General features: G+C 57.3%; 4 protein-coding genes and 2 long non-coding RNA genes across 13 annotated transcripts; 4 read left to right on the top strand and 2 right to left on the bottom strand.

Moving 5' to 3' along the window:
• The first annotated feature begins 25,898 nt into the window (after positions 1-25,898).
• Positions 25,899-158,402, top strand: MICAL3 (microtubule associated monooxygenase, calponin and LIM domain containing 3). The gene is given in 42 exon segments (XM_045839199.1): positions 25,899-26,167; positions 68,476-68,775; positions 77,313-77,646; positions 79,193-79,400; positions 81,061-81,177; positions 81,517-81,618; positions 82,069-82,224; positions 83,024-83,124; positions 84,906-85,163; positions 85,503-85,618; positions 86,549-86,675; positions 88,083-88,179; positions 89,052-89,199; positions 91,211-91,407; positions 92,740-92,852; positions 92,940-93,002; positions 93,340-93,513; positions 94,603-94,686; positions 96,944-97,042; positions 98,530-98,586; positions 100,401-100,508; positions 102,650-102,757; positions 103,289-103,475; positions 110,700-110,788; positions 111,256-111,343; positions 123,474-123,669; positions 125,524-125,798; positions 128,882-129,025; positions 129,949-130,011; positions 132,816-132,929; positions 133,596-133,742; positions 134,127-134,209; positions 135,270-136,636; positions 136,638-137,044; positions 137,340-137,434; positions 140,804-140,854; positions 142,014-142,124; positions 143,054-143,147; positions 146,080-146,130; positions 154,900-154,999; positions 155,158-155,231; positions 155,330-158,402. Coding segments are annotated over 40 exon segments (6,618 nt in total). The 5' UTR covers positions 25,899-26,167; positions 68,476-68,775; positions 77,313-77,382; the 3' UTR covers positions 155,515-158,402.
• On the bottom strand, positions 25,969-37,628 carry LOC123818791 (translation initiation factor IF-2-like). Its single transcript, XM_045839052.1, has 4 exons — positions 37,603-37,628; positions 36,159-36,279; positions 33,065-33,881; positions 25,969-26,564 (listed from the first exon to the last, which is right to left on the bottom strand). Exons 1-4 carry the CDS (start codon positions 37,626-37,628, stop codon positions 25,969-25,971), a joined length of 1,560 nt encoding a protein of 519 aa, XP_045695008.1.
• A 10,280-nt stretch (positions 158,403-168,682) lies between the features above and the next one.
• On the top strand, positions 168,683-191,287 carry BID (BH3 interacting domain death agonist). 3 transcript variants are annotated; one of them, XM_045839031.1, is made up of 6 exons: positions 168,683-168,942; positions 182,242-182,304; positions 183,952-184,162; positions 186,627-186,766; positions 187,794-188,006; positions 190,135-191,287. In XM_045839031.1, the coding sequence occupies exons 1-6, from the start codon at positions 168,712-168,714 to the stop codon at positions 190,144-190,146; spliced, it is 870 nt and encodes a 289-aa protein (XP_045694987.1). In that variant the 5' UTR covers positions 168,683-168,711; the 3' UTR covers positions 190,147-191,287. The 3 variants fall into 3 exon arrangements, with proteins under 3 accessions (XP_045694987.1, XP_045694988.1, XP_045694989.1); XM_045839032.1 differs by lacking the exon at positions 168,683-168,942 and adding an exon at positions 169,080-169,220; XM_045839033.1 differs by lacking the exon at positions 168,683-168,942 and adding an exon at positions 182,039-182,057.
• An 80-nt stretch (positions 191,288-191,367) lies between these two features.
• LOC123818776 lies at positions 191,368-196,919 on the top strand. The gene is made up of 2 exons (XR_006785699.1): positions 191,368-192,251; positions 196,792-196,919. It is a non-coding gene; the product is annotated as an uncharacterized LOC123818776 (long non-coding RNA).
• Positions 194,693-240,932, bottom strand: BCL2L13 (BCL2 like 13). 5 transcript variants are annotated; one of them, XM_045839026.1, is made up of 7 exons: positions 240,782-240,930; positions 233,121-233,289; positions 218,143-218,250; positions 214,733-214,889; positions 210,741-210,810; positions 206,703-206,846; positions 194,693-198,261 (listed from the first exon to the last, which is right to left on the bottom strand). In XM_045839026.1, the coding sequence occupies exons 2-7, from the start codon at positions 233,239-233,241 to the stop codon at positions 197,494-197,496; spliced, it is 1,368 nt and encodes a 455-aa protein (XP_045694982.1). In that variant the 5' UTR covers positions 233,242-233,289; positions 240,782-240,930; the 3' UTR covers positions 194,693-197,493. The 5 variants fall into 5 exon arrangements, 4 of the variants coding, with proteins under 4 accessions (XP_045694982.1, XP_045694983.1, XP_045694984.1 ...); XM_045839027.1 differs by lacking the exon at positions 240,782-240,930 and adding an exon at positions 238,085-238,186; XM_045839028.1 differs by lacking the exon at positions 240,782-240,930 and adding an exon at positions 234,731-234,749.
• A 97-nt stretch (positions 240,933-241,029) lies between these two features.
• Positions 241,030-241,716, top strand: LOC123818777. Of its 2 annotated transcripts, none has more exons than XR_006785700.1 (2): positions 241,030-241,151; positions 241,441-241,716. It is a non-coding gene; the product is annotated as an uncharacterized LOC123818777 (long non-coding RNA). The 2 variants fall into 2 exon arrangements; XR_006785701.1 differs by having other exon boundaries at positions 241,136-241,290.
• Positions 241,717-242,413: the final 697 nt, after the last annotated feature.

The raw sequence follows: 242,413 nt of genomic DNA, 5'->3' as shown, positions 1-242,413 counted from the left end.
GCCAGGGGGTGCGGGTGAGATTTTGGGAGCCCGTGAGGCCTTCGTACGTGCCGTTGGCACCGGGTTTCAGGCAACGTTCCCTCTGCTTCTCACTCACGCCGCCGCCGCCTCCAAGCAGCCCTCTGGGTCTTCCGGGCGTTCCTTTGGATCCCACCCGCGGTGGTGCTGCGCGTCTCACCCCGGCCGGGCAGCACTCTGAGGGTGGACAGAGGCGTGGGGGCCCCACCGAGGACCCCGGGTCCCTGCGTGGCTGGCGAGGGGGACCCGCAGAGACGTGACTTGTGAAGACAGGCCTCCCTCTGAACTCGGCCCATCGCCCTTCAGGTCGATCTGTCTGCCACGTTCTCCTCCTGCGGGCGGTTTCACGACGGCGCCCGGCCGAAGCTCTCCCGCCCGCCACCCACCCGACAGACACACCCGCAGTCCCGCCGGGGAGGGCAGGCGTCACCTCGCCGCAAGAGGGCCGTGGGCAGAGAGAGGGTCCGGGGGCACGACTCCGTCTTCATCCTCGGATTCGCCCGGTCTCCGGCTCTCCCACTCCCGTGAGGGCCACCGAGTGGAGCGGACGAAGACCCCCATCACTGGCCCGGGGGCACAGCCCGGGGGCACAGCCCGGCTTCTCCTCGGCCCCGCGGCGCTGCGGGTTTGCGTGTAGGTTCCGGGTGACCCCCGAGTGAGAGAGAGTGACTGACTGCGTGCGACACGGCAGGGGAGCGCGAACGACGGCTTCGGTGTCGGTTCAGCTTGATGTCTGGACGGGGGTGACGGCCGAGGGCAGCCCGTCGAGGCCACTCCGACTCTCTCACGGGCGTCGGCGACTCCTACAAGCCGCGGAGGCCAGAGGACGGTGTCTGGGGAGCAAGCAGAGCTAACTTAGTCCGGGCGTTAGAAAGGACCCACTGGACGCCGCTCGCGCTGGTCGAGGCTGCCCGCCGTCCCCCCCACACCGGTCAGCGGCGGAGGGACACCGCCCCCCCCACCAGAGACACGTGCGCAGGGCCGGCGGTGGCTGCCGTGAGCCACTTCCAACCCCACGGCGTCCTCGAGAGGAGGCGGGGGTGGGAGTGTTTTTAAGCATCAAGCCCCAGAGAGGTAGAAAGGTCTGGTTTTGGTGGTCCCCCGTGGTCCTCCGCGACATTCCCGAAGTCCCACTGCGCGCTGGCAGAGCCTCCGTGCAGCCCTCTGCCGGCCAGAACCCTAGGGAAACGAGAAGGGCACAGCCACAGCTTTGTTTTCAACTCTCCAGTGTATTTCATCGCACTAAATCTTACGTTGGACTTACCTGTAATGAAAACAGACTAGACCGCAGGTGTGTTGTGGGTCTGGGATACCCTGACCAGAGTGTCCCTGTCCAGGGCCTGCGGCAGAGCCAAGGCCTCAGAGCCCAATGGGGCGGGGGGGTGGGGACGGAGTCTGGAGAGGAGAAGGGGGGGCAGGGAATGAGGAGGGAGGCTGGCGGGACCGTCGCCCCAGAGCAGCACCGGCCTGGACCAGACAAACGGGGCCACTGCCAGGCCGAGTGTGTGTGGCCTTGAGCCCACCGGGCAGGTCCCAGGGCTCTGGTCCTGCAGCACCCATGACCCTCCTCTCCCGCCCCGCACTCCCAACCCCTGAGGCCTCCAGGAACTCAGTGGCCCCCAGCTGCTTCCCTCCGGGGAGTGGGGAGGGCAGAGGACAGGGGGCAGTGAGAAGAGGAGGGGAGAGAGCCGGCTCTGGGAAGGACAGTGGGACAGTGGCCGGACTGGAGCCTCGCTGCCCTTTCTCTGAGCTCCGGACAAAGGAGCCCCCCCACCAGGACCACTGCAGCGGGCGCCGGCCCGGCCTCTGCTGCACTTTCCTGCCCCCCACCCTCCCCCACTCTTGGCACAGGGCTGCGCTCTCAGGGTCACATGGTCAAACCTTTGCTCAGCTGCCTCGGAGGGGAGACAGTGTGGGGTGGGGGTGTGGGGGGGGCGCCCGTTCTGTTCTCACCGTCCGTGAGGCTAAGCAGTCGGCACACTAAACGCCTGTCAAAGCACCTTTCCCCTGACCCTGACCCTGACCCTGACCCTGACCCTCGTTACCCAACACGCAGCCGCCCACCCTGCTCCTGCCCTGTTCACACCGACACCGGCCTCTGTCCTCCCACGTGCGTGTGCACACACACAGCTGGCCTTCTTCACACGACTCTGCAGGTTTCCGCTCCTGCCCCCAGCGCCCTCTCTTCAGTGTAAACTCACTTCCCTTCTGACGGGTCCCCCGCTGTGACCAGACTCCAGTGTGGGCTTCACAAGCCAGCCCCGCCTCCGCTCCGCCCCCCCGCCGCCCCTGCGGGAAGCTCTCTCCGCAGCTTCCCCACAAAACCGCCCGCAGCTCCGCTCTGTCCACGTGGCCCCGCCGCCGCCCATGGCACCCCAGCCACCCCGGCAGCTGACATGGGTGAGGCCCTGGCCATGCCCTAGTTGCACCGGCTTGGCTGCTCGCGTGGTCAGCAGGAAGCGTGGTCTGACGAAGTGTGGTTGTTGATCTTTTTAACAAACAGACCACGTCTTAAGTATTCGCAGACATTTTCACGTAAGGTGTGATCGCCCCCCCTCCCCCCCACCCGGTTGGCCTCTCCCTTGTGAGGCCGCCGCTGTGGGGGCGGCAGCCACTGGAGCTGTGATTCGTGGTGTGTCGTTTAAAATCTACTCTCGTCGTTTTACAGGTTCGAGTCTGCCAGTTCCAGCGAGGTTTCCAGACGCCCGGGAACACGAAGGAGACGAGCAAGCCCACGGCACGGGGGACAGTGCGCATTCCTGGGCTCCCGCGCTGCTGGCGTGTCCTGCACGCCCGGGCGGCCGTCTCGGCTTCGGGGCCACGTCCTGCTCTCGTGCGGCCCGTCAGCTGAGGACGGCTTCTGTGGTTTTTCAGGCGGTTGAAAAATCAAAAGCAGACTAGTGTTTTATGACATGTGAAATTACATGAAATATGGATGTCACCGTCCATAAATAAAGTTTTATTGGCACGCAGCCACGCCCACTTATTTACCTGCCCTATGGACGTTTTCTCTCCGCAGCGGAGATGAGTTATTGCGACAGAACGCTCGGCTGGCCCAGCCTGGAATATTTATCGTCTGGTCTCTTACCAGAGACGTTGGCCGGCTCCTGCTCTAGGGCATTGCTTCCCGGCCCTCGGGTGCCTCTGGGAAAGGGGCCGCACCCTTCTTCATCTTGCCATGGGTGTTCCGGTTGTTTCCACGAGTTGGCTGTCGTGGGTTAATGCTGCCAGGAGCCCGAGGGGCACACATGTCTCTTTGAGATCCCTCTGTTAATATTGTGTTGAGGGTTTTAGCATCTATGTTCATCAGGGGTGTTGGCCCATGACTTTCTTTCTCTGGAGTGTCTTTACCTGTATTTTGAACTCTGTCCCAGGAGCATTAGGAAGCAGCATAAGGTACAGCAGAATAGTGTGATTAGTATTTATAGAATATCACTCTCGTCCATCAGCAGATGGACGGATACACGAGATGCGGGGCATGCCCACAGTGGACTAATATTCAGCCGACGAAAGGGGGGGGGAATTCTGCTGAGTGAGTAAATGCTGAAAACTCTGGGAAGTGAAGTAAGCCAGCACGTAAGGACAAGCACTACGTGATCCTGCCTCTGTGAGGTGCCTAAAATAGGCAAAGTTGCAGAGGGAAAATAGGAGAGCAGTTACCAGGGGTGGGGGTGGGGCGTATGGGCAGGTGTGTCTGTTTCTAGTGGGTGCAGAGCTGCAGTCTGGAACGACGGGAAATCTCTGAGCCTGGTGGTGGGGGTGGCTGCCCGCCCAGCACGATGCACGTGCCTGGTGATCCCGAGTCAGTCGCTCAGACACAGTGTAGATGGTCTCCAAGGGTCCTGAGTAGTCAGAACGATCTTGAGGGAAAAAGCACTTTCCAACTTCAAAGTATATTCCCAACACATTCTCCTGTTGGTTCATTTCCGAGATTAATTTCTACCACAGCAGCCATAGAAGTGGGCTGTGAAGGGGAAAGGAGGCACGGGGAGAAGGCAAGGGTGATCTGAAGTGGGAAGTGGTGGCTCTGGAGGGGGAGGGTGGGGAGGGGTGGGCGCAGGAGCCCTGCAGGGTTTTTCTAGACCAAGTAATAAATACTAGGGGAGACCACAGATTTACTTAAAAACTGCATCTTCCATCCTGGCTGGTGTGGCTCATTGGACTGAGTGCTGGCCTGTGAACCAAAGGGTCACCAGTTCGATTCCCAGCCAGGGCACATGCCTGCGTTGTGGGCCAGGTCCCCAGCAGGGGGGTGCACAAGGGGCAACCACACATTGATGTTTCTCTCCCTCTCTTTCTCCCTCCCTTCCCCCTCTAAAAATAAACAAATGAGTCCACTCTTGCTGGCAGTGCTCCAACCGCCTCACCCCCACATCCTGCCCCTGGGGGGGGACGGTCCCTGCTGGCTGCCATCCAGTCAGCAGGGCTAAACAGGTCTCTGCCTCCCCGGGAGGAAGTGGACCGTCCCCGGAGGGCTGTGCTCGGGAGAGGAGAAAGGGCGACCAGGCGCCATGGACTCTGACCCCCGAAGGCCCATCTGTCAATCAGGAGGCATTTGCTTCAACAGGTTTCAGACTCAGAGACCGGATTCCCGCTCATCACCGTTCACGGCCTCCCATCCCCCCGCCCCAGAACGCACCTCTCCACCACCAGGTCCAGACACAGCACCAGCCCCCTTCCTCCCAGAAGCCCTCCCTCCCTGCCCAGTGGAGGGCACGCCCTCCGCAAACCTGTTTCAACCAGATCGCCCCCAGTTTGCCTTTAAACAACTGCACAGGCCTGACAAAGGGGCGTCGTGGAACCACCTGCTGACCACCTGTGGCCCGTGGCCAACCTGTGACCCTGGACGGATGGCCCACCTGGGAGTGGCTCTCGGCCTCCGAGTTGCTCTCCTCTGAGTTCCCGGGTTTTCTTTGCCTTAAGCTCCGTCTCGGAGGGTGGCCCGGGGAGCAGCAGCATTCCTGCTGCCAGGACGCCTGCCCAGACACAGAAGGCAGCAGTGACTCACTCAGCGTGAGGCTTCCCAGACCAAACATGTAAGCCCTCTTTTCAGTGAGCTAATGCTGCCCGCTTAAAGCTTAGCACGGGAACCTTCAGGGGCTGCAGATGCACAAGCCTACTCCAAGCTCGCCAGGGGACGTAGCTCTTCCTCTGGACCGTGAAGGCTGCTGGCGAGACAGGCAGGCATTTCAGTCAAGGGCAGGGGCAGGCGACCAGGGTTTTCTGAGCATCCGGCCTAGGAAGCCCACTCCATAGGGAGACCCCGTCAAAGGGCTCATGTCCCCCATTTTCTACCTGTCTTGGCTCCAAACGCTGCCTGAGACCACCTTTTGCTTCACACGAACACATTGCCGGACGGTCACCCCTGCCGTTGTGACCCACGCTGACCTCCCCGAGTCACCCCGTGTGGCCCTGTGCCCCGCCACATTCTGTCCCCTCTCTAGGACGGGCAGGCGTGTGCCTGCCTCCTCCCTGCGTCCCTGCTCTCCCCACCTTGGCATCGGCCCCACCTGCCACCTGGGGCGGAACGAGGAGCAGAGAGGAGAGGAGATCCAAGTTCTCCCGTCACCACCGACACAGTTCTGGTCCCAAATGGGTGGAGCCACAAGCTGACCAAACTACTGCTATTTTTTCGTAACTTCCTTCCTCTAAGCCTCACCTGAGGACTCAGGGGGCCGAAAGGGAGGAGAGGGGCCGACTCCCGGCTGTGTGGGAAGACAAAGGGTTGCGAGGTTCCCATGGGCGCACCTCTGCCTCTTCCTGCCCTTGGGCTCGGCTGTGTCCACCAGGGACGGAACCCGGAGACGCCAGGCGCAGGCCTGCCCCCCGCCCACCTGGCGACTGGTCCTCGCCCTGTCTCCACCCGGCCTGAGATGTCATCATCGGAAAGTTCCCATCAAGTGTCTACCTGCAGGTCGTAGGCAAAGAGTGGCTTCTGTGACCTTCGTCGTCAAGCAGCGCCCCCGGCCCCTGGCTTTGCAGTCTCCTGGGGTGGCTCTAACTGCCCCCTAGCTAGGGGGTGGGGTGGGGGGGCAGAGGAACAGGAGACACATGGATGAATCCAATAATCTAAGTGTGTTAAAGTCCACACTGACTTAAAAATGTGTATACACCACAGGCATGTTTAGGAAAACGGAGACGGGCTGAATCTGAGGGGAAGGACTGCTGAGCAGCGCACAGACAGGCTGTCACCGCTCCCAACAGGCTGTGCCCTCCGTCCATTTCAAAGCCTCGCTGGAGGGGGCCAACCCCAGGACGCTGGGGTGAGGAAGGAAGACAAATGACAGCTCCTGAGCGGGTTTCCGGGGAACGGGGGGGAGCTCAGCAAGAGGGGGGACGGAGGAAGCCCATTACCGCCTGGTGTCAAAGTCAAACTCTGGGAACTGCAGTCTCTCAGTAACTTGATGGTGTCTCCTGCAGACATTTCTTGTGCATGAGGGGAAAAGAGGGGGAGGGGCACAGGTGTGTGTGTGTGTGTGTGTGTGTGAGAGAGAGAGAGAGAGAGGGAGAGAGAGGGGAGAGGGAACACACTGTGGGTCGTCCACCGGAGCTTTCATCCGAAGGTCCCAGGGGAGGATTTAATAGACTATTCACCAGCTTCCCAGGTGTGTCCTTTCGGGGTCCTGGTCTCCAGGGATTGGTTGGCACCAGGGGCCAGGGCAGGGGGTCATTAGTCATTGAAGCTGGTCCTGAGGGCAGCCAGCGTCTCTCTTTGCCTGGTGTTGCTTCTTTTCTGGGCCTGGAGCAGAAACAATGGAGGCCCAGGTGCCATCCATCCCTAGTTCGACCAAAATTTGTCTCTGTGGTCAGCAGACCGAAGGCTTCGTTCCTCAGATTACCTGACGCGGGTAGAACCTCATCGTCCTGAGCGCTTAGTGCTCCAAGGGAGAGTTGTGCGAGGGCCTGTGTGGGGTCGTCTGGGGCTGCTCTCCGGCTGCCTTGCTCCTCCTCTAAGGGGGTCTCAGCTGTGTGGCCAGTGACATGGAAGGTCAGGCGGTCTAAACCTCACATAGTGCATGCTGGGGAGGACAGGTCACCGTGGGGCTGCAGTCCTCACCTACGCGACCTGTTCTCCCAGTTTTCCCGTGGCTGGGCCCCTGGGGCATCTGGCCCACGGTTCCGGTCCGGCTCCGGTCTGCCCGCCTGCCCACTCGCACTGCTCCTCCGCTGGGCCGTCCCTGAACACAGCCAGAAGGCAGGCCGGGGCCGAATCTGAGTCTCCATCCAGCCAGTGAACTGCGCCGGCCCCACCCCAATCACACAGAGACCTGAACTCCATTCAGCGACAGCTCCTCACAAGTGGCTGGCTGAGCCCGTGCCTTGGACTTCCCTGAAATCTCTAGAAGGTGTACAAACGCCACACAAGCAGTGGCCACCTTCAGTATGCCCTTGTACCAGGCCACCTGAGCTCTGCAGGAGCAGTGGCCGGCCACAGTCTATAGCATGGCCCCTCCCAGGGCCCCAGGCCCAGCACAGGCAGCCACTAGCCACAGAGCAGTTTGTGGCTCTACCAGGTGGCCCCAGGCTGGTCACTGCAGTGGTTGACCTTGGCCTGCCAAGGCTACTCTACCCAGCAAAGCTATCACTTAAAATCAAAACAACAATAAAAAGCTTCCCAAATAAAAAAAAAGCCAAAGGAGTTCATCACCCCTCAAACCAGTACTACAAGAAATGTTAGAGGGACTATTTTAAGAAGGAGGGGGAAAGAGTTTATAAAAACATGAATAATAAAATGACAATAACTATATACCTATCAATAATTACTTTAAATGTAAATGGATTAAATGTTCTAATCAAAAGATATAGGGGGTCTGAATGGATAAAAAAACAAGACCCTTACACTGGCCGCCTACAAGACACTCTCTTCAGATGGAAGGACACACGCAGATGAAAGCAAAAGGATGGGAAAGACAGTTCATGCAAATGGAGATGGAAAAGGATCTGGGGTAGCAATACTCACACCAGACAAAAGCGTAACGAGAGACAGAGAAGGACACGCCGTATACAACAGCGAGCCGTGCAAGCGCCCTAAGTGTGCACAGCAGACGGCGCGGCAGAGGGCGTGTGGTGCAGGTACACAGAGGAGGGTGACTCAGCTGTCACAGAGGATGAAATCGTTCCATCTGCAGCAACATGAACGGCCCCAGAGGGCATGATGCTCAGTGAAAGAAGCGAGAGAGACAGACAAACACCATGTGATTTCATTCATGTGTGGAGTCTAGAGAACAGAATAAATGAGCAAGCAGAACAGAAACAGACTCGCAGACACAGAGAACAGACGGAACGCGCCCAGAGGGGAGGGAGGTTGGGGGCAGGCTGGGTAGAAAAGGTGAAGGGATTAAGGAGTACAATTTCGCAGTTACAGAACCGTCACGGGGTACAAAGCACAGCTCAGGGAACACAGTCAGCACTATCGTCGTAACTGGGTGCGGGGCCGGGAGGGTGTGAGGCTCACTGGGGGTCATTTCCTAAGTGATATACACGTCTACCCACTGCACCTGAGACCAATGTAATATTGAATGCCAACTGCATTTGAAACTCTTCAATTTTTAAAAAATTGTGTTGCTGGGAGAGGCTGAAGCTGCGATTACATCAGGTATTGAATCCAGGTCTGGGGCCACAGGCTTTCAGTGCCAGTGACGCCAGGTTGGGCCGCGGTTTTCTCTCTGCCTACAGGTGTCCTCCCTGCAAGGCCCCGGGGTGCACACCCTAGCACCGCCCTGAGCCCTCTCCCAGGCCGCCTGGTCGTGAGTCGGCGGTGCTGGAACACTCTTGGACTGAGCGGAGATGGGACTTCGTTAGCCTTCAGCCCCGGTGGTCCCATCCTGCCCTGTGAGTGGCAGAACAATCCACGTGCTTCTCTCACTCGATAGCTTGTCAGATTTGAAGGCGGTAGTCTCGTCCTTCTGACGTCTCCCAGCTGTGCACGCCGGCCGCTGTGGCTCTTCGTCCTGTGAGGCAGAGCCCAGGCCCCTGCCCGTGTCCAGTGGACGGGCTCCGGTCTGTCACGATCCCTCTCAGGACGTTGTGCCCTGCGGCACACGCAGCGCTCCAGAAAGGACCCGGCCGGCACCACCTTCCCCGGGCCGGTCACTCCCTGCCGCTCCAGATCACCCTCTGCCCACTGATGTGGCTGTTTGGCGGCTGCTTCCCAGTCGGGGCTTTTACTGGACCCACGGTGACTTTACTCCCCACGTTTCATTTCGCATGAACTTCAGCCAAGTCAGGCTGTATTGTGCAACAGACTTTTCAACCGAAAGTGGGGCCAGTAGAGTTTTTCGCGCTGAATCTCTTCGTACCGGTTTTAGCCTCTCATGTCAGGCAGGCCGGTTGCGATGCTAACCCCTCCTCTCGAAGTAAGGCGTAGATTTCAGTCTAGTTCCATTAGCGATCTTTCCCAGTTTTGTGTCATCGGCAAATGTAATTCAGTGTGACCTTGAACTAGTCATTTAACCTCTTTTACTGTTTGTACAAAATGACGGGGGCAGGGTAATGGCTTCCTGGGTTTTAAGGAATTTCGATGGATCTCGTACCAACTCAGAAGGCCTCCTGGTGAAAGACTGGGAAGGGGAAATAGAAACCATGGCGTGATCCCTTCCTCGCCGGGGTACTTTGCTCAGGTAAATTGTGGTGGTCACTTCCACGGTCAACCTGACTGGGCCAGCGGAGGCCCAGATGGCCAGTAAAATACTGTTTGGGGTATGTCTGCGGGGTATTTCCAGATGGGATTAGCACTCGAATCAGCAGACTGAGGACGGAAGCTCTGCTCTCACGTGGGTGGACAGGCGTCACCCAACAGCCGGAGCCCCCAAAGAACAAAAAGGCTGAGGGAGAACAAATTATCTCTCGCTCTCCTCGAGCTGGGACACCTGTGCTCTCCCGTCCTCAGACAAGGGCGACCCTGCTTCTCAGGCCTCCAGACTCAGACTGAATTCTATGGTGGGCTTCCCTGGTCAGCAGCTTGCAGGTGTGGCTGAGTTGAGCAAGGGAACCTGGGCCTGCCACGCGCTACAAGACCAAATTCTGAGGCACCGCCTTTTGTAGGGGAAAGGAGTTTGTTGTCGGGCTGCTTGACAAGGAGACAGGAGGCAAAGTTCAAATCTGTCTGCTCAAAGCCTTGGGATAAATGTGTTTTTTTTTTTTAATGCTCACTGAATGACATGTTTCCACTGATTTGAGAGAGACAGGAAGGGGAAGAGAGAGAGAGAGAGAGAGAGAGGGAGAGGGAGAGGGAGAGGGAGAAACATTGATTGGTTGTCTCCCCAAGCAGGGAAGGAACCCACAGCTGAGACATGTGCCCTGACCTGAATCGACCGGAGCTCTTCAGTGCCCAGAAGGACACTCCAGCCAACAGTCGGGGGGACACGCCACCCCGAGCCACGTGACCAGGGCCTGAGACAAGTTTTAAGAGGGGAGGGTAAGAAGAGGTTGCACAGAGTCATAAATTCCAGTAGAGGAGGGACTGATCGGGTGGTTCTGGTACTCAGCCAGTTCAGGGAAGCGATGGGGAGAGCAAGTGAAAACACAAGGGAATTCCAGCTACGGTGCAGGCGGTGCTGGTGGAAGCCACGCTCCTTGTGGTGTTTGGTGTTCTTTCACGAGGCCACAGGTGCAGGCACTGCTCACTTCAGACACGGGTTCACAGGCACTGCGTCTTCACAGGCTTGTCCCCCGTCCTGGGAATTTTGGTTCTGCTGGGCTCTCAGGGCCGAGCTGTTGTGGCTCAGTTGCTGACCACACAGGTTCAGGTTGGCTGGACCCCGTTCAGGGGACGCTGGTGGTCACAGTTGACAGTCATAGCTGGCGGTCACACGTGGCTCTGCAGAAGGGCTGGGAAACGGCCTCCTGCCATGTTCTGCAAGATACTTGGAAAAACTTGTCACCAGGGAAAAGAAACGTGGTTAGTGTCTGGTTGGCGTCCCGTTCCACAGGTGGCAGATCATGGGACTGCTCGGCCTCCAGGACTGTGGGAGCCAATTCCTACAATAAATAGATAAACGGATTTGTTCATTTATTTTTCTGGAGAACCCTCATGCAGGGTGGGGCAAACGTAGGGTTGTGGTTGTTCATGTGGAGAATAATAGTATAACAAATAGTAATATGCCCTGGACAGTGTGGCTCAGTGAATTGAACACCGGACTGCAAAGCAAGGGATCGTTGGTTCAGTTCCCAGTCAGGGCACATGCCTGGGCTGCAGGCCCAGTCCCCAGTAGAGGACATTCGAGAGGCAACCACACATTGATGTTTCTCTCCCTCTCTCCCTCCCTTTCCCTCTCTCTAAAAATAAATAAATAAATAAATAAATAAATAATACAAGAATAAACTCTGTTTTGCATAATGACAACTGCAAACCTACTTTTGCCCCACCCTGTACATAAATGTTCTGTGTTCAAATACATGGATTTCAACTTTAAACCTCAGGCATTCCCTTATAGAAATCAAACTCTGACAATGACATGGTAGATACCTTCACCATAATTAGGCATTCTACTTTTGCATGGCTCTAGTCTGTGGGGGGGAAGGGCTGCAAAAACATATAAGGATTTTTTGTCAACTGAATTGCTACAAATGCAGTTCCATGATTCCATGTGTTATCTACAACTACCTGGTGAAATATTCATCTTACACTCCCTGTAGTGAAATCAGTGCTCCACGCTGTGTTTATGTTCAGAAATTCACTCTAACAGAGCTCAGTAAGAGAACTTAGGAAGACCTGCTACCAGAGTGTGCCTACGCCTGTTGATTTGGCAGCAGCCTTTAGCCCTCTAGTCCGGAGCAGAAACCCGTCAGCCTGGCCCGGATTCGCAAAGCGCACTTCCCTTCTTCAGTGGGGACGGCAGGTGTCTGAAAGGTGTGAAGACACTCCAGAGCCAGAGCTGCACCCGCCTCCGCCCTCCGCTGCACGTCCTTCCTGTTTCCACTTCTCCCAGGAAGACGGACTCAGCACCTTGGCCACCCATTACTGACGTCACAGCAACCTTAGCCCCAACCTTTGGAAGGTCTATCACTCCGGTTGCTTTTCCTCAGAAGTCCTCCCCGCCCAAGCCCCACCCTCCGTGACAATGCAATTAAGTGCACCTAATCGTCTCGTCAACGCTAAACACTGAAATGAAGGGCGGGGGTCAGACGGAGATCAAGGGCGGCTTTGCTACGTGACAGGGTGGAGCCGAGGCCACCACCAGGGTCGTGGTGAATAAGCTCCCGGGTCCGGCATCCCTGACTTACCACTGGGCCTCGAAAGCTCACCGCTGGTCTTATATCTTTCTTCCCTGAAGCCGAGTGTCTACCACTTCTTGTTTATAATGCTTTTCAAAATAATAGAGACACTGAGTGTTTCTGAATGAAACAAACAAAAACTACAAAGAACGAACTCTAATTTACCAAGGGGAAATTAGAAATTGTGATACATTCATATGATGAAATATTGTGTAACATTTAAAATATCGTTAGCTCTTCCTGGTAGGTCAGTTGGTTTGAACATCGTCCTGATGCACCGAGGTTGTGGGGTTGATCTCCGGTCAGGGCACACACAAGAAGCAACCAATGAATGCATCAGTAAGCGGAACAACAAATCACTATTTCCTTCTCTCTCTCTCTCCCGCCTTCATCCCTCTCTCTAAAAATCAATAAATTAAAAAGAATTTTAAAATAAAACCATGTTTTTAAAGAACCTCGAAAGCCAGTGGAAACAGGTAAAAATCAGTACATATGAGGTACGAGAAATGATCGGTGATTCTGCACATTCTGGGACGTTTTCCCTGAGGTCCCTTCGGCCGTCCCCAGATGGCCCAGATGGCCGAGGGCCTCCTGCTTTCACGTAGAGCAGAGCCCGGTGGGAATTCCACTTGACCACTTGGCCGCACAGCCTTACACAACAAGCAAGTAACTTAACTCTGTGTCCCTCTGCTCTTAATGTATAAACCAGTGATGCAAAACCTCGAGGTTGACGGGGGTGGGGGGTGTTACATGAAATAACCCAGGAAAAGCGCGGGCAAGTTGTCTGAGCTCAGTAAAAATGCATCCTTTCCTTTTCCTAGAGCTGGAGCGCAGCGCCTGCAGACCTGAGCGGGGTGGGGGGTGGGAGGGGAGCAGGCCGGACTCAGAGGGCCCTGAGGGAGGAAGCCCTGATCTGTCCTTGCGTGCTGGTGGCTATGGAATGAGAGGGGCACTGATTAAAGGGGGAGGTGATGACAAGGTCAAGGCGACACCAGCGGGGAGAGCAGAGGTCAGCCCTCTCCGGAGCTGCTGGCAGGAGTCGGCCTGCTCTCTCCCCGCCGCAGGGTTTCAGCGGCCCGATCCTGCTGAGGCCAGTGACCCCTGGAAGCCAGACAGACACCCTCTGGGGCTTCCTTCCGTTCTGACCTCCTTCTGCTCTGACCTCCTTCTGCTCCGACCTTCACGCCCTGGTCACAGTGAGCACGTGGTGGGGATTCACCCAAACCCGCCCCTCCCCCAGTCTTCCATCTGACTTCCTCCGGCAACTGCTGGATTCCTCCGCTGGTCCTCGAGAGCTTGGCCTTGCGCGGGGGGAGGGAGGTCAGACCTGTGAAGAAGACCACGCAGGCTCCCGCAGCAGGGCCTTTCCCGGAGCCGGGAGAGCGCTGCGGGGTCGCGGAGTCCGGAGAGGCCCCTGCAGCAGCACCGCCCTCAGGCGCGCACGGCATTCCACGCGTGGTTCCACACGGGGTTCCCAGGCATGGGCTGGGGGAGCGCCGGGATAAATGGTCCTCCGAGGGCTGAGGTAGGACTTAAGGAGAGGGAAATTGGAAGAAAGTGAGAGAGGCCCGGAACGAGGGGGCTCGGCGTGGGTTTGAGGCTGAAGAACAAGCCGTCTCGGCTGCTGGGCTCCTCCAGACGCGCCTCCGGACACGCCCCGTCCGTCGTGGCTCCGCAGACTCCGGGAAACGGAGAGGACCCAGTGCAGCCCCGGTTTCCTTTGACCTTCTGTCGGCCCAGCGGGGCTCCCGCTCCGGTTCCCACGGCAACCGCGCGGAGCCCGCAGCTGCCTGCGCGCGCGCCGCAACCCGGGCTCCGCGCGAGGACCGGCGGGGTCTCCGCCTGGGACCTCCAGACCCCACAGGGAATCGGGGGAAGGACAAGGCAGGCAGGTGGCTGCGTGCGGCCACCACGGCGGCCCCTGCATCCCGGGGACCCACAGCCGCGGGAACCGCGCGGACCGCGCGCGCAGGAGAAGCCGTCGGAAGCCCTCACCGGTGAGTCCCATCGAGGCTCCCTCTAGGTGAACAGGTCTCCTAGGCGGCAAGGCGGCGTGTCTTGGTGGGAGCCTTCGTAAAAACGACCTTTTAAAATGGTTAACGATTGGGAGGCATTTCCCTGTCCGACACCTTCGGGTTTACTGGCCTTATCATTTCGTCTCTGTTTAAACGCACTGCTCCCCGGGCCCGTGGGGCAGCTGCACCCAGGCCCGGCGCTGGCGTTAGCGCGCGGCCCCCCACCCGCGAGGACACCGCACCTGCGCGGACGCCGGCGTCGCAAACGCGCGCCCGGAGCCCACCGCAGGAGCAGCAGGGACCCCACTCAGACGCTTGCATTCAGTTTGCTCGCGTTCCTACCCGCAACCAAAGCAGGTGCGTCCGCGGGCAAACCAGGGCCAGCCCGATGTCCGAGGGATGCCGGGACTCCTCGGCGAAGCTGCGTGTTTTCTGGCGAGGTCACGGCAACGAGCCCACGAGCTCCGCCAGAAGAAACAATCGCCGCCAGGGGAGGAGTCCCCTTCCCTCCAGCGGGGAGCGCCGGGTGCACCGCGCGCTCAGCTGCCCGGACCACCGGCTTCCAAAGGACGCGCGTGACCCAGCTGCAGTGCGCGCGGGGCAGGGACCTCTGCTGCAGATCCCGAGCCAAAAGGACTCTCAGTTCGAGCCTTCCTGGGAGCGAAGGGAGAGGCTGCTGCGGGGTGGGGGCGGGGGGGGACTGCTAGGGGACCGCGTCTTGTTTTCAAGTCAAATGATAGTTCTCATGACAAAATACTCTCTGGGTCTCAAGTGCTCTCCCTGCCCGTCTACCCCACCCTCCAGCCCTGACCCCCCCAGATCTTCCCTGTTGGTGTAGCACTGTGACCAGCTAAGGTTTTCATGGTTATGAAGACTCCTTCTTTAAGGGAGGGGGAAATCTTGCTGAAATGAAAGGTAAACAGAAAGCGGAATGCTGGGCCCCTGCAGGGCTGGTGGTCTGGGTGGCCCTGCACCTTGGCTGCTGGTTGGAACACCTGGGTGGATGGTTATAGAATGCCGGGGCCTCGGTCCCATGCCCAGACACTCTGAATTAATCCGTCTGCGACACAGTCTAAATACTGGCGGGGGGTGGGGGTGGTTAAAAAGCTGTCAGGTGAATGACCTAAATTTGTCAACCACTCTTCTAATCAATCAGGGTGACATTCTTGCAGGTGAACTTGGCGATAGCTTCGCCTCTTAAGTAGTTGGCTGCTGTGGGGAGGGTATATGAGCATCACCAGTGCCTAGAAGCTGCAGGCTGAGAGCTGGCAGGAGTGGGGCTGTTCCAAGAGGTTTAGGGTGCAGGTCAGGGAGCGCCTCTCTCAGAACAGGTCCCCTCAGAAAATTCTGATTACAGTCCAGGGCAAGGGGGAAAGGAGGTGGGTGCTTTTGCAAGTGAGTAGCATGAAAGACGTGGCCACCGGTGGACTGTGGACCTCAGACCTGCTAGCACTGACCAGAGTCCCGTGTGTGAGTCTCCTACCCACTGAACGCAGACACGCAGGGTCCGGAAGGCTGTGGCCACACCAGCGAAGGGAGAGGCAGCGAGCTCTCCGAGATCGCAAAGCATTCTCCTTCTCAGGCCTGCAGCCCTTCAAAAGGGCTTGAACTGCTTCTCGGCTGGAGGGTAAACCCTAAAATCTTGGTTTTCCTGAAAGTTAAGCTGCATGGTAAGCTCCTCCCTACAGGCACTGGTCCCGACTGGAGGCAAACCTGTGCTGAGAGGTTCTTCCACATGGAATTCTAAGGTCATCTCATGAATATCCATTGTGCTGTGGAGCTGGTGGGAGGCAGAAACTGCAAGGTAGGTAGGAGTTCCAAATGCCTAAGGTGCTCAAGGAAATTAGGTAAGCCCTTAAAACTCTGGGCGTGAGAGTCAGAACCTGAACTACACTGGAAAGGGTGAGCCACCCTCTTGGAGCCAGAACTTCACCTGCTGCTGTACAGAGAGCATTCTGGGAAAGACAAAACCCAGGAAAGAAAACAGATTATTGATTGGCAGCAGCTGCAGGTCTAGGGGAGAGGCTGGCTACAAAGGGGCACCAGGGAATTTGTGGGGGTGGTGGTAGAACTGTTCTGTAACTGCATATATCTGTTACAAGTCAGAACTGAACACTAACGAGGGTAAATGGCCATGTAAACCAGGCTGGGAGAGAAAAATAGCTCCACGGATACATGCACAGTCCATCAGGAGACGTTCACTGGGCAGGAGAAAATGAAGGCGCAAACAAACACAGAGACAGGAGTTGGTCACCGGCAGCAATCAAAGCTGTGAACCACAGCAGTGCTGATGCCGTGTTGTTGTGGATGATTAGCAAAGAGCACAGGGCTGTTGAAGGTGCAAAATTTCATTGTTTATTGGTGGTTGCAGTGTAAAGTGGTAGAATTTGAGGGGAAGGCAACATGATAATACATAGGAAAAGCTATAAAAATGCTCTACCCAGGAACTTTTCCCAATAAAGTTACTTAATAACAATTTTTTAAAAATTCCAAATGCATGAACTGTATATTCTATTGTGTTAGTTATAATACAGAGATGGAAATGACTGAAATGTCCAACATTGGAGGAACAGTTTAAAATTTTCTGGTTCATCAATACAATGGAATATTTTGCATGTGTAACATGAGAAAGTTTCATGACAACGAAGAGTAAAGGACAAACAGCAAGTGCAGCCTGTTTGTGGTCTGCGTGCCCGGGGAAGACAGTGTGGGCATGCACGTGGCTTCGCTGAAGTGACGGACTGCAGATCACCGTTAAGCTCTAACCTTCGTTTGCTGCTGTGTACCACCTTTTCAGTCACAAAGAGCCCTCCATAAAACCTTCAAGACTGGGAGAAATAAATGTGGAAAATTGAAGAATTTCCAGAAGTTATTATAGTATATTGTCGATTATCATTTTCTCAGGCCTAGAAACCAGAAAAATCAGGAGAATCACAATCATGTTGAACAGCTTCACCCTATGGGGTTTTCTTTCCCTCTCGCTCTGAGCTGTCAGCTCTGGTGCAGTCTTCCCTTACAGCAGGGAGTCTGTGGATATCTGCTCATGGACTGACTAAACAGCTAGGCCTTTTAGTTGTAGGAAACCTGAACTTGTCTCTGAAGAAGCTTCAGAAATTTTAATGCAAATAACATCTTTCTTTAATGATCTATTATGAGGGAACCTAATTTTTCCAGCATAGGGAACACACCTTTGGGGGTTTTACCCTCACTAAAAGATTTATAAGAACATTTTGCCCTGGCTTGTGTGGCTCAGTGGATTGAGCACTGACCTGCGAACCAAAAGGTTGCTGGTTCAATTCCTAGTCAGGGCACATGTTGGGGTTGTGGGCCAGGTCCCCAGTTGGGGGCATGCGAGAGGCAGCTGATTGATATTTCTCTTGTACATGGATGTTTCTCTCCCTTCCTTCCCCCCTTCCTCATCTCTAAAAATAAATAAATAAATATAATTTAAAAAAAGAATTAAAAGAGTATTTTAAGTAGGCCACAGCTGTGAAGGGAAAGATAAGCTATGTAATGGGCAAGCTCCGGGGAAGCTTTCTTAGAAACTGGGCTAATGTGGATGTTGAAATGATGGGAAGAGAGTGGGGAAGAAACAAAAGCAGCAGTTCTGAGGACGTGTTCGCTTGCTCTCAGACCAGCTGGCCTTGGTTCCTCAGCCTTGAGAGGCGTGGAAACTCTTGCCCTCTTCCTTCTCCAAAGGCATGTGGGACAGAAGATTGCATGCATGTGTGTGTGTGTGTGTGTGTGTGTGTGTGTGCCCCTGCATGTCCACCTTCAGGGCGCTCCTGACTGAGTGAGTCAGCTCCAGTCACGTTCAGTTTTTGCATCTCTCTGCTTCACCCACCTTCCAGGAAGAGAAGTCCGCCTGCCCTCGGCGGGGCCTGTGCTGCCTGCCTCACTCAGACTGACGCGGAGCAGGGGGCATTGGTTGACATGATGGGGGGAGGGGGCAGAGACAGTTGCCCCTAAAGAAGATGTACTGCTGTTGCCCAGCAGGAGGGCCTGGGTGCTGGGCAGGCAAAAGCCGCAGATGCCCCCCACGGAGCAAAGGCCCCATCACGCCAGCCCAGGGCCAGGCGCCGAGGAGCAGCCAGCTCCGTGGACGTCTGCTGCTGCCAGCGTTTTCATGTCACCTCCTGCAAGGCAGCCAGTTGTGTGTGACAGTTCACCTTGAAATCCCCCCAGGGGCTCTCCGTACAGGTGTCCTGTTCTGACCCAAGCAGAAGATAATGTTTGAACAGGACCCGGGGGACTGACAAGGACGTCCTGCAGGAGAGGCTAGCGGGAGGCTCTTGGCCACCACTGGCCACGTCCTGCAGCCGAGGACATGAACCAAATTTAATGAGCCTCTGAGCTAGCAGCAGGCAGGGGCAGGGGTGGGGGGTGGGGGAGGACGCCGCCAGCTATTTCTGCCCCCAGGGCTTTCATTGTCAGGAATTCACAGTCTTCAGGAGATACAAGGAACTTCTCTTCTCCATAAGGTTAGGGACTTGGGCCCATTTTCTCTGCACCTGCGGTGCCCCTGTGCTGCTGTGAGGCACCTGGAGCAGCTCTGAGGGACAGAGACCTCTGGCTGACACGCACAGGATGTTTCTGAGCAGAGATGTGTGGGCAACACCGAGGACCTGTGTCCATCGTCCATTCTTCTCGCAGAAGAAGAAGCACGAAGAAGCAAAAAGAGGATCGTTTCAAGCCCCACCACCTGTCTGTTCACCTAGACGTGAACACGTTAGTGTCTGTACTTTCAGATCCTGGTCTTTCTAACCCTCCACCTGCCACCGCCTGGGCAGTGAGACTGCTGAAAAGTCCTGGTGTGGGGAGGAGGCTCGGGCTCTGCTTCTCTGCTTGTGGGCACTGGGTCCAGGGAGAAGGAGGCTCGCTTCAGGGAACACTTTCCCTGTGTTTCGAGGGGCCACTCACACGACCATCCTCTAAGACGTTAGCCTTTTCTTCTACGTGCAAGCTTCCTCCTCTCCCAAGACAGCACTTTCCACCTGGCAAAGGCCCTTTTTCATCCAAGTCTCACTTTCCAGCTGTACTGTCAGCCCCTTGAGGTCACATCCGAGGTCTGTCTAGTCGACCGTGAAATGCTCCCAGCACCCAGAGCACCTTGCCCATCACAGACACTCACGATGCATGACTGAGGCACAATCAGAGGCTTAGCTCAAACAGAAGTTTGATGGTTCGAAGTGAGAGCAGGGAGGACTGGGGATCCTATACAGGCCTTTGCTTGGCACCAGACAAAGGGAGACTTGAGATCTCCTTCCTTAAAACAAGGCCAATCCACTTGGATGTGTCCTCTTGAATTCAAGAGCGCGGTTTGGATGCCAGTGGTTGCCAGCTTGTTAGTTCCCCTCCGAGGCCCTATCAGGACACCTGCTGTCCTTCCTCCACTTCCTACATGTGTGGTGTCACTTGCACTCTCCCCTTTTCTCTTTCACGAGTGAAAACAGCTGTGTAGCATGTAATTTTCAAACATAATGCAATCGGGCTGACTTGACGTTTGCCTCATGCAGCATTGAAGCTGATGCTTTCATTTTTAGAACAATGTGTCTGAATAGCAGAGGAAGGCAGGATCAGAAGGCAGGACTGAAATTTCTTCCACAGACTCCCGTCTTGGTCTTGCTTGCTTACACTTAGAATTTGCAGCTGCTCCAGAACGTACATACCAGTGAGTTGGGGGGAGCACCTCCCAATTTTTTTTTCTGTTGTGTTATAAAAATGGGTGCAGAAGTAGATTTGCAATTTTGTCATGTTGCATTTAAATTTCCTTTTTTTCTGGCAGAGTGGAACTTGCAAGTCAACCAAAAATTAGTTAGAAAGATTCATTGAGTTAAAAGATTTCGATTTGTTTAAAACCTCACTTGGCGATGTTAGCCCAGGGAAAAGCTCAGGACCTAGGGTGTCCACCAGCTCGGGGATGTCCCAAACCATGATCCCTAAGCTTTTCTCCCAAAGACTGGGTGGGCTTCAAATCAGTCTTCCGTGTAGAAGAGGAGCAAGAGCGTCAGCTTTTCATATCCTCAGGTCTTCGGTAGGTCCACGTGACAACAGATGCAGCCCCAGGGATCAAATTTGTGCCAAACCATTCACTTCCTCCCTCTTGACGATCTCATCCCACAGACAGAGGACGGGCTTCTGAGCCTGCCCGTGGCATCCTGGGAGCCTTCCGGCTTTAGGCTCCAGATTTCCCTGGAGGAACCTTAAAGCGGAACACCCCTAGTGGCAGTGATGGGTGTGATATTTGGGATGCTTGGAAGGAATGTACTGAGATCCTTCTGGACCACTGAATCCATCCACAGCCAGTGTTTCTGTCAGTCAGTATTTTTTTTTTTTGCTTTGCTAGTGACAGAAAGTTGACCAAACTTGTTTAAGATAAAAATAAATGAATAAATAAATGCCCTGGCTGGATAGCTCAGTTGGTTAGAGCATCGTCCTGATACGCCAAGGTTGTGGGTTTGATTCCTGGTCAAGGCACATACAAGAATCAACCAATGAGTGCACAGATGGGTGAAACAACAAGCTGATGTTCCTCTCTCTCTCTAAAAAAAAAAAATAAATAAAGAAAAAAACATTTAAAACTTTTTAAAAGAGGGAATTTCTTGTCTCATGGCTTCCCATGAGGCTTGATTCAGGGCTCACACATGTGACCAGACCCAACTTTCCCTCTCTGTGTTTCCCAACACCCTTCTTTCAGGCAGGCTGTGCCTGATGGCCCAACACGGCTGCTTGTAGCTCCCAGAGCTACCTGCATCCCACTTCCAGTCCCAAGAGGGGTTGTGAGCAGTCCCAACCAAACTACACTGAGAATGGGGAGGCTACTGATGGCTGGAGAGGAGGAGACCCCGTGAGAGCGATCGTAAAACAAAGACAGAGCTGAGGGACGAGAAAGCCTGGCGGGGGCACAGAGAGATGTTGAGCGGATGAGCTACTTGCTACGGAGGATGCACTGCCAGCTCCATTCACCTTGGACTCGTCCGCATCAGAGACTTGGGTGCCGTTGAGGAAGTGCAACTGATTCTAATATCAGCCAGTGCTCAGTATAACTCGGATGACCGATACCCGTTCACAGCTGAAACGCTTTGCACGTGTGGATTTGTTACCCGTCTCAAAGGTGTATAGATCGTGCGTTGTCTGAGCCATCTGGTCCACTGACTCGTTTGGGTTCGGGTGAAATGACAGAGTTTGTCTGGCCACTGATCATTTCAGCAGATTCTACTCTGAGTTCTGTATCATTTTTTTCCGGGACTTGGGAGAAGAGTGGTTGAGTGGAGGAAAAGGGAAACATACACTATAATTACTAAAACAACAAGATGCTTTTCATCTGTCAAATTGGCAAGGGTTACAAAAGCAGGGAATGCCCAAGACTGCTGAGACTTCAGAGAAATAGCCCCATCATGCATTGCTGGAGGGAGGGTGGGGGCGTAACCCTCCTGAAAGACAGTTTGGAAATATATAGGAGACATCTAAAAATGTGTGTGCCCTTTGATCAAGCCAGTCTCTCTCTAGAAATATTAAGAAATAATCATAAACATACACAGTATATGGATACTCCTTAAAGTTACATATAATAATGAAAAATTAGAAATCATCTTAATGACTAAAAATATAACCTTGTTTAAATAACTTAGGGTTTAGCCGTATGATGCAGTCATTTAAAATCATGTTTTAGAAAATTTAGAAAATTTTCGTGCGTTGAACGAAATTTTAGAAAATTTATTTTTAAGCCACCTCTTTGGTTCCCATCAAAGTAATGGTATGGCCACTACATTAGTGGACTCTTTTTCACTTTTAATTGAGTTTTGACAATGTCTACAAGTTTGTGGAGTTTGACTTACATTTTTGTGAGTATTTTGGGATAATTCTTAAGGGTTATGAGGTTTCCTTTGGGGGTAATAGTAATATTACAAAATTGGTCAGGGTGATGGATAACTCTGTTAAAAAAATGCCACTTAATTGTACACTTAAAAATTAGTGAGTTATATAACATTTGAATTATATCTCAATAAAGCTATTAAATTATATGAAAAATTAAAAATAAGTAAACTCTGGTTTTAGAACAATATCCTATGTTGGCATGGGAAAATACCTAGTCTATTGTTAAGGGGTGCAAAGCAGTTTGATCAAATTTCATTAAAAAGGTAAATCCAAAAAAAATACATACACAAAGAAAATACAGGAAAAAATGCATCAAAATGGTAATAGTGATATGCTGGGAAGGGTAACAGGTAATTTTTATTTACTTTTTGGTATGTTTTTCTATTAACAAATTTTTAACAATGAACATGTATTACTTTTGAAATCAGATTTTTTTCTTAAAAAATAAGACAGAACGCACCAGAAGTCTTCTAATGGCCACATTAAGGATTGACTTTTCTCCACTGTTTGCTACCTGTCCAGCTATTTCTAGGTCTCCTCCAAGTCTCCTCCTTTCTCCCCAGAACACATGCACGAACCCCCGCCCTCTCCTAGAACTCAGCTCCTTCTCTCCAGGTAGCAGCTGGGGCACAGGCTTGCATGTTACCTGGGGGTGGGATCCTGCCCCACATCTTCTGAGGGGCAGGCTGCTCTTCTCTCACCAGGTGGATCTCAGTCTGTCACCCTCATCCACGTAGCAAGTGTGGGCTGTGCGTGAGATCCATCAGGATAAACCCAGGCGACCTGACAGCTCTTTGTTCATAATAGGTGCCCAGCAGATGTGTGGATGCATAAATAAAGCACTCAAATCAGCAGAGACGTTTTAGGGCTCTCTGGGGACAAGAAGACAAGGGAGCTATGGGCCAGCCAGGTCAAGAGCAACTCAGAAGTATTGGCTTTAGATACGGTGCTCAGGCCTCTTAATCAATACTAAAAGCTTACTGGCTCCCACATTTTGTATTATGCTAGGGTGTCTACCCCTGAGAGGATTTCAACAGTTTTTTAAAAATGAAATCATTAGCCCAGCTTATATTTCAGGGCTGTGTTACACTGGTCAGTGGAGCAGGATGTTTTACTAAACAGCAAGTTGGACACTTACCCAAATTGGTGAGCCACATCGCCCCACAGAGAAGTCCCCTCCTCACCAGCATGGGGCTTATCATGTGTCTAGACAGCAGGAACAGTTCTCATTGCCCTTTGCCATTGAACTTGCCAGATGTGTCAAAGGCCTAAGGTCACTGACAGAACATAACACACCAATAAAAAGAAACACACAGTCCTCGTCCCTTTGCAGAAGCCTTTCTTGACTCGGGTTCCACCCTCTGGATGCCAAGCGCGGGGTTCACTGTGCTGCGTTTGTTCCCGTGTTGCTATCTCTGTTCTCTATTTGATACATAGACAAAGTTGTGCTTGCTCAGGGTGCAGAGATTTCAGTGGGGAAAATGTGCAGCTTGGAAAACCAGACCCCATTGTGCGCCCTTGTTACCATCGCCCAACCGGTCAGCCTTGTGGAGCTGTAGCTCTCTCCCTCACCTGCAAAGAGACGGCTCCCAACCCTCCTCACATGATTATTTTGAAGCTGGAATGCTATTATAGGTATAGAAATGAGTGTAAAACATGTTATACCTATATGACATTATCTTTTATATGGAATGCAGTAGGTCTTAAGAAATAAGAGATAGAATTGCATTGTGGGGTTATGAAGGCGGGTACAGAGTTAGACCCTCACTGTGTGCACTTGGACAAATCAGCCTCTGTGTGCCTGGTTTTCCTTCCGTAAACGGGAAGAATAACAACACTTCATAGAGTTGACATGAAGGTGAAATGAAATAACACATGCAAAGTACTTCTAAATAATACCTAGCACCTATGAAGGGGGTAACCTAAACGGAATTATCTTCTGGAGGGCGGGCTGATTGAAGTACAGGCTTCCCCGGCTAGGCAAGTGTTCTAGGAATACATCTGTATCAGGGTAGCAGCTGGCATTGTTGTGAGAGGCTGCGTTCAACTTCAGTGAATTTTGTTTGAAAACTCTTTCAATGTGTTTGCCCATTTCATGATGGGTGGTTTACGAGCGCACCTGCCCACACTACATGCTGAGTGTTCAACAGCTTTTGACCCAAAGCAGCATGCCTCCTGTGTTCCCCTCTCCCTAGTCACCTGATCTTGCCCCAGAGGCCTTTTTTTTTCCAGGATGAAGAAAGTCCTCAAAGGGAAATGTATTGCTGATGTGGAAGAGGTGAAACAGAAAACAGCAGAAGCACTAAAAGACATCAACATTGACAAGTTCAAAACTGTTTTGAGCAGTGGGAAAAACATCGTGATAGATGTATTGCATTTGAAGGTGGCTGGGATTTAAACATGTAAGAATAAATACACAATTTTTTAGAAATACATTCCGTTTTTGGGGGTCCCTCCTTCATAGTAAGCATTCAATAAATGTAAGCTGCTGCTGTAAATGAATGAGAAAGGTCAATATGTCTGTAAAAAAAATTGCATATTGGGGCCCAAAAGCAGAGTGATGGTAGCACAGAGTACAAATGGGAGCTCTGTAACCGAGCATCTTCTGTGATCAATCCGGGAAGGCTTCATGAAGGAGCTGGACTTGCAGGAGCTCTTTGAATAAGTCAGAAGATTAATTGTCTGTCTGGGGAGGAGAAACTGTATCCAAACTCCTGATAAAATTTGGAAGAAGTTTCAGAGGGTGTAGGGTTACCAGATTGATGGGAGGTTGAAAAGCTCTGAAAAAAAGAAGCTCGGTAGCCAAAATGTAAGCTTGACCGCCTGTAGAAAGCTCTAAAATAGAGCAGACTAGGCCCCTAAGAGCTGCTTTCAAAATCTTGAACTTGACAATTGTGCTGCAGCAGCATCCTCAGCTGTGCCCGCAGACGGCGCTCCCCAGACCTCAGATAGACGGGTGGCTCAACAGGCAAATGCATATTAATTGCAGTTTTGTCTAATCGTGTGGCAGAATTGAGAGGAGAAAGAGGTGACTGTTGGAAGAGCACAAATTCTGGGATATTCGGGGACTGGGGAGCTCTCCACATCTGAGAATAAGAAGAAAAAGGCTCTGTTCTAAAAGAGCAGGGATGCAGAAATAATATATAATTCGTTTTGATAAAAGGAGTGGTTGATATTGCCTGTGTAAAGGATTTGGTGTCAGAAAGTCTACCAACTTCCAGTTATTTAGGATGGCGTCACATGCCCCAAGTCGGAGGAATACTGGAGAGTAAATACTGTTAATCACATACAAAGGACCATGGGGTCAAGAAACAGAAGGGCCGTCAGGGATCAGTTCTTGTCTGACGTCCTCCCTGTATTAGAGGAGGAAACTGAGGCTGAGAGAATGGGGTAACCCACCCAAAGTCTCTAACCCAAGCATTTCAGGATTCCGCTAGTCTCTTTGTTTCCCGTTTGGATACGATCAGGAAGAAAATTCCCGTTTTGTTGTGCGGCTGCGGGGAGCCACGAGCGAGTCCCCTTTAAGCGCATCCTCTGGACTCCCCGGCTGGCAGGCTTTGATGCGCCCACCGTGCCTTCCCATTGGCTATTTTGTGTGGCTCCTCGCCCCCTTCTAAGATTCTAAACCAATACACTGCTCCCTCTGGCGCCGGGGCGGGCTTTGAGGAATGTACCATGCGGACCGTGCGGGGGGGGCTGGAGGGGACGGGCCTGGCGACGTCGCCTTTCTTTACCTTTGCCTGTCACCGTGACATTCCCGCACCGCCGGAGCCCATAGGTAGCAACAGCTACCTGGAGTGAGGAGCCACGCGGCAGCGGCCCGGGCGTGCACTTAGAGCTGCTACCCCCAGGCTGCGGCCCAGTGGTGGGGCTGGAGGGCCGCAGCCCCCGCCCTTCCATGTGTCCGCCCAGCCGGCGGCCGCAAGGCGCACTCGGCTGCGCGCTGGGTGCAGTCGCCCGCGCCAGGGGCTGCGGAGCGCGGGCCGGCGGCCGGGCGGCGGGGGACTCCGCGCCGGGGGACACAGCAATATGAGGCGCAGGTGAGGACCGCTGCCCCGGAGCTCGGGTTTCCGCGGATGCTGACGGACGCTTGGGCCAGGTGACCCGCGGCTTCCGACGGGTGGCCGCGGCGCTGCGCCCGGGCCGCCCGGGGGCGCGAGGCTCGCCGCGTGGATGGCGCCGCCTTCTGGCGGCCCTTCCAGCCCTTCTTCGGCGGGCGCGGCCCCCGGCCCCTGCCCTTGACCCCCAGAGGTGGCGGCCGGGTGGGCCCCGAGTCCGGGGAGCTCTCGGCACCTGGTAGGAGTGGAGCGGGCTGCGGATGGAGGGTCTGGGAGGCGTTGGGTGCGGGGGCTGGAGGCCGGGGGCGGGTGGGGCCTGCCCGCTGCCGGCTGCCGGCTGCCGGCCGCCCGCTGCCCGACCTCCGGGCGTTGCTGAGTCCTGCCCAGAGAGCCCTGGTCTGCGGTTTGGCCGGGCTACGTGCGCTCAGGGGTCTGTGTGGCAGGTGGCCAGGGCAGCACCCTCCAGTCCCATTTCCCGTTCTTTTGTTGTGATAGTGGCGCACAGGGTGAGGCGATGGCAGCCACACGCAATGCTATCTAGGAGCCTCCCCTCCTCCTCTCCACCCTAACCACCTCCGAGGTATGCGCAGCCCACTGGGAATTCCTGCCGGTACTGTCACCTGGAGGAGTAACGTACCGAGTCAGAGGCCCCGGGGCGCGCGGGGAGCTAACGAAGGGGCTGCCGAGCTGCGAATCGCCGGACAGGGCCCCAACCTCCCTCTGGTGGGGCAGGGACTGGCCCACCGTCTCGGCTGTGCATCTGCACAGCCCAAACTCAGGAAGCGTTTCCACGAATACAAACCAAGTTTACGCCCTTTCACGTTGGTGTTTAACGCAAACGTTAATTGCGGTGTATGCCAAGTGCGTTCATGCAGAGGAATGCAGGTGAATTGTAAACAGCGTCATTTTTTTTTAAGGCTTGTGACTTTTTTTTTAGTGGCATGTGGATGAAGAGAATGGCGTTTAAACAGCAGTACACCAATGTGTATTCGGTCCCATCTGATCGCGTACAACGTAGAGGGTCCTTAGGTTGACAGCGTGTCCCCCAGGGCTGAGGAGCTGGGTTTTGTAGGAGGAGAGGCTTCTCACATGGATCCGTCGCTGGCCCCAGGAAGGCTTTGCCCTCTCATTACCTGGGCGCACAGGTGCCAGGTCACGACTGGGGTTGCCTTCTCCTCTGAGCACGTCTGTAAAGGACCTTCAGCAGGATCTTAAAAATTCCATGTTGTGTTGTCACGTGTACTTGTGTCAAAAGTCCGGCTCAGGTTGTTTTAGCCCTGCACTGAATTCTTCATGTGCATCAGGGTTTAAAATTTTAAAAACTTTGATAGTGTATTAAATAGCATGAGCTAATTCCACAATTATAGGGAAAACATAGTTTGGAGTTCCTCTTGCAAAGGATCTTGAGGAACTTGAACTCAGTTCCTAGCCAAGACTCCTTGTGTTCGCAGCACTAACCTTTGAAATGCCTAGGGCATGAGGACCAGATTGTGATTCCCCCCCCCCCCCACCTGCTGTGCTTCCCACCCAGTGAGGCTGTTTCTAAGTGCGGGAGTGAAAACAGGCCTTGGGATAATGTATGTAAAGTACTCAGGGCAATGCCTAGAGTTGGTGGACATTTAGTAGACGTGAGTGCCTTCTTTTCTTTCCTCTCTGGAGGCCTGTGGGCCATGAAATTGGATGCTGTGGGATTTCACACTCCCTTCCGAATTGGGGGAGGTGGGCAGCCTTCTTCCCACCCCAACCTGTAGCTCTCACTTGGAAACTTTTATGGTAGGGTTATAAATGAAACTCAAACCTCTGGACCCAGACATAAAGATCCAACAAGAGGACTTGAGCTTTTCCTCCTGCCTTGCATGTCACGTGGTTCGAGAGGATGGTGCTCACCTAGGGCAGGAGGTCTACACCGCTCCGCAGGAAGCTATGTGGTTAGAATTGACCCTGACCTGGGTCTCTTGAGTAGTCTTGTGGGTGAGGAATTTGGTGGTGGTTGTTTGACATGTCCAAGTGGCACCCTAAGCCTTCCCGAATTTCTCCTACACTGGTGTCTGGAGGGTGGCCCTGGGTGGGGGAGGCCCAAGCAGCAGGCGGGGTAGTCTCAGGTTCACTGGGCCCCCTGCCTCTGGCCATGTTATTCCCAGTCTCTAGAAGTGGAGGTGACGTGGTTTGCTCTAAGTTGCCAGTGACTTGATGTCTGAGTTGGACTTGAGTTCGGTTTTTCTTCTTACCTTACATTTCATTGATACTCTTACAGGAGAAGATAAAACCCTCTTTCTTGAGAATATGAAGGACTAAAGACACCAGACCATTGTGTTTTTCTGATGACGAGAGAGCTAAGAATAGTTGCCGTTTGTATCGCGCGCCGGTGGTGTGTGGGAGCTGGGCTGGTGCTTTCTGCACCTAGCCTGGTTCTCCCTCACAGCCACATGCAAGGCAGGACTCCTTATTGGCTCTGTCCTGCAGGTGATGAACTAGGGTTTGATGAGAGCCCAGGACAAGGGAGTGACAGAAAGCAGGCAGGCCCTTAGATCAGGGCTGTGTGGGTCCAGGAGGTGGCCCGCGGACCCCCATCCACTGGTGGCTGAGGAGCCCAGCAGAGTCCTTATACTGTTGTGTTGGCTCCCTGGTGTGAGGGGCTCTTGGTTGTGCTTGGCTCTATTTTTTATTTTTGTTAATTCTTTTTCAATTTACTGATTTTTACAGAGGAAGAGAGAGAGAAACATCCACCTGTTGCTCACCCATCCATACATGCATTCATTGGTTGATTCTTGCATGTGCCTTGACCAAGGATCGAACCCACAACCTTGGCATATCAGGAAGATGCTCTGACCAACTGGGCCAAATGGCCAGAGCTGGGCTTTATTTTTCCCTGAAGTGGAGTTTTGACACCCTGGACTTTTCTTGTGCCAGAAGCATTCCTCTAGCCAGGTGGAGGGTTATTACTTTAGAAACAATAACCACAGTTGAAAAAAAATCTGTATTTGGAGACTTGAAGTATTTAACAGGACCAGATAGGGAGAATAGGGGCGAGAGAGTGGAGGTGGGTTGTGGACAGAGAACGTTTGTGCTGTTCTAACCCAGGGGACGTATCGAGAATCCAGGCTTTTTAACTTAAGCTGCGGATTGAAATTGTAAACCTGGAGGCACGGCACTTGAGCTAGAATCTGTGCAGTAAATGAGGCTCTCGGTTTCTTTAGGTGGCAGGCTTGAAAATCCGACTCCACTGTGGTCTTTAGCTTCACAAAATTGTGGTAATGGTGAAGTTAGTGTTTGGAAATTTACCTAAAATCTTTGTGGACTTCCCCTTCCCTCTGGACCCTCGTGCCCTTCGGTTCTGCTTTTTGGAATTCAGCGCCAACCCTGTGCCGTTGGGCGGGGTGGTAGAGGGCGCCTGGCCCCAGCCTGGGATGCATCCACGGACAGAACAGCACGCGCCTGCCCGCTGTGGCTCAGCTGCTCGAGGCCTGCTGTTTTCTCGGCTTGGGGTTTAGCTGTCTTATCATTATCATGTTATCACCGTCCAGACACTGGGGGGTGGGGGACAGGCCAACCGTCGTCCTGCACCCTGCAGTTCTTGACTTTCTGTCATTGGCAAGTCAGGGTCCCAGAGAGGAGAAGAGGTCTTGGTAACTTAGAACCACAGCAGAAATGGTGGTGGTAATCAGATGGAAGGATGGAGAAGCAGGACTGTGCCTTGTGAGGTGGATGTGGAGGGTGGAGCCCCTGCTGAGCAGCCAGTTTGCTCCTCGGTGAGGAAGCCGAGGAAGCCTGCATCCCTCAGCAGCGCCGGCTCTGCGTCTGTCCCATGGAAGGAAGAGCCAGCGTGTGTCAGTGTGTGAATAAAAAGGAAAAAAAGGAGTCTCTTCACTCAGATGGGCTTGCAGAGGTCTGTTCACTGTGTATTTGGTGAAGGATCTGGTCTGGTTAGCTCAGCCAGGAGAGAGACGTTGCGGGAACTTGGGTAACTAGTAGCTTTTATTGAGTTGTCCTTGCTGCCTTAAAATAAGGAATAACCACGTGGAAGGCAGAGAGAAACTTTGGTTGGTCCCAGCCTTGTCTTCTCTCCTGCCCGCCTCTCTCCTGTTGCTGATTTGCCTTGCCCGTGTGGGTGCCCTGGCTTCAGGAGAGAGGAGGGCCCTGCCGTGCAGAAGGGGAGATGCAGAGGGGGCAGGACCTGCTCCCAGCACCCACCTGCAGCCCCTGGTTCCAACAGCAGACCGGTCACACAGGCTGTCCCCGGCCCACAGAAAGCTGACCAACAAGATCTGGCCAGTGCCACCCATGCTGCCTTGTTCTGAGTGAGAATTGTGGGGTTTGTTGGGGGAGAGGAAAGGCAGAGGGGCTGCATCGGGATGCTAGTGGCCTCAGTAGGGGATTGTCCACGCAGGCCAGCAGCACACAGAGACCAGTGAGGCACCCTAGGCCTCCCCTCTGCCCTTTCTCGTTTCCTTCCCTTTGCTCCGGGTTTTCTCTCTGGAAGCCTCAGGAGAGATGCATGTAGGTTAAGCAGCATGTCCTTGAAAACTGGGGCAGAGTTGGGAGGTGATTTTGATGCATTTAGAGGAGAGCACAGGCGTGGACTTCCAAGCAGGACCACTTGGGATGTGTGAGGGTCTCGGGACCTCAGGGCCGGGACCCCGGACCTGAGAGGAGGGTGAGGGACAGCTCTGCTCCCAGAGAAGGGGAGAAGGCCCTTCCCCTCCCATCCCAGTCTTCCACAGACCCTGGGACTGCCCCAGCCCAGCCCTTTGGGGGAGGTTTTTATTTTACATCTTCAGTGTTTTTACCCAAGCTCCTCTGGGATCCTAACCACTGCTGGCAACAGAATCTTTCACTCAGTCTGGTCATGACTGGTCAGTCACTTATTTACCTGTGGAAAAGGGAAGTATTCTAACTAGTGAGAGATAGGGGGGGAAAATCAGTCTGCCTTTAGCATTTTAAGCACTTTTAGGTAAGTGGTTCCTATGGACAATTCTGTAGTAATAGCTGTCACTCACTGGGCGTTGCTGTGAGCCACGCACCACGCCAAGTGCTTTGTGTGCGCCCAGTGTGTCTAGCGTTCAGGTAGGCGTTACCATGCTATCCTACAGGAGAACTCTTCCAGAGAGCAGCAGGTCCTACACCCAGTCAGTTGCAGAGGCTGGACAACTCCCAAGTCCTGCGTTTGGTCACCTTGCTGAAAAGGTAAACTGTGGAGGCAGTGATGGAAGAGGAAATGGGAAGAAACATGTGAGACCACACCTCGCACAGGCCGCAGCATGCGCTGCACAAGGCGTGCACAGCCTGTCTGGGCAAAGTGGGGCGCAGGAACCCGGGAACGTGGGAGCTTCAGGTCCCACGCTGGGACCTTCTCCCGGCACATTCACTGAGCAGCTGCTGTGTGCGGATAAGGCAGGTGCCCAGTGAACGGTGATGTTCACCTGTGAGAGGTCTCCATGCCGGGGGCGGAGGGGGTGGGCGTGGACACATGCATAGAACAGAGTTGTGATGAGGGACTTAAATGGCCAGGGAGCCCTGAACATGAAGTGGTAAGAAAGTTTATACTAACTGGCAAAGTAATTCTTGGTTAGGTTTTGTTAATTTTGAGCATGTGAGATGGAGAATTCCTAGACTTCGCCTAACCCTGTGGCTGTTCTTTCTGGCACGTTTGCATCTTTGCAGATTCCTCTCTGAGGACCAGCCCTGTACCTGCGTGGCAGGAAAGGCTGGGGCCACATCCCCTGCCCTGTGTCCTGCCCCCACTGAGGGCCTGGGGCTCAGCAGGCTGTCCTTGCAGTCCCTGTGTGCCTGGAGGTGGGGGTGGGGGAGGGGGTGTGGTGTGGGCAGTGCATTGGCAAGGCAGCTAGAGGAGCCTGCTCTCTGGGGGGCCCTTTCCCAGGCATTTCCACAGGGTGGGAGTCGTCTGGGCACGGAGGTCCTTAATTGGTGCTTAGAGAATAGTGGTGACCCTGTTACCGCCAAGGCTCTTCTCACTCAGGGACCTGGAGCCGGGGGTGGCCTTGGGGTGGCGTCTGCCGGGCTCCCACTCCTCCTGCTTCCTTGAACGTCTCTTCTTCGTCATGCGCCAATTTTAGCAGCTGATACATTGCGGGGAAAGGCCTGACGGGATTCTAACTGCTGGAGGTTCTTAGTCAGAGACAGCCTTTGCATGTGTTTTAATCTCTTGGGGGACCTCTGGGTCACTTTGATCAGCCTGTTCAAATAGAAATTACTCATGTCTCCTGGAAGCGAGGTGCTCATCCCTGCTGCGTTGACTGAGTTGGCTCAGTTTGGTAATAACTCACAGGACGCAGGTGGCGAACACAAGGCCCACGGGCCGAGCCCGGCCCTCCCCCTTGTCCTATCCGGCCCAGCACCGTGGTTCTCACAGCAGCAGCGCCGAGCCCTCCCTAACTGCTCAGGGGCAGTTACATTTGCACAGTCTTCAAGCTACATTCGGCCCTTTGAAGGCGACCGTGAAGCTGATGTGGCCCGGGGGAAATGGTTTGACACCCTGCTGTAGGATCTTTTACGTGCTGCTCAAATGGAGAGTTCTCTCTGTCCATGACCGTGAGCCCCGGGAAGGTTCGTCAGCTTCCAGCTGTCCCTCACTGTAAGAAACCTTGATGTGTGGACATGTGGGTTGACTCCCCAAATATAACGCTGTGTCTGTACTTCTTGGCTTTAAATTTAATTCTTCACATAAAGCAATTTTGCAACAGAATTTGTTCTCTAGGAATTTAAAATTTTAAATTAAAAATTTTAAAGTTAAAGAAGGGCACATGAGAGGGAGAGCAATGAAGCCGGGGATGTCGGAGGGCCGTTGTCGTGCCCCGGGCGCTGGTCTGCACTCCCCGTGCGCTGTCTCCCCGCAGGTGAGGGGCGGCCGCCACATCGCACCTGCCTGAGGAGGCCCCACAGGTGTGCGCATCTGGTCCGCGCGCGCCCGCTCGGCCTGGAGCGGAGGAGCCTGGGCTTGGACCCTGGTCTCGTGACTGCAGTGTCCCCGCACCCCCCCCCCCACACACACAACGTGTCCTGTGTCCCAGGCCGCAGGCGGGCCTGCCCGGGTGAGCGGCGGGGGAGCCGGGCCCAGGGCTGCCAGTGCGCCCGACGCCTCCGGAGCAGCGAGGGGCCGGCTCGGCTGGCGGGCCCGGGGCAGCGTCTGCGGAGCCGAGCCAGGTTCCCCTGGGTGCTGGGAGGCGGGGGAGGCGTGCTCCTTGCCTCCTGGGGTCTCCCTGGGGCTGGGGAGACAGACGCACACGCACACGGTTTTTGTTGTGTGGTGAGAGCTGGGGCGAGGGCAGGACTGGGTGCCCAGGGGGCCCCGGTGGGTGAGCGCGGGGTGGGCACAGCCGCGCAGCCGCGAGAGCGCCCCGCCGGGCGGAGCCCGGGGCCTGCGGGCTTCTCGAGCGGGGAGCAGGTTGTTCTCCCGGCCGAGGGGCGCTGTGGTGGCCGCGGGAGCGGCTCGTCGGGTGGAGGCTCGGCTCGTCGGGTGGAGGCGGGAGCGGCTCGTCGGTGGAGGCGGGAGCGTCCAGGCCGCCCCGCGGTGGGAGGAGCCGCCGTGTTTCACGGTGAAGGTCGGAGAGTGAGGCCTCGGGCGTTCAGTGGCCACGTGGCCTCCGGCCACAGACAGCTGCTCAGCGACTGGTGCGGAGCACTGCACCTCCCGGCCCTGCGTTTGAACTTCGTATAGTTCCCGCGCGTCAGAAACAGCCTTTTAACGCCGCACCCCCGCCATTTAAAAGTGTAAAGGCCTCCTTCACTTGCAGGTTGGTTTTGGCCCCCAGCTCAAGGTTTGCTCACCCCGAGCCGCGGGAGGTGACGGGTGGTGTTCAGGCGTGACCTGACCGGGAACCGGGGCCAGGTGCTGGGGGTGGAGACGGAGAGGAGGGGGCCCTGCCGAGGCCTTTGGGAGGGACAGCGCTCAGGAGACCCAGGGGCGAGGAGGGGAGGAGCCCGCGCTGAGGAGGCTCTGGCGTCGAGAAGGGGAGGAGCTGGCTGAGCCGGAGGAGCCCCGGGCTTGGAGCGGGACGAGGGGGAGGAGCCCCTGCTGAGGAGACTGAGGCTTGCAGGAGGGGGAGGAGCTGGAGGAGTGGGAGGAGCTCCAGGCCGGGAGCACGAGGAAGGGGAGGGGCCCCTGCTGAGGAGACTCGGGCGTCAAGAAGGGGAGGAGCCCCAGCTGAGGAGACTCAGGCTTGGAGGAGGGGGAGGAGCGGAAGGAAGGGGAGGAGCCCCTGCTGAGGAGACTCAGGCTTGGAGGAGGGGGAGGAGCGGAAGGAAGGGGAGGAGCCCCAGCTGAGGAGACTCCGGCGCCGAGAAGGGGAGGAGCTGGAGGAGTGGGAGGAGCTCCAGGCCGGGAGCACGAGGAAGGGGAGGGGCCCCTGCTGAGGAGACTCGGGCGTCAAGAAGGGGAGGAGCCCCAGCTGAGGAGACTCCCGCGCCGAGAAGGGGAGGAGCTGGAGGAGTGGGAGGAGCTCCAGGCCGCGAGCAGGAGGAGGGGGCGGGGCCCCAGACAGCCCTGTGCCTCCAAGGCTGCTGCCCACCCAGCCCCTGGGCTGGTCTTGTTTTCCCTGTGCCAGGAATGTGACTTGATTCTGGAGGAAAATCCAGAAAGAGCGGAGGTCTCAGGTGCTCCTGGACTCTGTCAGCACGGTTACTCGTTCCGATCGACTCCCTGTGAGTGTCACTAGGCTGCCACCTTGCATCTGGGCCTCCAGGTGCCTTAGCAAGAGGTGGCCTGCTTGTCAGGCCATAGGTAAAGTTCATTTTTTGAATAATTCTTTCTTTTGATAAGATTTTAAATTTACAGAGAAGTTGCAAGAGCAGTACGAGGAGCTCTTTGTACCTATTATCTGCATTTATCAATAATTTTATCAATTATTTTCATTTTGCCCTGATTGCTTTATCTGCCTCCACCCATATATTGTACATGCATTTACCCTGACCCATTTGAAGGTTGGAGACACTGTGTCCTGTTTACCCCGAGACACTTCAGTGCAGGTTTATCAAGAATAAGTGTGTCCTTCCACAACCATAGCAGGGCGATCAGCATCAAGAAACTGAACATTGAGACACTGCTGTTACCTAAGGGTTATTTTGGACCCTAGCACCCCTCCACAGCTGTTACTCTGAGATTACCTGTCATGCAAAAAAGGATGCAGTGTCCCTTTAGCAGTGTGATGGACATAGGTGGGTACCTGCCCGGCTCTGGAGCCACACCCCCAGCAGTGGTGGCTCCCCAGCACCCACTTGGGGCTCTCAGTGGGGTGTGGCAGGGCCAGCGACTGACTGCCAGAAAGGAAAAGGAGTTTGGGGGCTGAAGGCTCCCGTGTTATCTGAGTCTCCCAAGGGCAGAAGCTGTGTGCTTCCGTGGCCCCTGCTCTCCTTGCTGCCTTCGTGAGCAAGTCAGCTTCCCAAATGGAAGGGTACCCACTGCCATTCCCAGAGATGTCAGTGCTGTTGCAGGCCTGCCCTTCCTTCCAGCCTTCCTCTTCTCCCCTGTATCTTGGTCCATGCAGAGTGGGTTTTTTTCCCAGGTTTGCTCTAGAAGTAGGTTAGGTTGGATGAATTTGTTTTGGAAATTACCCTTTCTGACTTAAAGCAAAAGGGATGTTCTTTTTGCTGCTTTAAAAGACTGAAACCATGCCCTGGCTGGTGTGGCTCAGTGGATTGAGCACCTACCTGCGAACCAAAGGGTCCCTGGTTTGATTCAGTCAGGGCACATACCTGGGTTGTGGGCCAGGTCCCCATTGAGGGGCCTGCGAGAGGCAACCACACAATGATATTTCTCTTCCTATCTTTCTCCCTCTCCTCCCTTCTGTCTAAAAGTAAATAAGTAAATAAATAAAATCTTTAAAAAAGTCTGAAGTCAGAAGCAGGGCAGTGTCTGATGCCTGTTGTGTTGTTCCTCATGAGGAGCTGGAGCTTGCTTGGCTCCACAGGCACCTGTGGAAGAAGAGTCTGGAAGTTGTGCATGTGACAGAGGACTCACTGCATTCAGCTGAGCTCTCTGGGGCAGGTCAAGAGGCTTGGTCTTGGCCTTCGGTGTGCTGGCCAGACTGTGACTGCTCCCTGTGCTCAGTTGCTGCTGCCTTGTGATCCGAGCGAGACACCTGAATTATAAGAGTTGAGTCTTTGTGTCTTGAGTCCATAAGGCCCCCGTGCTGGTGTGGGAGGAGTGTCCAGGCTCTGCACTCCCTGAGTCCCTGATTGTCAGGCAGAGAGATATTGGCTGTCACCAGTGTAAGGGGACGTCCTGGAGATACAATCTGAACATGAAGTTGGCCGGTTGCTTGGAAACATACGAACACCATGCACATTCCGATGTTTCCATAGCAGTGCCCTGCTCTGCATGGGCACACGGTGTCTGAAGCTGCCTGGACAGGGTCTGCTGTCCTCGTCAGCTGTGTGTTTTGTGGACTCTGGCAGACCAGGCAGTATTCAATTAACTTCATCTGGAAAGCACCAGGGATATAGGGAGTGAGCTCGAAGTTCACTCTGGGCATCCAGATAAGTGAGAAAAGAGCACCTAGGACAGGGGTGTCAAACTCATTTTTACCGGGGGCCACATCAGCCTCGCAGTTGTCTTCAAAGGGCTGAATGTAATTTTAGGACTGTATGAGTGTAACTAGTCCTTACCTAGGGAGAACTCAGCACTGCCGCTGGGCAGAAACGAGGTGGAGGGCCAGATTTGGCCTGTGGGCCTTGTATTTGCTGCCTGTGAGCTAGGGAGCACTGGGAGGCCCAGAGAAGCGGCCCTGCAAGGCCTTGTGCTGCTCAAAGCCCAGTGTCACTGCCGTACACTCCTGCTCAGCTTCCCGGGCCTCCCTGTACTGCAGCAGTCCAGGTGCACCCCTGCCTGTGGCCTCTGCACAGGCTGTTCCCAGGAGGTCGCATGGTCAGTTCCCTTAGCCCCACACCACTTTCTCCATGGAAGCTTCTCATGACACCCAGTTTAAGTTCTAGCATGTCCCTTTCCACCTCGTCCTCCAAACTTTTTCATCCTGCTTGTAGTTCTCTTTCTCCCAGGGTGTTCCCCACTCTGCAGCGTACACCATTGAAGTTCATGGGTGCTTCACAGTCTGGGTGGCGGGGTCCAGGTGTCTGGGTGTACTTCCCAGCTTCACCTGGGCCAAGACTCAGGTCACCACACCTAGATGTCTTAACCCCTGTAGCTCAGTTTCCTCATTCAAAAGAATGGTCCCTAACTCAGGGTTTTCATGAAGAGTAAATGGATTGATATTTATAAAGTGGAGTAAGTACTGTATGCGTGATTGATAACCAAAGCTTTTACTCTTTCCTCCCACTGAATGGAAGCTTTGTGAAGTCGCAGAGCTTTATCTCTGGTTCTGTAACGTGTCCCTACATTCGGAACAAGGCCTGGCACACGGCGAGCGTGCTGAGCGAGAGCGCAGGTGTTGGGGAGTCAGGCTCACCTGCGGGCAGCAGGGGCCGGCTCCATACGTAGTGGTTCTGCAGTCAGACAGGGTCTTTTTCAATAGCTGTTTCATTTTCAGACGAGATATTTTGCCTCCCGAGTATACATTCATAGCTCGTTTCAAAATCTCCTTGTAACACTACTGAACTTAGATCGTATTAATTTTACCTTGTCAAACATTTACATTCAATTTTATAGCATAAATCCTGTAGGATTCAGTGATTATTTTATTCTGGCTTTTCTGTTTTCGATGACTTTATTTTGATTCATCTCTCAAGGCCCTGACCAGTGCAGAGATGCCCCTCTGCATTGCTCCTCCCCCCGTCTGGGGCTCACTCCTCCCTGGTCTGAGCGGTGAGCGGAGTCAGATAAAATGTGGTGCACTGAGCACCAGGCACGATAGTGGCCTGGCTGGTAGCAGGTGGTGAGTGTTGATGCTTCTCCTTCCTCAGCTCCACGGGGAGGAGTGAGTCATGAAGGAAGCAGGTTGGTTCAGGGGGTGGGGGGTATGGTGAAGGGAGAGGGACAGAACCAACCGCGGTGGTGCATCGAGGTGAGATCCTCACAGGCAAGGCTAGCTGGGGCGGTTAATAAACGAAGCTCTTTATGATCAAACTCGATGCTAAGGTGAGAGGTTGAGATTTTCTTTTTATACTACTTCAGGAAAATGTAAGAATAATGCCAGGAACTTTTGTTTACCCTTGCCTAGAACCACCTGTTGTTTACATTTTCCCTGTGTGCTTCTTCATATATTTCTCCTTCTCTCTGTATGAAATAGGTACTTGTATTTATTCCTAGGAACTGGAATATACTCTAGATCTTGACAGGCAGCCTTTGGTTCTTAAGGAAGTGGTGCAAAAGGAAAAGTGCTTAGGGAGATGGCGGGGCCTGTGGGTGGTAGTTTGGAGTAATTTCTGCTGGCGGGTAATGAGGACATCAGTGATAGAGATGGACAAGAGGGTCAGGCCCAGGAGGGGCTTAGCGGAGCCCTGGGTGTGTCCTGCTGGGGACAGCTGAGGACCAGGAAGGAGGGGCTTTATCTGCCATTAAAAGCAGCCCTGCTCTCTGGGGAGGACAGCGGTGTGCATGGTCTGAAAAAGCAAATTTAACTTTGTTTTGTACATGGGGAAATGAGACACCACTCTGTGCTTTTACTCCTGCAACAGCATACAAAGATAAAAGTATTCTGCATTGTTTTTTTCCCATATATATTTAATCCTCAGCCGAGGATACATCTATTGATTTTGGAGAGAGAGGAAGGACGGAGAGAAGGAGAGGTATAAATGTTAGTCGATTGCCTCCCGTACAAGCCCTGACCAGGTATTGAACCCTCAACCTTCTGGGGTGTGCGACTGGATGCTGCTGCAACCAGCTAAGCCACCTGAAGGGCTCTTGCATTCTTAAGGGAGCAGTGGGGACCTGCTTTCTGGCAGAGGTGTGCAGAGTGTGGAGGGCGTGGGGGGTGAGATGCAGCAAGGTCTGCAGGAGGCACTGCAGTTGCTGCTGGCAGGGGAGCTAGTCTGCAGGGACAGAGTCTGATACAGGTCTTGGGATCATCAGTGTTTCAGCGGAGACCTTTGGGACCGAGGAGGGGTGAGGTGCAGAGGAAGAAGCTGAAAGGGAGGGTGGCAATAGTGATGTAAAAAGAAATAGGGTTGAGAAAGGACCCATACGGAGCCAGAGTAGACCAGACCAAGTGAGTGAGCTCCAGCATTTTGGTGTCAGGCCAGTGCCTGCCGGGCCCAGAGGTCCTGCTTGGGCTCTGTTTTCCCAGAGTTGTGGCCACAGCTAAGGAACACCCTGGGAGTAATGCCACCCAGGGTGCTGAACCCAATTAGACTGTTGAAGGGTTTACAAGTGACCTCCCACTTGTAACAAATTTATCATCAGAGAAGGGGTCTTACATTTGAGCTGATACTAAGCATTGAAAGACCCCTCCCTTCAAAGATAACATGTTAAATGGAAGGTTGGTATTCTCTGTAGCTTTCAGAATTTCCAGCTGTAGGAGAAACTTCCTACAGGAAAGTTGGCTGGCCCCTGGAGCAGCAGCTCTGAGGAGCGGAGTTGCTGCGGGTCCCTCACACGTTGTTCCCACACGTGTGCATCCAGAAACTTTGCGGCCTGAACTCAGGGAATGTGGGGGTGGCATCCAGTCAGACCTCAGGGTCACATTTTCAGGAATTTTGCAAGTTGGTTGTTAAAAGCACATTATTAAAAGTGAATCCTATAAACATATAATTAAGTTATTTAAAAACAAGAGTAATAGAAACGCCCATCTCACCACATCCTAGTTATTTTGGCATTGGCTACGCCCTCCCATCTCCTGAGCCACGTATTAGAAGTTCTGGGGTGGGGGTGGCGCATCTCCTTCCAGCTCTGTGTGTTTGGTCCATTGCCTCAGCAGGTGATGGAGAAAACGTTACCACTTGCAGTTTATACTTAAAATGTTTGTTGTGTCTGTCGCCATTACATTACGAACAGCACCCAAATACTTGAGGAAATACCCTCCTCGTATTTGAAAAGCAGGGTGCAGTTCAGCGACGAAGTGCTCAGATCACATTTGATGTGCATCTTTCTTGTTCCACTTTTGTTTTACCCTTACAGTAAATAAAACTACCTACCAGCATTCATTCATAACTTAATCCAGTACAGCCCTCTGTGAGACCCAGTTAGAGTGTGGAGTTTACAGGAAAGGCATCATGTATTTTATTGCTACATTACTATCATATGCCGGTACATGTTTATCACTGTATTGCATGTTTTATTACTGTTGTATGTTACACATCATTCCTGTCAGTAAAATGTATAATGAATGTTTATGCACATCAAAGCAGGAACATGTTTTTGGAGACCAGGTTAAGCATTGACCAGCGTGCCGCCAGACCTTTGGGAGTCCCCACTGCAGTGGGGGAGAAGTCAGTAAATCTTCACAGACAGCTCAGTGTGACGGGCACGGGGGAAGGACCAGTGAGGGTCCCTGAAAGTGTGTGACCAGGTACTTAGCCCACGGGGAGCTGGGAAGGCCTCAGGGGAGTGATCCAATTTCAATAAAGCAGAGACTGGGGGTGACAGGGTGTCGGGGCACCCAAGGGCACAGCTCTGGGCAAGGTCGGAGTGTAAGACTTAGAGGGAAGGAGGCAGATGTTCTGCAGAGAGAGGTGGGCGTGGAGCAGGCTGTGGGGCTACAGGTCACGTGAAGGGCATGCTAGCTCAGGATTCTGCTTTAGGCAGTTGGCCACGCAGTTGCCACAGACACTCAGGCAGTTCTCCATGTGGCTGATCAGATGTGGCTACAGAAAAGAGGTGTTGATAGGATTTCTTGCGAAGTAAGTAGTTAGATGGGGCAAATAAGAATCCCCCACTTGCTGTTTGCAAGACTTGGTGTGTGTAGGACTTGGTGCTGGTTTCCAAGGAGACAAATGGTAAACATTGTCCTTCAGCCCCGAGGAGTGTGTTTCGTGGTCTCATGGTCGGGGAGCCACGTGGATGCCCAGGGAGCTGTCTACGTGGACAGAATGCTGTGGGGGGAGCAGTAATGCTGACTGTGGGTGCGGGAGGCCACATGGACAGGTGTGGTAGTAGTGTGTAATACTTTACCTGTGGGACCCCGGAAGAGTACCCCACTTTCATTGTGTGTGTTCCAGTAAAGCATTATTTATAGACTAGGTAATTTAAAAGTTAATGTTATTTTCACGTTTTGAAATTTTAAATGTTATTCTTTTGTTTTTTTCCAACCATTTAAAAATGTAGGGACCATTCTTAGCTTGGACCATAATTGCAGACTCCTGCTCTAGACTAGAGGCTACCAAAGGCTGCAGGAATTTTCTTTCATGTGCCCAAGAATGTGGAGAAGGACACTCTAGGAGCCAGATGGAAATCATTAACCCAAAGTCTGGGAGGGAGATGGTCTCCACCAGCCACACTCAAACAGGGAAACCTGGGGACTGACGACCACTAATGACCGCCACTCCCTCTCGAGGGCACAGTCTGGGTGTCCCTCCCACAAGCAACGCTTGAAAATCACAAAGGTTGTAAACTAAAGTTCCTTCGGTCTCACTGTGGTGAGGTGGTTTCTTCTCTCTGTCTGTGGTTGTAAGGCTTCTCTCCAGCAAGTGTTCAGCTGGTGATTCAGGACAGTTTTTCTCCAGTGAGGCTGCAGTTCTTGATTGGTCCTGGGAAGAAGTGGGTGTAGCTCCCACTCCTCTGCCGTCGTGGGTCCCCAAGGATCCCGCTTTTGACCAAAAGCGTTTTGTGTCTCGGTTCCTGATTGATCCCCGGTACTCACTGCCCTGCCGTCTCTGACCAATTCATGAGTGACCAGACTGCCGGGGCGGGACACTTCCTGCCATCTTCCCATCCTTGGGGACGTGCCTTCAGAACACTGTGCTGGTGCTTTATGTCTACCAGGAAGGCTTCTGGTAAGAGACCGAGATGAAACTGACACAGAGCATCCCCTTGACCTGGAGGAGCGGTGCTGGCCTAGAAGGAGGTGTGGAGAGGGGCTCTGTCCCCCCGGGCCAGGATCCCTATGCGGCACAGCGCCCTTCCAGCAAGGTCTTCGGTAAAGAGGCTCGGCATTTGTCTTCTCATTTTACCCCACTCATTGAGTGGCTGCAGCGTGCCAGGCCCTGTGTTACTGAGGGTAATACAGTGACACATAAGAGATGGGTACTGATCTCCGTTTTTTTTAACAGCTTTATTGTATAATGCACATACAGTACCGTTCACTCCCATGGTGTGTGCGCCTCACTGGGCTTTACTATGTTCAGAGTGGTGCCACCATTACCATAAATAGTTGTAGAACATTTTTGCCATCCCCAAAAGAAACCCTGTACACACAGCAGCAAGTTTTCACTTCTCTTCAACCCCTGCCCCCAGCCCTAGGCAACCACCACTCTCCTCTCTGTCTCTGCAGATTTGTTCTTTTGGACGTTTTTCACAAATGGAAGCATACCGTATACGATATATCGGCTTTGTTCACTTAGCACGCTGTTTGTTCCTAGCATGCATCAGGACTTCTTTGCTACGGCCAAATGGTACCCCATTTTATGGGCATGCCATGTTTGCGCGGCACAGGTGATAGACATTCTACTTTTGGCTGTTTTGAATAGTGCTGCTCTGTACACTCATGTGCAAGTTTTGTGGGGACCTGTGTTGTTGCTTCTCTTGTGCACACAGACAACTAGGCGTGGAGTTGCCGGGTCACAGAGTAGCTGTGGGTCTAATACCTTGAGGACATGCCAGAATGTTTCCCACCCCCACCTCCTCAGCCACACTGCTCACAGTCTGTCCTTTTGATGCCAGTGATGTGAGGTGGTGTCTCACCGTGGTTTTGGTGGGCGTTTCCCCAGTGACTGATGATGCTGAGCGACTTCTTGTGTGATTATTGGCCATTTGTGTGTCATCTTTGGAGAAACTCGAATCAAATCTCTAGCTCATTCAAAATTTGGGTTACTTTTTATGATTGAGTTGTAACATTTCTTTGCATGTTCTAGATATAAATTCCTTGTCGGGTACATGATTTGCAACAGTTTTACCCATTTTGTGGTTGTCTTTTCATTTTCCTGATAGTGTCTTTATGCTTTGAAGCATAACAGCTTTTCATTTTGATGAGTCAGATTTTCCCTCAGTTCTTGAATAAACCCAGGTTTCTGAGTTTTCGGGTGTTTCTGTTGCATTGGAAAAGTCTCTAGAGCTGAGTAGTATGTAACCAGTCTCATAACTTTTAATCCTTGGGGCCTCGCATGTTGGTAACGTTGTTTCAAATCCCGTGACAGCAGAGACTAAGGCATGTCAGGTTCTTCACAGCATTCACTCACCACGTCACTGGTGAGAACGACCATAAGCCAAGACCACTGGGCACACTGACTGGGGCCGGACTTCCGCAGGCAGTTGGACACAGCGGGTATCAGGGTGTGCTGACACACAAGCTGCGGTCACATCGACTCCTTGTGTGGCCTCGGGAGGTGGTTCAGCTCTGTTCACTCTAATAGAAGACGTGCACTCAACAACAAGAAGTGCATCTGGGCCACGCAGGTAAGTGATCAGAAGGAGAAGCGTAAACTATCCCCGCGCCAATGCCTACAATTATGTTGGCAGTTCACCTGCCCCCTCTGCTGTTCAAGCAAATCTGGGGAGAAGCGAGACGTTCTGCTGACACCTGACAGACACCCGTGTGACAGGAAGCACTGTCTCGGTCAGCAGGGTGGTGCGAGCTCCGGAGTGGCATGGCAGTGGAGTGGAACCACGTTCCACGGTGGGGTGGGAAGGCTGGGTGCTCTTCCAGAGCCTCCTTTGTCCTGGGTCCCTTTTATCAGGTGTTGCCGCTCCTGAGTTGGGGTGAACGAATGTGTGGGTTTTTTCTTTGCATGTAATGTGAACAAGTGGACATAAATCATGTAGCTGGGGGTGGGTGGCAGGGCACAGCAACATGAATGTGAGAAGGAGAGGAACCTTGCTAAGGAGAAGTGGCGAAGATGAGAAGTGCCTTTTTTCCAAATGCAAGGAAGGTCTGTGAATTTATTAAATAGGAAGTGAATCAAATAGGCACAATACAGTTTAAAAAATTCCCACACTGGCCAGGTAGTTCATTTGGTTAGAGCATTGTCTGACTGCACCAAGGATGTGGGTTCGATCTCCGGTCAGGGCACATACAAGAAGCAACCAATGAATGCATAAATACCGTAAGTGGAACAAGTTGTTGCTTCTCTCTCTCTCTCTCTCCCTTTCTCTCCTTCTCTAAAGTTGTTTTTTAAAAAAGATTTTGCTGGTCGTTAGAGGGCGAGGGAGGGACAAAGAAAGAGAAACATCCATGTGTCGTTGCCTCTCATGCGCCCCCTGCTGGGGACCTGTCCCACAATCCAGGCATGTGCCCTGACTGGGAATGGAACCAGCAATACTTTGGTTCATAGGCCTGCGCTCAATCCACTGAGCCAAGCCAGCCAGGGCCCTAAAATCAATTTAAAAAATTTTTAAAAAGTGTTACTCATAGAGCATCAAAGTGCTTGGACGACTCCTGAGCAGGTACAGTTTTGTGATGGAGCCTGGTCACACAGTCCCATTGTGGGGCAGATTACCTGAGATCAGGTGGGTGCTGGTGGCATCTTGGACGGCTCTGGCCTTTCTCTGCTGCAGAACTCAGGGCCATCGTGTGCGGATTTGTGACCGTAAGCCGACCTGAGACTGGCCGTGCTTCCAGGGCGGCCAGTCACTCATAGACTCTTTCCGGAATCTGTGAGGCTTGGGCGTCTCTGCCTGCGTTCTTCTTGCTGGGGACAGATTTCCATGCTTTGAAGATGGGTGCGATGTGGTTAAATGTGGAGGCTGTGAAGTCATCCTGCCTGGGTTCAGTCTGTCTTCTGCCACTTAAAGCCATGTGGCCTTAGGTACATTAATAAATGTTTTTTCATGTATAAAATGTAGATAATAATACCTCTTTTACACGCTTATTGTGAGGATTAAGTGAATTCTCATGTGGAGTTCAAAGGCCAGCACACAGAACAGTGCTCATCATGTGGTGAGCACACATTAAATGGCGGCTGTGCTGGTGTTGCTCTGAAACAACCGAGCATTAATTTCCACCCAGCTCTTGTAAGTGAAGTAGGTGATCAAATTGGGTAGCAGTGTCTTTAGTGAAACATGAAGTGTGAAAAGAAAAGATGATACTGTTCTTATTTATTACTTCCTGTGTGGTAGGCCCTGCCGTACACTCGAGTGTGGGCACACATGTGTAGTTCTCATTGCACGCACAGCAGTCTGAGTGCCGGGAGGGCCATGCTCAGGGGGGCTGGTCCTCATCACGTATCTCCCAGGAGCTGGGCGTTCTCTTGACTCCCTCACTGCTTTCCTTGTCTGTGTCTATCTTGGGAGCCAGTGCAACAAGAAAGTCCTTCTTTGCCCCGAGCCTGTTGTTTCAGCGACTCATGTAAAACCATGCCCTCAGGGAGCTAGGAATTCTGGGACATACCCCTTTTCTGGGTGAGTCTTTCTGTTGCAGTGATTGAACAGTGATGTGGAAGTCTTCAGGGGACCTGTCTTTCAAAAAGGTCAGCAATCATCTGTCCTACTGATTCGTCTTCCCCCACAGCCTCACCAGTTGCCCCAGACTGGGGCATGAGGGCTTGAGCCTGTGTCTCCTCGCTGTCCCCCTGCTGGCTGCCTCCAGGCAGGGTTGGGGGGACCCTCTTGGGAAGGAATATGTGCCCAGCGACAAGTTCTCTTAAAACACATCCCTGATCAGATAACATGATTTATAGAAATCTCCCATGCTGTGGGTTATCTTTTCACCTTTTGATGGTGTTCTCGAACCCTAACATTCCCACGCCACCCCTCCCGTGCTTCTGCTGCCAGTCCTGTGTCCCACCCGAGGAGGCTTGTGGTGCCACCAGATATCAGAGAAGAGGGGTATAGTGCCTCCACACACACACTCCCCTTGTCCCTCGAAGGTGATCAGCCCACGGGGTTTACGATGAAAGACCTGCAGTTCAGGCAGCCCAGAGCCACGGCGAAGCTCCACCTGAGGTGCGTGGAGATGCAGAGAACGCCAAGGGCCGGGGCCGCCTGAGGTGGGCACCCACTCGAGCGCTGAGTGGGGGGGCTGCTGTGGGTCCAACAGTGCCGGAGACTGCACATGCGGGCGGGTCAGGTTGCGGTTGCTGTGGGAACCGTGACCTTTGAATTTCCTGGCGTGTGCCTGGAATTTTAGTTGCACAATACTACAACAACTTGGAGCTTTGCCCCTTCTGGCCCTCCTTCTTGGCATTTAATTTTTATCTCTGAATTAGGCCCACAGCTCTTGGTCTGTCCTCTTCTTCTGGGGGCCGAGGGCCTCCCTTTCCTTCTCCAGCTCCCCCAGCCCTTGGGCAGGTGGCCAGCCAGGGCACTGGCCTGGGGCTTCTTCCTCTTATCCCCAGGCCAGGCCTGAGGCTGGGTGAGCCCACTCACTGGGAGCTGCCTCAGGGCGGGTGGAGGTGAGGGTCAGGGTGGGCCTCGCCACCCTTCCGGGCCTGCAAGTCGGTTGCTGTGTGTGCAGGGTCCTCTCCAAAAACCTGTGTCCCCCTTCCAGTGAACTCCACGTAACCGGGAAGTTCTATTTGGCATTTCATCCGCTGTTGCCTTGGGATATTTTTCTTGTCTTGAGAATATTTGTCATTTGGGATGGATGGGTGGTCTGGTTTCTTTTTTCTACAAACCAGATTCTAAGATTCTTGAGGGTCAGGAGTTGAAGTTGTTGAGTTGCTTGCTCAGTGGTCACTGGATTTGCTGGATTAAACATGTGTTCTCCTAGTTTCTGCTCTGAGGAAGGCCCCGGGCTGGGGGCTGTGACGGCTGTAGGGCAGACACAGGCCTTCGGTCAAATTCCTTAGGCTGTCTCGCCTGGCCTTGCATGCTGTGAGCTCACTCTCCCTGCCAGCTTCTTCCTCTCCCTGGAAACTACCCCGCCTCTGGATTACCTGGGGGCCTGAGCACGGAGCTTCCTCCTGCCCCCAGGACATCTCCAGTCAGCAGTGTTCCTCTGGTCCCGTTGAGACATTGCTTCCTGGCAGAGGCCTCTTCTGACCAGCGCAGCCAGGGCCACCCTGTGTCCTGCTCTTCTTTTCCCACAGCCCCTCCACAGTCCGTGGGGGCACTCGCTCGTCTGTTTGTGCATCGACATTTTCACAGTAATGGTTATGACCCCAGCTATCTTACCACTCCTGGGATGTCAAGGCAGCATTTTGTACACACTCTGTACTCAGACCCCGGTACCTGGAGTTTAGTAGGGTCACAGTAGATGCCAGATGATTGAGTGTTCTTCTAGAAACGTGTGCACTTTCTTTTTTAAGGGACAAGAAAGAGACACAGAGTGGTGACTTGTCTGTAGTTACACTGCCGTGGCTGTTTGTGGTTGACGGGCATGTGGGGCCACCAGGGTCCTGCTCCTGAGGTGGAAATGGGGACTTCCCTGAGCCAGGCAGAACACACCTGCTTCCGGTCCCCTCTTCCCTCCTCTGTGTGCCTTTGTTGGCTGGTCCTAGAAATAGCCTCAGGCAGCCCAGGCTCTGCCCTGTGCTGGACAGAGGGCAGGGTGAGGCGGGACTGCTGTTCCTGTCTGCGCAATTGGAGGCACTGATTTCAGAACCTTTGGGAGACTCAGTTTTGCCCAGACTCTGAGTCATTTCTGAGAAGTAGCCTGTGAACATCTAGGAGAAGCAGAGGTCTTTGTTTTTCCTCTTTGCTTACTTCCCCAGAGGAAACTGATATGGGTATGTGTGTTCTTCCTAATCTCTGAAAGGGGACTTAGTATCTCCGCTCTGCCTTGGGCTGGAGGCTGCCTGTGACCTACTGTGAAATGTCTAGTAAAGAACCTGCAGTGTTGTCTCCCAGACACTTCCAGCTTGGCGGGAGAAAGCGGTGCTCTACAGACCCAGAGTGTAATTATTAATCAGACTTTCCTTTCCTCTCCTCGGCCCTGGGTCTGCCTTCCCTGCTCCAGCACAGGGAGGCACCGGCCGGCCTCACCCAGCCCTCCTGCCCAGAGACACGGGCTGGAGGGAAGCTCAGCTCACAGAGCCAGCAATTCTCAACCCTTTCATCTGATGGCACATAAAGTAATTACACTCTGCAGCACACCGAAAATGTATTTTTTGCCAGTCTGACCAAAAAAAGGGTATAATTTTGATTCCTTTGCACCAGACAGCTATTGTTGTTGGCTGTTGTCATTTTTTAATTTGACAATCTACAGGAAAAGAGGTCAGTGCCCCTGACTAACGAATCAGGTGTTGGCATGTTTTAAAAATTCTTGTGGCGCACTGGGTGAAAACCGCTGGCCTAAGCCATATAATTTAGCAGGATTCACAAAAATGTAGAAAAATGTTTTATTTTTATCTTGTCCTCTATTTCAGCGCCCCACCCCACTTTGGGGCAGTACTTCCTAAACTATGTTCTATGGACTGTTAAAGGTATTATGGAGAAAATTAAAATGTGTTCTTAATAAAATGATTGAATTTTACTTTTTTTTAAATAAGGGGGAGGATTTGTTTTTAAAGCTTTTAAAAACTGATTATCTTCTGCAACAGTTAATTCATCCAAGAGACCATTTGATTTGTGATTGATGAAATACAAATGTATCCAAAATGTTGTTCAATTCATAGTTTGGAACTAGGTATTTTTTTTGTCAGCCCATGCTAATCTAAGTATACCTAATACCTCTTGAACTCTTTTAGTCTTCTTTTCATAAGTTTTCTTTGAGAGCTTTTGTGGTCAGATTCGTTGGGGGAATGCTGGGCTAGAGTGGAATCAGTCTTACCTTTAAGAGGACAGCAAGTCCTCCCTTAACATCAATAGATTCTCAGAAATTGCAACTTTAAGTGAAATGATGTCGTATCGACAACAAGAGTTAAGTTACTACAGCAAAAACATTTTCACTGGTCACAGAAGTATCACCAAACTTCTAATAAAGACCCAAAACATTTCTAATATTAAACAGTAAAATAAACGTGAGCTATGCATACATCTAAGAACTATTAATAAAAACAAGAGAGCTATTTTTGAACCAGTTATTCCAGTTCAGGATCCCAGTGGCCAGAGCCTCTCCCAGCAGCTCAGAACGCGGGCAGCACCCACGTCGGACAGGATGCCCTCGCGTCACAGGGCCGCCCGCGCCTGCACTCACACAGACGGGACGGTGTGGACTCTCCAGGGAACCTGATGTGTGTGTCTTTGGAACGTGGCAGGAAACCCACGCAGGCAGTGGCCCCATCCAGGAATTAGGTTTTCCCTCCTCAGCATTAGAGGGAAGCAATGCTGAACGGAACGGCTGCGGGGGCCGGCCCCACCTGTGGACTGTGAGCAGGCGCCTGCTGTGTGGACACTGTCTCGAAGGCTTCAGAGAGTTCCTTACCGTGAGGGGATGACTTACCCTCACAGTCGTCCTAGTCTCCTGAGTTAAACTGTGTTAATGTCTGTTTCCCACCGGGGACTCGGAGGCTCGGGGAGTTGCGGCACACCCCGGGTCTAGTGTGTGTCAGTCCCAGGTTCGGCTCCCGGCCCCTGGGGCTTTGGAGCCCGAGCTCTGTGCACAGCTAGTCCTGGCATCTGCGCGATGCAGCTTCGGGGAGCTGCGTCCTTGCAGTGCTGCTGATCTGAACCTTGGGCCAAGGCCACCACCCTTGCCCCCCCCCCCACCCCCCGTCACCCCCTCGCCCAGCATGCAGGCTTCCCGGACGCCTCCTCTCTGAGCCACTGTGCCGATCCATCCCACTCACCCCACAGGGTCTGCCCTGTCCCCTGTCTCCTGTGAGACTTGTCTGGCTCTGTCTGTGGACCTATTTTTATAAGCTTTGTCTTTCCTTAAATAGTGAAACGCTTATTATAATTAAATTCGTTGGGTGTTTATTGAATTGAGTCTGTTAGAAGTTTGCAGCTAATCTCTTCCTGGCTCCTGAGTGCCCGCTATCAATAGCAGCCAGCGACTTGTGTATGTGTGTGTGTGTGTGTGCGTGTGTGTGCGCGCACACGCGTGCACTCGCACAATGGCGCATGTATGCGTCAGGTTGCAAATCCTGAGTCATCAGATATCTCAGCCGGGGCTAATGACATTTCGAACATGTGTGTTCTACTTTTTTGCAGTGTATGTGGGAATTCATTGGGAAATATTGAATTCATAACTTTTTAATTGATAGGCATGTTTCAACCAACAGGTTATAAGAAATAGCCTATATCATGTAAGGATTAAAAAATAGTTGATGGGCCCTGGCCAGCTGGCTCAGTGGGTTGGGGCATTGTCCGAGCACCAGAAGGTTGCGGGTTCGACCTGGTCAGGGCACAGGTTTCGGGTTCAGTCCCCAGTCAGGTGTGTATGGGATGTTTCTCACGTCGATGTTTCTCTCTCCCCCTCTTCCTCTCTCTCTCTAAAAATCAATAAACATATCCCCTCAGGTGAGGATTTTTTTAAAGCATTTTAAAAATGCCTTTAAAAAATAGTTGATGCCCTGGCTGGCGTAGCTCAGTGTATTGAGTGTGGGCTGCGAACCAAAGCATCGCAGGTTCGATTCCCAGTCAGGGCACATGCCTGGGTTGCAGGCCACGGCCCCTGGCAACCACACATTGACATTTCTCTCCCCTTCTCCCTCCCTTCCCTCTCTAAAAATAAATAAATACAATCTTAAAAAGAAGATAGTTGATGGTAGAAAGGAGTCATTACCTCATTCTCCTGCAAAAAAAAAAAAAATATCCCTGGGGACCGCTGGCTGTGCCGTGCATTTGGTGTTTATGTACTGTGCATTTACAGTTGTTTTGTGTGTTGTCTTCACTGCTCACCTTGACCATGAGCCCTGTGAGGGTGGGACATCTGTCTTCAAGCAGAGGTGGCCCCAGGGGAAGGCTGCAGTTCCATTCAGTCCTGGGATCCTGTGTCACCTCCTGCTCCCACCCCTGAGCTTACTTTCTGGAGCCCTCCCATCCCTTCCTCCTTCGTGCAGCTTTCACAGACCCCTGACCTCCTGGACGTCTCACCAATGAATGGCAGTGACTTGTCCGGCTCCAGCCTTGATTTCAGCAGCATTGGACTGAGCTGTGGGCCAAACATTGTTGTTTAAATAATTGTTTATTGAGCATTTTTGCCAGGCGTTTGGAAAATGCTTTAGAACTGGGTCCTCTCACTTATTTCTTAGAAATACCCTGTGAGGCAGGTACTGTTTTTACTCCATCTTGTAGATGATGCACCTGGGCATCACCCCAGTGAGTGTGCAGCACCTCTGGCGGATCTGTGTGGTGTTGGTTTCCCCAGGAACTTTCCACTGGGGAGGCAGAGACTGGCACTCGGCAGTACCCGGGCAGGGACCAGTCTCAAGTAGTTTGGTATTGTAGGGAGCTCCGGGGCAGAGGGACTCAGGAAAAATGGAGGAGGTAAGGGGCTGGGCAGGAAGCCGCCTTCTGCTGGGCTGTGAAGCAAGGGAGAGAGGAGAAGCAGCAAAGTCCCACTGCGGGGAGCAACACAAAAGGGGCCTGCGTAAGGAGGACATGCCTGTGGGGGTGGGGACGGGGCTCAGCTGCAGGGGCAGAGGATCTCAGGGCAGGTGGGAGATGAGATTGGGTCACTAGAGCCAGAAGGACTTGAAATCACACAGGAGTTGGCAGGACCAGAGATGCTGAGTACATCTGTGTGGTCTGGGGCAGGATGAGTTTTCTGCTTTCTAGCCATGAGGTTGGCAGCGGATGACAGACTCCTCTGGACTCTGGCTGCCATCAGATCTGTCTGGTTCTTCATGATTCTCTCCCCCACCAGCCTTGGGGACCTGTTCTGGTGGACCCCAGGGGACCACCTGTCGGTATAGCAGCCCACGTCCATGGGTCGGACCACCCTGGAGTGTGGTGAAGCCAACAGATGCAGCGAGGAGTCCAGAGACTGGACTTGAGCCCAGCCCTGTAGCTAGACAGGTGATCTAACCTTCATTCTTGTCTGCTTCCACCTGTAATTTGCAGGTAATGATGACAGACTCTAGGGTAGTTTCGGGATGACGCTGGGAGCAGGTTTATCAGTACAGAGGCTGTTTAATCTAGTGCTCCCTGGCTTCCTGAGATCAAGGGCCAGCTCTCTGCCCTGTGGGACTTTGGGCAACTTACTGCCACACCTTTTTGTTATCTGCAGAGTCAGGTTGATGCTGTCCCTGTGCGGTCCTCACAGTGAGAATTAAACGTGGTCACGTGGTGAGTAAGTCCCTGAGGCTGTGATTAGCATCGTACTGGTCTCACAGGTGTGGAGACTGGTGACCAAAGCCTTGGGACTTTGTGGCAAGACACTGCCCCCCATGCCAGTGTGGGGGCTGCGTGCCTTGCACTTCTCCGAAGCACTGAAATGACCGCTTCCAGGATCTTTCTGAGATTCCAGGTGTCACTGAAGTTCTTAAAGAAGTCAGTCATCGTCTTCGGATGCAAAAGGGCTCTTGCATCACAGCTTTTCTTAGGCACAAAAACATTCCCCTTCTTTTTTAAATAAAAAGGAGGAGGGAGTGAAGGGAGGAGAATGCCTAGATTTCCTTCAGCCACAGTTTCTACCTCTGTCTGAGCACTGCCTCCTTCCCTGAGCAGGGGCCGCTTGCCGGCTCAGGTCAGGTCAGCCACGTTGGCTGGGTTGGCCTGGATGTGGCCTGGGGCCACGTGGCCTGAGGCCCCTCCTGTGAGCTGCCTGTCTGCCTGGTGCCCCCGAGCTGCTGCGGAGTTTCTGTTCAGGAATGTGCTCCTCCCCCGTTCCAGGCCCAGACCAGCCCTGCTGGCCTCGGCAGTGCCTTCTGGCTCCTCCTTCCAGAAGCCTCCGACCCCTGCTCTTCCCCCAAAATTGGGTCTGAGTCCTGAATTTATCTGTTTGGAGCAATTCTCCTCCCGCACTCCCCCTTTTAAAACAAAACTCAATCATTGGATCTTGTCCTCTGTAGATGAAGTGAGAGTTGCTTTCACAGGACTGGCTTAAACCAGAAACCAGCTGCCTTGAAATTGACATGACCTTTTTTTTTTTTTTAAGATTTTTATTTATTCTTAGAGACAGGGAAGGGAAGGAGAAAGAGAGGAAGAGAACTATCAGTGTGTGGTTGCCTCTCACGTGGGCTCCCCTGGGGGTCTGGCCCTCAACCCAGGCAAGTGCCCTGACTAAGAATCGAATCGGCTACCCTTTGGTTCACAGCCCGAGCTCAATCCATTGAGCTGCGCCAGCCAGGGCGTGCTGCAACCTTTAAAGGGGTTGTTGGTGTGTGGACCTAGTTCCCTCCCCGCAGAACCGTGTAGTCTGCAGGATTCCTCTGAAAGGGGCACATGGGCTTGGTGTCAAGGCTTTACCACCGCAGGGTCGGTCTGGTGGCACCAGCCCCTTTCACCCCTCCCACCGACCCCATGGTCAGTGGACGTGCGCCATGTGCAGGGTGGTGAAGTAAACCCAAAGGCACACACTTGCCGCACAGGCAGACGATCAAACAGAAGTGCAGCCTGATCACTCAGTGCCTCTGGTGTTGGCAGCATGTCTTGTGTGGGGAGTGGCCACTGAGCAGTTACTTTGTACATAGCTGGGAGACAGGGCCATGCATATTTGGCCTCTGCCGTGCAAGATGAAAACGCAGTCGGGGGCAGTGAGAGGACGGCCTGCTGGAGGGCGGACAGGCGCCGAGGAGTGCAGGGTGACACGGGAGGCCACAGGCTGGCCTCCCTCCAGCTCTGTCTCTCGGGGCCTCACGCTGGCTCTGAGCAGTATGGGCCCGTCTCCTCCCTGTTAGAGCACAGGGTCCCACCACCAGGGGGGCCACCGTGTGGAGCAGTCCACTGTCAGTGCCCCCAACGTTGGGGTTAGAAAGAAACAGGCCCCGCCTCCTTGGGAAGGACTGCGGAGGACATCTCTCTGCTAGAGCCTCGCTTGCTGTTGCCAGCGCAGCTGCACGTCTGTGAGGGGCTCTGGTTCTGCCATGGGTGATAAATGCAACAAGGATGGGGACCGTGTCCTTCCTGTTCAGGGTCCGTCTGACCTGCTGCCCAGTGGGTGAAGAGGCTTCCTGCCTGAAGCTGGGAGCCACTCACCTTGGAGGTGGGTCAGGGTGGGAGCGGCTCCCTCGGGGTGCCGCTCCATCTTCCCTGGAGCCTGACTTGCAGGTTTGTGGTGACTCCTGAGGGTGACGGGGCCCTCAAGGTCGGAAGGGGCTCAGGTGAGTGCCGTCTTCCTTGGTCCAAGGGGTGTCAGCCTCCACTCCCACCCCCCCACTTCCCTACCACTTGGCGGGCAGGCACAGGACAGTGGGCCCACTGCATGCTGTCTGCTGCTTGCCTTACTGTTTGGGGTCATTATGATTCTTGGATCTTTTCCCAGGTTTATGTAAAACAGACAGGAGCAACGTAAGTGCCCTGAAGGAGCAGAGAGGTAGCTGCCATTTCCCTTCTTACATGTGGGTGTGCCTGACAGCCTTCCTCGGAGCCGTCTGTGTGGGGGACAGTTGTGGGTCAAGTTAGGCCGTGGGTTGGAGTATCAGAAGCATTTATTGGTCTTCCTCCCCTGCACAGGATGCGGGTAGTAAGTTAAGTCAACATTTGGTTTGTATGCCCTCTATATCTAATCTGCTTTGTTTTCTTTCTTCAAAATGTCTTTGAAAGTTGCTCGTTCCTAGCACCTAAAACTACACCTGCCAAAATTGCTGCTCAGTGTTTGTTAAATGACTTTTTCTTTTAAAAGCACTGTTCCCATTGCCACAGCTCAAATCTGGGTGGGCCCCCTGGACATGACTCTCTGCCAATCACCTTCCTTGTCCCAACCTCCAGGCTGCAGGCTAGGGTGTCCTACTGCTTCCCCAGGGAGCCCCCACCCACCCAGCCCTGCATGCCCCCAGCTGAGTCTTGCTCTGGCCTGCTCTCTGCTTGCCCAGTCCTAGCTGTGGCCTCCCTCCCCACACGGCAGCTAGGCCATGCAGCTCAGGACACGTTTGCCTCTTTGCTGTGGGACCTGTGTCAGTTTCTCCCTTGACTGGGTTGTAAGTGGCTCCTCTGGCCTTGCCAGTAGCCATCCCCCATCCGTCACTTTGTGCACAGCAAGAGAACCCTCAATTCGCACACCGGCCACTCCTGCAGTCTATGTCCTAGAGAATATTCACTAATGAGCCTTTTCCTACCGTGACCCCATTTTGAATCCTTTTTCTGTAGGTCTCATTTTCTGTTTTGGGCTACATGCTCAGGACACAGGTTTTGTGCATTTGGCTAAGAAAAAAACCCCCACAGTTTTAAAAGCTGAATCTCACGGGAGGTGAGGCGGTCAAGGAGAGGAGCCGCTGTAGACAGGTATAAGTAGGGGCCACAGCAGTTGTGGCCTGGGGCGGGGAGACCTTCCTCCAAGCAGGAGCCTACCCCACACTGGAGGCCACCGCCAGTCACACCTGTCTGAGGGCAGGCACAGCTGGGGTGGGGGGCAGAGACCCTGCAGCTGCCCTGGCTTCCCCTTCCTTATCTCCTGTTTTCCCGTCTCCACCCCAAGTCTGGCCGTCCTCCTGCCGTGTTGGAGATACTGGTGCACCGAGTGTGGGGAGGGGGGTCTCGGAGCTGGCGTGTGGGCTTTCCCTCTATCGGGAGCCCGCTGAGCTGTGCAGGCCTGGCTGGGGCTTGATGAGGGGCCCCAGGAGCAGGGCCTGCGTGGGTGAAGGCACAAGTCCGTCTGCTCGGGGCGGGTCGTGGGGCCGAGTGGAGCCAGGAGGCTGGCTCTGGAGACGGCCAGCAGGGAGGGGCTCCTGTGTGTGCTCTTGTCTCAGATTCTTCTTCACTGGTCCTCTCAGTTCCTCAGGCCACAAATCTCGGGATCACTGTCTCTTGCTCTCCCTCCTCGTGTTTCACTCGTGAGCACGTCGCGTTCCCTCCACTCCACGTCTGATCCAGAGTTCTCCCTACCGCCCACCCACCTCTGGGTGTTTCTGGAAACCTCCAACCACTTCCTCCCTTGTGCCCCACGTGTGTGGTCTGTGCAGCAGCAGAGTGGCCCTCGAGACCCGGCTGCAGTCTCACCACTCTTCCCGTGCAGAGAGACCTCAGTGGCAGCTCTCTGGGAAGGGTGCTCCTGCTCACATGGTTCTTCCCCTCACCCAGGTTGCTTCTGAGGTGGCCAGAGGGACTTCAGGGAACCGCTGGCTGGCCTGGTGCTGCCCCCTCCCCTCCAGCGCTGTAGCTGCTGTAGGGGCCTGGAGAGGATGATGTGGTGGGAGATTTGGGCGGGGGAGGGGGCATGGCGCGGCTGCCTTGGGGTCAGAACTGACACTGACTGCAGAGCCTCACTGGTGGATGCTGGTGGGGCCTCGGTGCTGCCTCAGAGGATGAGAGCACCAAGTGGAAGGTCTGGGGAGCGGGAAGTGGGGTGCCGGGGAGGCTGAAGGCCACCCCCCCATGTCAGTCAGAGCAGCTTTTCTGTGTCCTCAGTGGTGGGGACTGGGTGCTGATCCAGTCCGGGGCTGGAGGGTCCGCGGGGCCCCGAGTCAGTGTGGGACTCCTGTCTCCTGCTCAGGTGCACTCTGCCTTCAGTTCCGCCCCCCGTTTGGGGACCGGGGAGCAGCTCTGAGCAATTGGACTCCTGCGGCCCCTTCGGAGATGCAGACACACTGATACCCACACGTGAGTCATCAGACTCCTCTCCTGGCATCCCACAGCAAGAGGATACTTGGCTTCATGGCAGCTGGTGACAGTCACTTCACCCCTCCCAAGCCCTTTTTGACCTGGAGTGACTCCATGCTTCCTTGCTGGTGCTCTGAGTCTTCCTTTCGTGAGAGGGATTGTAAATGCCAGGCACATGCAAGGGGGTGCTGGCAGGTAGGGGCCTGTGGAGACAGGCCTCCCTCATCTCCAGCCCCTTTGGGCGTCACTCCCACCCTCTGTCTTAAGGCAGTTCGAGCTCGGGTCGGGTGTTTACTTTGTGCAGTGGCCTTGGACCGGAGAGGCGACGTGGCTCGTGGGAGGACAGAGCCTGTCCTTCTTGTCCAGGCTCCGCCCTGATTGGGAACCCAGTCCTGCCTCGCCACCTGCCTCCTTGAGCACACACAGTGGGCACACTGGGGGCCATACCCCGGGCACGCATTTCCTTTTGCAAAGGGGCCTCCTGGGAAGCGCCAGTGCCACTCTGTCTGAGGCCACGGTGGAAGTGACCCATCCAGGCTCCGCCCTGATTGGGAACCATGTCGCCAGGAAGCGGGGCCATGTCGCCAGATGGCCCGTCACAGAGGCCGCTGTCCCAGCCCTGCTCTGGGAGGCCAGCTCAGGGTGGTGCTGAGGTGTTCTCTCCTGTCTGTCGTGGGACAGCGAGGATTTAAAAAAATGCCTCGGGAAACATCCCTCGGCCAGTGGCTGAGTGTGGGCCAGGGGTCACGATGTGAGGCTGGGAGCATCCCTGCAGCTGAGGGGCAGGCGCTGGCTCGGTGAGGTGCTTGCTGCCCTGCACCACCTCAGCGGGGTGGACTCGGGCTGTTCGCACAAGTGAGACAGCTCTGTGGCCCCTGGCCCTCGGGCGTGGCAGCTGAGGACACGTCCACCCGAGCGACCTGAGTGTTCATGTAACCCCGAGGCCCGAGTGCCCCCACTCTCGAACCCTGTTTCTCTCGTCCTGACCTGTCGCCCATACTTCCAGCTCCCCTCAGTCCCACCGGGGCTCTGTTTCTCATTCTGCCTTCACCTTCTCTGCAGCCCCTGGGCCGGGCCATCCTGTTTGCCTCGGGTTCTTGTCGGTCAGCGGTCAGGTGGGCATGGCTGGGCGCTTGTTACCAGGGCAGCACCTCAGCCACCACTCGTCCCCCGGCCTCTGGAATGACCCTGCCTGGAGACAGCCCCCCAGGGCTCGGCCACTGTGTACTTGCAGGAGCACGCAGGGCATAGTCACCTGCCGCCCTTTCCTCCCGTCCCCTCTGGGCGGATCCTGATACAACCTGGCCACAGACCAGGCAGCGACTCCGAGTCCCCATTTGTTGGAAGTGTGTCCGAGCATGGAGGGAAGGTAGGAAAAAGCTGACATGTGCGCTCACAGAAGTTACTGCTGAAAGGGCAAGAACAAGCACCCGAGCATGCGATCCACCCGAGTCCACCCGGGGAGGCTCTGCTGGGGGTGGGGCGCAGGCGTTGGAGCCAGCCCACCTCGGCCGGAAAACTCCCCGCCTGTGGCTCACTGTAGGTGCATGACCTGGGAGGTGTGGGTTTATCTGATCTCTAAAGTGGGGTAGCATCACACCTGTGTGACCAAGTGAGGGCTCGCCGCTTGGCAGGCGCAGAAGCGAATGCCATAGTCCAGCCTTTGGGAGAAGAGAAAAGGCTTTATGGTGAGGCCCATGGCAAGGAGCCCGCAGGTGAGGCTCACGTCTGTCTCCCATCCAGGGCTCAGGACAAGATTTACAGGGTTTCGGCACCAGACCTTCCTGGACAGTAGGCCTAGGCCCTCTGCTTCTGAGAGGGTTCCTGCATCCTGGTTCCAGTCAGGCCCTGGCCAGGCCCAGTCCTTTGGGTTCATGGCGGGGAGCAGGGAAGGGCTCACAGTGCTGTGTCTGAGGTTTGGGTGTGGGTTCTGCATCTCGCTAGAAACAGGGTTGGACCAGTTCGCGCTGGTTCCTCAGTTACACTGACAGTGTCCCTCCAAAGACACAGGGAGATGATGCAGGTAAAGCACATAACAGACGCACTTGGCAAAGGTAGGTGCATGGGACAGGGAACGTGTTTGGGGACCCAGTGACAGTGAGGACTTGAGTTACTTCAGCTGGGCTATTGTTTGCCTTTGAGAGTTTTCTATTTTTCTGAGAATCACATGACATCTGCCCCGTGCCGTGTCAGGATCGGCGGGACGGGCCATAAGCTTCTGTGTGCAGATTCCGTTCTCCGCAGAACACCCATCTTGGGGAGGAGGGCCTGCTGCCACTGGTGTGTGGATGGGTGTGGTGGAGGGAAAACCTGGCCCAGCCCTGCCATGGCGCACTGTGCCCATTCTGTGTCCCCGTGCTGCCCCCGTCCCCGCGTTCCTGCGGACAGATGCACAAAACAGACCACTGAATGGTGGACCCAACCGAAACAAGCGTCCTGGGAGCTCTTAGAAATACAGTGTTTCTGTCTGTCCTTGCCAAGCTCGTGCAGCCCTGGGCAGGGAGAGGGAGGCCGCAGGAGGGAGGGGGTGGACCAGCCCCGGCCGGTCAGTGAGGACCGACAGGTTGTCCTGGAGCGAAGGCTGAGCTCCTGGGACCTCCTGGTGGATGTCCTGGGTCAGCACTGACCGGCTGTGTGTCACCGTCTCTGTGGGTGCATAATGTCTGTTGGCGGGCAGTGTGGGATCTGGGGGTCAATTTACAGAGGCACCTCTGGGTCTTTAAATATGGAAACCAGTGTGCTCACCCACTGGACCCTCATTTCCTATCCTGTGTGGCATCTGCTTCGCCTGCTGTGCTTGAGCCTTGTTACACGTCGTGTGACCATTGGTAATGCCAGACTTGCGATGTGATGGTGCCACGTCAGTTAAGCACCAGACCTCACAGAATCCGCTGGTCAGCACCGTTGGTGATTCTGTAGCAGCTGTGTGGTCCCCTCCCATGAGGGTCAGTGGAAGGGGGCCCACATCCTGCAGCTGAGGATGAGGCAGGCGGCCCAGTGTTCGCCTGACCTCGGCAGGGTCCCCTTTCTCGGACTGGCCTGCACTGTGGGGGTCGTGGCTGTGTGGCGGGCGGCCTTGGCCCCCAGGCTCAGTGACCCCTTCAGCGGGCCCAGCCTCCCCTGCAGGACACGGGCTGCCCGGCAGATTTGGGCAGTGGTCAGTCTGGATGAGTGAGCAGACCAGAGTGGGTGTGCCGTCCAGGCTAACCCAGTGGCTTTGCTCCAAGCCTAGATGGACCACCATTCATGTACAGTGTTTTTCTGAAGTCTCTCTCCTTTCTTCGTGATTTCAAAGATTTCTTGCCTCCCACTGGGACGCAGCCCCTGCTCCAGGTCTGGAGTGTGGAGAGTCAGCAGCAGGGCTCTGAGCCCCACCTTCCTGCCGGCCCTCACCCAGCAGCTTGCTGGAGAGAGGGAGGGGCAGTGGGATGGGGTATAGGCAGGAAGGGCCAGGGCTAAAAATAGGCAGCTTAGGAGAACCTGCTGGCTACTGGCTCAGTCAGATATGGTCCTCCCCTGATAACCAAGCTCAGAGCAGAGTGTGTTCTTAGGACAAGGAGAAAATACGTCAGCCGTTGTTAAAAGAAAACAAATGGATGTCACTGCAAAATACAGGCTTTTACTGCAGGTCCCAGCTAAGAGGAACTTGGTGATTTTGGAGGTATGTCCCTGGTAATCCTGGGGACGTGTTTGTGAATGTGTGTGCACACGTGTGTGGCCTTAAGCATGTTCAGTGTCAGGTGCTGTACACTCTGGGGCGGCAGGTAGGTGTTCCTCCAGAGGCTTCCCTGAGAGGCCTTCCATGTGTGCGCCAACCCGTACCTGGAGGAGGCCCTGTGGGGGGGTGCGCACACAGTGAGTACCCAGAAGCCCACCGCTTGGGCCTCACACGGCAGGCAGGTCCTGCGCGGGGGTGCCCGGCTGTGGAGCAGAGGGTCCAAGGGCAAGCGGTCCTGGTCGTTCTCGTGTGGCCTGCAGCTGGCATCACCCCTCTGTCTCTGTTATGAAAAGTAGGGGTCCCTCCCAACCTGGGAAGGCAAGTCTACCCCAGCCGCCCAGACTGCAAGGCAGGTGCTGAGGGACAGGTCTGAGGGAAGCCAGTGAGACCACTCCTGGGACCCCATGGAAAACATCTCTAGGACTTGAGCTGTGACCTCTGTGGGTCATGCTCGTCTCTCCTGATGCCTAGTGCCCTGTCTTCGCCAAGGAGGAGGTTCTGGCCTGGGTTTCAGACTGGGTTTTAAACATCTTATAAGGTTCTTGCTTTTGCATCCTGCTGGGCTTATGTCTGCCCTTTTCCATCCCCTGAGAAGGGGGCTGTGCACTCGGCAAACCGCCCCAGCCCTGCTCTGCGCTGGAGCTGCGTGACTGGCCGAGTGAGTGATTGTGTGGTGCTGGGCCTGTGGAACTCCTGGCGTTTCTTTCACTTTGGTCTGTGGCTAAGTGCAGGCGTCTTTCCCTTGCCCCCTTTGATCCCATGGGCAGAAGAGAAGCCTTGTCTGTGGTCTGTGATGGGTGGGCTGTCCTGGCAAGGCCTTCTTGGGTGGAATTGGGGCACCCAGCTGCTGCTGGCTGGCTTGGAAGTCCCTTTCCCCGCTAACACCCAAGCCTCAAGCCACCGCCTCTCTGGTAGGAGATAGTACTTCTTCCTGGGACTCTTGCTGCTGTTCCATTTGGGGAAACCTGAGTACAGAAATGATGGAGGATCTTCTCAGTAGGGGCCTTTCTTCTGGCTCCTGGTCCCACAGTGGGTAGCTGTGCCGTTCCCACTACCCCGCGAGGCTTAGTTGCTCAGAGGGCTGCTGCTGCAGGGGAGTTGGCCCAGGACCCTGCTTTCAGATGGGCCAGAGCAAGCCGTGCTGAGCCGTGCTCTGAACTGAGACATCTGTGTGAATAGCATTTTTATCTTTTAGAGTAAGCTCAGGGGGTGTGGTGGTATCAGAAATAAATTGCACAATGATCAATCAATCAGTCACAGCCTCACCGTCCCCCAGCATGTGCACCCCTGTGCCCTCAAGGGACTCCCAGGTGCGCCGTTGTCACTTACGGGGAGAACTGGTGGAACCCAGTAGCCTCGGCCTTGGACCAGAGCCCAGTGCTGTCCTCCTTGCCACCTGGCCCTGCCCTGCGGGTGTGGCTGTGGATCCCCAGGAGAGCTGGCATGCACCCTGGGCAGGGTGGGGCACGGGGCCTGGACACGTCCTCTGTGTCCTGAGCTGAGCTGCCTCCGGCTCCATTGTTCAGGACTTGCTATGACAGTGTGCCTGGCCATCAAGCCTCGTGCTGCGGTTGTGAACAATGCTTGCTCTGTGAGTTTTCTGCTTCACCCCCCTCTCCTGGAGCCTCACACCCTCTGCCACGGCCACCCCGCTCTCCGTGCACATGCTGACCTCTGCCAGATGGCTTCATTCAGGAGGCGGTCCTTGTTTTCTGGGAGGAAAAGGGACCCACAGGACTGAGCCGTGGTGCATACAGAATGCTACGTAACTTTTGTGTAGAGGTGTTAGCTGACGTCTGGGCAACCCCATGTGTTTCTGTGCAGTGCCACCCCCTCTTCCTGCTCCACAGCCCTGTTTGAACACACTCATATACTCACTCACACTCACACACTCTCACACACACACTCACACGAGCTCAGATCACAGAAGCAGCTTCCCACGCTCTTCTTCTTGGGCAGAGGCAGCAGGCAGACTCCTCAGAGCACCTTGTGGAGCAGAGGCTCCGCTGCCGGTCTTGGCGGGCATGGAGGTGGCTGGTGGGAGGGGCCCGGGTATGGGACTGGATGGTCTGCTCGCACCTAGGGGATTTGGGGTCTCTCTCTTTTCTCCACAGAGAAGTATTGCCCCCAGCATCTCAATCCTATAGTCGAACATGAAAACAGCGTCAGGAAACCCTGCCTCACACCTCTTGCACTTTGAATCGTGGTGGCTGGTTTCACAGATGACCCCGCTATGCCTTCCTGCACTGATGGCTGGTGACAATATTGTCACAGCGTGACCCTCCCATTCCCCAGCGCCCGCAGCAGAGCTGTGGCTCCTTGTTCTCCTCCAGCTCACGCTTTGGACAAGAGGAGGCAGTGGGGGCAGAGCTGCTTCTGCAGGGTCTTAGCACAGAAGATGACGGTGTTTCTCAGGAAACTCTATTCAGGTAACTCAGGAAAGGGGAGGAGGAAGGACTAATTCCAGGGAAATAAATAAGTGAAAAGATGTCACTTGGTTTCCTGTGAAGCTGGGGAGCGCTTGCTGTCCACGGGCTTCTGTTACAGAGGCGGCCAAGCTCCGATGTGTGAGGGTGTGGGGGGGCTCCAAGAAACGTGAGGGGCTGCTATTGCTGATCGGTGGGCTCCTGGATGAGACACGTGGAAGGAGCTCATTGCCACCCAGACAGCATCACAGGAAATGCCAAAGGGACGTGTTTGAGAAGAAAAAGTAAAAAATGTTGCAAAGAGAAAAACTACCACTGACAATGGCCAATACATCATAAAAGCAGGGATTCAGCCCACACGAAAGCTGTCACAAAGGTTAAAATGCAAAAGCAGGAAGATCATGTGTAATTACAACAGTAAATTAAGGGGTGCGCTCAAACACACCCTCGCAAAAGAAGTAAAAAATAACAAAAACATAAACGTGGAGGGGCTGAGAAAAATGGTAGTGATTTCAGAATGTGTTCCAACTTAAGTGACCATCAACTTAAAATAGGCTGCTGTTCAGTATAAACATAGCTTAGTGTATCTGCCCACAGACCAGAACCCCACCAGAGACACACGAAACACGGAGTGAGGATCCAAACGCAGAACTGCAGGAAGTCATCGACACACAGGAGAATAAGGGAAGGACAGAGAAGAAGAACGAAAACAATCAGAAAACAATAAAATGACAGGAACTGCGTACCTACCAGCAGTTTCTATGAGTGTGGACGGACTAAATGCTCCGAATGGCTGAAGACAAAGCGTCACCTTTGCACAGGGCAGCCCTGCTCAGCTGCGAGGAGGGGGAGCCCCTGCAGTCACAACAGCGAGGACGGACCTGGAGATTGTGGTGCTAAGTGAAGCTAGTCAGACAGAAGGACAAGTACCTCATGGTTTTTCTTATGTGTGGAATCTGAAGAACAAAGTTAACAAAACAGAAACAGACTCTTAGAAACAGAGAACAAAGGAGGGGTTGGGGTGTTGGGTGACAGGGTGGAGGGACTGAGAAGGACAGATGGGCTGTCACAGAACAGCCCCGGGATGTAAAGTCAGCCATACTGTGACTGTGCATGGTGCCAGGTGGGCACTGGGAACACTGGGGCAACCCTCTAAAGTGTACGACTGTCTAACCACTATGCTGTGCACCCAAAAGTAGTACATAATACTACTGAATCTCAACTGTAATTGAAAAATAGAAATTAAAATTTTAATTAAAAAAAACAATAGTTACCGGTGAATTGGCCCTTGGGTGGGCTTGATGAGATCCACTTTCGCCTGGCCCCAGGTGGGCCTGCTATGGTGCAGGTGGGCGGTGGGGCCCCTGGGGACCCAGCCAAGTGGTGCCCATTGGGCTTGGACTCTGCGGGGCTGCCTGGGTTGTCTTCACAGGCTAGGCTTGCTTTTTCCTAGCAGTTGCATTACTAGACACCTGTCACCTGCAGCTGCTTGGACCTTGGGAAGCCGAGGGGAGTGGCCAGGCCTCTTTGGGTGTCTCTGTGGCAGGAGGCGCTGATGGTGGCCCCTTCCATTGGGGGCCCAGGGGCACTGACGGAGCTTGGAGAGCCTTTGTCCTACGGCGTCACACATGAGCATGGCCCAAGCCCCAGCAGTTGCCTGAGGACAGATTTTCAGCCCACCTTTTCATCTTCCAACTCGTGGTCATACATGAGTTAGCACTGCCCACAATGACCATTCCCAAAAGCTCCACCGCAGAGTCTCTCTGCTCTGGAAGGGCGGGAGGTGAGTATGTCTGGCAGGAAACCTGTGGGCGGGCCAGGAGCTGGGCCAGCATCCACCCCGGCCACAGAGCTGCCCTCAGTAGCGGGGCTGTGTTTATGGGCCCTTTTCAGAGCAGCACTTGGATTTCTTGGGTGAAAGGAAACTTTAAAGCCGGCGTGGCAGCCACAGTGGCTCCTGTTGGTCTTCCTTCACCCACTTGGGTTATGCTGGATTATGTTCTTTTCTGCAAACGTGCAGTCACAGAGTGTCTTAGACGTCTGGTGTGACTGCACCCCCACAGAGATAGCACGGCACAGCCGGCTTACGTTTTTCTGAGCAAACACACACCTGGACATTAGGCACAGTTACCTGAGCCCCGTGGGACATTCCTCAGCCCTTTGGTTGGGCAGTTCTTTTGTTACTGTTTTTTCACCTTGGGGACAGCAGAGGTTTGCTGAATGGGTGGTTGACGCATGTAGGGGCGAAAGCCGGTTCGGAGGCCAGTGCTACTCTGATTATTCAGCCGGATGCTGCCGCGCTCCCAGACTCTCATTCCTCTCTGCCCACCAGCATGTTAGAATTTTGTTGGGGAGAGTGCCGCACCCCCATCCTGGGCCACCACAGATGCTCCAGCGTGTGGAGCTGGGCCGGGGCCTGGTGAGTGCACAGGCGTATTTTTTCAGGTCTCTTGATGGCTCCAGTGAACAGAGCTCCTCGTCGAAGACTGTACTGAAATGCAGTGTTTTCCCTTTCCTTCCTCTGTCAGGTCACGCACCCAGAAGTGGCATGTGTGTGGCAGTTCTTTATTACTGTAAAGCGTGCATTCTGTAGATGGAGAATTGCCTGAATTTTAAAGGATGTTAACTGTCACTTTGGTGTGACACATGAAGCTCAGCTGGTCTCCGCTCTCCCTCTTACCTCCTGTCTGTTCGGGGGAGCTCCTTGTCTTCTGGGGAGAGCCCAGCTGTGGGGCTGCTGAGGGCTGTCAGTGTCCTCGGGGCCTGCCGTCCAGTGTCCACGGAGTGAAAGGCTTCGTCTCCACTCCTGGGGGTGACGGTGGCTTTCAGCTTGGCTGACCATAGATGCGGGAGCTTCTGTTCACTTCTCCGATGGCGGAATCTCTCTGGGCAGGAGTCTTCCAAGTCCCCCAGGGCAGTGGCAGGCCAGAGCACAGTGGTGTGGAGCAGTGCTGGCCCGCGTCCCCGTATCCAAACTGCAGACTCACTCAAGTCTGAGAGAATGAGGACTGCAGTGGGGTCTGGTCCCTGTGGAGTGGGTGCCTGCTATGTCTGGGAACATGGGTGGAGCTCATGCTCGCCTGCGTCTGTTGTTAGTGGCAGGTGGGGGCGGGGCAGGGGGGACAGACCCACCCCCTACCAGGTCCTAACATAGTGTGAGCGTGCCAGGTTTTGGGCTTGTTTTGTGTGATTTGTCACATCCTGGTTAGCTCTCTGAGCATTTGACATTGGCCTGTCAGGCCGAGTGGATAGCTTTTCCGTTGAAGAATCAGCCCATCTATCTAGAGAATGTTCTTTGCCTGTGTGGCACTCTCCAGCCCCCTCCCTCCCTCTTACCCTAAGGCGCCTTGAGTGCCTGCTTACACCTTGGGTTTATGCCACCCTGGCTTCTCTCTTTGGGACAAAGTGCTTTTTTTTATTCATTTACTTCCAGATCTGTTTATTCTTTCCTACGCTGTACAGCAGCCCACTGTGGGCTACACGTTGCATGGGATGAGCCCTTCCCTGTTCCCTGTGATCCCAGGCTTGGTTCAGCTTTTCTGAAGTTGTGTTGTGTGGGTTTACCAGCCCCGCCAGCATCAGTTCTGCTTATAGATTTACTCAGAAATACTTTACACCTGTAACAAGTCTCGGTTTTGACGTCGTGTTTAACTGGCCCCAAAAGAGCAGGTGTGGAAAGGCAGCTAATTGACATGTTGACAAAATCAGCCCCCAGGTGTCACATAGGAGGGTGTAGAAGATGAGGGGGCGCAGCGTCTGGGGGAGAAGCCGCTGAAGCCACTGTGGTGGGCTCGGGGGGGCAGCACTGCAGCTGCAGTGGAGACCTGCGTGGACGGACGGCTGTAGAGCCTGGGCCCTAGGGAGCGCTTAACCCACCAGAGGCCAGAGAGCAGCCCTCTCGGTGAAGCTGGGTCGGTGGGGGCATGGGTGAAGGTGGGGAGAGCCGGGGAGGGGAGGGGAGGGGAACCAGGACGCTCAGAGCAGTGTAGGAACACTTGTTTGGTAATGTGAGATGCTCAGGCGGCTCACACACTTGGCCTTGACTACTGGAAGTAAAGATAAGGCGCTTGGTGAGTTTCGTGTCTGCTCTCGCTGAGAAGCGTGGGCATGGGTGGACATAACCTTGATCGCTCATTACTCCCTCCGCCGCCTGAATCTTCCCTTCTGCTCAAACCCAGGTGCAGCACACTGAGTGATCCTCGGGACTGGCAACCCCTTACTGACACAGGGTCCGGATTGTTTTTGATATTACCAAATACAGTGATTAATTCTAGATTATCTTTGGTTAACCATTAAATATGACATTTTATTCCCATGAAATAAATTATACAGATCAACTTAACTAGAGCAAGTCCTTTACCATGGTTCCAGCATTACAGTTTTTATGTTTTTATAACATGTAATGAAATTAATATTACCTATGTCCTCTGTTTCCAAAATACAGCATGTGTGTGTCCCTATTTGAAAGGCAAAGGTGAAAAGTCTTTAAAGGATTCAGCAGATGAACTGTTTGTAATTTGATTATTTAATTTTGCTAATAAAGGAAGAAAATCTGTGCTATATGTTTGAAAAATGAGGAAAAAAACAAAAACCATCCTTGGCACTTCCTTGCTCAGCTTCTGTCCTGGGCCTTGGAGTCCAGACCCTCGCAGGCTGCTGGCCATCCTGATGGGCCATCAGGGCCGCTGGAGGGGGTTTGGTGCCCACCCTGCCTGCTGACAACATCCATCAGGACTATGCACTGAGGGCTCTGGTGTTCCCTGGGGTCTCAGAGCCCCGTGGTGCTTCGTGTGCGCTTGCTTTCCTGCAGTACATGGACGGGACTCACTCTCGTTTGATGTGATGGTAGGAGCCGAAGTCTCCGAGTCACTGTCCATCCAGGAAGATCTTGGCATTGCTCAGTGTGGGAAGAAGCATTTGGCTTCTTTGGGATGATTGAAGGTCTGATGCTACCTGGCTGAGTTGGAGAGACAGGCGGCCGGGTCGGTTTTCCACAAGGTAACAGAGCCGACTCAGAGCCTTGGACCTGCCCGCCTATACCTACTGTCTGCGGCCCAACCTGCTCTGTGGGCTTCCTGTCCTTGAGGATGGCAGCACACGGGGCTGGCATGCTTTTGTGGGGGGAAGGACGCTGCTCCCCACCAGGTGTGGGTGTGCAGAGTGGGGCTGTGGCTGGATTTCAGCTCCCTTCTCCCCCCTTTCCCCACCCCCAACAGGGGAGCTTGCATGGCTGCTCTCGGCGGCTAGAGCAGGAGCCTGGCATTTACGGAGCATCCTGAGCTCTGATGCTTGCACGGGTGTGTGTTTATCCTTTGTTGCTTGTCACCCAAATGAGTTTCGCTGCAAGTGGTGAATGTCTCCGAGGTCCCAGGTCCCAGCCAGAAGCAGGAGCAGCGGCTGGGAGAGCAGCACCCTCACCTTTTCGTGAGAAGGAACCCTGCCTTCTGCCCAGTGTCCATTCAGCTTTCAAAGGAAGCTTCATCTCCAACCAGGGGCCTCCTCATTCATCTCAACACCCACATTTTTTCCAAATTGTATTTGGCCCCAGAGCACAACACAGTGCGCTCTGTCACGGTTAGTGATGGTAAGGGCGGCATCGTGAGGAATCCCGCTCCTTTCCTGACCCTAGATCTGTGTCTCGGGAGCATCTGGAGCTGCTGGCCCGTGGAGCTGAACCTGCTGATGCCGAGTGAGGTTCCAAACCACGTCTGTTCCCACTGGGAGCTCCTGTCTATCTGTGGAGGTGGGAACCTGCCTTCCCCGGGTGACAGAGGAGGCACTTCAGGAGCCGGTGGCATTGACCTGGGCTTCAGACCAAGGCTCACAACCGGCCTTGAACCTTGTCCTCTGCATCGTGTTAGCTGGGCCAGCCAGTTACCCCCGGTCCCCAGTTTTCTCGTCTGCACAGTGATGGACCCTGAGAGTTCAGGTAAGACATAGTCCTTGGCCCTAGGACACAGCAGTCTGGGGTGACGGTCCTCGGAGGACAGTGCAGCCTCCAGGGGCCGTGAGAGAGCTGCTGTGGGACTCGGTGAGTCAGCAGTCTGTCTTCTCCCAGCAGGTGTGGGACCGCAGCAGATGGGGGAAAGCTGGACTTGGGCTTTCTTTATTTAAGTGAAAAGTGTTCTTTGAGGATTGATGGGCGCCCGGGAGAACCACAGAAGAAGAGTGGGGAATCTCTCTCTGGCCCCGTCAAAGCAGTGACAGGACGGGGCAGGGGAGGTCACAGGCAGGATTTAACCGTTCAGCCGCAGCACCACTGGTGGCTCGTCGTGTGAGTCAGCACCGTGGTCTCCTGTCTGCCAGGAGTGTGGTGTGAGGGGACCTCTGCCCAAGGGTTCCAGGCGGGGCTGTGCAGCTCCCTCTGCTCGTCAAGCCTCTGCTTGGGCTACTTGCTCAGAAGCACGTCCGTGACCACCTTGTCGGGGGTCCCCGCCTGTGTTTCCTGGCCTCCCCTTCCTGGCCCTCTTATTTTGTAATTACGTGCTTGTTTGCTCACCTATTTATCATCTGTGTTCTCCACCAGTCAGCACACCCCCCGGGAAGGGCATGCGTGGGTTCCCACTCACCCCCAGGAGCATAGTGCCATATGCATAGGTCCCAGCAGAGGCTGTGCCCCCGACGAGTGGTCCGCTGAAGGAAGGGAAAGGCAGCAGAGAAGGCATGTTGGTCTCCTGCCTGGACAGCAGCTGCTCCCTGTTTCCTTGTGGGCACCCAGAGGTGGCGGCGGCAGCACCAGCCTATAGGGCCTATGCCAGCGGCTGGCACGGTGACGTGGGCCACGCCCCAGGTTGTTACAAAATAGACTTGCCGTCACTGTAGGGACTGAGGCTTCCATGAGAACAATGGGGTTAAACGGCCCCACTGGGGGAGGCTGACTCTGCACAGAGAGGCTGCTTTTCGGATGCCATCCTAGTGGGACAGTTACTCAGCGCCTCCTGCCCTCACGTTGTCGGCTTCTGTCTCCCGAGAGGCAGACCGAGGCCCTTTGACAAACTCTACTCTCTGGATCAAACACGTACTTACATTCACTTTTCTAGAAGTGGGTCTCCTCTGTGCCGGAAAGGGGACCTGAGAGGGGATGCTTCCCCTCCCCCCAGAGCCAGCGCTGCCCCAGCCATCTCGGAGGAGGGGCACAGCAGTACCTGTGGCCATCCCCTCAGGCCCCAGGCCCCTAGGATTGTAGGCTGAGTCCATGAGCCAGCAGACCAGTGTGCAGGAGCCCTGTGCTTGGAGTGCAGGAGACAAGGTCTAGGAAGTTGGGGTGGGCCTGACCAGCTGCCTGGCCAGAGGAGGTGCCTACAGGTGGCCCTGGGCCTCCTGGCCATGGGTGGCTCTGCAGGATGCGGTGGGTGTAGAATGTCACCTTTCAGCTGTTGGGGACTATGCCACCTCATCTCACGGGTGCTGCCTTGAGCAAAGATTAATTAGTCTTCCTTAGAAAATCTTTGGTAGTTGTTGGCTTTAAGCCCAGAGTGGTTGGAATTTTGGAGCCCAGAGGGCTTGTGGCAGTTGGTCTTGGAAGGAAGGGCCCTGGAGTTTTGGCTGTCCTGCAGCACCCCCGGCTCAGGCGCGAGGCCATCCCTGGGGCCGGGGGTGGCGGAAGCAGACATCGTGGCTGTGTCCATCTGTGAGTCTGCCGGGGTACTGTGTGGGGGCTCTGCAGTGTTCCGTGGGCGTAAGGCCAGGGACCTGGTCGCAGTTCTTTGGATGTTTCGTTTCTAACCAAATGGGCCCTTCCCACTGTGGAGGGTCTGCTGCAGGGTGGCCAGCAGTGTGTGCTTGCTCAGCAGGAGTCGGAGGTGGCGAAAGGGTGGCTTGGAAAACCATGCCGACATCCCCAACCTTTTAAACTACTTTGGGAGGGAAAGTACTGGGAGGGCAAAAGTAGCTTAATAATAAGTGAATAAATAAGTAAATAACATACAAGAATAAACTCTGTCTCGCATCCTCACAACTATAAAACCACTGTGCCCACCCTGTGTATCCTGTGGGGCTGGTTTGACATCAGCCCTCTTGGTTTCTCTCTGCCTGGAGACAAGTGGGGTCTTCACCACGAAAACTGCGAGATTAATCAGCCTTGGAACCCTCCCACACCCTCCCGGTGCTCAGTGGGGGCCCTCTCCCTTGTTGGAAAACAAAGACTTTTTCCTCTGTTAGCTGCCCACCTCCCAAAACAGCTTCTTCCCAGTCTTGTCTTGTGGCCAGCCTTCTCCAAAGAGCACATGCTTGTCCTTGGCTGTATGTCCCCCGTCTGCCCCCATGTCCACCTCTGGGAACTCTGAGGCATCCGGGGCGTCTTTTCTCCATAGAGGCATGGCAGCGGACACCTCTCCGTCACAGCACTGCAACGCAGGGGCCCTCTGGTACGTGAAGAGGGGAAGGTTATCCTGGAATGTGCCTTGAGGACAGGGGCCCTTCCACAATGAGGGACTGTCCTGAGTTATGTGAGGGAACTCAGCTTGGACTATTGCCTGTTCTTCTCTTACCTCTGAATCAGTTAATGACGAACTAATGATCCCACACACCCCTCTTCTGCTTTCCTACAAAGTCCGGTGACCTCAGATATTGTGGCTGCAGGGAGCCTTTGATTTGAGGACAGTCAGGGTGTTGGGGCAGGCAGGGGGGACGTGTTGGAGGGGGTGTGTCAACAGGTGAGAGGAAGCCCGAGGAGGAGGTTGGGAGAGGTTTTGAAGACCACGCGGTAAGGCAGCAAGTCCCCTGTCTTTGGAGTGGCTGGCGTGTTGTGTGACGTATGTGGGCCGGCTGGTAGGACCAGGTGATCCTTCCTGCCCCTGCAGCATTCGCCAGCCTTTGAGTTCTGTTCCTGGGCCTTCTCCTGAGGGGGTGGGTGTTCCAGGCCTGCCTTCTAGACCTCCAGCTGCAGTTGCCACCCCTGGAGAGGGAGGCAACTGGGATACTACTTTATAGCCTCTGGGGGGCCTTGCGTTGCCCCCAGCAGCCTCTTCGTTGGGCATTGCTGTACGTTTGGGCTGCTGTGGCCCCAAGGTCGCCCTGCACCCACTGCTGCATGGGCATCCAGGCAATAGAACCGCATGCAGCACCTCCCACACGCCTGGAGCTGGGTACCCTGTGCCGTGTGCAGGAGGCTGGCGCCGCTCCTGGGGAGAGCAGCACGGGCTGTGCTTTGCCAGACCAGAGAGCCTCTGCAGGCCTTGCTCTCCTCAGAGGTGACCCAGGAAGGCTTTGCTCTGGGCTCCCTGAGGGGCTGCTGGAGGCTGAAGCTTCAGGCTGGGATGTGCAGGCAAGCCCGTGTCAGCCACTCAGCCTGTCCGTGGCCACTAGGAAGAACTGCTGTGGGACACGACCGGCCCCATTTCGAAGGAGCAGACGCAGGGGCACGTCGTGAGAAGGGAAAGGTCCTGGGTCGTGTGTTCTTGCTGCGTGTGCTTGGAACTGCATGGCCTTGGGCAGCTGGGCGGCCCCCGTCCCCGAGGGCTCGGCTCTTGGCACTCTAGAGGCTGGGGGCCTCCTGAGGAGCTGTGTTCTCCAGTGGCAGCCAGCGGGCCTTCCAGCGTGCGGCCTTTTCTCCTGTCTAAGTGGCAGACAGTGCCTCGTGGCCATGGTGACGTGTGGGTCTGATGGCTCGTGACTCTCAGTCTTGGCTGTTTCTGCTGTTACTGGTGGAAGTGCTTCCGCCTTGCTTGTCCTAACATCTCGGTTTGGCAGACAGATGGGGTGGGCGGCAGGGCGATGTGAGCAATGGGAGTGTTGGAATGCTTTTCTTTCAAAAACAGCTGTCTGTGCGCTCTCCTTCTGGATGCGAGTGGCCGTTTATGTAGCCTGAGGGCACCTTTTGTTGCTGGGATGACGGGCTTCCTGACAGTCGTCACACTGACAGTCGTCACAATGCGGCCATTGGCCGGGTCTGCTGTGTGCCTGGTGCCGCCGGCCAGTGCACGTTCGTGAGCTCAGCCCCTGTGACTCACCCCGCAGACCACCCCAGGCCTCGTAGCTCCGTCTGACTCCTGCTGTCCCCCCCGCCGGGGCCAGGCTTGCTGTCGGCCATCACTTTCGCTGGGTGTTCAGTTCTGTCCGGACTCGGACAGAGAGTTTGGATGATGACCACGGGGCAGAGGTCGCTTCATTTCTGACGCACTGTTTCTCCGTGTGGGAGTGACTTTTCCTGAAGGTGTAGGTTGTTAGCAAGGAGAGTAAAATAAAAAGGGGCAGAGCATGTCCCCTAGGGCTGTGTGGGGGTCTTTCAGGATCGGAGAATTGGAAGGGATCTCAGGGCCGGGCTGGCCCAGGCTCCTGTCCAACCCCTCTGGAGGGCCCTTCCACAGCCCGGGGTGCGTCCAGGGGTGTGAGGACCCGCAACGAGAGGGCCACATTCTTGCCGTGCTCTCACTTGTAAGGACCCCCTCCCTCGCTGCCACAGCACTGAGCACCACCTCTTGGGTAGCACGTCAGGCGTGTCCTCTCTCCCATTCTCCTCGACCCCCAGCCACGAGGACTGGTCCTGCCAGCAGGGCTGCTGGGTCCCCATATAGACCCCATGAGGGGCTCACATTTCCACTTGGGGTCCGGCCACAGGTGCGAGGATGGGAGGGGTGGCGTGCACGTGGGGCAGGTGACCTGCCATGTGCCAGCGAGATGCCGAACCGGGGGGCAGGAGTCAGGAAGGAGCCGAGGACGGGCCCTCAGAGCTGAGAGAAGCAAGAGCACCCGAGGAAGACTGCTTTCCTGCCGTGTCTGAGCTCGCTCCTCAGTGCCCAGCGGGGCTGATCTGAGGGGCTGGCGTGGGAAGCCGAGGAAGGGCCTGCTTCCCGACCATCTGAGCTGGTCGTCCCACTGCCCCCTGCACTGAGGCTGCGGTTCCCGTCTGCAGGTGCACACACTCGTTTCTGAAGACATTTCCCATCCAGGTTCCAAAACAGGCTGCCTCCACCCACCCCCGAGATGTGTGTGCGCAGGCCGGGCCTCTGCGTGCAGGGACGGGACGGGTGCGGCTCACAGTGGGTGTCCGGGACTCAGAGGCCGCATGCCGCCCGGTCTGCCGACAGCATGGCTGGCGACTGGGACCAAACTAGACACTGCTTTTGTGCTCTCGAAGTTTAGCTCTTACTACATTGTTCTGTTTCTCTTGCTTTTCCATTTTTAAAGTTAACTCTCCCATCCCTCCAGTAACCACTTGCCCGTTCCAAGAGCTGCAGGCTGAGTGTTCTCCTCACCAGCCCGGAGTCAGCGGCAGCTGCCTGTTTACTCTCGTTGTCAGTGGAAACATGAACTCGCCCCTGCAGGCCCCTCACAGGCGTCTCTCTGGCGCCCTCCTCCACGCTGGGCCTTCAAGGCCTCTGAGGCAGCGTCAGCCCTGTGGGACAGGTGGGCAGGCGATCTCACCTCCTCCTCCTCTTCCTCGTCCCTCCCCTCCCCTCCTCAGGCTCCTCACCCTGTCCCTTCCGTCTGCACCTGGGCATTTCCATCCCAGGATGTCTGACATCTTCCCACCAGGTTTCCTGGTCTCTAGGTTCCTGTGATGATGACGCTGATTTTCCCAGGATCCTGGGATGTGGCAGCACCCAGCGCTGGTCCCAGAGGGGCAGGTTCTGGGTCTGACCTTCAGGACCCGCCCTGCCATTGCTCCTGCGGGACGTGGTGCCAGATGCGTCCCGCAGTGCAGGAGGCCGCAAGTCTGCAGGCAAGTCTGCAGAGCTGCAGACGGTCCAGTCCTCCCCGCCACCTCATTTGGTTTGCAAAGCAGGACAGTGAGGCGGCCCCAGGGAATTGCTCCTGTGTCCTCTCTCCTGAGTGAGGTGCCTGTCACATTGTTACAGGAACCAGCTCACCTCCACTTATCTGGTGTCATTACTGACCTGCAGGTCAGAATCCCTGACTGGGCTCTCCCTGCCGGCCTGCTCCCTGGAAGCAGGCCTTGTGGCCGAAACCTCGAGTGGGAAAGTGTTTCACGTCAACGGAAGGGTCCAGCTGCTTTGAGTGGAGGTTCTTCTGGGCTGTGGTTTGACCGGGTTCTCTGTGCGGTCAGCCACTCTTTGTTAGCCCACAGAGTAGGCCTTGTCTCTGAAAGCAGATGCCTGAGAGCTCCTAGGGAGGGGTGAGCGTGAGGCCAGTGTCACGGCAGGGGAACGGCTTCGGGACGTATGTGCTGCGGGTCGTCAGCGTGTTGGCTTGAGCAGGAAAGTGGTATTTGCACTGAGAGCCCAGCCCTGGCAGGCCGGGGGAGGCGGCTTCTCTGCAGGAACAAAGAAAAATCATTTTCTTCCTTGACACGAGGCGGAGAGATTACACCGGGTGTGTTGAAGCTTTGCCAACACTTGACTGGTGGGGTCAAAGCTGACAGTGAGGCCCTGTGGGCGCGCAAGGTCGGGTGGGCAGGCTGCCGTCTGCTGGTCAGAGCAGCCAGTGAAGCCACGGAAATGGCCACAGAGGCCCCCGGGGAACAAGCGCTCCACACTTTTGTTTGTGGTCCCTGCTTCTGAGCATCCAGTTTTCTGCACAGGTGTTTTTTCTCCCCACTAGCCGTCTTCTGACTATCTGTCATATCTGCGATAAGCCTTGGCTTGTAAGGAAAAATACGAGCAGACTTTAAAATATTTCCCTTGTTGCTTACTTCCACCTAGAATAAACTTTGATTCAGGGGAAACGGAAGATGAGTTCCAGTTAATTCCACTCCTTGCTGGACTCTGGGCCACGTGGCTATGGGAACATGCCGTGTTTCTCAGTGGTATGGTTTTTACACCCAGAGCCAGGGGGTTGTTGGGTGAGCGACATGTTTGGGAGGAGAAGCCAGGCCGGTGTGTTTCGGGTAAAGAATAACCCCAGTTGGCCTGGCCCCCCCACAGTGTGCGAAGAGCGTGTCTGTCGACAGAGAAAGTGTCAGCACAGAATGGCAGTTCCTGGTATTTCTTGAAGATGTACTTTTGCTCGTGAAGCTTCAGCCCTGTCTCTAGTTGAGTGGTTAACCTTCGCTGTCGTGGGGAGGGGTGGAGAGGAGCAGGGCTGTTTCTCTGTCATGAAGGGGCGCCCCCGTGGACGAGCTGCAGGAGAGAACATGGTCTCGGGGCCACCTCTTGAGGACTGACTTCATCAGCACCAACAGCTGGTAGCTCCCGGGGCCCTTGGGCTGGCTCATCACATAGGAGGTTACTTGTTGTCCCTACACCTGCACACAGCAGGTCAGCAGCTGACTTCCTCCACCTGCCCCCACCTCCAGCAGAGAAGCCTCTTCCACGCAGAGCTCCCTCGGGGTCCCCTCTGCCCCCGAGGGCCACATTGTGTTGCTCCTGTGAGGGCCTGTCGTCATGACCGAGGTGCCGGGAGTGAGGACAGTGACCGTGGAGGGCAAAGCCTTAGGGTCCGTGTGACCATGTGACAATGTCGGGGCCTGCAGCCAGGCCCTGGCACAGAGGGCTTGGGGTCTCCCTGCCCTGCCTCCTTTCTGTGCTTCCTCCGGCTCCGTGTTGCTCTTTGGCCTTTGCCTCCTCCCACCAGCAGTAGTCCTGCAGAGGGGAGATGGATGACACACGGTACGAAAGGGGTGGAAACGTGCAAAGCAGGGAGTGGGTGAGTAAGGGAGAGCCTCGGGTGCCTCACCTCCTGCAGTCTGGAGGCAGGTGTGTGGCTGTTTGGAGAGTGGGCGGTGTGGGCGCCCTCACCGTGGTCAGCTGGGTCTGTGGCCCAGGGAATGGCCATCAGTCTTCCCACTTGCTGTACACTGGTGGGCAGAGCAGGGCTTTCTTGGGCCTTTCCCACCCTGCTGACTCGGACACTTCTGGTTTGTGCTTTGTAGACACGGTGATGCTGCGCTTCGGTTCTCCTCAAACCTGTCTTCACAGTGCCTCAAATCTCCGCAGGGGCTCGTCTTTCTCTGCCAGGCCCCTCAGTCTGGGAGGCCCAGGTCTGGTCCAGAGTCATGGCTGCACTGTTGCCAGGATCTCCTTGTGCGATCTCACTGGGTGTCCTAGGCTCAGCGACCACCTGTGTGTGAAGGATGCCCAAATCGGGGGCTGGGTCCCCAGGCTTCTGTCACAGCCGCCTGCCCAGTGAGCCGTCCCCAAGTGTAGCACCGACGTGACGTCCTAAAGGGACCTCCCATTCCACCCTCACCCATGAGTCCTTATGGTTCCAGACCACTGGCCTGGGGCCACCATATCCTCAGTGGCCTGGAAACCTGGGGGTTGTCCTTGACCCTGACCCTCCTGTTTTACTTCCTTTGCTATGTATCTGTGTCTTCCCTGCCTGAAAGACTCCATCTCTGGCGGGAACCCCCCCCACCCCCCCGTGACTTGGTGTTCCCAAACCCCGTGCCTCTCTCACTGCCCTCCCTGCACCTCTGTGCAGGCCATGCCAGAGGAGTGCAGCCCAGCCCTGCCCAGTGAAGGACTTGGACACAGAGGAATTCCACATGGAAAAGGTTGTCTCCCAGAACGTGTTGGTAGACAGATTCGGATTTGCTGACTATTCCTTCTTCTTTGATTTTGTCAGGTTACTCTGACGGCATCAGGTGGACCGACACCATCCCCCGCCCCCTCGCCGGGGCCCGAGCGTGGGGAGCATGGAGGAGAGCAAGGACGAGGCAGCAAACCGGGCGCATGCCCTCTTTGACCGCTTCGTGCAGGCCGCCACCTGCAAGGGGACCCTGAAGGCCTTCCAGGAGCTCTGTGAGCACCTGGAGGTGAAGCCCCAAGACTACCGCTCCTTCTACCACAGGCTCAAGTCCAAGCTCCACTACTGGAAAGCCAAAGCCCTGTGGGCGAAGCTGGACAAGCGGGGCAGCCACAAGGACTACAGGAAGGGGAGGGCCTGCAGCAACACCAAGGTGCGGTGGGGCTGGGGCCCCGGCCATCAGCCTGAGGGGGACGACCAGCAAGGGAGGGACCTGCAGAGTCTGTAGGGCGAGGATGGGCCGAGCTGAGCCAAGGTCTGGTACGGGAGGTCAGGCTTCTACCTGTGGGAAACATCCATGTCACTGTTCCGGGTGCTAGACTTTATTTGTGTTTCGTGTGTTTGCATATTGAACAGTCAGGGTTTTAACTGTTTAAGAACAATTTAAGTAGTGCAGCAGCTTGTTCATTTTGCTGAGCCTCTGCTTTGAATCTTGCACTCTCAGGGGGGTGCAGGTCAGTGAGCAAAGCAGCACAGCTAGGCCTTGCCAGCATCCTGCACAAGCACAGCCCCATGGCGCAAGTCACCGTCCTGTGCTCAGTAACCAGCAAGGGACACATAGTATCTCAGTAACCAGGGAAGGACACATGGTATCTCAGTAACCAGGAAAGGACACATAGTATCTCAGTAACCAGGGAAGGACACATGGTATCTCAGTAACCAGGGCGGGACACATAGCATCTGCCACCTGGGGCCTAAGGTCGCTTTTCATCCTTATCCCAAAGGTCTGTTTTCCTAATAAGCAGGGGCCTTGTGAACACAGTAATTTCTTTTTGTTTCTTCACAGTGTACAGAAGCAGTGTTCTCAAGAAGAAGGTGGGCCTAGGTGGGGTGGTGGTTTTGGGCACCTGAATGAGGTCCGGGAGCAGGTGAAGAAGGAAGAATAGTTTCCTGCTGCCCCTCCCTCCCAGGGGCTGGCAGGGAAAGAACGTGGCAAAGGACTTCACAACTGTGTCCTCAGCGCTCTTTCCCGAGTTCTGATTTCCCGAGATCTAATTTGCCTGCTGGGCTTTCATTTGGTCGTTGGTTAGATATTCGTCAGTACAATTCAGGAAGTTCAGAGGCATGACTTGTATGAGGGAGTTGTGGAGTTTTATTAAGGATAAAAGGAGTTCAAAGCCAAAAACATTGCAAGCCTTTTTTTTCCTTCCTCACATGCAGTGTGAACTAGTTAAGTATCCAGTCTCACCCTGAGTACTGCTCTAAATTTCATATTTTCAAGATTGTTTTCTTGGACTTTAGTCTAAAGGCAGGTTTTTAGGACTATTGTCAGCATGAAAAACTCAGGCCCCTGGCAGTTGCCTCCTGGGAATCCCTGGAGTAGAAAGCCATCCGGGACTCTGTGTGTGATGTTCAAACTCCCATCTCCTTGGACAGAAATCTGCCTCACTGAGAGACCTTCCCAACGGATGGGAGATGCAATGCAGTTTTCAAAGTGCCTGTTGAAATGACAACCCCCCCTAAACACGCGGCCAGTCCGCAGGGTGAACACAGGCTGGATTAGTGTCCAGCTCTGACAGCTGAGAGCCCTCCCTCCTCTCAGCACCCACCAGTGGCTGTTGCGGGGCCCCGAGGGTGCAGTGGGATGGGAGGTGGAGTGAAGAGCCCTGTGGGGGTGGGCTTTCGGGAGTGGTGGTCGTGAGGTCACGAGACTTGTTCTCAAGGGGTGCCACCTTGCCTGAAGCAGCCCTGTTTTTCAGTGTCTCATCATTGGAGCTGGTCCCTGCGGTCTCCGCACAGCCATCGACTTGTCCTTGCTGGGAGCAAAGGTGGTCGTGATTGAGAAGCGAGACGCCTTCTCCCGAAACAATGTCCTGCACCTCTGGCCCTTCACCATACATGATCTGCGAGGTTTGGGTGCCAAGAAGTTCTATGGCAAGTTCTGTGCTGGGTCCATCGACCACATCAGTAAGTGAAACTGGTCCTCCTGCAGGTCAGCCCTCCCACACCCCCCAGTGTGTTCTGCAGGAGACCCAGGCAGGCTCCCTGAGGAACACGTCTGCAGCTGCCTGGTTTGCTCTGTGTCCTCGGCATCTGCTGTGCAGAAGCACGTCTGCTGGGAGGCAGGACTAGGGCTCTGCAGTGGAAGGGCTGAGCTCTGGGGTCACTAAGGCAGGCCTCGGGCTCTCCTTCAGCATGCGCACTGGTGGGATGAACACTGGCGCGGCCCAGGCAGTAGGTGGCCAGTGTGGGCCTTCGCCACACTCGGCCGTTTCAGCCGGCCCTTTGAGTGTGGCGTGGAAGAGGCTGCGCTGGCGTGAGAACAGAGTGCTGTGGGCACTCCTGGGGAGGCCGCAGCCGCAGACACCTTGTTGGGTGTGTGGCCAGCTGATGAGTTGGCGGCGGGATTCCTCGATTCTCGTGGGGCCTGCAGCCCCAGGGCTCTCCCACTCTTGCCCCCTCGACGCTCGGCGTGGCCTGTCTTTCTGGGGTGCTTTGAAGTAAGTCCAGGCCAGTGCACACGTGGTTTTGTCTCTGTGACAGTGTGTGCAGGACGACCCCTCTGCCTTACGAGGTCCAGGTCTTGTGTGCTGACCGTCACCAGTGGTTCCAGGGAAGGCCTACAGGGGGCCTCCCTGAGCTCCTCCCGATGCGCCCCCAACCCTTCGCTGTGGGAAGGCCGTGCCGGTTCACCAGCCTGGCCACAGCGGCGTCTTCCCGGCGGAGGAAGCCCCCGGCCCTCTGCGGGGCTCTGACGCACAGAGCGTCTCAGACCCCAGTTGTCCGTGAATACAAAACGTGCGCCAGCGTGGGCTTGCGTGAGTCTACGTGTGGGACTCGGTGTTCGGTTGTGTGACCTGGGGAGACAACTGGAGGGTCCGGAGGAGGGTTTGCATGGACTCCTGGACAGCAGCTGCGGGCGAGCACCCGGGCCACCCCTCCAGCGGGTCTGCCGGCTGACGTGCGGCACGCTCAGCCACAGGGGTCCGGGTTTTGTCTGCCTCCGGGGCGGCTGTGTGTCTGGCACCTGGCAGGTCCTCACTGGATGTTAATAAATCTCATGGGATAACGAGCAAGGTTTTCATTCATTTTGAGCCTTAGTTTCTGCAACTGTAGACCAGTCGGTGGTCGGGGGAGACAGTGAGACAATTGGTCTTGCTCCGGCCCTTTCCCTTCGCACCTCGTACATCTGTGGAGACGGGAGGTGAGGAGACAAAAGTGGCACTGGAGGCCCAGGGAGTCGGGCTGCCCCTTCGGGCCAGGCCAGAAGGAGGGCGCACAGTGGGTGCATGACGTCTGCCGCCTCTGGTCACAACCCAGGGCTGCAGGTCCTGCCGAGTCACTGAAGCTCTGACTGATTCAGGGAAGGTGGAAAGGCGAGTCTCCTGTTAGCCACAGTCTCAAGTTAACTATCTCACCCGAGAGGTGAGAGCAGGCCTGTGTCTTTCCAGCATGTTTCTGTCCCTCAATAAAGAGCCTGTGTGACATGGCTGGGAACACGCTCCTGTCCCAGAACCTTGGAGAACCTGTATCAGCCCCATGTTGGCAGCAGGTGGGGCCTGAGCAGGGACACCAGTGGTCACCCCCCAACAGTGGCCCTGATAAGTGTTGTCCTTTGTCTCCCCAGGTATCCGCCAGCTGCAGCTCATCCTTCTGAAAGTCGCGTTGATCCTGGGCATTGAAATCCACGTCAATGTGGAGTTCCAAGGACTCGTGCAGCCTCCTGCGGACCAGGAAAACGAGCGTGAGTAGAGGCGGCGGAGCGGGGAGGGGAGGGGAGGCGAGACGAGGCCAGCACGGAGAACAAGAGCAACTTGCGAGCTGTCTTCAGAGCGGGCTGCAAGGGGCTCTCTGTCTGTGCAGCCCGTTTCCCCCGAGGGACTCCTGAGAGGCCGCGGAGATGGCCTTCGACGTGCAGGCACTGGTGCCCGTCCCAGAAAACTGAGGGGCGGGAACGCTCCCGCGAGGCTCCTGCCTCTGGACCACGTGTTTGCCGGGGGCTCTGCCTGCCGGGGTGTCTCGGTATGTCTCAGACGGGGGGACTGGTCTGGGCGCTGACCTGCACTCTGACTTCGGTCCACAGGGATAGGCTGGCGGGCCCTGGTGCACCCTAAAACCCACCCCGTGTCAGAGTACGAGTTTGAAGTGATCATCGGAGGGGACGGCCGCAGGAACACCTTGGAAGGTACTGGTCGGTGCTGCACAGCCTGGTGGGGAGCAGAGGGAGGGCGGCTTTCTCCGCAGCCTGGGCTGAGAGCTGTGTCACCAGCACCCACGCTGCTCAAGAGCCCGTGTAGGGACCACAGTGTCCTGCCGGGCAGCGTGGCAGGACGACCTCTCATCTTAGTAACAAGGTGGCTTCCCTTTTGTTTTTAAATGGCATTCCTGGTGTTGAGTAATATTCTGGTTGGTCAGATTTCAAATTTTTTGTTAGTGTGTGGGGGACTTTCTGCTCTTTTCCGGGCTGTTGCATTCTTTGGTGAGTAAACCGCTTATTTTCCGGTGGAGAGGAGCTGCCCTACAATGTTCCCATGGATTCCTCCCTGCTGTGGTCCCTGCTGCCATCAGCAGTGCCCCTCATGTCCCCACCTCACAAGCCAGCTGCAGCCCCCTCTAAAGGTATCTCTCCCTCCAGGGTTTCGTCGGAAAGAGTTCCGTGGCAAACTGGCCATCGCTATCACAGCCAACTTCATCAACCGAAACACAACAGCAGAAGCCAAAGTGGAAGAGATCAGTGGTGTGGCTTTTATATTCAACCAGAAGTTTTTCCAGGAGCTGCGGGAGGCCACAGGTGGGTGTGGGTGCCTCAGAGAGCTGGGGTTGTGGGAGTCGCCTGCGGCCCTGGCTCTCCTCGCTCCTGCGCTCTCCTGTTCTTCTCTGCGTCCCAGGGCCTGGGCCCTTCTGGACAGGGTTCGCATTCATGTCTTCGTTTTTGCGTGTTCATTCTGCCTCCCAGCTCTCCCCTCCCCACCCTCCCCGCCTCGGTCCTGCGGGTGGTGTGGGATGCAGGAGCCTGCGGTTGCCAGTCTTCTGGTTTATGGGGGCCTCGAATGTGTCCTCTTGCTCCTGACTCCCACCTTGGCCTTGAAGTAAACCAGCCACGTGCTAGATGGGAAAGAGATTATTTTGTGACTACTTTGGAATACATTAACATAGATGTTTTGGTGCAACACTAATGCACAGCAAATTCCAGTTCTTTGTTTTCTAGAATATCATCTTTCCATGACATCTGTTATTTTAGACTGATTGAAATTTTAAGTCAGTAGTTCATTCTGCTTCCAGGCATCCAGGTGTCTGCTCCATTCTGGGAAGTTCCCCAGTTGCCTTGACAACTGTAAAAGCAGCCTCACCTGGTCACTAACCAGACCCTTCTATTAGATGTGAACCTTCTTCCTTCCCTCACTGTTGACTGTTGTGTGGGGGGTATCTTGGGGTATCAGGGGACTCCAGAGCAGTGCAGGATAAACTGAGCCCACCCTCTTTCTGTGGCTGAACGGGCAGGAGGTGAGAGACTGTGCTCAGACGTCTCGGTCATTGTCCCCTCCCTGCCCGCCGGCCCTTCCCACCACACCTCTGCCTCCTGCTCACAGGCATTGATCTGGAGAACATCGTCTACTACAAGGACGACACGCACTATTTCGTTATGACAGCCAAGAAGCAGAGCTTGCTGGACAAAGGGGTGATACTGCACGTAAGTGGTGATTCTTCCAGAGAGAGAGATTACGAGTGTGAGTATTACTGTCTGGGAGTCCTCTTGTGAGGGGGTGACAGTGAGCCAGCCCCTAGCTTGTCATCTGGTAACGTGTGCTCTCGGTTTTCTTTTTTTTTTCTTTTCCTTTTTTTTTTAGTTAAACTTAAAAAATGACCTTGTACTAGGGAAATTTTCTTATATAAAGAAACGTGGAGAGGGCCATCTGATGACCCCCGTTACAGAGCTTTAACGATTATCAGCACACTGCCAGTATTGTGTCAGGAAAGCCCAGCCCACCCCCATTCCTGCAACTGGATTATTCCAAAGCACATCTCCAACATTTTAGGAATAAATATTCAGTTGACTTTGAGGTGATGTGATTTGAGTTTCTAGAGAATTGCAGATACGAGCGATTGTTGGTTGGTTCGTAGGTGTCTTTTGGAAGGGGTGCTGGAGGGCACGGAGTTCGAGCAAGAAGCAGAGGGTGGTATCCCCGGAGCCTCAACCTGGCCCTGGTTTTCCTGTGGATGCGGCCGTTGGGGCCCCGGAACACCAACTGGGTTAGGGGTGATTGGACCCCAGCAGTCAGGGGATGGTCTGCATGTGAAGTCGGAAACCCCCTGGGGGCTGGTTCCTTACGCATGCTTATGTCTCAGTGTGAGCGCTGCTGTCCCCGCACAGTGAGTTGGAGACGTGGGGCCCCAGGCTCAGGCTTGAGCAGCTCCACCCAAACTCGAGTCGCTCCCAGGGGTCCCCTGTCTGAGGGGCGGTCCCATGTCTGGTAAGGCAGACAGACCAAGCGGGTGTGAGCCCACAGCCCTGCCAAGGGCGTGGCCAGGTGGTTCGATGCTTCGCTTCTGAGGCATAGCAGTGAGCCCGTTGCTGCCAGCTGCCACTGTGGAGCGGCTCTCCGCAGTGCCTGGGCCTGACATCCTCCCCGTTTTTCCTTTGTGTATTTAGAGGGCGGAGGCCAACATGTGCGGCTAACCTTAGATCCACTCAGACTGCTCACTCATTGGGAGCACTCTGTTTTGAGGGCGTGTGCTTGGCTTTTAGCATCTCATGCTGGTAGCAGAAAGTGCTGTCAGAGCCCTTGGGAGCCAGAGACTGCGCCCCAGGAGCACAGACTGGGCTCGGTGCGTGGTCCTCTCGGCAGGAAAGCAGCTTCTTGGGCCTTTGTGTGGGACTCCCCTTTCACTTATCATTGTTCTTCTGTGTTGGCGGGTTTCTGGGGAGCCTGTCAGAATGGTCTTACTTTTTAAACTCCTGTTCCATCTTGAATGTCTCCCTCCCCAGTCCCCTGGGCGGCTGTCACTCCCACCTCTGGGCTTTTTGGCAGAAGCTTTGGGCTCTGCTCTGCCTGTGGGTCTGTTGAGTTGGGCTGAGCGTTGCACATGGTCCCCGTTGCCCAAAGCTGTTTGCTACCCAGAAGGTGGTGACCAGCGATAATGACAAACAGCTAACCAGGTGCCATCACGTGGACCACTCCGTTCTGTGCTCAGCACAACCCTGTGAGGTGGATGGGACAGGATCACAGAAGGAGCGACTTGCTCCAAGTAGATGGAAAAGCCAGGACTATGTTTTCAGCAGCAAGGCCTGTGTCCTTTCAGAAATGCCCGCCACTCTTCTTTGTATTTTGTGAGAAAAGACTTGTGGGAGTGCGCATTGCTGTGGGGGAAAGGCAGGGAGAAACTTGCTTGTCTGTGGTGTGTGCACTGTGGCTCAAGCCAGGCAGACCGCACCTGGCGTCTCCAGCGAGCCTCTTCCCTCTCGGAAGCTAGGACTACGCCGACACGGAGCTGCTGCTGTCCCGGGACAACGTGGACCAGGAGGCTCTGCTGAACTACGCCCGGGAGGCCGCTGACTTCTCCACCCAACAGCAGCTGCCGTCCCTGGACTTTGCCATCAACCACTACGGGCAGCCCGACGTGGCCATGTTCGACTTCACCTGCATGTATGCCTCTGAGAATGCCGCCCTGGTGCGGGAGCTGCACGGGCACCAGCTCCTTGTGGCCCTGGTTGGGGACAGCCTCCTTGAGGTGAGTGGGCGGGGGGCAGCCTGGGACCGTGGTGGACACCGTCCGGGGTCCCAGGAGGAGTGGGCGTCTGGGTCCCGGGGCAGGAACAGACACTGTCCAGGGCCCCGGGGGAGGAGTGAGCAGCAGCAGCACACGGTGACTCGCTGGGGGGGAGTGTCAGGCAGCCCTGCCAGACGGTCCCAGGGCTGAGGGTGATGGAGAGGCTGCAGCTCTCCTGCCGGGCCCTCCGCTGGGTTGTCAGAAGCTGCTTTCCACCGCAGACTCTGTCTTGGAGCCATTGTCCAGCTTCTGCCTTGGGAAGGGCTGCTTATCGTTGCTCTGTTTTCTCTCCTGTGATAGCCGTTTTGGCCAATGGGAACTGGCATCGCCCGGGGCTTTCTGGCTGCCATGGACTCTGCCTGGATGGTGCGAAGTTGGTCTCTGGGAGCCACTCCCCTGGAAGTGCTGGCCGAGAGGTAAGGGGAATAGCAGGGCCGCTGTGCAGAGGGACGTGGTCAGGCGGAGCCCAGGGTCTCCCCTCCTCTGCTTTCCCTTTCTTAATGAAAGATATTTTCACATGTAAGAGAGGAAGTTACAAGAACTTAAAGGTTATCTACTGCAAATGCTCATCTCTTACCCTTTCTAAACGGAATTCATTGCTCCTGATGATATCTGAATCTTCGTGCACCATCAGGGCTGTCCCTGCATCCTTTGTGACAGTCACGTGAACACATGCATAAAAATAACATGCAAGCCCTTGCATCCCTAAACTGGAGGGACTTAAAGTAATGAAGTCAGTGGGGTAATACAGGAGATACTAAAATAAGAGAAGAAATTCAAAGTGACTTTGAAGTCAAAGGAAAATACCAAACTGCTTGTCAGCATTTCTCAAATTTTTGCAAGTCAGATGTCTTGAAGCAGATTATGGCAGGTGAGGTGAGAGTCGCAGGTTGGGTGGCAAGGAGCAAAGCCCTAGCCCGAGAAACGAGAGAGATGGGATTCGCTGCGCGGAGTGGTCGGCGGGCAGTGTTCGCAGTCAGTCACTCAGGCGCTATAGGTGGCGCGGTGGCGTGTTCTTTTGTCTTGCGCTTCTCTGAAACGTTAAATGCTGACAGACTCGAAGCAACAAGACAGTGAGTGGACCTGCCTTTTCTGCCAGAGTCAGGCAGTGTCTCTGCCCACAGCAGGGCACCCTCGGTTCTCGTTGGCCTGCCAGGCCCCTGGGGTCACTGATCTGGTGGGACTGGGAAGCAAGAGTCAAGGTTGGGTTGGAGGAAACTGGTCAAGGAGGCGCATTTGTCTCATCCTCCCAATCACGTGACTATCGACACGCTGAAATGGCCTCCCAGGCGAGGGCGACATCACAGCTCGGGGCTGGACCTGAGCGGGGTGCTGTGTTGTTGCAGGGAGAGCATCTACCGGCTGCTGCCTCAGACCACCCCTGAGAACGTGAGCAAGAACTTCAGCCAGTACAGCATCGACCCCGTCACTAGGTACCCCAATATCAACATCAACTTCCTGCAGCCGAGCCAGGTGAGCACCTGGCTGCCTGGGTCCCTCTGCAGGTCTGGTGACAATGCGTCTCTTGGGTGGACGCGGGCAGCCTCGAGTCGGAGTTGGTGGGAGGGGAGGGCCGGCCCCATCGGCAGACGGAGCGCCTCAGGCCCAGGGTGGGTGGATGGCCTGCCGGGGGGCCACACGTGACAGAAGCGGTGCCCCAGGACCCGGGCCCGTGCCTCTGGACTCCGACTGGCCGCGCGTTCAGGAGGGCGCCAGTCACTCACCGGTCCATGCACACGACTTCCGCTGGCACAGTTACCGCCGGGCCCTGTCACTCGGGCAGGTCATTTCTCATTCTCTGACCCTTGGTGTCTTCCTCTGTAAAACAAGGGGACGGTCCCTGCCACTCACAGACGGGGTCACTGGGGGACAACAGAGACCGTCCACGGGGAAGAACGTGGAGATCAGCCACTCCCTGTCAGTAGAAGATTGCCGGCCACTTCTCTGTACCGAGTTCCTTCTCAGAACGCCAAAGCCTTGCAGCTCCGTTAAAGGTGACATTTTATAGAGTTTAGCTGTCCCAAAAAGCCCACCAGGTTTTGGGAAGTAGCCATTCAACATATCTGCCTGTGTTCTCGTGGAATTTTTTATTCACTTTCTACCTGAAGTCGTCACCGTCAGCCCTGTGTCCATGGGTGGCGAGTCACAAGGGTCCACGGAACCTGCTGTGGAAGGTGCACGGAGTCCAGCCACCAACCAGATGACCACACATGGGCACCAAAGACACACCATTCAGGAAGCTTCATTTGTAACACGCGTCCCCCCGCAGGACTGTGAACAAGTTCCCGCAGCGTGCCCCGTGGCCGCGTGCGTGCAGCCGTGAAAAGACTGAACCGCCACCACATTCAAAGTGAATGCGCCTCGGAGACACTAGCAGTGCACAAAAGAACCCCACACCCAAGTGGGTGCTGTGTGACTGACTTCATTTCTACAGAGTTCAAAAGCAGGAAGACTGGTCCTTGGGACAGAAGTCTCCGTCGTGGGCACCGTGGGGGAAGGGTGCCGACACGAGGCTGGGCTTGTCGGGTCGGGTCCAGTGATACCTGGGAATATTTACCTGCAAAAACGTGCCAATCTCGACTGTATCTACTGTGAGCGAAAAGAGGGAGCCAAACAACAGCAGCAACAGCAGAGGCCCGGCAGAGACGGGCTGCCGGAGGGACCGTGGTGGCCGGGCAGTGAATCTGCAGTACAGCCTCCTAGCGAGTGCGTGTTTGTCTGTGACCCAGCACGTTCCGGAGAGGGCTCAGAGGTCCTCCCGACTTGTCTGCTCTTTGCCCCGCCTGCTCTCCCAGCCTTCCAACTGTCATTCTCTGCGCTGGGGGGACTTTGTTACTGGGACCTGACTTCCTTCCTCACAGCACTTTACCTTTCTGCCAGGTGCGCCATTTGTATGACTCTGGGGAAGCAAGAGACATCCACCTGGAGCTGGAGGGCCTGGCACACCCCAGGGCCACCCCTAAGCTGGCTCGCCATGGTGAGTCCCAGTCCTGGCCTCTGGGCCGGGGACTGTCCTGAGCAGTCTGACCGCCTGGTCAGCTCCCATGCACGGCGGTGTGTCAGGGCACATCTGAAAGTTTCTGGAGGCCTTTTCATTGTCTTGACCGGGGAGGGATGGTGCAGCTGGCTTTCAGGGATGCGGCTCGTGGTGCTGCGGTGCACACGCCTGCTCCCAGCCGGGGCGTCAGCCGAATCGAGATGGGGAGACCTTGGTCGAAGAAGGTATTGGGAGGATCCAAACAGAGACCAGACGGGCACTACTGAGGAGGAGGAGGAGGGTGTATGGGCGCACATGCCCGCTGAGAGGACCAGGGGAGCATGTTTGCTGCGTGCGGCAACTCTGCCAGCACACGGGGATGGAGAGAGGGCCGCTGCGTGCTTTGTGTGTAGGCAAGGGCCCCTGGAGCTGTAAAGGAGAGGGGGGTGCAGACACTGTACGTGCAGGACGGGCCAGCCAGAGGAGGTGAGCACCCCTCCAGGAGCCACGCTGATGGCCGCAAGGCCTCCCCCAGCACTGACACGGAGGGGGAACGAGGCGTGACCGTGGAGCGTGATGAGCAGGGTGGGCCACGGGGGGCACTGCTGGGTCCCAGCCCAGGCCTTGCCGTGTGTGGGGGGGTGGTCTCGAGCAGGTGACTGGTGTCTCTGAGCCCTGGTGCCAAATAGGGAAGTAGGGTGACAGACACCTGCCTCGAGTGCTGGTCCCCAGGCTCGTAGCTCTGGGTGCCTGACAGGGCGCTGTTCCTGCCGTCGGTGACTTTCCAGACCGGTCGTGCGTGCTGCAGCACGGGCCCACACTGGTGCTGCTAGGTGACCATGCTCCTATCGGTGTTTTTTTTGTTCTTTTAGAGTCTGTACCTCGTTCAAACAAGCTGCTGAGCTGGTGCCAAAGGCAGACGGAGGGCTACGCAGGGGTCAGTGTGACGGATCTCACCGTGTCTTGGAAGAGCGGCCTGGCCCTGTGCGCCCTTATCCATCGGTATCGCCCCGACCTCATGTGAGTTGTGGCCAGACTTCCTGTTTCATTTTCTGTCCCCAAGGTCTTGGAGCACCCTGCTATCAAGTTGCCAAATTCGTACGTTTTTCCTAGCGTGGAATCCATAGTAAGACACTTCCTCTAGAAAGCAGTGATTAATTTTTATCTGATTCTATTTAAAACTCTGAATGTCAAGCATTATGTAGTTCAGCATGGAAATGATTCCCTGAGTTTTTAAAATCGCAGCACTCAGATGGTCAAAAACTGATTTTAATGCCCACCTGGGAGTATTACCTTCACACAGAGGGGACCTCTGTGTAGTGGCCGCAGGTTGCGCTCTGCTGCTGCCACCTGTCTCTCCACTGTCACTGGCCATAAGCAGAGCTGGCTGGGACGTGGGGCTGGCTCATGGCGAGGGTGTTCCCTGCGCCTGGTGGTGGTCTCTCCCGTCATGGCCCACATACTTGCAGATGCTCAATCAGCCCTGCGACCCTTGGGTCGCCGTGGTCACCACCAGTGTCCACTCCCTTGGGGGCCTCCATGCGGAATTGGTGCCGTAGGATGACCCAGGTCAGGCGATGACTTGCACACGGCAGGCTCCCCGAGGGCATTCGCCCTGGGCGCCAGACGGGCATGTTTGGAGCAAAAGCAGAGCAGGCAGAGTTATTTTGGCTGCCTGTTCTTTTATCATTAGGTCCACTTAAGGGCCCAGTTTTTTGTGTTTGTTTTGCTTTAATGTTTGCTTAAGAAACCCAAAAGGCCACAGTTCCTGTTTGTGTTAGGCTGTAAGTGCACAAGGCAGGAGCTACAACGGCAGCCTTGCCGGGGTGGGCAGCGTGGGAGCTGGGTTTCTGGCTGGTGCAGAAAAAGGTGAGCGGCCCTTTGCTCCTGCACCATAGCCTGCACAGGGGTAACGCAGGGCTTGCCCCTCTGAGAGGGGGTGGGGGTCGTGGAAAAGACTGACTCGGTCAGTGTAGTACAGGAGTGCAGAAGGAGGAGCCGGGCGAATGAATCAAAGCCCTTCCGAGGGGACAGCAGGAAAGAGGGGTGAGGCGGCAGTGACTGGAGGGAGCCCAGCGTGAGGGGCGGGAGCTGTGAGTGAGGGACCCGCTCCTGTCGAGATGACTGGCGGCCGGCCGTCTGCTGGAGGCCTGGGCTGTGTGCTTGTCACAGAGGGCAGCGCCGTGAGGAGGGAACTGGCCCGGTTCAGACCACAGGGACCCCACTCAGAGTGAGCGTGTCGGTCAGCAGCCGTAACCTACAGGGAAGAGGAGTGCTTGAAAGTGAAAACCTGCTGTGGGTCAGTGGGTGGGCACAGTGTGAGGCCCGCCCACTTCTCCCAGCCACTAAAGGAGACTCAGTCTTCCTTGACTGAAGAGCAGTGGGCTCAAAACCCAGTGGGAAACACTTGTTATTCTAAGTACTTGGGAAAATTCAAGAAATTTAGCAATGGAAAAATCTTTTGAGGAAAGTTTTGGAATTCCCCTTCCAGGAGGAGGCTGAGTGGGGTTTATCTGAGTGGGTCTGGGGCCCCAGGGGCTGGTCAGGGGCCCCAGGGAGGTGCCGCCAGGCCTTCAGGAGCAGTCGGGTCCACATGGGGTTTTTACCTTCGTGGAGCTTTGGGTTAATCAGCATAGAGCACACACGAGATTCGAGAGAACACATACTGGAGGGCCCCTGCTCTTGAGCCTGTGTTTTAGTAAGAAGTTTATGTGATTGGGAAAATGAGGAGAAATAACAATCTAAACTTCTAAAAATAATAAAATGCTCTGACCTAAAAAATAAACACCCCCCCCAAAAAAAAAAAAGAAAGAAAATGGTAGTTTTTCAGCTTCCTCCTCCTCTTTTTTCCTTCATGGATAGATTCAATCATTTTTCTTCTCAAGGGTGATTTGCCCTCAGATTTCAGGGAATCCCTGCCCACAGGAATTTAGCTGAGCCACCGAAAAATGGTGGTGACTTCCTGACACCGTGTTCTTGGTGAGGGGACAAGCTCCCCATCTTGACGTGTTTTCCCTACCCCGTTGCTCAGAGACTTTGATTCTCTGGAAGAGCAAAACGTGGAGAAGAACAACCAGCTGGCCTTCGACACCGCGGAGAAGGAGCTGGGCATCTGCCCCATCATGACGGGCAAGGAGATGGCCTCAGTGGGCGAGCCCGACCAGCTGTCCATGGTCATGTACCTGACCCAGTTCTACGAGATGTTCCGGGACTCGCTGTCCTCCCGTGGTGAGGACCTGGGGCTTGGGTGGGGGTGGGGGCCCTCACGTCCTCGTCAGTGCTCACAAAAGCAGGCCGGCACTGACTCCCGGGCCTGCCTGCCATCCTCACCCTGGCCCCTGGTGCCAAGGCTGTGAGTACGTAGCAGCCCTCCTGTCCAAAGGGTTCCCGGACTGCACCCCCTTCTCCTCCCTTTCCTCTCAGACCCAGCCTTTCTGAAACAAGCGGTTCACGCTTGTGGGCTGTTCCTCTCCTGCCCAGCCTTTGCCACCCCTGGCGGCCCTCACTGCTCTGCCAGACAGATGTCTGTCGTCACGAGGCCCCACACGTCCACGTGCACCTCCCCTTCTGTGGCTCGCCGCGCCGGTCCGCACGGTGGGGCGACCTCCCTTCCCGGACTCTCCCCCATCCTTGGCGTCTGGAGCCCTGCCCCAGACGGGCTCCCGCTCTTCTCTCTGTCACCGGTCCTCCCCTGGCTCCTCTGGCTTCCCCTCTGTTTTCCCACTTTCCAGCGTCTCTCCAGCATGAGGCCCCAGTCTGTCTGCCTGCTGCCCCGAGAGTTTCTGTCGCCATCTGTTGTCTCTGGAATGAGCAGAGCCTGGTGTTCAAGAGTGTCACCCATGGGCCTCAGGCTGGGCTTACACCCCAGTCCTAACACCTGTCCAACTTTGGGCCAGTTACTCCATTTTCTTGTGCCTCAGTTTCCCCATCTGTAAAAGGGGGTTTTTCTATAATGATATGCTAAGAAGAATGCATCTCAAATGGAAGCACTTAATAAATGCTAGCTGTACTATTAGTTTCAACTATTTTTAAAAATTACTGTTGTTACTAAGAAGACACTGGAATCTGTAGTTGGTGATGCTCCAGGGTCTTCCGGCCCATGTGGCCTCACAGATGTCTGTGGCTTTTTCTGACAAGATGCACAGTGTTTACAGCGAAACCCCAGGCTCGGACACCAGTCCACACGGTCAGGGAGCCCCTCGGTGTGCAGTGGGTATCTGGGCTTGGAGCCCTAGACCCCGCCGTGGCCCAGCATCCCCCTCTGCCTTGAGGCTTTTATCAGAGGTGAGGCTCCAGTGCTCCGCTCAGACGACCAGTCACAGCCAACTTGTGACTCCTGTGGAAGTTCCTGTGATGCAGGCGGAGGGGAAGGAGTGGGCGTTGTTTGTGTTGATGGAGAAAGAGACTCGGTGTCTAGACCTGAGTGCGTGCTCTCTGTGCGATTTCCTGCTGACCCTTCAGAGCCTCCAGGGGTCCTGAGAGGCCCCTGCAGCTGGGGCAGCCTGGTCGGTCCTTTGGGGCCTCTGCAGTACTGTCCTTGACCGCTGCCTCTGTCCACAGATGCCGCGGCCCTGAACGCTGAGGAGAAGGCAGTGCTGGTAGCCAGCACCAAGTCCCCCATCTCCTTCCTGAGCAAGCTCGGCCAGACCATCTCCCGGAAGCGGTCCCCCAAGGTGAGTGGAAGCAGCTGTGATCAGCGGCGAGCCCAGCGGTGAGGTGTGGCGTGGAGAACAACGCAGTCTGGTCCCTTCTCGCTGCAGGACAAGAAGGAGAAGGACTCGGACGGGGCTGGGAAGAGGAGGAAGACCAGTCAGTCCGAAGAGGTGCGAGTCGTCTGGCATTTGTTGGAATGATTATGTCAAATCGCCCTTTTTGTCTTAAATCTTAGTTTTCAAACTGGTGTTGCTAGACCTTTCCATGTCCCCCTTTATCAGGCTGCTTGTGGGCAAGGTGCTTTTCTGTGGGCTTTGCCTCTGTCTGATGATTTGGTGACACACACAAGCCCGCTGTCCTGGGCGGTGGTGACCCCAGCAGGAGTCGGGGACCCTCCCCCACTCCGTCTGAGACTAGAGCTCGGAAACATACTGGCCCTGTGCTCCTTCCTGGGAGGGGCACGTGGGACTCCTCTCACGAAGGCCCTTGGGTGTCCCTGTTGACCAGGAGGAAGTGCCCCGGGGCTGCAGAGGAGGGCGTCCGGCTCTGGGGAGCGCTCTGACCGACCGGAGGACCGATGTTGCCCTCGGCAACCAGAACAAAGTCAAGTACATGGCGACCCAGCTGCTGGCCAAGTTTGAAGAGAACGCGCCCGCCCAGTCCAGTGGCTTGAGGAGACAGGTGAGCCCTTCTCGCACCTGCCATCCCCACCAGAAGGGGGGCTCTTCTCAGTCGAAGGAGATGGTGGCGCGTGGCTGAGCCCGGTCTCTGCTCGTCCCTGTCCAGGCATGGCCGATGAGCTCTGGAGTTCCTGGGGCCCCGTGCTCCCCCTCCTCTGAGGCATCGGGTGGCAGTCAGCAGGGGGACTTTAAACACAGGCCTCCGAGTTCACGTTCTTGAAAGCCATGAGAGCAGTCTGTGCCGAGTCCCATCCCTGCTCACTCGCCTTCCCTTCCCGCCGGCCGGCCCTCAGTGCACGCCGTTTCCCACAGCCAGTCCGTCCTCCCCATGCACAGTCCGGGCTGCCCCTCTCGGGACTCGGGCCGCAGCCCCACCATCCGCTCCCAGCGGTGCCTGTGCCGTGTGCCAAGCCCGCCGACTGCTCCCCTGGGGCCCGCACACTGGTTCCTCATCCTCTGAACACGGCACAGAGGTGACAGATGTCCTGGTTGAGAAGCAGCTCTGCGTGCCTCAGGCGACTCTCCTGGGCACTCCTGAACCAGGCTGAGACAAGGAACCTCGTGCAGTTCCCACCTGTGCGAGCTGGCGGAGCCTTGAAGGGCGTCCGTGCAGGGCCTTGTCTCTGCTCTCCCTGGTCTGAAAGCCACTGAGACGTCCGCAGGGGCGGGGCTGGGACCCGAGGTTCACCCCCGGGGACCTGCCCGCTATTGCTCTTTCCTCGTCCTCAGCCCTCAGCTCTGCAGCAGCGATGGCCCTGTGGGCGGAGGGGACTGGGCTCCAGGGGTCGCTCACCTGTAGGCTTTCTTCATTTTCAGTGAAAGATGAGTGTCTAAACCAGAGTGAATGGTTGAGGCTCAGAACACTGAGCTCCGGGGGGCGGGGAGGACCGCAGCCTCTGTCCTTCTGGGGCTGAGGTTTTGTTTTCTTTATTACGTGAACCTCCCTAAGAATCGATTCCATGCCCCCCCACCCCCAGTACATAGATATGTGTCTGTCCTCCACAAGTCTTTCCTGTGTCTCCTGCCATAATGCCCTTTATTTTGCTTTGTCTGCATGTCCTGTCCCCCTCACCTGGCCTGTGTGTCACAGCCGACACAAGAGCGTGGGGCCGGCCAGCCGTCCTGCGGCCGACCTGAGCAGGGCCGCCCTGCTCCCACCCCACAGTGGAAACAGGTAAAGGACCTGTCTGGATCCAGAGTGGGCGCCACCTGAGGGCTGCCCACCCTGCTCCTCCTGAGCCGGCCCATGCGGGGCTGCCCTTGAACCCAGCCAAGCCAGCCCAGGACTCATCCACGCTCGTCTCAGTGACAACTCTGGGCGGGGTGACAGTGGCACAGACCTCATTGCACGGCTCCTTCCACTCCTTGGGGTTGAGAAACCTGTTGGCAGGGGGCTGTGACTGGGATGTTGGGACCAGCTGAAGCCATGTGGTCAGCTGTTTGGGTGCCCTGGCCATCGGGGTGGTGCCATTCTAACTCTGTCCCAAGCTGACTGGGGGCTGACGTGTCCCTGTGATCACGGGAGGGAGGAGCTGGAGGGCCGGGGCGGGGGGGGGCTGCGCCTTTCATGGCAGACAGGAAAACGTCTGAGAAATCGTCTTGAACTATGACTTTGATTTGCTTCAGACCCTGGACAAAGAGGGTTAAGGGCCTCTTCTTGCGTTTTGTCTACATTTTAAGTGCCCTTTGTAGAAATTCTCTGTAGCAGGGTTGTGGTAACGCATGGCAGCTGCCTCCCGTGAGCAGCAGGACAGAGGGAGGAGGGGCGGAGCCCCACCGTGCCCCCTCTGCATCAGCCTGGACGCGTTTTCTCAGACCTGGTTTCATTTAGGGCTGAGGCTCCGAGACGCTGGGGGGTGGGCCCCCCGTCCCGAGGTGTCTCCGTGCCTGCTGCTGCTAGGCAGCACTGAGCAGGGGCCGGCAGGGTTTACAAGGAATACGTTCAAGGCAACGTGAATATAACTTGTGTTTCTCACCTGTATTTTCACGTGCGGCCACATCAGAGGCTGAAGTGGAAGTTTGGGAAAAATGTCCAGATTCAGGGAGCCAAGCGGCCCCATCCCTCTGCCGGGGGCCTTCTGGGATGGGGACTGCACTGGAGACTCCCGTCCCTTCCCCCGACGTCTCGGTGGGAGGCAGGATGGGGAGGTGGACTCTGGTGGAGGGACTGCTGCAGGGCAGCGTGGCCTCTCGCTGGGCCTGAGCTCCAGGCCCTTATGGGACCAGGGGCAGTGAGCAAGGGGGGCAGCTGTCACCCACGTGGACAAGTGAGCAGGTGGCCCCGAGGCACGTGCCTGGGCCCCCGTGGGTGAGCACGTGGGGGCATCCTGGGCAGGAAGTGCATCCCGAGGGGCTGCCTGGGGCCTGGGGCAGCTGCCCGCAAGGGCATCAGGGGCATGTGTTTGGGGGCCCGTGTGTCTCCTGTTGACGCACCTGGCGACTTGGGCCTTGTGCCTGTGCTGCGTGCAGATGCACAGAGGGTCCCAGTCCGTGACGGAGCACCGCTGAGCTGGGCAGGCAGCAGGGCCGAGCCACGGCCTCTCCTGTGGACTCTGGGGGTTGGGCCCCAGCCCCTGGGGGTGGGTGAGAGACCAGGTGCCGGAACGTCCCGCCAGGTCCCTGACCTCTGGAAGGGGAGCTGTGCCTTTGCTTGGCTGGGGGGGAATGTGTAGGATGTTCCCCTGGTAGTGTTTTCCCAACACCAAGCAGGGAGGGTTCGGGCCTTGCAAGTTGCTGGTAGATTTCCCTCCTAAAAGATAGGCCTCTGGGGGGCAATGCGAAGGTGCAGATACCTGGGGACGGAGGGTGGGGGCAGCACTGGGCCCTCGGCACTGACCCACCAGGCTGCCACCCCGTCGGGAATGGGGCTGCCTGGCAGCACGTGGTCCCGACTCACTTGGGCACAGAACGAGGCAGGAGGGTGTGGCAGTGCCAGCCCAGGGGCCCAGGACCGGTTTTAACTCGGAGGGTTCCCGAGGGTGCTGCTTGCCGGGGACTTTACTGCTCAGCCCTCCTGGATCCCAGCAGCACGTCCTGGAGGCACACGGCGCCTTGTCCAGCCTCGGTGGGGAAAGAGGTCATCTTGGGAGGTGGGAGCAGGTTAGGGGGGCTGCTGCCCAGCCCCACACACACACAGTCCTCCTCCTCTCAGGCCCCACTGGTGCAGCTCCACTCGGTCATGGTTTCGAGTCCCATGGGGCTCTTGTCCTGGACGAACTCACCAGGAAGGGCCCCTGGTGTTTAGAAGGGGCTGCACCTAGAGGTGGACCTGGACACCCACCATGGGCTGCACCACACGGCTATTCTGGCCACACGGTGCTGGGTGGGGGGGATGGGGGCACAGGGCTGGGCCCCTTGGTCCTTCTGGACCCATCCGGAATGTGGCCACAGTTTCACCAGTCTTTTCTCTGTTTGTGTCTGTTGTGCAAAAGCGGCAGGGAAAGGAACGTTCTCGGACCTGTCCCAAAAAAGTGATCACACTCTCTCCACCCCCCACTCCACCTCCCTGTCGGGCATGTGGCGGCCAGCAGGTGACCTTGTGTGCATGCCCCGTTGTCTGTCTGTGCTGTCCTGCCTGTCTGTGGGTGGCGGGGGCAGAGCCCACGCCCGGGTCTCTCTCTTCAGGGATAACCATCACAGAGCAGAAAGACCGGTGGCAACCGGAGCAGCCTTTATGGCTACACACAGTCAGGCTCCTGCCGGCCCTCGGGAGAGAGCAGCTCGCATTCACAGCCACGCGGCACACACAGGCTGAGGTTCAGACAGCGTCTGTCAAGAGATGAGGCCCCAAGCCCTGGGGAGAGACATGTGCTCACATAACCCCATCTCAAGCTGCCATTTTTGCCTCGCTGCCCACGGGACGGAGCTGAGATGAGCTTTGGGGAGCTCTCAGTGGGGCTGCACGGCAGACCTGCTTCCTTCTGACTCGGACGGCCCGGCCCCTGCTTAGCCCTGTTCTGCCCAGACGCCAGCCCTCCCCCCAGCCCAGGCAGACCCTGGGAAACTGCGCTGTGGTGGGGAGCAGTGGGGCATAGTAGGCGTGCACAGTGGGGAGCACTCTTCTACGAAGCTGACCCTTGTTGCACTCTTCTCCATAAAGTAAAATGCCAGCTGCAGAGGCAGAACCTGGGGCAGGCAACTCCTCCGTCGAGGGCCTGGGCTGTAAAGGCCCGGCCAGTGCCCGACCACTGTGGCCCCACGCCTGTCTCCGCATAAGAGCCAGGCACAGGAGCAAAGCCTGGGGGCAGCCCAGGAGCTCTCCCTGTGTGGTCTCGGCTGTTCTTCCGGGAGCCCAGTGAGGCCCTAGCTGCTGTTCCCCCTTTGCAGAGGAGGAGCCTGAATGGGGCAGGGGTCACCTGGGGAGACCCAGGGGCCCAGCTCTGGCCTTGTCCTGCCTGGACCAGAGCAGCTGCAGCGGAAGCTTCGGGTCAGTGTCCCCAGTACGAGGCTCTAAGGAGGCCCCGGGCACCCCATCCCCGCGGCTCTCACCTGTGTGTCTCCTCGGGGCAGCACAGGCAGCCGACCCCATCAGCCAGGTTCCTACCCATCCACAGGTGTCCCGTCCACTGGCACCACTTCCAGGCTTTGCCCCCCTTGCCTCTCTTTGTCCCCCTTCACAAATGCCGCTTTTCCCCAGCTCCTATGCAGGGACCACTGCACCCCCTGTCCCCTTGGGGCAGTGTGTGTCACCCACTTTTCAGCTCTCTGGAGAGCCCCCCTCCTAACCCACCTCTCTCCTCTGACCTTGCGCCTGACGCCGCTGGCCTTGTGCCACCTCTGCACCAATAAGTCCCTGCTCATCGTGCTGCTGACCTCACTGGGGGCTGGGTGAGCAGCACGGCTGTGCACAGCGTGGTCCTTGGGTCACCTGCTCTGGCATCAGTGGGATTGGGGTTCCTTGGGTTGGGGCTTGGCTGGAGGCAGGGATCTGTGTTGACATAACTCTGACTCTACAGCTTTGTCACTTAGGTCCAAATAGAGCTTTTAGATGGAGCTTAAACATCTTTGTTGCCAACAGACGCGCAGGGACCGTGATGCCGACCACCGTGGCAAGCAGCGTCCCCACCGTGAGCGGGTAAACGCACGGACAGCCTGTGGCCCAGGCTGCTGAGGCCACACAGACGGGCACATGGGGGGAGGGGGATGGCCCCCCTCCCCTTGCTTTTTGCACGCTCTTGTCACCCAGCCGAGAGCCAGTGCCCTTTTGCTGACAGTGGTGACCGATGCCAGCAGCATGCACAGCCGAGTGCCCATCGTGGCACTCTGATCAGGCGGGTCCTGTGGTTGGGGGCCCATGGCACCCCATTGCTGCCCCCCCCCCCGCCTGGTTCCCACCTGAGCACGCGTGTGTGGCTTCTCAGGGCACAGGGTGGGAGCAGCCAGCAGGTGGCCTTTGCTCAGCTCCTAGGACAGAGGTGGGGCTTGCGATGGAAGCACTCGGTGACAGGATTTCCTGAATGTGAGGAAGACAGAGGGAAGGAAGGCGTTGACAAGGGGGGTCGCAGAGGAAGGCTTCCACCACCCACAGGGAGAATGGCGATGACATCGGGCCGTTGGGTGACTTGATGGGAAGCAGAGGTGCCCGTTTTAAAAAGCCTGCTTATGTCCTGCCGTCCCCCCACCCCCCTGGGTTGCTGTCACCTGTAAAGGTGGCCTGGCAGGTGGGGCAGGGGGCTGTGCCAGTGCTAGCCTCACATGGGTCTGCAGCTGCCTTCCCTGCCCCTCCCGCCTCGGCTGTCCAAGAAGCCCGGCCCCGGCTCCACGGTCCCTCAGCGGCCTCTCGGGTACGTTGGGAAGCTGGTCACAGGCCCGGTCCCTGTGCCTGCGATGAGCCAGGCCCGCGGTCGGGACAGCTTCCACACACAGCTCTGGGAGCTCGGCCTCTGTGTTTTCACAGAGTGGGGCCCTGCCCTGTGTGCTTCGGAATACGTACTTAACGAGGACTAGTGGTCTTTACCGCGACGAAGAGTGAGGGAAGCGTGTGGAATCCAAGGAGACATGCTGGTGGGGAGGGATGTTGGGGTCCAGGGCCACCATGTGCAAGAGGGAGGGTGGCGGCAGGAGCCTCCTTCCGTTTTCTCACAGGGCTGGTTTCCAGGCGCTGCACTGCAGGGGCTTCTCGGGGCCACTGCGCAGCGTCCTCGCAGGACTTCCCGTGACAGTGCTGCACACACGCTGCTGTCCTCTGCCCCACTGCCCCCCACACCCCACACCCCACCGGCACCCACTGTCCAGCCCCCGGAAGCTTCATCTGCTCTCCCTCCTGCTGGGTCGCACTGCTTTGCAGCGATGCACCCCAGTGCCCCGTCAGCTGATCGTGGGGAGCATGGGCTGGTGACACTCACACTGTTGTCCCTCCGCGCTGTGACATCAGTTCAGGCTGCTGGGAAACTGAGTGTTTCTCGTTTGCCAAAACTCCACCACCTTCCCTGTGTCCGGGGACTGCATGGGTCTGTCCCTGCAGAGACCCCGCCCATGCTGTCCATGAGCTGCCCGTAATCTGCAGGGGCCTGGGAGCCTCACGTCCCTTCTCGTGGTGACCACTGAGGTTGGGCGGGCTCCTGGTGGGCAGAGCACTGGTGGTAGGAAGAGGAAGAGCCACACTACTGGCCTTCATGTGGGGGGAGCAAGCGCTCCCCTAGACTTGCACCTCCTGCCCAAGAGAACCCAGCTCAGGGGGCGAGAGGCTCTGCAGAGCCCAAGTCCGGGGGGTGGGGGCAGGCCGCGCATGCTGCTGCTGCTGCTGCTGAGAACGTTCCTTTACCACGTGGCTTCTCGGGTCACGGTCTGGAGTGGGAAAAGGCCCTGGAAGTGGCGGGCTGTGCAGGTCCAGGTCCGTCTGTGACTTCACATTTCCTCTGATTCTTCTCTCCGTCTTGTGTTTTATAGCCAGAGTCTGAACCTTCTCGTCGATTTTTTGTCGACCAGTGGGAGCTTTCTCTTAGTCTCCGTTCCTCCAGCCGCCCCGCCTCTCCCTCCTCTGACTCCCTGCGACAGGTAGCAGGCCTGGGGCCGGGCGGAGCTCTGTGTGCCTGCAGCCTCTGCGCACGTCACTGCACGTGTCCACCCGGCCCGGGCAGGCGGCAGAGTGCTCAACTTTGGCTCGTCTCCTGTAGGGACCCGTGTGTGTGTGTGTGTGTGTGTGTGTGCGCGCATGCGCGTGCACATCAGCCTGTTTTACACGTGCCATTTGTGAGCATGTGCCTGGGTTGGAGAGGCTGCCAGCTTCTGCTGCATCAGGTTCTGTGGACATAAGCCTCCTTTCAGTGCAGTTCAACTGTATCAGTAATGGTAAACACTTCTCGCTGCTAGGTTTGTAACTCCAGATGTCTTTAGAAAACAGGAACCCCAGCTTAGCTGACCTCTTAAGTGGCGTGAACGTGCAGAGTGCTGGGTGTCTGCTGAGCCGCTGTTGCTGAGGGCTATGGGCCTGAGCCAGCCTCCCAGTCGTAGACAGAGGATGGAGGGTTGCTGCCTCCCATCTTGCTCCCTGTCCTCAAGCCTGCGCTGGCCGCAGATGGGGTGTGTGGAAGCAGGTGCACAGGTGGCAGCAGCAGGACAAGTCCAGCCATGGCTGCGCTGGAAGTGCAGGAAGAAGGAAACCACCTGCTCTTTATGCCCAGGACAAAGAGCCTCTCTTGGAGGATGCTTGTCATCATCACATCCCTGAGACCTGGATGTGACAGGGGCCTGCGCACTCAGCCATCCCTGAGCTGATCCCAGAGCTGTCCTGACAGTGCAGTGTTCAGGGTGGGGGGCGTGTGCAGCAGCGTGGCCCCAGGGCCCGCTCTGCATCCCAGCCTCGCCCCTGACACCCAAGCCAGGCCTCAGGCACCACAGATCAGAGGAGCGCGGTTCCCGCTCTCTCGTCAGCTCCGCTCTGCCTGGCGTTGGTCAGCTCCCGGCCTCGGGTCTCCCGGGACCCTGACCTAGGGAAGCTGCGTGTTTTTCTCAGCCACTAAAATGCACCTGAATCCTCAGCTTCGGCTCCAGCCAAGCCTTAGAGCATCGCTGGCCCACTTTGACCTGGTCAGCGCCCCCTCCGGGGCTTCCCCTTCTGCCAGCCAGGGCACGCCTCGCACAGCGGTTCCCTCGCACGTGGCTTTGGTGTCTGTCCACTCAAACCCTTTCTGACTGCAGTGACAGCTGCCCCTGCAAGCCCTGCGTCCTGCAGCTCCGGAGCAGCGTGTCCCACATGCAGATGTCCTGGCTGTCTGCACACAGAAGCATCCCTGGTCATGGAGCCCCCAACAACTCTGGCCTCATTCCCCAGGCCAGACTCACAGTGGGGTTCCCCAGCAGGAAGGCTTGCAATTAGAATTGAATGTTTTCTCCTATTGCGTCTTTAGCATTACTAGAAAGAGGACTTGTTTGGTTAGATTTTTTCTTTTCCAACCTATAAAAATGAGTTCCTCTGGAATAGAAACCTTTTCTGACTTCCCAAGACTAAACAGTAGCATGTCTGCATGCTGGGGGTGTGGGCCCTGCAACTGCACCTGAACTGCCCACCCTGGGCAGCCTGGCCCCAGGGCCTGGGGCCTGGGCAGAACACAGACACCCACAGTGCAGATGGGCTGGCAGGGGCCTTCCAGGTAAAGCCGCGGGATGTCTGATGCACCTGACGGTGGTTATGAGTGGAGCGACACCCACAAGGAGGGAGGTTATCTGTCACTCACGTGGAGAGTCTGGCTTTCCAAGGATGAGCTTTCTCACTGAGGAAATGACCCCCAGGCCCTGCCAAACCCAGAACTGTGCTGTTGGCCAGGCGCCTGTCGGGACAGCATCACCCCCTGAGTTCTCTGTGGGGTCTGAGTCACCAGGGACTGAGGCCCATCTTACTCTGCTCTGTGTGTGTGCCCGGTCTGTGTACCCGCCCGCCCCCCTCCCCCCACACAGCACTGTGTTCCCCAGACAGACACGGCCGACAGGCCCCAGTCCTGGGCACAGCCCCCCACCTGGCTGTCGCTCCAAGTGGACACCAGCACCTGTTGCTTCCCTGCTGTGGACACCGTGTGGGCATGGTCTGCTGCTGCACCTTGTGTTCACTGTGCACCTTTCAAAGAGTTCTTCGTCTTAACTCATTTGTTTTTCCTTCTCATTCCCTTCATTCTGGTCTCTGTGTAATCTCCAACCAATAGAAGTATATAAAGATGTACACGGGTGGAGTGAGCTCATTGGCTGAGCAGATAGCCAATCAGCTTCAAAGGAAAGAACAGCCCAAAACCCTTCTAGACAAGAAGGAACTGGTAAGCTCTGTACTGAGGAACCGTCTCTAGATGTAACGCGGCTGTGGCAAGCATGCCTGCCTCGATCTGAGAACTGCAGTGACACGCGGGGCCTGTGTGTGCCGAGGGCCCTCGTTTTTCAGTGTGTCTGAGTTCCGTGACTGAACCTCCAGGGCTGTAACCGTTGCTCAGCTAGAGTGTTGGTGGAGAAGCTTTCTCTGAGAGTGACAGCTCTGGAGGCCAGGGACCCGTGTCCATGCAGAAACACGCGAACAGGTCCTGGGCACTTTTACGTGACCTTCCCAGACAGTTCTGTCACAAGGATGCGGTTTGAGCTCCACGCAGCTCTGTCAGATGGACTCAGGTGTTCTCTGGGCCGCTGGCGCACGGGATGCGGCAGCACCTCGTGCTGAGTGCAGTGGGGCAGTCAGCGTGGCGGGCCGGGGGCAAAGGGAGTGTCTCGGGCGGCCTCGTCGCGGGGCCCCAGGGAGGCCTGTGGCCCTGGGGGCAGCCCAAGACGGCACCTTGATGCACCTGCCCCACCCTCTGCAGGGCTCCATGAAGAAGGAGTTCCCGCGGAACCTGGGAGGCAGCGACACGTGCTACTTCTGCCAGAAGCGGGTGTACGTGATGGAGCGGCTGAGCGCTGAGGGCAAGTTCTTCCACCGGAGCTGCTTCAAGTGCGAGTACTGCGCCACCACGCTGCGCCTGTCGGCCTATGCCTATGACATCGAGGACGGTGAGTCTCCCTCTCCCCCGTGTCTCTCCTGACCCTGCGCAGCTGTCTCTCCAGCCTTTGTTTCTCTCCACGGCGCTGATAAACAGTCCCAGTCCCCTAGAATCCTGGGACCACAGCCCTGCGTTGCACAGGGACTGGTAGTGAAAATGGCCTGGACGTAGTCGCCTCCCGTCCCCGAAGACACTGGGTACGAGGGGCAAGGTGTGGACCAGTCTGGTCTTGACTTTTGAGAAGGGGAATCCCGCCTGTTGTCTAAGCTCAGTGGCAGCACCGTGACACCAGACCCCCTGCCTGGGCTCTCAGGCATGGGGATGGGCCTCCTGAGGACGCTCGTCGCTGCTGCTTCCCCTCAGGGACACGAGCGGAGTGTGAGGTGGCACTCTGGTTGTGAAGATGAGACACGTGCCTGCAGAGCTGCAGCCACGTCGGGGCGTCTGGTGGGGCAGAGCTGTGGCGTGTAGGTTCTAACTCGAAGGACACTCGGGAGCTCGGGAGCCATTAGGAATGACTGACCCGACCTCAGGCTCCACACAGAGAGACATGCAAAGGGAAGAGCTGGCACACTTGGCGGTGGCAGGGGGGTGGGTGGCGGTGGTGTGGGGGTGGGCAAGGTCTGGCCAGCTGGGTAAGTGCCCTGCTCTTGACCTGGAGCAGGGAGACAGTGGGCTAACCCAGCTCCCCCAGGCTAACCTGGGTGGATTTTGTATCTGCTCCATCAGCCTCTCCACATAGGCCCAGTGAGCTGGAGAAGAGAGTGGAATTTTAGGAGCCTGTTCTCCAACAAAATCCCTGTGCGATTCAGAACTCAAACCACAGGGCCTCTGATGAGGAAAGAAAAGGTCGGGGAAGGTGAGGCTCAGGACAAAGGAAATCGCCCCAGTGCTGTGCCGGGCACTTCGGCACGTACAGGGTCATTCCCCCTTACACCACCCTGGGGGGCTGCTTCTGTCTGTAATTTTATGAGTCGGGAAGCTGAACTCAGAGGCTAGAAGTGGCTTGTCCGCCTTTGCACTCTCTGAGACCCCTTTCAGTTCAGCCGCTCGGCAGCAGTGACTCGGTGCCCGTGTCAGCTCCAGGTGGTGACCTGAGAAGCACACACTCCAGAAAAACACGCACGTCTTCCCCTTGTCCCCGTGGACTCTCCCCCTCAGCCGTTGTGAAAGGACACGGGCTGCCCTCAAAGTAAGCTGCTCTTTTGCTTGCCAAGTGCCAGCTTAGCTTTGACTGCTGCCAAGTTTGAAGACGAGAGCTCCAGATCAGACAGCATCGCAAGTCTCCCCTGTCGTCCTGAGAGGGAGCGCGTGCAGGGCCCCGCCCATCTCTGCCAGGCCCATCCTGGCCACACTGCAGCCCCACCCGGACTGCTGGTCCTCCCGCCTACCCCACTGTTGCCCCCATAGGCTGCTTCCACAAGGCAGCCGGGGCGTAAATCAGATCTCCCCAGTCCGAGTCTGCTACTATGCAGACGGCAGCCCGCCTTCCCAGGTGGAGGGCCTCTCATCCGCCGCCCTGCCCAGGTCTCCAGCCTCTCCGCTAGGAGCTGCCCCCAGCTCTCTGAGCCCAGCCACACTGGTCTCCTGTCTGTTCTGGACACACGGTTACCTCGCTGCCCGAGGACTTGGCCCTTGCTGTCTCCTCCCCTAGAGTGCACTCCCCCCACCTTCTCGGGGGTGTCCTGTCACTCACATCCTCAGAGAGGCATCAGCACACCTGTCCTGCAGGGCTCACCACCACCTGGTCCTGCTTCACACGCCACCTGCTCCCTCCACGCAGAGGCCAGGCTGTCTCCTGATGGGAGTGTCCTTGGTGATTAGCTTGCAACTTGGGATGTGATGGCACTGGGTGAATGAGTGCGGGGCCTAGCTTCCCTGGAGCTGTCTGTTTTCTCCAGCTCCCCTGTCCACCCACTTCCACACTCAGTCACCCCGATTCCACACTTTGTTCAGGCTGTGTAAAACCAGGGACTCGACTGCATCGGTTGTAACCTGTGGTCCGTGTGTCACACGGGTGTGGCGGGCGGTGTGGCGCAGTGGCTGCAAGGAGCACCTCCAGCGCCAGGCTTCTGATCCTGTCCAGTGATGGTGGGGTGGGGCCCCCGGGCAGGCTGCTTAGCCTTTCTGTGAAAGGCAGGTGAGAGGACTGACCTCACTGGACTCTGAGGAGTGAATGAGTTGATGTAAAACAGTTATAATAGAGTCTGGCGCATGGTCAGTGTCAGATAAAATGAGCTCTTTTTGTAGTCAGCCTGAGAAGCAGGAAGCACACAAGGCCGAGTGTGAGGAGGAGACCCGTCCGCGGGCGCCCGAGCCCTGGGATGCGTGGCGTCTCCCTTCCTCACCTGGGTCGAGGGTGTGGGGCAGGTGGGTCTTCGGGTTCCGTGGAGGAGCAGAAGCCGCATGGTTCACACAGCTGTTGAAAGGTGGAGACAGTTCAAACTGCGGTCCAAGGTCATGTTCCTGGAAGAAACAAGGTTCCGGAATGTCTTTGAAAATGGCCTTTGGTTGGGCTCGTGGGACTTGTGTTTAGAACCTAAACCGTTTGTCCTTATTAATTTAGGATATCGTAGCTAATTCTCTGAGCATCCGCTGGCAGGCTAACCTGTTCTGTTGTATTGTAAAATCTAGGATTCTACTTTAGTAGGACAAAGCAAATTAGCGCAGGGGAAAGAGTGGAAGAAAGAAAGTAACCATAACTGTGATTTTCTGATACTATAAGAAGCAAGACTCTTGGTCACAAGTAACAGGGCCCCAGTCAGATTGGAGCTAGGTGTTGGGTTCACGTCTCCCTTCCGGTGGGGCCTCGGGGAGGGTGCCCCCTGCACCACCCATAAGAACCCCAGAAGGCTCTCGGTAGCCCAGCTCAGCCACATGCCAGCCCCTGGAGACCTGGGTGGGCTGCCGGGGAGGGTGTTCTGCCTGGCTCCTCTGGGCCGCACGCCCACCTCTGGGGCAGGCAGCGCCGGGCTTCGCAGTCGGGAGCCACGCTGGAGTCACGTAGACAAAGCACAGAGAAGTAGTGTGTGATGTCAGCACTCACACGTTTTTCCTGATTACATTTTATCTGAGTCCAAGTTCACGGTGAAGTGGTTTATTACAGATGGCAAAAGGAGACTGCGTCCCAGCAGAAAAAACCTGCCCACGGCCACGCTTCCCCGCAGGGACGTCGGCAGTGAGGTGGCCGGGCCTGGCCCGTCTGCCGGCCGCCGTGTCTCCGGGTTCTGACTGAGTGCCAGGGGCGACTGGAAATGCTACATCTGTGAATGTTGCATGAAATTATGGAAGTTCATAAACTGTGTTTTTTTAAAAGATTTATTCAGTGTTGCAGGGGAGTACAGATAAAAGAAAAACAGAAATCAGTTTCTTTGAAGGAAAAAATACAAGCAGATCACCAGCCAAAGGGGGAAATGGAGAATTTACCTGGGACCTCCCCTCTGTCGGCTTTTTCTCCCCCACCCCCAGCTCCACTGGGATGGAGCTGACGCGTAACATCGTGTGAGTTTAAGGTGCTGGTTTGGTGCATTGCTAACTACGCTGGTTGCCACCACAGTATGGGCCCCTCTGGGCTGTCCCATAGTTGCTACCATCCCCTCCCCCCAACAACCTTCAGTGCAGCGCCCAGTGCTGTGAGCGACAGCCCCCATGTGGGGCACACCAGACCCCCACCTGGCCGCTCTCCTAACGGGAACGCCGTACCCTGCACCTTGTCCCCACCCCTCCAGCCTGGCAGCCACCCCTCCACTGCGTTTCTCTGGGCGTGTCTTTCTAGGTGACACATGAAATGACGTCACATCGTGTTTGTCTTTACCTGTCTGGCGCATTGCACTGAGCCCAGTGCCCACGTTGCCGCAGACACCAGTTCCCTTCTGGGGGACCAGCAGCACTTCGTCGTGCGTGTCTCCCTTCCCCACACTCCCACCCCTTGGGTGCTGGGAGTGACGCTGCTGTCACATGGGTGCAGGCGTCTCTGCAGGGTCTCGACTTCAGGTTCTTTGGATAACCCCCTGGGAGCGGAGCTGCTGGACCTTATGGCGGTCTTATTTTTAGCTTATCGGCCCTCCGAACTGTTTTCCACAGTGACTGCACCAGACCACAGGCCCACCCTCAGTGCTGAGGGCTCCCTTTTCCCCACACCCTCGCCCCCACTCACTCTCGTCGGGTTGTTGACAGCCATGGTGACGGGCACGAGGTGACACCTCATGGTTTCTTTCACATCTCCCTGACGAGTGGCACTCCCCTGTCAGCTGTCTGCTGGCCATTTGTGTGTTGCTCTGGAAAACCAGTTGATTCAGGTTGTTAGATTTTGTGCTGTTGAGCTGTGTAAGTTATTTACATAGTTCGGACATTAATCCCTTGTCAGGCATGTGATTTACACACCTCTTCTCAATCAGTTGGTGGTTTTTCATTTCACTGATGGTTTCTTCAGCTTGTGGGAGCTTTTAGTTGAACACAGTCCCACTTGCTTATTTTTTGCTCTTTGCTGTGCGTTCGCCATCGCATCCAGAAAACGACCTCCAGGCCAGTGTCCGGGAGTCAGTCCCCTCGGCTTCTGGGAGGTTTACAGCCTCAGGTCTCATGCTGGGGCTTCCGTCCGTTTCGGGGTCACTTTTGCGAGCGATGCCACTCTCCCCACTTTCCCAGCACCGTTGACTGGAGAGATTCTTTCCCTGTTGACCCCCTCGGCCACTTGTCAGAATCCACGGACTGTCCGTGTGGGTTTAGTTCCAGGCTCCTGACTCTGGCCACTTGGTCTGTGTGTCTGCTTTCCTGCCGTGATCATCCTGCCGTGACACTACAGCCTCGAAATAACGTCGGAAGGCAGGAGCGTGGGAGCTCCAGCCTTGGTCTTTCTCAGGGTGGCTGCTTGGACTCCTCAACGTCTTCTGTGGCTTCACACACACGGAGGACTGTTTTTCTAGTTTTGTGGAAAATGCCCTTAGTGTTTTCTTAGGGGTTGCGTTGAACCCATAGATTGCATTGGGTGGTGTGGACATTTTAATAATATTAGTTCTTCCTACGCATGAACTTGGGACGTCCTGCCAAGCATCATCTTCGGTTTCTTTTACCAGCGTCCTGTCATCTTCGGTGGACAGGTCTCTCACCCCCGGTTAGATTTATTCCTGAGTGTTTTCTTGTTTTTGATGCTGCCGTAACGGGATTGTCTGTGTCTTCTCCGGATGTTTTGTTGTTAGCCTATTGAAATGCATCTGTTTTGGGGGGTATGTTGATGTTGTATCCTGAAACTTTACTGAATTCTTTGGTTAGTTCTAGAAGATTTGTGGTGGAGTCTTTAGGATTTTTCCCAGACGAGGTCGTATCATCCGCAGACAGAGACACTGCTACGTCTTCCTTTCCTGTGTGGGCGCCTCCGTTCCACCTCCTTGTCAGGGGCCCTGGCCGGGACCCCCAGCTCTCTGTCGAAGGACTGTGGTGAGAGTGGGTGTCTCCGTCTCGTTCCCAGTCTCAGAGGGAGCCTGCCAACCTCTCACCCCGAGCATGGCGTTGGCATGGGCTCTCACGAGTGGCCTCCATTATGTTGAGGTGTGTTTGTTCTACATTGAATTTGTGGAGCACATTTTCATGAAAGGATGCTGTACTTTGTCAAATGCTCTTTCTGAATCTGTTGAGATGACTGCATGATTCCTATTTTTCTTTCTGTGATGGTAACGTGGTGTTCCACTTGTATGGATTTGCATATGTTCAGTCACCCTGCGTCCCAGACCTGAAGCCACTTTGTGATGCCGAGTGACCTTCTGCATGCGGTTGGAATGCCGTCTGCTACTGTTTGTCGAGAAGCTTTGCGTCAGCGCTCATCAGGGACGTGAGTCTGTTATTTTCTCCCTCGCGGTGTCCTTATCTGGCTTTGGTTTCAGGGCGGTGCTGGCTTTGTAGCAGGAGTTCGGGGGTGGTGCTTCCTGTTCAGGGTTTTGGAAGAGTCTGAGAAGGGTTGTGTCGGGCCTTTCCACACTTGGTGCCGTTCCCCAGTGAAACCGTATCTGGCCCTGGGCCTCTGCCTGGGGAGGGTTTTGGTTACTGATTCAGTCTTCTTACTTCGTCTTGGTCTGTTAAGATTTTCTGTTTCCTCGTGACATAGGTTCATGGTGGGTGGTGTGTTTCTAGGAACTGACTTACCTCTTCCGGCTTATCCAGCTTGTTGGCATGTCCTGGTTCACAGGAGTTTCCCACAGTCCTTTGAATTCCTGTGGTACCAGTTGGAAGGTATCCTTTTTCGTTTCTGATTTTATTGTCTTCTCCTCTCGCTGTTTCTGAATCACTCGAGTAAAGGTTTGTTGATTTTGTTTCTATTGTTTCTGTTCTTAAAAACAGCTCTAGTGTTACTGACCTTCCCTACTGTTTTTCTGGTGAGGGTTCCTTATTTCCACTTTGAGAGCAGTTTGCTTGTCCAAGGAGCCCTTGCTCCTGAGCGGAGCGTGACGGGGCCCCCACCACAGCTTGTCTGTGGTGTTCAAGAGCCAGCTTCAGTGGGAGCAGAGCAGAGTCCGGGAGAATGACCCTTTGTGACCAGCTCCCACCCCCAGCGTCTGGGGAAAAGCCACAGTCGGTGCTTCTCAAACCCCTGACCGTGGGAGTGCGTGCTGTCCCAGGACCCTGTGACACAGGCAGACACGGCCGGACGCTGTAAGGAGTAACTCCAGAGGTTTAGCCCTGGTTCTGTGCTGTGCACTCTAATGCTTTCCTTTCTGTTTTATTTTGCTTCGCTGTTTATAGTCCACTGCAGAGTCGGTGGGCTTGGTCTGCGCTGCTTGTGGACGCGGTGAGGTCACTCGGTGCGGCGTGAGCCGTGCTGGCTGGAGGTCCTGTCAGGATCAACTGGCGTCCAGTGCCGCCCATGCAGCCCCCACGCCGCCACCCTGTGCCTGGGTTCATTCTTGGTTTCCCCAGAAAGGCCGCTCTCCCTTCTCATGTGACCCCGCTTTGTTCCACACACACACTGCTGCTTTGTGTGCGGCACCCCCACTCGCCCCCAACCCCCTGCACTGTGCCAGCCTGGCGTCAGGCACTGGCTGGGGGTTGGCCCAGCAGCTTCACCTATCAAAAGGAAGCCCTTCCCCTTTAGGTAAATCAGAGTTTTAGGGGGGTCTGGCCTCCCAGGACAAGAAGCCTGAGTCCGGGGGTGGAGGCTTCCTGTGGCCGAATGGTCAGGAGTGAAGTTCAGAGTCACGGAGCCATGCTCACGCCCCTTTCCCCTGCCTCTTGCCGCCTGCAGGTAAATTCTACTGCAAACCTCACTACTGTTACCGCCTGTCCGGCTCCGCACAGAGGAAGAGACCAGCGGTGACCGCCCTGTCTGGGAAGGTAAGGGTCCTCCGCCCTTGCGGGAGCAGCAGGCCCTGAATGCTTTGGCATCGGGCCCAGTCAGGGTGCAGCCGCGGCGCCTTCTGAGCGGGCGTGGAATTGCCCCTCCGGGTGGGGACAGTGCTCTGGAGAGCATCCTTGGTCCAGTTCGGGGAGGGGGCATATCACTGGGTCCACGGTCTGTCGCTCTCCCTTCTGTAACCGAGAGTCAGTAGCTCCTCCTTCAGTTTCTCTGCTGCTGGGTGTTGCCCAGTCAGTGTAGGTGGACCGTGGCCTGTCCCCTGCAAAGTGTTGTGGGAGGAGGTCTGGTGGGTGGAGCCAGGTGTCAGCCCCTCAGGAGGTGCCTGAGGAATGGCTTTTGAAGGAGGGCCTACTGTGTGAACAGCACGGCTCTGGGCTGTTGGGCACCCTGCCTCCCGAGCTCAGCGGCTCTGGCCCCTCACTCTTCTCCCTGTGGACTTTCCTAGGATGCCAGAGCACCCCTGCAGGAGGGCCCGGTGGCAGACGCAAGTGGACGGGCCAGCGGTGCTGCTGGCCCTGCAGAGAGAACTCCAGGTAGCCTTACTTCCTTGTTTGGCTGGGTGGCAAGTCACTCGCTGGGCCTGTGTGACAAGGCCAGGGGGGTGAGCCAGCACCTCCAAAGCAACATTTCTGCGATTGGGCTTCAGGTGGCCCAGAACCCCCTGGACTCCTTTTTCATGTGCCAGCTGCTCGCATTCGGAGTCCCCTTTCTCTATGGCCTGTCGGAGGTGCTGGTGCAGATCCGCGGGGAGTTTCGCGGGCAGGCCGGGGCCGGCCGGGGCGCTGTCTGGTGAACGAGCGGGGCCCGAGTCTGCTGCACCGCTCAGTGTCGCTGTAGCCGTCAGACATTCGAGGGTGGCTGCTGCAGGCTCCGTCCAGGTCGCCAGGACTCCAGAAGCGGCGGCCCTGCACTGGCCCCGTGTGAGCACAGAGTGGCAGGGCCCCTGGCGGTTCCAGCCCGGGACTCCCGGCGGAGCACAGAGGCAGATAAGCGCCCATGGTTTGGATTGGCATGCACCTGAACTCGGAACTCTGGCCTTCCGCTCCCTATTTAGGTGTGTTGGTGGGCTGACACTTGTCTGCTCTTTGACCTGTGACCACTGAAGGTCGTGCCCTGCCCGCTGGGGGCACAGGACCTCCTCAGGAGGACAGAACTCTGACTGTGCGGTCACTCCCCTTCCTGTGTTGGGGCGGGGGCGCCATCCCTCCAGCAGCAGTCTCTCTGGTCTCAGGGTGGGACTTGGGGGGCTCATGGGCACCCCGCTCACTGTGAAGAATTGCATTTTCCCTTAAAACTGCCTCTCTCTGCTGCACGTCCAGCCAGCCTGTGTGACACTCCCATGAGTCAGCCCAGCGCCGGCGGGGGTGGGGGGAGGCGGGAGGCCAGCAGGGCCATGCATCTGCCCCATGTTTCCTCTCAGGCAAAGCAGATGCATCGAAAGCAGCCGTGTAAAGATTCACGAAATCTACTGTGTAAAAACTAAAGACGATCAGCTAGTGCCAGGATGGTGGAGAAGGCAGGGGCGGGAAGAGACGAAGGTTACCCCTCCGCTTTCACATGAAAAGGCCCAGGGCCACCTCTTTCCCGTGTGGAAGAGCTGGTGTGTGTCTGGGAGAGGCGGGTGCACCCCAGGGGACCCCAGCGCAGGGACTGGAGGCCAAGCGCGGTGAGCTGGGCTCCTCCCCCTGCGCAGGCCCTTTTTATAACCAGGGAGGCTTTCTCAGCACCCTCCAGGTTGTACCACGTTTTATGGCCACAGAAGGTTCTGGAACCTTTTGTAGCCTTGAGCCCTTTATACTCTGCTGTCCTATGAAGGGCTGACAGACCTTTGCCAAACACAGGAAGCGCTGGCAGAGAAAAAGCCAAAGGATCGAGCCCGGTCAGCGTCCCGTGCACCAGGATGTGCTTCTGGCCAGGTCGTGACCCAGCAGAGACGGGTTTTCTAGGGAGCCTGGCTGCTCCGTAAGACAGTCCCAGGGATGGAACCTTCCTTCCGGGTGCAGAGCACAAGACAGTCTTTAAAAGGAGCAGGCTCAGGGGCTCGGGCTCCCCGGAGCAGCCTGCGTTTGTCCCCTTCCGTCTGGTTCAGTCGCTGTTGGGCAGCATCGTGGGTCTCAGGGATCCGCTGAGGAGGAGAGTCCCTAAGAGCAGGGAGAGGACATGAGAGTGGGGTAGACGGTCACCTCCTTGGCAACGTGTCCCCCCACCCCAGTCTTGATGGGGGCGGTGCAAGTTGGCAACGGGGTTAAAGAATCAAAACAAACCAAAACTCAAGGCCCTGAGTTAAAATCAGTCCCCAAGGTTCTGTGCTCTGAAGGTGACTGACTTGCCTGTTGTAGCCCAAGGGACCCGAGCTGTGGCATCTCAGACCCAGAGCCCGAGCCCCGGGTGAGGGAGGCAGGCACCGCTCTGTGGAGGGGGCCCGCCAGTGGAGGGAGGGCCAGGCCTGGGTCTGCTCCAGAGACGGGGGCTGTGGGGCTTTGCTGGCAGCCTCTCCAGAAAGGGACAGAGGCGGGGGTGGTCTTTCATAGTTGCCATGGGAGAGATTTGTTTTCTCCTAGGACAGGGATTTCCTTCTTCGTGTCCCAAATTAAGCTTTGATCGGTTAACTAGAATCTCCTTTTGGAAAAGCTTTGGAAAAACCCAGGGTTTTGGCGTCCTCGAGTGTGGTAGATGGTGGCCATGACCCCAGGCCCAGGGCACAGGCGCCCCACTGTGCTTGGGAGGGGAGAGAGCTGCTCGAGGGAGCTTAGCTGTGCTGAGAGCAGAGGCCCGCCCCGCAGCCGCGGCAGTGCCCCGCCCTTCCCCTTCCTCGTGCGCAGCTCTGCCCTCTCCCGTGGGTCCTCTGCCCGTGCACCGAAACCACGGCTGGTGCCCAAAACACAGCCAGCCACCCGGGTCCGCGTGGACTCTAGGCCTGCAGTGCCGTGTGGTCCTTCCGTGGTCATCCCGTCTGAAGCTGCTGCCTGACTCGGGGTCTGGAGAGCGTTGTTGGCCGTGCTGCTGTTGTGTGCTTGGGTGCAGAGACTCTCTTCTGTCCTCAAAGCCTGTAGACCCTTCGTTCCCCTGCGTCCGGCCCGTGTCCACTGCAGGTCAGGCCCTCTCCCAGAGTGCCTTTCCTGGGCCCCACGCACCCCGCCCTGACCTCAGGAGAAGTCTGGGCACCAACCGGCAGAGAAAGGAAAACCCCACGTGGGCTCTTTCCCACCTGAATGCGTGACCCTGAGCCCCACGGAGCCTTTTTTTTTTGTCCAGAGGAGTCCCGGTCACCTCTCAGGGGGTGGATAACCAAAAATGGGGCGACAGACGGACGGACGGGACGAGGGAAACCCTTTGTCTGTTGTCCTCTGAGGGAAAAGGCAGCTTTAACCTAAAACGGGCCTCTCCGAGAGAGGACCGCCTGGCAGGTGCCTGCTCCCTTCCCCCGGCACCCCTGCCCAACGCTGAAAGGGCGCTAGAAACGCGGGCGTTGCTTTGCGCCCCAGCCGGAAGGGCCCTGCCATGTGGCAGTGCAGGCGTTCAGTCCCGGCTCCTGTCGGGATGTCTCTTCCTGCCCCCGCCGGGGGTCCCCGAGGGGCGTCTCTGCAGAGCCTGCTCACAGAGCAAAGAGACGCTGCAGCCCAGCTGAGCCCCCCGGCCCTGCCCGGGAGTCGTAGTCAACAGTGATGTGTGGTGTTCATGTCTGTACACATGGCTATTTATAGAGACCTAATTTCGTGTATATATATATATATGTATATGAGCAGATATCTATATATTGTGACTTCAGTAATAATAACAATAATGATGAAGCTGCTTCTAAAGTTCCTTCTTCCTTGGTTCTGGAAACCAAGGGATTGAACTTGGCAAGACAACCCGGCCGGGGTGCAGCTCTGCTCCGCCTGGGAGGGGGCCGGGAGGGAGCTGAGCAGCCAGCACGCCCCGTGCCGGTGGGACTCAGGGTCGGTAGCTCAGAAACTGGGCAGGACCCACTCCCAGCCTCAGGAAGTTGGTTCAGGAGCAAATTGTGGAGATCCAGGTTCTGCTGGGGAGACTCCACAGAGAACCCTAGCCCCCCACCCCCACCCCACTGTTCTCAGGCTCAGCTGTGGCTCCACTGGGCTGCTCGTTGCCGCTTGGTGTCCAGTGTGTCCCTGAAAGGGCCCCCTCTCCACGCCCTTCAGCTCAGGATAAAGGAAAAGGTGGGGATGGGGAGCAGCAGGCGGGCCCCCATGCGGGGCCCACAGACGCCCAAGTGAGTGAGTGAGTGAGCGAGCAAGGGAGGGCTGCTGAGCCCAGGCGCGCCCCACCCACCTCTGCCTGCCCTTCCCCAAAGCCTTCACTGTGCTCTCGTTTTTAACCTGTGCTGTCTGAGTTTTTGGTGTGTTTCTTTGTGAGTTTTTAATTTAACTGTGTAACTTTGTTTTCTGCAGTTTCTGTGAAACTAAGGTGTTGTGCTCTTAATTTTTTAACAAGTGTTACCATTCCTAAGAGAATAAACTCCAAACAATCTTCAGGTTTCTGAGTTTTTCTTTTCCTTCCCTTTCTCCAGGTTGGAGTGGCGAAGAGGGCAGGGCAGGTGGGCAGGGAAGAGACAGGGCCACACTGAAACGGGGAACCTGAGTGGGGGTGCCTGGGGTGTGCACGGTGCCGTGTTCGGGCCTGGAAGGCGTTTTACTTTGTAGCAGCTGTGGGTGGAAAAGGAGGAGAAAATGCCCCCATGTCCCACATTTGATTGGCCAGCATGAGAGCCAAGGACAGAGCTGATGGAGGGTGGGCGTTCCATGCCCCGCGAGGACCCTGCTTCATCTCTGGGGCGACCTGGACTGGGAGCAGCTCCGCTCCCTCTCCAGCCTCGGGGGCTTTTTGCGGGAGGGGCAGGGGGCCCCACCCCTGTCCCGCTCCTGGTGCCTGAGGCTCTTACTCTGTGCTCCATGCCAGCTTTGCTGGGGCCCAGACACTGAGCTGGGGTGCCCTGGAGGGACATGCCTGTCCCTGCCTGCCCCCCCCCCATAGTGCTGTGTGGGCACGGTGGCACAGCCCAGCTCCGTGCTGAAGGGGCCCACAGAGGGCGGCGTTCGGGGGCACCCGGGGCCAGGTCTGCTCCTGATGGGCTCTAGGTCCCTGGTGTCTGCGTCACCAAGGCCTGCGGCCTCCTGGGACGCAAGGAGCTGCGTTGGCAGGGTCCTGGGTGCGCCTGGCAGGGAGGGCCTGCGTCCATGCTGAGCTCTCAGCTCTTGAGAGCGCGGATGTCTGTTGCCCTTTGAACCTCAGCGCTGCCGGCTCCAACTGTGTGCCAGTGGAGGGTTTCAGTGGCCTCCCTCGGCCTTCTCATCCCCCGACCCCCAGGCCTCAGCCCGTTGGTCCCACTCTCTGAAGTCAGTCAGTCAGTACCCAGGAACCCGCACCAGGCCGAGAGGAAGAGCTTGGGGCTGTGGGGGGCACAGCAGGTCACTGTGAGTTGACTGCGGGTCGGCATGGGGAGGGGCAGGCATGTGTGTGTGACCCTCAGGCTTGAGCCGTGGCTGCCGTGGCTGTTCTGGACCGTGCAGGGCAGCACCGCAGAGGCCCGTGACAGCAGATGGGACTCTGCCACCTCCTGTGAGACTTACTGTGAGAATGGCCCTTGGGCCTCGGTTTCCATCAGAAGCTTCTGTGGCCCAGTCCCTTTTCTTCTCCTGAATTCGCTGGTGATTTCCCCTGATAGAGACCCTCCCTGGGGGAGCCCCAAGGTGCAGATGCGGTGATGGGACCCCCACAAGGGACTCTCTTTATACTGAAAGTAGGGCACAGGCCCCATGGGTGCCCCCTGAGGTGCGGGGGAGGGAACACCCATGCTGGGCTGTGTGGACGCAGCAGCCAGGCAGGCATGTGGGGGAAGGGCCCTCCCCTCAGGGCTGAGGCTGATGTTCCCCTGAAGAGTCCCGGTCCCCTTACAGAGCTCCAACCTCGTCAGGTGCGGGAAGTCATAATGACTCACAGGAGGGTGTCCCTGCCTCCGGGAGTCCCTGGAGGCTGCGTCCCCAAGTCACCACCCAGTTTTCTGTCGTGTGTGTCCTGTTGGCTGTTCCCTGTCTCTTCCCCACCCACACTCGGTGGGGGACGGGCCGCCCACAGGAACTCCCGCCCTGCACCTGGACAGGGGAAGAGGCAGGGACGCCGGCACACGCCCCTCTCTGTTACTTCCAGGATTCTCCTGCTGCAGGACACTGTCTCCTTTTACTTCCTGTAGGTCAGCTCCCGCCCCGCACTGCCTGCAATTTCTGACTGTTTCTGGGGCACTGGAATGGGCCTCCAAGGAAGACCATGGGCAAGCAGTGGCATCACTGCCCACTGGGAGGAGGGTGGTGGCATCCTCAGAGCCCTCCCAAAACTTGAGGCAGCAGCCCCCCACCCCGAGGCCCTTCTCTGGCACGAAGGCAGTTTGGAGACCTCTTTTAGCAGAAGGGAGCCCAAGGCCCCAGCTCTGCCCCGTGTACAACAGCCTTTCCTGGGGCCACACAGGGGAAACATGTGAGTGGAGTTGGCATCGCTGTGGCGGCCACTCCTGTGCCTGTTCTGTGCCTGCGGCCCTTTTCGCTCCGCCCCTCCGTAAAGCTTGTTTCCACTCCATCACTGTGATGTGTAGCCCGAGCTTTGCCTGGAACTGTAGGCTTTTTAAAAATTATCATTATTATTTATTTTTTTTTTTTAGAGAGAGAGGGAAGGGAGGGAGAAAGGGAGAGACATATCAACGTGTGGTTCCCTCTCATGCACTCCCTACTGGAGACCTGGCCTGCAGCCCAGGCATGTGTCCTGACTAGGGATCGAACCAGTGGCCTCTTGGTTCACAGTCTGGCACTCAATCCACTGAGCCATGCCAGCCCTGGCGGAACTGTAGTCTGTAATAATTACATTCTGTTCAGTGGACCCTGCCAGCAGAAGAGCTCAGGCTCTTGCTCCCGGAGCACCAGCTTCTCTGGGAGCCCAAGGCCAGCTTCCCTGGGCCCCCACCACAGTCTGCTCCCCAGGGGAGGTGAGCCCGCTGAAAGGAAGGGCCCCCAGCATCACCAGACCAGGACCTGGGGAGCTGAGGGCACTTAGGGCCACTGTGGGTTTTGCTTTTTGTCAACAAGCATGACAGAATCAGGGCTGTTTCCCAGGCAAATCGCTAAACGAATGTCCTAATTCGGTTCTCATGTTATTTCAAGGTTAATAAAGGTGGGAACACCGTGGGCACGAATCTGGAGGGGCCGTCTCCGCAACTGGCTGCTGCTCAGCAGTGGAGCCTGAAATGCGCCGTTAGGTCGACGCTCATGGTTGGGGGGCGGGGGGCGAGGGAGGGAGTTTGTCTCTGAGGAGCGAACCTACCCCAGTAACCAAGGAATGGCTGCTGTCGATGAGGGCAGAGCTGTTAGAGCTTACTGGTTCTTGTTTCCCTGCCTTTAGAACTCAGGCAGCACCTAGAAAGGCCAGCGTTGGAGAGAGACCCTCTGCACAAGGTCCCTCTCACCCTTGTACCAACCCGACTCTTATTTCAGCTCATTGGTTCTTTTTTTAAAAGTAAATATTCTCTCCAGAGTTCCGTCTAAACCAGCTGCCTGCCTGCCATTAGCAGGTCCGCCCTTCTTGGGAATCCGGCCCCGGGAGGCTCAGCCTCGGGCTGCAGGCTGTGCTGGGCGTCCCGGGCGGGGAGGAGCAGTCTGCAGGAAGGAAGAGCTGAGGTCGCGGGCTTTGCTGGGCCACCAAGAGCCGACAGGCACTTTGCACACTGCCGAAACACCGTGACGGGGCTGCCGGTGTCCACAGCCAAGAGAGCGGCCCTTCTCTGCTGGCGTCTCTTCTTCAGAAAAAATAAGGCGTGAGACCAGAGCTGCCCCGACTCCGGTTTCCCCGAGACTGGTGCTCACCAGGCCCTGCGGGACCCACTGTCACCGAGACACGGAGAAGTGGAGCGGGACACGTCGTGACGATGGCAGCCGGCAGGGCGCACTCAGGCCCTGGGTGTCGGGCCCTGTCCTGGGGTTTCGCGTGTTTTGTTCACCACCACCCACGGTGGCGGCCGGGGGACGGGCAGGGAGCAGGAGACACAGAGCACAGCGCGCCCCCTGTGCAGCCGCGCCCCCCCCCCGCCCCCCTGCAGCTGTGACCTCTGCGTGAGCCAAGAGGGCAGCGCGCCGTAGGTAAGGTTCCTGGAGACAGGCACGGATGACACCCTGCTCTCGGTCTTACTCCTGGGACGCGCCCGCCCCCGAATTCCTCGCCGTGATCCCCCCCAGGAACCGTGCCTGCGGAGAGCAGCAGGTGACAGAGCCGAGGCCTGTACCACTGACGGGCGAGCGGGGGAAACCATCGGAACACGCTGAGGGAGAGGAGGACGCCCAGCGGCCGGCTGGGAGTCACCGGAGAGGGACGCCCTCTTCATTCGCTCCCTCTCAGCCCTCTTCTCGGTGGGGGAAACGCTGGTCTCCCTTCCCGTGCGGGGCCCTGCCGGCCAGCCCCTGCGCGCCCTGCGCACTGGTCCCCCCAGCAGCCCAGCCGCCTCCTGTCATCGTGCGTGGGCCACTTCCCTGCCTTGTCCGCAGACTCGCTCCTCCAAAACCAGCGGTCCGGTCTGCGTCTCCGTTCGGTTTTGTTCGGTGCTCTGCCTGTTTGGTGCAGACTCCGCGCGTGAGTGACGTCGGGCGGCATTTGTGTTTCTTGTGTTTCTCCCCCCGGCTGGCCTCACTCGGCAGAGAGCCCTCGTGGCCCATCCCTGTCGGCCCAAACGGCCGCCTTTCGTCTTTTCTTGCGGCCGAGCCGCATCCACTGTGCAAATGCAGCACATCGTCCCCTCACCTGCTGGTGGGCCTGTAGTTGCTTCCATGTCTCGGCCGCTGTGAACAGTGCCACGGTGAATCGACTCTGTTCTTGGTCTTGACGGACAAAACCCAGCCTGAAGCTGTGCTGTTACGAAGGAGCCCACAACGGTTCCTCCCTGCGCCCCCCCAAAGGGAACGACCAGGCAGCAGTGTGGGGGAGCTGTCGATTGTTCTCCGGTCCCCAGAGCAACTACTTCGGACCTGGGATCTCCGCCCGCCTGGGGCTTCCTGTGCTGCCTCTGGGGCAGAGGAGCGGACGCCACTCCCAGCCCTGGTGGGAATCTCCCCGCCCCGCCCCGCTGCGTGTCCGGGACAGAGACAGTGCCTGGCTCTCGTGGTCCTGCCAGTTTGAGCAGTGTCCCCTGTGGCAGGAGAGGAGCGTGGAAGTTCTCAGGTGTCCAAGCTGGAGCCACTTCGGACTGAGCCTCAGGCAGTGACCGACGGCAGCTGTGGGCTCATGCGCACTTCCCTGCGGCCGCAGTCCAGCCCCGCCCTGGCGGGCACAGAGGTGCGTCCGGGGAGTTTCCCGGCGTGCGTGCCCTGACGGGGAGCCACCCGAGGCTGTCGATGAGATGTGCTCAGAAACTGGGAAGGAAAGAGGAGCCGGGAACTCGGGGAGACGGAAGGGGCGTTTCTCAGCGCTGTGCCCAGGAGCCTGGGCCTCTCCTGGGTTTGGGGCGTGGGGCTCCTGTGGTGACGGCGCAGGGCTGTTCCACCCACCAGCCTCCCGCCTCCCCCTGGGAAAGGGGAGCGGAAAGGTCACCAAACTTGTCTTTAGTCTCTTAATTTTTACCGTGGCCACCCAGTAGGGCTCACATTGCAAGACAGACCTGCGGGGCATCTGGGGGCCCTTCCGTGGCTTTGCACAGGCTGGGCCGAGCAGTAACCTGTGAGTGGGGTGGTGCCAGGAGGTGACACAGGCCCAGACACGTGTCCTGCCGCTCGGAACGTGGCCTCGGAACAAGCTCCCTCCTCGGGACGCAAGCACCTTCCGGGCGTCTCTGCAGACGAGCCAGCAGCTGTCTGCGCGGTGCGGCCGTTCTCGGCCGGTCCTTCCCTCGCATCCCCGTTGTTCCAGGCTCTGCCCTTGGCAGCAGAGGTGAAGGTGACGAGCGGCCTGCTCTGTGTTCCTCGTGCACCTGGCCCAGGGAGGCAGGGTCGGCGGGCTCGCTCGGGTGGCCTGGCCTGTGTGGTGACAGGTTCCATGCGGTCGGACAGCAGTTCGAGGCCAGGCTTTGCTGCTCCAGCTCAGCGCTGCTGGCACCGGGAGCCGGCTAACTCCGGGCAAGGGCTGTCCTCTGCGCTGGGGGAGATCCGGGAGGTCCTGGCCCCTTCCCACCGGGAACGTCTGCAGATGTGGCAGGGGACCCCTGAGGAGAGTCACCCCAGATAATGAACCCCAATCTCAGCTCAAGTGAAGAGAGGGATGGGCGTGGTGTGGACGGGCAGGGAGCCCCAGTCCGATGGCTGCCCGTCGGCGACCTGGAAGAAGAGTGTGGGTGACAGCGTGACGCCGCTGCGCCCTGCACGGCTGCGAGCACACGCACCCAGGGCGTGTCTGCTCGAAGACACGCCAGCCCCCACGCGAACACCGTGCTGATGGGAGTTCTCCTCCTGCACCCCGAGTGCGCTCCCCTCCGGGGCGGCCCCGGGCTGGAAGCGTCACGCTGCACCTGAATGGGAGGAGCATAGGTCAGAGCACGAGAAGATGCTCACGTGAGTTCCCATTCCGTGGCCTGTCCCCTGCCGTCTGTGGCCGTCCCCCCTCTGAGCCTCCGTGGCCCCATTTGGTAAAGTCAGAGAATGGACAGAATGCTGCCTGCTGTTCTTGACCTCACAAGGCTGTGTAGAGCGAACCCTCTGAAACGCGTGGACACCTGTCTGCTGAGAAGCAGCACAGGGAAGTCAGAGGTGGTCGTGTCCTCAGCAGGGGCTCCAGGAAGGACTGGGATAACCGGGTGAGAGAGTGCGGCAGCGTCACTCGCAGTGCCCGGCCGAGGGTCAGGGCACGGTGGGGCTGGGGCACGGTGGCCCGTCAGGGAGGTTGCCCACCAGCAGGGATCTGGGGCAACAGGCGATGCGAAGGGCGCGGGGCTCTCGGCACCCGCAGAGTGGGCCCCGGGGCGGACGCGCCAGCACGCCTGCTCTCCCGGGCATCGTGAAGTCTGTGTCCGCACTTGGCCGAACCTGCCATCGCCCTTCCTCAGCATGCGGAGGAAGGCTGCCTCGGGATTTCAAAGATCCGCCCCATGGGCGGATTGACTTGATGGATCGCTGCCATTTACCGCGTAGGGCCTCCTGGTTCGTAAGGCCCGTCCTCGAACTAGTGAGTTAGAACAGGGGGCCCAGGCCCCGGCCCGGGGGCTCTCTGGGTCGGAGCGTCGTCCGGTACACGGGAAGGTTGCAGGGCCAGTCCCCGGTCGGGCGCGTGTGGGCGGCAGACGCACAAACACATGTGCGCGGGTGCGATTTTGTCCGTGTCTGGGGCTCCCCGGTAGTCGGACACCGTCCGCACTCACACGTCGGGCAGTGGGTGCGCGGTGGTTTCGTGGCTGTTCTGGGACCCTCCAGCCCGCCGCCGCTGCAGTCGGGTGTCTAGGCTGCATTCGTCTGACCCTGACCCTGGGGGCTACGTTGTGTTTCAGAGAACATGGTAAAGAAGTAAATTATTTTTTATTCTCACTCAAGGATGTGTTTGTTGATTTTTAGAGAGAAGGGACGGGGGAGAGGGAGAGACACATCGATCGGTTGCCTCCTGGACGCGTCCCAACCAGGGGTTCAGCTCAAAACCTGGGAAGTGTGTGCCCTGACCGGCTGTCGATCCGGCCAAGGCACGATCAGTAATTTTTCCTTAAATGTGGGTAATACGGGACTCCAAAACCACGGTGGTGGTGTTGACCAGGAGACTGGTGTAGACTGAAGAAGATGAAAGAGACAATAGTCAAAGACAACAGTTAAGATTCTCAGATGCGCATCCATAACGATACTCAAAAAAATAACAAGAAATGTGGAAACTTCTCTACAAAAGGGTGATGGTGGAGAGGGAGCGTGAGAACGTTCAGTCACCGGCCTGTGACCCCCAGTGTGACAGCTGCCTCAGGCAGAACTCGCCCGCAGATGCCGACCCCGGCGGGTGGAAGGGTGCTGGAGGCGGGCGTCACCACAGGCCAGGCCACCGAGCCCGGGTCGCCAGGCAGGGGCCGCTTGGCTGTGTCCCTGCGCCCTGGTGCCACAGGAGGGTCAGTGTCACGATGCGGTGGTGGCGGTGGACAGCGATGCCAGTGATTCTGAGCAGACAGAGGGCCTGCAGAGGGGGTGGACGGGCAGCAGCCACGGGGCAGGAGCCACGGTTAGATCCTGGGTCCAGGGTGGGGCCGAGGGGAGGACTCACCCTGCAGAGGGGAAAGCTGCAGGAGCAGGCCCACGGCCAGGACAGAGCTGTCTTCTTTGTCCTCCCAAGTCTCCCCCCACCCACCCCTGCCCGGGCCCAGGCTCTGCCCTGTCCTGTGCTGGGGCCCCAGGTCGGCGCCAGAGGCCAGCGGCCCTGCCTGGGGGGCTGACATAGCTGTTTCTGCACAGTGAGGTGCTGCTGCCCTCACACCAGGGCCCCCCCGGCCGCCACCAAATGCGTGGCCTTGCTGACTTTCCGTCTCTTCTTCTCTGGCGCCCTGGCCGTCGTGGGGGGCTGCCTCCCCTTTCACAGGAAGGAGCGGCCGCTGCCTGGGTGGGTGCTCAGATGCTCCTCCCGGCGGTGCCCCTCCTGCCTGCGCCCTCGGCCGTCCCCGCAGGAGGGGCTCAGTGCCTGCAGTCAGTCACAGAGCTTTGCTGCTTCGCTTCTCCGCAGGGTCCAGCGTGAACGGCCTGGAGGAGCCCAGCATCGCCAAGCGGCTGCGCGGCACCCCGGAGAGGATCGAGCTGGAGAACTGCCGCCTGTCCGTGCAGCCGGCTGCAGAGCTGCAGGAGGTGCCCGAGGAGACGCAGGCCGAGCACAACCTCAGCAGCGTGCTGGACAAGGGCCTGGAGGACGACGCCGCCAGCAGGTGAGCTGGCCAGGGCCCGGCTGCGGCCCTGCCCGTGTGCTTCCCCGGACCTCTTCGGTCAGTCACACGGAACCACGGCTGTCTGGGCGCCCGGGCCCCTGCGGCGACAGGAGCTGCTCCTGACGACTGGGCTCCCTGGCCCTCGTCTCTCCTGGGAGGCCCCTCGTCCTTCCTGGGGCAGGGCAGCCAGTGGTCCCGACTTACGGTCCCAGGCTGCTGTCCAGGGCTGGCAGGGGTGCCCACAGCCTCCTCCCTGCGGAGGGCAGACCCAGCAGCAGGCCTGGGCGCAGGTGCAAGTGTAGAGAGGCCCGAGGTGCTGGCGGCAGGAGCCTGGCCAGACCCTGAGGGCGTCTGCTTGGTCCCAGGGGAGTGACCTCCAGGAAAGTGCTGCGGAGAGCAGCCCACACGCCTGCCTCAGTTTCCAGGTGGATTCAGCACAGCCCCTCAGAGATGGCCTGAGAGCCTGCATCCTGCCAGCGAGGCAAGGGTGGGCCTTTCTGTCCTGCGCTGTGCTCTGCACCCCAGGGTCCCAGCCTGTCATAGGTACAGCCCCTGTGGGCTCACAGCTAGAGGTGGGGCTCCCTGCTCCCACTGGGCACCGTGTGGGGTCAGGGCAGCACCCCACACCCCCGAAGCTGCAGCGCGTCTCGTCCCGCCTCTCAGTCCACCCAGGTCTCCAGGGGGCACAGGAGGCCTTGTAGCCTTGTGTTGTGTTTGAAAGACGTGAAGTAGTGGTCACGGGGTTGCACGTTGTTGCTTATTAATAAGAAAGTAAACAGATGCCCTTGGCTGGGGTGTCTCAGTGGACTGAGCAAGGGCCTGTGAACCTCAGGGTCGCTAGTTCGATTCCCAGTCAGGGCTCATGCCTGGGTTGCAGGCCAGGTCCCAGTAGGGGGCGCGCAAGAGGCAGTCACACATTGATGTTTCTCTCTCTCTCTTTTTCCCTCCTTTCCCCTCTTTCTACAAATAGATAAATAAAACCTTAATAAAAAAAAAAAAAGGGAAGCAAACAAATGAAAACTTAAAGGTGAGGCAGAAACAAAGCCTAAGCAAATATGGAAAAATAATCGAAGTCCAGGAGCCACCTTTCTGCCTGAGGTCCTAGCACTCACGCTCACCCACGTCAGACAGCTGGGGGGGGCAGCGGCAGAACCCCAGTCCTGAGGGCCCGGCTGCCTGAGCTTCCGAGGGCGTGCAGCCCCCAGGACAGGCCACGCTCTGCCCCGGGTCACCTGCGGGAGCTCCCAGGCCACCCTCAGCTCCGCTGTTTCCTGGAAGGACTCAGCGCTCCCTGACAGGTGGCACACGTGTGAGCCGGGCAGGTGCCTCCTTGCGGGCTGGGCCAGGCTGGGCAGGAAGGAAACAGCGGCACAAACACAGCCGCTTGTCAGGGGCGACGGCCGGGCTCAGGTGCTTCCGCCCTGTCCCCACGGCCCTGTTTGGCCCCATGCCCGCTGCCCCCCGCCACGCCCAGCTCGCCCGCCCCCCTCTGGCACCCACACCTCAACCGCCCACCGGGGTGCGAGGACGCCGCTCCAGCCTCTCACGCCTCCTCCGCTCCGTGTCCCGGGCACCCGAGTCCAGAGAGCGGCTCACGGTGAGAGGAGACTCTCTCTCCGCTCTTGACCCCTGGGGTCAAGAGTTCACATCAGAAGGGCCCGGGGCCTCTCGTGGCCGTGTGGTGTCGGCCGCTCACCTGCCTCTCTGCCCTCCCGCCCCTCCGGTCTCCCCTGGGCAGGGCAGCAGGCTGGCCCTCCAAGGGGTCCGTCCCTCCCTGCCCAGCAGTGCTCTGCGGGACATGCGTGTCCACCTCACGCTTTTCCCCCCTCACGTGGCCTGTGGTTCTTCCCATAGCAGCTCTGAGTCCGAGATGGAGGAGGAGGAGGACGAGGAGGACGGGCCCGCGCTGCCCACCTCGGACCTGGGCGGCGTTCCCTGGAAGGAAGCTGTGCGGATCCACGCGCTGCTCAAAGGGAAGAGCGAGGAGGATCTGGATGCCTCCAGGAGCCGGGAGCCCGGGGAGGAGGAGGAGCAGGAGGAGGAGGAAGAGGAGGAGGAGGAGGAAGAAGAGGAGGAGGAGGAGGAGGAGGAGGAGGAGGAGGAGGACTACGACGCGGAGTCCAGTGAAGGTGAGAAAACCATCCCACCCGCCGTGGCCCTTCCGTCCCGCGGCGCCCTGCCTGCCTCTGACCGCGGCCCTGGGCGGCGGAGCCCTCGCAGCCCCCCAGCACCCCCCCAGCAGCCCCCAGCAGCCCCCAGCAGCCCCCGTGCGCTCTCCAAGTCCCCATTGGAAGGCAGGGGCCCACGTTGGGGTCTGCGTGCCCTTCTCCTTGTCTTCCACTTTTTCCTTTTAGTTTCAGCGAGTGAAACTTGCCTTGCTAAAGAAAGGGAACTTAACTTTCTGGAGGCTCCCCAACACCGGGCGCCCGATCCCGCAGGCTGCGAAGACGGGCGCTCACACGCGCTTGTTCAGAGCCGCCGCCGCCGCCGAGCGGGGCTGGGGGCCAGGCTCCCGCGGGGCGGGCTCAGCCAGGGCCGGGCGCGCGTGTGCTTGTCCAGACAGAGCGGCAGCTCCAGCGTCCAGCTCGTCCAGCTGGCTCAGACGTGTCCGTGCTCTGGTTCAAGTGTTCCAACCCTGGCCCTGCGCCTGGCCCCGTGTGTCCTCGAGTGAGGGGGGAGGAGCTGGCTGGGCCTCCTCTTCTTGCCGTGGAGGACGCAGGGTCCCACTCTCCATCCCCTGGCTGCGCAGGGGTCTGATGGGTAGAGACCGAGCCCCTGAGAGCAGAGCCCTCTCCCTGGGGAGCATGGGGGAGAAGGGCCTCCAGCCCAGTTCCTCCAGCCTTGCAGAGAGGCCGTCAGTCCGCACGGCCGGGGCATGCAGCGCTGGCTCTGCTGGCTCGGCTGCCCCGTCCACCCAGGGTCTGTTTTCTCGGGTGCAGCGAGGGCACAGAGCCCTGCCGGCCAGTCACACGATGCCCCGTGGTCTGAGGCCCCGCCTCGGTCAGAGGCAGGGCGTGGCCAGGCCTCCGGGTAGCTTCTCCGCCCCTTCTGCGGGGGTGGGACCCAGGAGGCGGCCCTGTGTGGGGTGTGGAAGGAGGCAGCCCCGGGCCTGGCGCTGCCACTGGGTTCTCCTGTCCAGAGGCTGCATCTCTGGCCCGGCACTGCCCCACGTCCCTGCTGCTCATGGGGCCACGGCGCAGGGTCATGGCGGTGTCCTCTGCAGCAGAGCTCGCCCTGCCCCTGGCAGACTGCGCTTCCTGGGCCCGAGCCTGGCATCGAGACCAAGCCCTCGGGCCGGCTTCAGAGAGACACAGGCGAACTGCCCCAGGTTGGGCCTGGGGCGTGGCCTGGATACCTGTGTGGGCAGAGGCCGCCGCCTCGCTGCTGAGGATAAAGCTGCCTCCTCGTTGTCTCCCTGCCGCGTTTGCGGCTGTCTGGCTCCCCCTTGTGTAGAAACAGAGGATTGCCCTGGGGCAGAGGACAAGGCTGCTCCGGCCGTGCCGCCTCTCCCCCCTTCCAGCACGGGGGGGGGGGGGGGGGGGGGGGGGGGCCGCCCCCCGAAGCCATCCTGACTCTGCCCACAGGGCAGATGGCACGTGCAGATTCCTGTTTCCTAGACAGGCTTCATGCAGCACACAGCCTGGGCCTGGCCATCAGGCCGGCCGGGCCCCAGATGGCACGTGGGACGGGCTCAGGAGGAAACTGGGGGAGAGCCGCGGCGGCCGCCTGTGTCCAGCTGCACGCTCCCCTGTTCCCCTCGTCCGGTGCCGCCTCCCGTCGCAGCCCCGTCCCCAGAGGGGCCACGGGTGCCCAAACCTCCCTCCACCGCGCCCTCAGAGAACCCCGGGGGCAGACCCGGGCCCACTTACTGCCAGGAAGCAGGGAGGAGACTCACACTCTCCCCACCCCCGTCGCCGTGAAGGTGAAGGGGCCCCGAGTCTCTCTCTGACTTACCTTCCTTGGCCCGAGACGCCCAGGCCCTCTGGTGGCCTCGCGGTGACTCCGCCCCACCCAGCGCCTCCAAGGGCCAGGCGGCCGTAGGAAAGCCCCCAAGTCTGCAGGGACCTGCGGGTCTGAGTTTGGGACAGCACGGTGCCCGCGGCCCCGTCGGGTGGTCTCGCTGCACTGCGGCCCAGGCCACGGTGCCTGGCGCCTGTAAACACACAGCTGTCTTTTGCAGCAGTGAGGCCGAGGCGGGCTGCACGGTCAGGCTGCTGGCGCAGCTGCCGCCAGGAAGTGCAGGATCCGGGGCAGGTGGCCCCGCTCTTGCCTCCTGGAGGGCCCGCCTCCCTTCCCCAGCGCGCCCTCCCCTGAGCTGCTGGCTGTCCCTGTACCTCTCCCCGCTGTGTGGCCTGGCCGCGTGCAGACCCCTCGAGCGCTGGGAGCGAGAACAGTCCACAGGGCCCTCTGGCGAGTCCTCGTTCTGCTGAGAAACTGGCACCCGTGTCCAGGGACTCAAGTGGAATTTAAGGAAAGGGGGCTTTGAGCTCAGAAAAAGGAAGAGGGATTGTCGGCCCATGAAGTCCTGGAGCTTTGGGAACTTACGGGACGGAGCTCTGCTTCCCTGCGCCCGCGGCCGGGCCCCCCACCTCAGCCCCCCCCCCACGGCTGCGTCCCTGCCATGGGCCCACGCAGGTGGGGGCCCTGACTACAGACGGGAACCTGACACTCCCGGAATGAGCATTTCTGTCCCGTGCGGGTTGGCTGGTCATGGCAGAGGGACCGTGTCCGTCCCGCCTCATTCTTGTCACTCGGTTCAACTCTCAGAAGCGGGGCGGCACGGCACCCTGCTGGGTGACCTGGGACGGGGTCCGCTCTGTGGGGCCGCCCGAGGCTGTGGTCAGGTGCCCCTTCTCGAACGTGGCCTTGGGTCTCTCGAGGGCAGCCACGGTGAGAGAAGCATCCAGAGGGAAGCTCTCGGTGCTCAGGCCACGTCTCCTCGTGCAAGTCCACGGCGAGCGTGAAACGTGAAAGGACATCGCGTGGGAGCATGGGGGCCACGTGTGTGCGGCCTGTCGCGTGGTCTCGACATCTGCCTCTTTCTGGTTCAGTCTGGCGACGAGATAACGTTTCTCTCTGTTTCCTCTCCTGTGGTGTTTCCTTCCCTCCCTCTCTCCCGCCCATGACTGTTCGCCTCCCGCTCCCTCCCTGTCATCGCTCCCGTCCTCACTGCTCCCCCCCTCCCCACTCCCCCCGCCGGGACCGGGCGCAGCAGCTGCCCGGAGCCAGAGGCTGCCGCAGGCCCCGAGCGCGGCCGACCCCCTGGAGATCCAGGCGGACGTGCACTGGACGCACGTCCGGGAGAAGGAGGAGGAGGAGCGCACGGCGCCCGGCTCCGCGCCCTCCACTTCCCGAGGTAACGGCGTCCGACCCCGCACCCAGGCCTCTCTCCTCGCCGTGGGGCTCTGCCCTCACGGCCAGAGCACCTGCCCGGCCAAAGGAAGAGCTGACAGACACTGTACTGTCTTCATGTTGCTCCCCGCCCACCCTGGGCAGGTTCAGAGGTTGTGAGTTCTTTCCCCACACGTGCAAACTGGCAGGCTGAACTTGACCTTGGGGTGCAAAGAGTGTGCTTTCTTTCCCCCGTATGAGGAGGCCGGTCGCTCTTGCCCCGCTGGTGGAAGTCCAGCCCTGGGCTCCTGGGGTGTGCCTGGCGGTGCGTGTGCGTGGGCAGGAGGGGCCGGGAGGCCCGGGGTGAGCAGGAGTGCGGGTTTCCGGGGACGGGGACGTCGGGGAGGCCAGTGAGTCGCTCTGGGCTGTGGGTGCGGTGGTCTGTGCCCCGTCTGGCCACAAGGGTGCTCGAGCAGGAGTCGCGTGATTCCCCCGCTTCCCGCCTCTATCTTGCTCACTGAACCTCGTTTCCGTCCAGTCCCAACAGGAACTGCGAGTCTCTGAGGATGCGAGGGGGTGGTTGGGGAAACGCCCGTCATGCGCATGCGGTCGTTTGATCTGCTCCTCCCAGCCCCAGTCTTCACCCACAGGCAGGAGCGCCGCGGTGAACTGTTCCCTCCGCGACGAGGGAACCGAACTGTTCCCTGCGCGTGCACGCAGAGGCCCTGCGCGGCCCGGACACAGCGGCCCTGAGCCCCCGCCCCTGCCTGAGCTCCCCCCCCCCCCCCCGCAGTCCCTCCACACAGGCTCGCTGCCCGACGGTGCCGACGGGCTGCCCGGAACGCCGCCACGGCTGCTCTCTTGTCCTGGACTTCAGGGGGCGACGCGACCCTGCCCGGGGGTCCCCCGTCCTGTGTAACGTCATGTTTGTGTCTGTTTCACATTCAGCGCCTGACCTCCCCTCCGCGCGCCGCGCAGCCGTGCAGGCCTGGCTGGAGACAGTGTCCGGAGGTAGCCGGGGTGTCTGTCCTTCCGCTCACGTAACCGCTCTCTCTCGGCAGCTCCGCTGACCCCTAACACTGGACTCCCAGCCCCGCGGCTATGCATGGGGGGCGGGGGCGGGGCACGTGCATGCCTCCCCCAGGGCCCCTGCATGGATGGACACGCTCCCCACGCACCACAGGGGTGAGCCGGGTCCCGTCGGGGACAGAGGCCAGCGCTTACTCTAGCTCACAGAGATCGGGCAGAGGCCAGCGCTGCGGGGGCACCGTCCGCGCTGAGGTGTGCGGTCTGCAGGCCCTGTGGGCACGAAGGAACGCGGGAGTCTGCGGAGGGCCCGTGGGCCCGCTGACGCGCCAGGGCAGGGGCAGCTGGTGCTGCGGGCGGACGTCGCTCAGCTCGGAGAGGGGGGGACGGGCAGCCTTAGCCGGGCCTCCGGGCGGAGTGCGGGGGTCTCTGTGAGTCCTTAGGCCAAAAGCTGGCTGGGAGGCCTCAGTTGTCCTTCCTGCACTTTTCTGGGGAGAAGAGTGTTTCTCAGCGAGGAGCCCCTGGCATCTGGGGTGGGACAGCTCTCTCCACTGCGAGACGTGCGTGGCCCCTGCCCTCCGAATGCCCGGCAGCCGCACTCCCGCCCACAGGACACGCACAGACCGGCTGCACCGATAGCCCTCGGAGAGGGGGCTGCTGTGCCCGAGGGTCCCTGGGTCGGGCAGGGTGGAGCTCACGGGGGCCGCCCATGTCCTTCGGGCAGCAGGAGGCAGGCGCGCCTGCCCACATGCCGAGGGAGAGGAGCTGAGCCACTGCCGCCCGCTGCGAGTGCAGCCGGCGAGCGCCTGCCCCCAGCATGGGTGGACAGGCGGGGGTGTCGGGCGTCCCCGCTGGCAGCTGAGTGGGACTGCAACCTCTCTCCCAGAGTCCTACACCCCACCTTGACCTGGACCTGACCCCAGTCCCACCCCTCCGTCTGCAACTCTGAGAATTGCCGCCCGGTGCCCCGGTGCCCTCACCTGTCTGTGTGACACCTGTGTTGTGGTCTCTTGGGGCACCTCCGAGGGCTATGGACTCTGATCTCTACCTTTGCAGTGAGGCGAGGGGCAGGCCAGGCTGGGACTGAGGGGGTCCGGGGCCTCAGGCTCCCCCAGAGTCGCTTCCCGTGTGCCTGCGCACAACGGTGCTGGGACCCCCTCGATGCCTGGCGTTGGCACGGCGGCCTCCGCCGTGGGCCCAGGTGCGGTTCCCACCGAGCCGAGGTGCCTGCGAAGGAGCCAGGTTCTGGCAGGGGAAGCGTCCACCAGCTGGGTTAGCAGGGCTGTGGCGCAGCCGTGAGCTTGGCTGCAGGCAAGTGGTGCAGGTACGAGGGGCACAGGCGTCCCTCTCCCCGGCGTGTGGGACCGTCTGAGTCGCCCCCAGGGCTTCCCCAGCAGATGCCGCTGTTGCAGGTACGCGCAGGGCCAGGGCGTGGCCGGCTCCCCGGGCTACTCCGCCTCCTCTCAGAGGGTGGGATAGTCACCATCTGCCAGCCCCTAAAGTGTCTTGAGAAGCCCCCCCATCTCCCCAAAACTCGCACTGTTAGCCCAGACCGGTCGGTCCAGTGCCCTGAAGCTGGGTGTGGACCGGGTGCCCCGGTTCAGGGACCTCGGTGTACGTGGGCGGGGAGGTGAGCACACAGCCCGAGGAACCACTCCGGCGAAAGCTCACGGCTCTGCCGCGGCACCCGGAGGCCAAGGCCGGCGTCTGCTAAGTGCCTCTCCCCTCCCCTCCCCCGAAAAGATGGGCACTTCCTTGATTTCCACTGGACGGTGGCCTCAGCAGCCGCTCCCGGGTGTTTCTGACACGCGGGCCCTGCACGCTCCCAGGTGTGGGGCTGCCGGTGAGCAGACCGCGACCCAGGCGTCCAGTGTGGGGAGCTGGGCTGTCCTGGGCTGGGCACAGCCTTGTAAGGAACCCTGCAGCCGAGCTGTGCTGGCCCCCCCCCGTGCCCACCGACCCGTGGGCTCTGGTGCTCGGGCTCCTGGACGCACAGACCAGACTCCAGGCCCCTTCCCCAGGGTGACAGACAGGCTTCAGCAGCGATGTGGGGATGGCGGTGCTTGGAACCTGAGAGGGAGCCATAGGGCCCCAGACAGATGGGTGACGCTGGTATTTCACAGTGGCCTTTCAGACTTTCAGTGTGGGCTTTGAGCGTGCAGAGGTCAGGGGCAGCTGTGAGTGTGAGTGTGTGTGAGTGCGTGCTAGGGGCCGGCTGCTCCTCAGGAGAAACGAGTGCGTTAGTGCTTTGTCGCCTTTGCAGCCCCGAAGGGCTAGGCCTGGGCCCGGCGGGTGGACCTCACGCATCCCCTCTCCCCACCCTGCGCTGCTCTAGAAAAGCATTTCTCTCGATCACCCCACGCAGAACTGCCACTTCTGCCTGCCTGTGGAGGGGGTACAGTGTGGGCCACACCTCCCACAGCGATGTCACTGACGCAGAACACCGCAGCCACTACATGAGCCACACGGCCACGGCCAGTGTCGTCACAGGCAGGAGTCAGAAACGGCCCCTCCAACTGCATTAAGGGACCCGTGGTGGGGGGCGCGGCCACGCAGGGCCAGGCTGGTGAGCCCTGAGCGCTGCTACTTTGCACTCGGGGCTGCTGGGCCTGGGCCTGGGGGGGCCACGCCCCCCTGCCCTCCGCGGGAGGGAGGAGGTGACGGCTGAGCGTGAGTCCACGCCCACGTGACCCATGGAGGAGCCGTCTCGGGTGTCAGGAAGGGCCCCCGCAGGGCGCTCTGCCTGCCCTTCCCCTTCCTCTCCTTCCCTTGACGCGTCTGCTTCACAGGCCCGTCGGACGAGCCTGGCCTGGAGGAGGACGCAGACTCGGAGCCCGCGGAGATGGAAGGGGAGGCCGCTGAGAACGGGGACCCGGGGGACACTGGTGCAGAGCTGGATGACGGTACAGGGACCCCAGACCCCTCCACGGGAGTGGCTGCCTGTTCCCCACGGCGGGGCGGGCCAGAGTGCTCTGGGCCCGGGGAGGGCGGGAGCGGTGCACGCTAGCAGAGCAGGGGCTCGGGGGAGCAGCTGCTCGACCTCCTGGTCGTTCCCTGCTGGGCCCTGATGGGGGGTGCGCTGTGCCCCCGCCCGTCGGCCGCTGCTCAGTGCAGCCTGCACCCGTGCAGCCGTGGTCGAGAAAAGGAGCGGAACGGGGGCCTTGTACGGAGCCTGTGGCCCATGGGTGCTGTGTGAAAGCCAGACACGGGAGGTGGTGTTGTAGAGTTCCACTTTGGTTGGTCGGGAGACAAGGGGCAGGGGCTGGGCTGCAGGAGTGAGAGGGGCGGTCCAGGCCGTGGTGGGGGCCGCACGGCTGGAGCCGCCCACGGGAGAGAAGCACTGGTGAGTGGTGGCCCCCTGCAGCGAGGCCCACTCTCCCCGGGCACACCCACTGGCCAACGTCAGCCTTGGCCTGTCAGCTGCATGTCCAAGAAGGCGGAGCCCAGCGCTTTGCAGAGAGCACCACGCTGCTGAGGGAGTGCGTCCGGCCTGGCGTCAGCCGCTGGGTGAGGAGCCGCGCGCAGGCCCCGGCCTGGCTGAGCTCCCTGCGCTCCTGTCCCTCCGCCAGATCAGCACTGGTCTGACGACATCCCCTGGGAGGCCGAGGCCGAGGTGCACAGGCCGCTGCCGGCGACGGCAGGCGTGGAGCTGGAGCTGAAGGTCTCAGAAGACCGGGCGGCTTGGCCCGCTGCCTCTCCACAGCCCCGAGGGAGAGGTCAGTCTGCCATCGCAGGAGAGGCCCCTCCGGACCCCCGCTGAGGCCGCACGAGGACGGTGGCACTGGGGCGCCCGCACACCAGCCTCAGATGACAACCCCTGCCCCCCGTGCCTGGACCCCGCATGCGGTTTCGGCACCAGCCCCTTTCTGGGTGTCACTGGGCCCTGAGAAGGTGGAAGGAACGGACCGTCCACGGGACAAAAAGCTGGCACTCCTGACCCCGAGTGTGCACAGAGGGCGCCTGGGGGGCCGGTCGCCTTGCTCCTCATCCTGCACCTGCAGGTGGCCGAGGGCACCCCGGCCCCATCACAGAGCTGGTGGGGGAGGTACCGTCCCTGGGAGTGGGTCTCCTCCTGTCAGCCCTCCGTCTCTGCCTTGCAGGTCCCTCCCAAGTCTCCAGTCCCATCCGGCCCACGGCGGCAGAAGCTGCGCTGTTCCCCCGCGTCCACAGCCCCACGGCCGAGGTAAGGGTTGGGGCTCACTGGCAGGGGCAGAGCTGGCGCCCCAAGCGGATGTGTTGGAAGTTAAAGCCACCATGTTTGTGGGATCACTGGTGCAACAAGACAGGTGCACGTCTCCTTGATGTTTGGTTACATTGAACTATAAATTTTAAGTATTTTGTTTATTTACTTTTGAGAGAGAGAGAAGGGAGGGAGAAAGAGGAAGAGAAACATCAATGTGTGAGAGATACATCAGTCAGTTAGTTGTCTCTCATGCACCCACTGCTGGGAACCTGGCCTGCAACCCAGGCATGTGCCCTGGCTAGGAATCGAACCCGCGACCTTCCAGTTTGTAGGCCAGTGCTCAGTCCACTGAGCCACACTAGCCACGGCAGAACTGAATTTTAAAATTAAAAATATGTATTCAGATTACCAGCGGTATACGAACCACACGTTAGAGAGTACTGTGTAAACACGTCGTAACAGTGTGCCCCGTGGAACAGGCTTTGGGAAACACCTGCTGGAGAGAAGACCAGGGAGGGAAGTCCGAACTGCAGGCGGGCCTGCTGGCTCGGGCCTTTGGGGTCCTGAGCAGCGAGGCGAGCGTGGCGGCTTTGGCGGCTTTGGTGGCTTTGCGTGTGCCGTGGGGGAGCTTCCTGAGGCAGGGGTGGGTGGGCAGCGGGTGGGGGTTCATGCAGGGCTCCCTGGACCTTCGACCCTCCCGAGGGGGACAGTTTATAACACGGGCTGTGAAACAGCTGTTTCTAATCCGCGCACCGGGGGCCCTGACGGCCGGGTAGGGAGAGCAGGCTGCGCTGTGCCTTCTGACCGGCACGTGGCCAGCGGCAGGGGACGTGGGGTGCATGCGTTTGAGGGTGGCCAAGCCCCAACCACCGAGTCGGTCCAGTTGGCCTGAGGGGGTCTAAAACCGCAGGCTGCGTGGAAGGCCCTCCTGGAGGCTCCGGGGCAGCAGCTGCGGGTGAGAGTGAGCGCAGGCCCTCAGGGAGAGAAGGTCCCCAGGGGCTCTCTTCTGACCACCAGCCCTGGCCATCTGAGCCGTGTCTGTCTGTCTGCGTTTCTGCAGGGCACCCGGGTCCCACTCCTGTCTGGGGTCGCCAGGTTGAAATCGCCTGAGGAGCGCCTCTTCCCGGAGCTCGTGGTCCCCAGAGTGGACGTTGCCACTGACCAGAAAGCTACACCCTCTCCTGCCCACACCCCTCCCGCGGCCCTGCCGCCTCGCTCCCCGCTGGCCGCCCCCGCCCTGCTCCCCATTTGCTCCCAGCCACAGCCTTCCTGCGAGGCCGCCGTCCCATCGCCCACCTTGTCCCCCATATGCTTCCAGCCTGGTCCAGCCAAGACGTCCACCCCCCTGGCCTCCGTCCCCGTGAAGAGCCAAGGGGACTCCCAGGACCGGCTGGGCAGCCCCCTGGCTGCAGACGAGGCTCTGCGGCGCAGCGACCTGGTGGCCGAGTTCTGGACGAAGAGCGCTGAGATCCGCCGCAGCCTCGGGCTCACGCCCGTCGACCGGGGCAAGGCGCCCGAGCTCAGCCTCCCCTCGCCCGTCCTGAAGCCCGTGTCCCTCAAGGCCTACTCGGTGGAGAAGTCCCCTCAGGGCGAGGGGCTCCCTCTCCTGAAAGCCCCACCTGTTCCCAGGAGACCGGGCCTCCCGCAGTCGGAGGGCGACCAGCCCTGCCTGCCGACCCCCAAGTCCCCGTCTGACCGCGAGCCGAGGAGCGCCCACGAGGAGCGGCGGGACCTGTCCAGCAGCTCCGGCCTGGGCCTGCACGGGAGCTCCTCCAACACAAAGACCCTGGGCAGCCAGAGCTTCAACACCTCGGACTCCACGATGCTCACCCCGCCCTCCAGCCCGCCCCCGCCCCCGCCGCAGGGCGAGGAGCCTGCCACTCTGCGCAGGAAGCACCCCCAGATGCCTGAGTCTCAGGAGGCGGAGCCCAAGGCCTCGGGGGTCCCACCGCCCCCAGCAGCCACCGCCCTGCGGCCACCCCGGGAGCCGGCCCCGCCCCCCCGGGAGGAGGTGCGGAAGTCGTTTGTGGAGAGCGTGGACGACATCCCCTTCGCGGACGACGTGGAGGACACCTACGAGGACCGGACCGAGGACTCGAGTCTGCAGGAGCAGTTCTTCACGCCCCCGTCCGGCCCGCCCCTCTCCGAGAAGCCCCTCCGGCCACCCGCAGCCAAAGAGAACGGCAGGTTGCCCGGTCTGGAGAGTGGGGTGCACCTGCAGAAGAGGGGGCTGCCTGTGGTCTCCCCGGAGGCCAAGGAGCGGGCCGAGGAGCGCATGCGGGCCCGGGAGAGGTCTGTGAAGAGCCAGGCGCTGAGGGACGCCATGGCCACGCAGCTGCGTCGCATGAAGGAGATGGAGACGGCGGCCAAGGCCTCCAGGCCCCCCGGGGGCCCCAGCCGCAGACCCTCCTCGGGGCCCCCCAAGGGCAGAGTCCCCGGCCTCGCGTCCCACCAGAGTTCCGGAAGAGCCCACCGCCAAGCACAAAGCCGCCAGCGAGGAGGCCCTGTCGCCCGCGTCGGACGCGGGGCCCCCTGACGGCTCGCTCACCTCCTCCGAGGGCTCCAGCGGGAAGAGCAAGAAGAGAGCGTCGCTCTTCTCCCCACGCAGAGCCAAGGGGAGGGCGGCCAAGGGGGAGGGGCGGCCCCCGGAGAAGCCCGGTGCAGACCTTGCAGAGGAGGCGGCCCCCAAACCCAGGTCCCTGTGGAAATCGGTCTTCTCTGGGTACAAGAAGGACAAGAAGAAGAAGGGAGACAACAAGTCCTGCCCCAGCACCCCCTCCAGTGGGACCACTGTGGACTCAGGGAAGCACCGGGCGTCGCCCAGACTGAAAGCAGGTGTGTGGGCACCTGGGGCCCCCCACAGCCCTCCCCGCCCTGGGGCAGGGCACAGGACACGTGCCTCTCCGAAGGTCCTGTCCCGTGCCCCGCACCCCAGCCCGGGGCCCTAGAGCTGTGCTGGCTGGGGAGGGAGAAGGGGCGGAGGCTGTGGGAGGACAGCATTGCCTGCAGACTGCAGCCTCCACGCTCTGGCTGCTTGGGTGGGGAGCGGCACCTCAACTAGACATGACCCAGACCTCCAGCCCAGGCCAGCGCCGGCGCTGCCCTCACCTGGCCCTTCCTCTCCCCCCAGAGTTGCAGCTCCGACGCCAGCTGAGCTTCTCAGAGGACTCAGACCTCTCTAGTGACGATGTCCTCGAGAGTGCCTCCCAGAGGTCGAAGCGAGAGGTATGCAGGCCAGTGGGCGGCTGCGGGGGCCGGGGGTGGGGGGGCTTGTGTGGCTCAGGACCAAGGCTGCTGCCCTCCGTGCAGAGCCAGAGGGGCAGGCTGAGCCTCACCAGCGGTGCAGGCAGGAGATGCAGCAGGACGAGCTCAGGCTTCTCGGGGGGCTGCCAGGGCTCCGGCATCCATGGCAGCAGTTTCTGGGTTCAGCTCTGGGAAGACAGGTGTCCCAGGCCAGTGGATGGAACCACACACTCCGTCTGTCTTGGGGAGGCGCCGTGCGCTGTCCCTCCACTCCCCCGTCCCCGGCAGAGCAGCACTCCCCAGGCCGGAGACGGGGCTGTCTCTGCCCAGGCCCCGCGGGGCTACGAGGACCGGGCCTCCCTGGTCTCCACCACCAGCCCTGGGTACTGCTCCCCCTGCCCCTGCCCGCCCAGTGGAAGGTCTAGCTGCCTCCTGCTCCCCTTTTTGAATGGAAAACTTCCCCAGAACGTTCTGCACCTTCTTTACCACGCTTCCCAGGACTTGGCCTTGCCTGCCAGTGAGGCTGCAGCAGGGCTGCGCCCCACTCCCTCCTCCTGGCCTGACCCAGTTCCTCTCTAATGGTTCGGCAAACCAGCTGTCGTCTCACTCCTGACGTGTTCATCCCCCTGGACCACGCCAGCGCTGCATCTGTCTGTTCTCCTAGGAGGACGCCTGGGTTGCCGGGGGCCACAGGAGACAGGGAGCTCCTGTGTGCCAGCCCCGCAGGGACTTGGTGGGGGCCGGGCCCTGCCCGGGGTCCTGCAGGGGCCTGGCGGGAAGGAGCCCGTGGTCTCCGTGTGGATGAGCAGACCAGTCAGTCCCAAACGTCCATCTGTGGTTGCTTCCGGGTCGGGTCTCTGCACCGTTCCTCTGCTCACCGGTGACCCGTCGGGTGCCGTGCCGAGCAGCAGGCTGTCCGAGCTGGCGCTGCCGAAGCCACAGCTCAGCAGGCGCAGCCTCTCCCTGCGGAGCACACGGCGGCAGGTCCCGGACCCACTCCCGGAATCCTGCGTCTCACGTCACACGTGCTCCCTCGGGGGCGGCCGTGGGGGGAGGCAAATGTCCTGACGCCCGCTGGGGTGCAGGCCAGCTGAGCGGGAGGGACCGCCAGTCCAAGAGGAGAAGCTGAAGGTGGAGGGACGGGGAGGGGCAGGCAGGCCGTCACAGAACGGTCCCGGGATGTCGAGTGCAGCGCAGGGGGTGCCGTCAGCGTGCTGGGGTTGCTGTGCTGGCGGGCACTGGGACCACCGGGCCCGCGCTCTGTGAGCATTTGACCGTCCGACCCCCGCGCGGTGCACCCGGAACCGGGACAAAGGGGTGGCGACTGCCCACTGTCGCTGGAGAAGACGGGGCGCTCACGCAGGGAGACGGGCCGGAGCAGAAGCAGCCGCGGGCACTGGCGGTCGCAGGAAGTCTGATTGTGGGTGGTACGCACAGATGACCACACTGGGCCGTCAGCGCCAAGTCCCTGGAACTTCCCAGGTTCCGCGTGGGGAAGCAGCTGTGCCCAGCAAGAACTCGCTGATGCTACTGGGGATGAGGGGCCGTGATGCCCACAGAGGTTTCAGGGAAGAAGGTGAGACAGAAAGACCCTCTCTCTCCATGTGTGCAAAGCCAGCCAGCCAGTGCAGGCGACAGTGTTCGCTGTTCTGCTCTGTCAATTCGTTTGCCCGCTTGCAGAGTCTCGGAGCAGGAGCGAAGGGACTGTGGGCACCAACAGGAGCAGCTCCGATGGACTCTCACGGGGCCCGGTGCTGCCCGCACCCCCAGCGGCCAGGCGGGGGACCGCACCTCCAAGTCACAGGCCCACTCTGAGGAGGCAGCTGGGACATTAGTGCCGGGGTTTTGTTTCATTTTTAAAAAAACAAAAATAACTTATTTAAAATGTTTATATAGAAAAATTAAGATAGTACACATTTTTATAAAGATTTTATTTACTTTTAGAGAGAGGGGAAGGGAGGGAGAAAGAGAAACATCCATGTGTGGTTGCCTCTTGCATGCCCCCTACTGGGGACCTGGCCTGCAACCCAGGCGTGTTCCCTGGCCGGAGATTGAACCCGTGAGCCTTTGGTCCATATAGGCCACTGTTCAGTCCACTGAGCCCCACCAGCCAGGACACAATACATTTTTTTTAAATCGCCTCATAGCCTTACTAACAGGAGAGAGCTCGCATTTACATCTGTGACCGCTGCCACCGCAGCCCAGTCCAGCTGGCTGGAGATGTGCTGGCCCGGCTGGCCTACCCCTGGCACACGCGCTCTGGGGCCTCAGGCCTCGAGTCGCTGCCTCCTCCTGCCGGGGTCGTGCCCCTTCCCGCCAAAACCTGGAAAACGGCCGCCCGCAGCCCCCGCGGCGAGAAGGCTGCGTGCCGGTCCTCAGGTCGCGGTCAGAGGGTCCCCGAGGCTGCTCGGGGAACCCCGTCTTCTGTCTCCACGACTGACGTGTTCGAGCAACGGAATTCTTCCTCTCGGGGCACTGGTGGGAGACACGGGTCCCCCGAGAGGCAGGGTCCACACACTTAAATTTAAACATTGCCACCAGTGGCTCCTTCTTCCCAGGGCCCGTGGGGTGGGGGTCCCCACAGCCTCGGGAGAAGCGGAGGGGCCCTGGGGACGCTGCGTCTGAGGCTGTGGCTCTCCACACCGGCGGACCCACGGGCCGGGCGGGCGGCAGCTGCGACTCCCCTCCGCTCTGAGCAGCCCCGCACAGGGCTTGCGGAGCCAGCGGATGCAGTCCGCCTGAAACCGTCTGGTCAGTATCCGCCGTCCCTGCTGCTTCAGGGCCTTTCACTGCGTGTGGTCAGGAATCGTGCCCCCCACCTTCCCAGGGTTGCTGGCAGCGGGGGCGACCCTGGCCCTGCCTGACGAGCCCTGCCAGGGGCAGGGGGCCTTTGGGAGAGGGCGGGGGTCAGTACTCAGCTTGCTCTGTGTCCGTCCCTGCAACGGCCCCCACCCCAGGCCCTGTCCCAGCACCTGTGACATCCTGCAGGAAGGAGTCATCCAAATTGCCACAAGCAGACGGGCTACTGAGGGAGCGACGGCATCCATAACCACCTACTTAGGCAGTTTTAACTTGCGCGCAAGGGAGCTTGGGGAGAGCAAGAGGAGGTTGGGGCGTGAGGAGGAAGCCCTCTTCCTGGGAGAGCTGGGAGCCCGGCCGAGTCAGGGTGGGGCTCCCGAAGGCGCTGCTCGGGGGTCTGCACCCAGCCCTGCGTGACGTTCTGAAAAATAATCACGTTTTGGTCTTTGTGTTTGTTTTAAACTTATGATTTTGCTCCATTTCTGTGTTCTGTTTTTAATGATGATTGTCATTGCTGTTCTGTTTTGTTTTCCGTCGCCACCCCTTTAAAAGTCGGTATCTTTGCCACACGCCCTGGCGTCCGGGAGACCGTGTGCACCGAAGGTAGTAGCTCGTCGCGCCCGCCGGTCACTGTTGCATGCGAGTCTGTGATTAACCACGGCGCTCAGCCCCGCCACAGCGCACTAACTGCCCTGCGTGCATGGAGCGGCCACGCACAGCAGCCGCGGGCCACGGCTGGAGAGCATGAGGTGGCATCGGCCTGCCTGCCGGGGCCGGGCGCTGCTGAAACGGGGGCTCTCCGCCCTCCGCCCCAGGTCTGAGTGAGGGGACACGCTCAGGACGCCAGAGCAGCAGGACGCGGGGCCGCCTGCCTGGCTGGCTCCGCACAGACCCGAGCTCTGAGCGCAGAGCCGGCGAGAGGGCACGGCTGCGCTGCGCCCGAGCACCTCCCACACATCTCCCGGGAAAGGCCTCCCCTCTTGTTCTCTTGGTGGCCGGGAAGAAGGCGTTGGGATTGCAGGCAAGCCCTCCTGGCCGCCGCCTCTCAGAGGTCGCCCAGTGCCCTCCGGGGCGCGTGGCGCTGCCTCACGCCCCCAGTGCCCACTTCTGCCCCTGCAGCGGCCCTGGCCGCTGGTTGGTGGAGTCGGCTGGATTTGGCCAGTGGCTGCCTTGACTCCACGGCACCGGCCGAAACAGCCCCACCACCTGCCTCCTTCCGGCAGCTGCTGGGCAGCCCCCGGGGTCCAGGCAGGGTCACCCCTGTGGTTCCTTCTTCAGACTGTTAGCTGGTTCGGGGCTCACTCAGACTCAAAGTAGGAAGCCTGTTTCTGTAATTCAAATGCCACTTCTTTAAAAAACCATACAAATATCGCTCATCTGAAGAGAGAGGGTTTTGGTACCAAGCCAGAGCATCAGGGACCCTGATTTTCCTTTGCCTGTGTGTCTCCTACAGGCAGGAGGTGTGGGGAACATCTTACCGATATTTTTACCCTAAAAAAGTCCTGGGAAGAGCAGACAGCCTTGTACGGGAAACGGGACCCCTCTGTTGCACGGGCTCCCTGGCTGTCGTCCCCGAGCCTCCTTGTTCCTGTCACTGCAGGAAAGCGTCTCCCTGTGGCATTTTGGGCTGCAGCCTTGGGGTCTCCACATGGTGCACGTGGGTGCTCTGCGACCTGGAGCCGGGCCCTCGGGCCCCTGCTGACGGGTGCCGCCTGCTCAGGGCGGTGTGCACCTGACCGAAGAAATGTCTCGTTCTCCCCAGCCGAGAACTTACACGGAGGAGGAGCTGAGCGCCAAGCTGACGCGGCGCGTGCAGAAGGCGGCGCGGAGGCAGGCCAAGCAGGAGGAGCTGAAGCGACTGCACCGAGCCCAGGTAGCCCCAGGAGGGGCCCCACCCTCCTTCCAGCCAGCTTCGTCCCCAGCCCCCGACGCGGGAGGCTCAGAGGACGGGGCAGAACAGAGGCAGATGGGGAATCCCGCTGCCTGGGAGGATGGCCCCTGAGTCTCGGGCCACAAGGCCCTGGCTCACGGCGGCTACCCACAGAGCCTCAGCTCTGCGGGCTTGTCGGCAGAAAAAGGGAAGGGCCAAGCTCTGTGTTTCTGAGTTCCTTGAGGGGCCCCACGACCTGTCAGCCCCCGAGGGGTCTGCGGCTCCCTCCCCATGGTCCGCCCCTGTCTGCAGGCCCCCCAGATCCCGGACCACCTGGATTGGGGGCGGGGAGACTAAACGTAATTTCTTTATACAAAGTATTAAAAGATGCCTAAAGACAGCGTGGTTTTTAAACCCAGTTGCACGTGCTCAGACAGCACTGAGACACTGACCAGCACGCACGGACGCCAGCAGACCCCCTCCTCCCTCTGGAGCGCGTGTCGGGCCGTCCTTCTCCTGCACGTGCCTCCACGCGCACCCTCTGTGCACCCGCCGGCCGCCAGGTGGGGGTTTGGACGTGTCGTTGTCCCCCCCCCCCCCCGTGCTCAGGACCATCCCCGCACACACGCCAGCAGGCTCCGGCCAGTGGCCCTGTCCTAGATCCGCTTTTTCCCGGAGCAGAGAGAGGAGGCCACCGTCAGAGAGGTCCCGGGCTGTCGCACTCGATCCTTCCTGCAGGAGTCCAGCCCGCTCCCGTGGGCTGGCCGCCCCACACACGTGGCGCAGGCTGCCGATGCGCCAGGGCTCACACGCACCCTTCACGCACGGGAGCATCTGTCTCTCCTCCGGCGTCTGCAGAGCCCCTGACCTCCCAGCAGCCAGGCGAGGCCAGGTGGTGAGAGACCGGTGCCCCTGCGGCTTTGTCCCCGCAGATCATCCAGCGGCAGCTGGAGCAGGTGGAGGAGCGGCAGCGGCACCTGGAGGAGAGGGGCGTCGCAGTGGAGAAGGCGCTCCGTGGGGAAGCAGGTACTGTCCGGGCGCCCGGGGCCGGCGTCCCTGCGGGAGGCCCCCGCCCACCCCCACGGCAGGGCTGACTATGCGCCACCTCCGCTTTCTCTCGGGCGGGCGCCTCTGGGCCCCTGCAGCGCTGAGGTTGGGGGCTTCCTGGGGCTCCGGGGGAGGAAAGCCCATCTGCGTGGAGCGGCCCCAGGCCTGCCGCCCCTCCCCACCCTGACTGAGGCCTCGCCATCGGCCTGCGGGAAGGGCTTCTGGTCCACGTCCTCTGCCGCTGGCGAGCGCTGGGCCTGCCCCCTCCCTGCCCCGCCACTTCCTCGCGGAGAAGAGACGTGGGGAGAGGGAGCCCGCGCCACAAGGACCATCACAGAACTGCTCTGGCAGGGCCCGCCCACTCCCCGCACCACCTGCTGTCCTCAGCCCCCTGGCGCCCCTGCTGCCCTCGGCGCTCACAGCGGTGCAGACGCCCCGCAGAGCCCTCCACCTCGCAGGGTGCCGTGCGCCGACACCTGCGCAGTCCGGCCACCCAGGGCCCGTGGGCAGGCGCGGGGACTGTGGGGAGCCGGCACTGAGGGGGTGCTGGGCAGCAGCCACGAGGGCCGTGGGCTGGGCGGCTGCCGACCGGGGAGGGTCCCCAGCGTGCCGCGTGGCAGCACCCTGCTCACCGGGAGCCTGCGGGCGGGCTCCACGCCGTCGGGTGCGGAGAGAGCGAGGCAGCCTCCGGGTTGTCCGGAGTCCCTGTCGGTGCGGGGCCTGGAAACCGCCGGGCTGGCCCGGCTGCAGCTGGACACGGGCGCTGGGGTCCTGGTTGGTGTCGGCCTCCACCGGAGCCGCACGCCTCGGCCCGCTCTGCACGGGAAACTCGTCTCGTCTCCTGCAGGGGCACGGGCCTCCCCGGGGCAGAGGGGCTGTGGCGGGCCGTCTGGGAGCCCAGGGGAGCCGGGGACCAGAGCCAGGAACGGGGCCGCTGCCGACTCGCTGGCAAGCTCCTGGGGGAGGGGGGTGGCCTCGTCGTGGGAGCCTGGGGTCAGCTGGACGCGGGCTCTCGAGGACAGACGTTCCCAGGGCAGTCGGGCCCGGACGTGGAAGGGGGCGTGGACACCACAGCCTCGCCGTCGGCTCCGTGCTGGTGCTGACCTTCGGGTGAAGAGCAGATGGCGGGTGGGGGACAAGGGTAGAGTCCCTGCCTCAGCCACCAAAGGGAACGCGAGACTCCGAGGCCCCGTGGAGCCACGGGCCAGAGCCTGGCCATGCAGCGGCCGGCCAGCCGGTCCCCGTGTCCAGGTGCAGCAGTGGCCCAGCACCCAGCCCTTGCTCCTGCCCTGCACACCGACGGGGCTCCTGGGGAGGCCCCGCCCTCACCACTCCCTCCCCGGCAGGAGACCCTGGGCAGGGGCCTGGCCCACCCCTCCTTCTGCGCCTCCCTGCAGGCCACAAAAAACCAGGTGTCCGTCCAAGCAGGGAGTGAAGGGTCGCTCCGCAGGCACGCGCCCCGGGTCTCATGGCTCGCAGACGTGCTCAGGGAAGACGTCCTGCCTCCCCCGCACACACTCCGTTGCCGAGGCGCAGGTGGGCGGCCCCCTCCAGGTGCGCCCTGCTTGGCACAGCCACGTCTACAGCGTGCCGCAGGGTCTCCACCGCAGGCTGCCGGTGGCCGAGGGGACGGGGGGAGCGCACGTCGCAGCCTGGCCTAGGATTCCCCCCAAACCCTCCTTGTAGGTGTTTGGATAATTACCTTTTCATAGACTTATGCAGCCAGGATTTCGTCTAAGTCCGTGGTTTTCAACCTCGTTTTTTAGCAGCAGAAACCCTTTTTACAAACCAAGTTACAAGTTCAAGTCTAACTCAAGAAGAATCACTCTAGAATGTTAGCAAATACAAACTGGAAAATGCAGGTGTCGGTGGAGGGCCACCTCTACTCCCCGCGCACGTGGGGTGGGGACCCTCCGGACACACGGGCGGTGGCCGTGACGGGGAGCAGCAGGGCTGCCTCCACACTTAAATCGCTGATGGGTGCAGCGGCAGCCCACACGCTTCCTGAAGAGGGGACGCAGAGAAAGGCCTGGGCGTGCAGTGAGCACGTGCCCGGCGCTGCTGGAGGCCGTGGCGTGCGAGCCCCCGCCCAGAGGACCTCGAGTGACGGGCGTGTGCTACTTGCCGGAACATGGATGAAGGAACGCGTGTCGCCTGCCCGGCACGTTCACAGGGAATGAAGACACTCGCCAAAGCGGCGGAAGAAACGGCCTTTACCCGGCACACGGCTTGGAGTTGATGGTCTTCGGCGGACGTGAGATCGGCACATCAGACTTTTGGCCGTGGCACGTCTGATTTCAGCGTCTGAGTGAGTTGAAAGTACCTGTGAATCAGGTCTTCGGAAGACCCCTGCAACCGGAAGAGCCCTAGGTGAACAGAGCGAAAGCCACCTTGTAGCCCAGGCGAACACTCCCTGTCCCGTCCGTGGAGACGGGCGTCCGTGGCAGCGCTCCGGCTGCCTTCGCACCTGCTGGCCGGAGGCCGTGCCTGGCAGTTTCAGGGTGTTTCCGTCCCGTCTCCAGCCCTCAGCCTGGAGCATCTAGTAGTAGCTGAGGAAGGAGCTGCCTCTGATCTGCCCTTGAGTGTTTTACATCTCAGGTGAGGCCGAGGCCTCGTGGAGCTGGGACTCCCCGCAAAGCCAAGGCCTTCTGTCCTCACTGGCCGTTGGAGGCGTCAGCGACAATGCTGTCACCTGTGGGTCAGCGACCCACCCCCCAGCCCTGGCAGGGAGGGTGCAGCTCAGCCCTGTGTGTGCCCTGAGAGGTGCATGCGTCCTGGCCGCTCCGCTCCCCGTCTGGCTGCATCTGTCCCTTGCGCTTCCCGTTCTTGATTGCAGGGGGGGCTGGTAGGGCGGGGGGCCAGCTGTCAGGTCGTCAGGTCCAGTAACTGTCTTCACCGGTTCCTGTTGTAGACTATTGGGGAGAGTCTTGTTACAGTGGCCTCATCGACTTGCATCTGGGTGGTATGTATGGCGGCACCTGTTGCTGACACTAACCCTCTGACCACCCCCTGAGCTCTCCTTCCTCAGTCCCTGCTTACAAAGGGCGAGAAGCAATCAGCCCAGTAACTGAAAGGGCAAAGCACAGGCTCTTTTCCAGCTCGGAGGAGCAGCAGGGGTCCGTGCCCTGCTCCCCGCCCCCTGCCCCCTGGGCTCTGGGGAAGAGCGGAAGTGGCTTCTGCTGCCAGGTGCCACCTGAGCTTCTTATGATCAAAGTTCGCCCGTCCCACCAACCTCGAGTCTGCACCCAGGTCCTCCTGACACCATTTTGGTGGTTTGACATCCAGCACGTGGACGAGTGGGCGCGCGCGCGCGCACACACACACACACACACACACACACACACACACACATACACTCCAGCATGACCTCACCACACAGCTTGTGGGTGGCATCCACTGGGAAGCCCACGTTTCCCCAGGAGGCCTGAGTGCAAGGGGAAGTACCCCTTGGGGTTTCCATCCAACTCACTGACCTTGAGCAGTGTGGACAGGTGTCAGCCACAAGGGCCCTCCTTCTGTCCTTCTGTCCCTCTGTCCAAGGCTGACTTTGTGGGTGGGGCCCCAGGGCCACCCGTCAGCTTGAGACCTGGGAGCCTGTTAGACACGCAGGCGGCCGCTCCCCACCCCAGGCCGGCTGAATCAGAGCCCACGGGGGACCCCCAGGCCCTCTGAAGTGGGAGGGCCCCTGCCTGGGAGGCAGTCTGGGCCTGTGCTATCATTTGTACGAGAAGAGAGGGACACCAGCCCACAAGCCTCGTCTCTGGACGCCGGGCCACCTTGCCCCTGGAATCTGATGCTCTGTCTAGAGTCCGGCCGCACGGCCGCTCCCAAGGTGAGTGGGGCTCACGAGCCCCGCACCCTGGTCGGGCAGCCTGGCCTCCCCATCCGCCCAGCCAGCTCCTTGCCTCCTGCAAGCGGCCTTAAAACTCAAACTGGCCGGCACGACCCATTCTCGCTTCCCACCGCCACCGTCTCACCGTCCCTTTAAAACGTGCGGGCGCGGCTCTGCGGTTCCCGCCGTGAGCCGCCCAGGGAGCTGCCGGGCTCCTGGCTTCGCGGCTGGGCTGGGCGTCACTGGTGTCTGCCCTCTGCCTTCGACCCCCGGCCCGTGGGGCTGTCAGGGACGTGCGTGCCTGTGGCCATCGAGACTGCAAAAGGGCTGATGCTTCCCCTCTGACTAACAGACCCCATTTCTTCTCTAATGTCCCCTCCTGCCTCCTCCTAACAGTCCCAGGGGGTGTTTGTGTCGCTTCCAAGTGAGTCTCGATGTGTGAAATGTTTTGTTTTGTTCTGTCTTGTTTTAATTCAGAACCTCCTGGAAGGGACTGTGGAACCCATGTCTTTGGGGTTGTGGTCACCCTTCCCTCCCCGTTCACTGAGTGCCCCCGCCACGTGGCTTAGCTGTATCTGTCCCCGTTGCAGGAGCGACGTGTCGCCGGCTGCTTCCCTGTCCCTGTCCCTGAGCTCCGTCTACGAGCTTTTCAGGTTTAGAATTCCAACAAATTGCAGGGGGAGGTGAAACCGATTTTAAAACAAGAAACTCAGTGTGTCTCCCGAACTACGAAATGCCTGGCGGTCCCTCTACTGGGCTGTCGCCGTCTCGTCGCTCCTTCTCCGGCTCCTGTGACTCCTGCGTGACAGTCAGACTTGTCCATGGCTTCTGACCGCCACGCAGAAACGGGGGAGACGCTCCTCCCAGAGGGCGCAGAGGGCCCTGCTCCCCGCGGCCCCAGAGGAGCCGGCACCAGGATCGGTCCCTTTCAGACCCTGCCAGTGCTCCTCCCTGGGACTCTTGGCCAGAGACATTATCTGGGGGAAGAAAGTATCCTGCTGAGCGTGGAAGCCTGGAAGGTGGACCCTGATCGCTCCCCTGGTCCTGCGTCCCCTCCCCAAAAGGCTGCACACGACCCGTCGCTGGGCTGGCTCCGTGGTTCACAGTTGTGAGCACACGAAACAGAGTTTATTCTCCTGTTATTGGTTAATTGTAGTATCATGTTTCCATACAAACAGCTTCACATCCGAGTTGGCCCCGCCCCGCACACACCTAATTTTCAGAGGACACAAATGGCTCCGAAACGTAGCCCGAGGCCTGGACGTGCTCTCGCCGCTGCGGCGACCCCGGGCGGCCCCCTGCCCTCCCTCCCTCTGGGTCTTCCTGTCCTGTTCGCCCCTTTGGTCTGATGTTGGCAGTGCCGGCTCATCTCTCCGGTCTGAGCCTTAACCTGGCTCTGTCTCTGCTTAGGAGCTTTAGGGTCCCAGTGATTCCTCAGCATTCCCCTGTGTCTGTGTGTGGATGTGCACACGTGTGTGTGTGAGCCCACACGGGCGTGCTGGGTCTCAAGTCCTCAGTGCTGTCTTCTTTTCCTTTTCCTTTTTTTTGTGTTCATTTTTCTGGAGATCCATTCTGTAGTCAGTTTCATTCTTCAAGGCGTCCCTTGGCCCTGTCATCTGTGTGCAGACGGGCCGCTCTGCCGCCCGGCGCCCAGCCAGCCTGACCCCTCAGTGGGGCCACAGTGTTTGTCACTGCCCTGACTCGGGACGGGCCTCATGTCAGGCCGGGCACCAGCGCTGAGCCCAGACAGAGACTTCCTGGCTGGAGGAGTGAGAACAGTTATGCATAATCTTGGTCGGCCAGAGCTGGCTGATCTTCCTGTCCTCAGGCTGCACGGAAGGGAAAGTCCGTGAGAGCCCCACTCCTTGCACCTGAACCTCAGGACAGTCTCCGAGCCCCGGGCAGGCAGCTTTCCGCACATTTAACCAGGTGTGTCCCCAACGTGCCTTAGGAAGAGCAGAAGCCTGGCGCTGTCCGAGGCCTGAAGCAGGTGGACTGCCTTGCTGCAGCGCTGGGCCAGTTAACAGTGCATACAGCGGCGTGACCGCCAAGCACACGCGTGAGGAGTGGCAGTCATCAGGTGAGACGAGGCCCGTGCGTGGCTGCCCGCAGGGACTAGCTGCTCAGGGAGGAGGAGCCTCGAACACATCTGAGGAGGAAGCGCCCCTTGCCACCTAGCACACCGTGGAGGCCAAGAGGAGGCAAATGAGAAAGAACCTCTTCCTCCCAGCGGGCTTTCCCCAAAGCCCCTGAGCGGAGCTTCCCGGGAGGACAGCCCTGAGCTCTGGGGCATTTGGGAGGTGTGCGTGCCCAGGCCTGCCGAGGTGTGCCAGAAGGGCAGGGGGCAGGGGGTTGTGCCTGAAGAGGGTGCTGGTGCACCGTGTTCCAACGGGGAATTCTGTGTTTTCACACGGAAATGCAGGTGTAAGTGGTGGCTCAGCCTGTGAAAAGCCCACTTTCCTCACGATGCTTGTATGTGGTGTTGAGCCCTCCGATCCCCGGCCACAGCCAGCCATCCTGCGGGAAGAGCAGCAGCCTGGGCTGGGACCTCGGGGACCCGCCCTGCTCCCTCCCGGTCGGGCCCTCACCCTGCTGGGCCAGCCACCGGCTGGACGCTGGCCTGTGGCTAGAGCAGGGCCCTGGGCTGGGCCCATCGGGCTGTCGCCCCATCCTCACCTCTCCGCGTGAGAAACGCACCAGATCCTTCTCCGCGCCCCAGCCTCAGGAGCTCTGACAGGCAGAGGGACAGGAGTCAGACTGGGTGTGTGTGCATTTTGTGTGGACATCCAAGCTCGGTCCTGGGTCTTGGCTGGTGGTTGGTTTCCTGTCAGCTGACGGTGGGGGAGGGGTGCGGGGCTAGGGGTCAAGTGTCTCAGACAAACCCTGTCGGAGGAAGATGGACACAGAACAGACAAGTGCAGAGAAGGCGTTGCCAGAGGATCTCCCGCCTTTCCCCACCACCGGCTCCGCAGCCTCGGGCCGCATGAGAGGCCGCGCCCGGGGCGAGGCGGCACAGGCCAGGGGCAGCGTGGGAGTGCGGTGGGCACCCCACCTGGGAGGGCGAGGCCTGGCTCAGGCCCCAGCTTCACGAGGTCCCCGGCCAGGCCACATCCCCTCTGGGCCTCTGTGGAGACTGCAGGGCGGGCGACCGTGCCACCCGACCAGGCCTGCGCGAGGCTGTCCAGCTGCAGCCAGGGGCCACCTGCCGAGAGACCCCTGCCCCCCTGTCGGCGCCTTTCGGGGCAGACTCTCAGTTCCGCACGGGAAGGCGAGCCTGGGTTTCGGCCACGTTCAGGCTCCAGGAGCCTCGGACGCCTGCTTCGCAGGAGAGGTGCCGGGGCCTCTCGGGGACCGCGCAGGAAGGGTCCGTGACGCGCAGAGCCGGCTGCATCCGGGCTCCCTGCCGCCCTGGGGATGGGGACGGGCCAGATCGTGCCTCCCTGGGCACCGGTTCTCCGCTGCTCCTAACAGGGCAGCCGTCACCTGCCTTGGGGGCACGTCGAGGAGCACGTGCCGCTGCAGAGGGGACAGCCCGCCGCTGCCCAGGTGCGCTGGCGGCCGGGCAGGGAGGGTGGGAAGCCCCCGCCAGGACCGAGTCCCGGGGTCACTGTGGAGTTGGTTTGAGAGGGTGAGACAGGGCGGCTGTTACAAAGGAACAGAACCCCAGTATTTAAAATTCTTGACCTGTTTGCCGTGAGCTCGACGCCATCTTCTCCCCGGGACGTGTGGACCGGGCCCAGACCAGGGCCTCCGCCGCCCACGCTCACTGCGGCTGCGGCTGCGTGCGACCCCTGTCGGACTCAAGGTTCCTGTCGGTCTCCACCCCTCGGCTTCTCGTTAGAACTGCCCTTATCAGCTGCATTTCCTGATTATTAAAATAGTGTAGATTGCAGACGTTCCAGAGCACGCAGGAAAGTCTAGAAAGCCAGAGCCACACGGCGCGGGCCCACCAGCTCCCCTCAGGTGGCCCGTCCACCCTCCGCCCCTGCCCGCGGCCTCGGTGATGGGTCGCTGTCGCTGCTTTTCAGACCCTTGCTTCACCCAGTGCTCCCTGTTTTGACTGCATTACCCGGCTTCTGCTCTGAATGTTCTGCGAGGCCCTTTTGTCCTGTGCGTTGGGGGGGCCTCTGAGGGTCCAGCTAGAGGGAGCTGCAGGTGGTGCCCTGCACGTGGGTGGGATCTGCCCACATGTCCGCAGCACGGGCTCTGCACTTTTGTTGCAGGGGAGGGTGAAGGCAGTCCAGCCGCTCAGCGCGTCTGCTGAGAGAGGAGCACTGCCTGTGCCCCCCGCGAGGCGGTGGTCGCGGGCGTGTCTGCTGAGAGCGCTGGGTGGGACCAGCATCTCGCACACTTGCACCCGCAGCTCTGGCTGCAGCCCTGAGTTTCACCGGAAACCAGACGTGCACGCAGAGCCCCGTGGAGGCCACTCGAGGGCTCGGGAGGGAGAGACATGGGGCCTGGGGCTGTCCAGCCGCACAGCAGGGGGCCTGAGCCAGGCGTGTGTCTGTCTGTCTAGTGGCCGGAACAGGCTCACTGCTCCCACCATGTCCTCGTGGTAAAGCCACCCGCTCACCTGCCAGCCCCGGAGGCCCCGGGCGTGTCTGCTGGGCGTGCCCCTGTGCCCCTGTGGTTCTGTGATGGTCCCTGCTGAGCCCCCCCACCCCTGGCCCCGGGGCACCGCCCGCTGTCAGCCCCCGAGGCGTCTCTGCTCCCTGTCCTCTCCCAGCCGCCCCGTCCACGGCTGTCAGTGTCGGCGTGTCCTGTCTCACAGCCCAGAGTGTGGCAGCCTCCCCACTGTGGTGCCGGACCCCTCTGTGCAGATGGGAGGAACAGGAGACAGGGGGTGGCTCTCGCTGGCACGTGGGGGACAGCGAGTCGGACATGGGCGAGTGGCTCGGCGGTCCGAGCATCGCACCTGTAAGAGCAGGGCAGGCCGTCCCAGAGGGCTGCCGCCTCCTGTGCCTGCGACCGCGGCCGGTGGCCTGCCCGAGCTCAGCTCCACCGGAGCACGCGTGTCTGTGAGTGCAGGCGCGGGCTGGGTGGGCCGCCGGGGGTCACCACTGGCAAACTGAGCAGCAGGCTGCTCCGCAGAGGCCGGCTGACCTGCCCCGGGGTTTCGGGCGTTTCTGAGGAGGGAACCCAATACCCGAAACTCAGAAGGCCCCTGTGTGGTGACCCCCAGGGCCACTGCCCCTCAGTGAGGACTGGAGGGAGGAGGAGCAGCCCCACCCGGAGCTGCCGGCAGCCCGCCGGGGAGCGCCCCCGAGCCGGGTCTGCGCGTCCTCGTCCCCGTGTGGGAGGAGGACTCGACTCATGTGTAGACTTTGTTCCCTTGTTTCTGCTTTTCCATTTCTTGTATTTTTCCTTTTCCTCCTGTTGCTCCTTTCTCACTTTGATGCTTTTTGTCCTCTGCTTGTTTTTGTTTCACCGTCCCCCCTCCCCGCCCCGTCTCTCTCCTCTCCCACACTCCTCTCCTCTTCCGTGTGTCTTTCTCCGCCGCCTCCTCCTCTTCCTTGTTTGGTCCTTTTTGAAGTTGAGCCCAGTGGCGGGACTCCACGGCGTAGACCTCTCTCCTTCTGCCCTTGCTGTGTCCAGGAAGGTAACGTAACCCCTGTCCCCACCGCCTCTCCAGCCGTAGTAGCACTAGTCGAAGAGGGACCCACTGCCCAGCTGTCTCTCTCTCTCTCTCTCTCTCTCTCTCGCTCTCTCTCTCTCTGACCCCTGAGAGCCCTGTTCCAAACTCCATGAGTGTGCGGCAGTTTCTGACAAGGCACAGTATCCCTTGGACAGTCTCAGGGGAGGACGGGGCGTGGAGGAAGCCAGGGGCCTCCAGGCCAAGCAGAGAGTCCCAGGACGTGGCTCCGCCGTTCGTGGTCGGGCCGTTCTGTCCCCAGCCCAGCAGGTAGAGGGGCCAGGAGCACGGGCGGTTTGCACCGGTGGCGTCGAGGAATACTGTCCTTCAAAGACTGGTCAATGCAGATGCCCGAGTTCCTCCCCCGAACCACCACGAAAGCACACTTCTCTGCCCCGTGTCTTGCCGAGTGTGTGTGTGTTCTAAGTGTGTCCGACCTGAAGTCTTTTGTGGTGATGAGACTGTCGTTGCCGAGGCATGTGGGGAGGGCGGGCAGTGTGGCCATGACTAACCTCGCTAATCCCCCCCCACCCCCGCTCTCATGCCGCTCACCTCTGACTCTCACCTGCCCCCCCCCACGTGCCTTTGCTCATTGGCTGTGGACAGTGTTTACCAAAGCTCATGAATGGTGTTCGGGTGTCTCCCGTGGAATTCGGGGGCGGGGGCAGGCGGGAGAGACCGCCCAGCGCGCTCACGGCTTGTCACCCGGGACGGCTTGCATGCCTCGGGGCCCCACCCTGCACGGGCACGCGGGCACACTGTGCAGAGACGCTCAGAAAGGGGTGCGTGGAACTGACTGCAGGCTGCTTTACCGGCCCCAGAACCAGGTCTGTCGGGGTTGGGGGGAGCGCCCAGACCCTCCAGCACACACTCCACAGCAGCAGGCTCGGCCAGTCCCGCAGGCAGGGCTCAGGGTCAGGGCTTCCCCACAGGGCACTGCTGCATGCACGCACGCCCGGACACCGTGCACACGTCCACTGCCCCCCCCCACGAGTGTGGCCCCTGTCCCTGCCTCTGCAGAGCGAGGCCCTTGGGAAGACCAACTGGCCTGGGCTTCCCGGGTGTCAGGCAAACACCACAGTAGGAGGAGAGGTGGCTTTGACCAGTAGTGTGCCAGGGAGTCAGGCGTGAAGACTCTAGGAAAGCCGTGACCGAGGAGCTGGACGCACGGGGGCTGTCCCTCCTGGGCGGGTGCTCCCTGTGTTTCTGAACTTGGCCGTACCCAGGACAGAACCTCCAGCCCAGCAGCCCTAAAGCAGGGAGCGCCTCAGAAAGTTCCCCAGTCTTACTGCCTCTTCAGCTGGGCCGGTGGACGGGCTCCGGGACCCCACGGCCGTCCCGAGGCTCCGCGTGAAGTGGTTGGGTGCACGTAGATGCATCTCTTCCTCGGAAGAGAGCCCCCAGCTCTCCCAAGAGCCCCAGAGCGGTTTGTGGTCTGGAAGCACCGAGGAGCCAGTGACGTGGTCTGTCGCTTGCCTTCGGGCAGCACCTCACTGGGGCTTTCTTGTGCTCCCAGGAAAAGGAGTTTCCCCTCTTTGGGCAGTCTGATCCCTTAGGTCTTCCGTCTGCCTTCCTGCCGAGGTCGAGCTGGGCGGAGCCAGGCTGCCCCTGGGGGCGATGCCAGCAGCGCAGTGCTGGGGCAGCCAGCGGCACCCCCAGGCGCTGCTGGGGCGGATCGGAGCGGTGCGCCCCCTCGTTTAGTCTGGGGTCCGCCGGTGCTGCTCTGCCCTCGGCGAGGAGCCTGGTGGCCACCCTGGGACGGACTGCCCAGCCCGTGCAGGACCCTGGGAGAGCGTCTGGTCAGGGCGAGAGGAAGGTGGGGCCCCGAGGGGGCAGCACCCAGAGGAGCTGAGGGTAGCAGGGGCAATGTGAAAGGAGGCCGAGGGTGGTGCCCAAACTCACACCTGCCTCAGTCCGAAGGCTTAGTGTGCACAAGTGCCAAACGAAGGTCAAGTGAATGAGCAGGAACAGGAGGGCACAGGCCTTAGCACACGTGGAAGGAGACCACTGAGCAGGATGGGCCACTGGGACCTGGTGGCCAGGCCCTGAGGGGCGAGGGCCAGACCCGGGCAGGACGAGTGGGAAGCGCGGGTTCCACTAGGCCCCAGCTAGGCGTGCCCTCCGGGGCGGCAGGCACACTGGACCTGTCTTGGGCGGTTCCGGCAGCATCTCGCTCTGCTCTCTTTGCACATTTGCCCCAGTGCAGTGCCTCCTGCTGGCCAGGTGGACAGCCCGCCTGGTGCACCTGACACGCCCTTCCCCTGCAGGCATGGGCAAGAAGGACGACCCCAAGCTGATGCAGGAGTGGTTCCGGCTGGTGCAGGAGAAGAACGCCATGGTGCGCTATGAGTCGGAGCTGATGATCTTGTGAGTGCCTGGGGGTGGGGCGGACCCAGCAGGGTGGGTGGGTGGGTGAGCTCGGTGCCTCTCATGGCAGGAGCACAGCGCCATCCTGACTTAGGGGGTGAGGAGACAGGGTCCCCGAGTCACTGCTGCTTGTCTCCCTCCCCGTCCCCACCTCCCAGTGCCCGGGAGCTGGAACTGGAGGACCGGCAGAGCCGGCTGCAGCAGGAGCTCCGGGAGCGCATGGCTGTGGAAGGTAAGAGGGGCGAGGGTGGGCCGCCCCGGGAAGGCTGGGCAAGGGGCTGTGGCCGCCCGCCCCGCAGGCCTGACGCCACTGCCACTGCCACTGCGCAGACCACCTGAAGACAGAGGAGGAGCTGTCGGACGAGAAGAGGATCCTGAACGAGATGCTGGAGGTGGTGGAGCAGAGGGACGCCCTGGTGGCCCTGCTGGAGGAGCAGCGGCTACGGGAGAAGGAGGAGGACCGGGACCTGGAGGCCGCCATGCTGTCTAAGGGCTTCAGCCTGAACTGGTCCTGAGCGCCCACCACACACACTGGCCGGTCCTCGGCGTCCACCAACCCAGCTGGGCCCTGCAGACCGTCTGGCCGAGAGCCGAGCAGGCCGGCGCTTCCTGGGCATCCAGCGCCTCCGGAGCAGCAGCCAGGCGTCTGTGTGGAGCGGAGCCCGGGGGAGGCGACTACCCAAGGGGCTCTGCCTCCTTCAGGAGGCTCATCCCACCCCCCCAGGGTGTGCAGGTCACGAGGGCAGTGGTGCCACTCGGGGAGAAGCGAGGACTGCGAGGTCCCCCTGGACGCGCAGGGGCCTGCGCCCCTTCGTGTGCAGCCACGGGCGACGAGAGAAGGAAGCGGCTGCCTCTGTGGGATCGGTGGCCGCCAGAGTGCACCCGCACAGCGGAGGGGGCTGTCTTCACGGCCCGGAGTGCCACCAAAGAGACGAAGGAGACAGCCCAGGGGGCTGCCTGTGAGCTGAGACCAGCAGGAGCCACGGCCAGCCAGGCTGCCGCCGGCCCTGTGTTGCTGGGAAGCTGAGGGGCCCCGTGTCCAAGTTCAACATGCAAGCAAGGAGGACCCACGAGGGGCCTGCTCCCAGCCCCACACCACACACTGGACTCCACGTGGCCAAACGCCCCAGGTCCTCCCCGACTGGGGCCCGAGGCCTGTGTATTGCTGCATTTTGCTTTTAGTTCACAACCGTTTTAACACTGGAAAATCCTGACTCTGGGCGACGACGCATCAGGCCCCACGGACAGGGCGGCGCGGCCGCTGTCCCGGGCGGGAGTCGCCCTGCTGGTGTTTTCCTGCGTTTGCACATTGAAATGAAGCTGACAATCCAGCAAGACACTCAGACGCTTCGGACTCTTTTTGTCGATTATTTTTTTAATACTTGAAAAAGAAAGACTTCCTTTTTATATCTTTACTAGGGACACTGACCACCTAGCATCTGGTGTGGGTGTGACGGGCATCCCCGGTCGCTGCCCGAGCGCTGGTCACACCGTCTGCTGATTCCCCTTCCTCACGGCACCCTGTGCCCCGGCCTGGGGTTCCGCTCCCAGTGCCTCCGTCCCCCCCGACCTGGCACCCAGTCCTCACGCTGGCGCCAAACCTGATGCCGACACCACCTGCCAGGAGGACGTTTGAGCACAGTGTGCGGCTGCCTGTCTCTCCCAGTGGGAGCCCCGGCTCTGCAGAACCCGTCTTCTTCGCTGTTCTTGGTGCCAGGGTTTCTCACCTCCTGCAGCATGCTGATTGGAGGAAGTTGGGGGCGGGCCCTCTTGCAGGCTGGCCTCCTCCGTGCCTGGTGGGCCCACCTGATGGGGGTTCCCTCCGCCCAGCCTCAGATCCAACCAGAGAGACAAGCAGGTGGGGGCCGAGCTATCAGGGTTCAGGTTGGTCTCTCCAGGCCAGACCCCTCAGTTCCTGGGTCTTCCTGGGGAGACAAGGGGTGATTCCTCACGGCTCAGCCGCAGCGTGAGGAGGCCCGGGGCGGCCGGGCACCACTCGGCCACGCACAGAACTGGCCCACCCGTGTGAGGCCAGTCTGGGGTCCTCCAGCCGACTCCCGTGCAGAGCGGCCAACGTCCAGAGAGCCGAGCCCGGCAGCTCATCCAGGCCACCTGGGGGCAGGCGGACCGGGCATCTGTGCTGAACTCGGACTTCGTGGGGAACCACACTGTGCCTCACCGCGAACAGCCGTGCTCGCCGCAGGGGAGCAGAGCGCCTGCCTCGCCCCTCGCACTGTCCCAGCGCCACCGTCCCCTCCTGTGGGTGGCCGGGTGCTGCCAGCCACCCGCGCGGGTCTGCCTCCCGCCCTGCTTGCAGCGAAGCCGGCAGACTTCTGTTTTATTCTCTTTTCTAGAAAGGGCGAGGAGGTATTCTAGGTTCCACCTTTAAAACCCAGCCTTCCATCAGGTCGGACCTAGGACAGGACCTTTGTCGCCCGTGTGGCCTTTTGCAGACCCTCCGCCTCTCGGAGGCTGGGAGCCTGGCTGCGCCCCGGGAGAGACGCCACTCCCGGGACCCCACGTCAGGGGCGCCGTGTGCAGGGCAGTGGAAGGGGCGTGGCCCGATGCCACGGGGCATGAGGTGTTGCAGTCTGCCCGTGCTGCCGGCCCGGGCTGCCCCCTTCTGGAGTGCACACGGCTCCCTCCCGTCCCCACAGCGGGGCTGAGGACTTCGCCAAGAAGCTTTAAAAACCCAAGAGCCTGTACGGGGTTCCCCAGCACTCCACTCCACACGACACTCTTTTTAAAGCTCCCGTTTTGTAACCACTAGTTTGCAGTCTGTTTAGAGCCCTGGCGACGTGCTGCATGGTGTGTGCTCCAGCTCTGGAAGTGCACGCGTGCCGCTCCAGGCGGGACTTCCTCCCGAGGCGTGGGTCCCCTGGAAGGCCGGGAACGGGACGGGCGTCTGTGGAAATGCCCGAGGTCGAGGGAGCTCAGACACGGCCGACACCGTGGGTGGCTGCAGTGCCCCCGCCGGAGCCTGCGTCGCCAGGGTGGGGGTCGGGAGCAGGCCCGCACCCCAGGAGCCAACTTCCAGCTTCTTCGACCAGCAGTGACAGACACTTCTTCCAAAAGAGATTTTTCAGTGGGGCAAGAAGTCCACTGAAAGAAAGAAGTTCCTGAAGTAACAACTGAGCTACAAAGGGGAGTGGGTCGTTTCGTGCGCAATAAATGTTTTCAAAGAAGTTTGGCGTGTGTTCAGTCACCGTGCCGGGCCCCCCACCCCTTCCCCGGGGGCTGGAGCCTGTGCGAGCCGTTTCGTGGTGGCGGGTGTGGGTGTGTGCAAGGCCATTACGGAAGACAGCTTTTTCTCCTCTCCAGTCCGTGGCTTTCCGCCCATGTTACTCAGCTCAGCCATCCACTGTCCCCACTTGAGGAAGTGTCAGCAGCAGCCCAGGGTGGTGAGCAGCTGCTCCTCAAGGATGAAGCCCAACACAAAATTATAAATTTACTTAAAACACTGAGATTGTTTGTGGTGACATGTCACGATATATTCCATGTGCGGCCCAAGACAACTCTTCTTCCTCCAGTGTGGCCCAGAGACTCTAAAGGTTGGACAGCCCTGAGTGAGTCCACAAGCCAGAGTGCCCTGTGTCCCCGCAGCCTGCAGGCCGACCTGGCTCTGGCCTGGGACACAGCCGGCCTGAGAGCCCGCCCTGTGGGGCCCACGGCCCCCGCCAGTGTGGACGCTTGGCGTCCAGGCTGTGGGGAGTCAGCATCACCCGCCTCCAGTGGACACTCCCTGAGAGGGAAGGTGATTGCCCTGGAAGTGCTGCACTCGGCTACAAGGAGCCCCCGGGCTGCTTTCCCTGGCAGAGGCACGGCGGCTGCCCCTTCCCCCTGGCCAGGCAGGAGCACCGGCTCGTCCCAAAGGCGTGATGCTTCCCCCGGGGGCGGGGATGAGAGCAACACGGTGACTGGTGGGCACCAGTGAGCCTCGCCAGCCTGGAGGTCAGCCGGCTCTGCTGCCAGCGGTCCCAGGGAGAAGGGCAGAGCCCATGGGTGCCAGATACCACGTCCTAGGAACAGCGGTGCCGGCTGGTGTGAGTGCACTTGGCCCCAGTTACTGGAAGGAAAGACAGGCTGGGGAGTGGGCCTGAGGGGAAGAAGAGGCGTTTGGAAGTGCTGTGTGGTGGGTCCCGGTCACTTCTTACCCCTCCCAGCAACCCCTGGGTCGGAACTGGATGCAGGCAGGGTTTGGCTGCCGCTCAGGCACCCTGGTGGCAGGAAATGGGGACTGTGGGTTTAGGCCGGGCACCCCAGGGTGGGCCTGTCACAGGCACGTCCTCCCTCTCCAAGAAACAGCCACGTCTGAATCCCGTGGTCCCGTCACAGAAGTCAGAGTGGAAAGTGACACTGGGCGGATGTGCCGCTTAATTCCACTTTCTGAGCTACCGGACGGGCCCTGGGAGGCAGCCCTCCCCCTCTCTGCCGCCGCACAGAAGGCCTTCTGCCCGCGGGCTCAGCGAGGAGCCTGTCGGACCGCCGAGGCGGGGACGCTCCCAGAGCCCTGCTGCTGCGGAGGAGCCGGAGCCACGCTGGGCCGAGTTTCGTGACAGCCCCACCCCTGCCCTGTGCTGGACCCGGCCCTGTGGGCGGCCCCCGGGCCGGCTGCCTCGGCCTGAGAAGCCCCCGTGCCAGGGCAGCCAGGGAAGGGGAGGTGGCGTGCGTGCTGTGACGCACGCGCCCATGCACACACTCGCACACCCGCTCCTTCCATGCCTAGCGTGGCCTCTCTGGACAGAGTGGGTCCGCCGGGGGCCAGGGTGGGGCCCGCTGGGCTGGTGGCCGGAGCCGGGCAGGATCCAGGTCGAGGGTCCCCCTGCCACCGTCAGCCCGGGCCCAGGAGACCGCAGTTGTGCCGGCCCGTCCCCAGGGCGGTGGACAGCACGTCCCCCAGGCCCAGGAAAGGGCCTCCAGAGCGGAGCCAGCCCGCTCACACGGCTGTCATGGCATAATGGCAGCTGCTGGTGTCTGACCACGCGGGGAGGGCGCCAGGGGCGCGCGGTGTGGGACTTGTCCCTGCCTCTCGCCACTGCGGACGTGGTCTTGGGCACCTCGCTCAACAGGCCGGTGCCTTCCTCCTCCACCTCACCTGGGGCTGGGGCCCCTGGGGCCAGTCTGCGGAGGGCCACACGTTCCACACGTCAAGGGCTTCAGACTCGAACCGGGGCCCGTGTGGTGCACAGACGCCCTTCGAGGCAGAACCAACGCCCACCTTGAGGAACGACGAGAAGCCCCAGGGGAATGAGGCAGGGGGAGCTCCTAGCACCGCCAGGGCCAGCTCCCAACTGCGCAAGGTCATCTCGGGTCCTGGGCATTTATTGTTAGTTACTTTAAATGCTAGGCCGGCCCTGGCTGGGGTGTCTCAGTGGATTCAGTGCTGGCCTACAAACCAAAGCATCGCCGGTTCGATTCCCAGTCAGGGCACATCCCTGGGTTGTGGACCAGGTCCCCAGTAGGAGGCAAGTGAGAGACAACCACACATTGAAGTTTCTCTCCCTGTCTTCCTCCCTCCCTTTCCCTCTCTAAAATAAATAAATAAAAAATTTTTTAAAAAGCTGGGCCAAATCCTCTGTTCCAGGAACTAACTTACTAGATACAGGTCGCTGCAGACGGGCAAGGATCCCAGAACATCAGCTGAGCTGCCGCTGGCTGCACACGTACCTGGGGCTGGACACAGGTCAGCACTCTCAGCCCACGGGGGCGCCTCTGGCTTTTCCCTGCCGCCTCCCCCAGCCCAGAAGGGGAGCCAGGGCTGGCGACCCCAGGGTGTCTCTCCGGAGGAGCCTCCCCGCTCCCGGAAGACGGGAGAGCAGCCCGGGCCCCGCCGCGTTCCCCTGCATGGGGGACATGCAGCAGGAGCGAGGAGAAAGGACTGAGTTTCGGGAGGAGGGGAGTACCGCTCCGTGCCGACGTGCCGCTGGCTCCACAGAAACTGGGACGGGCGCTGCCAACTCCGCCCACGACTTTGAGTCACGCGAGCCACGGCAAGAGACACACGGAACACTCCTTTCTCCCGTGGCATGGGGTGGGGGTGGGGCGCGCGCCGTGCACCCTCCCCTGTGCGCCCTCCTCTGGCCAGCACCCAAAAGAAAGTCAGTCCTCTTTTCTCCGTTGTGAAAGAGGGTCATCTGTCCCCACGACAAGCAGGTTCACTCGGTGGCGCAGGACGGGCCTTCCCCCGGGCCCAGCACCAGGGCCACCTGCCCAGGGGCACAGGCCCACCCCCCTGCACAGCGAGTGTCCCCAGGGGCGACAGAGCCCTTCTCCGGCTCTCGACCTGCTCTTCCGGGCAGTGAGGACCCTCCTCCTCCCCTCCCCCCCCCCCCGCAGCTGGCGGAGGGCTGCAGGTTTGGGTCCAGACCGCGTGTAAAGCCAGAGTCACGTCAAAGCAGGTCAGAGTCTCTTTGCTGGTCGTGCCTTTGGTTTGTGGAAAACGCTACTCCTGCAGGGGCACAAGGAAGCCAGGTGGGCACATCCGTGTCCTGGCAGGAAAGGGCGGGCAGACACGTCTTTCGTCTTTCCCCACTTTCTGCCCGGGCGGAGGACAGCCCTGGCCCCACCAGCACGACGAAGCCCTTCACCTGCCCCTGGCGTGACCTGTTGGGACCAGAAGTGCCCATCCCCAGGCCCCAGGGAGTGGACACTATCAGACGGCCCTGAGCAGGGCGCAGCCCACCCCCACCAGAGCTTGGGTGACGGGGGAGGGGGCCGCCTGGCCTCCCTGCAGCCCCACCTGCCAGTGTATGCGTGCTGCCGCCGTCGGGCTCAGGAGGGGGAGGCTGGCGAAGAAGTCCGTGCTTAAAGCCAGTGAAGCATCGGAACAACGTCCGCCCCCAGCCCCTCACCCCCAAACCCCCACAGTGTCCTCCGGAGAGGAGTGCTCCAAGGACCCCCAGGGAGGACCAACCGCTCTCTGGGACAGGCCAAGGCCGCCTGGGGGAGCAGGGAGAAGCTGCCCACCCTGCCCAGCAGGCTAGTGACCGACGAGGCTGCCAGCACCGCCCCTACACGTCAGTGGGGCCTGAGCCCGAGGAACACTCAGGCCTTGGACAGAGGTGCAGCTGGGTCTCCGGCTACCTGAGAACCTCCCGAGACTTTGAGGGCTGAGCAGCGGGCTCACCAGGGAGGGAGCCAGCACCACTGTGCAACATCGGGGGCTGCAGCCCCTCCGGCACCCTGCAGGGGGCCTTGGTCCCAGGGATTTGGGTGGGCCCACCGATTCAAACATTTCCCATCCTTCTCTTCCTCCAGGCCAACGCTGATCTGCTCAGCCCCTCTCCTTTGTCCTTATGCTCCTCTCAAGAGGGTCCCGAGTCCCAGGCCTTCTCTCTCGCCTCCACCCAGGAGAAAGTCTTTTTCTTTTTAAGGTTTTATTTATTTTTAGAGAGAAGGGAAGGAAGGGAGAAAAAAGGAGAGAAACATCACTGTGTGGTTGCCTCTTATGCACCCCCTACTGTGGACCTGGCCCACAACCCAGGCATGTGCCCTGACTGGGAATTGAACCGGCGACCCTTTGGTTTGCAGGCCCGAGCTCAATCCGCTGAGCCACACCCAGCCAGGATCAGGAGAAAGTTCTTTACCAGAGGCCACTGGCCTCGTGAACTGAGTGAGCCAGGGACCAGGACTCCGGTCTGGCACCTGCCTGGCCCCAGCCCAGCCACCTCCTGGCTGGCGGACCCTGGAAGCGGGAAGATAAAGCCCGCTCTGCCCGTGAAGTGGTTGTGGGGTTGACAGGAGGCCAGAGACGCTGTGGGCGCCGTCCTCCCCTCGGTGTCGAACGGGGCCCCGACCACAAGCAGATGTGTCCACGTCCCCAGCGCTCGTGCCAGGAACCAGCAGCAGCTGCTGGAGCCTGGTTTCCAGGAAATCAGTGATACAGCATTTGTACAAAAGAGCGAGCCCCGGGGGCTGGCTGGGATGCAGGGAAATCCAGCTTCAGAATGAAGAGCCAGAAACTTCACGTGCCCGAGGCAGGGTCTCCGGCCCTCGGGGTTCACGCCCAGACTTCAGCTCCTCAGAGGAGCTGAAGGTGGCACAGGACCACCAAGTTCTGCACGGACCACGGGCACCCTCCATCCCAGCAGACCCATCCCTCCCCCTGAGGAATCACCTGCCCCAGGACCCACCGCTGGGCATGCTGTGGCTCAGCTGACTCCTCGGAGCCCCTTCCCGAAGGGCAGGAACTAGACGCCGCAGGTACAGGAGCCCCAGGGCCTGGCCCACCCTGGGGGCCCACTCTGGCAGCCCCCACCTGCCTCTCTCTCTGGGGCCCATTCCGAGCAGAGCCACTCTGTTCCGACTCCGTGGGTGAAGGAAACCACACCAGCAACACTGGCTGTTGGCTCCGAGAGAGAGATCCAGGGGGCACACCTGCGTGAGGTGACGTCGGAAACTTCAGGCTGGTGGCTTAGCGCTGAGCCACAGCTGGGCCACAGCCCGCCCCTCACAGCTCCCCGGGGCTGGGAGAACCACGGGTGGGCCCCTGCTCAGGGCAGCCCACCACAGGCCCCCAGCCAGATGGGGCCATCGCTCCCTCCTCCTCCCCAGAGGACTTGTTCTCTTTCCCTCTCTCTTGACTCGTCCGCCTTCCGAACCCGTCTGTCCCCCCAGGCCCACAGCCCCGTGGGGGACCCTGCAAACAGTGCTGAGTGCGGGAATGTCAGGTATGCCTGCAGAGTAAGCACAGAACAACAGGCGCTTACTTGTTTTGCAAGACTGTATTCAAACGAGTGCCATACGACACACCTGAGGGAGAAGGGATGGGGAAAGGGAAGGGAAGAGGATAAATAAATAAACTGATGATGAGAATTTTGCTAAGAACAGGGCTGGGGGCCACACGTGGGTGCCTGAGGCTGGCTGGGGGTTCAGTTTCCCTGCAGGCCTGGGTCTGGGCCTGGACAGGCCAGGTCCTAACAGGAGTTTGGGGGAGCCCAACACTGCTCCCCGCAAGTCAGCAGGCATCCAGGAGAGAGACAGCCTATGAGGAGAACACTCAGGGACCCAGACCTGAGGAGCAGGGAAGATCTGAGTTTTGCTAAAAAGGGCCATGCATTCCCTTGAGGTCAGGGCAGCAGACCAGGGCCAGGCAGGTTCCTAGGGACAGGTGACATGGTGGAAGTGTCACCAGAGCTGCCAGAAGAAAGTACGCAGACCCAATGGCTCGAAGGACAGAAGTCCCAGACGGAGGTGTTGTCGGGGGTGTTCCCCCGAGGCCCCTCTGCTCAGCACTTGGACGGGGCCTCCTCCCTGCTTCCTCCCCTGGCCCTTCCTCTGGGTGTGTCTGTGTCCTGCCCCGTTCCCGTAAGGACAACACTCGGACTGGGTCAGGGACCACGCTAACGGCCTCATCGAACCCCAGTGACTCCTGTGAAGGCCCCCCACCCAAAGGCACTCACATTCTGGGAGGCGGGGGTGGAGGTTAGCACTCTAACACGTGAATTTGGGGGAGACATAATTCAGCCCCTCACGGTGGACTTGAGGGAAAACCTTTTAGAAACAAGGCTCCTCAGAAATGTTTTTGAAAACGCCAGTCTGTTTCTGCCGCAACAAAGGGAACTTAGCTGGGGATGGGGCAGTGGTGGGGCTTTACACAAGGACAGGGCCTCCCAACCAGCAGAGCAGGGACCTCAGGGAAAAGGGAAACTGAGGTTCTAACTGCTCAGCCAGCTGCGTCCTCTCAGCAAAAACCTCATGGGGTTTGCATCCTGTTTTCATTACCAAGAGCATTATTCTCTCTTGTTTATTTATTTATTTACTTCATTTTAAATGATCATTTTTACATATAGTAAAATTCACCTTTTAGTGCAGAGTTCTATGACAGTTCTTACAGTTTGAAAGATTATTTATTTATTTATTTATTTTTAGAGAGAAGGGAGGGAGAAAGAGAGGGAGAGAAATATCAGTGTGTGGTTGCCTCTCAGGCACCTACTACTGGGGACCTGGCCCACAACCCAGGCCTGTGCCCTGACTGGGAATCGAACCCATGACTCTTTGGTTCACAGGCTGGCACTCAATCACTGAGCACACAGGCCAGGGCAAGTTCTTATAGTTTTGACAGAGGTACACAGCTGCGTAACCACCAGCACAATCGGGACAGAGACAGTTCCATCTCCCCCAGAATTCCCCTGCTCTTCCATTCCAATCTGTGGCAGCCTCTGATCTGTCTTCTGACCCTACGGCCTTTGTGAGAAGCATCCTTCTCTCAGTTTACAAACAGTGCCGACAGATTTTAAAGCCCCAAGTATAAGAGGAGCAGCAAATCAAAACCGGGATATTGGACTCTGAAGAAGCTACCTAGACCACAAGAAGCTCTTGGGAGACTTGCAAAAAGCTGGTTAGACGTGCAAAGAATTACAGGCCAAGTGGTGGAGCCCCGCCCTGCATAACAGGGTCAGCGGTGCCACACTGTTTAGGATAAAGTCCAAAGCTGTTCACCCAGGCTCCACAGCCTCCCTCTGACCCTCCTCGCGATGCGCCAGCTGCGAGCCCCTTCCCGCCTTGGGACCCTTGCAACAGACGAGCCCTGTGTCCCAAAGGGTCTCGCCTTGTTGCCAGGTCTGGTCCCTTCGACCTTAGCCATTGGCTTAGAGACGGCCTGCTCAGACGCCCGGTCTCAGCCACCAGTCCCTGGCCCGCCCTCACGGTGCCTTTTGGTCCACTGCCCGGCCCCACCGCACCCGGCCTTCTTGCCCACACGTTCCCCCCGTTTGCAGAGCACCCTGAGCATCAGGCACTGTTTCCGGCACAAGGCAGGCGCGAGAACAAAGTTACTGGCCTCCTCACAGAGTCTTTTCCAGGCGGGGGAGACCGTCCAGCACAAAGGAGTAATTGTGTAATGTTCCGGGTTGTGCAACGCACTGCGGGAGGGGGGGGTTGGGGGGGGGGAATCCGCAGGCCCGAAGGAGCCCGGGGCTGCTGGGCGGAAGCAAAATAACAAGGGGCGGGGGTTAGGAGGGAGGACGTGCGTGCGCACGACTTCGTGGGTCAGTGAAAGGCCTGGGAGACCAACGTCTGACCTTCGGTAAAGGGGGAAAGAAAACAGGGAGCCTGGTGGTGGTGCGCGGGTGAGCCCCGGGAGGTGGGGCAGCTGGTGGGCGGGCGCAGCGGTGCAGCCGCTTGGGGAACTGGGCAGTTTCTCACGAAGTCAATACTCCCCAACCCTAGACCAAGCGGCTCCGCTCCTCCGTGCCACACGCGAGAGGAGTGAAGACAGAAAGGTTTGGAGGACAGTGTGCAAGGCAGCGTTGTTACCACCTGGGGTTCACAGAGGCCGGAGCCGCCTGCAGCCGCAGAGTGTGCTGGGCGTGGGTTTGTTGCCGTGACTCCCAGACCTGGAGTAAGGAAACGACGTCCAGAGTCCTGTTCAGGAATGCAGGGGAGCGTGCCCCCTGTCACCCGGCCTGGAGCGGTGCAGTCGGCAGCAGCGCGGGCAGGAGAGCAGGGTGGGGGGCCAGGGGGAGGGTTGCCAGCTGCGCGCACTGGTTGCAAGTCCAGCGCGTCTGGCGGCCTGCACACAGCTGCTTGGGGGGCACGAGGCGGTCGGGCTGGTCCACACACACAGTGCGAGCAGAGCATTTAGGGTTTCCTGACGTGCTAAAGGGACCAGAGCGCCGGCGCTAGAAGCGACTGACCGCTTAGGTGGGCCTCGGCTGCCCACTGAGGGGTGTCTGTCCTGGGAGAGCACAGTGTTCTCCTGCCCCTCGGGTCCCTCTCACTCCCCCGCACGGCTGAGTGCGGTGCACAGGCCACTGGCGGGTCATTCGGTCGCTGATGTCAGGCATCCTAATGAGTGCTGTGCCCTTCACACTGTGAACCTCTAGAAATAAGACACCTGCCAATAAGTACCCCTGCACTCAAATTTTAAAACAACAACAAAAACCAGAGCCCAGAAGCCCTCTCCGTCCAAGGATCTCCCACAAACCGCATTGAGGGAGAAATCTGCCCTGGGTTCCCAGCGGCTGAGCAGTCTTTATAAGAGGAGCTCCGGGGATCCTGTTTCAGCCAATCAGAGTGGGGCTTTTCCCATCCAATCAGAGCTGCACAGCTAAGCCAGAAACATCTTAACTGACCAATCAAAGCAGCTCCACTCTGGCCAATCAGGACAAAGCTTTTGGGCCAATCTACAGAGATTGGGATTCCTCATTTGCATGAGGACAGGCCAATCAGGGGCCTGGGGCAGGGACTTCTGTCCACAAACACGAGCTCCCTGGGGCACTGGGCGCAAGGAAGGGTGGGAATTGTCTTTCTTCTCTACGACATGCTTTTTTTTTTTTTAATAATTGTTTCATTAACTCATTGTATTTTACCAAGGAAAGGGGCGGAGGGAAATAGTCAGCAGTGGATTACAAAATGACGGTTAGCAGGTGGAAGTACCCTGCACGGCAAACTCAACCATCAAACCAACAGCCCGCAGTGATGGGGGTCGCAAAGCCCCCGGTCTCTGTCCCTGGGGCTCAGAGGTAAGGCTCGGAGGTCGGGGAAGAACAGACAGGTGCGACCTGTCCCAGGGGTGGGTTATGAGGAGACGTGTTGCTGTGCCCCGAGGGGGTCTCTCCCGCAGAATGCGGGTGTATGCAGGCTGGGTCCACCAATCCGGTCTCAAGCTAATCTCTCTGCTCGGGGAACATCATCATCACACACCCTTCTGCAAAAGGGAGAGAACTTCCCTACGCAGGTCACTGTGAAACACTGGAGATTCAGATGAAGCCGGGAGGGAGGGATTTCCCTCAAGTCCCGAGGGGCAGGCGCTGGATGGAGTGAGGTTGGAGTGCCCTTACCCCCCGCCCCGCCCCGCCCCTTCCCTGTGCTGCCTAGGAGACTCACCTCGGGTAGAAAGAGCCTGGTGGGCTGAAAACAGAGAGATGGGAGAATGTATTTCATGAAAATGGAAAGGAAAGAAAAGCTGGGTAGCAATTCTTACACCAGACATAACTGACTTTAAAACAAAGACTATGACAAGAGACAGCAAAGGACCCAGCAATTCCACCTCCGGGTGTTTGCCTGAACAAATCCAAATCGCTAAATCGAGAAGACACAAACACCCGCGTGTTCACTGCAGCGTTACTCACAATAGCCAAGCTACGGGAACAGCGTAAATGTCCATTAACAGAAGAGGGTGAAGATGTGGTGCGCATACACGGCGGGGTGCGACTCGGCCTCGAAAACAGAACAGAATCTTCCATCTGCAACCACACGGGCGGCCCGAGAGGGTGTTGTGCCGAGTGACAGGTCAGACAGAGACGAATGCCATGTGGTTTGACTTAAAATAACAGGAATGGGAACGTGTTGATGGTCGCCTGACGGCGGAGGGGGTGGGGGGGGGATGGGCGAGAAAGGTGAAGGGGCTGAGAAGTACCGACTGGCACTTGCGGAGCAGTCGCAGGGGTGCACGGTGCCGCCCAGGGAGCATAGTCAATAATGTTGTAGCACCTACACGCGGTGTCAGATGCGCACCGGGTTTACTGGGGGATCGCTTAAGTTACATGAGTGTCTAATTACGGGGTTGTGCAACTGAAGCTCATATAATATTGTTTGTCAACTGTAACTGAAGATAATATTCTTAAAAAGGTAAAATAAGAAAATACAAAAAGTAGAAATTAGAAAGCTCCTGTGGTTTTTATTTTAGTGTAAGCATGGGAAGAGTTTTAGTGATACATCCTTCCAGTCTCTTCTCTTTCGGAAGCTCAGTTTCTAGTCCGTGTTCAGGGATGAGCAGCTTCCTCATCCTCCCAGAAAGGCGCTTTCCTGTTTCTGTTTCCCTTTCGCTGGTGCCACAAGTGTCTGTTGTTGGCTTGGGCGCACGACCGCTGCGCGCGAGACCAGGCGAGGGGCTTTCCCGGCCCTGCACTTCTCGCTCCGGGCGCACCGGACGTCCCCGAGCTCCCTCAGAGCCCGCAGTTCCACGCGGGAAACCCTGGACTCACCCCTGTGTCGCCGGGGTAAGCGGCCACCCTCCCCAGGTGGCTCCCTTGATCGGGACCTTGTTCTCTGCATGTCGGCGTCCGCGCCAGGCGGAGCCAGGGCGGTGCCCAGGTAGGGACACGCGCGGGGCGGGGTCAGTCCGGGACGCGGGGGCCTGGCCGCTGGCGCGGGCGGTCCGGGGGCGGGGCGGGGCCCGCGGTCCAGGAAGTCACTGAGCGGCGCTCGCTCCTCCGCTTCCCGCGCAGCCCGCCCGCCCACGCGCCCGCTGCCTCTGGGCCTCCGGCTGCTGCTGGGGGTGAGTAGCCGCCGGGCTGGCCCGGTCCCGCACCCTACTGGGGACCTTCTGGGAGCTCCACGCTCGGAGCGCCTGCACGCGGGCGAGGGGTCGCCGCCGGCCCAGCCCTCCAGAGGTGGCCGCGGCCGCGCGCGCCCTGGGGTGGGATCGGAGGGCAAGGGGTCTCGGGCGCAGGCGGACCTTCCGCACCGGTGTCGGGGCGCCCGCGGTCTCCGCGGTCCCCTCGGCCCGGACTTGGCCAGGGAGGCTTCCGCTCGGAGCCCCTGGTGCGCCCCGGGCGGAGGCAGAAGAGCGAGCCCGGGCGCTCCGCGTTTGGCGCCCTTGTCCGAGAGGCCCAGGCCTTGCCAGGGACCGAGAGGCTTTGTCCTCAACGCCCCCACGGAGCCTCGCGTGTGGCCTCTTCCCGCCGGATGCCGGGGCACAGAGTGGGGTTGGGGAGGGCTCAGATGTCCCGCCGATGCGTGGCTTAGACCGGAGGCCTTGCATCCCACGTCCAAGACGAGAAACCCCGCCGGAATGGACGGACTCGGAACCCAAATCGAGGCGCAGATCTTGGACTCTGGCCCGTGGCACTTTCCCCCGGCGCCGGCGTAGCACCTGCCCTGGTGCGCCTTAGCACCGCAGGGACTGTGTGCGGAGCTGGGGCGGGGGCATAAAGTTAGTTTGATGTCAGTGACCCTAGGAGACCCTGGGGGGACTGAGACGACCCTCAGGGCCCAGGAGTCCGTGGGGTAGGGGTGGCTTTACTCCCTCACCCACGGCCGGTGGTGGGACAGCGTCAGCTGTGGGTTTGGGCCCCACCTTGTGGGACCTGACAGTCCGTCTGGGGGGCCTGGGAGTGGCGAGGCATAGGCTGGGCGCCCCGCTGTAGAACACCCCCACCTTTTCAGGAAACTGCCTCTTTTCACCACCAGGCACCCTAGCCCTTCCTGCCAAGGCTTATCTGCGGCCCAAGCTTCCTTGGTGCCAGCTCCACCGGCCCCTTTCCAGAAGGGGCTCCGCTAGATGCGGTTTTCACGTTCCGTCTCCACCCGCCTGGGTCCAGGGCAGGTTCGGGCTTGAGGGGACCTTCCTGGGCCCCGGAGTCCCTGGGAGGGAGTGTCCTGGAAGAGAGGCAGAGCCGGAGGGGCGGGGGGAGGTCTGGTGTTACAGGCAAGATGCACAGAGCTCCAGTGAGACACATTGGGAAAAGGGCACCTGTGCCCAGAGTGTGCAGGGAGAGGTACTGACGGGCAAGGCTCCCTGGAGCGCTGGGGCCTTGCTGTGCTGGGCATGGGGCCCCGAGGGGCTGGCACAGAGGCCACCATGCCTTGATGGGAGGTGGGCTTTGGCCTGAAGAGCTGTGTGAACGGGCAGGGGTTGCTAGGGGTTGTTATTTTTTTCCTCCAGTTGCAGTTGACATTCTGAGTACCCTGGAGGCACCAGTTTCGGGTGCACGGCCCAGGGGTGTCACACTCATGTTCACCGGGGGCCACATCAGCCTCTTGGCTGCCTTCAAAGGGCTGAGTGTAATGTCAGGGCTGCATAAATGTCAGGGGCAAGGAGCTCGGTGCGGCCGCCGGGTAGAAAGAAGGTGGAGGGCGGGATTCGGCCCGCGGGTCTTGTGTGTGCTGCCCGTGGGCCAGTCACACACCTTGCGGAGCAAGACCCCCGGTGTTCCCAGTGCCCGCCGGGCGCCTGCACAGGCACCGCGGCACGACTGAGGGCGCTCCCTGCGTTGCACTTGACGTCCGGACTGTTCCACGACGGCCCGTCTGTCCCTCCACCTCACCGCCCAGTCCGCTCCCGGCCGCTGTTTGCTCTGTCTGAGGAGGTGGGGCTGTCAGCGTGGACTCTGACCGGTGACCAGCAGCCCGTCCGCTCCAAAAGGGGAAGTGTCCTCAGGACAGCTCGGGGCAGGGGGGGGAGGCTGGGCAGGCTCCTGGGGGCGGGCACGGGCGCCTCCAGGTGGGAAGGGGCGCTGCAGCCCCTGCCCGCAGCCTCAGGGCCGCGGCCCACCTGGGAGGCTCTCGGAGGAAGTGGAAGTTCCACTCGTTAGCAGGTCCGGGAGGACCTTCTGGGGGGGTCTTGCTCTCACAGGAGGGGGGGACTGGCTTTCTCTTCCTGTCTCGGCAAGGTGGGGGCCCGGGGCGCGGGGCGAGCCGGCCTTGGCAAGGCCGGAAGGACTGTGTGTGTCCTGCGGGGGCACCCGGGAGGCCGGCTCTGCAGGGCTGGCCCCGAGGGGGTGCTTCCCGAGGCCGCCGCCCTGGTGACCGTTTGCCTGCCCCTTGGGCCTCCCGCTCGGAGGCCTCCACACCTGGCTGGCGACCCGAGCCCGCCTACCCTTGCCCAGAGCCACTGACAGGTGTGGAGAGGTCGGCCAGCAGAGTGCGGGGGGTGCTGTCCCCGACCCACAAGCTCACCACGAGCCACACGCACCAGAGCGGACTTCGTGGGCGTGAGTCAGCTCGTGTGGGCATCTCGGTCATCGGAGACCGGGCTACCCCTGCGCACCGGATGGGGAGACCGAGGCACGGGGAGGCGACGGGACCCGCCGGGGCCGAGGGAATCGGACCCTGAGCTCCATCTCCACCCACTGGGCTCTCTGCCTGGGCGAGCCGCCTCTCCCGGCTCCCGGCCCGTCCCCGGGGGTGGGGGGGGGGTGTGCCCTCCACCCTCGCACCTCTCACCTGTTCCACCTGGAGGGCGAGGAGCCAAGAGGGGGACAACGGTCCTCCCGTGACTCCTCTGCCCTGAAGGTGGCCCAGGTGACAGGGCAGTCGTCCCAGGAGAGGCAGGAGCTTCCCAAGGGCCTCTCCACAGGATGCCGCCCCAAGAACCACCCGCAGGCCCCCAGCCCCACCGCCCTCTGACTCTGACTCACCCCCCCCTTCCTGCCTGCGACCTCAAAATGGGGAAGTCTCAGAGGGAAGGCAAACTCTGCCTGAGGCGCGAAGCAACCACTTCAGGGGATCTGCCGCCTCGTGAGTCAAGCTGGTGGGCTCCCTGCGGGTCGGTGTCCAGGGGTCCAGAGCCGCCCCCAGAGAACATGGGGCGGGGTTTCAGCGCCCTGCCCCTCAGCAGTCCTGCGGGTTCCAGCTGCTGGCAGTGGTGCCCGAGGAGGAGGAGGAGTCGAGAAGGAGAAGGGAGACCACGCTCAGGTGGAAGGGGGGCCTCTTACCTGAGGCTCACCAGCGGCCACCGGCCACCTGCCCTGGGGCGGCACAGGGATGCGTGGGGAGGGCTGCGCAGAAGTGGGCACCACGCACGCGGCGGGGCTGGTCCTCTGGGCCCTGGGTGCCGGGGTCATGGTCTGCAAAGCCTGGGGCCTGGGCCTCTGCCGGCCAGACGGGAACCTGCCGGTGGCTGTGCTGAGGGGGCAGGTCCACGCGACCTTCGTGCTCGAGTGTGTGTGCGTGTGTGTGTGTGCACATGTGCAAGGGTCTCACCTGCGGAATCACCTGTCCTGTCCTGTGGGGGGGCTCTGCTCCCTTTGGGTGTGATTTGCATAACGATGTATCACTTTCATTCTCACGCTCTTCTGTGAAACTCCGCAGGTGGGAAACATCCGTGGGGGTTTCTCACGTATGTGCTGCACGTTTGAACAGATGTTCAGAGGGCTGCAGTCCTGGGTCCCTGGGTCCCTGGCTCCGGGACTGGCCACGTCGCAAGGGCTTCTGCCTAGGCCCGTGCCCCCCACCCCAGACACACAGTGGAGGGAGAGACCTTCGGGTGCCTTTCTGTGTTGGGCACCATCCCTGTCACCTAGTGTGCTCCCACCGCGGGGCGGGGCGGGGGGGGCCTCTACTCCAGATGGAGAGAGTGAAGTCGAGAGTGAAGTCACGTGGCAGTTGTGGGGCCAGCAGCAACCTGTCCACTTTCGGAGGGCCGTCCCCTCGTGAGCTGGGAGTGCCAGGCCTTTTAAAAACAGGCTGCTTTGCACTGGGGTCAGGTCTGTTGCTCTAGGCAGAGCCAGCTGCTGTCAGAGCAGGGGCACCGGAGTCCCGTTAGGGGCTGGGGCAGCAGGAGGACGGGACAGGGCAGGGACTCGGTGCCAGGGAGGGCGGCAGGGGTGGGAGGCCTGGTGTCCCCCCAAGCGTCGGTGCATGGGAGGGTCCCGCGCTGAGGAGCCGGGTCCCTGGAGGACGAACCCAGGCCTGTGGCCTCAGTGGCTTGGCACTCAGTTTGGAGAAGGCGCCGGGCCTTGGCGTCCCCCACAACTGCCCGGCTCTCAGCGTCAGCAGCAACGTTTAACCAAGGGTGGGGCGGGCAGGAGATCCCTGGCTGGGGGGTATCTCCTTGGAAACAGGGAGGAGGAGGCCGCCTGCGGGGGGCCCTGCCCGCCTTGCTGGGCCGGGGGACCTCTGTGTCGGGGGTGGGGGGTGGGGGGAACGGCGGGACAGCCGCAGGCTCAGCACCGCGGAGGCTCCAAGGGGGCTGAGGCAGACCGCCCCCGGCCCCGCTCTGCGGGCACCTCCCTGCGGGGCAGGCGGCTCCTCACCCAGCCTGCAGAGGTCCGCCGTGGGCTGAGGCTGGCGGGTTCCTGGGACTGGGCGGCGGCACAGCTCGCCACGCCTGTCCAGGCGGTGCGGCGTCTCCATCCCTTCGCCACACCCGGCGTCCCGGGCAGGTGGCCAGAGCAGCTCGGCTGTGGGACCCCCTGGCCCCGGGCATCCGCCGCGTCTCGGAGAGCCTCGGTTTCTCCTCGGACCGTGGGCGGTAGCCGAGCCCGGGGCCTCCGCTGGTCACAGCGCCTCGTCAGGGCGGCGCTGACCAGCGTGTGCACTGCCCATCTCTCCGCCCGGTCTGGTCTTCGCGGATGAGGAAACCAGACCTCCCGCCAGAACGCAGGGGAGGCCCTCTGTCCATGCGTGGTGGCCGTCCTTCCCTCCTGCCACCTCCAGGCGGCCAAGGCTCGGGCCTGGCCTCGGTCACGTGCTGCTTCTCCGGACGGATCGGGAAGAGTCGTTGTGCAGAGTTGACAGGCGGGGCAGGGAGACAGAAGCCAACCTGGACTTTTGGGAATAGCACCCAGGACACCTGTCCTCTACCCAGTGGCCTCACCTGCCACACACAGTGCTCATGGAAGCCCTGGGCCTGAGCGGGGGAGGGGAGCGGGAGACTCCAGGCACCTGTGGGAGCAGCGGAGCTGGGGGAGGGGGTGGCCTGAGTTACCTGGTGAAGAGTCTCCTGGCCGGGCGGCCCAGGAGCTTAGACCGCGGCCCTGGTGTGCCAAGGTTGCAGATTCCACCCCTGGCCAGGCACCTGCAGGAGTCAGCCGATCAGCACACAAGTGGGTGGGACAACAGAGCTGATGTTTCTCTTTCTAGCCTTTCCTCTCTGACGTCAACAGGGAAAAAAGAGCCCTGGCCCTTTATTTATTTTTTAATATATTTTATTGATCATGCTATTACAGTTGTCCCATTTCCACTTCACTCCCTTCCACCCTGCCCACCCTCTCCCACCCACATCCCCCCCTTTAGTTCATGCCCATGGATCATAAGTTCTTTAGTGTCTAGATTTTTCCATGCTATTCTTGCCCTCCCCCTGTCTATTTTCTACCTACCGTCTATGCTACTTATTCTCTGTACCTTTTCCCCCTCTCTCCTCCCACTCGCCTGTTGCTAACCCTCCATGTCATCTCCATTTCTGTGGTTCTGTTCCTGTTCTAGTTGTTGGCTTAGTTTGGGTTTTTTTTTGTTGTTGTAGGTGTGGTTGTTAATAATTGTGAGTTTGCTGTCATTTTACTACACGTGTTTTTTATTTTCTTTTTCTTAGATAAGTCCCTTTAACATTTCATAAAATAAGGGCTTGGTGATGATGAACTCCTTTAACTTGACCTTATTTGGGAAGTACTTTATCTGCCCTTCCATTCTAAATGATAGCTTTGCTGGAGAGAGCAATCTGGGATGTAGGTCCTTGCCTTTCATGACCTGGAATACTTCTTTCCAGCCCCTTCTTGCCTGTGAGGTCTCTTATGAGAAATCAGCTGACAGTCTGATGGAAACTCCTTTGTAGGTGACTGTCCCCTTATCTCTTGCTGCTTCTAGGATTCTCTCCTTCATTTTTACCTTGGCTAATGTAATCATGATGTGCTTTGGTGTGTGCTTCCTTGGGTCCAACTTCTTTGGGGCTCTCTGAGCTTCCTGGACTTCCTAGAAGCCTATTTCCTTTGCCAGATTGGGGAAGTTCTCTTTTATTAGTTGTTCAAATACCTTTTCCACTTGTTGCTCTTCCTCTTCCCCTTCTGGTACCCCTATAATTCGGATGTTGTAATGTTTAAAGATGTCCTGCAGGTTCCTAAGCCTCTCCTCATTTTTTTGAATTCTTATTTTTCCATTCTTTTCTGTTTGTTTGTTTCTTTCTTCCTTCTGGTCCACTCTGTTGATTTGAGTCCCAGTTTCCTTCCCATCACTATTGGTTCCCTGTGCATTTTCCTTTATTTCACTTAGTGTAGCCTTCATTTTTTCATCTAATTTGTGACCAAATTTAACCAATTCTGTGAGCATCCTGATCACCAGTGCATCTGATAGGTTGGCTATCTCTTGGTCACTTAGTTGTATTTGCTGTGGAGCTGTGATCTTCCCTTCCATTCGGGTCTTTTTTTTTTCTTCTTGTCACACCTATTAGTATGAGGGGTGGAGCCTTAGGTGCTCACCAGGGCGGGGCAACCCAGTCGCTGGGTTGTTACACAGTATGTGGGGGCGGGGCCCGAGAGGGAACAATGGCGCCTGCTCCTCTCTCTGTGGGATTTCAGTCCCTTCCCCCGCTTCCCCCAAGCTAACTGGGCCTTTCTGGTGCTGATTCCCGGGTGGGTGGGCTTGTGCGCATTCTAGGACCCCGTGGGTGTCTCCAACGAACTCTCCTGTGAGGCTGGGAGTCTCTCTCTGAACCTCAACCCCTACAGGTGTTTTCAACCAGTGCCCTGAGGCTCTCTTTCATGGCGCTGGGGCCCTGGGTTGCACGGTCTGTCTCACTGCCCAGTGTCGCCTGGTTCATCTGTGCGCGGATGTGGGGTCGCCCGCACAGCCAGGCGCCCTGCGCACAGTGCCTCGCTTCACCGTCCCTGCCTCTCGGGTCTGCCAGCCGCCTGCGCACCCAGGGTCCGCCCGCTGCGGTCTTGCTCCCGGGATGCCTCACGCAGGATGCCCACCGCCTTTTGTGCTGCGACCCCTCTCCTCCCGGCTGTCTGACTCCGCCCCTCCTACCGGTCTGGATGAATGTGTATATTTGAGCTCCTTGGTTGTCCGACTTCCATGCAGTTCAATTTTCTCTCAGATTTGGTTGTTGTCTTGTTTCTGACTTGTTGCTGACCGTATTTTGGTTGTGCGAGGAGGCACAGTGTGTCTGCCTACGCCTCCATCTCGGCCAGAAGTCTGCCCCAGGCCCTTGAAACCACCTTCCCCGAGGCTGCCCTTTTCCTTAACTGAGATATTTCCCGTATCACAAAGCTCACCCATTTCAAGTGTTTTTTTAATGTGTTCGGAGTTGTGCAGCTGCTGCTACAGTCTGCTTTGGGGGTGTTGGTGAATGGTCAACCTCCCCAGAAGAAACTCCATGCACGGTATCAGTTACTCCAGGCCCCGCCTCCCCAGGCTGCCCGGACCCACCTTGCAGGTCTGGGTTTGCCTGTCGTGGGGAGTTTGTGGGAGTGGAACCCCTGTGGCCTTTTGTGACGGGCTTTGCCGCTTCCTGTGCTGTTTCCATCCGTGTTGCGGCATGTCCGTGCTTCCTCCCGCTTCTCGGCCAAGCACGCATCTCATTGTGGGGGTAGCCCACACCTTGTTCCCTGACTCATTAGTTGGACATTTGGGTGAATTCTACTTTGCAACTGCTTTCTGTAATCTTGCTCTGAATAGTTATGTTCAGACACAAATTTTTCTGTGGACGTAGGTTTTCGTTTCTTTTAGATGTACTTAGGAGTGGAATTGCTGGGTCATATTGTAAACCCCCCCCCCCCAGGAAAAAAAAAACAAAACGGGGATCCGGCTGCCTGTCGCCACAGAAGCCGAACTGTGAGGCAGGTGCTGGTGCAGCAGGAGCGCGGCCTCCGCAGGAGCCGCATGGCCGGGGAGAAGGGCGGACTGCGGTCGGACACACCATCTCTTCCTGCCGTGGAGAAAGTCCAGTGGAGTCCTCGGCGAGGCCAGGACAACAGCCACGGCCCAGAGCCCCTGCTCCGTGTTAAAGGACGGTCCTTTGCAGCTTGCAGGTGGCTGCTCGGTGGTCGCAGCCCCCACCCAGGCGGCGGAGCTTGTTCCCGGCTGCAGTGCGTTCCGGGCTTCCCCCTGGAGGCTGCGTGCGGAGCCCGCCCGGCGCGGGCAACGTGCGTCCAGGCTGGAGCGTGCGCCGCCGGGCGGGCCGCGGCAGGTTGTGGGCAGGAGTGCTGCTTTGTTCCCCCCATGACGCTAGGGTGGGGGTGGACGGACCGGTGCTTTCTCAGAATGACCAGTCACCTGCCCAGACTTCCGTGTGCTTCGAGGGGGCCCGCAGCCCAGCCGACCCCTCCGTCCTCGGGAAGGATTACGTACAGGCCTCTCCAGCCCAGCACCGCCCCCGCGCTGTTCTGCCCGCCTCCCCGCCCCCTCCCCGCCCCCTCCAGTCTGCTAGCCAGGGGTCGGGGTGGGGAGGGCTCTCCGCGCACTTCGCGCAAGAACCTCCTCTGCTGCCGTCTTGGCCGCTGGGGAGACTGCGGCGTTCTGGGCAGACGGTCTGCTGGTAACAGCGCTGGAACTCGGTGCGGTTGTCCTGAGGCCCTGCCAGCTTTCCCGGGAAGCAGCAGCAGCAGCAGCAGCGTGCAGCGTGCAGCGTGCCCACCGGCAGTGCGGGAGGGTTCCGCTTTCTCCACACCCTGGCAACCACCTGATGTTTCCTGTTTGATTCTAGCCGCGCTAGTGGGCATCTCATTGTGGTTCTGATTAGCACTCTGTGGTGACCGATACTGTTGAGCATTTTTGAGTGCTTATTGGCCATTTGAGTACCTTCTTTGAACTATTCAAGCTTTTTGTCAATTTTTTTCTGTTTATTTTTAGAGAGGAAGGGAGGGAGAAAGAGAGGGAGAGAAACATCAGTGTGTGGTCGCCTTTCATGCAACCCCTACTGGGGACCTGGCCCACAACCCAGGCCTGTGCCCCGACTGGGAATCAAACTTAGCGACCCTTTGGTTCGCAGGCTGGCGCTCAATCCACAGAGCCACACCAGCCAGGGCTTTTGTCTAATTTTTTATTAGATTGTCTTTTTATTGTCGAGTTAAAGAATTCTTTACCTATCCTGAATATAAGTCCTTTGTGAAATAGATGACTTACGAATCCTTTCTCCCATTCTGAGGGTTGTCTTTTCACTTTCTTGATGGTATCTTTCGAAACACAAGTTATCATTGTTAAGAAGTCCAATGTATATGCTTTTCTTGTGTCACTTGTTCTTGTGGTGCCCTAAGAAGTCATTGCCCATCCTGAGGTCATGAAGTTTAGTGCTCTAAGAGTTTTATGGTTTTACCCCTTCCATTTAGGTCCATGATCTATTTCTGGTTAATTTTTGTGTATGATGTGAGGTGAGGCCCAAATTCCTACTTTAAAAAACATTTTTTAAGTTCTCACCCAAGGATATGTTTGTTGACTGGGAGGGAGGGGCGGAGGTTAACATCAACGAGAGACAGATACATCAATTGGTTGCCTCCCATATGCACCCCAACCAAGCAGTTGAACCCATGACCTTTTGGTGTGCGGGACGGTTGTCCCAGCACCATTTGATGAAAAGACTTTACTCCTATATTGGCCGCTTTGTCAAAGATCAGTTAACTAAATATCAGGGTTTGTGTATGGACTCATCTCCATTCCTGCACGTGCCCAGACCAGGGATTGAACCCACAACCTTGGTATATTGGGATGATGGTCTAAGCAACTGCACTACCTGGCCAGGGCCCAGTCAGTCTGTTTTAAAGCCTCCCAGCTGATCCCAGTGTGTGGCCAGGGCTGCAAACCACTGGTCTTGCCCAGTTCCTGTGCTGGGAGGGGGAGGGGCGGGGAAGAGGAACGGTGTGGTCAGAGAGAGTGTTTGAACTTCTGAGTTCCCCTGGGGCCCGTGGAGAAGGCAGAGGAGGGAGGGGAGGGAGGGGGCAGAGGGCGCAGGGTCCTGCCCTCCAGCTCCCTGGCTCCTGGCGGCTCCCCTCCTCCGACCAGGCAGGCAGGCCTGAGCTGGAAGCCGGAGCAGGGTCCCCGTGGGCCAGGGAGGCGTGTGGGCCTCCAGGACGGAGGAGAGGAGGAAGCTCGGGCCTGGTTGTGGGGGAGGAGGAGACTTCTCTGTGCCGTTCAGGTTCTTTCAGCTGCTCGGAGGAGTAAACGTACCCAAGACCCATTAAAGAGAGAAAACGGCCAAATTTCGTTACATCCACCCACGTGGGAAGCAGATGGTGCCCGGGAGAGGCTGGAGACAGAAAAGCGCTCCGAGCCACGGGCGAGGTCGGGCCCGGGGGCTCTGGAGGGAGGGAGGTCGCGGCAGGACCCCCAAGGAACAGGTGTTTATCGCAGGTGTGTCCTGCCCTCGCGTCGGTCCTGAAAGCTGCTCTCTGGCGATGACTCTCGTTATGGGCGAGGCCCCTGGTTTAACTTTCTTTAAGGAAGAGGGGACACCATCTCCTGAGCCTGCATGGTCTCGTGACTTTCAGCTCAAAGTGACTTACACCCCGGGGGCACCTCTCGGGGCCGGGGGGGGGGGGCGTGGACCCCTCCCTGCAGACCCCTCCTGAGGCTTCCCCGGGACTGTCACCCTGCAGGAGCGGGGTTGCTGCCTTGCTCTCCACCTCCTGCCAGGAGACCGGGGTGCGGGGGGGTTCGAGAACCTGCCGGCAGTTAGATACAGTGGGCCCTTGGCCCTCAAACTGAATTCCTTCCGGAAAACCGTTCGAGAAACGATTTGTTCAAAGTCGGAATCTTCCTTGTTTGCTGCCTGAGAAACACCTGGCTGGTTGGGGGCTCCTCAGCCAGAGGCACCTGCACCACTCACTCGGGGCTCGAGCCTTGGCGGATTTGCGGAGAGACCGCAGCGCGGCCCCAGGCTGGCCGGCTCCGTGGGCCAGCCTCAGAGCTGTGTTTGGGCTCTGGATGGGGTGGGGCTGGGACTCGGAGCATCGCCCGGGGGTGGTGAGTGCGCCAGGTGGTGGGAACTCCTATCTGACCCCCTGTGGGCTCCGTTTGGGGGATCCCAACAAAGGAACAGTGGTGCCTGTGGCCCCTCGAGTCTGGAGAAAGCTGCCCCTCCACCCCCCACCCCGACGCAGGACGCTTCAGTTCCTCCCCGTGAGCCCCGGGGAGAGGGGGAGAGGTGCGGGCCGTTGGCTGGAGTGCAGGGGGCGTGTGCGTGAGTGAGCGAGGCCCTGTGGGCCCTTTACTGGGACGCCTGAGTCTTGGGCAGCCTTTCAGCCCACTTGGATGGAGTCCCTGCTGGTTGTTCACGTCCAGTGGTCAGGACTCTCTTCCCGGCCCTGGAACCCCGGGGTAGGGGGCCTGGTGTGGGGCTGGGACCCCTCACTCCTCGGGGGGACCTGTGCAGCCAAGATACATCCCCCCACCCCCGTTTCCAGCCGCCACGTGTGGGTGTGGGACCAGACCCTCTTGGTGTCTCCGCCCCTCCTACCAGTTTTCGTGTGGCTTCTTCCGTTCAACTAGTCTTCCAGTTCCCCGCGGCGATGGTTCTGTGGTTGTAATTTTAATTTATTTTTAGGCTGGGGAAGGGAGGGAGGAAGAAAGGAAGGGAAACATCAATGTGTGGTTGCCTCTCGCCCACCCCCAAATGGAGACTGGCCCACAACCCAGGCCTGTGCCCTGACTGGGAATCGAACTGGTGACCCTTTGATTCTCAGGCCAGCACTCAGCCCACTGAGCCACACCAGCCAGGGCTGAAATTTTTAATACAAGCACTTGTTTGTTTAAGCCAGTTAAATAGACCTCTTTTCCACATCAGCAACACCATCAGAGGCAGAGGAACCACATGACACTCAAGAACATACGGACTGGTGCAGACAGAGACGTCCTGGTCTCTGAAAGTTACCACCTAGGACGAGTAATAAGATTATCCACTGAGACGCTTAAGGCTTTTTCTTGTTAACATTTGAGGGAAAGGCAATATAAAATACGTTTTGTATTTGGTTTTGGTGAGGGAGGCTTAGAGCCAGTGAGGTAATTTGTGTTTTCCAAAATCCCCCATCTCTGCCCCTGACAGTGGCTCAGTTGGTTAGCGCGCGGTCCCCACACACCAAGGTTGTGGGTTCGATTCTTGGTCAAGGCACATGCAGGAATCAACCAGTGAGTGCATCAGTGGGTGGGACAACAAATCAGTGTTTCTCTTCCTCTCAAATGAATCAATAAAATTTTTTATAAAAACAAAACACCTCGTCCTTTTTCTCCAGCCTCAGGAATCGGGGTGGTAGAGACAGCTGCTCTCGGAGAGCTGGATGGTTGAGGGACATCAGAGGCTGACTGTGGGACCGAGTCTTCTCCTCCTCGAGGTCGGGGTCAGCACCGCACTACCACTGCCCCTCCCCCAAGTGCGGCACAGCAGGCACGGGGAGGGGATCCCCCACGGCTCTGAGAACCCTCCTGGGGGAGGGGGAGCTGGCGCCTTTGTTGTGAGAAGGAAGAGTTGTGGTTAGTGGCCCTGCCAGGGGTAATAATAATAAAACGGATTTCCTGCAAACCGCTTGGTTTGCTTTATTAGCTAAGCTTATTTTTGTAGGAAACTCCCTGATGTGCACACTACTTACAAAGTGTCCGTGGCCAGCCGCCCTCCTTGTGCGGGCTGTGAGGCCTGGGCATCGGGAGCCGGGGGTCGGGGGGCGAGCCCGGTGCACCACGCGGCCCCGGGGTGAGTCTCCGCACTGCGAGGGGCCGCCGCCCAGGTGCTGGGCAAGGGGAGCGGCCACCGGGGCCAGCGGTGGGGTGGTGAGGGGACCCACTCGGGGGCTGCAGAGCTCGGAGCCAGGGCCCAGGACAGCGTCCACGTCCCTCCCAGAAGGTGTGTCCCACCCGTGTGTCTGTGTCCCTTCCAGGCTGCTGCCCGGGACGCCTGTGCCTGGACTCCGGTTGTACCGCCAGCCGCCATGAATCGCCAGGTCAGGTGCTTCCGGGGCGCGTGGGGGTGGGGGCGTGGGGGGACGACCAGTGGGACCCAGCCGACCCTGCTGGCTGTGGTGCGGCAAACGGAGGAGGACCCTGTGGCTGGATTCCCCCCCGCGCCGTGTCCCCCTCTCTGCTCGCAGCCTTGTGCTCCCCCTGCCTGTCTGTGGGGGGGCTTTCTGACGTGAGGTCGTTTCAGCACTGCAGAGGTCACCCAGAGGTCAAACGGGCCAGCCCCTGCCTTCACAGGGTGGCACCTACACGGGGCCTTGTCTGCACCTGCTTTCCAGCGAGCTCGGAAGAGAAAATTGTAACGCATTCCATCAAAAGCTCTCCGCTCCTTTGCTGAGTTCTGTAAGGTCTTCAGGGCCCCCAGCTCCCCTGCATGCACCCGAGGGCCCCGGCCCTCTGCTGCTCCAGCGGCTGCCCCGGGCGGACGGCATCTGCCCGCACTCTGGAGCCTGGAGCAGGTCCCAGCACCTGGGGGGTTTGTGCAGGTGCCTCCGACATCTCTTCAGGAGCCCGGGAGCTGCCCGGCAGCCACAGGGCCGGAGCTGAGGCCTGGCGGGGACGCCCTACTGTGTTCGGGCGCTGGGAGCTGCGGGGGGCCCGCGGCCTCTTCCCCACCCTCGGCGCTTTCTTCCTGTGACTGCTTCCTCTCACCTTTGTCTCTGATTTCTTTTCATTTTTGAAAATTGTAAAATATCTTAAGCTGTGGTGGAAGGTACATGGCGTAAAGTTTACCAGCCACCCCTTCCGTGTCCGGTGTGAGGGCGTCAGGCCCGTTCGCGGGAGAGAGTCGTCGGAGTCGTCGTCTGCGGCCAGAGCTCTGTCCCCGTTAGACTCCCTCCCCGTCCGGGCCGGCGCTGGTGCCTGCACCTGCCCATGCGCCTTCTGTGCCCGTAAAACAACTTCCCCCTAAAAATCGTCTTCTGAAGCGTTTCTCATTTTTCTGTTGAAAACTATCGCAGACTCCGGGGCAGAAATGCACCCACCTGCACCCCCATCCGCTGCTGCCCAGCACGCCTGCTCCGCGTGCGCCTGGGCCTCCCGCACTCCCCCTCCTCCCTCCCGGGTCTTCGACTGTCCTGAGCACACCTGGCCGGTGACGCCAACAGCACTGTCCCCAGCACAGTCCCCACACCAGTCGCCCACAGCAGAGGCTGTGCAATGGCGAGCAGATGGGCCAAGGTCACGGCCACTCCCAGTCGCAGCAGGATCCCTGGCCCCCCAGAGTAAAGCCAGCCTGCCCGAGGGCCGAGGTATCCAGCCACCACTGCCTAGTATTTGCTGAAAACCTACTGTGTGCACAAGACCACCCGGCGCCCCCACAGGAGATGGTGGAGGAGGAGGAGCTGCTCCTGCAGGGCCCCTCGTGGCCGGCGGGGGTGGGTGTGGGTCAGGGACTCCTGGGACTTGGCAAAAGCCAGGGTGTCCTGAAAGCGCCCTGGTGGCTCCCTCCCCCGCACATCCGGCTACACGCCGCCAGGATGTCAGTCACATGGCGGACGGCCAGCTGGTGTGTCCCTGGGCCCACAGACGCGGCTGCGGCCCTCGGAGACCTGCAGGACCTCCGGGCCCACAGGTGACTCAGGTCTCGGGCTGGTGTCTGAGGCTCCCCCCCCCCCCCCGTTTCCCCTCAGGTCCGCAACGGCTCCAGCCTCGGGGGTGAGCACCTCACAGACCTGCTGGTGTTGAGCTTCCTCCAGCAGGGCCCCAGCAACTTCCGGGAGGAGCTGAAGAAGCTGGACTGCACCCTGGCGGTGCCCCAAGGCCCCCAGGAGCACCTCGAGGAGGAGCTGCAGACCGACGGCAGCCGGTGCAGCCACTTCGTCTTCGAGGACCAGAACAGAGGTGGGCGCCCGTCCCTCTTGCCTGGTGTCACCAGCGACAGTCAGGGTACCTAGGGCCCGAAGGGACTTGGGGCAAAGTCCCCACCACACGTCTGGGTGCCATGGGGGTGGAGGAGTCCCAGGTCCCCACAGGGGAGGCCTCACTGAGTCTGCAGTGGTTTTTTTTTTTTCTTTAACATTTTATTTATTTATTTTTAGAGAGAGGGAAAGGGAGGGAGAAAGAGAGGGAGAGAAACATCAGTGTGTGGTTGCCTCTCTTGCGCCCCCTACTGGGGGCCTGGCCCACAACCCAGGCCTGTGCCCTGACTGGGAATCGAACCGGTGACTCTCTGGTTCACAGGCCGACGCGCTCAATCCACTGAGCCACAGCAGCCAGGGTGCAGTGGTTCCTTTGCAAGGACGCTTTGCGTCTCTGCAGCACCTCGCATGCTCACCTCTGCGCACGTCAGGGGCACTGCAGGGCCTGACTCTCGTTTCCAGAGGAGGAAGCGGAGGCCCAGAGAACAGAGAATGATGAGCCCCGGTCAGACGAGTCCTGGGCCCTGGCATGGCTGCCCTGCCTCCGGGCCCGTTGTCCCCCACCTTCCTCACTCCCTGCACCCTCATCCCCTCTAGCCTCAGGGTGGACTCCCCTCTGCTGCCCCTGCTGCTCCCACGGAGGGAGGGGCGCCCCAGGCACTCTGTTGGCGGGGCGAGCACCTGCCGTTCCCCAGCTAGGGAGCAGTGGTTTCCAAACATCGGGTCTGTGGCCCTGCTCCTGCGGCCTGGGCCAGCGTGTGCCCGGCGGGGCGGTCACCGTGGGCGCCCCCGCGTGAGATGCGCTCGCTGCCTGGGAAACCTGGGGTGACGGGGAGGCCAGAACAGGCCTGGAATCCTGCCCCGCAGACACCTGCTGGCCGAGGGGGTTGCACCGCCCTCTGGTGGCCGCGAGGAGGCCCAGCAGCCGCCTGGCCCTCGGATCCCCAGCTCGGCCTCAGGTTGGGGGTTCGGGCCCACCGTCCCCACCTCAGGGTCCAGCGAGTGTGTCGTCAGCCGGCACGGCGCTGGCTGAAGGGGTCGCAGGGTGGCGCACGTCACCTCGCCCTCGGGCAGGAATGCGCGCGTCGACTAGGGAGGCGGAAGGCAGAAGGGAGGCTCGGGCCACTGCCGGTTCCGTGGGTGAACCCACGCACGGAGGGGCCACAGCTCCCGCAGCTGCTGGGGTGGGAGGGGGCGGGCGGGCGGGCGGGACGCCGCGCCCGCGGGGATCAGCAAGGCCGCTGACCTGGCCGGGAGGCCGGGGCAGTGCTGCCCGCGCGCTCCGGAGCCGGGAGGCAGGAAGGGCCCGGGCCTGGGGCGGTCCCGGTTCGTCGTTGAGTCTGGCCAGAACGTGTGAAGGGAGTGGCTGGAGGTGGAGGCGACTGAAGGTTCGGTGGGGACTTGACACGCACGTCAGCAGAGGTGAGCGCGTGGAAACCCGAGGGGGAACGCGGTGTCGGGCGGGCACTGCGTGTGTCAGGGTCAGCGCCACGGGGAGGCAGACGGAACACCCGGGGCACAAAAGGCCTCCGACTGCGCGGGGGCGAGGCCGGGGCGAGCCGGCGGAGGGAGGGGCAGCCGGTCTGTGCCGGGAGGTGGGATCTGCCCGCTGGCCGAGGACGGAAGGGGGAGACTCCCGTCCTGGTGCGTGGGAAGCCGGGGGGGGTGCGGGGGGGCACGCCCAGGAAAAGGGAGCCGCCGTCGGAGCCGTCACGAGCGCGAGCTGCCCGCGCTGAGCCCTCGCTGGGAGCCGGCGCGCCGCCAGCCCTTCGTCCCGCGGCTGCTGCCGGCGCGGTGTCGTCCCCGCGCTGCGCGGCTGGCGGGAAAGCGGGGCCCCCCTGACGCCGGCGCCCTGGAGAGAGGGCCCGAGGGAGGGCGCAGACGGCACCACGTCGGACGCGGTCCCGGGTGTCGGGGACGCGGCGTGGGGGGAGGGTGCGCCTGGGACAGGGGTGTCGAACAGTCCTGGGGGGGGCGCCTGCGAGAGAGCCCCGGGCCCGAGCGAGCGAGGAGGAGGGTTGCCGAGGGGGCAGGGCGCGGGGTTGGGGGCGGGCCGGAGGGAGGGCTCTAACTGGGCCAGACCCGAGCCCCGCCCTCCCTGGCGAAGCCCCGCCCTCCCTGGCGAAGCCCCGCCCTCCCTGGCGAAGCCCCGCCCGCGCCTGCCAGGGGGCGGGGCCCGGGCTGCTGGGGGCCCCGCCTCAGGTGCCGCCGCAGATCCCTCTCGTGGGCGGGCGTGGAATCTGTGTTCGGGGTGTGAGGGGGAAGCCTGCTCGCTCAGGCCCTTCCCCGGGACCTCCCCCGCCCCCCGCCGTGGGGTGCCCTGCAGGTGGGCGCTGGCTGTGTTCCCCAGCAGCACCCCGCCCTTTCCGGGGGTGGTGCGGGTCAGGGGGTGGAAGAGGCCTTCCTCTGAGGCCGCCTGGTCTCTGCCGCCCCTGCCCGAACCTCAGGTTCTGAGACTCAGGAGGATGTCATCCGGGACATCGCCCGGCAGCTCGCCCAGATCGGGGACACGATGGACCGCAGGGTCCCCCAGAGTCTGGTGGACCACCTGGCGGTGCAGCTCAGGGACCGGAGCCTGTCCGACGAAGTGAGTGAGGCTCCCCCTCCCCCAGTGCCTGCTCTGGGGTCCCCGGGGAGTGGGCGGGTCTTCTGTGCCCCTTCAGACAAACCAGCCTCCCGTGAGGGGCGCAGTCCAAGACCATCGCAAAGGGGGCGGCAGTGGCAGTAGCAGTAACAGAACGGCTAAGGGTCTTCCCAGAGGATCAGGTCACTTGACATTCAAGAAACCTGAACCCTGAGCCACAGTCAAGAGTTTGGGGATAAAAGCAGCAAGAGGAGCAAAGTGGATACGCCTCGTCCAGAAACAACGTTCTCCCGCCGTAGGGGACAGCGACAGAGGACGCTGAGTCCCTTCCCCGGACGGGGCGAGGAGAGTGGTGTTTCAGCCGCCGCTCTCGGCTCCGGGGTGTCACCCACCCACTCACTCACGCTGTGGGGGTGCCCACACGGGTCCGCAGCACCATGTCCTTTCTGCAGAACTCGGGGGAGCAGGGGAAACACCCCAAGGTCAGATGCATGCCGACAGAAGTTTGAGGGGAGAGGGGTTCCATTCTGCGGACTCCCCCCTTCACTGCTGAGTAGGGACGCGTCGGTCCTCCAGGGTCCAGCCAGGCCGGGCCTCGAGCCTCCAGGGGGGCCTGTCCCTCTTCAGTGGTCTGGTCCCCTGCGCTGCGCTGCACTGCCTTGGGCGCCCCCCCACACGTCCACTTCATCTCCCACGGGAGTCCGGAGCCTGAGGGTCCTTTCCCACCACTGGCGTCGTGGGGAGCTCGCTCATTGCCAGCGGCGGCGCCCGAGAGGCAGGGGTCCTTGGTGCGGGTGCGGGCACATGATGCTTGGGGACCCTGGGTCTGGCCCGTGTCGCACTCTAGGGAGTGGTCTCACCTGCCCTTCCGGCCGCCCCTCAACACTGAATTGTTGCTCATTCCCTCTCCCTGCCACCAGGGCTGCTCTGGAACCACCTCCCCGTGACACTGGAGCGCCCTGGGGGGAAGGGTGGCGTGGCCCAGTCCTGGTTCAGGCCCCATGGGAGCCCTCTGTTCTTGCCTCTGCAGGGCCGGAGGGCGTGCCTGGCCACCGCGGTGGACCAGGTCTTGCAGGCCTGCCCTAGAGACATGGAAAGGGAGAAGACGATGCTGCTGGTGACCATGCTGCTGGCCAGGAAGGTGGCCAGTCACACTCCGTCCTTGCTGCGCGAGGTCTTCCAGACAACAGTGAATTTTATTAACCAGAACCTGCTCACCTACGTGAGAAACTTAGTCAGAAATGTAAGCTCCTCGGCACTTCCCTGCATGCTTCTGGTCTCCGCCTGCTCCCCGCACCCACCTCCCCTGAGGTCGGGAGCCTGGCCGAGCTCTCTGCCTCCTCCTCCTCCTCCTCCTCCTCCCTTCAGCCTGCGTCTGATGCCCGAGCTGCACGGAAGGCCGTAGGGCCGTCCTGCTCAGGCAGGTGGGCTCGGCCCTGCTTTCACGAGCAACACAGCGGTGTGGTAGGAGGCCCAGGGAGCCCCTGGTGTCCTTTTGAGCTTCGCCAGCTTTACTTGTAAGACGTGCTGCTGTCCGCAGGGAAGGCTCCCTTACCCTGCCCGTCGGGTGGCGACTGCGGGGCAGGCACACGGGGCGTCCGAGACCGTGGCCGAGGGGCCTGAGCTGAGCTTCTCGTCCCCTCCCAGCTTCACCTCGCCCCCAAATGAGTCTGACTACATTCTTTAAAAACACGGTGATCGAAAAAAGCTCATCAAGAAGGATGAAGGAGAGAGTGGCCCAAACGGGGGAACTGTCTAAAGCCCGCCCCGGAAACACGTCCGCCAGGCGATCACCAGGACCTCACAAGTCCCAGCGCCTCGCAGCGCTGCCCGGGAGGCAGGCGTCCTTCGAGCCGCTGCTTCCGGCTCACCGAGCCGAGTGCGGCGCAGTGGGTGTCTCGCGTCTGTGTAGTTGGCAGTCTTGGCGACTCTGGGATCTTAGGGGTCAGGAGCGTGACCCAGACATCTGACCCTCTTAATGTTGACCGATAAACCTGAAAGGCTCCTGTCTGCCATGGCAGCAGGGACACCAGGAAGGTTCCCGGGCAGCAGTTGCCAGCCAGCATCTGATGGGTGCGCTGCTGCGATGTCACGGCCGCTCCCCAAAGCCCGAAGGGCCCCAACAGCGGCTCGACTCCATGGGCTCGGTGTGGTGCCACGTGGCACCAGAAGGGACCCTGTAGGTGGGAATAGCCACATCTCGGCTCCTCTGGGGAATGCGGTTTTGTACAAAGCCCAGCTTCTTCGGGGCTGAATTCTGGTTTGTAAATTAGAACAGCTGGTTTAGACCTGAGGGAACGATCGTGGACAGAGCCGTGAAGCCCACTGTGTCAGAGGTGGGGGGGGGGGCATGGAGAACTCACAGGAGAGGACAGCAGTGAAGACCCAACTGGACTTGAAAGGTGCCAAATGAACAGTGTGCTACAGGTGTTGTTAGCAGTGCATGAAGGGCTACAGGTTCTAACTCGTCCTTGAGGCAAGTCAGAAAATCCAAGTTTCAGTTGTAGCAGAGACTGCTCCCCCATCTCCCGCAGTTGCAGGGCTCATAGTGGGGCATGCAGCCATTCGCTTGTTGACGGTCCCAGGCTCCCTTGTGAGCTGGGCATGACCTGCGACCAGCCTGACAGACCAGGCTGCAGGCCGGAGCGCGTCTCTGACCTGGGTCCCCGGAGAGAAGGAAGTCCCGTGGGCTGGGATGTGCGTGCAGATGTGGGTACAGCTCAGGAGCAGACACGGAGCAGAGAGACAGGCTCCCGGCTCCCAAGCCCTCGGTGCCGACGGTTGGCAGAAGTAGAGAGAAACGATCTTGTGTGTGTCCTATGTGGATGATCTGTCCCAGAAGCTGGGTGTATGTCCTGGTAAATGCAGTGTGTGGTCAGGTGAGGGTATGTGGAACCCCCAGCCGTTCACAGGGGCTGCTGGCAAACAGCACGGCCACGTTCACTCAGCTGTGCGCCGTCCTGGCTGCCTCCACACTGTGACACCAGGACTGAGCCTAAAGTGCCGCCTGGGCCACGGCAGAGAACGAATCCCTGGAAAAGGAAAGAAGGAGCTCGCGTTGTTTGAAGTAGGTTAGGAAAGAGGGAAAACGAGCGAAAAGGAAGTCAGAAGAAAGAGAATTTAAAATAAAAGTTGTCCCTGGCCAGGTAGGTGGTTGGAGCATCACCCAGACATGCCAGGGTTGCGGGTTCGACCCCAGGCACAGGTAGGAGTCGACCAATGATGCATCAGTAAGTGGAGCAACAAATCCATGTTTCGCTCTCTCTCAAATCAATTCCTAAAAAATTAAAGTAAAAAAGTCAGAATGATGACCAAATATCTTGGTGGTAAAAAAAATTAGAGCAGCTAATTCTGGTTCTTTCTGGCTCTAGGAGATGGACTGACGGTGGCTGCAGACAGTCCGGTCGGTACCTGCACCTGTGGAGACGGAGCCCAACCATGTACACGAAGCTCCTAGAGCAGATGGACTCAGGATAACAGCTGTTTGTTCCTTACTCTTAAAGGTGATGCTTGAAGCTGGTGCCCCACTTAGAAGTCTCCCCATTGATATACTTGAATGAAAATGGCAACGTGCACATGTTCAAACGAGTTTGATCTCATCTTGTAAATCTATGTGTTGTGCCTTTATCTTTTTGAGCTGTGTGGGTCCCCACTCAAAAATTAAAGTTAAAAGCAGATTATAAGACAGAAGATAAAAAACACACTTAATGTTTTTTGTCCAAAACAAAACACTTTATTAAAGTGTAGCCGTGGGGCACAGTCTTACAGGGGTGTCCTGTGTGGGAGAGCAAGACCCAGACGCGGGACTCATGTGCCCCTTAAAGATCCTCAAGGAACAGGGTGCATTGTGATGCTTAGGGAGGACTAGTCTTCCTGTTGAAAGACCACACAGCGCAGGAGAGTCTAGATTCAGAACATGTTGAACGTTTTCAACTTGATTTCATCAGAGTTGAGAAAAACCGCAGGCGTGTGAAAGGTGTGGAGGGGACTTAAGGGCCCATGTTATCCAGTTTCCAAAATCAAGTAGCTGCAGGCACCTGTGTCTCTGCAAGAAGTCCAAGGCTTTGATAAAAATTTCAAGGTGCTGCAGTGCCAGAAACTATTGCATATATTCCATGTGAACTGTCTGCTTGTAATCTTGAGTTTTCATCCTCCAGCCATAACCCTCAATTCTTCCAAGCTTCAGAGGCTATATCAGGAGAGAACAGGTTCTTCTAGGCATAAAAAATGAAAAAAAACATTTAAAAATTCAACAGTTGAGGTGCCTTTTCTAGTGACACAAAATAAAATGTCTTGGGGAGCATGGGCATGCGTGTGTTTAGCAGTGGTGCCACGCTGCCCGAGACTTGTTCCCCAGAGTGTTCACGGGAGTCCTGTTCACACGTGTGACAGTGGGTACTGGTCCGTGTCATGCACGTGACCCTTGCTCCATACTAACACCCTTGTTGCTGTGAACATGACACTCTGGAGAAGCTTATGAACAAGAGCGATGAAGTACCAATAAACGTTTCCTGTTACCAAACACTTCTCTGTGCCTTGAGTGTTTCAATTCATAAGAAAACAAGACATTCAGCATTAAAAACACACCACGGGGCTAGGGCACAATCTGGTACATGTTGCAAATACTAAAAGCAAATAGTTGTTGCCTCGCAGTGTGAAGGCCGTCGTTAGGGAAAAAATTTCCAGTAAGTTAGCATTGAGTGTTTTAGAGTGGACCTTCACCGCTGAAATAAGTTGAATCACGTTTATTGGACCTACACTCCCGCCCATGCCTGCATCACCAGTGGGGGGAGGGGAGGTTTTATGCCAGAAAGCACAATTTAAATACAAGCAGTCGACTAAACTAATGGAAAAGAGCTCTAAAACAGCCACAGCTTTGCTTAAATGAACCCATTAGGCCACTATTTCAATGCACGATTTGGTGGAAAGGTTTCCAGTGTGACAGACTGCTCATAAAGCAAGGCCGCCACCCGGTCAGGGCCGGGGCCAGGGCGCTGGGGTGCGTGGGAGAGGCAGCCGAACGGCGTTTCTCTACTTCCTCTAGAAATCAAACGTACCCTCGCCCGAGGGTTTAAAAAACGGCAACAAAAACAAAAGGCTTCCCCAAAAGGGGCTGGCGCAGCTGCAAGGCGGGTGGGTTCGGGCGGCCCGGCCAGTAGCCCCGGGGGCTGCGCGGCCGCGGCGCACACGCCGGAAGTGCGCCGTGCGGCCCGGCTCTGCGCCGGCCGCGCGCTCGCGAGACCACGGCCCCGACGCCCCGGGACGGCCGCCCCCAGGTCGAGGAGGCTTCTCGGGCTGAGGAGACGAGCCGGTCCGGTATGCTCAAGCCTCGTTTCCGCGCAGCCGCCACCGCGCTCGCCCCGCCGCTCCCCCGGGAACGGAACTCCGACTCCGAGCCGTTCCCCGCCGCCGCTCGGGTCCAGTCACTGGGCCGCCGTTGGAGCCGGCGATGCCGTTCTCGCGGCGGGAGTGAAGCGGCTGCGGAAAGGTACGTCCAGCCGAGAGAGGGAGACGGAAGACGGACGGGGGACCGCGGGCGGGCGGGAAAAAACCCGTGCCCTTCCCGAAGGCCCGGCCCGGGTCCTCACGCGGCTCCCGCTGGGGCCGCCAGGAGCACCTGCGGACGGCGGAGACCTGGCTCTTCCCGCCGCCGCCGCGTGTGGAGAGCTGCGGGGGCCCGTCTGTCGGCGCGCCCCCGGTCGGTTAGTGGCCCGGGCGCGGGGAGGAGGGGGCGCGGGCGGCGCGCCAGGCGGAGTTCCGGAGCGCCGGGAGCGCCCGCGGAGAGCCTTTGGCTCGGAGGACTGGCACAGTCGGCGGGGCCGGAGGGAAGAGTCACAGGTTGGTGGGTAGAGGCGGTGCCAGCTTTCCCGGGGGGCGCGACGACCCCAAACTCCCCGGTCGGGGCGGGGGGTGAGGAGCGTGGGGGGTCTGTTAGCCCGAGTCCTCGTCTTGCCCCAGACCCCCTTTGTCCGTCTCGTTGTAAAACAGACATGCGACAGGAGGCGGTGAGTGACGACCGGGCCACTTTCCGAAGTTAGTTATGGGCTCTTCCTGGGAGCACTGGGGACCCCCTCGTAAAACAGCGGCCAGAGGTCCACAAAAAGCTGTGTTATGGGCTTTTTCCTTTGGGCACCGGCGACCCTCCCCCGCGTGCCAGGCCTTGGGACGGAAGCCGTTCCGGGGCTGTGCTTCCCAGACGGTGGAAACGCTGCACAGAATCTCGAGGGCTCCCGTCCCTTCCTGCGAACACGGCGTCTCCGGTGATGCGGGAACACCCGGCAGTGCTACCCCGCCAGGCTCGGGGCTGCCGAGTCAGCGGGTGGGCCTGGGTTTGCTAGTCGTGCTCCCCACCGAGTGCGGAGAGGCCGTTTCCTGGCAACCGGGACGCCAGACGCGGGGCGGAACTGCCGCGCCGTCTCAGCGCTCCTCCCTGCTGTCTCCCGCCTCACGACCAGGGTCCCGCAGACTGTTTAACAGGGGAGACGCTACATTTTTCCTGGGAAAGGAGACAACAAACTACTTTTTTTTTTTTTTTTTTAATTTTACGTCTTTAGTTTAGACAGGGGGCGGGAGGGAGGGAGCGGGAGAGGAACAGCGGCGTGTGGCTCCTCGCGCGCGCCCCCTACTGGGGGCCTGGCGCACACGCAGGCCTGTGCCGGGACCGGGCCCAACGGCCCGACCCTGTGTGCGCGGGCCGGCGCTCGACGCGCTGAGACGCACCGGCCGACGGCAAGCCGCTCGTTTTGAGGTGGCGGGAGTTTTGATCTACTAGCCCGTGAGCGAGCCACTTCTAGCGTTGCACAGCGCGCCCTGAGGGGTCAGTCACTCCAAAGCTGCCCCCGGGGTGGGGGCGGGAAGGGCCGGGAGCCAGCGCGATCCAGGCCCGGCGGACGTCCTTGGGGGCGAGCGGCTCCGCCCGAGCCACGGCGCCGAGCTGGGCTCCTGCCGCGTGAACTCCGCTCCGGGCTGAGGGCCTGGCTGACCGTCGCGGGTCGCTTTTACGTGAAGGCAAAGACGAGCCGCGTCACTCCGACGGCAATGCCACGGTTTCCAACCCCGCTTCCCGGGGCCGCCACGGGGCGGCGCCTGCGGTCAGCCTCCGGCCGCGCGAGCCTTGGGCCTGGGGCTGGGTCCCGGGGGCCTCACCGCCCTCGGCGCCGGCAGGGGACCAGCCGGGACGGAGGGGAGAGAAAGGGGTGCCGGGCGCTGCTTTCACACCACTCGGCGCAGACTCCTGTCACGGCGCCGCGCCCGGTGCGGAGACGGAAATACCCTGCCGAGGTGACCTAAGGCGGCGAACGGGCGCCGGCTGGCGTGGCTCCGAGCACCGGCCCGCGGGCCAAGGGGTCGCCGGTTCGATTCCCAATCGGGACACACGCCTGGGCAGCGGGCCGGGTCCCCGTTGGGGGCGTGTGAGAGGCAAGCACACACGGATGCTTCTCTCCCTCGCTTAGTCCTCCCCTTCCCCTCTCTAGAAAAAGATCTTTAAAAAAATAAGAAAAGAAAAGAAAGGCCCTGAGCAGCCCTTCCCAGGCTGTGCCGTCTCCCGACGCGTCCGAAGGAGCCCCGCTCGGCGGGCCCGGGGCTCGGGCCGCTCACAGAAGGCCGTGCGAACTCGAAAAGCGTGGAGTCGGGAAAATTCACCGCCTTCGTCTGCTCGACGACTTCAGAAAACTTAGTAAACGCTCAACTGTTTGCCAAAATGCCAATTACCCACACTTTTTTAAGAAAAGGGATATTCTAATATGTACAAAGTATGCCTCCTGAACCCGAACCCACGCCCCGCCGAGCTCCCGGGGTCACTGGCAGGCGGGGAGGCCCCGCGCCCCGGCGCCGCGGCGCCGCTTCTGTGAACCGAGGGAGCCGCACTGCCCCGCGTTGTTTGAGCGACAGGGTCGTGCAGAAAGACGTAGTAAGTTGAGAAGGAAATTTTTTTACCTGCAATACCTTTTATTTCTATAAAACAGCTCTTAACATAATTTAAACATTCTACGGGCCTGACATTCGCCCACCGGTGGTCGTCCCTCCGGGAGAAGGGCGGGTGCAGGCACGGCTCCGACCCCGGCGGAGGCGGCGAGCGCGGGCCGAGGAAGCGAAGGGCGGGCGGTGGCGGCTCCACACGCCGCACCTCTGCGGGGGCTGTCCCCGCAGTGCTGCGGGCGGGCGGGCACAGAGGGGGCGGGGCGCTGGGGCGAGTGTCGGAAACGGACGCTCAAGTCGTTGTTCTTCCTCCAGAAAGCCTCCTTTCTAGAAGGCAACGATGATCGGAGGGCCCCCTAAGGCACACTACAGAAACGGATTTCCCTGGGCTCGTAATTATTTTATTATAAAGGATAAATTAGCATTCTTTAATTGGGGTTATTTCTCTCAAGAAACAGTCACTGGCTTTTTGCCAAGCTACCAGAAACCCTTCCACCCAGCAGAGCAGTTAAGAAGAGTTGTGGACTGACAAAGAGAGTTCGAGGAATGAGGACTGATGAACAGTGATCTTAATTCTGCATCTGAGTTCTCTAAGCATGTGGATTTCTTCTGAATCGTCCTTTGACCTTAGGTTCAGATGTTACTTCAGTAGGGGCAAGAAGGAATGGCTTTCTACTGCCTACTGTCTACTCCCACCAAAGAGAAAGGGGAGGTGAGAAGTGACTTTCTCAACTTAATAGCAAAATTCACAGCTGCTCTGCAGAGCAGCTTCTCGACACCACCTCTGCGGGAGGCGGGGGTAAGGCCACACAGACAGAACAGGGTGCTGGTGCACCCCGTTTCTGCTCAGGAGCTCAGGACTGGAGAGGAAGGAAGAGCCATTTGCCAGGACCCAGCACAACGTGGCGGGCCAAGGACTCTGTGTGTCACCGTCCGACAGGCGGGAGGATACAGCGGCACAGGGCAGCGTGGCACCCGCCTCCTGTTCCTTGCGTTAGCGGGGACACCAAAGATCCTAAGCCACCGGTTGCTCTCTGGCAACTCGGAGATGAACCTGGTTTGTTAGTGCTGAAATGTGCTCAGCCAGTGGGCTTGAGGACAGAGTTTGAAAGTGTGAACAATGTAAAGAAAATATTTTATTATAAAAGGGAGGAAAAATCAAGGTGATACACCAGCCTGCTCTTCCCCTGTGCAGACACAATTTTTAAAGATTTAGAGAGAGGGGACGGGAGAAAGAGGAGGAGACACACCTCCATGTGAGGGTGCCTCTTGAGCGCCCCCCACTGGGGACCTGGCTTGCAACCCAGGCATGTGCCCTGAACTGGGAATTGAACTGGTGACCCTTTGGTTTGCAGGCCAGCATTCAACCCACTGAGCCACACCAGTCAGGGCTTGACCAACTTTTACATAGTACTGCTTTAGAGAGAAGTTTTAATTTTAAAAAATAAATTTAAAAAAGAAAGTGTATTTAAAACATCAACTTTTGGTGATTCGGGTAATTTTATCACAAATTTCTGGATCTAAAAAGTCATGTGCTCCACTTGCTAAGATAAATCTGAGATGACTGGTGTCAGGCAGGTGTGCCCACATCATGACACCGAGACCCCTGGGCACAGAGAGGGAACCCCCTCCCCACCCTGTGGGGGTGGGTCGGCAGAAGGAAGAAAACCATGCTGATTTGCAACAGCACATGCCACCTAGGACCGTCTGGCTCCACATGCCGGCACTGGACTGTGCAGAGTTCAGCGAAGGAGCCGAACTAGACTCGGGGGTAACCAGGAAAGTCAAGCTTCTCTTTTCATAGCTTTTATTTCGATGACATTTAGGAGACTTTCTGTATTTATTAATAAGAATTATGATTCGGGTGGTCGGTAAGGACTGCAGGTAGCCAGCTGGCCGACCGGAAGCGGACTGAGTCCGAGGCCCTGGCACCAGACAGTGGCCCTGTGCGCCCTCGGGCCACAGCTGCAGGGCCAGAGGCTGTGTGAGCCATCGGCTCCATGGGACGGGCCTGTGAGCCGTGACCCGCCGCGGCACAGCACCCCTGGGCAGGGAGGGAGCGCGTCCCCCTCTCTGTGAAACATGACTGAGGGCAGTGTCTTTACCAGGTGAGGCTGTGAGAAGAGTCGGGGACGTGATGGGAGCAGAACACAGCCGCTCTCTCCGTGGACCCTGGAGGACACCTGGGGCGAAGGGGAGCCTGGTGGCACCTGAGACATAGGGCGGAGCCCCCTCACGTGACGGGACCGAAAGGCAGGTGAGAAGAGCCAAGGAGGAGGACTGCAGGAGGGCGCACGAGCATCAGGAAGGAGGGCGTCTGAGGGCAGGACCAGTCGTGGCTGAGGGGCACTGCCATCCCGAGGCTTCCAACGTCACCCCCCCCCCCCCCGCCAAGCTGAGGCTCTGCAGGGGGAGCAGTCTCACCCCCAGAGGGCATTTGGTGATGTCAGGGGACACTTGGCTGTCACGACCGGGGGAGGGTGCTGTGGTGTTCAGCAGGCAGAGGCCAGGGGTGGTGCTAGACACTCTACAATGCACAAGACAGCTCCCCCAGCGAAGAGTTATCGAGAGAACATTGGTGCAGGGGCTGAGTAACCAGGGCCCAGCGGAGGACCTCGCTCCTGAGACCCAGAGTCAAGCCTGAGCCCCGGCCCTCAGGACTCACAGTCAGACACCCATGAGCACTGCCACCCCCCTACCCTTCTGCCCGGTGACCGGAGCGTGCTCCACAGTCATGCAGGCAGCTGCTGACGGCTCCCACTCAGCACAGCCAACACCTAACATCCTTGCTGTCTCTCCTGAGAAACGTGCTATTTCTTCCTCAGAGCCAGCGCCACCCCGACCGCCACCACCAGGGCAGCGACAGCGGCAGCCCCTCCAAACAGTAGCGTAGTTGTGCCCCTGGCCGGTGGCAGGGCCCTCTCCTCACCCTTCGGGGAGGGCCCTGGCAGGAGACGCCCTCGCCCTGCTTCCGTCCCCTCACTCCGCAGCGCTCCCTTGGGCTCCAGCGCAGGCACCGCCTGCTCCTCTGCTTCGCCAGGTTCTACGGCCAAGGAGGGCGCCAGGCTAATAACCTTCTCCACAGCAGTCATCTCTGCAGGCCCCCGCGTCTGCAGCAAGGAGGTGGCAGTGAGCCTCGGAAGCGAGGGAGCAGGGGCTTCCGGAAACGCTTCCGGCAGCCCCCTGGCTGACAAGATTCCGGGAGCCTCGGCAGCCTCTCCAGCGCCCTCGGGGATCTCTTCCTTCTCCACGTGCACGATGTCGGAGTTGGAGGAGTTGTTCTCACTCTTCTCTCCAGCCCCGTTGCTGTCTAAGCTTTTGACCTCTTCTGGGTCCATGGCAATCTGCTGCCAGGACTCGGGACCCAGGGACACCGGGAGGCTCTCGGTGTGCCAGCTCTGGCTGGCAGACAGGGAAACCGGTAAGCTCTCCGCCTGCCAGGAGGTGGTCACAGTGGGGGACTCCGGAGGGCTGACCTGTCCAGAGTTGTCGCTGGGCAGGATGTAAATGTCATTGCTGTCTTCGGCAACGATGCCAGGGTCCTCCTCCTCCTCGGACTCAAGACTGAAGACAGTGCCCTAGAAAAAGAGCAGGAGAGTCAACACAAGGAATGGTAAACATAGTTCAAATAACTGTAAATCTGGAGCAAAGGAATAAACACAACACATTGTTTAAACCTGTAGCATTTTCTGGATTCAACGCATTTACTTATAGATCAATGCAGAGAAAAATTTTTAAGAGATGGTCCTCTGACTAGTTTCCCTGAGGCTAAAAAATGAAAAAGTTAATTCACATTTAATTGAATTTATATATATATATTCAATGCAATAATTAATGCAAACCAGCAGAGAAAACAAGGTAAGAAACTTGCTCTCAAGGAACTGACGACTTAGTAGGGCACAAAAACAATGCTATGTTCTGGCCGAAGCGCTATGAAGAGTTCAGACGGAGCCCTGGCTGGTGTGGCTCAGTGGACTGAGTGCCAGCCTGCCAACCAAAGGGTCACTGGTTCGATTCCCAGTCAGGGCGCGTGCCTGGGTTGTGAACCAGATCCCCCAAGTAGGGGGTACGGGAGAAGCAACCACACATTGATGTTTCTCTCCCTCTCCCTCCCTTCTCCTCTAAAAATAAATAGATAAAACCTTTTAAAAGAAAAAGAGCTCAGATGGAGAAATGACTCTTTGGTGCAGGCTGGAGAGGGCAGGGAGGTGGCTGGAAGCGTCACGGGGGAACCAGTGTCTACATCCCCCGACCCCTGAAGGTCGGGGAAGCATGCACGGTGAAAGGCACACGGAAGCTACAATACCCACAGGACGAGGAAAAGTGGAACAGGAAGCAGCCTAGGTTAGTGTGCAGTTCACTCGAAGAAGAACAGGGAATTCACTTAACCGACAGGACTGTGGAGGAATGTGACAGAACTAAGCAATATGAACTTCACTCAACAGGAAAAGGGGAAATGGCTACTCCGTGATGCCTTCGCTACAAAACAACAATCAGGAACACCAGAAATGAGACTCTTGCTAAAAGCAAATAGTGTCAGTTTTCATTTTCACATTTAACAGCTTAGTTTAACAGGACCCACTGTGTGCCTATGGACTAGTAGGTGCTGTGTTAGGCACCAGAGTCATAAAAGAATGAGACCTAATTTGTGTTGGTAAAAAATTCACTGTCTAGATGTAAAGACTGGCATGTGGCCCTGGCACCAGCCAGGCTCAGTGGTTTGAGCATCGGCCTGCAAACCAAAGGGTCCCCAGTTCAGTTCCCAGTCAGGGCACAGGCCTCGTTGCAGGCCAGGTCCCCAGTAGGGGGTGCGGGAGAGGCAACCACACACGGATGTTTCTCTCCCTCTCTTTTTCTCCCTTCCTTCCCCTCTCTCTAAAAATAAACAAATGACCAGCAACAAACTTCAATGTGATCAAATTTCAGACAGGTGTGTGCATAGGGTGCTAGGGGAGCCCAGAAGTTAGACACGATCAGAAAGACAGGAAGAGAGCCAACCAGTGTCAGAGATGCAGAGTTTTACAGAAAGTCTGGATGGTACTCAAATGCTGCGGAGAGTGTGACTAGCATATGTCAAGTAGATTAATTTTACTCCTTAATCAAGACCGGGACTTCCGGCCAAGATGGAGGCATAGGTAGTCACACTGTGCCTCCTCGTGCAACCAAAACTAAGAACAACAAGAATTTACAAACAAAAAGCAATCAGAACAGAGAGAAATTAACCAAACGGAAGTCTGACTACCAGGCATCCAGACCAGTAAGGAGGGGCGGAGTTGCAGGCCTACGGCGAGGGGTTGAGGGGTCCCAGCAGGAAAAAGCGGTGGCCGGCAGACGCGGGTGCGCAGGGTGCAGACGGCAGTTGGCGGACCTCAGAAGCTCGGGGGCAGACCCCGGGCGCAGGAGGCAACGAGCAGACCCAGTGAGGCTCGCAAGGCAGCTGGCTGTCCGCAGTCACACCTTTGCGCGCAGATAAACCAGGCAAAAACAGGCAGCGACACAGACTGCGCAACCCAGGGCCCCAGCGCCGGGAAGCAAGGCCTGACGGCACCGATTGAAAACACCTGTGGAAGGTGAGGCCGGGAGATTGTCTCAGCCTCACAGGAGGCTCCTTGGGGAAACCCACAGAGTCCGAGAGAGTGCACAGCCCACTCGCCCGGGAGCCAGCACCAGAAAGGCCCAAGTTGCTTGTAGGAAGCAGCAAAGGGGACTGAAGTCCTAGAGAGCGTGGAGCGGGCGCCATCGCTCTCTCAGACCCCGCCCCCACATACAACATCACAACCCAGCGACTGAGGTGCCCCGCCCTGGTGAACACCTAAGGCTCCGCCCCTCATACGTAATAGGCGCGACCAGACCAAAGTAAAAAAAAATAAAATAAAAAAGATGGCTCAAACAGAATTAAAAGCCCCAGAGCCAGTTTTTTTTAAGCGACCGAGAGGTAGCCAACCTATCAGATGCACAGTTCAAAGCACTGGTGATCAGGATGCTCACAGAATTGGTTGACTTTGGTCATAAATTAGATGGACAAATGCAGGCTACGTTAAGAGACCTTGCAGGCAAGAAGGGGCTGGAAAGAAGTATTCCAAGCCATGGAAGACAAGGACCTACATCCCTGATTGCTCTATCCAGCAAAGCTTTCATTTAGAATGGAAGGGCAGAGAAAGTGCTTCCCAGATAAAGAAGTTCATCATCACCAAGCCCTTATTTTATGAAATGTTAAAGGGACTTATCTAAGAAAAAGAAGATAAAAAATATGAACAGTAAAAAAAGACATCAAACTCTCAGTAAAAACCATACCTAAAACAAAAGCAAACTAAGCCAACAACTAGAACAGGAACAGAACCACAGAAATGGAGATCACACGGAGGGTTAGCAACAGGGAAGTGGGAGGAGAGAGGGAGAAAAGGTACAGAGAATAAGTAGCATAGATGGTAGGTAGAAAATAGACAGGGGGAGGGGAAGAATAGTATGGGAAATGTAGAAGCTAAAGAACTTATGACACATGGACATGAACTAAAGGGGGGGAATGTGGGTGGGAGGGAGTGGGCAGGGTGAGGGGAGTGAAGGGGGAAATGGGACAACTGTAATAGCATAATCAATAAAATATATCAAAAAAAGAAAAGAAAAAAGACCGGGAACTTTCCGTGTACACTAAGGGTCTAGCGTAAATCAGTAGTCCCTCTAACCACTCCACAAAAAAGGGAAGCCAGAAATACAACTAAGCAAATCACAGGACCATAATGTCAACCATTCTGAGTGCCCCCCATTCACCCTGATCCTGCTGCAATCTCAAGAAGAGGCATCAGATCGCCCAGCAATGAATATAAGCAGAAAGGCAAACCAGCACAGTAATTAAAAATGCAGTGTTTGGCCCTGGCTGGTGTGGCTCAGTGGATTGAGCGCTAGCCTACAAAACAAAGGGTCGCTGGTTTGATTCCCAGTCAGGGCACATGCCTGGGTTGTGACTCAAGTTGTGCCCCCAGTAGGGGATGTGTGAGAAGCAACCACTCGTTGATGTTAAAAAAAAAAAAAAAAGGCAGTGTTGGTAGTAAAATAAGAAGTAGCTTGAATCCCACTTCCATCACGTGCCAGCTATGCGGTTACGAATGTCTTGCTTAACTTTTTTAAAACTTTAATTTCTTCAAAAACAAAATGAGAATGACTTAATAAAATTGTCATAGAACTAGATATAGTATTTATAGTGCTCAGCTAGTGCCTTGTACACAGTAAGCACTCGATAAATGATGCTATTTTTCATCGTTGGTTTTGTCGTCGTTTCATTTTGACCGCTGCTGTTTCGGGAGGCATGAGGAGGGGGCGGGGCCGCTCTAAATGCCATCTAGCTCTCTGCCCGTAAGCAGCCTGAGGTAACCTCAGAAATTGATTTGGCAATTCATTTTCAGAGGTAATGCCACAAAATCATGCAAATTGAGAGGTTCAAACCCTTGTGTTCACTTCAAGAACACTCCTGAAACTTTCTAGGCCATCAAAGGTGTGCATGTTCGAAATGCCACCAAGCATCTGAAGGATGTCATTTCACAGAACCCACATGGCCATTCTGTTGTTGACACTGGTGGAGTTGGCAGATGTGCACTGTCCGACCGGTGGGGCTGGAAGCAGGGTCAATGGCCCAAAAACCGTGCTGATTTCTTGCTGCGCATGCGTGCAAATGCAGTGGGGAATGCTGAACGGGAGGGTTCAGATGCACACTCTCTGGCCCCGAGCACACCCTGGTGGACAAGCTCCCAGGGGAGCAGTGCAGTGCTCGGAGAGCGCCCGGCCACGTGGAGATGATGCCACAGAAGAGTGATGGCCCCTAAACCAGAAGGGAGGTTGGACAGAAGAAAAAGATACCCCAGAAGAAAGTGAACAAAAACTTACTTCCCAGGAGAAAATTCACGATAAACTAAATACTAATGGAAGTAAAAAATAAAGTAAGAGCAGCTTGAAATAATACCCTTCCCTGGCAATTAAACTTTTCCCTCCTCTCTCATTCCTTCCAGAGAGAGACGCCACAAAACGGAAAACCTCGGTCCCTCTAGAAACGACAGTGCTCTACATCCAGCCAACGCAGGGCTGCTGCCAGAGGACAGGGTCACAAGGCAAGCGTCTTACGTTATTTTTTTTCACAGTGGTCATGACTTAGCAAAAAAGATCTAGTTCCATTTTTAAAAAAAGAATGTGATATAAATGGGCTCTGCCACCTCCTGGGAACCCAAGATGAGCAGACACTCAACCATCTCAGCGTGAGCTGGGAAACAAGTGGGGGGGGGACCAACCTCCCGACTTTCCCCTGCATGAGTCTCCCAGGCAACTGGCAGGGCGCAGGAACACGCTATCCGAACGGGGTTCTTTTTTTGGTACTGACATCTACCTCCGTACCATTCACATAACCTGACATTCACCATTTTTAGATGTGCAACTCCGTGGGTTTTAGCATATTCACACTGCTGTGCAGTAACATTTCACCACTCTCGAATTCTTGAACATTTCCCTGGTTTCAAAATGAGAAACCTGTAGCGGTCATCCCCTAGTTCCCCACTTCAGCCCCAGGCGACCAGGCACCCGCCCCGTCTCTGCGTGTGCCTGCTGTGGGGAGTCCACCGAGTGCGACTGGCTGGGAGCCGCTCCCTCGCTGGCGCTGGCACTGGCACTGGCGCTGGCACGAGGCACGATCCGCCCAAACCACGAGCCTGGCCGTCTGCGATGACTGGTAAAAACAGTGTCCATGAATAAAGACAAGTCACAATAAAGAAGAGGGTGAGGATGGGTGGGCCGTAACGAAAGGGGGTGTTTTCTCTGCAGCACCTCTTAAGGGGCTCACTCCAGGTCTCTTCCTTGAGGCCGGGCCTGCACACACCCCGGCCACCCCGGAAAGCAGGGGCCTGGGAAGGGGGGCAGCCCACCTGAACCAGAGACTCAGCGAGTGGGACCCGCCCAGCCACCCAGCGTCTACTGTCCCAGTCCCAGCGGCTGTCCCCACCCCAGTACTTGATTCAAGCCCCATGCAGGCATTTTACTAACCCTGTTCCCTTTTCGGCTTGTGAAACACTTCAGAATTTCCTCACAGAGGTTACTCCTGTTTAGAAATTTTCAAGGGCTCTTTTCTGCAAAGGTCACCAACAAATTATAATTTTGTCAACAGCACTGTTGTCTTTTACCGACACAGGACTTGACTTCCAGTATTCATAGTGCCGCATGGGCAAAAGCAGGTTTATAGTTGTGAGTATGTGAAACAGGTTATTCTCGTATTATTAATTACTGTATTACTTTCTGTGCAAATACTACAAACCTACTTTTGCTCCACCCTATAAAAACCTTACTCTTGCATGATAACTACCATCACTCTTTTAAAACAAGATAAGGTTAGTAAATGACATAAATAGCTTGGTTTTTATTTTCTAGAGAAAGGGCAACTTCCCTAAGCTTGAATTTAGTTACTAAACAAACAAAAACAAGACATGAGAAAAAAATATATTCTGCCCAATAAAAAATTATTTTAATAAAAACAAAAAAGGGAATTAAGAATAGAAATACAAAGGGAAGTATAACTCCTTATGTTAGAGATTAAAAAAAGAGGATGTTTTGAGACATTTAGAAATTTGAATACTAACAAGATATTTGATATGAAAAAAGTATTTTTTTTTGATGTAGTAATGGTATTGTTTAGAGAGCCTTTAGAAACCCATACTGAAACTTCTTAAAATTTTATTTTTTTTAAGATTTTAATTTATTTTTAGAGAGGGGAAGGAAGGGAGAAAAAGAGAGGGAGAAACATTTGAGTGTGGTTGCCTCTCACACGGGGACCTGGCCCACAACCCAGGCCTATGCCCTGACTGGGAACTTAACCGGTGACCCTCTGGTTCGCAGGCCAGTGCTCAATCCACTGAGACACACCAGCCAGGGCCCATACTGAAATTTTTATAGATAAGATTATATGATGTGTGCATTTTGCTTCAAAATAATATTAACAGTGGAAGTGCCCTGGCCATGTGGTTCAGCTGGTGGGAGCGTCGTCCCGTATGTCTGTGGGTTCAATACCCAGACCAGCACCCACGGGAGGCAGCCAACTGCCACTCCCTTCACACTGGTGTTTCCCCCGCCTCTCTAAAACCATACCCTCAGGCGAGGATAAAGAACAGAGAGAGTGCGAGCAGGCAGAGCGTGGATGAAGCGTAACTGGCAATGAGCCAATGACTGCCGGGCCCCAGTGACGGGGGCCCGTTCTGCTGCACTGTCTTTTTCACAGGTGTTTGAAATTCTCCAAAATAAAATGATTTTTAAAAAGTCAGTAGGGTAAGAGAATAAAGATAAAGAAGGGTATTATAAGCAGCTCTATGCCAACATAACTGAAGATTTTCTAGGATCATATCCTAGAAATATCATCAAAAACTGACAAGAAAAAACAGAAACCTTCCCTTGGAGAGAACACCAGGTGGTTTTCTAGGAAACAAGGCACAAATCATTTCAGTCTCACATAAACTGCTCCCGAGTAGAGAAAAATTCTCCCTAATTCCAGCTTCTTGTATGAAGCCAGCACCTCCACACTGAGACCGAATAGGAAACCCGACCGGCCAGCCTCGCCCACCGAGACTGGCGTGGCGGGGGGGGGGGGGGGCACCGAGGGCATGCGTCTCCGCACCAGGGGGCAGACCAGGAGGCCTCCGCGGCTGTTCCTGCCGGGCCCCAGACCCTGGCAAGTGCCGTGGTTTTAGAAAGACAACTTGTCAAAGGGAAAACTATCACTGTTCACAGACGGTGCGGGGTTTTCTCTGTAGAAAACCCAAGGAAAACTAGAAATAAACAATCAGAATTAATACAAGAGCTCCAGAAATTTCCGGGGTATGAAATCAACATGGAAACTCAGTCATTTAGACAAAGGTGCCATATGATGTTAAACCAGGGAAAACTGTGTAGATTGCATAGAGAAACACTTGATAACTTTTTTTTATCAATCTAAAATTATTCCAAAGTAATCTTATTTTTTAAAACGACTTTAAAAAATCTGACAATATTAAATGTTAGCAAAGACATACAGTGACAAAAACTCTTACATGCTGCGGACAAAGGTCAGTTGAAGAACACTTCGGCCAGAACACACCTGTATGCCTGGACCTGGGAAGTCCACTCTGAGGTGCAGGCCCAGAGCAACCCTGGCACCTAGGTGCAAGGATGTTCATGACAGAGTGTGACAGCAAAAAAGTGAAAATGTCTGGTGATGACAGAGGAATAAATTATAAACAAATAAGCTGTGGAATATCCACACGATGGGACACCAAACATGAGCCAACACCTCCACCTGCACTGTGCACTCTTCACAGGGAAGGTTAGGAGGCAAAACTAGTTTGGAGAGGTGGGGAGACCTCACTGTCTCAACAGCTGTGGCCTCCAACACACCACAGCACACGGGCCTGTGTCTGTGAGGTTAAATCTCATGGGGGAGGAGGGAGATAATTAGCATAAAAATGTCTAAAAAGGATGGCCTAGGTAAATCTCAAGAACATACTACCGAGTGAAAAGCAAGTTACAGAAGAACACAGGTAGTATGATACTAGTTACATAAAGGTCAAAACACACAAACCTAGGGATAGGTATGTGTTTATGTGTATATATGCAAAAACACGTGTTTAAATGATAAAAAAGAAGAAGAAACAGGAGTTACCCTTGCGAAGGAGGCAGAGCCAGGCAGACATGGCGCCGGGACACACAAGGAAACTGCAAAGTGTTGGCTACGTCCCTTTATAATGGATCAATTTTATTTCCTCATCCCTTAGTTATTTACGTATCTTTTGCTACTATGAAATGCTTCATAATTAGAACTACTTAAGAGTACTACTTAAAAATATCACATGTCAATTTACTACACGTAAAGTCTCAGCAGCAGTCTGACTGAAACTCTAGGCCAGCCTCTCCGTGGGTCGTCATGCAATCAGTATTAGAAGATATTAAATGATAATATTCACGATATTAAATCTATGCTTAATTTTTTCAAAGAGCAGATGTTTACGGCCGCAGCACATACCCAGCCGCCCTGCTGGATGATGAAGTCCGCCGCGTGGTCCTCCAGGTAGGTCACCCCGAACTGCAGCAGCGCACTCAGGGGCTCCTGGCCGCGCCTCGCCAGCTCCGACAGCATGTGCTGCAGCAGGACCAGAGGCACCAAGACCTGCGACGAGAGGATGAGAGGGGGAGACGCAGATGGGAATTCTTGCAGGTCACTCGACCGAGAAACTAGGCTCAGGTGCATCGTTATGGAGTTTCCCTTTCATCACAAGGGAGATAAAACAATGACCGCTGCTAGAATTTCTGTGTATAATATGTACAGGTTTCACACCTCAGGGCAGCAATTTTCAACCAGCACGCCCCTAGAACTTTTAAAACAGGAAGCACCCGACTACTGAGTCAGGGGCACGGACCTCTCTCCCCTCAGACTGTCAGGTAAGGCGATAACAGCAGCCAACACAACAGCAGCCACCCGCTGTCAGTGAATGAAAGTTATAACTATTTTTTGTGAGATCAGCAAAAAAATACGTCTTTTGGTGCACTGCAGAATCTTAAAAGTTGGTTTACGTGTGCCATAAGATGATAAAGGCTGACGCTCACTGCCTGAGGGTGTCAGAAATAACCGTGATACAAAAGCCCGCGTGCTCGCAGGCGCGGCACCGAAGGACAGAGACCCCTGGAGCTTCGCTGCCGCACACGGAGGCCTGGGGACGGCCCCACAGGCTCTGGTTGGGCGACGACAACACCTGATCACCAGCACTTACTTTCAGTGAAAAAAGCAAGATCCCGGAGAGTGTGTGCAATACTGTTATCTTTTGTGTAAAAAGAATACACAGCGTATGTGTCTGTATAATCCTACAGTATCTCTGGGCAAACACACAAGAAACCGGTCCCAGTGGTGGCCTGAGCACAGAACTAGGTAACTGGTTCTACTGTTCAGTGCGCACCTCCCTGTAGTTGTTGCACTTTATACCGTGTGCTTTTACTATCCTGGGGTAGGAAAAAGTAAGTTTACAGTTGTGAGTATGCAAAACAGTTTTATTCTCGTATTATTTTATTTACTTTTTAAAATATTTTTTCTTTAAGATTTTATTTATTTATTTTTAGAGAGAGAAGGAAGAGAGGAAGAGAAACATCACTGTGTGGGTGCCTCTCATCTGGCCCTCACTGGGAACCTGGCCCACAACTCAGGCCTGTGCCCTGACTGGGAATCGAACTAGTGACCCTTTGGTTCACAGCCTGTGCCCAATCCACTGAGACACATCAGCCAGGACTATTTTATTAATTTTTGTATTATTTTTTACATAAAATGTAAACCCACTTTTGCCAACCCCTGCATATTTGAAAATAAGAACTTTTAAAATGATGAGCTATCTTATAAAAGTCATCAAAACCCAGAGGAAACATTATTTTTTCTAATAACCTTGTCGCTCAGAATTTGAAAATCATCAAAATTTACGACTAGAGTCTCTTGCCTTCCCCCCAAAAATTGCATACTAGAGGAAAAAACTGAGCATTTTCAGTTAAGCATCTGCATGCAATCTTTTTTCTAAAACATCAAGAACTACCCAATTGACTGAAAAAGAAATGCAAAAGGAAATTAACCCAATTCCAGTTCCTTGCTACTTAATTGCCAAAGTATAAAGAGAAATTACAAAGTATTTCTGCAGAAGACAAACAGAAAAGCCAATGAGTTCATACTAATATTCTCTGGCTTCTAAGTAGAAGCCGCCCTGAAGGAATGGATGTTCTAAAACAACTCCATCCCAAATACATTAAAAACCTCTTCTCATACTGATGGAGGGTACAGGACTATGCAAAAGAATGCATCAGGCTTTTCCCATGACTAAAACCCTCTTCATAATACTGAAAAAAACAAAGCTTGTCCACCCAGCCCCAGCACTCTGTCAGCACGGGCAATCAGAAACGGCTGGTGAATCAGCCGTGTGGACTGACACCATCCCCTCCACTGCAGAGGCCTGGGATGTGCTGCACCGCGAAAGATTCAGGTTTCCCGTCACATCCACTAACATGAGACATTTTGTGAACCAACACTTACACGTGCCTGCTTCAGGTTCACCTCTTCCACATCACAAAGCCGGTGCCCTAGGTCCCCGCCACAGCTACCTGGACGTAAGGCTGCAGCCCTCCCTCGCCACGGTCTCCGCTGCGGTCCCCGGTCCCGCGCCCTCAGTCCTGCACTTCCGCAGACGGATCTGCGGTCCTCAGCGAGTCCGCACAGGGCGGTCCCTGCGCTGGGCTGACCACGTGGTGTCCTCTGCTGGGTCCCTAAGTGCAGGTACAAGCCTCACGAGACTCCTGGCGGTGTGTGCATGTCTGCTTTCCCTGCCTGGTGTGCTCCTTTCCGGGGACCGTCGTCACAACTTCCAGGCCCACTGCCCCTCCAGCACAGTTCGGGTGGCCTCTGTGTCGTGGAGGCCCCCTGTCCTCTCGCCTTGGTGACCAGACACAAAGTTCCGTGAGTTCCTGTGACGGAGCCCCACCCGCTGGGAGGCTGACTGGGCACAAGAAGGTCACACCATGTGCACACCACACACGTTTCTGCGTTGCCCCCCCACAGGACTGAAAACGTGTTAGAACAAAACAGGACACCCGGTGTCCACGCCTACAAGGCCCGACTGTTGTATCTCTGGGACTTAAAGCCACCAAATAACCTTACCCTTTGAATTTCTTTGTCTTTCCCGTACTGAGGAGTAGTCATCCCCACAACACATAGAAACCCTGTCTTCTTCCATTACCTTTGCAATAGGATTCTGAGGTGTCTTTGACCCTAACACAGAACTACCTCCCCTGTCTCCTCACACGAACCACGGGGCGCCTCCTTCCAACAGCCCAGACCCTGCTGACGACACCCCCCTCACTCCCGACCATGCGAGCCCGCCCCGGCAGAGGGAAAGCCCGCCAGGCAGCTCCAAGGGCCCCTTCCAGCACAGGAGAGATCCGGGGCGGTGCTTTGGTCTGCCCGTCCACAATCTAACCCACCTACGTCCCAGCAGCTCCGGTGCAGGCCACCAGTCCGTCCGCACCGAATCCACCAGGCAGGCGGGCAGTCTCTGGCCTGTCTGCTTCAGAATAAAACCGAAGACCCAACCAGCACGGTGCGCTGCTGTCCCGAGGTGAAGCGCAAGAGGGAACACAGACCAGCAAGGAAGGGCCGTGGCCGCAGGCTGTGCCTACCACACCCCAGGCCTCCGGGCCCACCCGCCTGTGCCTCGGGCAGGCACCTGCGAAATGGCACCTCGGTGACACAGCCAGCGGAGCCCCAGGGACAGGCAGCGTGTGAGTCAGAGCGAGAGAAAACAGGGAGAGGGAGTCTGCACGGGACGAGAGGCTGAAGCCGCAAACAATGAGCCCGAACGTCCGTGCGACACCCAGACGGCAAACTCAGAATGGAGGGCGGGGCCGGGGGCCCCCGCGGGCAGGAGCGGGGTGTCTCTTGAGGCAGAAAACGTTTGGAATTAGACAGTGGGCATGGCTGCAGACCTCCGTGAACACGCTGGGACCCCTGCAGACGGGCAAGTCTTACGGCGCGTGGATTATGTTTCAGTCTAAAGAACGAACAGGAGGTGCCGTCAGCACCACGGCCAAGCAGGCTCACCTCCTGGTCTCACCCCTGCGAGCCGCAGGTGGGACGGCAGAGGGCCCCTGCTCAGCACGTGGCCAGGCCTGAGAGCGGCCTGAGAGCAGGCTGCCTCCCGGGAGGAAGCCCCCGCCCCCTCCCCGCAGAGGCGCACTCACGTGCTCACAGACCGACGCCGTTGGAGCAACGCCCTCTCCGCCACGGAGAGGCGAGGCGGCGAGCGGCAGGTGGAAACGCACTGCGGCGAGCGGCGAACAACAGGACGCGCAGCCTGGGGCCCAGGGGACTCTGCGGCATTAACCCAAAAACCGCTCTAATCAGAAACGCCCACTTCCCAGCCGGGTTTACGCACGGAGTAAAGAGCTCTAACGGCTCTCGCATTTGCGGCCGCGACCCCTCCGCACTTCGCCATCAACACGCGGACATCCTGTGGGAGAGAAGGTGGTTGGTTGGTACCTTGCTCCAGCCGCCGGCGTGGCCCGTGGTCTGCAGCGTGCACTCCCGGTACGTCTGGTACGTCACTGGCCTGCAGGAATCGTGGTAACAGTCTGTGTCAGCAAGCAGGAAAACCGACACTTCCACATGAATGAATACACAGTCCCCACGCTAGTGCTGTGCGAACTTTTTGCAAAAGTAACACAGATTACTCAACACTCTGCCTTGTGGGAGACGGGGTTCTCACCACGGGGTGTGCACCTGACTCCGAGCGCCCTCCACGGGCCGACGCGCACGCCGCCAGTTTGGGACAGCAGTTCACTTAACAAGTAACAACACATCATAATGTTTAATGTTTCCAAGTGCTTCACACTTATCCAACTGGATCTCTATGTTGTAGATAAACACAAACACTTGGATTATTAATATGTGACCAAATAATAATCTAATCTTAATAAAATTAAAAGCATAACTTTAATTTTTTTAAGGCAAAAAATCTAAAATATTTAAAAATTAAAGAGGCATGGCACTGGAAGACTTTTCAAACTGAGGACATAAGAAGTTGAAATAAACAAGGCCGAGGAGCGGAACTCTATTTTTAACTTGGTGTCTTATGACAAAAAGCCCTGCAGGGCAGGCAGATAAGCCTCTGTGACCCCGGAGCTCAGGGCACGGGGTGCGGGCAGTGTCACACAGCAGCGATTCACTGCGGGGCTCCAGGGCCTGTACTCCAAGTCTTGGCGTCTTGTGCAAATTAACAAGGACAATACTTGGTAACAAAGTGACATACGAAGGCATCAAAAGCTTGGGTAATAGCTTTAATAAAATTTACTTCCCCTTTTTGCCGACAAATTATTAACATATATATATAAAGGACAGAAGTCTAATTTTAAAATCTACCCATCCCTGGCTGGTATCTCTCAGTGGATTGAGTGCCAGCCTGCAAACCAGCGGGTCACTGGTTCGATTCCCAGTCAGGGCACAGACCTGGGTTGCAGGCCAGGTCCCCAGTAGGGGGTGCACGAGAGAAAACCACACATTGAAGTTTCTCTCCCTTCCCCTCTCTCTAAAAATAAATGAAATCTTTAAAACTAATAATTTTTAAAAGGAAATGTGTTATTAAAAATGTTCTGATGACACAGGTGTTCTTTTATACAAGGCAAAATAAAATCGCTACTACAGCAATACTGAGGTACCAGGGATGACCTTTTTAATAATATGATACCTCGCTGACAGCATATCCCATCAAAGTAAGCGCAGTACTTTTTAGAAGCCTTGGACTCAACACTATGCACCTGTGACACCTGAACGTAAGCACATACGACACAGTCCCCCACCTAGGTCCTCCCTGCAGCTCCACCTGCAGGTCTGTCCCTTCACCTCCTCCCCTGAGCTGCCGGAGGCTGCTGCGCGTCCCCGTGGGCCTCACCGGCAGTTTGTCCGTCAGGCTAAGTCCTCTGGCCTCCTTCACCATGGAATGATTTGAAACATTGTATGCACAGACATATATGCACATAAACAATCCAGCAGATTAAAATATTCAAAGGAAATCTATCACACAGCTGAAAATAAGCTGCTGAAAAATCAGAGAAATAAGCAGCTGAAAAATCAGACCTATCTGCTATGTGAAACACAGCAAAGAGAGAGGGGAGCCCTGGCTGGTGCGACTCAGTCGGTCGGAGCGTCGTCCTGTGAACCGAAAGGTTGCGTTCAATTCCCGTTCAGGGCACATGCCCGGGTTGCACGTTCTGTCTCTGGTCAGATCAATGTTTCTCTGTCTCCCTTCCTATCCCTCTCCTCCCCCCACCAAAAAAATACATTTTGAAAAAGGGGTGTGGAGTAGGGGGAACATTTTGAAAAGGCTCTCTCTGCAGGAAGAGGGAGGGATTAAACTCCCAGGAACACAGTGAAGGAGGCAGTGGCCGTTTTCCACTGTACGAAATACTGCCAAGAACCCGGGTAATAATTCTGCTTCATCATCAGGGAGTTATTTTCCAGGTAGTAGTAACAGCAATAATGGCTTTCAAAAGTATATTTCTGATAATCTCAATCATTTTCTTCAAAATTGACTACAATCTAACAGAACATTTCTTGACTGCTAAAAGGGGTTCAATATTCCTTAAAAAATAAAAGACCTTGGCTTTACCATTTGCCATTTGATAACCTTTAGAGTCTGTAAATAAAACATCTTAACACTAAAAATATTTATCTTTGAGTAGAACAAAAATACTGAAAATAAATGCAATGCTAAAAAGAAAAAAAAGATTTCTGAATAAAATTTATTCAGGGGCCTAACTCTGATGTACAACCAGAGGTACCAATTTCAAAAATAATTGTATCTGTATTCAGGGTTCAGAGAAATAAATAAATAAATAAATAAATATTCATCAAAGACAAGATTTTAAAAAATATTCTGTTTGTTTATTTTTAGAGAGGGAGGAAGAAAGAGGAGAGAAACATTAACATGTGGTTGCCTCTTGCACGCCCCCTACTGGGGGACTCCCCCTTCCTACAAGCCAGGCATGTGCCCCGAGTGGGAATTGAACCGGCGATCCTTTGGTTCAGAGGCCAGCACTCAATCCACTGGGCCACACCAGCCAGAGCAAAGACAAGATTTTTAAAATTATCACTTACTTGGCAATGGGAAGATATCCATTGTTCTTGTACATTATGAAAAGAACTCCAAAAATAATGCTTATTAAAAATACTATATAATATTATTCTTCAGAGAGCTTATAATATCCTAGTAAGTTTAAAATTAACAGATGGATAAATTGAGATAGTTTGTACCAAAATTGGAAACAGAATGAATTTTTCTGTCTCATACCCCTGTCATTTGACTCCCAGTCCCAGCAGCTTTCACAAGGTTGGTTTGTTCGGGCAAACGGTCTTCAGTTGGTGAAACAGCTCCAGACAGCGTCCGTGGAAGCACGGCTGCTCTGGTCTGAGAGCAGTGGGGCGACCCTGACCACCGCCCCACGCACCTGTCCTCCCCTCTACGGGGCCGCGGGGCTCCAAGCATCCTCTACAAGAACCGCCACACCTCCAAACTTCCGACTGGGCTTCGTTTCCCAGCACCCATAGTGTGACCTCCTCTGCACACCCAGGCCCAAACCTGCCCACGTGCGAGGGTGCGCCAACCCCAACGTGGCTCCACCGCATCGCCTCCAAGGGGCAACCTGGGTCTCACGTGCTCGTGCCGCCAGGACGTGCAGAAACAAACCAACTTCTCCTTCAACCTGCGCTGCTTCCTTCTAACAAACGGCAACATGTAACCTCTACGTGAAAGTAGGGAATGACCCTACTACACAGTGATTTGGCTTCTGAATTCTGGCCCTTTGAGAGAAAGAACAGTTGTCATCCTGTTCTGGAGAGTTGTCAGTCTTCATTAAAACAAGTATTTTTTTCTAACGCATACCAATTCAATAGTGATTCTCAGCGAAGAATTGGGGGGAATGCATTTTTAAGATCTACAGTAAGTGATCTGGTTCTAGTTTAACATACGTTCTCTGGGAGCTTCCTGCTCTCAGCTCTGACGGGCAGAGTCATCGAGAAAGGAGAAGCCCCCACTTCAGGAACACGGCAGGACTTCCGCGGGCCGGGCTACAGCCCCGAGGTTCGGTGACACTGGGGCACCCGAGGCACAGACAGAGCTGGAATCCCCGCTACGAGGCCTGACAGCCGGGCCCCCATCTCAGTGCTGGCCGCTGGCGAGAACGGCAGAGCGTGGTCGGGACCAATGAACAGCTGTGTTTACAGCTCAGGGAGGGCACCCGCCGAAGCAGCTCAACAGGAGACACAACTCGAGTGCCGGTGGGAAGGGTTAAATCCCTTCTCTTATGCAAAAGCTGTCCCTCAAACCACAAACAGAGACGCTGGGGAAAGCAAAAGGAAAAGCAAAGAGAAGTGCGTGATACAAGAAGTGGCACGCTTCACGTAAGCACCGCCTTGCCCAGGCCGTGCTGCGCGCACGGCGCGGAGACTGCGCGGCCCCACGCGGCAGGGTCACTCACTGGCTGAGGAGCGTCTGCAGCGCCTTCTGCAGGGGCTCGTGCAGCTCCCTGAACACTCTCTCTCCAAGGTGCGCCAAGCAGTCTTCCACGGAGCTCTCGGGGTTGGCGGGGCTGAACACCGGAGAAGTGTGCCGGTCGAAGCCTGTGCTGGGGAAGGCTGGAGACAGGGCAGAAGGAGCCGGATTGAGTACACAGCATCCAGAGTCGTGCGGCAGAGGCTCGGGGCGTGGGGCACCTGCCGCTGAGAGTGAGCCGAGTCAGAAGCCACTTAAGAAGGGTCAGATGACCACTACGGGACAGTAATCTTTCCTGGAACACAAAACTGGGTAGGCCCTAAATTTGGAGACTTTTTTAAAGGAAAGATTTTTATAGAAAATCTTAGTATTAAGAAAAAGACTGAACTGAAATGTTAACATACGAAAACCAATGTAGTACATTACTACAGACCAACGTCATGTAAGAATGATAAATGAACCTTGGCGGGTAACTCAGTTGATTACAGCGTTGTCCCCGTACGCCAAGTTTGTGGGTTTGGCCCCCGGCCAGGGCACATACAGGAAACCAACCAATGAGAGCGTAAGGAAGTGGAACAACAAATCCATGTCCCTCTCTCTGTCTCTCTCCCCACTTTCGCTCTCTAAAATCAATGAAAAAAAATTTTTAAGATTTTTATTTATTTATTTTAGAGAGGGGAAGAAGGGTAGGAAGAAGAGAGAAACAACCATGTGTGGATGCCTCTCACACGCCCCCTACTGGGGACCTGGCCTGCAACCCAGGCACTGGGAATTGCCCTGACTGGGAATCAAACCGGCAACCCTTTGGGATGCAGGCCAACACTCAGCCCACTGAGCCACACCAACCGGGGCTAAGTGAAAAACCTAAAAAAGGTGATCAATGAGATTTATCATCCCTCTCTTACTATTTTGTTTTTACCTTTGTAAAGGTGGAACTTCTTAAACCAGACTCAAATCAGTTTATTCCAGCATAGTAAAATGAGTCAATTAGTTCATTCTCTTTTTAAAGATTTTATTTATCTATTTTTAGAGAGCAGGGAAGGGAGGGAGAAAGAGAGGGAAAGAGACATTAATCAGTTGCCTCTCACACCCCACCCCCCCACTAGGAACCCGACCCACAACCCAGGCCCTTGCCCTAACTGGGAATCAAACCAGTGACCTTTCAGTTACCAGGCCAGCACTCAGTCCACTGAGCCACAGCAGCCAGGACATCAGTTTCTTTTCAAAACACACTTTGTAGCTCCACAGCCCCGCCCACGGACACGTGTTGAATCTAGGAAGGTTCACGAGGACAGAAGCCACGTCCCAGCCGGTCCTCCTCAGCTCCCTGCTTGTGCCTCGTGGCTGTGTCTTTCCCTCCCCACCGGCAGACGGGCGGGAGGACTGGGTTCCAGCACACACACAGGGCTCAGGGTGTGAAATCCCAGGAAGGAGCGGCTGCACCCACTCCCAAGGATTATCAGTAATCTCCTTACACCCAGTATTTACTGCACACGTCTAAGGCTGGCTCCTAGAAGGCTGTCAACCTTACTGGAGTTGAGTTCACTATTCTTTACGAGGTGCTTCCTCTGAGAAAGACGCAAAGGGCTGCCGGCCGCACCAGCAGCACCAGCAGCCCCAGCTCGCCGACGCAGCGAGCGGTCTGGCTCCACACGGGGGCTCCGGGAGGTGCGCGCAATGAGACCTGGGCTGCTCTTTTTCTTCTCTTGGCCTTTTGCCCATTTTACTGCGTGTAAGAACTGTTACCAGAAGTGGGCAAAGGGTTCAAACAGAATTGGAACTTTAATAAATTAAAAATGTTGGTAAAGGAAAATAAAAGATTAGAATTAGGTTTCCGGATTACTTGTAAATCTCTATTCATATTCTTCTCCACTAACAGGAAACTGATTTATAATTTTTCTTGTTAAAAACTATTGGGCAATATATATCCACACAAAAACTGTACAGGAATGTTCATACCAGCATTCTACTAATAGCCAAAAAGTGGAAAAAACCTAAATGTCCACCAACTGATGAATGGAAAAACAAAAGGTGGTGTACCTACACAATGAAATATTATTCTACCATAAAATAGAATGAAATACTGATACATGAGACTACATGGACAGCCCTCGAAAAAACTACGCTACACGAAAAGGCCTTCGTCAAAGACCAGAGTGCAGGATTCCACTTGTGAGTCTGCCCACAACCGGCCGACTCCGAGACGGCGGCAGATTAGGTGGGGCTGGGGGTGGGGCTGGTAGATGCGGGAAGAGACTGCTAACGTGTCCAGTGCTTCTTTTCGGAATGTTAAAAATGTTCTAAATTTAGATTGTGGTGATGGTTACACACTTTGTACAACTGGACTGTACACTTTGAGTGGGTAGATTTTATGGTATATAAAATATATCTCAACAAAGCTACAGGTGTGGCTCAGTAGGCTGGGCATCTTCCTGCAAACCAAAAAGTCACTGGTTTGATTCCAGGTCGGGACACACACCTGGGTTTTGGGCCAGGTCCCCAGGGGGTGTTTGAGAGGCAACGATCGATGTCTCTCTTGCACAGCAACGTTTCTCCCCCCTTTCTCCCTCTCTCTAAAAGTAAATAAATAATCTTTAAAAAAAATAAATAAAGCTATAAAAGAAATCATTGGGCAACATGTCCAATGCAGCTGCCCTGGCTGGTGTGGCTCAGTGGACTGAGCGCCGGCCTAGGAACCAAAGGGTCACGGGTTCAGTTCCCAGTCAGGGCACAGGCCTGGGTTGGAGTGTATGAGAGGCAACCTAGACGTATCTCTAGCACATCACTGTTTCCCTCCCTCCCTTCCCTGTCTCTAAAAATAAGTAAATAAAATCTTAAAAATAAAAAAAAGGATGTCCAATACATCTGTATTTTTGGAAAGTAAAACAAGAAACCACCCAAATGTTCCTGTTGATAATAAGGGAACAATGGAACAGTCATTCACTATATGGAATTTCATGGAGTTAGTAAAACAACTACTGCAAGTTTATGCTGTAACGTTAAGCACAAAATGTGTGGCTACACAGTTGCGTCCACATCACTGTTACGACCTCCTGTAGCACAGACACGTGCAAAACGGAGCGCAGCGTACCGACACGGCCCCCTTAGTGCTGTTGTCAAAACCACAGCGAGGGGCACGTACCTCAACAGGACAGCTGAGGCCGTCACTTAACCCCTGAACGGCTGCGTCTAAACTGCTGCGTGCACTTACGAAACAGTTAGAAACATGCCCCCGGGAGAGAAAAATGAGAGGCCCCTGGTTTCCCCCTTGCAGCCCTACACCAATGAAGTCACGTAATGTTGGGAACACTCTACTGTAAGAAATCAAATTAAACCAACAGTAAACTGGAACAAACAGAATCTTCTAAGTAACTAGGAAAATAAGAATAAAGAGACCTTCAGAAATTTCCTTGTCCAGGGATTTTAGCTCTTCTTCAATTTCAGTTTTAACTTTTAATAAAACTTCTTGATCCAGAGACTGTGAAGCTACATCTTGTTGAACTCCTGAAATCAACAAAAAGGTTACTATTGACAGAGGGAGAGAGAAGCCAGCAGAATATGGATAGTATTTTAACTATTAAGTCAAAAACACAAAATCACAATGCACTATCAAGGCTGGGGCTGGGAGAGGTTTGGCGGGGGCGGCCTGGGCCCAGCCCTGGTGCTGCCGGGAAAGCAGGGCCTGGATGCGGTCGCCTGAGGATGGAACCATGCCCGTCTCTGCCCAGAAGCAAGATCTCAGAAATGGAACCTGAAAGGCTGTCCAGAGCAGTGACACTAGCATACTGGCTAGTGTCATTAGGATACTGGCATTCACGGTCCCTTATCTTCATGGAAACTTCAGCCCAAGAGAAAGCCTGTTATCATCAGAAGATTTATATCCTCCAACTGAAGAAAACCATGAGTATTCTCATGCAGTAAGAGGAAAGGGAATATCTTGGTCTCCAGCACGGAATGGAGAACTAAGGTGAAGAATCTGGAGGAGAAAATTAGACCAAATACTTGACAATTCACTAACTTCCGCCTCAGCTATTCGGAGAACTTCATCATTTCCTCCGAAACCCTGAACCCAAGCATGGCGCTGCCCGCCCTTCCTACTCAGAATGTATCTACAGACGCATTTCCAGCACCTCCCCACCCAGGTGTGCGCAGCACTGTTTTCTACCACTGACAAGGTTTGTAAAGAGAGGAGCTAGACTTTTGTATGTTCTCATTTTTGAAAGCAAAAAAATTCTGAATTCAAAGATAATCGTATTGCCCTGGCCAGGTCATTCAGAGTTGGTCAGAGCATTGTCCCAACACCCCGAGGTGGAGGGTTCAATCCCCAATCAGGGCACACACAGGAGTCAACCAGTGAATGCATAAACGATTGGAACAACAAATCCATGTTCCTCGCTCTCTCTAAAAAGTCAATAAAGTTTTTTTTAAAAAAATGGAAAAACAAAGATAAGCATATTACTTTGAGCCAAGAAACTTCATTATTATAGCATCTATGGGTCTTTAAAATATCTTTGAAAAACAAAAGGTTACACATTTCTGTTTCTTAGATTCACTTAGCTTTCCACTTTGAAGTTGACGAAAATAATTTTCCTTTGGGCCACATAAAAAACTTCCTTCTGAGCTGAGACTATTTTTTGTGGAAAACCTAAAAGCCCTTAGTTATTTCCAGCTGCAGTAAACATAAAGGATGGCCCTCGGTGCCATAAAATTAGCAGGCGTCTGCCTAACTGGACAGTCCGCTCCCCCACTCGGCCTGCACACGCGAGCGGGAGCGGGAGGCGGCGCCGGCCCGGGCGTTGCGAGGAAGCGGAAGGCCAGGACGACGGGAAACCCCGTTAGAGAGAAGGAAGGCCCGAGAAGCCCGGCACGGACGGGACCCCCAGCCCCAAAGGGACCTCCCCCGCTTTGTCAAGGGGTCCCTCGACGTCCGAATGCAGCAGCGAGGGGAAGGTCTCCGGAAGCGCCCACCGGGCCTTGGCCGCCAGACAGCCGCGCAGCTGAGGGGGCGGCCAGGCCGGGCTCTGGCCCGCGGCGCTGTCGTGCTCACGCGGGCGAACTCGGGGCACGGGCGCTCCGGCCCGCGGGAGCTGCCGGGTGGGCTGCGCCCACAGCGAGGACGGCGTGTGCCGCCGCTGGGAGGCAAGGTCCTGGGCCCGGGGTTGGTGGCTCGCAGAGCCGAGCTGGAAAAGGCAAAGGCCACCGAGCTGGGCTGAGTTACACTGTTGAGTTCTCTGTACATGAAAGTGATAAAAAGGATCCTTCAAAAATAAAAAATAAAACCAAGACATTGCATAAAAACATACACAATCTATAAAGCAAAATTTAAAGACAAGGTATCCCAGGAAGAACGTGATCTTTATCAATTCTCATGGGTATAGAAGTGTTGCTGTGGCTCCGTGGATCGAGTGCCGGCCTGCAAACCAAAGGGTCGCCGGTTCGATTCCCAGTCAGGGCACATCCCTGGGTTGTGGGCCAGGTCCCCAATGGGGGGTGTGAGAGGCAACCACACATGGACGTTTCTCTCCCTCCCTCCTTTCTCCTCTCTCTAAAAGTAAATAAAATCTTAAAGTATCTTTGGCAAAAAAAAAAAAAAAACATTGCTAGGCAAATTAGAAGTGTTAATTTCAAGGAGAATGTCTGGCCTATTTAAAGAAAATAAGCTTCAAAAAAAAGTCTACCTTGACAGATGGGTTTATTTTCCTAATTTTTTATAGTGGTGAAATACAAATAAAATTTGCCATCTTTACTATTTTTAAGTGTATAATTCAGTATTAAACACATTCATAATGCTGTGATGCGAGCACTATTACCCATCTCCAGAGCTTGAATCTTGTAAAACTCAAGCTGTAACCCACTACGTGCTAGCCCTTCCTCCTGCCCCCCCAGCCACTGCTCTTCCGCCTCTGGGACCCCGACTACTCTACGCACTTCGTGTAAGTGGAGTCACACACTGTTTGTCTTTCAGAGACTCGCTCATCTCACTTACAGAGAGACTTTCAACAAGTCTCAAGTCCTGTTTCAGGTGTCCTTTCAGAACACGCTGCAGTTCCGCACGGGTCTGCAACAGCACTGAGGCCTGCAACACGCTAGGCACCGTGACTTCCAGAACATGCCGTGACATTATTAAAAAAAAGGCAGACACAGACGGGGAAATGAATTCAACAGCAATCGTATTTCTTTCAATGAAATCATCTTTTCTCTCTGGCTTCCTGGAAGGCAGCTCAGTGCAGTGAGACACAAGCTTTGGAGTCAGACACTCCAGCTCATTTTATTATATTTTTAATTATTTTGTTGATTATGGCGTTACAGTTGTCCTGATTTTTCCCCATTTGCCCCCTCCACCCAGCACCCCCCTCAGGCAATCCCCCCACCACTGTTCATGCATGCGGGTTCTCTGGCTGCGCCCTTTCCTATACTGCACCCACACCCCCGTGGCTGTTCTGTGACTGCCCGTCTGCACTTCAGAATCCCCTCACCTCCTCGCCCATCCCCCACACACCCCCACCCCATCTGACAACTATCTGGCAAGTAACTTCTTTTTTCTTGCTGCTTTTAAGATTCTCTCTTTGTCTTTAACCTTTGCCATTTTAATAATGACTTTTTTTAAGTGGGCCTCTTTGCATCTGTCATGATTGGGACTCTCGGTGCTTCCTGGACTTGCACGTCTATTTCCTTCACCAGATTAGGGAAGTTTTCTTTCACTATTTTTTCAGATAGAGTTCCAGTTTCTTTCTCTTTCTCTTCCCCCTCTGGCACCCCTGGGATGGGAATGTTGGAATGAAGTTGTCCCAGGGGCTTCTTACACTGCCCTCATTCATTTGGATTCTCTTCTCTTCTGTGTTCTGCGTAGTCGTTTCCTACTTCCTTATGTTCCAAATCATTGGTTTGATTCTTGGCTTCACCCACTCTACTGTGGTTTCCTTGTAAATTATTATTTCAATTAGTGTATCCTTCATTTTTGACTGGGTCTCTTCCATGCTGCTGAAGTCCTAAGTTCCTTGAACATTCTTATAACCAGTGTTTTGAACTGAGTGTAAGAGACTGCTTATCTCCCTCTCATTTTGCTCTTTTTCTGGAGTTTGGATCTGTTCTTTCACTTGGGCCATGTTTCTTCGTCTCCTTGTTTAGGCAGCCTCCCTGTGTTTGTTTCTATGTATAAAGTAGAGTGGCTTTGACTCTGTGCCTTGGTAGTGTGGCCTAATGTAGTAGGTGTCCTGTAGGCACCAGTAAGTGGCACGGCCTCCCCATCACCCAAGCTGTGTACTCCAGGTGCACCCTTCGTGTGGGCTGAGCACACCCTCCTCTTGTAGTTGAGCCTTGGTTGCTGCTGGCAGATCAATGGGAGGGACTTACCCAGGCCAGTCAGCTGCAAGCACTGGCTGTGACCCCACTAACCTCTGCCCTCCACGGAGGATCAGCTGTGCAGGGGCAGGGTGGTGGCATGCCAATGTGGTCTGTAGCTGTCCACTGGGTGCGCTAGCCCTGGGGTTTCCGGGTGCTGCACACCAAGGTCTCCCCACCCCCCACGTTTTGCCTGGGGCATCCTGCCTGAGCTGAAAAGCAATCTGAGATGGCTGCTACTTGTGCTGGGCTCGGAGGTCCCCAGGAGAAGCAGAACTGTGAATTCTGTCTGGCTGCTGCTGCCAGTGCCGGCCTGGGGCTCACTGAGGCCAACTGCTGCTTGTTCGAGAGGGCTCAAGAAGCAGGGAAGCCTGAGCCAAGACCAGCCATTCACGCGGAAAAGCACCTTGGGTGGGGCCCTAAGTTGAGTGGGGTGAGTCTCTGGGGATCTCCAAGGTTGAACAGTGTTAGCCAGGTTGATGGAGTCTCAGAGTGGCACCAGCCTACACGCTCTGTGGGGAGAGGGTCTAGCAAATGGACAACGGCTTCTGCTCACCCTGATGCCAGACACTTCCGTTTTCCCCTATATACTGATGCCCCTCAAGCTGCCCCTCCGCCACCAGGGCCCAGAGGGAGTGAGTCTGACTGTGCAGGTGGTCTGTGTGCAGGTTCCCTACGAGGAACTGCTTGGGGCTCCAGGAGTTTCTTCCACCGACTCACTCCCTGCTGGTTCTTGCAGCCAGAAGTTGTGGGGACTTCTCTTCCTGGCACTGGAACCCTGAGCTGAGGGGCCTGGTGTGGCTCTGGGAGCCCTCGCTCCCGAGATATCCCCCTCGAATTGTTACCTACCACACGTGAGCGAGGGGCCAGCCCAACCCACGTCTGCACCCCTCCTACCAGTCTGGATGGTTGTGGTTTCTTTGATTCTGTAGCTGTCAGACTTCCATTCAACTCCATTTCTGACGGTTCTGAGTGATGGTTGTTCTGTATTTCAGTTGTAATTTTGACGTGGTTGTGCAAAGAGGCGAGCCATGTCTGCCCACGCCACCATCCTGAGCGGAAGTCTCATTTTAAATGTCAGGGTCACAGCCCTGGCTCAGCGGGCTGGAGCGTCACCCTGTAAACCGAAGCGCCGTGGGTCAAACTCTCAGCCCGGGGACGGTGCCCGGTTTGTGGGCTCAGTCCCTGGTCGGGCCTTACGGGAGGCAACCAGTTCACGCTTCTCTCTCGCACCAGTGTTGCTCTCCCTCCCTTCCCCCTTCTCTAACATCAACAAGCATGTCCTTAGGTGAGGACAAGAAAAATTAAGGGTACAATTCACAATATACTCACCTAAGGAGTTTCCCCAAGGAGCTGCATTCCTGAACACCAGATGTTCCACGGTTTTATATGTTTCCTGGTATGATCTGCCCCTAAGAGGCTTGACTTCAAACCTTTTCCAGGCTAAAATAGTCTCTGCCATGCTCAAGAATGTTGGAACTTTGATCACTGATTGCCATGAGCTACCGTGAATGGAAGTGTTTTTAGGAGAATCTTTTTATACACACTGATATTCTTTCACACACACCTCTACAGCGTAAGCAGGGTGACGGCCATGCTGAAAAAGTTTTGGTTAGCCTTGTAAGTTCCTCAAAAACATTTCAAATTTAACACCTGCTAGTTTGCACTTGACCTGCCCTTAATCAGAAACACAGAAATAAGAATTGCAGACACTTGCCAAAGATTACAGCCTGTTGGATCTAATTTTTTAAAGAGTTTTATTTATTTTAGACAGAGGGGAAGGGAGGGAGAGAAAGAGGGAGAGAAACATCAGTGTCTGGTTGCCTCTCATGCCTGACCCACAACCCACACATGTGCCCTGACTGGGAGTTGAACCCGAGGCCCTTTGGTTCACAGGCCAGTGCTCAATCCACTGCCTGGGCCAGCCACACCAGCCAGGGCTGTCAGACTTAGTTTTTTGTAAGTTTCCTGACATGACAGGTGGTCCCTCCATCCCTCTGCATTCTGGATTGTGTTCACCTATGACCTAGGTCCCCAGACAGTGTTCCCTGTTCGTGTGAACCACACTTCGGTGGCAGAGCCACAGCTTATATCCAGAATCACATCGAGAGAGTTTTTTTTTATTTTTTTTAACAAATCAATGTATCTCTTTTTTTAAAGGTTTTATTTATTTATTTTTTAGAGGAGGGAGGGAGAGAGAGAGAGAGAGAAACATCAATGTGCGGTTGCTGGGGGCCGTGGCCTGCAACCCAGGCATGTGCCCTGACTGGGAATCGAACCTGCGACACTTTGGTTTGCAGCCCGTGCTCAATCCACTGAGCTATGCCAGCCAGGTCAGACCTTTTTTACTTCACATTTAAAACATTTATTTTTCAATTACAGTTTACATTCAGTATTAGTTTGTCCTGGTTCCGGGTGCACAGCGCAGGGGTCAGAGAGCCACCCTCCGCAGAGCCGGCCTGGTGTTCCCAGTGCCCCCGGCGCCCCGCCCAGTTGTCATGCGCTGTCGACGGCGTCCCCACCGCCTGCACACTCCTCCGCAGTGGCCGGCTGCACCGTCACAGGGCGAGTCAGCGCTCCCGGACGTGTTAGTCCGTGCGGAACACAGCCCGCCCGTGAGGGAGAACACGTTCTGATGAGCACCGGTCCTGCCGAGTTACACGTTTGATGGGAGGTAACTTCTGTTCCGCTCACTTTGCATATACAGTTACTGTGGAGTGCCTCGATACTGTAGTAGCCAGGCATTTGTTAGTGGAAAAAATACAGTAAAGGTTAACTTTTAAAAAAGACATCTCTCTTAGGTTGGGAAGGAAACTTCGTACGTGGTCATTAGTAATGTGACTGTCAAGTACACGTAGTTGTGATACTGGTTCGTTATTATTTGTTCGACCACGGACAGTAGCCCCACACTCTCCCTTCCCCCTTCCAAGCACAGCTCTGCTTTCTCTCTCTGAGTTTGACACTTCTAGGCACCTCGCTTGAATTAGGCAATGTCTGTCCTTTTGTGTCTGCCTCATTTTGCCTAGCATAATGTCTAAGGTTCATCCACGTTGTAGCATATATCAGAATTACATTTCTTCTTAAGGCTGAAGAATACGAGGGGGTACCCCCCCAAAACCGGAATTTCCTTCTGAAGGGCGAGTCTTGTAGTACAGACTTCCCCTGCCAGGGGAGTGAGTGTTCTTCTAGGAACCCACCTGTATCAGTGCACCAGCGGGCGTTGTTGTGAGAGGGCGTGTTTGGCTTCAGTGAGTTTTTTTGAAGACTCTTTCAGTGTGTTTGCCCATTTCGTGATGGGTGATTTATGAGCGTACCTGCCCACACCACACTGAGTGTTCAACAGTTTCTGACCAAAAACAGCGTGAGCCCCACGCCCCACCCTCCCTATTCCCTAATCTCACCCTGAGTGATTTTGTTTTGTTTCCATGGATGAAAAATGTCCTCAAAGGGAAACGTTTTGATGATGTAGAAGTTATGAAACAAAAAGAAACAGCAGAAGCACTAAAAGGCATCAAAATCAATGAGTTTAAAGACTGTTTTCAGACCTGGCTGGTGTGGCTCAATGTATTGAGTGCTGGCCCGCGAAGCAAAGGGTCGCTGGTTTGATTCCCAGTCAGGCACACGCCTGGGTTGTGGACCAGGTCCCCAGTTGGGGGAACGTGAGAGGCAACCACACATTGATTTTTCTCTTCCTCTCTTTCTCCTTCCCTTCTCCTCTCTCTAAAAATGAATAAAGTCTTTGAAAAAAAAATAAAGACTGTTTTTAGTAGTGGAAAGAAGTCTCAATGGGAGTATTGCATCAAATGGAGAGTAGTTGAAGGTGACTGAAGTTTAAACATGTAAGAATAAACGCACACTTTTTAAATAAATTTCCTTTGTGTGGGGTCCTCCCTGGTATTCGTTGTATGCAGGTGGCACATTTTGTTCTTCTGTCCATTCGTTAGCGGACACCTGGCTTATCTCTACCTTTTGGCTGCTGTGAGTAATGCTCCTGTACCTCCCGGTTGACAGCTCTCTGGGTGTCTGCTCTCCGTGCTCTGGAGGGTGTGCCCACGAGAAGTGTTGCGGATCGCGAGGTCTTCCTGTGTGTAGTTTTTTGAGGAACTGTTACACTTCTCTGCACAGCAGCTGCACCATTTTACACTCCTGTCAGCAGGGCCCGGGGAGTCCAGCTCCCCCTCGTGCCCACCAGCAGTCAGTTCTGTTCTCCTCTGTCTGGTACTCATCCCGATGGGGGTGGGGTGGCGGCTCACCGTGGCAGCTCAAGTCCTTTTGCCGCAGAGTGGAGTTCCACTGTGTGGACGTGCCGCAGTTGGTTTATCCATTCACCTAGTGCCCCACACCTGGGTTGCTTCCAAGTCTTGGCAGTTATGGATAAAGCTGTTGAAATTGTGTGCAGGTTTTGTGTACATGGAAGTTTTCAGCTCATTTGGGTAAATGCCGAGGAGCATGATTGCTGGAAGATACGGTACGAGTGTGTTTAGTTTTGTAAGAAACTGCCAAGGTGTCTTCCATAGTGGCTGCCCCCTCGTGCATTCCCGCCAGCAGTGCCCAAGGGTTCCGTTTCTCCGCATCTTTGCCAAACTTGCTGTCGTCCATATTTTTTGTTACAGTTTTCCTTTCCCAGTGGCTGTGCAGTGGTATTGCGTTGTGGTTTTAATTCGCATTTTCTTAATGGCTTGTGATGTCGAATATCTTTTCGTGTGCCTATTGGCCATTTGTATATCTTTGGAGAAATGCGTGTTCACATCCTTTGTCCATTTTTAGTTTGGACCGTTTGTCTCCCTGTGGTTGGGTTACATGAACTCACTCTGCACACCAGGCCCTGACCAGACATGTGGCTTCCAGCTCCTCTCCCCCGCTCGGCGGCTGCCCGCCCTCTGCCTGTCGCGGTGTCCCCTGACCTGCAGGAGGTGGTCACTGCTCACACAGTTTGCCCACTCCGAGTTTTCTCTGGTTCTCCTGCTGTGGGGCTCACATCTCGTGACTGCTGCCCACTCCAGGGTCGTGCACATTTTTTCCGAGGCTTCCTTCTAACCGTTTTATACTTTTAGCTCTTACATTTATATTTTTGATCCAGTTTGCGTTAATTTTTGTGTATGGTGTGAAGGTAGGGGTCCAGATTCATTCTTTTGCTTGGGAATACCCCGTTGTCCCAGCACCATGTGAGAAAAAGGCCATTCCTCCTCGTTGAATGGCCTTGGTGCACTTCCCAAAAGTCAGTTCCCTCGCCCTGGTCGGGTGACCCCAGTGGTTGGAGCACCGATGCGCCGAGGTTGCAGGGTCCACCCCTGGTCGGGGCAGGTGCCAGGGCAACTGGTGAGGCATCAACGAGTGGAACAGCAGATCGATGTCTCCCTCCCTCCCTCTGAAATCCATGATGTAAGGAGAAACCAATTGACCTTAAACATATGGATTTATTTCTGGCCTCTCAATTAGATTCTATTGATCTGTATTTCTGTTCTTGTACTATTCCCACATTATCTGGATTTCTCCTGTAGCTTTGTAGTAAGCTTTAAAATTGTGAGATGTAAGTCCTTCAACTTTGTTCCTTTAAAAACATGCTGTCCTCCATCTCTTGTAGTTCTGTATAAAGTTTAGGGTCATCTTGTCCACTTCTGGCAAAGTGCTGTTGGACTTGTGACAGGGGTCCCATTGGTTCTGTAGGTCGGGGGGGTACTGCTGCGTCAGACCCCCTTTCCAGACAGATTTCCCATGGTGCCTCAGGACCCCTTCTCTGGGGGCGGGCGTGCGTCCCTTCCTCAGCTGTCCCACCAGGAGCAGGAGGCGTCGGGCCCTGACCTCCGTGCAGCCGGACTTGGGTGCGTGGCAGGTGTCCTTGGCGTTCTGCCCTCCTGGAAGTCCCTCCCCGGCTGCAGGGTCTGGGCCTGTGGGTGCTGGAGCCTGAAAACCCCATCTGGTTGGCAGCTTTGCGATTTGGATGTTGTTTTAAAATCTGGTTTCTTGCTCACTAGTCCAGTATGGTATCATGTAGGGTATCTGCTTTTGCTGTTGAATAATTAATCGAGCCATGACATCTGTATGTTCGGTGGATTTTTAAACCTGGGTGGGAATTAGCTGGGTGGTCCGGAGCAGCACTGCCCAGACGAAGGGCCTGAAAACCTACCTGAAGACCGTGGCGCTCCGCCCCTGACCTGGGCGACCAGAGGCCCCCCGGGGGCCCTGGAATCTGGGTTTTGCTAACTGTTGTGCCTCCCATTTGGGGAACCAGCGATTCAGAAAGTGTTTTCCTCTAGAAGGTCTAGTGCGTACAACTGACCAATCTAGGTTTGTTAACTTGACAGTCACTTTGAAAGCCCCGAGGACATTTCAGGGCTGGTGACTGCAGGCCCCCGGCTCTTCAGCTGACACTGAGGCGGGTGGCATCGGTGGGCGCAGGTCCGCCTGCCTTTGGAAGAGTTTCCTTCCTCCAGGTTGAGAGCGCAGGTTCGTGCTGCGCTGGTGCCCCTGCACAGCTCTCCGTGCTCTCGCGTCTGGGAGGGGGCCGGGGGGGGGGGGCGGTGAATGTGAATCCCACAATCTGTGTCACTGGCTCACTGGACGAGTGCCCTTTCGTGCCCTGACAGCAGCAGCTTGCTCTGGTTGGGGTTCTCCACGTGGCTCAGTGTCAGCGCGACAGCTGCTATCCCTCGCATCCGCTGCTTCCCCAAAATCTGGCGGGCGAGGCCTCTGGGGACCGAGATGTGGCTGTCCCTTCCCTTGCGGCATGGCTGTGCTTTGGTGGCAGTGTGAGTGGGTGTTGGGTGTGCGTGCATTAGGAATAAGCTTTTCCAGAGGGGCCGATGGCATGGCAGGTAAGACGCTCACGTATTCCTCATTGTTCACCGTGCGTCCCCAGCTGTCACCATGTACTTAGAGCTCAGTAACAGTTGGGGTCACCAGATGATTGTTTTTCCAGTCTTGTTTCTGTGTGACTCATGGGAGCCCAGGCGCGTCCTTCCAGCTTCGCAAGCCCCACACCCTTCACACTGTGGGGGGCACGGCCTGCACGGCCGCGAGCTCCCAGACCCGCCCGCGTCTGCAGGGCAGCTCTCGCTGGCCCGGGGCCCTTTCGGGGCCTCCCCCCGAGTCCTCATTCTCGGGGGGCATCCTCCTCTCAGCCCTGTCACCACAGGTGGGTGCTCCGGTGCCTGTCCCGGGGGCAGCTGGTCTGGACTCTTACTTTCTCTCTCATGTGGAATGACTTTTCATTGTTTTTATTTCTTTTAACTTTTGTCAGTTGAGCTGGCTTCAAATATACTGATAACTTTGTATTTTAATTCTGCTGAATTTACCTCTTTCCCATCATTGTCTTCTTTCTTAAGTGCCCTCTCTCCCCAGCTAGGCTGTCACCTGCACGTGGGGATCCATTCATTGTAATCCTTGGGATCTTCACTGCAGAGACAGAAACGTAGAGGTGCACCTAGTTCCAAGAGGCCGCACGATATTCTTTTAAGAGCTCTATTGCATATGGCGCAGAGAGAGAAATGTGATAGGAAGTATTGCCAATATCAAATACAGTGTGAGGTTTTAAAACTCTCTCTTGCCCAGCAACCGCACATTGATGTTTCTCTCTCTCTCTCTTTCTCTCCCTTCCCTCTCTAAATATAAATAAGTAAAATCTTTTTTAAAAAGGCATACTTTAAAAAATAAAATAAATAAATAAAAAAGGTCTGTATACAGCACATGACTCACTTAGGAAGAAATTAAAGACATTTAAGGTGACAGAAATCCTGAGTCACGAACATGGCCACCACCTGTCGCCTCCTCTTCTCCTCACACTTCCCACTTACGGAGCTGGAGACGGGCCACCCCACATCACGCCGACGAACGCCACGCAGGCCCTATTTATAACAGTGTGGCACACACGTGAACTCTGTATCGCATTCTATTTTTATTTTTGACTTTAGAAACCGGCCTCCACTGTAGCTCCCCGAGCCAGCGAGCTGGCACAAGCCCTGGATTGTCAGCGGTCAGACTGAGTGCCCTCATGTGGGCTGTCGCTGGGAACAGCCTGGTTCTGGACCCCATCCTGGCTCAAGAGGGAGGACCCCGAACGGCTGCCAACACCTCCTGGTGAGGGGACTACTCACTAATACTGGAGGGTCTGAGAAAGACCCCCAGGCCCCCTGCGGTCTGGCCCCTGGGGGGCATCTGGGCTCGAGCGCGTGGCTGAGGTCAGTGCCGCAGAGCGGCTGCCCGGCTGGCCCAGCGCTCCGTGAGCCGCCTGAACGGACGGCGCCGGGTCACGCCACCGCACCTCGTCCAGAGGGTAGGCAGTGAGGAGTGTCCTCCTGCAACGAGTCCCAAGCACCCCCACACCCTTGCTCAGGGTGACCCCCGAAGACCTAACTGTCCTGACCCCGAGCCACCTCTGCAGCACACGCAGGTGGAAATAGTCACAGCATAACTGGGGGGCCCTGGGGAAGGGGCTCCGCCCAGTCCTATGGGGCTTGTGGACAGGGGACCAGCGTCACCACGGTAACGGTAATGCTCCTGCAGTCGGCGGGGCTGGGATCAGGAACTGCCTGGCTCAGACCCTGCCTGCAGTCCCCATGTCGGCCTTGGCACCCCCAGAGGACCAGGAGGCTGGGGCATAAAAACCACGTTCTCCCTAAAACTGATCACCAGAACCGCCCTGCCCTGCCCTGCCCTGCCCTCCCCTCCCCTCCCCTCCCGACTGAAGTGCCGCGCAGACGCAGGCCGACCTCAGGCCCCGCCCCGTCCGTACAGGAGCCGCCCCCAGGGCAGCCCGCTCCGCCCACCCCGAGTCCCAGGGCAGACGCCTGCGGAGGCTGCACTCCTGAGGCTCTGAGCGACGGGACTGGACTCTCAGGGGTGACAACTAGTTTTTAGGGCACTGTGAGAACCTAAAAAGACACCCTACGTGGTATGACAAGCTATAGGCCACGCGCTTATTTTAAATGGCAAGGCCCTCATGAAAGCAACATTATTCTGCAATTCAGTAGTTTGACTCTACATACTAACTAATCAAAAGTAAGTAACTTTTTAAAAATCCGTGAACGGTGGAAGCACCCTAAGTAACCCCCGCTGACGGGATCTGTTGCCCCGAGCGGCCCGCCGCAGCCTCACTGCGGATCCTCCGGAGGACGCCCGCGACCAGGACCGGGACGGAGGCTGCGGGTGGCGTCCTCTGCAGGCTGTCCGCTTCCCAAGGATCGGTTGTTTTTCTCCCTCGGCCTATGAAAGTTGAAACTGAAATTCTCTATTTAAAACCACTGACATCACTGAAATGTGACTGTTCAAAGACACTTGATATTTCTATGAAACCTAAATTAAACGTTTTGGGAAGTGGCTTTAAAAATTCCATTTCAGGTGGGGCGTGAGAGAAACAGCTGTAGAAGAATGGGGGGAAATCATAAAAATCTAAAATGACTCTTTAATCATACTTTACACCTGTGTTTGTGTTCTTACTCTACTTTAAATAAACATAAATCGGAAACTATAAACAGACCCATGTTTTGTTTTTTTTTTAAAAAGCCATGGCCTGACTTCAATATTGCTAAGGAAATGCACATTTATTGACATTTTTAAGTAAAATTCCTTATGTGTGACTGTTTATGTACGATGCCCTCTTTAATTAACCTTTTCAGCTGCAGCCCCACTGCCAAGGCCGGTGGCCTGCTCGGCCTCCACCGCACACCCCGCACTGCAGGGCAGCGCCACAGGGTGCAGGGAAAGGGAAGAACACACCTGTGCACCCAGTAAAGGAGGTGAACGTGGAAACATTTTAAAACTGTGGAAAAAATCACAAATAATTGATTACAATTATGTAAAAACTGTGAACATCAATAAAGATCATAAAACAATAGAAAGTAAAATAGTTGTGTGAATGTGGCAGCATAATAAATTAGGTATTTGGTATCACATTTCCTTTCATGAGTTTTAAAAGTCATTTGGAAGCCCTGGCCGGGCGGTTGGTTGGTTAGAGCATCGTCCCAATACGCCAGGATTGTGGGTTCAATCCCCGGTCAGGGCACATGCAAGAAGCAACCAATGATGCATGGATAAACGGCACAACAAATCGGTGTTTCGCTCTCTCTCTCTCAAATCAATATCTTTAAGGTCATTTTGATGTAATTTTGTTTAGAACAGTAACCTACCTTGGGGCACTTGAAATATAATTCAATATTTAAGAATACGACACACCTGCCCAGGTCGATGGCCCAGCTGGCGGGAGCATCACCGTGCGCACCCGGAGGCTGTGGGCTCTGTCCCTGGCCACAGCATGAGCGGGAGGCAACCAGCTGATGTTTCTCTCTCTCCCTCTCTCGAATCAATGAACATATTCTCGGGTGAGGATTAAAAAGTAAACTTAAAAAACTTTTTAAAAAACATCAGATATAAGACTTCATTGTTTAAATCTAATATCCTTGAAAAAAGACAATTCAAGAGACTAAATTGTATTATAAATTGAAAATTCATTATGTGACTCTAATGCACATCTTATTAAGTGTGCAATCCCTAATGACAGGTGGATTGTTTATTTACACGTACATAGTAGGTTCTGACCTGTCCCAAGGGCAATCATGTAGAATACCTAGCTCCTGCCCTGGCCAGGCAGCTCCACTGGCTGGGAGTCATGGCGGGGGCACAGGCCTGGGCTGCAGGTTCAGTCCCCAGTCAGGGCACATACGAAAGGCAACCAACTGATAATGTCTCTGTCATATCAGTGTTTCTGTCCCTCTTTCTCCCTCTCCAAACCCTCTCTCCCTGCCTCTCTCTCTAAAAACAATGAATAAGTGTACCTGGGTGAAGATTTAAAAGTAAGAAAATAAGAAACTAAATAAGTAAATAAATACATAAACTAAACAAAACATTGATCTCTTAAAAAGCATTCAAAAGTAGTTGCTTCTGGGAACAGACCAGGGGATGAGGAGAGGCCACCCCTTAAAAGCCTACTGGTACCACGTGAGCACAGGAACCGCAGGCATAAAGCACCCGATGCACGTGCTGTCGCAGAGGGAGCCACCACCACTATGTCATACAACCGCCTCCGCCAAGGACAGTACCTGGGGCCGAGGAGAGGCGCTGCCTGTGCGGGGGCCCCTGAGAGAGGAGCCCCAAGTAGCTGAGCACCACGAACTTGGTCTCGTAGTGGAAGCCCACGGGCACGGCAGCAGAGGACGCCATGGGGCGGCGGCGGCGCTCCAGGAAGGTCTGCGGGCGGAGGTGCGCAACCTACGGCAGAGACGCGTTCTTTCAGTTTGAAGTTGGTTATGAGCCCGTACATTTTCCCATGGACTCCAATTAGTCAACTAAATGCCAAAACAAGTACTTGTCGGACTCCTCTTCCCGGTGATGTTTCAAGAGGGCACTTACTTACCTGAGGTCACGCCCCCCCCACCCCCGCCAGGGCGCAGGTCCTCTCCTTGCCACTAACGCCTCCTACGTCAGCGAGGCCCCCGGCCCCCGGTTGCCGTCTGTCTCCCGGTCTCCCTTGCGCCGGGATGCAAGCCCCGGATGCAAGTCCCGCGGGGGGCCTGTGGGCGGACGTTCTTCTCTCTGCACCGTGCGGTCTTCCCTGAGACTTCCCGCTCCCTCCTTTCTAGGACTTGAGATGTCAATGCGGCAGACACCTCGCTAGGACGCGCAAACCAGGAGGCCCCCGTAGGGGACGCCGAAGCAGCCAGACAGAAGGCTCCTGGGTCCCTGGGTCCCTGTGCAGCACAGCGGCCCCCGCAGCCCTGACCACCAGCTTCTGGTCGGGACTGCCATTTAAGCGCCTACTTTCTGAATCTCTTCATTAGGCTCCTAACTTGTTTCCTAATCAACACAAGTACAACTTTTTCACGTAGACTTAGCGGTGGTTTTACCTGCCACGAACCTTTTTAAAAAAGATTTTATTTATGCACTTAGAGAGAGAAGGGAGGGAGGGAGAAAGAGAGGAAGAGACATCAATGTGCAAGAGAAAACATCGATGAGTTGCCTATCACGCACGCCCCAACCAGGGCGACCCGTGACCCAGGCCCGTGCTCTGGCCGGGAATTGAACCAGGAACCTCTTGATTTGCAAGATGACACTGAACACCACTCAGGGCAACACAGTATCTTTAACTACAGTCCCCATGCTGTGCATTTTATCCCCACGAATGATGACCCCTACTGTGTACCTTACTAACTGTTTCCAACCAAAATGTCTTATTAAGAGTTTTCCAAATAACTTTGTGTCCTACTTAAAACAAAATATGGACTGCTTTAAGATCTCAAGAGCTATCCAGTAAAAGAAAAAGGTGTGGATAATCAGCAGACAGTAAGAACAAAGACAGGCAAGGCTGGCAAAAGTTAAGACCTGCGACGAGCGAACAGAGGCATGTGCTGGAACAATCACTGTGTCTGTCTCCTGGGGGCGATGCTACAAAACCACACCAAAATATCCAACAAACCAAACAGCATGCCTTGGACTGCCCGGCTCGGCCTCCAAAGTTCCCATAAGCTTCAGAAATACCTTCAGAAGGTATTTCAAAAGATTACTGCATCCTGCAGAGAAAGGGGCAAGTGCCGCAGCTGACCCCACGGAACACAAGCAGCACCCCTGCGTCCTCACAAGGTGTGCAGAACACTCGGTCCCACCTTCACCCGGCTCCCCAGTGCTTTAAGGGGCGTTCGCCTTTCTGTCTTACTTTCTTGCCAGCCTGCCATCTGACCCAACTTCCGACCTAGGCGGCATCCTCCAGGGTCAGTCTCAGTAGAAAACACACCCCCACTTCAGAAGCTCCGATGGGCTAGACGCTCTTCCCCCGTCCTGGTCCGCAGCGCCCAGAAGACGAGACGTGGTCTAGGTGCAGCCGAGCCAGAGGGTCACACCCAGGATTGGGGCTCTGGGAGACACTCAAGGTAATGTGCAGGAAAGGCGGCGGTGTGGGTCTGCAGAGGAGCCGACCACCCTAGTCCTGTGGCCGGACCCTGGCAGAGCCCGCAGCAGGACAGCCCCTGGTTCCCGCCCCTCTCCCAGCTGTCCCATGCGCCCTGAGAGATGTCCTCTCCGTAGGTGCCTGTCCGAGCCCGCGAGGACTGTGGGGTCACTTTGTGTGAGCGACCAAGATCTAACTGGGACCTACTGTTCTTAAAATTTCTAAGGCAGTTTCCCAACTATTGTAACACACGACGTTCTCAATTTACAGTTTAGAAGACATTCCAGTTCCACAAAGCCCACACACAGACCTGGTAATTACATCTACTAAAATAGAAGACAACGCCTGCTGACAACTTTGTGTGTGTGTGTGTGTGTGTGTGTGTGTGTGCATTCAACATGTGCCTTACGATACAAGGGGCGCCACAGGCATCAGACACAGAGACAACTCATCGATCACCTGCTCTCAGGAGTTTTCCACTAAGGAGAAGAAAACAAAACTATATCAACAAATAAGAATAAAGTTCCATGGTACAAGTCAGTATCCACAGAGTGGGAGACAGCAACCCAGCAGAGGAAACAGGCAAGCCTCCCTGGGGTAGGGGAAGAGGAGGCAGAAATCAGAGAAGGCTTCGTTAAGTAAACCCTGAGCCCCGTGGGGAAGGGAGAGGTACCCACTGCCCGACCCAGCCGGGCAGTGGGAAGGGGTGAACGTGAGAGCTCAAGCAGGACGGGAGGAGGCACGGGGTGGAACAGCACGGACGACACATGAACCACGGCGACCAGTGCGGCCGTGTCCCGCGCCACAGGGGACGGGGCTCCGCGGGCCCGAGCAGATGTCAGCGTCTGCCATGCTGGTCTGGCAGGGGAGGCTAGGGAGCTTGCCTTGGATCCTGCACGCCAGGAGTGATTGAAGCCGTGTCCACGAACAAACCTCCTAAAACTGTGTGCACAGTCCATGCGTGGGCCGTGGAGAGAAAAACACTCCCTTTCTTTCATTTGACTCACACATTAGGTGATACTGTAAACAGGCTGAAAACTACCGATGAACCCCTTAGAAATCACAGAAGGGCTTTCAGCCATGGGAGCACATCAACAGATCCCACCACACTTCACAGATCCACCCTGGAGCTGGTGCGGGGGCTGGACCGGCAAGGACACGAGTCAGAGGAAGATCGGAAACATCTGAGCGAAACAGGCACGAGCTGGAGAGGAACGCCAGCGGGAGGACGATGGGCAGGAAAACAGGCCGAGTTCAGAGGTGTGTCAGCGAACCCGGTGAGACAGACGCTGGCGGCGTGAGCTGTGTGGAAAAGGGTGTCATTCCTATTTCTTAAGTCAGACAGCACAGCAGAAGGGCTGGTTTGGGGACCAGGGCACCAAGGTCACGTTGGCGCACGCTGAATTTCAGACCGCCTGCGGGGTGTGCGGGTGGAGACGCACAGCAACCAGCCGGACACCCAGGTCTTACACGGGAAAGCGGTCTGGGCTGGAGACACGGAGCTGTGCCCGCACGAGGCAGTGGGAAGGAGGGGGAGGGAGCCAACATCGAGGGGAGTAGGGAGACGGGCTACCGAGCTTGAAAACACAGGAAACACTACCTACTGTTTTCAGATCATGAAGTGTAGAAAATAAAACTCAGTAAATCCTCAATCTCATTTGTATCAACGACTCTCAGTGAGGGGTTGGGAGGGAAGAGCTCTGTACCCCGCATCACCATCCCCACCCCAAGCATGACCACCAGAGTAAGAGGCAGAGGAGTATTTATTTCTCAGAAGGAGACATGATATGAAAAAGAAATAAATTAGAATTCGGGGCAACATGAACATTTCAGGGGTGGCCGAAAGGTGAGAAGCCGGCAGAGGACAGCGGCAGCTGAAAGCTGGGAGGAGACCCGGACGGAGGGTGCCCAGAGCCAGGCAGGGGCCCGAGTGTGGGCGGAACACCTGAGAGGGAAAGCGCCAGGGTCCCCCACGCGGCCACAGAGCTCGGGTGAGTTGGGACAGCGGGTCTGCTCCTTCACACCGGAGCACGGTTTGCAGGGAGGGAGGGCAGAGGCCGGGGCGGAGCAGCGGGGCCGAGCACTGACCTGCTCTGTTCTGTGTCTGCGCACAGCCGGAGAGGCTCGAGCATTTGCACACATAGTTGAGAAAAAGCCAGTGAGATATAAAGAAACACAGAGCAAGGGATAAGTTATGGAGTAAACTTCCAAAACAGAAGGGGGAGGACAGAGCAACTGAGTGTCCAAAGGTAAGCTTTAAAAAGCCTCAGAACTGCCACGGTAGGGTGCAGACCGAGAAGTCACAGGTTTGACTCCAGGTGGGAGCACACACCTAGGCTGAGTGTGCAATTCCCGGTCCAGGTGCGCACGAGCAGGTGACTGATCGATGTTTTTCCCTCCCAGCCTCCCAGCCTCCTCTCTAAAATCAGTAACATATCCTCAAGTGAGGGTTATAAAATAAAATAAAATAAGATAAAGTAACATAATAAAAAATACATATATAGTCATTTATACCACCAACCTCAGACATACTAATTTAGAATGCCATGATAATGGGAGAAAACACAATAAAGATAAAATAAATAAAATAAAGTAAAATAATAGAACATCGTACCTATGTTATATTCCTTACCTACCCCTTAGAACCGTAAGAGAAACACATTACAATTTAACACGTTCAATTAAATTAATTCAGAAAGCCCTTTGTTTTTAGGCCACTTCTCCCCACTATAATAAAATCATAATGTAACAAGATTGTTTACTACTCCAGTAATATGGAGTTGAACAGATCTGTAATCCTGGTTTGCAACGAGAAAAATAAAAATATATCTCAGCCACAAATCAAAACTTGTAATTTTAAACATTAGCAAAGTTGTGTGGTTGCCAGACCTCTAGTCTCAAAACTCAGTGGTGGTCTGAGTAGGGAACTTTTTTTGAAGTTCCACAAATTAACATGAATCCAATAACTATTTCTTTAATCCATGCTTTATTAGCTCCTACAGAATTCTAAGACTTTCTCCAAAATGAAAGTAAAATTGAATAATTCTGATAAAACTGTGAAATCACAGTCCACTCCCCCAGCCGAGAAATGCAGGTGAGCAAGCTGTCATTTCTGAAGCTCACCGGTCTCTACCTGTTCCAACGCCGGGCGTCCCTTTCCAACTCAGACCCGCCCAGCCGAAACCCTGCCGCTCAACCCTAGCTGGTGCCGCGCGGCGGACTGCGGCTCGGGCCTGTGAACTTAGAGGTCACCGGTTCGATTCCCATCAGGGCACACGCCTGGGTTGCAGGGCAGGTCCCCACTTGGGGGTGTGTGAGAGGGAACCAATCAATTGATGTCTCTCTTGCACATGATGTTTCTCTCCCCTCCTCTCCTTCCCTTCCCGTCTCTCTAAAAATAAAGCCCGAAGAGTTGCCAGGGAGCAGTTTCTCAATCTGCTGAAACTTTGGCTTCCCCACAATTGTTGTCAATTTGGCCTGAATAAACTCATAAAAATTTTAAAAATCAATCAATCAACCAATCAATCAAAAAAGAGCTGCCCAGAAATGCTCTCACTCATTGGCTGGCACTGACTCTCCCCACAGACAAACGCAGACTGACTTTCGAAATGGATCCCTCGGGCTCCCGGACGGGGCGACAGCTGGTGTCACAGGGAGGCCCAGTTCGGCCACTGCTGCACTCCCAGGTCTGGGCCAGCGGGGAATGAAAGCACTTGTCGACACAAAAACCTGCACGTGAGTGCTCACAGCAGCACTGTACGTGTAAAAGCCAAGACACGGAAACTACTGCCCATCAGCTGATGGGCACAAAAACGCAGTAGCTTCATACAGGGGAAGAGCATGTGGCCAGGAAACGAGAGGAAGTGGACGCACACCACAGCCAGGCTGAGGCCCTGGGCCACGGCGCACACGCCTGGGTCGCCAGCCAGGTCCCCAGTTGGGGGGGCGAGCCAACAGATATTTCTCTCCCTTTCTCTCTCCCTCCCTTCCCCTTTCTGTAAAAATAAATAAAAAGAAAATCTTAAAAAATTATGCTAAGTAAACAAGTAACAAAGTCCACACATGATATAACTCCCTTTATAAGAAACGTCCTTCTGGAATCGGGGGCTCTGCTGAGACTGGGGTACCACGAGGGCTGCCCAGGCTGGGAAGTGGGGAGGCGGGGGGTCTAGGAGAGCTGCTAAGGGGGCTGGGTTTCCCTTTGGGTGGTAAGAATTGGGGTGACGGTTGTGCACTCGGGGAAAGAACTAAAAACCACTAAATTGTGCAACTGGTGAGTTGTGTATGTTAATTATATCTCAATAAGGCTGTTAAAAAATAGTTTTGACAACTCTAATATACATTAAGAACTCTTAGTGACCAATTACTTGGAATAATATATAAGTCAAAGTCATGCTTAAAAAACAGTGATAAAAACAGAACAGCACTACTGAATGATTGTTTAAAACTTGTTTTGTGCCCTGGCCGGGTGGGTCAGTGGGTTAAGGGGTTTGATTCCGGTCAGCGGGGAGCCCGAGGTGTGCGCTGGATCCCTGGTCCTGCGTGTACAGGAGGCAACTGATCGATGTTTCTCCTTCTTTTAAAAAAAAAAATCAGTAAACACAACCTCGGATGAGGAATAAAAAAACAAATAACTAAAACTTGTTTTGCGGGTCTAACTTATTGCGTAAGGAACACATTTTCTAGGGCGATGACTATCACTGCTGTAAATCACCGCCTGGGCATTTGGTAAATACTAGCCCACGGGCTCACCAGCTCATCTTGCCTGGACCTGAACTGGCCGGACTCACCCTCACAGAGCCTCCCACGGAGTTCAGCTACGAGGGTACAACCCTTCACAAGACAAGGAATCATTTGGGGGGCGGGGGCGGATGCTGGGAGCGGTCCGTGACCAAACACAGCAAAGGAGTTTGCAAACCCCGGACGGGCTGTCGTCAAGGGGGGCTGCTTCACCAGGCTGGACTGTTTCCACTTGGCAGGCGCACACGCGCAGTGGCTCCGCGGCCCCCCTCCACCAGCCTTCGCTCAGTTTTCCGGGAAACCAGAAGAGAGAGGCACCACGAGGGTGTGGCCGCGGGACGAGTTGGGGCAGAGAGAACAGGCCGGTTCACGAGCAGCCTCAGGGGAGCCTGGCGGACGATCGCACTCGGCTTCCAGGCTGGTTTGCTCGACAGCCCACGGGGCGGGGGCGGGGGGTTACCGCCTACAGGCGGAGACGGCGGGATCGGCCGGGGCGAACGCGCTCTCGTGCTGGAGGGCCAAGGCTGGAGACAGCGCGCCAGGCCGGCGGGTCTCACCTGAGGTCCGAGCCTCGGCTCGGAAGCCTAAGCCAGAGCGGAGCGGAGAGTCCCCCTGGAGCGGCGAGAGGACAGGGGGCTAGGAGGCGTGGACCCGGGGCAGTGTGTGACAGCAATCGTTATCATCATCACCGTCCTCATCGTCAGTGTCCGCACGTCAGTGCGGAGAGGACGAACGACTCCAACGACCAGGGCCCGCAGGGCTGGCCCGGAACGGCTCTGAACCAACTCCGGCTTCTGACAGAAGACCTGTGTTTCGGGGTGAGGGCCCCCCGCCGGTCGCCACCCGCCACCCGCCACCCGCTCAGGAAGCCCCGCTCCGCGCGCGATCGCGGCGGGACCTGGCCGGACAAGACCAGCTTCGAGAACGCTCGGGCGACACCCACGGACACTCCCGCGTCCTCGGAACCACTGAGCAGCCGGAGATCCGGCACCGTCTCCGGACACCTTCCCATCCCGTGAAAGCCGCCGGCGGAGCGGGTCGAGATCCCGCTGCGCGCGCCCGGAACCCCACTCCCCTCACCTGGCCCTGGCCCAGAGGAGGTGGGAGAGGCGGCGGCGGCGGCGGCACTTGTCTCCCACAGCGTCCTTCGTCCAGAGGCGCGGGCGGCTACGACCCGCGGCCCTAATCTACCGCCGCCGCCATGTTAGGGGGTTAGGTCACCGCCGGCGTGCTTCCGTCACTGCCGGCGTCGCAGCGGGGGGGAGGGGTCGCCCTAGGGCACCGGAAAAGGCGGGTTTCCCGAACGGAAGTACGAGCCATAGAGGTCTGGAGATCTCTTCGCACAGATGTGACCCGGAAGAGCCGGCCTTTCCCGGCCTCTCTTCCCTGGTATGGCTCAACTCTATGATTTCTGGGATTGGCCGAAGTGTCTGGCAGCGCTGGAAGGAGGGTAGGGTGCCCTCCCTCTGTGCCGAGAGAGGCTGGCGACTCCCGCGGCGGTAGCGTTGCTGCGTTCGCAGAACACGTTCCGATCCACAGACAGGCGTGTTCGAGAAGTGTCAAGAGAGCCGCGGAGCTGGCGGCCAGTGGTTGGAGAAGCACCCTTGAAAGCTGGGATTTCTGGGGTGGAGGTGGCGTGGCGTAGAGAGCCCGTTCTCGGGGCGGGGGCGGGGAGACCCTGCTGGAGCAGAGGCCCTGTGGCCCTGTGGAGCTGCCTGTGTAATCTGTTTTGTTCACAGCACCTAGCGTTGGACCTGAAATACACTGTTATGGGAGGTCTGCCGGAACCCAGCGTCCTTTGCGGGATTAGTCGAGAAGGTGTAATACCCAAACCATGCCAAAGCTAACCTCAGGACTGGGTGCCGTGACTAACGACCCCCTGCGCGGTGCCTGCCAATCAGTGGAGACCATGACCTTGAAAGGGCACCTCTGGAAAGCTTATGAGAAGTCTATTGTATCCTCCCAAACCTCTCCTAAAATCCCCGCTTAATAAAACATAAAAATTCATAGGACAACGGACCCAGTTGTGTCTGTCAAAAATCAACGAACATATCCTTGCGTGAGGATTTTTTTAAAAATTAAGGAGGGAATGAAAGGAAGACTATATGATCGTGGAAGAAAGCGAAGTAGAGATTGGATTACAGGATGGTTGGCAACATCATTCTCCCGAAGGTAGTTAGAATTTACTTCAAAGGTGTGTTAATGTGGATGCACAGAAACAATGGACAGGGCTTGCTAGGGGCTAAGATAATCCTTTAGTGAAGAAGTTTTATGCGTGGGGGCCTGACGACACATCATTTCCTGCCCAGTTAGGTTTATAATCAGATCACTTCCTGAGGTTAGTTTCCAGACACCCCCTTTTTTTCATCCACAGTACTTTTCTGTATTTTTTAATGTCTCAAAATTGCAATAAATGACAGAGATCAGCACACTGTTTTCAAAAAAACAAAAAACAAAAGCACATTGATCTTGACAGTGCCACGTCTGTTCCAAACATTAATTCCGTAACTGATTACACATGTGTCAGTAGATTGCTCTTTTCACTCTCCAACCCGTTATTTGCAGAACACTTAAAAATAAACGGTAGGACGGTCTGTAATAAAGAATTGAGTACCACCTCATGCTGACCTACGGATGACAGAGGGAGGCATAATCCTGGAAACGTCTCTCTGGGATGGTGAAGGGAAGTCATTCACACAAAAACTAGCAAGA

Source organism: Phyllostomus hastatus, unplaced genomic scaffold (assembly GCF_019186645.2).
Source record: "Phyllostomus hastatus isolate PE091 unplaced genomic scaffold, TTU_PhHast_1.1 phas_contig_29, whole genome shotgun sequence".
Lineage (NCBI taxonomy): Eukaryota > Metazoa > Chordata > Mammalia > Chiroptera > Phyllostomidae > Phyllostomus > Phyllostomus hastatus.
This window is presented reverse-complemented; position numbering and strand designations above follow the sequence as displayed.

Bases quoted from the DNA above. Each gene is read 5' to 3' on its own strand.
- BCL2L13 (XM_045839026.1), bottom strand. From the start codon at position 233,241: ATGGCGTCCTCTGCTGCCGTGCCCGTGGGCTTCCACTACGAGACCAAG. The intron at 218,251-233,120 runs GTACTGTCCTTG...TGTTGATTTCAG, and splicing joins GCGCCTCTCCTCGGCCCCAG to GAGTTCAACAAGATGTAGCT. The intron at 206,847-210,740 runs GTACCAACCAAC...CTCTCGTCGCAG, and splicing joins ACGCCGGCGGCTGGAGCAAG to GTCTTGGTGCCTCTGGTCCT.
- BID (XM_045839031.1), top strand. From the start codon at position 168,712: ATGAGCAGCTTCCTCATCCTCCCAGAAAGGCGCTTTCCTGTTTCTGTT. The intron at 168,943-182,241 runs GTAAGCGGCCAC...TGTCCCTTCCAG, and splicing joins CTCACCCCTGTGTCGCCGGG to GCTGCTGCCCGGGACGCCTG. The intron at 182,305-183,951 runs GTCAGGTGCTTC...GTTTCCCCTCAG, and splicing joins CAGCCGCCATGAATCGCCAG to GTCCGCAACGGCTCCAGCCT.
- LOC123818791 (XM_045839052.1), bottom strand. From the start codon at position 37,628: ATGGAGCCGGCCCCTGCTGCCCGCAG. The intron at 36,280-37,602 runs GTGAGCCTGACT...CTTATAATTCAG, and splicing joins CCGGCCCCTGCTGCCCGCAG to GTGTCTCGCTCGGATCACAA. The intron at 26,565-33,064 runs GTGCGATGTGGC...CTCTCTGGGCAG, and splicing joins TGTGGGGCCTCCTCAGGCAG to GACTCAGCAACGCCCGGAGG.